This window comes from Trachypithecus francoisi, unplaced genomic scaffold (genome assembly GCF_009764315.1).
Source record: "Trachypithecus francoisi isolate TF-2019V2 unplaced genomic scaffold, Tfra_2.0 Lachesis_group19, whole genome shotgun sequence".
In the NCBI taxonomy this organism is placed as follows: domain Eukaryota; kingdom Metazoa; phylum Chordata; class Mammalia; order Primates; family Cercopithecidae; genus Trachypithecus; species Trachypithecus francoisi.
This window is the reverse complement of record NW_022681464.1, coordinates 37,945,696-38,234,053: the sequence shown is the minus strand read 5'-3', so window position 1 is coordinate 38,234,053 and position 288,358 is coordinate 37,945,696. Positions and strand designations below refer to the sequence as shown.

Below are 288,358 nucleotides of genomic sequence, written 5' to 3'. Positions count from 1 at the left end.
AAGGCAAATCGGTCTCTCTCTCTCTTCGGGAGCTAGGAAAGCTCTTCTTCTGCTTTTAGACTGAACCCCAGGCTCTCTGGCCTTTGCACTCCAGGACTCGTACCAGTGACCCTCAGGTCCTGAGGCCTTTTTCCTTGGACTGAGCCATGTTACTGGCACCCCAAATTCTCCAGCTTGTAGATGGCCTATCAAGGGACTTGTTAGCCTCCATCACTGGGTAAGCCAACTCCTCTAACATGTCCTCTCTCATCTATTTATCTATCTATCCATCTACCTATCTATCATCTATTAATTTTGTTTCTCTGAGCAATTCTGACCGTTACAACAAATACAAGTTTTGAAAACAGGAATAAACCTGCTCAAATTGAAGCAGTTATAAGGGGCCTCTCTCCCATTAGCCTTCTCGCAGACTCCCTTTCCTGCAATGACTGAGGCTCCACAGCCAAATGTAAAAATGCACTGAAGAACAGGCAGCAATGGGAGGAAAGCGGGGTGATTCTTGGGTTATTTCTGCAGCCCCCTTAGGAAAGTCCTGCCATGCCCCCCAGTGGAAATCCTACAGTGAGAGTTGACCAGCTTTGGAGGAAACAGAGGCCTCCTCTGCAGCAGCGCACAGCGTCAGCACCAGGTGGCTGGGTGACATCCCTCATGGGAACTGGGACTCACGCAGCTAATACAGGTTTTCAGTTGGTTTGGTCCTCGAAGAGGCCAGTGTGTAAGGTTTTGCAGGCCTTCTTTGGTGTCTGGAGAGCTGATAGATCAGCCACGATTGGGCATGTAAACATGTTCACTGGACAGGAAGCTTGGAGAGAAAGAAATACGTACCTTCTGCTACTGACATCATTTATGGAGAACAGAGTGGTGTGATTTAGTACATGACGAATGTTACTTCTGATACTTACTAATTTAAAAACATTGTAATATATGACAAAGACTGAAGATTAATTCAAAACCCAAAGGAATAGGAAAAAATAGAACTACATGTGGAATCCTTTAGTATATTTATAATAATACAAATTAATCTATCATATCAATGGATCCTATAGTAGCAAGGGAATCCTTGCAGCTCTGGACAGTATATCTTGAATTAAACTGATATCTACTTAATGAGATTTTGCAGTGTAAAGGATATTAGGGACATCAAATAACGTTTTGCCCTGATAGAACCAGGAAAGATAAAAAGAAAGATCATCAGTGTAAATGAAAAAAGTGTAATGTATGTATCTGATAAAACAGCATAAAAGATAAAGCTTTTGTTTTCTCTCAAGCAGAATGATCTTCAGCCCTAGACAGACACAGGCAGGGAGAGCATCTAACTGCTTAAAATGAGAGCAGGGAAGGCTGTTGGCTTAGATGGCACCCCAGAGTCCTGAAAGAACTTGCAGATGTGATCACAGGACCATCTGACCCGGAGAAACCGGGGGGAATGGAGAGACAGCAAAAGACCGGAGATGGGTAAATGAGTTCCAGATTTTCAACACAACAGGAAAGGTGACTTACGGGTCTGTGTGCTGGATACATTGAATGTTGAGCTTCAGCAAAACTCGGAAGCAAATGATTGAAGGAGCTTTGTGCGCGTTTATTAAAGAAAGTCATGACTGCTAGGCACTCTCATGAGTTCCCCGAAACCTGAGCTCGTGCCAGACAACCTCGTTTCCATGCCATAGCACTCCACTGGACGAGCAGGAAAATATCCTAGTCAGAAATGACTTATTTCAGCAAGACACTTAGCAGAAGTCTCACGTGACATCCTTGTGGACGGAGGAATGTGGGCTGGTGGTTGCTTTGCAACCACATTTCAGGGGACCCACGCAGGGTCCTCCTTATGCCCATGCCACTACACGAAACCTCAGTCACAAAGGTGCAAGGGAAATAAACTGACTGTCACAGAAACAATGGCTAATGAACTTTTAAAAAAAACTAATGACTTATTTTAAAAAATTTTTGGTTTTTGATCAACAGAACTAAATTTATTCTTGGTGTTATAACTATGGAAAATGGAAAAAATTGCTACTTCTTACTTTCTTATTCCTTTTTTAATTGAATATATTTAAGGTGTAGAGTATATTTTCAGATACTTACCTTTTTTTTTTTTTTTCTGTGAGAAACAGAGCCTCACTCTGTTGTCCAGGCTGGAGCATAGCAGTGCAACCATGGCTTACTGCTGCCTCCAACTCCTGGGCTCAAGTGATCCTCTTGCCTTAGCGCCCCTGAGTAGCTGGGACTGCAGACACATGCCACCACATCCAACTAATTTTTTTTTTTTCTGTAGAGACAATCCTCCTGCCTCAGCCTCCCAAGTAGCTGTGACTACGGGCACACACCACCATGCTCAGCTAATTTTTAAATTTTTTGTAGAGACGGGGTCTCACTGTATTTCCCAGGCGTGTCTTGAACTCCTGGACTCAAGCAGTCCTCTGCCTTTGACTCCCAAAGTGTTGGGATTTCAGGCGTGAGCTACCGTGCCTGGCCAATATACTTATCTTGACATGCATATACATAGTGAGGTGGTCACTATAGTCAAGTAAATTGATATATTGGTACGTTATTTCTATAGCTACTTTTCCTCTGTGTGTGTGTGTGTGTGTGTGATCAGAGCACCTAAAATCTACTGTCTTGTCAAATTACCAATATAAAATAGAATATTATTAACTGTAGTCCTCACGTTGTACATTAGATTTCTTTTTTTTTTTTTTTTTTTTTTTTTTTTTTTTGAGACGGAGTCTCGCTCTGTCACCCAGACTGGAGTGCAGTGGCCGGATCTCAGCTCACTGCAAGCTCCGCCTCCCGGGTTCACGCCATTCTCCTGCCTCGGCCTCCCGAGTAGCTGGGACTACAGGCGCCGCCACCTCGCCCGGCTAGTTTTTTGTATTTTATTTTTAGTAGAGACGGGGTTTCACAGTGTTAGCCGGGATGGTCTCGATCTCCTGACCTCGTGATCCGCCCGTCTCGGCCTCCCAAACATTAGATTTCTAAACTTATTCATTCAACAGTTATGCAACTTTGTACTCTTTAACCTATATCTTCCCATTTCGACCCTTCCCCTCCTGGCCCCCTTCACCTCTGGTATCTGCCCTTTTGCTCTCTGGTTCTACATATTCAATTTATTGAATTTAGTTTTTTAGATGTCACTTACAAGTAAGATCATGCAGTATTATCCTTTTTTCTTTTTTTTTCTTTTTTTTTTTTTTGAGACGGAGTCTCACTCTGTCACCCAGGCTGGAGTGCAGTGGCATGATTTCGGCTCACTGCAACCTCTGCCTCCCTGGGTTCAGCGATTCTCTTACCTCAGCCTCCCAAGTGTCTGGGATTACAGGCACATGTCACCATGCCTGGCTAATTTTTTGTATTTTTAATAGAAACGGAGTTTCACCATATTGTCCAGGCTGGTATCATGCAGTAATTTTCTTTCTGTGTCTGGCTGATTTGACTTAGCATAATGTCCCCTAAGCTCATCCATGTTGTCACAGATGGCAGGATCTGCTTTTTTAAAGGCTGAGTATGTATTCCATTGTGTATCTATGCCACAATTTCTTCATCTAGTCATCTGTCGATCGACACTTTGACTGTTTCCATATCTTGGCAATTGTGAGTAACGCTGCAATGGATACGGGAGTGCAGATGTTTTTACGAGGTGGTGCCAAAAGTATTTTCCAAGGTTACCTGCTACTTGCTGTGACTGATTTTGTTGTAGGCAAAAACTGTCTTATGGAAATGAATCGGTTCAGATTAGGAGCATTACAAAAGCTCAAAATACCCATGGCTTAAATAAGGCAGAAGCTTATTTCTCTCCCTGAGAACTGCAGGGGCGAAGAGCCCATGGCTGCCATGACAGTTCTGTGAAGGCATTTCAGGGCTCAGTCCAACTGAGGAAACAAGACCAAAAACACTCTTCTCTCCCAGACTCCAGAGGAGAGAAGTCAGCTTATTCTGCGTCTGTAAAGATCTTTTATCCCAAGTCAGATGTTAAACACAGAGTGGAGCTGGCAAAGAGCACGTCTTTCCCCCATGAGGAGAAAGGTGGAATCTTGGGCTGTCACTTACATCTCATTGACCTGAACTTGGTCTCATGGCCACACCGGGCTGCAGAGGAAGCTAAAAAATAAAACCTAAAAATTGAAGTTCTATTATTAAACTGGAAGAGAAAAGAAACATGGGGAGGTAATTATCAATCCTTGCCACAACAACGTGAGGGCAAATTAGTCTCTACATATGTACTGTCCCATATGGCCACCACCAACCACATGTGGCTACTGAGCACTTGAAATGTGGCTGCTCTGCTGACGCAATCATTCCACAATATGTGCATGTCTTGAAACATGACATTGTATCCTGTAAATATATAATTATCATTTGTCCATTAAAAACACAAGAAGACTTTTTTTAAATAAGAAATGCTGCTGGTCCAAATTGGGATGTGCTGTAAGTATAGAATACACACAGGATTTCAAAGTCTCAGTATGACAAAAAGAATGCAAAATATTTCTTAGTTTTTATACTGATTACATATTGAAATGATACTATCATTGAAATAATACCCAAATATACTGGTTTAAATAAAATGTTATTTAAATCATTTCATCTGTTCCTTTTTACTTTTTAAAATGCAGCTACCTGGGCGCAGCGGCTCATGCTTATAATCCCAGCACTTTGGGAGGCCGAGGCAGGCGCATCACTTGAGGTCAGGAGTTCGTGACCAGCCTGGTCAACATGGTGAAACCCCGTCTGTGCTAATAATACAAAAGTTAGCCAGGCCTTGTGGCAGGTGCCTGTAATCCCAGCTACTCGGGAGGCTGAGGCAGGAGAATTGCTTGACCTGGGAGGTGGAGATTGCAGTGAGCAGAGATCACACCACTGCACTCCAGCCTGGGTGACAGACTAAGACTTCATCTCAAAAAATAAAAGAAAAGAAAAGAAAATGCAGCTACCATAAAACTTCACATTATACGTGTGCCACACATTCTATCTCCATTAAGCAGTGCTGCTCTAGAGTAACCTATACAGTCTTCTGAAAGACTCCAGGCTTGGGAAGTGGGACAGAGATGGGAAATTTAGCAAGAGAACAAAGAGAGAGAAACAAAATACTTTCAAAGAGGAAGGGAGGGAGAGAAGGAGAGAGGAAAGAAGAAGGAAGAAAGGAGAAAGGTGGGAGGGAGGGAGGGAGGGAAAGAGGGAGGGAGGGGAGGCACCAAGGATGATTAAGTCATGGATGAGTTCTAGACCACAAGGTTGACTTCCCCAAAGGAGTGGGAGGAAGAATGTGAGGAGATCCAGGGATGCAGAAAAGGTGTTGAAAGATGCGTTCATTGAATGAACCAAAAGGAAAACTGCATTTTTGATTTTCCAGGCCTGGACATAAAGGTCTGAACCCTGGGGACTGCACATAGAAAATCCAGAACCAGGGCCCCAGCACTCTGGGGCACTTTTGGGAGCTGCCTCAGTAACTCTATGTCCCTGTCAGTTGTCTACCACCCTGACTCCCCTCAAACTCAGGCAGTGGCCGCAGAAGACTCTGGCAGCAGGCAGAGCAGGGAGCCCTGTACAGTAGTCCTGGTGCCTTGTCACAGGTCCCAAAGTGCCTTGACTGGAAGGCTAGGACTATTGCAGTTGCTGCGCAGTCCCTGTCAAACATAAGCCTGGCCCCACAAGAAAACTGGGCCACACACTGAAGAATGCAAAGAACACTCTTCTGTCTCCCAGAGCTCCAGAGGGGAGAATCTGTTCACTTTTGCTTTTAAATGAATTTTTAAAAAAAAATCCCAAACCAGATGTTAAGCACAGGTAGAGCTGAAAAAGAAAATGAAAGATTTGGCCATCATCTGGAGAATTTAAACTGGATAGAGAGTGACCCTAGATCTGCTGTGGGAACTAATTGATCTTGGTGAGTTATTCGCATTGGTCCAAAAACAAAACAGAGAAAAAAGTGCTCCCCCTTCATTTTGAGTGTTGATATACAGTGAGAGGAATCCAAAGGTCTCTTTATTCCTGAATAATATTTTCACCAACCATCACTCCCACTTGTTGAGCGCAAATGGAGCAAAACATATTGTTAAATACTTTGTGTCATTAGAGGAAAGGGATGCTTTCACTGCCCCTGTTTTTTTGTTTTGTTTTGTTTTTTTAATTATAAAGGCAGTGTCTTGCTCTGTCACCCAGGCTGAAGTGCAATGGCATGATCATAGCTCACTGCAACCTGGAACTCCTGGGCCCAAGTGATCCTCCCACCTCAGTCTCCCAAGCAGCTGGAACTACAGCCATGTGCCGCCACGGTCAGCTAATTTAAACATTTTGCGAAAGGTGAGGTCTTGCTATATTGCCCAGGCTGCTCTCAAACTCCCGGCCTCAGGCGATTCTCCTGCCTTGGCCTCTCGAAGTATTGGAGTTACAGTAATGAGTCACCACACCCAGCCCAAACATTTTTATAATAATAAGTTTTATTATCATTACTTTTCTTTAAAGGCAATTCAGCTTTTCTAACTCGAAGTATTTCTGTTGCAACTTAATAACTTTAAAAAGTGTTGTTAAATATACTTTTCAAAGATTTGAACTTTTTGAGAAAAGTTTTCAATTTAGATCCGCTGGAGTTTGTATTGTACATTTCAATGCATTTGGTGTGGCCATATTTATTTATTTATTTATTTATTTATTTATTTTTTGAGAAGGAGTCTTGCTCTGCCACCCAGGCTGGAGTGCAGTGGCCGGATCTCAGCTCACTGCAAGCTCCGCCTCCCGGGTTTACGCCATTCTCCTGCCTCAGCCTCCCGAGTAGCTGGGACTACAGGCGCCGGCCTCGTCGCCCGGCTAGTTTTTTGTATTTTTAAGTAGAGACAGGGTTTCACCGTATTAGCCAGGATGGTCTCGATCTCCTGACCTCGTGATCCGCCCGTCTCGGCCTCCCAAAGTGCTGGGATTACAGGCTTGAGCCACCGCGCCCGGCGGTGTGGCCATATTTAAATAGCCATTATGTTTTCTTTTACTCTTAGCATTAGATAGTCAGGAGTTGCAGGCTTTCTACCAACGTCAGACACCTGCTAATGGGTTTTGTTGACATTTAGAGTGAAATAATTAAGGTACAAAACATAAATGTGGGTAACTGAGGAATTACTACCTGCACAATGAGCTGACAGCGGGTGGAGTGTGAAGCCTGGGAAACTCATGGCAGTAAGCAAGTAACCACGGTGACTGTGTGGACGTTTTCCACCTGGGAAATGGCCCAAAGAGCAGTAATTCCAGAATCCTCTCAACCTGTTCAGACAGTTGGGGTGGAAGGTTTATGACGCTATCTGACTCCTATCTCACTTGGAGTGTGAATATGCTTGTGTCATGACTCACAGGGTTAATTTCCTTTTGAAAGGAGGCTTGTGGGCACGGGCCAGAGGCAATCGCCTTTGAACAACTGCTCCTTTGGCACGTTTTGCTAATGAAGAAGAATGAATGCTGCTATTATTTAATAAGGATTTTTTTTTTGACTTAAGGTTCAGTCCTTTCCGTTTTATGGTTTTGGTTTTTATTTTTCTTTTTTTTTTGAGACAGAGTCTCACTCCCTTCACCCAAGCTGGAGTGCAGTAGTGCCATCTCAGCTCACTGCAACCTCTGCATCCTTGGCTCAAGCGGTCCTCCCACCTCAGCTTCCGGAGTAGCTAGGACAACAGGCACCAACATGCAGGGCTAATTTCTAAATTTTTGGCAGAGACAGGGCTTTACCATGTTGCTCCGGCTTGTCTCCAACTCCTGGGCTCAAGTGATCCACCCCTTCTGCCTCCCAAAGTGCTGGGACTCCAGGTGTGAGCCACCACGCCTGGCCACATTTTGTGGTTGTTACTTGGCAGTAAAGCTGGAGCTACTTTGTCCCCTAGCTGAAACTAGCTAAGTGGTGATACTAACTCTCTTCTCTGAGTTGGGAAATTCCTGCAGCCTACAAAAGGCTACTGAGGAATTGTCAAGTCAAAGAGTTCTAGAGACCCTCAGTCCAGCTGGTCTTCAGTCCAGCTTGTTTCCCACGTGAGGAATCTGACCCTCAGAAAATAATCAGATACCCGGAGCTCGCTAGTGGCAGAGCCTGCAACACCCACTCCTCTCCAGCTCTCTCTTCAGGGACAGAGAGGTATCATTCTTATTTTTAATGAAAACAGGTGCATATGTTGTAGACAGAATTGTTAAAATATCTAATTGTATTAGTTAGATATGCACTTTTAAATATTAAGCAATAGTTTGGTTTCAACCCGCAAGCCACACAAAAATACGGAAATCCTCCACCTCAGGCCCTCTTCTCTGGTTCCTCCACCGTTACCAATACGTGAGCCATTCCCAGGATTTGAACTGAAGTGTGGGGGAGGAAGGAAGCTGTGTGGCAGCCAGTGGAGCTGATTATAGGGTTAGACGTCGCAGAACTAGAACCCGTTTCTCTTCATTCCCAGCCCAGTCATCTTTTACACATTTTTTTCTTTCTTCCTTCCTTTCTTCTTTTTAGAAACAGGGTCTTGGCCGGTCACAGTGGCTCACGCCTGTAATCCTAGCAGTTTGGGAGGCCGAGGAGGGTGGATCACCTGAGGTGAGGAGTTGGAGACCATCCTGGCCAACATGGTGAAACCCCGTCTCTACTAAAAATACAAAAATTAGGCCGGGCACGGTGGCTTACGCCTATAATCCCAGCACTTTGGGAGGCTGATGTGGGCGGATCATGAGGTCAGGAGATTGAGACCGTCTCTACTAAAAATACAGAAAATTAGCGGGGCATGGTGGCGCTCGCCTGTAGCCTCAGCTACTCAGGAGGCTGAGGCAGGAGAATCGCTTGAACCCGGGAGGCGGAGCTTGCAGTGAGCCAAGATGGCACCACTACACTCCAGCCTGGGCGACAGAGCGAGACTCCGTCTCCAAAAAAAAAAAAAAAAAAAATTAGCCTGGTGTGGTGACAAGTGCCTGTAATTCCAGCTACTCGGAAGGCTGAGGCAGGAGAATTGCTTGAACTGGGGGCGGGGGCGGGGAGGTTGCAGTGAGCCAAGATCGCGCCCCTGCCCTCTAGCCTGGGCAACAGAGTGAGAGTCCATCTCAAAAAAAAAAAAAAAAAAAAAAAGAAACAAGGTCTTGCTCTGTTTGTTACCCAGGCTGGAGTACAGCGGCACACTCATGGCTCACTGCAGTCCCGAGCTCCTGGGCTCAAGCGATCCTCCCGCCTCGGCCTCCTGAGTAGCTTGGACTATAGGCACGTACTGCCACACCCAGCTGGCTTTAAAAAATTTTTTTGTAGAATCATGGTTTTGCTGTGTTGCCCAGGCTGGTCTCAAACTCCTGGGCTCAAGTGGTCCTCCTATCTTGGCCTCACAAATTGCTGGGACTACATGTGCACACCATCACATCTTGCCTTCAACAACTTTTAATTGTTCCTTTTACTAGGGAAGTAATAAAATCCCCCTCACAGGTTGGTTTGATTTCTTTTTTTCTTTTCTTGTTGAGATGGCGTCTTTTTTTTCCTTGAGACGGAGTCTTGCTCTGTCGCCCGGGCTGGAGTGCAGTGGCCGGATCTCAGCTCACTGCAAGCTCCGCCTCCCGGGTTGACGCCATTCTCCTGCCTCAGCCTCCCGGGTAGCTGGGACTACAGGCGCCCGCCACCTCGCCCGGCTAGTTTTTTGTATTTTTTAGTAGAGACGGGGTTTCACCGTGTTAGCCAGGATGGTCTCGATCTCCTGACCTCGTGATCCGCCCGTCTCGGCCTCCCAAAGTGCTGTGATTACAGGCTTGAGCCACCGCGCCCGGCCGTGATGGCGTCTTGGTCTGTTGCACAGACTGGAGTTCAACATGATTTTGGCTCACTGCAACCTCCACCTCCCAGGTTCAAGTCATTCTCCTGCCTCAGCCTCCAGAGTACCAGAGACTCTACAGGCATGCGCCACCACGCGTGGCTACTTTTTGCATTTTTAGTAGAGACCGGATTTCACCATGTTGGCCAGGCTGGTCTTGTACTCCTGACCTCCAGTGATCTGCCTGCTTTGGCCTCCCAAAGTGTTGGGATTACAGGTGTGAGCCACTGCGCCTGGCTGGTTGGTTTGATTTCTATCAGACATATTTTAATTCTCTACTTTATTTAATGTATAAATGTAGAATTTCATGTTCTTTTTAGTGAAAGAAGTTCAGGTCTTCAGGGTATAATGAGGTAGGAAGGCTTAGTCATCTAGGGAAACTATACCATGTACTTATTATTATCTTTTTAGTGTTGGGATTAGGGTTGCCAGATAAAATACAGGATGCCCCACTGAATTTGAATTGCTAAACAACAGGGACATACTTACACACAAACATTATTCATTGTTTATCTGAAATTCAAATTCCGCTTGGTGTCAGGCATTTCTTTTTGCCAACTGCAGCAGCCCCAGCTAGGAGGTGCCGCATGAGCTCCTCTCCCTAGAAGTCCTCTTACCTGCTGTCAGCTGAGCAATTTGCCAGGCTTGCTTTGGGAGCTGGCTTGAAGTTATTTGGATTTGATGGCTTTCTTTCTCTTTTGTGCAGGAAGCCACTTACCAAGATGGCAGGAGCAAGTGGTTATCAGAGCCTGCTTTCTAGAAATTCAGTTAAATAAGCAGCCCCCATCTCTTTTTCTCCAATTTCAGTCTTGGGGAAGGGATTGGTACATTACAGTCATTCCACCTCTTTATTTAATAATTCTGTTTTGCATACCCTTTACTGGATGATCATTCCTTAGAGAGGTTTGCAGTCAAAAGCCCTGTTCTTTATCATATTAAACATCACAGAGTCCCATGTTTTCCTTAAGGAATAAGTGAACAGGAGAGAAGGGTCCTGTTGAGGAAGCCAGGACTCAGAGCATTTCTGCAGACTGAGTCTGGATCCTTTCCTTCAGCCTCCAGGAATACTGCCGTCTCCACACCCAGGGTGGTAATCCAGGCAAGGGCTCCAGTGTGTGGCCACCCTGCCACCTACTACCTGTGTGTCCAAATGCAGTGACTCAGCTTCTCTGTGCCTCTCTTTCCTCTATCATTTCCACATGTATAAAATGAGGATAATGTTGTTACCGTAAGGATTGCATCAATGAATAAATAGCACTCAGTAAATCTGTTAACCAATCAGTAGATCACGCCTTACATGCTGGGCACGTTCCCTCTTCTCTCTAGACCACAGTGACCCCAACTGTGAAGTGGCTCTAGCTAATCCACTTGGTCTATAGGATTTGTAAAGGAACATGTTAATAACCCTCAAGTGACTGCAGAGAATGGGGCCATTCTTTTTGGGAAAATATAGATTGTTTATCATCAGGGATGAATACTTAAAAGAAAATCTGGGAATTTTTTTGTAAGTTACGAAGAAGGATATGGGAGGGGTTGCACACTTTTGAATGGGAATGTCTCTCTGGGAACTGTAGGGAAATGGGTGACACAGAAGTACTAGGGGTTTTGGAGCTGTTCTGAGTGAACACACAGGTCCAGTGTGGCTACTTGGGGGCAGGGCCCCTGGAATTTATACTGTTTTGCCTGCAAAGCTGATTACCCAGCTGCTTCTTCTTTTCTCACCTCCATGATATTATCACCAAGCAACTGACAACAATTAAATCTGAGAACTCAACAACCACGCACTAAGATAAAAGACCGCTGTGCTGTTGTATTTCAATAGATATATAGAGAGAAGTGGGAAACTTCAGGATTAATGAAATGTAGATAATGTCAAGAAATGGCCAAAACACTGAAGCACTAAATTAGGAAAAGAGCCTTATGCAAATATTTGGTACCAATGTCTGGTTTTTTTTTACATTTTTTAGTTTAATTTTTGTTTTTTGATGCAGCCTAGAGTGGGCTCACTGCAGCCTCTATCTCCCAGGCTCAAGCTATCCTCCTGCCTCAGCCTCCCAGGTAGCTAATTTTTCTGTGTTTTGTAGAGGTGAGGTCTCACTATGTTGCCCAGGTTGGTCTCAACTCCTGGACTCAAGTGATCCTCCTACCCTGGCCTCCCAAAGCACTGAGATTACAGTCATCAACCATCGTGCCCGGCCAATGCCTGCTTTAAACAACAGGAATACTTACTTATCAGAACCTTAGAATGGGGTGGGTGTCCAACTGGAGTAGTCTGAGTAAGGATGGTTTTGAAAAGCTCCAGGGGTTAAGAGTGACTAACTTCACTTTGGGAGGCCGAGACGGGCGGATCACGAGGTCAGGAGATCGAGACCATCCTGGCTAACACAGTGAAACCCCGTCTCTACTAAAAAATACAAAAAACTAGCCGGGCGTGGTGGCGGGCACCTGTAGTCCCAGCTACCCGGGAGGCTGAGGCAGGAGAATGGCGTAAACCCGGGAGGCGGAGCTTGCAGTGAGCTGAGATCCGGCCACTGCACTCCAGCCTGGGCGACAGAGCTAGACTCCGTCTCAAAAAAAAAAAAAAAGAGTGACTAACTTAATGTATTTGAAGTCCCATACTTTCATTACATTTTAGTGGAGACAAATTGGAAGCTGGTCCAAGAAACTCACTCTATATTCTTTGCAGTGTGCTGCATGCTTATATAAACTGTGTGGTCAGTTGTACATCATGCTCATTCCTTGGTATGCATTCATTCCTGATTACCTCCTTTTGTTGCTTTATTGGTTCTGATTTGAAGTACCCTCCACATATTGGATCTAGGTAACTCTTGGGATCAGATGGCTTTCTCCAGCCACGAGAGTCAAGAGGATAGTTTCAAGAGTGGCAAGTGTACATAGCCCCTCTTGCATTGCACAAAGTTAGCCAAATTTATGTCTTTTCCATGTGTACCATATGAGGTGTAAGTTGGAAGGATGAATAGACTTGGAAATAGAGCTGCAGCGTGTTGGAACCCGCTCATAAGCATGTCGGACATCATAGAGGTTGGAGCCCTGCAGAAGAGAATTGTCATATTCAAATGTTATTGTGAAACCACAGGAAGACAGCTGACTAGGCTGACTAGGCAAGAAGCCTAGTTCTATTACTGAGCACGTGACCTTGTTGGATTATTTTAAGTCTTCAGAATCACAGTTATAACACCACCCATCCTAACTTCCTAAAGAACAAGTGAGCCTGCACACATGTGGAGACCATAAAACCCTATCCAAACTCAATGCATGATTAAATAAGCACATGCTTATGTGAACATATTGTTTAGGTTTAGTTTGCCCTGGAGGTTGTATTTATGATATAGTCTCCAAGGGCAAGAAACCATGTTCCACTATATGCTATTCATGTGTGCTAACTATGAATTCTCTGAAAATGATTCTGTTATTATTACCAAAGGACAAGTGCTATAAGACAGTTTTATAAAAAACAGACTTGAAGTCTGTCATCTCTATAAAACATTCTTATTTGGGTAAGCAGAGAGGCTTACACAGGTTTACAAATGATTTCACTATCAAGTCTAAAATTAGTGACAGCATCCAAAAAGATCTTTGGTGTCTTTCCAAACTGCTCCAAGCATTAGACTCTCCCGAAGGGAGTATTCCATTAAATCCTCACAGAGCTGGCCTATTCTCTGTACAGTCTGGGGTCCATTCTTTGTAGAATTATGACGTCGTCAGGGCTTCCAGAGGTGAACAGTTTCTCAGATTCTGACTCACATTAATCAAATTCACAAGAGAGTGGTATATAAAATAGAATATCAATTGATTGATTAATTACTATAGACTATCAATTAATTGATAGAAATATTGACAAGGCAGATACTCATGTTTGCTGATGAACACATTCATTCCCTGAAGGCAAATCCATGAGGAAATCTTGTTAAAATACTAAGGCTTCCTGCAGAGCATGAAATCAGAATGAATTTCCGATTCAGCTAGAACCTCCATTTCCAGCTCAGGTGATCCCATCACACTGACTAGTGGGGCCTCCCTCCCGCCCTGTGAGGTTGCTAAATGAATTGACTAGGTCAGGGTCAGAATTGTTAAGATAAAGAAATAGAAGATTAAAATAACAGAAAGCATTGTGCCTAGCAAGAGTAAGATTTGTTTCATGAAACTCGTTTTAATTTAGATAGATAGATAGATAGATAGATAGATAGACAGACTGATGGAAGTATTGGGTCCTATGTGAAAAAAATAATGTGTTTCTTACAGTGACTGCTTTCCAGAAAAATATGTGAACATCACTGCTTTAGAGATGCTAAACATCTTTTAGTTTTAAGTAAATATTTATTAGGTGCCTATTCTGTAATCTTATGGAGATTACAGTGTAGGGGAGAGATTATGAGAGAGATGAAAGACAGGCAATAAACAAATACCAATACCCTTTGGGTCCCCTACCTCTTTCTCTAGTCTGATGCCTCCAGTGGTACATTTGCTCTTCCTACTGATAGAGCTTGGGATGGACTCATCCGTTCTCCTGTCCTACGATTATGCTTGGCCTTTGAACTGGCCTGTGCCCTGGCAGGTGATCTCTTAGGATGGATCGGTGCACAGAAGGGGCTGCTTTCAGCCACCACCTGCCTAGTTTTCCTTTTCCTCTTCTTTTTTTTTTTGAGATGGGGTCTCTCTGTGTAGCCCAGGCTAGAGTGAAGTGGCGCGATCTTGGCTCACTGCGGCCTCCACCTCCCAGGTTCAAGTGATTCTCCTGCCTTAGTCTCCCGAGTAACTGGGATTACAGGCACACACCACCACACCTGGCTAATTTTGTATTTTTAGTAGAGACGAGGTTTCGCCATGTTGGTCAGGCTGGTCTCGAACCCCTGACCTCAAGTGATCCATCTGCCTCAGGCTCCCAAAGGGCTGGAATTACAGGTGTGAGCCACTGCACCCAGCCTCCTTTCCCTCTTTTAACTCTTCATTGTTTATATCACTCACCCACCTTCTTGACTTGCTCAAGGTCAAAGTCATCCAGTAACAGATCTGACATTAAACCCTAGATCTTCAGATCCCATGTCCAGTACTCTGTCATTCTGCCACACAGCCTATTGAAAAGAAATCTGTTCAACCTGTGGAAGCAGATTACGAATAAATAAATAAATAAAAGAAATCTGACTTTAGAGAACACCAAGAATGCTTCCTTCTCAGGTTACTGAAGATGCATCATTATCCTGTGTTGTCATTCTATATCAATAACAGGCATGGAGAAAACTGATTAAGATATTTTCATGATGAAAGATTGAAGGAGCACCACTGAGGTAAAAAAAAAAAAAATTAGGGCAGCCTTGTATTTGTAGTCTTAATATATATCCAACCTAGGAACTAATTTTATTTATTAACTTTTCCGTTCACTCAACCAACCAATACTTATCGAACCCTACTATGAACCAGGCAGTTTCTAAGTGCCAGTGGTATATCAGTGTTTATTAGACAACCAGTCTCTGCCCTCAGGAAGTTTTATTATCATGATGGGGGGAGGTGGGTGGGTATAGTAGACACAAAGATGCTCCACTGAGATCCCCCTTTAAGAAAGAACTTGTTGCCCAGCTGTGGGGCGTGGTCAGCAGCAGACTCCAGCTATCAGTTCCTTCAGGGTCAGCCTCAGTTGCGGGCTGCTGTTCTGCCCTAGGTTGCCCTTCCCAAGGCAATCCTCACCCAGTGGTTACACAAAGCAAGAGTATAGAGGCCTGGTCATTTCTACCCAATACGGACAACTCTGATGGGCAACATTTGCTCTACGACTCCCTGCCAAATTGGCCAGTGTTTTGTCAAGCCTGTATCTCAATTCAACTTCTCCCTCTGCTCCATTCTGCTTCTCCCATATCTTCCTTTCACAAGTGCTGAGCCTTAATAAATATCCTGCACCCCAGTATCTGCTTTCAGAGAACCCAACTTGCAACAGGGTGTGTGTGTATGTGTATAACTATTTTATGTAAGGTGGTAAATGAAGACATTTTTAAAATAAAAGGAGATTTGAGCATCTGAGCAGAAACCTGAAAAATGTCAGGAAATAAGTCTTACAGATCTGAGGAAAGAATGTTCCAGGCAGAGGGGCGAGTGAGTGCAAAGGCCCTGAGGCAGGGAGCATGTTTGGTAGATGTGAGGAACCACACAGGACCATAGTGAGTTGGAGCAAAATGGAGAAAGGAGGTAGAACGTGAGACGGAAAGGGCAGTAGTGTGGAGTGGGGAGTGGCGCCGTCCCACCACGCAGGGCTTTGTAAGCTATGGTAAAGACCCAGTTTTTACTCAGAGATAAAAGGGTAGCTTCAGAGGATTTTGAGCAGAGGATTGACATGATTCAACTTATACTTTAAGAGTTTCACTCTGGGCAAAGGTGGAAGCAGGAAGGTCAGGTGGGAGGCTATGGTGAGAATTCAGTATGAAGTCAAGGTGGCTTAGATCCAAGTAAAAGAGCAGGTGGCGAGAATCAGAGGCTGAATTTGTGTTGAAGGTAGAACCAGTATGGATTGGAAGTGAGGCATGAGAGAAAGAGAGCGTGGGAAACTTCAGAGGTTTTGGTCTCAAAAACGGAAAGCAAGGAGTTGCCATTTGCTGGATCAGGAGTTAAGTCTGGGACATGTTATGTTTGCAGATAGGATCTGTTATGTCCCTAATTAATATAACTTATTATCCAAAGGAGGAAAACTTTTAAGAATAAAAGAGGATGTGGCAAATAATTTCTGTGGTGTAAACCAGGATTATCCAGAGCAAACCAGAGCATATGACCCTGGGGTAACCCGGGACTCAGGAAAGGGCCCTGCAGCATGTGCTGGGAGAACGGGACTTATGCTGGCACTTGGCCACTGGTGTTAGCAGGTGTATGGCCTGCATGTGTCTGTTTACCCAGAATTCACATGGTGAAATCTAGACCCATGGTGATGGTTTTAAGAGGTGGAACCTTTGGGAGGTAATTAGGTCATAAGGGCTGTGCTCTCATGAATGGGATCAGTGCCCTTATGAAAGAGGCCTCAGGGAACTTGTGAGCCCTTTTTTGCCTTTCTGCCATGTAAGGGTCCGGCAAAAGGCACCATCTATGAAGCAGAGAGCAGGCCTTCACCAGACACCAAATGTGCTGATGCTTTGCTCTTGGACTTCCCAACCTCCAGAATTGTGAGAAATAAATTTCTACTATTGATAGGCCGGGCTCGGTGGCTCACACCTGTAATTCCAGCACTTTGGGGGGCCGGGGTTGGAGGATCACCTGAGGTCAGGAGTCCGAGACCAGCCTGGCCAACATGGTGAAACTCTGTCTCTACTAAAAAATACAAAAATTAGCTGAGTGTGGTGGCAGGCACTTTAACCCCAGCTACTTGGGAGGTAGAGGCAGGAGAATCGTTTGAACCCAGGAGGTGGAGGTTGCAGTGAGCCGAGATCTAGCCATTGCACTGCAGCCTGGGGGACAAAAGCAAGACTTCTCTCAGAAAAAAAGGAAAAAAAAAATTTCTACTCTTTATAAATTATCCAGTCTAGAGTATTTTTTAAGAGCTGCCCAGATAGTCTAAGAGGAAAATTTTTTTCTCTGCTCACTTTGGTTCAATGGTCAGAGGCCTGAGAATTAAGTAACAATGAACGGATTAACAAAAGAAAGGACAAGGTTTATTTACACATACATGTGAGAATACTCAATAATGGGCAACTCCCTGAATACTCAAAGGTAAAAGGTTTTGGTTTTTTGTTTTTTACTTTTATTTTAAGTTCAGGGGTACAAGCACAGGTTTGATACATAAGTAAACGTGTGTCATGAGGGTTTGTTGTACAGATTATTTCATCGCCCAGCCATTAAGCCCAGTACCTATTAGTTATTTTTCCTGATCCTCTCCCTCCTCACACCCTCCACCCTCCAACAGGGCCCAGTGGTGGTGGTGTTCTCCTCTGTGTGTCCATGTGTTCTCATGATTTAGTTCCCACTTACAAGTGAGAACATGCAGTATTGGTTCCTGCGTTAGTTTGCTTAGGATAATGGTTTACAGGCTCCATCCACTTCCGTGCAAAGGACATGATCTCATTCTTTTTTATAGCTGCAGAGTTAAAGGTTTATATACCAATTTAACAGACAGGTGGAGTGGGGTTTGGACTCCATGGGAAAGTAGGGAAGGTTCTATTGGGCCTTGTGATGATAATGGATAGCTAAATTATCACTCGCTGATGCTGGGATGAGTCTTCTCACACTCAGGAAACTCCCTCAGAGAGGGGTCATAGAAGCTGTAATTCAGGAGGCTCTGCCTAAGTTTAGATAATGTTTCTCTCTGTGGCTGCTGATTGTGAAGATGTTTTGAGTTTAAAGTAATTTTCATACCATTTTGGTGGGCTGTTAATTCCTTCGTTTCCCCCATTTAATACTTCCCCAGGTGTTTCACAAACAAGGAACTGGGTTTATTGCTGTGGAGAAAAGAAAATGGTCGGGCCTTGTGAGGTAAGGATCTGCAAAGGGAAGGAACATACATCAGAACAAATACCAATCAGCAATCAGCACCAAAGACCTAACATAAGCACACTACACCGTATTTTGTCAAACCAATCTCCTAGTCTTGGGCATGAGGGGTATTTCTATGGAAACACAAAGAAAAACAAAGATTAATGGTGAGAGCAGATGATAGACCCAAATTTTGAGTCCACAGTTCAGCCAGTTGAAATGATTTCTAGACACTGGGCTTGAAGCGTCATTAGATGATGGAGTGAAGATAGCAGTGGCAATCTGACAGATTTCTCAGTTCACAGGTAACTATTTTTGTTGACGGTATAGACATTAGAGTCACAGTCACGGTTACTTCTCAGATCAGATCATGGAAGATGTGGGTGTTCTGGTGAATTTCCTCAGAGGCCCACACGGTTGTAGTGATGAGTCCTTTGAAGTTTATATCAAGTCACTCAACTTCAGTTTATAGGACTTTGGGCAAAGGAGAGCCACAAGAGAACCTAGACTCTCAGCAATCAGGTTTTAGGTCTCAACAACACCAAATCAGAAAGGTGAGGGTAGAAATTGGAAATGTTAATTTGGAGCCTGATATTGAAGACAATTAGAAAAAATGAGAATTTGATAAAAATGTAGAAGATGGCAGAATTTGGTCAAATTTATAGGTAGATAATAAAACCTCAAAAGCAATGAACAAGACTAGAATATGATAATTCATAATGTTTGATGATAGTTTTCTATTGAAACATAAAATTTCTCTCAATTGTTGTCCCTATTTTGATCAAAAATAATCAAAGTAAGATTATTCTTGTTTACAAGTCTAGTCTCATTAAGCTTGGCCTGATTATTTACATAAGTGCATCAAGAAGAGTAATTGAACTCAGAGACTTTTAAAGCTTGCTTTGCTAGAATTTTCTATACAGAATCACAGGTTGGACTTTTAAAAGCCTCTTGAGGCTAGGAAGCCAAGCCAGGAACTTCCTATGAGCCTTTGGCAATACCTATACGTTTGGGTGAATGCTTCTCTTCTTGAGGTCTCCAAAATATCCTAAGTTTCTTGGACTTGCCAGGAGGTGACCTTATTTACTCTCTTGAGGGTGGAAACCCTATAAGTCAGGTACCAGGACGGTTTTTCTAAGAGGACTTTGTAAGCACTGGCTCCATAAAGTTAACCTTAGTTTTTAAAACTGTCTGGTAGAAGGGGGAGGGGGTGGGAAGGAGGCCGGAGTTGAAAAACTACCTATCGGGTCCTATGCTCACTACTTGAGGTGATAGGATCATGTGTACCCCAAACCTCAGCAACATGCAAATTACCCAAGTAACAAATTCGCACATGTACCCTCTGAACCTAAAATAAAATTTTAAAAAACTGATCATATCTGATTCTATGCACATCATTCTTAAATATGACATACTAGTCAAAGCCTTATACAGCCAATGTTTCTAATCATGCCTTCTTATAAGAAGAACAAATTCTTATTGAATTTATGCAAATAAGTATGAAAATAAGAGTACTCATTGAGAGTTAATGAATTCTAGAGGGATCAGGCTGAAAGAAAAGAAAAACTTTTCATTTTTGTTACAAACATTTAATCTATGAAATTGTTACAAGTATAGGTAACTTATGAGAAAAGAATAAGAGGTTCCCTAAATCCAGAAAATGGAACGTTAAAGAAACAGAAATGTTCCAAACAAAAGCCATAATTATCTTTCATCAATTCATGTAGTCCCACATAACTAATTCTTGTTCTACGTGATCTTGGATTGGCAGTTTTATGAACCCATTAGCTTCTCCACTAGAGTTCTAGAAACGCTTTCCCAATTCAGTGATATGATTTCAGTTGTTTAAGCAATGCCATCAGAAGCCTGTGCCCCAAAGTACCTGGCATGGTCCTCTTCATGGGTGTCTGAAATAGTCCCCTTTTGTTGAAGATGAAGCATTCTGGCCTGCAGTTGATGGCAGGAGCTTTTAGAAAAGCACTGACATAAAACAATTGTCTGTGGATGACAAAAGACTTAAAATGACCATGGTTAAAAATCCAGTGAGTGTTCATTATAAAAATAATGCAATTGGAGAAGAGAATTTGGTTGTTTCGTGGCATACAACATTTAAAATAATAACTGAAGTTGCCACTGATAATATTACAGTGTGGTTGTCTAATAGCAGGGATGACATTACCAGGACACATCATGTCCTGTGAGGGCATTGCCAAACTTCTAGAAATTTTATATAACTTCTGAAATAGTTACAGTAATAATATTTACCCACATGAATATAATTAGAGAAGGTTAAGCATCTCTTCTTCCCTGACAATGCTTTTCATGCAATTCAATATATCAAAAAAACCTGATTTTAAAAAATTGATCTCTTTTTATTATGTAAAATAACAGAGGCCTTCTGGAAAATCTCAAAGTGAATTTTATCTAGGATTTGAATTTGGGAAGGCAATATATCTAAGATGTAAAATGTCAAAATGTTTGAGAAGAAAAGGTAAATTTTTCATTTCTACTTGATTAAGTAGGATGACAGATCACTGCAAAACAACAGACTTACCATATTTTCAGCATACAATGGGTTTATCCAGATGTAATCTCATCGTAGTAAATCAAGGAGCATACTAAATGTGTTTTACCTTCACACTATCGTAAAGTCAAAAAATGGTATATTTAACTATCATAAGTTAGGAGCTGTACTTAGTTACCTATTTAATCAAAGTGATAAAGATTTCAAAGGTAAATATAGGAGGTAACATGATTGTAAGGAAAACCTTAGCTCTTTTAAAAATGAGATTTGATTCCCTTAAATAATTGAGGACATCCTAAAGACCACGTAGAAAATTATCCAGCTAAGGCAGAGAATCTTTGTTTTACGGGTAGATTACTTAAAAGGTAAGAAAAACTTTTTACAGTATTTTATTAAGAGCAGACCAATAATCCAAGAAATTTTTGTCATTTTAAGAAAGATTGAAAATCAAACTCTAGTTTTGCTTTTGGGTACTATTAATACTAAAGCTCATTTTATTTATTTATTTTGAGACAGAATCTTGCTCTATCACCCAGGCTGGAGTACAGTGGTGGCATCTAGGCTCACTGCAGCCTTGACCTCCTGGGCTCAAGCAATCCTCCTTTCTCAGCCTCTTGAGTAGCTAGGACTACAGGCATGCACCACCACACCCGACTAATTTTTATTTTTTAAGAGATAGGGTTGCCGGGCGCAGTGGCTCAAGCCTGTAATCCCAGCACTTTGGGAGGCCGAGACGGGCGGATCACGAGGTCAGGAGATCGAGACCATCCTGGCTAACACAGTGAAACCCCGTCTCTACTAAAAAGTGCAAAAAACTAGCCGGGCGAGGTGACGGACGCCTGTAGTCCCAGCTACTCGGGAGGCTGAGGCAGGAGAATGGCGTAAACCTGGGAGGCGGAGCTTGCAGTGAGCCGAGATCCGGCCACTGCACTCCAGCCTGGGTGACAGAGCGAGACTCCGTCTCAAAAAAAAAAAAAAAAAAAAAAATAAGAGATAGGGTCTTGCTGTTTTACCCAGGTTGGTCTTGAACTCCTGGACTCAAGTGATTCTCTGGCCTCAGCCTCCCACAGTGCTGGGGTTACAGGCGTGAACCACCTTGCCAGCCCCTCGTGTTTGTTTCCCTTCACTCTTATTATTTTTAGTAGTTTAATTGACTTATATTGGTTATAATTAATTTTTATCATTAGTAACCTTCCTTTTATAGAGAAAACTAGATAGTAATGAAAAGTAGACAATTGTGAATTGTCTGCCATATTCCAAAATTCCATAGCAGGCTAGCAGTTTACAAATATATCATTTCATAATCCTTATATGCCTCTTCATAATACAATTTTTCAATATGACAAAAACAAGTTTATTTACAGACCCAAGTATCTTTAGTCTCTTTGTAAAAATAAGAAATCAAGACTGGGTGCAGTGGCTCATGCCTGTGATCCCAGCACCTTGAGAGGCCAAGGCAGGCAAATCACTTGAGCCCAGGAGTTTGAGACCATCATGGGCAATATGGTGAAACTCCATCTCTAAAAAAATACCAAAATTAGCCTTACATGGTGGCGCACGCCTGTAGTCCCAGCTACTTGACAGGCTGAGGTAGGAGGATCACTTGAGTCTGGGAGGTCGAGGCTGCAGTTACCCATGATGGTGCCACTGCAGTCCAGCCTGGACAGCAGAGCAAGACTCTGTCTCAAAAAAAAAAAAAAGAAAAGAAAAGAAAAGAAAAAGAAACTGAAAATATATAAACTTAAACTTTGGTTTAATATGAATGTTTCAGGAGATCCTTACTTAGAAATGATCTAGATTTTGAATGAATATCTATTCATTAGTATAACTCTAAAGTTGCAAGTCACCAAAAAGGTTTTTGAAACTATCTTAAAGCATGCATATTATAAAACATAACTGTTAAAAAGCGTGTTCATATAATTTTTATCCCACTTATATCAACTTAATAAATGTATTCTTAACAATTCTGTTTAGGTTGTTCATGGAATTTTTTTCTTTTTTTTTCTTTCTTTTTTTTTTTAGAGACAGGGTCTTGCTCTGTTGCCCAGGCTGGAGTATGGTGGGGGGATCATGGCTCATTGCAGCAAGCCTTGAACTCCTGGGCTCAAGTAATTCTCCCACCACAACCTCCTGAGTAGCTAGGACTACAGGCATGTACCACTATGCCTGGCTAATTTTTAAATTTTTTGTAGAGACAGGGTCTCACTTTGTTGCCCAGGCTGGTATTGAACTCCTGATTTCAAGTTGGAACTCCTCTTCCCAAGGTTCTGGGATTATAGGCATGAGCCACCATGCCCAGTTAAATTTTTTTTTTTTTTTTTTTTTGAGACAGGGTCTCACTCTGTCACCCAGGCAGGATTGCAGTGGCGCTACCTTAGCTCATTGCAACCTCTACCTCCCTGGCTTAGGTATCCTCCCAGCTCAGCCTCCTGAGTAGCTGGGGCCACAGACACACAGCACTATGCCCAGCTAATTTTTGTATTTTTTGTAGAGATGGGGTTTCGCCATGCTACCCAGGCTGGTCTCAAACTCTTGGTCTGAAGTGCTCCACCAGCCTTGGCCTCCCAAACTGCTGGCTTTACAGGAATGCACGCCACTGTGCCCAGCCTCAAAATTTCTTAAGACGTTAAACAAAGCTACCCATCATCTCAAGTTATTTTGCTGTTAACTTATTTCATGTTAACTTATTTTAGGTGATTATCAAAAAAATCAAAAAAGCAAATAACCTAAAATAAAGAAAACTAAAATTTAAAAAGTTAAATACTTTTTTTCTGTGCTTCATATGCAAGAAATAATGGATATCGTGCAATTCATTTTTATTGCGTCTTTACTTGTACAGTTGTTCTTTAGGTTAAGTTTATAGTTTTTTAATCTTAAACATCTGACAGCCCTAAGGTTATTTGACTGGTAAACCCAAGGCGAATAAAATGCACACTTGTTTCATGCTTAATGCTGATAACCTGGAAGACATATCACCTGCTTTTGTTAAACCAACAAATTCAATTTAGTCTTATTTACCAAAGATTTACCCAAATTACATGAACTTGAAAAACATTTGGGTTAGTTTCTATACTTTTGAAAGTTTTAGGAATATTTTAATTTATATAGCACATGTTTGTCTAAGCCAATTAGAACTCCTTTAAAGGATTTTAGAAATTAATTTGTCAATACCAATCAGAGATAGGAAAATATCACATGTACATAACATACATATATACATACATACAAACTGGTGCAAATAGAGAACTGATGGCTTTCATCCTAAAATTTTTAGCCATCTATAACAATAGTCACAGCACCTAAGGTGTAAACACAATAATACAAAATTCCCTGGTTTACAAGAGTTGGTTCCCCTCTTTTTTTTTTTTTTTTTTTTTTTTTTTTGAGATGGAGTCTCGCTCTGTCACCCAAACTGGAGTGCAGTGGCCGGATCTCAGCTCACTGCAAGCTCTGCCTTTCGGGTTCACGCCATTCTCCTGCCTCAGCCTCCCAGTAGCTGGGACTACAGGCGCCCGCCACCTCACCCGTCTAGTTTTTTTTTTTTTGTATTTTTTAGTAGAGACGGGTTTTCACTGGGTTAGCCAGGATGGTCTTGATCTCCTGGCCTTGTGATCTGCCCATCTCAGGCTCCCAAAGTGCTGGGATTACAGGCTTGAGCCACCGCGCCCGGCCTGGTTCCCATCTTTACTCCCCTTTATACATTTACCCAAATTGTATCTTTACTAGATGGAATATGTTGAGATTACCAGCTCAATATGAGGACTAAAACTTTCCATGGATATTTACAGGAAAGAGTTTAAGATTTTTTTTTTTTTTTTTTTTTTTTTTAGTAATCTTATGGAGTTTGTGGACTAAGATTTAGGACTGAGTTTGTGGATTAAGAGCCTGAGCACACATCAAGTGGTTGTGTGGATGTCTCCATATCCCATCTGAGTGGATGAAACATCCATTCTATTTTCAATAAGCCTTTTTAGCCTCACATGATTGCTTTTGGGGTCCCTCAACCCCTCAAAAGCCCCTGTTGAGGGCAGGAGACCTAAAGCTTGAGTGACTGTAAAGAGATGGGGGGACTGGAGTGGGAAAGAAAAGATCTGACGGGGCAGACAGAGGGATGGAGGAGGAAGGGTCTTGAAGGGGACATATCGAAGGAGCTGAAGGGAGCACTCAAGGCAGTAAAAGGAGGTAAGAGAGAGGTTTTAGAGGAGCTAGTTTGGAGAGATCTTAAGTTTTCCGAAAGGGCCACTAAAGTCCCATGACTTTATCCTTATTAAAGTCTCATCAACAAGAAAGGAAGTGGCCAAAGTTACCACCAAACGGAGTTACTCACGGGGCCCCAGCAGAGACCCAGGAGTCTGATGCTTAAGAAGGTTAACGTTTAGCAGCTTGGTCGGAGGTCTGCGATCACTGCTGTCTCTAAATTAAGTGGGGAGTCCTAATCGTTCCATCCTACGCTTGCTAAAAGTGTAGAGAGGAAACTTTGTTTACCCACTGATACAGGTTGTCTGTGTCCCCACCCAAATCCCATCTTGATTTGTAGCTCCCGTAATTCCCATGTGTTGTGGGAGGGACTCAGCTGGAGATAATTGAATCATGGGGGCAGTTTCCCTCCTACTGTGCTCGTGGTAGTGAGTAAGTCTCACGAGAGCTGATGGTTTTAATAAAGGGGAGCCCCTTTTTGCTTGGTTCTCATTCTCTTTTTGCCTTGCTGCCATGTAAGATGTGCCTTTCGTCTTCCACCATGATTGTGAGGCCTCCTCAGCCACGTGGAACTGTGAGTCCATTACACCTCTTTTTCTTTATACATTAACCACTCTCAGGTATGTCTTTGTTAGCAGCGTAAAAACAGACTAATATACCCATTTAGGTGCAAAATGTTGGGAGCCTGAGAATTAACTTACAATAGACAGATTAGCAGGAGAAAATAAAATACAATGTTTATTTACATGCACATGTGGGAGTACTCAGTAATGAGTAACTCCCTGAATAAGCAGAGGTAAAGAATTTTATATCAACTTAAAAAGTGGGAGTAGGGTTTGGCCTTACTAAACCCTAGTTGGGAAAGTAGAGAAGGGTCTACTAGGCTTTTTTGTGCTGACAGGTAGCTGAATTCTTACTTGCTGATGCTAGGGCCAGTCTTCTCCTAATCAAGAAACTCCCTCAGATGGGGATCATAGCAGCTGTAATTCAGTAGGCTCTGCTTAAGTTTAGATAATGTTTATTTTTGTAGTTACAGATTTCAGATGTTTCTAATTTTATATCACTTTGGAGGGCTGCTACTCTTTTCATTGGCCAACTTTATAAGTTGGGCAAATGACCGTTCTCTAACCAGAGGCAAGAGTTATGGGCCATAGAAGGTTTGCTCTGAGAGAAAAGTACCCCATATAGTTAAGAACCCAAACACACGATTTGCAGGTAACTCGTATAACCTAAAGTATGTCAGCTGAATTACCTTGCAAGTTGTAAACTAATCAACAAACTCAGAATTCAATTGGATATCATTTTAATACCATATAAAGAGTTATGAAATCCTAAGAATAAGAAGAAATCTAGGAATCAGTCAAATTCAAAGTTCTTTAAAGGAACAAGGAAAACATTTACGCATCTTTGCCAAAGAGATGCAAAATCCAATCAAGTGATGTCAGTGGGGTAAACTCTTCTGAGAGAATCAGAAGGATCTTGGTTTTGGGCTACTCGACCTATCCCTCTCCTGAAATTAAGGAGTAATTGACATAGCAACCACAAATAGAATTCATTTAGTTACCAAAGAACTCAGCCTCCTGGCCATAATCTTTGGTGGTTGTGCAACCTCAAGCTGTAGTTACATGGGGAAAATTGTAGCCTGAGTGGGAAGTGCCTTACCCCAATAAGTTTTGAGAACAAAACTCACCGTATTTGTATTTTGGGGTTAAGGAGTTTATACATATTTGATGTTTTATAAACTTGTCATGTTTTAAGATGATTGAGTTATTCTAGCAACTGCTTTGTAAATCCATTTTAAAATACACAAATGCATAATTGATTCTGATGTGTGTAAGTTTATATCCAGGTCTTAATTATTTAAGAGAACTTCATGTTCAACATATTATCAGTTTAATTGAACATATCAAATTTAAAAGAATTATTTAGTGCTCAGGAAGGTTTCATTTATTAAGTCAGATAATTATTTAATAAAATTAAATATGAATTAAATTTATAAGTGCAGTATAAAAGGTTCTAAAATATTTGATTTTGTTTATAAATAGGACCAAGTTTTAATCAAAGTTCTCTGTAGGCAGGATTCAGTGGCTCATACCTGTAATTCCAGCACTTTGGGAGGCCGAGGTGGGTGAAACTTGAAGTCAGGAGTTCAAGACCAGCCTGGGCAACATGGCGAAATCCTGTCTCTACTAAAAATGCAAAAATTAGCCCGGGTGTAGTGGTGCATGCCTGTAATCCCAGCTACTCAGGAGGCTGAGGCAGGAGAATTGCTTGAACCCCAGAGGTGGAGGTTGCAGCGAGCTGAGATCATGCCACTGCACTTCAACCTGCACAACAGAGTGAGACTCTGTCTCAAAACAAAACAAAACAAATAAAACAAAACAACAACCAAAAAGTTCTCTGTAAGATGATTACCAAATTCATTCGACTTAAAAAACAGAATTTGTAAGGTGGACTTAAAAACCTAAGGAAGTATTAGATTGTGAGATTTGTACCTTAATATATTGAATATTAACATAACAATTTAAATTAAATATTGTTTTCCTGCAAACAAATCTAGCTGTGAGGATAATGCAATACTCACATTTCACACAGGTCACTGTGAAAACTGAAAGTGATAATCACCATGAAAGTACTCTGAAAACTCGAGCATGCTCTGTGAGTATAAAGAATAAGGGAGATGGTGATTGGCTCTGCAGCACCTATTCAACGCCTCTAGCTGCTCATGGCTCTCCTGTGCCCTTGGAAATGCTCAGTTAGGAAAAGGCCTGCTGTTATGTCTCTGTGTGAGGACTAGGTAGGATCTCAATGGCTATCTAGGGAGAGGAGTCAACCTAAAGACGAAGCCTACACAATGTGGGGGAAACAGCAGAGGTAGAGAAGGAAGCTGAGGTACCCACCACATCATGTCTGGGGCTGCCCTATCTCCGGAATTCCTGTGGAAAAGAATACATTTCTTTATGGTTTATATGGATCCGAATTGTGTTTTTCTATTATTTGCAGACAAAATAATCTCACAGACATAATAGGTCATTAAAATCCATAAAACAGTGCTTTCTGACGATTTAAATGAGTAAGTGGCAGAGATGGGTTTGATTCCACTTAATAGCCACATGTCTTTGAGCAAGTTGTTTGACCTCTAAGTGAAACAGCCTCAGTGTCTGGAGTCACACTCGAGGTTCATTGTCTCACGGCCACTGAGAACGATAATGAAGACACACAAAGATTGAGGTTGAGAGCGGAAGTTTAATAGGCAAAAGAAAGAGAAGAGTTCTCTGCTACAGAGAGCAGTCTTGGAAAAATGGGTTGCCAGATCGGTGGTGAAATGCAGGAAGTTTTATAGATGAGCTGGTGGGGAGGCGGTGTCTGATCTACATAGGCAAGAAAGTACAAGAAAGATTGGTTAGACCCGTTGTGCCATTTGCATAGGGCAAGAATCTCTGGTATCCCCTGTCTTAACCCTTTTTATTATCCAGGGCGTCTCTGCCTGAGCTGCACAGTGTGGCCCGTTTCTTTATTACTGTACACGTGGTAACAAAAAAAGGGAAGATGGAGCCCCCATGTTGGACATGGCTGGCCCCCAGGTAGTCCTTTTCTATTGGCACAGCTGCCGTCATTCCCCTGTGCAAGCTTCCATCTTGTTTATCTATGTTTGCAACTCAATTTTTCAGGCTTCTCTTTGTTACAAAAAGAAAAGATTTTGGGGGCTGCTTTTTGTTGGAGGGGAAGCTCTGCTGAGGACTCTTGGATTCTCACTATCTGCCTAAATAATTTCTTTCTACCTCCTGTATCATCAGCTTCACTTTCTTACAGGGTTGTTGCAAATGCAGAGCTATATAGGTAAAGTAGGTAAAGTTTTAGTGTCAATTTCTTTAACTGTAAAATGCGGATATTATTAGTATCTAGCAAATACCAAATGCTAGATACCTAATGGTATCTAATACCTCATTGTTATGAGGATGAAATGAAGATCTATGTCAAGACCTTGGAACAGTGTCTGGTATACAAGTATTTGTATCATTGTTATTTTCAGACTACCAGAGTGGACTACAAAGACCTTGAGGGAGTGTGTCATAACAGTTGGGTCTAAAGGTGAAATTTTACAGCCTTGCACGGTCCCTCTCACAGCCACACTATCTCCTATCTCCACTGCGAGGTCTGCAGTAGAGAATTTAGAGAATTTATGGGTCTTTGGAATACCAGTAGTTTTGGAAATATTGCCCCAAGGGATTCTGGAGATTTAAACCAGAGAAGATGGAGTTCGAAAAGTAGTTAATATTTGTCACTCCTTCCTCCTGGCAACATTTATTGACACAGGGGTTACAGAGATGAACCTGACCCTCATAAACTCAAACTCCAGTGGAAGCAGAGAGACCTGTCCTTGAAAAAATGTACGCCAGGTGCTGTGATGAAACTATGCAGAGTGCATAGATGGCCACAAGGGAGAAGGATGCTTCTCTTCCTGGGGGAGTCAGGAAATGACTTACAGGTGAGGTGACGCTTGGGCATGTTGAGTAGAAGCTTGAAAGATTGATTGAGATGGGGAGGAGGGGTGGGAAAGCGCTTCCAGGGGAGGAGGCAGGGAGTTAAGGCGGGTGCCTTTCAACACTGGCTGCACATTCAGAATCACCTGAGGAACTTCTAAAAAATACCCTTGCTTGGGCCCCACCCCTGAGCAGAGTGACTGGAACCTTTAAGGGTGGGCCCGGGCATTGCCTGTCTTTAAAACTTCTCACATACCTCTAATTTGTAGTCAAGGGTAGAACCATGGATCGAAGAGTAGGATTGGAAAAAAGTGGGTGGTATGGCAAGGTTGGAGAGCTTAAAGAGAGAGTCTGGTTTGAACTGGGAAGACTGGCAGGAGTCATATCATGGACAATGATAAAACATTGTTTTGCAAGTAGCTTTGTTCCTAATTAAAAACAAAAACAAAAACGAACCCAAACACCACTGGCCTCAAGGGGACTGCTTTCATAGAGATGGTAGCATCAGCACTTAATCTTTACTGAATAAATGAATCCACCAAAAACCCAGTCTTTACAAGTTAAACTACCTTTTAGGGGTTTCTTTAGAATCCTTACCAGTTTCTCTTTTCTTCCAGTCTTCCAATCAAAAGTCTGGCTAGCTTTGCAGTGATAGTGAGCGCCAACCAGTATTCAGAATTTTGCTTGTTCTAGAAAGGCACTTCCTCATCAACCCTTAATCTTGGATGAGGCTCGCTGCTCCTGATCTAATTTCAGCAGTTTAGATTTCATCTACACAACTAATATTCTCATTCTGTTAACATTCCCCTAATCTTCTACGTCTACTGTGTAATTTGAGGAAGCAGTTGGGCCCTGAAAGCTCTTGGCAGACCTCTTGTCTGATAAATATTTTAGTACTTTCAGAAGCTCTTTAAAATTGGCAGTTCTTTCTCTAAAGATTCATTCAAGTACATGTGATAATTTGAAATTAACATGCTGCCAGATTTTGCGTTTATACAAGTAACTTTGATAGTGCAGTACCAACAAAGGGATTTTGTCAGCCATGAGTGGATAAACACAGCTGTTTTCTTTACTCACGAGAAGGACAGAAAACTAAAATTATAGGGTAGCCTATGGGCCTATGATTTAAATTCTTATACTGACTCTTCCAAAGTCTAAATAAATTAATGATGTTTATTGGGTTAAAGTGCATTGCACTCCATGGTATAAAAATCAGAGGTGTTAGAGTAAAGTTGTCTTCATAATTTTCTAAAATAGTCAAAGGAGTGCCTAAAGCTGTTTAATTTTCTTGAAATCCCTTATTCGGTAACAGAAAAACCCATAACTCTCTTTAATTCACAGAATCTTAAGGTATTCTCTCTCTCTCTCTCTTTTTTTTTTTTACTAACTACTCAATCGTACAAAAAGAAGAGTATCTTCAAAATATGATCCATAAACTCTCCCAATTTGAATATCAAATAGAAGATAAATTTGTGTAATTAGAAATAATCTCTGGAGAGGAGTAAGTCTAAAAGAGGGTGAAATATATAGGTAAATAAACATTCTTTTCAGAATGTTAATCACATAGTGAGTTATTTTCTAGTTTTAGCTTGGTAAGAAATTAGCTTGTTCAGTAAGGTATGAACAGCGAATCCCTGTTAATCTTCATTTGTTCATTCATCTATTGAAGGTCTACTTGCTTTTGGGAATGATGAGACACATGATTAAATTACAGTCCTATCTCGGGTCACCTCACAAGTTACTGGGGAAGACAGATATGTAAATATATCATTATAGGGTAGTGTGGTAAGAGATGTAGATAAGATATTGCCAAAGAACTACCAAATTATTGGGAAAAGAATAGCTAGTTTTTAGAAATCAATGCCAATGTATTCGCCATAGAGGAGGTACTGTTTGGACTAATCTTTGCAAGAGGGGTAGTCCTACTTCTTGTGTAGGGTGAGGCACTCAAGGCTATATGCTGATGTCTTCCAGATCTCCATCTTCAGCCTGGATCTCTTCACTGGGTTTTGGATTTGTACATACGGATGTCTACTAGGGAACTACATCTAGAAGTACCTCAGGCATCTCAAAGTCCAAAACAAAACCTATTTATCCCACCAAACCTATTCTTTCTCCCATATTACCTATCTCAGTTAATAATATCACCCTCCATCCAGTCACCCAAGCACAATTTGGTGTGTTCTCTGTGTTCTGGCTATTTAATGCTACAAAATGAACCTCCCCAAAACTCAGTGATGCAGCAATTTCCTACTGTCCTTCCTGATTCTGGAGGTCCATTGGCTCAGGTAGGTAGTTCTTGTTGGGTTCTCTTAGGTCATTAGGGCAGATGTTGGCTGGGGATGCCATCATCTCATGGCTCAGTTAGACTAGCTGCCCAAGACAGCTCATTCCTGTGGCTGGCAGGTGATGCTGGCTGGTAGCTGGGAGCTCAGTTGGGTGGTTTGGGCTTCTCACGGCATGAGAGCTGGGCTCTCACTCCAAGAGGCCCAGACAAACTTTCCTCCAATCTAGCCTTGGAAGTCATGGGAAGTCATGTAGTACCGTTTGGCCTCATTCCATCAGTTTGAATGGCCCAGTCCAGAATCGATGTGAGACAACACTGCTGGGTGTGGCTCACTGGGGATGATCTTTAGAAACGAGCTATCAATGCTGACTTTCCCCTTTCCTCCATTTGCTTTCCAAAGTTCCCTAATCTCTCCATCCTAGCTATTCATGTCCTAGTCCTGCTTCTTGTCCCCTGACACCTGGATTATTGCAATAAAAAGCCTCCCTCAACCCAGCCACTCTTCCTGACTTCTATCATGCTCCTCCACAATTCATACAAGACACTCTTCTCAAAGATGGTAAGAGATCCTTAAAAAAAAAAATAGATTTTAGGCACAGTGGTAATCCCAGCACTTTGGGAGGCTGAGGCAGGAGGATCACTTGAGACCAGGAGTTTGGGACCAGCCTGAGCAACAAAGTGAGACCCCATCTCTACAAAAAAAATAAAATAACTAGCCTGGCATGGTGGCATGTGTCTATAGATCATCTAGCTATTCAGGAGGCTGAGGTGGGAGGACTGCTTCCTCCCAGGATGGTCCAGGCCACAGTGAGCTATGTCCACACCACTGCATTCCAGCCTGGGTAACAGAGCAAGATCCTGTCTCAAAAGAGAGAGAGAAAAAAAATAGACTTTATATTTAGCAATACAACCTGCATAAGAAAAGGGCATAGAATAGAAATGTACAGCTTAACACATTTTTATAAAGCAAGCTTCCTATAACCATAAGAAATCAAATATTGCCAGCATCCCAGAAGCGCCCTCACAATTCCTTCCCAATCACACCCATTCCCCTGCCCCCGCTACCAGAGGTACTGTCTTGACTTTTGTGGAAACGACGTCTTTGCTTTGTTTTACTCTTTTATCACCTAAGTATTCATCTCTAAAATACCTCGTTTAGTTTTACCTGTTTTAAAATTTTATACAAATGGGATTATACAATACATAGTCTTGTGCCTGGCTTCCTTTATCCAGAATTGTGTAGATGTATTCATCTCATGCCTGTATCTGTAGTTCATTCATTTCATTGCTGTATAGTATTCCATTGTATGAATATGCTACATGTTATTTATCTATTCTAGAAATTGAGTACACTGATTACTTCTACTTTATTCTTCTTTTTCAAAATCGTTTTTGTTATTCTAGTTTCTTTGCTTTTCTATGTAAATTTTAGACTGATCTTGTCTATATCTACAAAAATCTTGCCGAGATTTTGATAAGAATTGTGTGGCCGGGCGCGGTGGCTCAAGCCTGTAATCCCAGCACTTTGGGAGGCCGAGACGGGTGGATCACGAGGTCAGGAGATCGAGACCATCCTGGTCTACATGGTGAAACCCCGTCTCTACTAAAAAATACAAAAAACTAGCCGGGCGAGATGGCGGGCGTCTGTAGTCCCAGCTACTCGGGAGGCTGAGGCAGGAGAATGGCGTAAACCCGGGAGGCGGAGCTTGCAGTGAGTGGAGATCTTGCCACTGCACTCCAGCCTGGGCGACAGAGCTAGACTCCGTCTCAAAAAAAAAAAAAAAAAAAAAGAATTGTGTGAAACTTGAAACTTGTTTATCAATTTGGGGAGAAGTAACCATTTTTCTTTGTTGAATATTCTAATCCATGAACACAGGATGTATCTTCATTTATTTAGATCTTTTCCAATTTCTGTCGTCAGCATTTTGTAGCATTTTGTGCATGAGTCTTATACATGTTTCAGATAAATAAACGAAATGAAATATGAGTCCTGTACATGTTTTGTCAGAGTACACTGACATATTTCATTTCATTCATTCATTTATTTGTTTATGTATGTATGTATGTATGTATGTATTTTTAGAGACAGGGTCTTGCTGTGTTGCCCAGGTTGGAGTGCAGCGGTGCAACCACGGTCCACTGCAGGCTCAAACTCCTGGGTGCAAAGCAATCCTCTTGCCTAGCCTTTAAACTCTCTTAACATTTTTTTTTTTTTAAGAATAATTGGTACCTATTTGACATTATAGTCACAATATCTATTTACGTCTAAACTATATGGGAATAAAAGTTATTTAGAGAAATATTAGTTAAGAGAGAAAGCTTTGTGTTTTACTATTTTAAAATGTGTGTTAAACAAATGCTTTATAAGAAAGAACTCATCTTTTGTTGCAGGATTTTCTAGTTGGCTCAACCAGTTAAAAATAACTTACCTAGGCCGGGCGTGGTGGCTCACGCCTGTAATCCCAGCACTTTGGGAGGCCGAGGCAGGTGGATCACAAGGTCAGGAGATTGAGACCATCCTGGCAAACAGTGAAACCCCGTCTCTATTAAAAATACAAAAAAATGAGCCGGGCATGGTGGCGGGTGCCTGTAGTCGCGGCTACTCTGGAGGCTGAGGCAGGAGAATGGCGTGAACCCGGGAGGTGGAGCTTGCAGTGAGCCGAGATCGCGCCACTGCACTCCAGCCTGGGCGACAGAGCAAGACTCTTGTCTCAAAAAAAATAAATAAATAAAAATAAAAAATAACTTACCTAAGCAGCATTATTGGAAAGGTAGAAATTTAGTATTTGGTCTTTAATGTCTACTTTATCCACTGAGATTCTTAGTCTGTAAAATGGTGTTGATGCCTACCACTTGGAAATACTAGATATTTCTAGAAGGTGTTTAATGTTTGTAAAAAATTAACATTGTTATTACAGTTACCTGATTGAACACCTTCTTTAGCCTAGGCATTGTGCTAAGGTTTTTACATACATTACCTCTTTTAACAGTCACAGCAACCCTGTAAGGTACAGATAAATAGCACTGTTTTCTAGGTGAGGACCCTGAAGCCACAGGCCACAGCCATGTGGCGGCAATGACCTCCCTCCATTGTCTCTGCTTCCATGCCACCACACTGCCCAAGGGCTCTAACAATTCTTGTCCATTTTTTTTTTTTAATCATTCCTAAATCAATTTTAGGATATTGTTTTTACTTTGATTAGGTAGAACTGGAGATTTTTCTGTGGTGTTTGGCTGGACCGAAGTGGCTGTTATCTAAGTGTTCTGTTTTGCTAAGCTGTTCCTCACCTGGTCCTTTGACTAGAGAGACAAGACCTTTGTTGTTATTAGGTTGGTGCAAAAGTAACTGTGGTTCTTGCCATCACTTTCAATGGCAAAAACTGCAATTATTTTTGCACCAGCCTAATATCTTTGCCTGTACTTGCCATCATTTCTGGGTTGTTGACTTCTTCAGCTGCAAGTATTAGCTATACATGGCAAAAAGCAAAGCCAAGCAACTCATCTTTTTGTTACTCGAGTCTCAAGGTTCTTAACTGATCTACTTTTTTCTTTCCACTTTTCAGAGTTTTCTTATGTGTGTTCATATGTTATGTCCAGGGTTAACATTGTACCTAACGGGAGGAATGGAGAAAATTACATCTACTCTGTATTTCCTGAAGCAAATTTTCCCTTCCATATTATTAGCATGCATTATAAATGTTCTCTAAATATCTCATTAGTAACTTGAATTCTATTTTACTTATCTAATAATAATAGCAGGTGTCCTAAGAGAGCCTTTCAAATGGACACCTATGACCTTGTATAACTGGTGAAATAAATTAGGCTGGACCAAAACAAATTTGAAAAAAATTCTACCTCTCCCCTGTTGGCCCCTGGCTGACCCTGTATTCTTCAGCCTGACTCACCACTTCCCTTTTGTTCCTTTCTAGTCTTCCTCTCCAGCCTCTCTATCTGCCATTCTCTAACTTCTTCATTTCCTTTTCTCGGTTTCATTGTGGTTGTTTTAAAAACCATGTCTATGGCAAATATACCCACAGCTACTTTTTAGAGGGCTTAATGACAGTATTTATTAGCAGACTCTAGAAATGTGTTCATGACAGATCAATGCTTATTTTTGTGGTTCAAAGGAAAGTTGTAAAAATTTTTAGAAATTATTAGTATTTTCTTGTGGGAATAGTGAAAGTTAGTTGTGTGTGATCATTTTTTAAGCGTCGAAGATTGGAAAGTCTGAAGTTGTATTTCAGGTGTGTTCCAACCTACTGACTTTGAATTCATCACTTGTTGTTACTGAGGGCCATTTTTCTTTTCTGTAAATAAACACATTTCCACCAACTATTCCCGTGGAAATCTAGGAAGTCAGATGCAAATAGAATATGGTTGATATTCTGCCTGAAGCAACATCAAGATAGGGTATGTACTTGGCCCTTCTTGAAGGACTAGCAGGTAGCTGTTAGAGTGAATCCTACTGGATCAGTGAGGAAAATCTGCAGTGAGTTAACCTGAGAAAACTGTGCATGTTTTGTAAAATATAATCTATTTTTCTGAGTCGTACTGGGAGCTGCCATGTCACAGGACACAATGCAGCCAGTGACGTGTGTGTTGTGCTCTCAACTGTATCAGTTAAATTACAGAAGGGCCGGACACGGTGGTTCCCACCTGTAATCCCAGCACTTTGGGAGGCTGAGATGGGCGGATCACGAGGTCAGGAGTTTGAGACCAGCCTGACCAACATGGTGAAACCCCTTCTCTACTAAAAATATAAAAATTACCCGGATGTGGTGGTGCACGCCTGTAATCCCAGCTACTCAGGAGGCTGAGGCAGGAGAATCTCTTGAGCCCGAGAGTCAGAGGTTGCAGTGAGCCGAGATAGCGTCATTGCACTCCAGCCTGGGCAACAAGAGCAAGACTCTGTCTCAAAAAAAAAAAAAAAAAAAAAATTAAAGAAGATGTGCCCACTAGGGGACACATTTTCTGAAACAAAATAAGGTACTAAAACACAATGCAAATGTCAGGTGAGTTTTGATATTCTTTAGTTGCACAAGCAAATCTAGTTAATTGTTAAACTTCCAACATTAACATATACTAAATTGACAAGCTGACAAATGCAAAACAAACCAGTTAAAAATGAAAGAGCCTCTTTGTTAGGCCAAATACACGGAAATATGTTAGACTTGGTAATCAGTCTTACATCATTTAATTCTGATCTTCAAATCTGTCACTTGCCACGTTTTTATCTATAAGTGACAAAAAAAGTTAAAAACCGGATAATGCTCAGTGTTGAAAAGTGGGGACAGAGAAGAGGCACACTGCTACATGGTCAGTGGCAGGATAAATTGGCAAACATTTTGGAAGGGTAATTTTACAGTCTTCCAAAATTTAAAACACACATCATTTGACCAAGTAGTTCTACTACTGGGAATTTACCGTATGGGATACATTTGCAGAACTATTAATTAAATGCATACAGAGATGTTCATTAGAGCATTCATTGTAATGAAATAATTCTGGACCAGGCACCATGGCTCAAGCCTGCAATCCTAGCACTTAGGGAGGCCAGGGTGGGCAGATCACTTGAGGTCAGGAGTTCAAAACCAGCCTGGCCAACATGGTAAAACTCCATCTCTACTAAAAATACAAAAAAAATTAGCTGGATGTGGTGGTAGGTGCCTGTAGTCCCAGCTACACAGGAGGGTGAGGCAGGAGAATCGCTTGAACCTGGGAGGCAGAGGTTGTGGTGAGCCAAGATGGAGCCACCACACTCCAGCCTAGACAACAGAGCGAGACTCCATCTCAGAAAAAAAGAAAAAAAAGAAAAAATTCTGGAAATAATTCAAACATCCATTAGTAGGAGACTGATTAAATAAAGTGTGGCATACAATGAAATAATGTGCTGCAGTTAAAAAGATTGAAATAAATTTACACATTTCATGTAAAGACTTCTAAGATATGAAGTGAGAAAAAAAGCAAAATATAGTCAGTATTTAATGTATCATTTGTATAAATGTTTTTGAGACGATACACATATATGCTGATATTTGTATAAACAATTCTTGAAGGATAAATAATTACGGACTCTAATTATATTTAAAGGAAAGGGCTGGAAGTTGACGGAGAGGGAGACTTAATTTTATATCATTCTATACTGTTTGGATTTTGTTGTTGTTGTTGTTGTTGTCATCTATGTATCTTATGTTTTAAAGCATCGCCTCTCCCATGGGGAGAGGTAACTGCCTAATACATCCATTCAAATAGTTTATAAAACTCAAAATTTTATAGCCTCATAATTCTAGACTTGAGATCTTCTTGTCTCTTAAATAAGAAAATTGAGGTCGAGAGCATTCAGATGACTTAGACTTGAAAGTGATTCAGCAAGCTGGTGACAAGCCAAGATGAGGCCAGGTCTTCATCTGACATGGCCCCAGGCCAAGTGACTGACTATTGCACTCTGCTATCTTGATTTTGTGGTGTCTGGGAAATTTCTCCAAGTGTGCCTCAAATTTCAATTCATTGAGACCTCAGTGTTAGAGAACCATTTCCTGAAAAATGTCATACATTACATGTCTTCAGCAATGGCTTCAAAGCTAGTCATTGTTTTTCATTGAATAATTTTGAAGTGGCTTAAATACATGGGAACTAACAATCCCCTTCAAACTGAGGTCACTGCTGGTGGCCAGACACCCCTCAGATTCATGGGTGATTCAATACACCTGCAAAGTGCTGTGTAGCCTTTCAGTCCACGACTGCGTTCACCGAACACACGTGTGAGCTATCAGGCAGCTCAGGGCATTGCATGAAGGTAACCAGTAACACAATTTGCACCTCTTCATAAACTAGTGTGGTTCAAATCTTTCCTCATTTCCTCATTTTTCAGTTCTTTTTTATTGAGGTATATCTTACATTCAACAATGTGCCCAAGTCCTAAGTGTTCAGGTCAATAAATTTTAACAAATACACACACATGTGCACACCTCCCTGTAGCCACCACCCAGATCAAACACCCAGGGGTCTTCCTCAGGCCACCTCTTATCAATTTCCCACAAAGGTAACCATTATTCTGGCCTTTAACACCAAAGGTTCATTTTGAAGGCTTCGCTATTAAAAAACAACATCAACAACATAAAACAAGCAACTAATGGCATGGGGTCGTAGACTGGATAAGGAAGAGCAGGCAAGAGTGTTTTAATCTATTTTATTAAAAAAACAAAAACAAAAAAAACACTCTGTTACTATCTTTTAACTTATCTTCCTTGCTCACTGTGTTCTTTTAAAGTATAACTGTGTGAAAGATCTTAGATTTAATACATCTCTTTTAAAGGAGAATTATTCTAGACTTCTCTTTTTATGGTTTATTTGTGCCTGAACTTCTGGCATGCTCTAGAGATCAGAGAAAGCCTAACGATGCCGAAGGAGGAAAATAATTTCAGAAGGACATTGATTTTCTTTTTTAGTCTTAAGTTCGATTTTCATACCTGTTCTGTTTCTCACTGCTTTGACTCTGGACCAAAACTTAGCTCTAAATATTCACCAACTGTGTGCTTAATATCGCAGAATATACATATTGAAATATTATTGTTTCTTATTTAATGCTTTAAAATAGCTGCAGGAAGATTGCAGGGTTTCAGCGTAGAGACTTCAGGGAGGAAGCAGGTTCTGAAATGGATTTTGTTTAAAGTGTGGGGGTAATTACTCTGGAGTCCCAAAGCAGGAACTTTAAAGGATGCTAAAATTGGACCGGAGTGCAAAGGGAGTGTCTGTTATGGAACATCAACGTACCGGGGGTGGGGGTAGCTCCTGATTGCGTGCAACCCAACCCAGAGTTCCACATCTGGCCATCAGCTGACCTAATGTGACCCTTCCTCTGAAGAGTAGATGCCCTCTGCTCGCATCTTTTGGGAACTGAGAACACTTCACTCCAACACCCTTTCAGCTGTGCTGAAGGAAGCTAACAACTTTCAAGAGGCTGAAGGTGGCAGTGGCAAAGCCTGCTCTGTCCCCTACAGACAGTAACCCTGTCCCTGGACACTTAAAGTCAGAGAGCTAAGACTTCAATAGAAAAGCTTACAAAACAACTGGATGCAAACTTCATGCCACATCACAGTGAACAGTCAGGATCAAATTCATGGCTGATCTGGTATAAAACTATAAAAGCACCCTTCACTATACGTTCAAAACGTGGACGCAAAACTGGTCATTGATATTTATTTAAAATCTTGATTGTCCTGCCACACCACATACTTTCCCTTTAGACTACTCTCTACAGGTATTTTCTGACCCTATTTAACAACAAATACAAACATGTTGAGAGTGGTGAAAAAAATAGGAGTGCTCTTAACTAGAGGTAAAACCACAAGCTGACACAAAATGATATTTTGCTCTAGATATGAGAATTAGGAGGTGGGAGGCTGATGCTGCTGTCTTCAGATGGAGCCCTGGGGGGCCATGGCTGGCCTGGAGCTGGGGTGGCAGAGTCTCTCTCCTGGTTTTGTTCTTACAGAGCGTGACGTCTCCCTGGAACAAGGTGGTACCACTACCGAGCTCACATCAGTCACTGCACTTCCTAGGAAGGTTTCTGATACAACGCCATTTCCAGTAAGTTGGGATTTTTGCTCACGGGACAAAACAAAGACTACAACTCATCTCTCTTGACCATGGTAGGCATTTAAGTGAAAACCAGAATCAATGATGCCTTGCCCTGGGATTTATATTTTTCTGGAAAAAGAAAAGAATCTCTGCCTACATCTGCATACCCAAAAGATGGATATAAAATGAAAGCCTTCCCCACTCCAAAATGGAAGCAAAACTACTGAAGAGTGTTAATGAAAATCAAATGACCAAGGTCATTGGCCATGTTATAGTACGTCTGAGTGATGCAGAGGGGTAGTGGAGGTGATAGGAATCAGGCACACAAAGGGGAAGCTGCAACTTTGTCTTCCTTTCAGGAAGGTGGGCAAGAAAGCGAGTAAGCAATATATGACAGTTCTCCGGACCTGTTAGGTTAGTATTATAATCTGGGAGTAGGCGGGAATGTCTACAACATAAGTGTCTCATTAAAACAAAGAGGAGGGGGCTGGGCATGGTGGTTTATGCCTGTAATCTCAGCACTTTGGGAGGCTGAGGCAGGAGGATCACGTGAGGCCAGGAATTCAAGACCACCCTGGACAACATAGCGAGACCCCATCTCTACAAAAATAAAAAAAAAAACTTAGTCTGGTGTGGTGGCATGTGCCTGTGGTCCTCGTGGGAGGATCAACTGAACGAGCCCAGGAGTTCAAGGTTTTAGTGAGCGACGACTGTGCCGACGCACTCCAGCCTAGGCAACAGAGCAAAACCCAGTCTCTAAGAATGAAAAGTAAACAAATTAAAACAAAGAAGAGGGGAAAGGAAGTGAAATAAAAGAGTATAATTTTGAAAGAAATAGTTACACTTCTTCGCTGGGCACGGTGGCTCACACCTCTAATCCCAGCACTTTGGGAGGCCAAGGTAGGGTGGATCACCTGAGGTCAGGAGTTCAAGACAATCCTGGCCAACATGGGGAAACCCCGTCTCTATTAAAAATAATGAAATTAGCCAGGTGTGGTGGCGGGTGCCTATAATCCCAGCTACTCGGGAGGCTGAGGCAGGAGAATTGCTTAAACCCGGGAGGCAGAGGTTGCACTGAGCCAAGATGGCACCACTGCACTCCAGCCTGGGCCACAGAGTGAGGCTCAGTCTCAAAAAAGAAAAAAAAAAAAAAAGGCCAGGCGCGGTGGCTCAAGCCTGTAATCCCAGCACTTTGGGAGGCCGAGACGGGCGGATCACGAGGTCAGGAGATCGAGACCATCCTGGCTAACACGGTGAAACCCCGTCTCTACTAAAAATACAAAAAATTAGCCGGGCGAGGTGGCGGGCGCCTGTAGTCCCAGCTACTCAGGAGGCTGAGGTAGGAGAATGGTGTAAACCCGGGAGGCGGAGGTTGCAGTGAGCTGAGATCCGGCCACTGCACTCCAGCCTGGGCGACAGAGCAAGACTCCGTCTCAGAAAAAAAAAAAAAAAAAGAATATTTGCGCTTCTTTATGACAGCAAGCTGTGCTTAAGCAAGGATGTCATTGGTAAGCACTTGATAAATGTCGCTATAATTACAGGCATATCTCATTTTACTATACCTTGCTTTACTGTGTTTCACAGGTATTGCATTTTTTACAAATTGAAGGTTTGTGGCAACCCTGCGTTGAGCAAGTCTATCTGTTTCATTTTTCCAACAGCATGTGTTCACTTCCTGTCTCTGTGTTATATTTTAGTGATTCTTGTAATATTTCAAATTTTTCCTAATTATATGTATTATGATGACCTTGGATGTTACTATTGCAATTTTTTGGGGATGCCACAAACCATACCCATATAAGATGGCAAACGAAATCAGTCAATATTGTGTGTTCTGACTTCTCCACCAAATGTGCCAGTGAGTGGCCATTCCCCCATCTCTCTCCCTCTCCTCGGGCCTCCCTGTTCCCTGAGACACAACAATTTTGAAATTAGGCCAATAAATATGCCTACAATGGCCTCTAAGAGTTCAAATGAAAGGAAGAGTACACATCTCTCTCTTTAAATCAAAAGTAAGAAATAATTAAGCTTAGTGAGGAAGGCATGTCAAAAACCAACATAGGCTAAAAGCCAGGCCTCTTGTGCTAAATAGCCATGTTGTGAAAGCAAAAACAATGTGAAATACAAAAGAAGAAAATGTAAAATGCTACTCCAGTCAACACACAAATAATAAGAAAGTGAAACAGCCTCACTGTTGATATAGATAAAGTTTGAGTGGTGTAGATAGAAGATCAAACCAGCCACTACATTCCCTTAAGACAAATCCTAATCCAGAGCAAGCCCCTAACTCTCTTCAATTCTGTGAAGGCTCAGAGAGGTGAGGAAGCTACAGAGAAAAAGTTGGAAGCCAGCAGAAGTTGCTTCAAGAGGTTTAAGGAAAGAGGCATCACCATAACATGAAAGTGCAAGATGAATCCCAAGAGCTGATGGAGAAGCTGCAACAACCTATCCACAAGATCTAGCTAAGCTAATTGATGAAGGTGGGTACCCTCAACAGTAGATTTTAAATGTAGATGAAACAGCCTTCTGTTAGAAGAAGATGCCATCTAGGCCTTTCATAGCTAGAGAGAAGAGCTTCAAAGAACAAGCCCACTCTCTTGTTAGGGGCTAAGGCAGCTGGTGACTTTAAGTTGAAGCTAGTGTTCATTTACCTTTCTGAAAATCCCAGGGCTCCTAAGAATTATGCTAAATCTGCTCTTCCTACACCCCCTAAATGAAACAACGAAGCCTGGATGACAGTATATCTCTTTTTCTTTCTTTCTTTTTTTTGTTTGAGACAGAGTCTTGCTCTGTTGTCCAGGCTGTAGTGCAGTGGCGCAATTTCAGCTCACTGCAACCTCTGCCTCCTGAGTTCAAGCAATTCTCCTGCCTCAGTCTCCCAAGTAGCTGGGATTACAGGTGCCAGGCCTGGCTAATTTTTATATTTTTCATAGAGATGGGGCTTCACTCTGTTGGTCAGGCTGGTCTCAAACTCCTCATCTCAAGTGATATGCCTTCCTCAGCCTCCCAAAGTGCTGGGATTACAGGTGTGAGCCACGATGCTCGGCCAACAGTATATCTCCTTATAGCATGGTTTACTGAATATTTTAACCCCACTGTCGAGACCTACTGCTCAGAAATAAAAATTCCTTTCAAAATATTACTGCTCATTGACAGTCCACCTGGTCACCCAAGAGCTCTGATGGAGATGTACGAGGAGATGAATGTTGTTCTCATGCCTGCTAACACAACATCCATTCTTCAGCCCATGAGTCGGGGAGTCATTTTGACTTTCAAATCTTATTATTTAAGAAATACATTTTGTAAGATTAGAGCTGCAATAATGATTCCTCTGACAGCTCTGAGCAAATACACAGAAAACCTTCTGGAAAAGACTCACCATCCTATATGCCATTAATGATATTGGTGATTCATGGAAGGTCAAAATATCAACATCAACAGAAGTTCAGAAGAAGTTAATTCTCTGGAACCTCAAAGTTGAACCCTTCAAAGTTCATCCTCAAAGTCAAACCCCTCAAAGTTAATCCTCATGGATAAAGTTGGACCCCTCAAAATTCATCCTCATGGATGACTCTGAGGGGTTCAAGACTTCAGTGGAGGAAGGAACATCAGATGGGATGGAAACAGCACAAGAACTAGAATTAGAAGTGGAGGCTGAAGATGTGACTGAATTGCTGCAATCCCATGAACAAACTTGAATGGATGAGGAGTTGCTTCTATGGATGAGCAAAGAAAGTGGTTTCTTGAGATGGAATCAACTCTTGCTGAAGATGCTGTGAACATTGTTGAAATGACAACAAATTATTTCAAATATTACATGAACTTATTTGATAAAGCAGTGGCAGGGGTTTGAAAGGATTGACTCCAATTTTGAAATAAGTTCTACTGTGGGTAAAATGCTATCAAACAGTATCCTGTGTCGCAGAAAAATCTTTCATGAAAGACAGCGTCAATTGATAAGGCAAATTTCCTTGTTGTCTTATTTTAAGAAATTGCCACAGCCATTCCAGCCTTCAGCAACTACATCCCTGGTTGATCAGTAGCTATCAACATTGAGACAAGACCCTCCACCAGCAAAAAGATTACAACTTGCTGAAGGCTCAGATAATCATTAGCATTACCAACCCAAATGTCCATCAATGATAGACTGGATAAAGAAAATGTGGCACATATACACCATGGAATACTATGCAGCCATAAAGAAGAATGAGTTCATGTCCTTTGCAGAGACATGGATGAAGTTGGAAACCATCATTCTCAGCAAACTAACACAGGAACAGAAAACCAAACACTGCATATTCTCATCCATAAGTGGGAGTTTAACACTAAGAACACATGGACACAGCGAGAGAAATATCACACACTGGGACCTGTAGAAGAGTAGGGGTCAAGAGGAGGGAGAGCATTAGGACAAATACTTAATGCATGAGGGGCTTAAAACCTAGATGATGGGTTGACAGGTGCAGTAAACCACCATGGATATGTATACCTATGTAACAAACCCGCACGTTCTGCACATGTATCCCGGATTCTGCACATGTATCCCGGAACTTAAAGTAAAAAAAGGCCGGGCGCGGTGGCTCAAGCCTGTAATACCAGCACTTTGGGAGGCCAAGACGGGTGGATCACGAGGTCAGGAGATCGAGACCATCCTGGCTAACACTGCGAAACCCCGTCTCTACTAAAAAATACAAAAAACTAGCCGGGCGACGTGGCGGGCGCCTGTAGTCCCAGCTACTCGGGAGGCTGAGGCAGGAGAACGGCGTGAACCTGGGAGGCGGAGCTTGCGGTGAGCTGAGATCTGGCCACTGCACTCCGGCCTGGGTGATAGCGAGACTCCGTCTCAAAAAAAAATAAATAAATAAAATTAAAAAAAGAAAAGAAAAGAAACCAGTAGTTGCCCCCACTGTCTGTTCTTCCTTTTCCTTAGCAGAAAAGTCTACACATTTTTATTGGGCAGAAGGCCTACTCAGAAGAAAATATATATATCTACACCAGCGTTGTAGCTAAGTGCAACTATATTGGTGAAGTCCTATGCAATATGGAAATCTTGTGGGAAGATATTTAAATGGAGTGGACATTCCCATTTCCTCTTCTTCTCTGTTTCTCCTGGCTATAACGTAGATGTGATGGCTGGAGCTAGAGTGACCATCTGGAACCACCTGGTGAACTTGAGCTTGAGACTCTAACACTGCAGAGTGTCATACCAACTGTGATGACCTACTCAGACTTCTAAGTAAGACAGCAATTAGCTTCATTCTGATTTAAGCCACTGTTACTTTGAGCTTTCTCTATTACAGTCAAGTCTAATCCTAACCGATATATGCTCCCTTCAACTTTTCCTTAGGCACTGGGAGAAAAGACAGAGCACAAAACATGCAACCTCAAACCGAATTTCTAAGAGGAAGATGAGTCTCAGGGCAATGGGAAAAAGTAATAAAGAAAAATAATCAATAAAAATTCATCCACACTATATCTGCAAAAATAGAAAACATGGATAGAGCCCCACATGTTAAAGAGTAGTATGGAGAGGAGGAGTATATGAAAATGCAAAAATATAGCAAAAAAAAAAAAAAGGAACGAAAGATTAAAACTATATCTTGAAAGAAACATACCTTTAAAATGTGAAGAAAAATTCCTAAAACCAAAGTTTTGCAGTATAGGAAAAGATTTTAAAGTACAGATGGCCCCCGACTTATGACGGTTTCACTCGCAATGTTTTGACCTTACAATAATGCAAAAGCGATACACATTCCGTAGATGATGTTCGCTAGGTTGGGTGTATTAAATGCATTTTTTACTTACATACAATATTTTCAACTTACGATGGGTTTATCAGGACATAACCCCATTGTAAGTTGAGGAGCATCTGTGTATGAATTCAGTGAAACGAGAAATCAAAGGTAACGTAAGGCAACAGAAAACTGAGATTGCAATGCATGATGCTTAAATTTATGTGTTAACTTGATCAGGCCAGGGTGTGCCCAGGCATTTGGTCAAACATTCTAGATGTGTTTGTGAGGATGTTTCTGGATGAGACTGAAATTTGAATCAATAGACCAAGTAAAGCAGATTGTTCTCTTCTGAATAGAACAAAAAGGCTGAGTAAAAGGGAAACTCCTCCTACTTGACTGCTTTGAGTTGGGATGTCAGCCTTTTCCCACCTTTGGACTCAAACTGAAACATTGGCTGTTCTTGGGTGTCAAGCTTGCACACTTTTGCATAGGAACTTACACTATTGACTCTCCTGACTCTCAGGGTTTTGGGCTGAGTTAAATCTAGACTACAGCCTAAAAACAGTTTTTACATTTGTAAATCATTTAAAAATAGTTTTGACATATGAAATACAAATGTGTCTGTCCGTGTAATTTTAACTGGAACACAGCCACACCCATTCATCTCTTACTATCTATGGCTGCATTTGCTCTATAGGACAAATATGTAGTTGCAATAAGACTGTATGTCTGGCAAAGAGGAATATTTATTATTTTTCCCTTACAGATCTGATTTAAATAGAGCAAAACGTGGAGGAAAATTTAATAACCCTTCCTCTAAACCAAATTGTTTGCGACTTCCTCAAAAATAAATAAGCTAAAAGATTTTGAACAAAAATTCCATAGCTTAGAAGATCTAAAAGTAAACAACCAGACTTCCAAGTTTCAAAAAGAAAAGTACACACTTAAAGCAAAGAAAGCAGAAATCATTAAGCAAAACAAAGGTTGTATTAAAACTATAAATATATTCTGATGAAAAATTAACATCGGCCAGGCGCGGTGGCTCAAGCCTGTAATCTCAGCACTTTGGGAGGCCGAGACGGGTGGATCACGAGGTCAGGAGATCGAGACCATCCTGGCTAACACGGTGAAACCGTCTCTACTAAAAAGTACAAAAAACTAGCCGGGCGAGGTGGCTGGCGCCTGTAGTCCCAGCTACTCGGGAGGCTGAGGCAGGAGAATGGCGTAAACCCGGGAGGCGGAGCTTGTAGTGAGCTGAGATCCGGCCACTGCACTCCTGCCTGGGCGACAGAGCGAGACTCCGTCTCAAAAAAAAAAAAAAAAAAAAGAAAAATTAACATCAAGTATATTACATATAAATAAAATAAATGTAGTAAATACATAGAAGAAAAAAATCAGATTGGATTAAAAAAAGATTAAATGTCATATATAAGAGAGTTAGAAACAAAGTTACTCAGAAAGATAAAAGGGAGGGCTGGGTGCGGTGGCTCACGCCTGTAATCCCAGCACTTTGAGAGGCTGAGGCGGTTGGATCACCTGAGGTCAGGAGTTCCAGAGCAGCCTAGCTGAAATGGCCAAACCCCATCTCTACTAAAAATACAAAAATTAGCCGGGCGTGGTGGCATGTGCCTGTAGTCCCAGCTACTTGGGAGGCTGAGGCAGGAGAATTGCTTGAATCCGGGAGGCAGAGGTTGCAGTGAGCTGAGATCAAGCCACTGCACTCCAGCCTGGGTGACAGAGTGAGACTCCATCTTGAAAAAAAAAAAAAAGAAAGAAAGAAAGATAAAAGGGAAAGATAGATTAGTAAATCTCAAGACAATGAAAGCAAAAAGAGATCTGGTATCAACATCAGTCAAGGATGAATTCAAAACAAAGAAAAAGTTGAAAAATGATAAAGAGAAATTTTATGATGGTAAAGGAGTGAGGCTTTACCTATCATAAATCTTTATGGACTAAATTGCATATTCTTCAAATACATTAAGAAAAAATTGCAAATGCACAAAGAATTTTAAAAAGACAATAGGAATAAAAGACATTAACTCCTTGGGAAACTCATTTCCCATTCTTCTTTGAAAAATACTAAAGAATAGGCTGGGCGTGGTGGCTCACGCCTGTAATCCCAGTACTTTGGGAGGCCGAGGTGGGTGGATCATGAGGTCAGGAGATCGAGACCATCCTTGCTAACATGGTGAAAACCCATCTCTACTAAAAATACAAAAAATTAGCTGGGTGTGGTGGTGGCCGCCTGTTGTCCCAGCTACTCGGGAGACTGAGGCAGGAGAATGGCGTGAACCCGGGAGGGGGAGCTTGCAGTGAGCTGAGATCGTGCCACTGCACTTCAGCCTGGGTGACAGAGCGAGACTCTGTCTCGGGGGGGAAAGAAAAGAAAAAGAAAAATACTAAAGAATAGCTAGAGGCCAGGCACAGTGGCTCGGGCCTGTAATCGCAGCACTTTGGGAGGCCAAGGCAGGCAGATCGCCTGAGGTTGGTATTTTAGAGACCAGCCTGGCCAACATGGTGAAACCCCATCTCTACTAAAAAAAAAAAAAAAAAAAAAAAATTAGCTGGGTGTGGTGGTGCACACCTATAATCCCAGCTATTCAGGAAGCTGAGACCGGAGAATCACTTGAACCCTGGAGGTGGTTGCAGTGAGCCGAGATTGTGCCACGGCATTTCAGCCCATACGACAGAGCAAGACTCCGACAAAAAAAAAAAAAAAAAAAGAGCTAGAAAATAAGGAAAATGATTATGCAAAAAAATACTAAAAGAGAATTGAGGGAGACTAGTCCTAACAGAAATGAGCATTGATTCCAAAACTTCAACAATTAACTGACCAACTGAGTAGATTAAAAAGTCCAGAAATAAAACAAACAAACAAAAAAGTATTTTTAGGTGATAAAAAATCTGTGGGACAAAAGCAATTATTCAATAAAAATTGTTGGTTCAATTCACTAACCATTTAAAGAAAAGTATATTTTAACTCTTGCATTATTCCAAAATAAATTTGAGACAGAAATAGGAAGCAATTGAAAACAAAGTGAGAAAGATTTAAGTACATATTGTTGAAGTAGATCTTCTTTCTAAGCAGAACACAACCCCACAAGCCAAAAAAAAAATACATTTAATTTGATGAAAATATAAGGTTTCTATTTAGCTTAAAAAAAAAAAATGACTCAATATAGTTTTAGAAAACAAGCAACAGGCCAGGTGTGGTGGCCCACACCTGTAATCTCAGCCCTTTGGGAAGCTGAAGTGGGTGGATCCCTTCAGCCAGGAGTTCCAGACTAGCCTGGGCAATATGGTGAAACCCCGCCTCTACAAAATACAAAAAATTAGCCAGGAGTGGTGGTGGGTCTGTAGTCCTAACGACTCCCAGGTGGCTGAAGTGGGAGAATCACTTGAGCCCGGGAGGTTGCAGTGAGCCATGATGGGGCCATTGCACTCCAGCCTGAGCAACGGAGAGAGACTTTGTCTCCAAACAAACAAATAAACAAACCAGGGAAGTAGTTGCCATGCACATCACTGAAAAGGGCTAATTTCATTAATAGATTTAAAATTTCTTATTCAAAAAATATTTGATAAAATTAAGTTTGTGGAGTGTGTGAGTAAACACATTACAAACGTCTGAAAACTTTTTGTTTTATTTTTAAAAATTCTTTATTGAGACAACATTGACATGTAAAAAACTGCACATATTTAAATGATTTGATCAGTTTTGACATATAGATAAATCTGTGAAACTACGACTTGCATGAAAATAATGAAGATATTTGTCACCTCAAACTGTCCTCGTGTCCCTGCAATCTGTCCCTCCCTGACTCCTCTTTTCCACCCCCAGTCCCTAGGCAACCACTGATTTGTTTTTTTGCTCTTATGGATTAGTTTGCATTTTTATCATTGTATATAAATGGAATTATACAGTAATACTGTTTTTTTGTGTGGCTTAAGTCACATAAATACTTTGAGATTCATCCATGTTGTTGTATATATATATCAATAGTTCCTTCTTTTTTCTTTTTTAATTTTTTTTTTTTTTTTTGAGATGGAGTCTCCCTCTGTCCCCCAGGCTGGAGTGCAGTGGCATAATCTCGGCTCACTGCAACCTCCGCCTCCCGGGTTCAAGAGATTCTCCTGCATGAGCCTCTGGAGTAGCTGGGATTACAGGTGTGCACCCCGCCCAGCTAATTTTTATATTTTTAGTAGAGATGGGGTTTCGCCATGTTGGCCGGGCTGGTCTCAAACTTCTGACCTTAGGTAATCCGCCTGCCTCTGCCTCCCAAAGTGCTGGGATTACAGGCGTGAGCCACCGTGCCTGGCCAATTCATTCTTAATCATTGAAAAGTATTCTATCATTAGAATGTTCTACAATTCATCTAGCCATTCACCTGTTGATGGACACAGGTTGTTTCCAGGTTGAAGTGATTGCAAATGGAGCTGCAATGAGCATTGGCATACAAGTCTCATATGGACATATGCTTTTATTTCTGTTGGATGAATACCTATCTTGGAGTGGTATATCCTGATATGGAAAAATATCCAAGATATGTCACTAAATTTAAAAATTAAATATAGCGTGTGTACTTGAGTCTCATTCATGTACATTTTTAAAAGATACACAATTTTATGTGTGCTTTATCACTAACCACAGTGTGGCTGAACTCCAAATGTCTGCCAATTAAAATCGGTATTTCATTAAAACAACGACTAAAGCAGATTATATCACTGTAGAATGAAACTGCTAAATGGATGGGTGTCAGGTATGACTCTATCTGCTCCCGGAAGAGTCATTGTAATGAAAAAAGACCTCAATTCAACATCACCAGTTCTTCCTGTAACCTAAATACCCTGATGCAGTGGAAACACTACAGGGTTTCTCAAAATGTGTGGGAATGCCAATAACACACACTCGGCAGCAGGCTGACCTTGGCCGAGGGCCAGAGGCGACAGAAGACAAGAAGCAACGGAGTAGAGGAAGCGATGAGCACAGGCCTGAGGGAGAGGAGTCAGAGCCTTATCTGCGGCGTGTGAGTACGAAGCACCCTGTGGCTGGAAGAGGAAATCACATAAACATTTTAACAAGGAGGCTGCCTCTAATCCTTAGAAGTCCGTGCTTGCCCTCTGAATGACCAAAGCCCACAGAAAGATAAAATTTACAACCAAGCCAGCGGTTTGCTGCAAACATTAGGGCCACAAGAGACAACCCAGCCTGAAAGGTCAGGGGCCCAAACTTCCATGACCCAGTAAGCTCTGGCCACTGTGCTCAAATGTTCCACTGCTGGATCTTTCCTCTTATTGGTAAAGTTTGGCTTCATGACTGAAAACACAGTACTGAAACTTGTAAATCATTTACAAATTCTGTTTCCATTTTTCTTGTCTGAGATCCAATTATTCCGGAGCCTGGCAACTCTAAGTTCATCTAATTAATCTGAAAATTCAACCTAATTTGGTACGTGAATGGTGTGTTGTACGAAAGCATAAACACCACATTCCTGCACACAGGTAGATGCACGCGCTGCATTCATGCTCCTGCCGCTGAATTTAAAAACACATCCGGACTACCAAGTGGCCGCCAAGTATGAGAATGCACGGAAACCCTAGACACTGAGTGCAGCCATGTGTCACTTAACCACAGGACGTGTTCTGTGAAACGCATTGTAGGCAACTTTGACATTGTATGAACATCATAGAGTATACTTACATAAACCTAGATGCTCTAGCCTCCTACACACATAGGCTCTATGTGATATCCTACTGCTCCAAGGTTACAAACCCGTACAGCATGTTACTGTGCTGAATACTATCAGCAACTATAACGCAATGATAAGTATTTGTGTATCTAAACATAGAAAAGATGGAGTAAAAATATGACATAAAAGATTAAAAAATGGTACGCTTGTATAGGGCACTTACCATCGAGTTTATACCAAAAACTATAAAGATACCAGTGGGGAACTTCCAGATTGCTCAAATGTACATTTTGGAGAGAACATTAAAAGTTACAAAAAAGAAGGTTGTTTCCATGCAATTCAGAAGATCTAACCACCAGTTTAGAGGGAACAGAAATATGGTAATGCCATCATGAGGATGCAATCATCAGAATGCAGCCTGCAGGCAGCTGTAGACTTTGCTACTCTAAGTATGGTCCATGGATAGGCAGCATCTGCTTTACCTGGGAGCTTGCCAGAACTGCCGCATCTCAGACCCCACTCCAGATGCCCACACTAAAGCAGAATCTACCCTTTTTTTTTTTTTTTTTTTTGAGACACAGTCTCGCTCTTGTTGTCCAGGCTGGAGTGCAGTGGTGCAATCTTGGTTCACTGCTCATTGCAACCTCCACCTCCTCCTGCTTCAGCCTCCTGTGTAGCTGGGGTTATAGGCACCCGCCACCACACCCAGGTTTTGTGATACGGGGTTTTGCCATGTTGGCCAGGCTGGAGAATCTACTTTTTAACAAGATCCCCAAGTGGCTTGTGTATATACTTTAACATTTGAGAAGTAGCACTCTATTGAAGAAGACATCCAATTTCTTCAACAAATAAATTACAACCAAAAGAAAAAGAGAGAAGGTAACAAATAGATTAAAAGAGATAAGACAGTCTAAGCAACATGACAAGATCCTATCTACAAAAAAATTTTTAAAACTAGCCAGACATCATGATGTGTACCTGTAGTCCCAGCTACTAGGGAGACTGAGGCGGCAGGATCGCTTGAGTCTAGGAGTTTGAGGCTGCGGTGAGCTATGATCATGCCACTGCACTCCAAGCTGGGTAACAGAGTGAGACCCTGTCTATAAAATAAATAAAGAGATTAGGAGACCTTCAATAAGATGCAGTGTGTGGACTTTGCTTGGATTCTGAGATTTTATTTTTGTTTATTTTTTTATATACAGATTTTAAAATTTCAATAGCTTTTGGGGTACAAGTGGTTTTCAGTTACATGGATGAATTGTGTAGTTAAGTCTGAGATCTTAGTGCACCCATCACCCGAGTAGTGCACATTGTACCCAATATATAGTTTTTAAAAAATCCCTTGTCCTACTTTTTCCTTCTGAGTCTCTAGTATCCCTTTTACCACTCTGTATGCCTTTGTTTACCCATAGCTTAGTTCCTACTTATAAGTGAAAACATACGGTATTTGGTTTTCCATTCCTGAGTTACTCCACTTAGAATGATGACCTCCAGTTCCAGCCAAGTTGCTGCAAAAGACATTATTTCCTTCTTTTTCTTGGCTGAGTAGTATTCCATGGTGTATGTATACCACATTTTCTTTATCCACTCACTGGTTGATGGCCATTTAGGTTGGTTCCATATCTTTGCAGTTGTGAATTGTGCTGCATAAACATATGTGGGCAGGTGTCTTTTTGATATAATGACATCTTTTCCTTCAGGCACATACCCAGTAGTGGGATTGCTGGATCAAATGGTATATCTACTTTTAGAAATAGATCTACTTGGGCTGGCTCACGCCTGTAATCCCAGCACTTTGGGAGGCCAAAACAGGCAGATCACCTGAGGTCAAGAGTTCGAGACTAGCCTGGCCAACATGGTGAAAGTCCGTCTCTACTAAAAATACAAAAATTAGCCAGACGTGGTGGCAGAAGCCTGTAATCCCAGTTACCCAGGAGGCTGAGGCAGAAGAATCACTTGAGCCCAGGAGGTGGAGGTTGCAGTGAGCCGAGATCACACTATTGCACTCCAGCCTGGGTGACGGAGTGAGACTCTGTCTCAAAAAATAAATAAATGAAATGAAATAAAATAAAACAAAAAACAAATAGATCTACTTGGATGGGTGTGGTGGTTCATGCCTGTAATCCCAGCACTTTTGGAAGCTGAGGTGGGTGGATCACTTGAGTTCATGAGTTCAAGACCAGCCTGGGCAACGTAGTGAGACCTCCATCTTTTTTTCTTAAGATAAATACATTTTTTAAAAAAGAAATAGATCACTTTGATAAATCTCCATACTGTTTTTATTTTTATTTATTTATTTATTTATTTATTTATTTTTTTGAGGCGGAGTCTTGCTCTGTCGCCCAGGCTGAAGTGCAGTGGCCGGATCTCAGCTCACTGCAAGCTCCGCCTCCCGGGTTCACGCCATTCTCCTGCCTCAGCCTCCCAAGTAGCTGGGACTACAGGCGCCCGCCACCTCGCCCGGCTAGTTTTTTGTATTTTTAGTAGAGACGGGGTTTCACTGTGTTCGCCAGGATGGTCTCGATCTCCTGACCTTGTGATCCGCCCGTCTCGGCCTCCCAAAGTGCTGGGATTACAGGCTTGAGCCACCGCGCCCGGCCTCCATACTGTTTTTAAAGAGGTTGTACTAATTTACATTCCCACCAGCGGCGTCTAAGTGTTCCTTTTCCACCATATCCACACCAACATCTATTGTTTCTTGACTTTTTAATAATGGCCATTCTGGCTGGGGTAAGGTTGTATTTCATTGTGGCTTTAATTTGAATTTCCCTGATGATTAGTGATGCTGCGCATTTTTCATATGTTTCTTGGCCATTTGTGTATATTCTTTTGAGAAATTTTTTTTCATGTCACTTCTTCACTTTTTAGTGGGATTATTTGTTTTTATTTTCTTGCTAATTTGTTTGAGTTCCTTGTATATTCTGGATATTAGTCCTTTGTCAGATGCATAGTTTGCAAATATTTTATTTTTGTCTGTTTACTCTGATGATTATTTTTTTTCCTATGTAGAAGCTTTTTAGTTTAATTAGGTGCCATTTATTTGTTTTTATTTTTGTTGCATTTACTTTTGGGGTCTTGGTCAGAAATTCTTTGTTTAAGCCAATGTCCAGAAATATTTTAGTTAGGTTTTTTCCTAAAATTGTTATGGTTTCAGGTCTTAGATTTTTTTTTTTTTTCTTTTGAGATGGAGTTTCGCTCTTGTTGCCCAAGTTGGAGTGTAATGGCACAATCTCGGCTCACTGCAAGTTCTTCCTCCCAGGTTCAAACGATTCTCCTGCCTCAGCCTCCCAAGTAGCTGGGATTACAGGTGCCTGCCACCACGCCCAGCTAATTTTTTGTATTTTTAGTACAGACGGGATTTCACCATGTTAGCCAGGATGGCCTTGATCTCTTGAACTCATGATTCACCCGCCTCGGCCTCCCAAAGTGCTGGGATTACAGGCGTGAGCCACCGCGCCTGGCCTCAGGTCTTAGATTTAAGTCTTTTATCCATCTTGAGCTGATGTTAGTAGACAGTGAGAGATAGGGATCCACTTTCATTCTTCTACATGTGGCTATCCAGTTGTCCCAGTACCACTGATTGAATAGAATGTCTTTTCCCCAGTTTATGTTTTTGTATGCTTTGTCAAAAGATCAATTGGTTGTAAGTATTTGGCTTTATTTCTGGGTTCTCTATTCTGTCCCATTGGTCTATATGTCTACTTTTATACCAGTATCCTGTTGTTTGGATAACTATAGACTTGTAGTATAATTCAAAGTTGGATAATGTGATGCTTCCATATTTGTTCTTTTTGCTTAGGATTATGTTGGCTATTCGAGCTCTTTTTTTGGTACCATATGAATTTTAGGGTGTTTTTTTTTTTTCTAATTCTGCAGAAAAAGATGTTGGTATTTTGATAGAAATTGCATTGAATCTGCAGATTTCTTTTGGTAGTATAATCATTTTCATGATATTGATTATCCAAACCATGAGCATGGGATGTGTTTCCATTTGTTTGTGTCATCTCTGATTTCTTTCAGCAGTATTTTATAGTTTTCTTGTAGAGATTGCTTACCTTCCTGGTTAAGTATAGTCCTAGGTGTTTCATTTTTTTATAGCCATTGTGAAAGAGCTTGAGCTCTTGATTTGACCCTCAGCTTGGTTGTTGTTGGTGCCTAGCAGTGCTGATTCGTGTACATTGATTTTGTAACCTGAGATTTTACTGAATTTGTTTATCAACTCTAGAAGTCTTCTGGTGGAATCTGTAGGATTTTCTAGGTTTATGGTCATGTCATCAGCAAACAGATAGTTTGACTTCTTTTCTAATTCGGATGCTTTTTATTTCCTTTTCTTGCTTGATTGCTCTGACTAGGACTTACAGTATTATGTTGAACAGAAGTGGTGAAAGTAGGCATCCTTGTCTTGTTCCATTTCTTAGGGGGAATGCTTTCAACTTTTCCCCTTTCAGTGTGATGTAGGCTGTGGGTTTGTCATATGTGGCTTTTATTATTTTAAGGTGTGTTCCTTCTATGCTTAGTTTGTTGAGGGTTTTTATCATAAAGGGATGCTGGGTTTTATTGAATGCTTTTTCTGAGCCTGTTGAGATGATCACATTGCTTTTGTTTTTCATTCTATTTATGAGATAAATCACATTTATTGACTTGTGTATGTTGAACCATCCCTGCATTCCTGGGATGAAACTCATTTAATCATGGTGAATTATATTTTTGATGTGCTGTTGGATTCAGTTTGCTAGCACTTTGTTGAGGATTTTTGCATCTATGTTCATCAGGGATATTGGTCTGTAGTTTTCTTTTTTTATGTCCTTTTCTGGTTTTGGTACCAGGGTGATACTGGCTTTGTAGAATGAGTTAGGGAGGAGGCTCTTTTTCTCAATATTTTAGGATAGTTTCAGTAGGATTGGTATCAGTTCTTCTTAGAATGTCTGGTAGAATTCAGCTATGAATCCATCTGGGTATTTTTGTTCTAGGTGGTAATTTTTTTTCTTTGCGATAGGGTCTCACCTGTCACTCAAGCTGCAGTACAGTGGCACAATCACAGCTCACTGCACCCATTACCTTCCAAAGCTTAAGTGATCATCCAACCTCAGCCTCCAGAATAGCTAGAACTACATGTATGCACCACCATATTTGGTTAACTTTTGTATTTTTTTGCAGAGATGGGGTTTTGCCACATTGCCCAGGCTGGTCTCTAACTCCTGGGCTCAAGTGATGTGCCTGCCTCTGCCTTCCAAAGTGCTAAGATTACAGTTGTGAGCATGCCTAGCTGCTAATTTTTATTACTGATTCAATCTCACTGCTTGTAATTGGTTTGCTCAGGATTCCTATTTCTTCCTGATTCAAACTAGGAGGTTTGTATGTTTCCAGGAACTTATTCATTTCCTCCAAATGTTCTAGTTTTTGTGCATAGAGGTGTTCATAGTAGTCTCTAATGATCTTTTGTATTTCTGTGGTGTTGGTTGTAATGTCTCCATTTTTATTTCTATTTGAGCTAATTTGAATCTTCTCTCTTTTTGGTTAATCTGGCTAATGGTGTATTGATTTTATTTCTCCTTTCAAAGAACTAACTTTTTTTTTTGTTAATCTTTCGTAATGCTTGTTTCAATTTCATTTAGTTCTGTTCTGATCTTTGTTATTTATTTTCTTCTGCTAGTTTTGGGTTTGGTTTGTTCTTGTTTCTTTAGTTCCTTGAGGTGTGATGTTAAGTTGTCAATTTGTGACTTTTCAGACTTTTTGATATAGGGATTGAGTACTATAAACTGTCCCCTTCGCACTGTTTTTGCTGTATTCCAGAGGTTTTGATGCCCTGTATCACTATTTTCATTCATTTTGAAGAATTTTTAAATTTCCATCTCAATATCATTGTTAACCCAAAAATCATTCAGCAGCAGATTGTTTAATTTCCATGTATTTGTATAGTTTTGAAGGTTCTTTTTGGAGTTGATTTCTAGTTTTATTCCATCATAGTCTGAGAAGATACTTGACATGATTTTGATTTTTTAAAGTTTTTTAAGACTTGTTTTGTGGCCTGTCATATGGTTTATCTTGGAGAATGTTCCATGTGCTGATGAGAAGAATGTATATTGTGTAGTTCTTGGGTAGAATGTTCTGTAAATGTCTGTTAGGTCCTTTTGTTCTGGAGTGTAGTTTAAGACCAGCATTTCTTTGTTGACTTTCTGCCTCAATGATCTGTCTAGGACTGTTAGTGAAGTGTTGAAGTCCCCTACTATTATTATGTTACTGTCTATCTCTCATCTTAGATCTGGAAGTAATTGTTCTATGAATCTGGGAGATCCAGAGTTAGGGGCATATGTATTTAGGATTGTAGTATCTTCTTGTTAGAGTCATCCTTTTATCATTGTGTAATGACTTTTTTTGTCTTTTTTCTATTGTTGTTGCTTTAAAGTCTGTTTTATCTGATTTAAGAAGAGTTACTTCCACTCACTTTTGGTTTTCTTTTGCACAGAATTTTTTTGCCACTCCTTTACCTTGAATCTATCAGAATCCTTATGTGTTAGGTGAGTCTTTCGAAGACTGAAGATATGTGGTTTGTGATTTTTTTATTCATTCAGCCAATTTGTACCTTAAAGTAAAGCATTTAGACCATTTACATTCAACATTAATATTGAGATGTGAGCTACTGTTCCAGTCATGTTGATTGTTACCTATTTTGTTTTCTTCATTGTGTTATTGTTTTATAGACCCTATGATCTTTATGTGTCAAAAGGTTCTGTTCTGATTTATATCAACCTTTTGTTTCAAGCTTTAGAAATCCTTTGAGTATTTCTTGTAGGGCTGGTCTGATAGTGACAAATTCCCTCACCATTTGCTTATCTGAAAAATACTTTATTTTGTCTTTATTTATGAGACTTAATTTTACTGAATACAAAATTCTTTGTTGAGGGTTATTCTGTTTAAGAAGGCTAAAGACACTTTGGGAGGGTGAGGCGGGTGGATCACAAGGTCAGAAGTTTGAGACCAGCCTGACCAACATGGTGAAACCTCGTCTCTACTAAAAATACAAAAATTAGCTGGGCATGGTGGCGTGTGCCTGTATTCCCAGCTATTCAGGAGGCTGAGGCAGGAGAATCTCTTGAACCTGGAAGGTGGAGGTTGCAGTGAGCCGAGATTGCACCACTGCACTCCAGCCTGGGCAACATGGCAAGACTCCATCTCAAAAAAAAAAAAAAAAAGAAGACTAAAGATAGGATCCCAATTCTTTCCAGTTTGTAAATTTTATACTGAAAAGTCAACTATTTGTCTGATAGGTTTCCCTTTATACCTTATCTGAGGCTTTTGACTCACTGCTCTTAAAATTCTTTCCTTCACACTGACTATAGTCTGATGACTATGTTCTTTGGTGATATCCTTTTTGCAATGAATCTCCCAGGACTTCTTTGAGCTTCTTGTATTTGGATGTCTAAATCTCTAGCAAGGTCAGGGAAGTTTTTCTCAATTATTCCCTCAAAGAAGTTTTCCACATTTTTTTATTATTATTATTTTTTTTGCTTTTTCTTCTCATTCAGGAACACTGCTAGTTCTTATACTTATCCATTTTACATAATATCATATTTCTTGGACACTTTGTTCATTTCTATTAATTCTTTTTTCTTTATTTTTGTCTGATTGGGCTAATTTGAAAACCTTTCTTAGAGTTCTGAAATTCTTTCTTCTACTTGGTCTAGACTATTGTTAAAACTTTCCAGCTCATTTTGTAATTCCCTAAATCCCTAAATGTATCTTTCATTTCAAAAAGTTCTGGTTGTTTTTTTAAAAAAATCTATCTCTTTAGAAAATGTTTCATTTATATCCTGAATTGATTTTTAAATTTCTATATGTTGTTTTTCACCTTTCTGTTATATCTCCTTGAGTAGCTTAATGATCAACCTTTTGAATTCTTTGGTAAAGATTTCTCAAATGCCAGTAGTAGTAGTAATGAACTGGTCATGTGGACAAGACTCAGAACCCCCTGGTTAACCAGAATGATGCAGGCAATGGTGATAGCTGAGGTCACGCACAGGGTTTCTCCTTCCTTGGTGCAGTGTTCTTCTACTTGGAGATGCTGTAATGGACTGTCAATTTGCGCTTGCCAAAGAGCACCAGCTGCAGTAGTCGCAGTGGGATTTGTGCTTGCCTCAGGTTACCCAGGAGAGGTACTCTGGTGGCTCAGGTAATGGGTGGCACCATAGAGCTCCAAAAAATTTCTGTCCTTTGTGTTAAGCTCCCAGAGCAAATGAAGGAGCAAAGCCACGTGGCGGCTGATCAGGCCGGTTCATGTCTGGCTCCCCATATGCGGGGTAAGCAGTGGCTCCTGTGGAGGTCACAGAGCGTTTCTCTGGCCGCAGGGAGGGGTGCAGCTGCCTCTGCTGCACAGGAGTCTCTGTACAGGGGTTGGGGAGTAGCAGGCCCCACCAGTTCCCATGTACTTGGCAAGTGAGGTCCCTCACCTGACGTGTTCTGCTTGCAGCAGCTCGTTAGAATCCAGGCAGTCTGCATTCAGAACTCAAGACTGCCCCAAGCCATAAGCCTTCCTCAAGGAGACCGCAACCAAAGCTTTCAAGCCACGCCCCTCCCCGTCTGCCCCTGAAGCAGGGGTGCCCAGCTCCTGCACCCGTGGCTGCAGCACATTTCCCATTCACTCCTTGGTTCTGTCCAAGGGAGTTTGTCCCCATTCGAGATTATATTGTGAATCTCATTTGGGAACTTCTGTCAACCTGTGACTGCTGCCTGAGTTAACTGGCAGATTTCTGCACAATCCTCTGTGAGGTAGGATCAGGAAGTCTCCTTCCATCCTCCCCGGAGCCTGGGAGTGCATGCAAAGCCCATCCCAGTGATGCTTTTTCTCATAAATTACCCAGTGCTCACTAAAATCATCTCCATTGCTGGATAGGGTGAAGTTCTTCCCTCATGGGCCTGGATTGCCAGATTCCCAAGTGGGAGTGTATGTTCCTGATGCAATGTATTCCTGTCTCACACTCTGGGGACTTAGTTTTCCACTGGCACATGGTGTAGGCTGCAGCTCAATGCTTCTTTCAAAGGGTCTGTGGTTTCGTTCAGTTCTCCTGTTAAGTTCCTGTGTTGCTTCTAGGAGAAAAGTTCACAGCGTGAGTCTCTCACACTGTCTTGTCTTTCCAAGTGGAAGAGGCATGCTAACACTGCCTCCAATCTGCCATCTTGGGAGCAACAGAGTGAGACTTTGTCTCTTAAAAAAAGGTGGGGAGGCCAGGCGCGGTGGCTCATGCCTGTAATCCCAGCACTTTGGGAGGCCAAGGCAGGCAGATCACGAGGTCAGGAGTTCAAGACCTGCCTGGCTAACATGATGAAACCCCATATCTACTAAAGATACAAAAAATTAGCTGGGCGTGGTGATGCACACCTGTGATCCCAGTTACTCAGGAGGCTGAGGCAGGAGAATCATTTGAACCTGGGAGGTGGAGGTTGCAGTGAGCCAAGATAGCGTCATTGCACTCCAGCCTGGGTAACAGGGTGAGACTGTCTCAAAAAATAAATAAATAAATAAATAAAACAAACAAAAAAAAAGGGTGGGAGGGGAACAGTCTTTTTAGAGATATCTGCTTTAATATATATGAACAAATATCAGTGATTTGCCGACAAAATGATTTGTCAGTGATTTACTTCAAAGTAATCCAGTGATGCAGGTAAGAGGGGTGAGGGATAATGATGAAAGGAGATGGGAGGGGTTATAGATGAAACAAGTTTGGCCATGAGCTGATTATTATTGAAGCTAGGTGATGCCTACATGGGGATCCATATATTATTTTCTCTTTGCAGTACAGTCCTGACCTGGAGTAAAGTCAAATTTCACAGGCTAAGGGGATAGCCACTCACAGGATGCTTCTTACCCCAGATACCAGCTATTATATGTTCCAGGTTTCCTGAGCCACCTGTGCTTCTGACCAACTGACTACAAATGCAGGGATTCCCACTAACTCCTCAGGTTTAATAACGCACCAGAACGACTCACAGAATGCAGGAACGCACTATACTAAGGCTTAGAGTTTCATTATAAAAGACACGAATCAGGGGCATCCAAATGAAAAGGTGCAGAGAGCAAAGTCTGGGAGGGTCCCAAATTCAAAGCTTCTTTATGCTCAGGACCTGTCATCCTCCTGGCACACTGATGTATGATTATCAACCTGGAAGTTTCCCTTAGCTTCCATGTCCAGAGTTTTTATTTGGGTTTTATTTCGTAGGCATGATTGGTTGAATCATTGGCAGTGTGATCGAATTCAGTCTCCAGCCCCCTGCTCCTCCCTGGGGTCAGAGGTCAGAAGTCAGGCTGATATCCACATTGCTCAAAGCCCCAACCCTCTAGTCACATGGATGGCTTTTCTGGCATGTCCAGCCCCTATCCTGAGTGGTATCATTAACATAAACTCAGGCATAAGCTGAGGGTATTATTTTATAGAAATACAGCCTTCCACAAATGTTGGAACTGGTTAAAGAGTCTCTGTAAGACTGTAGTCCTTTCATCTGATACTGGAGCTTGAAGTCCAGAGGGCAGGGAGTTAGAAAGGGACAATGGATATAAAGTGAGGAAGATCAAGGAGAGCCTGGAACCCACAGCATGAACTAGAATCCAGCAGGACAAATTGAAACTCATGCCGGGCACGGTGGCTTAAGCCTGTAATCCCAGCACTTTGGGAGGCCAAGACGGGCGGATCACGAGGTCAGGAGATCGAGACCATCCTGGCTAATACGGTGAAACCCTGTCTCTACTACAAAATACAAAAAACTAGCCGGGCGACGAGGCGGGCGCCTGTAGTCCCAGCTACTCGGGAGGCTGAGACAGGAAAATGGCGTGAACCCGGGAGGCGGAGCTTGCAGTGAGCTGAGAGCCGGCCACTGCACTCCAGCCCGGGCGGCAGAGCAAGACTCCGTCTCAAAAAAAAAAAAAAAAAAAAAGAAACTCATGTCAGTTCATATTCCTTCTAGTGTTGATAGTGGAAACCCATCCTCATGGAACTAAACACACACACACACACACACTGCCCAGGAGTCAGGGAAGCTGAGGGAAAACCCAGTGGAAGGTAGAGCAGGCCCAGCTGCTGCTTCATGCTGATGAGGTGAGTCAGCAGATCAGCAACAATGTGTGTGAGCTACAAAGGGACTGCAGCTTCCCATCTGCTTTCTGAATCTCACAAGAATCTCCCTTGTGGCCCACCATAACCAGAAACATGCAAGAAACAAAACTGTGGAAAACGTAGTTCAGCTTAGCCAAGTCAATACATTACAAGGCCACCACACCACACTTAATAAAAAGTAAACATTTGTAAATCAATCAACCAGTGCCCGGAAGTACTATTTAAAAGCCAAGTTATTTCACAAAGTAAACTGAAACACACCTGGTGAATCCCACCCACCACTGGATACATGTTTGCATTGCCACCCATTCTTCTTCCCTCTTCTCCTGTAAGAGAATACCATCTCCTACCAATTCTCCTCCACCTTTTATTCTCTCTCAATAGTTGTGCTTCATCAATTAACTTCTGTCTCTGGCTGTTCTATATCTTCAACCTTTTTTTTTTTTTTAAACTTCCCCTGATTCTGTAAATTCCTATAGCAAATAGCCTTTTTTTCTCTTTTCCATTACAGCCAAGTGTTGAGTACAAAAAGTCTATTCATGCTATCGTTACTTCTATAGTATGATTTTTCTATAGTATTTGAGAATATTCAATTCTTCTGTAAATAACAAGAGAAACAAAAAAGTAGAACAATAAGTGACACTCATAAAACATGTTGAGGAATGATAGCAAATGTAATAAGTTAGAAATCTTTTACATTAAACATAAATAGCATATACAGAACCTATGTTTGATAAGCATAGATTAAAAGAATGGAAATACCAAGTGTGCTACTTGTAGATAGGAAAGGATAGAAGGACCCAGTAAACCTAAAATATTAGTAAAATCACAGATCATATCTCCTCCTGAATGACAGCTATGTCATATCTAAATCAGCTGCTGAATCGTGACAACTATTCTTGCCCCGTGTGAATTCTGTCCAAGATATGCAGATAAATCTACAGCTCCTCAGCACTTTGTTGGTGAGTTTCAGTTGTGCACAGGCTGCTTGTCCTCCATTTCTTTGAAAGAGGAAGCATGTGTTGGCTTCAGGCATGTTCAATTTGCTGAGTCTCCTTGCTCACCCTGGACTCTGGTCCCTGCATCAGACCATGCCATCAGTAGGGAATGCTGATGTGTCTTTGTATGTGACAGAGATAGGATATGAACATTGTGTGGCACAGGATTTTGTTTGTATGACTCTTACATCCAACTTGGATCCTATCCTTAGTGTGGTAATTTATCTCAGTTTCCACTTGCTTCTTGCTTTGTGTTTAAAATTTATGGAATAGGCTGGACATGGTGGCTCACACTTGTAATCGTAGCACTTTGGAAGGCTGAGGTGGAAGGACTGCTTGAGCCCAGGAGTTCAAGACTAGCCTGGGCAACATAGTGAGACCTTGTCTCTAAAATAAAAATAAAAATAAAAAATTAGCAGAGCATGCTAGTGTGTGCCTGTAGTCCCAGCTACTAGGGAGTTTGAGGTTGGAGGATTGCTTAAGCCCAGGAGGATGAGGCTGCAATGAGCCATTATGATACCACTGCACTCCAGTTGGGTGAGAGAGCGAGACTCTGTCTCAAAAAAGAAAAGAAAAAATGAATAAATAAATAAACCTTATGATCTCAGCATCTTAATTTTCTCTCACCCTCTTTTGTGAACTCTAAAGCAGTCTGCCTGATAGTGTACTTGGAGGTAACATGATCAACTTGTCCTGATTTGTAGTTTTTGCACACAAATCCAGTATCCTAGAAAACCCCTCAGTTCTGTGCAAATGGGGACAATTGGTCACTCTATTTGGAAGTAATTATTACATCAAGTTCATTTCCCACTGAAGCAGTCCCCTTACCTCTCCTTTTCTTCTTCAATTATTGTAATCTGGTTTCTGCAGACACAAATTGCTATGGGTTGAATGTGTTCTTCAAAGTTCATGTGTTGTAAACTTAATCCCCAATGCAACAGTGTTGAGAGGTGGGACTTTTAAGAGGTGATGAGGTCATGAAAGCTCTGTCCTCATGAATGGATTAATGCCATTATTGTGGAAATGGATTTCTAATAAAAGGGTAAGTTCAGCCCTCTTCCCATCTCTCTCTCATGCTTTCCTGCCCTTCTGCCTTCCATGATAGGCCCTCTTCAGATATAGGCCCTTCAACCTTGGACTCCCCAGCCTCCAGAACTATAAGAAATAAATTTTTGTTCTTTATAAATTATCCAATCTCAGATATTCTGTTATAGCAGCACAAAATGGGCTAAGACAGCATTCTACCAAAAATGTTTTCACTGGGAGCACCAGTTACTTCCATATTGTCAAAGCAAGTGGACACTTATTTGATTTCACTGAAGCAATTGACATTTTTGTCACATTTTCTTTCTTGAGACTCTTTTCTCTTAGCTTCCATCACATCTCTTGCATTACCTAGATGCTTTCTGTATTTAACGTGGACCAGTTAGATGCCAAGCATCTGTAATTCAGAAAGTTCAAATAAGGGTTATAGGCCTTAAAGAGGAGGTAAAGAGAGAGATCAGAATATAAAGTTTATTCAAATGAATAATAACAAAGAACTTCCCAAACCTAGAGAACATATCAATATTCAAGTACAAGAAAGTTATAGAACACCAAGCAGTTTAATCCAAATAAGACTACCTCATGACATTTAATAATCAAACTTCCAAAGGTCAAGGATGAAGAAAGGATCCTAAAAGCAGTAAGAGAAAGAAACAAATGGCCAGGCGCGGTGGCTCAAGCCTGTAATCCCAGCACTTTGGGAGGCCGAGACGGGCGGATCACGAGGTCAGGAGATCGAGACCATCCTGGCTAACACGGTGAAATCCCGTCTCTACTAAAAAAACTACAAAAAACTAGCCGGGCGAGGTGGTGGCGCCTGTAGTCCCAGCTACCTGGGAGGCTGAGGCAGGAGAATGATGTGAACCCGGGAGGCGCAGCTTGCAGAGAGCTGAGATCCGGCCACAGCACTCCAGCCCGGGCCACAGAGCGAGACTCCGTCTCAAAAAAAAAAAAAGAAAAAAAGAAATAACATACAATGGAGCTCCAAGACATCTGGCAGCAGACTTCTCAGTGGAAACCTTACAGGCCAAGAGGGAGTGTTGTGACATATTTAAAGTGCTAAAGAAAAAAACCTTTTATCCTAAAATGGTATGTCCAACCAAAATATACCTTAAACATGAAGAGGAAATAAAGACTCCCCCACCGTACCCCAGACAAAAAAAAAAAAAAAAAAAAAAGCCAAGGGATTTCATCAATGCCAGACCTGTCTTACAAGAAATGCTAAAGGGAGTTTTTCAATCTGAAAGAAGAGGACATTAATGAGCAATAGGAAATCATCTGAAGGTTCAAAACTCACTGGTAATAGTAAGAACACAGAAAACAACAGAACATTATAACACTGTAATTGCAGTATGTAAACTAGTCATATCTTGAGTACAAAGACTAAAAGATGAGCCTATCAAAAATAACCACAACAACTTTTCAAGACATAGTACAATAAGACATAAATAGAAATAACAAAAAGTTAAAAAGTAGGGGATGGAGTTAAAGTGTAGAGTTTTTATTAGTTTTCTCTTTGCTTATTAGTTTGTTTATGCAATCACTATTATCAGTTTAAAATAATCAGTTATAAGACTAGTTATATTTGCAGGCCTCGTGGTAACCTCAAATAAAAAAACACACACACAAAACAAGCGGAAAATTAAAACATACCACCAAAGAAAATCACGTTTACTAAAAGAAAGACAGGAAGAAAGGAAAGAAGGAAGAGAAGACATGAAACAACCAGAAAACAAACAACAAAATGGCAGAAATTCATTTTTAACATGGAATGTAAATGGACTAAATTCTCTAGTCAAAAGATACAGAGTGGCTCAATATGAATAGATCTTAAAAAAACAAGACCCAATGATCTGTTGCTTACAAGAAACACACTTCATAGGTAAAGTTGCACAGACTGAAAATGAAGAGATGGAAAAAGATACTTTATGTAAATGGAAACCAGAAAAGAGCAGCGATAAAAAAAGAGATATTACAACTAATGTTGCAGGAATTCAAAGGATCATTAGAGGTTACTATGAGAAACTCCCTGCCAATACATTGGAAAACCTAGAAGAAATGGATAAATTCCTAGATGCATACAACCTGCTAAGATTGAACCATGAAGAAATCCAGCAGCTGAACAGACCAATAACAAGTGTTGAGATCAAAGCCATAATAAAAAGTCTCCCAGTAAAGAAAAGCCTAGGACCTTATGGCTTCACTCCTGAATTTTACCAAACATTTAAAGAAGAAATAATACCAGTCCTACTCAAACTATTCTGAAAAATAGGGGAGGCAATATCTCTGAACTCATTCTACAAGGCCAGTATTCCCCTGATACCAAAACTAAACAAAGATATATCAAATAAAGAAAACCACAGGCCAATATCCCTGATGAATCTTGATGCAGAAATCCTCAAAAAAAAAAAAAAAAAAAAAAAAAAAACTCACAAACCAAATTCAACAACACATTAAAACTTTATTCATCATGATCAAGTGGGATTTATCCCAGAGATGCAAGGATGGTTCAAAACATGCAAATCAATCAATATGATACATCATATCAAAAGAATAAAAACAAAAACTATATGATCCTTTCAATTGATGCAGAAAGGCATTTGACAAAATTCAACATCCCTTCATGATAAAACCCTAAAAAAACTGGGTACAGAAGTAACATATCTCAAGATAATAAAAGCCATATATGACAGGCCCACAGCTAGTGTCATAGGGAATGAGGAAAAACTGAAAGCCTTTACTCTAAGATCTGCAACAAGACAAGGATGCCCACTTTCACCACTGTTGTTCTACATAGTACTGGAAGTCCTAGCTAGAAAAATCATATAAGACACAGAAATAAAGGGGATTCAAATTGGAAAGGAAGAGTTAAATTATCCTTGTTTGCAGATGATAGAATCTTATATTTGGAAAAACCTGAAGACTCTACCAAAAAACTATTAGAACTGATGAACACCTGGGTGTAATGGCTCCCATCTGTAATCCCAGCACTTTGGGAGGCCAAGGCAGGTGGATCACCTAAGGTCAGGGGTTCGAGACCAACCTGGCCAACATGGTGAAACCCTGTCTCTACTAAAAATACAAAAATTAGCTGGCTGTGGTGGTGTGTGCCTGTAATCCCACCTACTTGGGAGGCTGAGGCAGGAGAATTGCTTGAACCTGGGAGGTGGAGGCTGCAGTGAGCCGAGATCACGCTACTGCACTCTAGCCTAGACAACAGAGCGAGATTCTGTCTCAAAAAAAAAAAAAAAGAAAAAGAAAAAAGAACTGATGAACAAATTAAATTCAGTGAGGTTGCAGGATACAAAATCAACATACAAAAATCAGTAGCATTTCTATATGTCAATATTGAACAATCTGAAAAAAGAAATTAAGAAAGTAATCCCATTTATACCAGCTACAAATAAAATAAAATACCTAGGAATGAACTTAACCAAAGAAGTGAAATGGGCATGGTGGCTCATCCCTATAATCCCAGCAATTTGAGAGGCCAAGGTGGTAGGATCACTTGAGCCCAGGACTTCAAGACCAGCCTGAATAACATAGCAAGATCTCATCTCTACTAAAAGTAAAAAAAGTTAGCTGGGTGTGGTGGTGCACACCTGTAGTCCCAGATACTCAGGAGGCCGAGGTGGAAGGATCACTTGAGCAAAGTAGTTTCAGGTTGCAGTGAGTTCTCATAATACCACTGCACTCCATACTTCAGCCTGGGCAACAGAGAGAGACCACCTTGTCTCAAAAAAAAAAAAAAAAAAAAAGGAAGAAGAAGCTCTATACAAGGAAAACTATCAAATAATGATGCAAGAAATTGAGGACACACAAAAAAATGGAAAGATATTTCATGTTCTTGGATTGGAAGAGTCAATATAGTTAAAAATGTGCATATCACCCAAAGCAATCTACAGATTCAATGTAATCTCTATTAAAATACCAATGACATTCTTCTCCAAAATAGAAAAAAAAAAATCCTAAAATTTACATGAAACCACAAAAGAGCCAGAGTAGCCAAAGCTATCCTGAGCAAAAAGAATAAAATTGGTGGAATCACATTACCTGACTTCAAATTGTACTACAGAGCTATAGTTATCAAAACAGCATGGTAATGGCACAACAGATACATAGACCATGGAAAGGAATACAGAATCCAGGCTGGGTGCAGTGGCTCATGCCTGTAATCCCAGCACTTTGGGAGGCCGAGGCAGGTGGATCATGAGGTCAGGAGTTTGAGACCAGCCTAACCAACATGGTGAAACCTCGTCTCTACTGAAAAAAAAAAAAAAAAAAAAAAAATTAGCCGGGCGTGGTGGTGCATGCCTGTAATCCCAGCTACTTGGGGAGGCTGAGGCAGGAGAATCGCTTGAACCCAGGAGGCGGAGGTTGCAGTGAGCCGAGATGACGCCACTGCACTCCAGCCTGGATGACAGAGTGAGTCTCTATCTCAGAAAAAACAAACGAGAAAAGAAGATATACAATCAACAGGTATGTGAAAAGGTGCTCAACATCACTGATCAACAGAAATGCAAATCAAAACAGCAATGAGATATCTATCACTCACCCAGCTAAAATGGCTTCTATCCAAAAGATAAGCAATAATGAATGCTGGAGAGGATATGGAGAAAAAGGAATGCTTGTACACTTTTGGTAGAAATGTATATTAGTATAACCACTACGGAGAAGAGTTTGGAGGCTCCTCAAAAGACTAAACAGAATTACCGTAAGATCCAGCAGTCCCACTGCTAGGTATATGCCCGAAAGAAAGGGAATCAGTATGTCAGAGAAATGTCTGAACTCCCATGTTTATTGCAGCACTATTCACAATAGCCAAGATCTGAAAGCAACGTAAGTGTCCATCAACAGATGAATGGATAAAGAAAATGTGGTACATATACATGGTGGAGAACTATTCAGCCACAAAAAGAAAAAAGATTTCCTGTCATTTGCAACAATATGGATAGAACCGGAGATCATTACATTAAGTGAAATAAGCCAGGCACAGAAAGACAAACTTCACATGTTCTCATTCATTTGTGGGAGATAAAAATTAAAACAATTAACTCATGGAGATAGAAGAAGGATGGTTACCAGAGGCTGGGAAGGGTAGTCGGAGGCAGGGGAAAGTGGGGAGGGTTAACGGGTACAAAAGTAAAGTTTTTTTTTTTTTTTTTTTTTTTGAGACGGAGTCTTGCTCTGTCGCCCAGGCTGGAGTGCAGTGGCCGGATCTCAGCTCACTGCAAGCTCCGCCTCCTGGGTTCACGCTATTCTCCTGCCTCAGCCTCCGGAGTAGCTGGGACTACAGGCGCCCGCCACCTCGCCCGGCTAGTTTTTTTGTATTTTTTAGTAGAGACGGGGTTTCACCGTGTTAGCCAGGATGGTCTCGATCTCCTGACCTCGTGATCCGCCCGTCTCGGCCTCCCAAAGTGCTGGGATTACAGGCTTGAGCCACCGCGCCCGGCCCAAAAGTAAAGTTAGAGAGAATGAATAAGATCTAGTATTTCGTAGTGTAACAGGGTGACTACAGTCGACAATAATTTATTGTACATCTTTAAGTAGTTGAAAGAGTATAGTTGGAATGTTTGTAACACAAAGAAATGCGAAATGCTTGAGGTAATGGAAACCCCATTTACATGGATGTGATTATTATGCATTGCATGCCTGTATCAAAATATCTCATATATGCCATAAATATATTTGCCTACTGTGGACCTACAAAAATAAAAAATTAAAATTAAAAAAAAATGTTTAAAAGTGAACTCGTCATTTTCTCCCCCAAAACTTTGTCCTGAACTCTCTCTCTCTTGACTATACCTCCACCCACTGGGCTACTCCGTAGGCCTGAAAGTGAGTGATCCCAGACTGCTATCCATCTCCATACATGTGTTCCCTGTTGTCTCCTTTAGTGTTCCTAGCATGCTCACCAGCAGCTGCAAGTGACCCACAAAATCAGGCCACTCTGGCATCTACTTGCACTTTCTCCCTTCACTCTCCATCCCACCTGGCCTGACCCTTTAGCTCCCTCCTCCTGGCAAAGTTGGATGCATTTGATACTGCCTTTGCGTGAGTTCCCTAGGCCTTGATCTGACATAGGCTTGGATGCTGATATGGTTTGGCTCTGTGTCCCCACCCAAATCTCCTGTCGAATTGTAATTCCTAGTGTTGGAGGAAGGGTCTGGTGGGGGCGGATGTTCCCCTTGCTGTTCCTTGATAGAGCTCTCACAAGATCTGGTTGTTTGAAAGTAGGTAGCACCTCCCCTTTTGTTCTCTCTCTTCCTCCTCCTCCCACCATGTAAGACCTGCCGGTTTCCCCTTCAGCCATGATTGGAAGTTTCTTGAAGCCTCCCAGCCAAGCCTCCTGTACATCCTGCAGATCTGTGAGTCAATTAAACCTATTTTCTTTATAAATTACCCAGTCTCAAGTACATCTTTATGGCAGTGTAAGAACTGACTAATACAGATGCTGTCTATCCATTTGTACTAAGTTACGTTCAGGTAGACCTGCAGCGACATCCTGATCCCTGTCTTCTGGGGGAGGGAAAGCATGGTGTCACTCCTGTCATTTCTGCAACTGCTCGTTCTTCAACATCTCACTCCTTTTTGACCGAGGTGCTGCAGGAGCTCCGTAACTAGTCTCCTATAATATAATATTTCCCACCCACAGTATTTTTTTTTCTACTGTTGTCAGTGATCTTTGTTTTTTGTTTGTTTTTTGTTTTTTCTGGGGTTGCTTTTCACATTTGTACTGGGGGCCACAGGGAAGGGAGCTCTTCCCTGTCAATAGAGGAGCTCACAGATTCTTCAGCCACTCCTACTGCTTCAGAATCTCCTTCCAATTCATTCATTTTCTCAATCTCCACCACTTCAGCTCAGAGTCTCCCAATGACAGGGCCAGGAAGGTGGCATCCAGGCCCAACCAACACAAACACCAAAGTTCTAACCGTCTTTGCAGTAGCACTGCTATCAGGAGCCCCCAAACCCATGGTACTCAAGAGCCACTTGCTCACATGGGAACATATGCTTGGCCCTTCAACATCTCTGTGGTAAAGTCATAAAGGAAACATAACCCACTTTAACCTCCCTTCAAACTGAGGTGACAACCAGGATTTTATTCCCCTTATGCCAAGGAAGAAATTGCTCAATGGGACTACTTTGAGATTTTCCTACTCTTGCCAAGAATATATCCTTTAGTTAAGATGATTATCAGACGTTTTAGTTTTAACGGGAAATGTAAGCACACACTCTAAAATTTTAAAAAGAAAGTGTTTACAATGTAAGTAAGTTTTCCTCTCACCCCTGGTCCATGGCTACTAAATTCCCACCACAACAGAAACCAGCTTCTGGTGTACCTTTCCAGAGATGTTTGATTTATGGCTGCATGAACACACACATGCACACATGCATGGAACACACATATTATACATGAATTGATTTCTAAATATAGTATGGACTCTACCTGGGCTCTATTTTAAACCAAAGCCACAGACTTCCCTATCTGCTTGTCATTTCTGACCTCTGTGACACAAGCACAAAAGCTGGAACACATACTTGTCCCTGACTCACACCGCCCTGGCCTGGACAACCCCATCCTGCACCACAGGTCCTCACGGCCAGCCCATCCTACCCCCAATCTGTTATCAGTGTCTCTTTCACAGGTGAGGAGGTAGCTAATTTTGATACCTCTGTCCAATTTAGCCCAGGTACAAAGAAAGTAGGACAGTGCCTTTGTATTTTCTAAATCAAATGCATCTTTTCAAATAAAAGAAAAATGTGCCATGGAAGAGTTTCAAAATCGAGGTCTGTTTTCACATGGTCAGGGAAAGTAGCAAAGTGGTAGCAGTGACATAACAGACATGTGCAACATACGAGGTCAAAAAGAAAAAAATCACAACAATCATACGCATAAAAACACAGACTTGCACTGAAAAAGTAAGCAAGAATCTAACCTTTTCCATTTCTATCATTATGGAGAGTAGAAAAGCTTATTTTTCATCTCTTTAAAATTACCTTGTCTGTTTCCTCTTGGTAATAAGCTGGTCACATCCATTTGCCTTCTGTTTCACTTGATTAACTTAGCCCTGGCCAGTGCTGCCAGCCTGACAATGAGCCTGGATTTGCACAGCCAGCCTGGATTTGCACCGCCAGCCCGGATTTGCAGTTCTCTCCAGTGTGGCTGTTGTGGACTGGCAGTGGGCTCTCCTCCAGCCCTCCCCTCCACAGGGCAAGATGGGCTTGCTTCCCATCTGCCAGGCAACTCAGGGTCCGCAGCTCTGAGTGGCAAGCCCATCCGATAAAGAGGGATTCTTGCTCTGGTTGGGTTGGTGTTCTGTGAAGAGGTTGGGGTTGCAGACCCTTTTTGTCTTTTAACATGGAAAGAAATAGCCAGACTCACAAACAAGGGAGGGACAAAGTTATATACATGTGATATTGTTCAAGGAGTATGCTGTGAAGATCCCCTAGCTACCTTAGACCTGGGAACTAAGACCAGATTGGGAGCAAGGAGAGAGGCTCACCCCAGAGACACACAAGCCTTTTTTTGCTTGGGAAGAGTTTCTCAGCACCACTGATTAAAATTTGCCATTATGGCCGGGCGCGGTGGCTCAAGCCTGTAATCCCAGCACTTTGGGAGGCTGAGACGGGCGGATCACGAGGTCAGGAGATCAAGACCATCCTGGCGAACACGGTGAAACCCCGTCTCTACTAAAAATACAAAAAACTAGCCGGGCGAGGCGGCGGGCGCCTGTAGTCCCAGCTACTCGGGAGGCTGAGGCAGGAGAATGGCGTAAACCCGGGAGGCGGAGCTTGCAGTGAGCTGAGATCCGGCCACTGCACTCCAGTCCGGGCGACAGAGCGAGACTCCGCCTCAAAAAAAAAAAAAAAAAAAAAAAAAAAAAAAAAAAAAATTGCCATTATGAATGGCAAATTTTCTAGAATTGCTCAGTTATTCCCATGAATGCAGGCCTTGTTTCCTGCTTGCTTCTCTGTTCACAGACCCTTGTATTTTCTTACTGACATCCTTGGTGTTTTCATACCCATGGGGAAGAGGAGAAGAGGGTGCAGAACTCAAGGGCAATTTAAAAACAAAAGGAAAACCTCTGGAGTTGGGTAGGGCAGACTGATGCCACTGCCTGATAAACTGGGTGAGGCCACAGTGGCTAAGAAGATGCCTGGATTAAGACGCTAGTTCTGGAGGCTTTGGGGCCTTAGTCTTCCAATCTAAGAAGTGGGAGTTTATCTCTCAAGATGCCTTTCAGCAAGTGGCCCCTGCTCCCAACTGTTTGTCATCTGGCAGGAAGAAACACAGATAATATACTGAATTTCTTTAGCTTATCTGTCAAATAATCAGGAAATCCTGGATATTTTCAGTACAAAACTCTTCAAACTGATGTTTTTCTTTTTCATGTTTGCTTGAGTTCTCAGCTATGTGATTGGCTGGTATGAAGGCGATCAGCGGTGGCACTGAGAGAACTAGCATCACTGTCAGAGCAAGCATTTCCAAAAGCTCTCTTTGACCTCTTCAGAGAGCTGTTAGACACCCGTCGCAGCTCCTGAACAGCTGGTTGGCACCCTGGTAACAGAAGAGAATTCACATTCATTGCGTACTTCCAGAGTGCTGGGCATTAAAACACTCCCAGAGAGGAGGCTCCTAGTTTTGCTATCACCCTTGCCTCTCAGATGTAATGTACACGTCAGTAAGTAAGAACTGAATACATAGATTGTATACAAAGATGACTTGAGAAAAGTACAGCAAGCACAACCTCCCAAATGAGCCAATCTCAATTTACACTCGAATTATTAAAAAATGCGAGTAGACGAAGGTCTTCAGATTGGTTTTTGCTGTGCTAGTTCCCAGTGTCCATGGGCAAATATGAATCATCATTCAGAGTGAGTGTCTGAAAGGAAGCCTGTGTCCTGGCAATACTGCAGTCAAGTGCAGCTGGTAAAAGATGAGGCTGGTCTAGAAGACATGTTAGAACAGTTTTATATTTAAACACACCCATTCATACACATCTTACAAAATACTTTTGTACCTTTTGAGACCAGCCTGACCAACATGGCAAAACCCTGTCTCTACTAAAAATACAAAAATTAGCTGGGTGTGGTGGCACGTGCCCGTAGTCCCAGCTAATAATCGGGAGGCTGCGGCAGGAGAATCTCTTGAACCTGGGAGGCGAAGGTTGCAGTGAGCCGAGATCACGCCATTGCACTCCAGCCTTGGTGACAGAGTGAGACTCTGTCTCAAAGAAAAAGAAAAAAATGGAAGCTGTCTAGTCATTTGTGCTAGAGCTGTTTTTAATCAGCTTAGGTGCCTTATTAGAGTATATTATCTAGAACTATAATAGATACAGTTCTCAACATTCCTGAGGTGGTAATAATAGCATTCCTATATAAAGCATAATTTTACAAAGTATTTTCATACATACCCACTGGCTCTGTGCTTTAGCCTTCTCATCTCTAAAATAGAAGTAATGGTAACAAGAACGACTTGTTCAAGTCAGTAAGTGGAGGAACTCTGGTCTTTTCAGTGCAAAGCCCATGATCTTATGTTCACTAAAGGTCATTACTTCTGTGTAAAAGCAGCTGGAGCCAAGCTGAGATTCTGGTACTTTCCAAGCACTCAATAAATACTTGTAAATGAATGATGGAAAGAGGAAGGAAGGAAGGAAGGAGGGAGGGAAGGGAAGGGAAGGGAAGGGAGGGAGGGAAGGGAAGGGAAGGGAGGGAGGAAGGAAGGAAAGAAAAAAGAGGAGAGGGGAAGGGGAAGGAAAAGGCAAAAGGGGTAGAGAAGGGGAAGGGAATTTGCCATTGATATTTGTAAAAAGGAGTCCTAGAGATTGTTCCCTACATTTGGGGTTCATGAAATAGTATGAACTTAATTGTAAGACTTTTCATCAATTATTTAAGAAACAACTGACAAAGTTACAGCATTACTGGCAATACTGCTGTCTATACTCATGATTTGGCTGCTCTGGCTCACATTCATTAGGGAATAGGTTAAGACAGTACTATACTAAGAACAATAGTGCCACCTAGTGACACTTCTAGTTATTGTCTCTAAAATTGCCTATGACAACCGTTCTAAAAAAAAACTTGAGACTGTGATGTGTGCAATCCGTCATCTTCATCATTTTTCTATACAAGAAACCTTTTATTGATATTTTAGTATGTGATAAGCCTTTACATCCTCATTCAGATTTCCTAGATGATGTTTCTAAGGGACCATTTTATACCCAACTTTTCAGTAATTTATGTTTCTATTTCAAAAACTGTTTCTTATAATTTAAGAAATATATTTTATATTTCTGTTTCTTATATTTTAACACGTATCAATTTTGAGATGCAAATCGGTGTAATTGCTACTTTTCAGGATACACAATATTAAATATATACATTGTGAGACATTCTGATCAGGCTACAGGTACTAATTATTTAATTAGGAAATTACAGGTTTAATGAGAAGCACCCACCTTGGTCAAAAAGGTTAGAAGTTAGACACTCCTCTAGCTTCTTCAGTTATACAAAGTTGAGCAGGTCAGGTAACGTCAGTAATCTCATCTGTGAAATGGGATGACAATTCCTACTTTATCCACTTCCTAGAGTTCTGAGGATCAAACACAGTAACATGCTTGTAAAACTGGTTCATGACCATAAGAAACCAGTGGTGCTGTTTCCATAATCCTTTTCTTGGGAGGAGCGCAACTCCCTGGGCTCAGGTAGCTGCCCCACTGCTTATTCCCTGTGTAACTTTGAGAAGTTACTTTCTTGCCCCTTGACATTTCATTTGTAGAATAGGGATAATAAAAATACCTACCTCAGACCGGCCGCGGTGGCTCATGCCTGTAATCCCAGCACTTTGGGAGGCTGAGGCGGGTGGATCACTTGAGGTCAGGAGTTCAAGACCAGCTTGGCCAATATAGTGAAACCCCGTCTCTACTAAAAATACAAAAATTAGCCAGGTGTGGTGGTGCACACCTGAATTCCAACTACTTGGGAGGCCGAGGCATGAGAAGCACTTGATTGAACCTGGGAGGTGGAGGTTTCAGTGAGCCAAGATTGTGCTACTGTACTTCAGCCTGAGTGACTCTCTCAAAAAAAACAAAAAAACAAAAAACAAAAAAAACTCAAAGAGCAGTTGTGTAACGTGCTTAGTACATAGTGAATACTCAGTACATGTTCACTATGGGACCACACACACACACACACACACAAACATTCTCACTGCAGTGGCCATGGGATCAACCAACTTAGGAGATTGTCACTATGTGGTTCTCAAAAGGAGAAAGATATTAAGTAGGCAAAGTTTTCATTGTCATCATTAATAATACTTACTGGACACCAAAAAGAAACCAGGTCTTGGCTCAGGTGTCTTCCACTACTAGATTCCACAACACTCTTCACAAATAATGTAAATGAAACAGAACAGTGTGTCAGGTAAACATAAGGCAGTCAAGAAACAAACTAAGTTTTTTTATTTTTAATCTTCAAAACTTTTCTCTCAATTTTTCAAATCTGGCTTTAAGCAGATCAATAAAATAAGCACAGTTACAATGATGCCAGAGATGGAAACAAGGCTGTGCTGGAGGAAACAGGCAGGGCCTGGAGAGGCATTTTATAACCATCTCCCCCGCTGAGTCCACGCTGCCCACTCTTGCCTGGATGACGGCAACAGCCTCTCTACTGGCCTTCTTGCTTCTCTTCGTGCCCCTCCATTCTAGACACAGCACCAACACTGATATTAAGAATGTAAATCACCTTTCTTCCCTGCATTTCACACTAGGATTCTGCTCCAGATACCCTCTGGACCCTCATCATCCATGTGCTCTCCCGATGCTCCTGCCACGCGTGTCTTGGACAGCCTCACCCTGATCTTCACAGGGTCCCCGACCTCCTTCCTGTCGTTCAGATCTCAGCTTACCACCCCCTCAGAGGCCTTTCCTGACCACCCTGTCATGCCTGCCCGGTTCTCTTCACAGCACTTACCTGATACTGCACATGGATTGTGTCCCAGCAGAGAATGCAGCCTCACAAGGGTAGCATCCTTGTCTGTCCCATCCCCGTTATCCCCAACCCTTGCAACAGCGTCCGGCACAAAACCGGTGGCTGACAGCGGTTCAGTGATCAAGATTATCCCACCATATTTTCCTGTTTCCTGTGAAACACAGCAATTCTCCACCTGGTTTTGTGACACTTTGTGTTGACTTTAAGCTTCTAAGTGGAAAAAAGAGCCAGATGTGGATTCTTGTATGTTAGATCTTGGGCGGGAGCTTCAGTCTAAACCTCAGGTCTATAAAGCAGAACTGGTACCTCAGAGACCGAGATTAGGTAATGTGAAAGTTCATGAGGTGTCCCCTCATTCTGATGATAAAAGGAAGCCCAGGCCTCCACACCGGCCTACTACCCCAAGTTGTGAAGCACCCATATTAAACAACATATAAATGCTCTGGTGTTAAGCAGATAAAATATCACAATACTTTTAGAAGGAAAAATCGGTGAACAACGTTGGTTAATTTTTTAAAACTGATTTTTTCCTTTTTCAGATTGTTCTCTTTATTCTCATATTGTTTGGCCTTAAGGATTCTAAATGGGCTCAGAGCAACCTTGTCTTTCGGCTTTCTAGTCAATGTGTTACATGAACTGCCTTCAAACACACAATAGTATCACTTGTTTATTTTAACCTGGGATAGCATTTTCTGAAATTCTGTTCCAATAATTGATTACCCCAAGATTACTTTAAATTTCAATAGTGACTACAGAATTGTATCATAATAGAACAGAAATGTCTTGACTCTTTTAGGCATTTGGGGCTTTTCATAGACAGTACTGTGGTTCCAGCACTGCGAGCTCTGAAGTTAGGTGCCCTAGGTTGGAATTCCAACTCTCATGTCCTAATAGTTACCCTGATCAACTACTCAACTATGCTAAGTCCTCCCACTTGAAACACAACGCTAATAAAAATCCCACAAGGCTGTTGGGAAGATTCAATAAAAATTGTGTAGGCACAATGCTCCACATAAATGTACAAGTAATCTTGGGAATTATGCCTCTTCTCAGAATCTTAGATGAATGCAATGTTTAATGTTTTCCCAGATACATTCTATATTTATCATTTAATAAACATCTGACTAGAAGCATGAAAGAAACAATGGCATAACTAGTTTGCACTGCATAATAATGTTAAAGGGTACTTAAAACTTCTGAAGAACACTGTCCCCATATATGTGAAAACTCAATTTTACCAAAAAACCGGAGTCATATGAAGTGGAAAACCGGAAAAAAGGACTACCCGCACCTATCGCTCATTTGTTTAACTTGCCATTACATTGCATTTGAGTCAGCATAATCTTTATTTCAAAATAACATTTTTATTATATAAAAATGTAAAAATCCAGCAAAACCAGAAATACGAATATATTTTTCTGGGCTTTCACCTTTCTTGATTTTTATTCGCGATCTCTTTTTCAATACAATTTACACCCTCATCCCCATTTCCAGTCTGATTATACAAGTGCTAAGTGGCAGAAAGGTCTGGAATAAATACATCAAAAAGAGGCAAAGCTGTGAAACTAAGTTGCATGCAGCAGGTTCTATGAGGGTGGGGGAAGTGTCTGAGAAATAAAACAGTAAGATAATGTAATCGGAAGGTTTTAGCTCAAGTTCTTTCAGTCATCCTTGTCTTTTGCCCCGTGTTTCAGGATGCGCGTGAACTCGATGTAATTGAAATTCCCCTTTTTGTCAATAGGTGCTTCTCTGTACAGCTCATCCACTTCCTCATCCGTAAACCGATCCCCCATGGTTGTCAGCAGCTCTCTCAGGTAATCTTCCTGAATGGTGCCTGGAAGGCAACAGAAAGAAGAAAGCAGTCATCACTGCTTCCTGGCACTTTAATGGTTCATTTCTAAAGCTAGTCAATCTTATAAAATATTTCAGAATATCCATATCTAGAAACAAAATAAGTTAGTGAACTAAGGCTATACGAACTATTTCATTACGTTTTCCAGTTATTCTTAGAGTTCTGTGTTAGTATTAGATCAAATCATTTAAAAGCTCAGAAACAGATCATATACTTACAAAATTATTCTTAAGCAAATATTTTCCAGAGGTAAAAAAAGAAACCCTTTCTATTTCAAGAGAAGTACTTCATCTAGTCTGGAATGAGGCTGGGCATAAACAAATAGTACTCACCTGTTGCTTCTTCATCAAAGCAAGCAAATGCATTTCTGATGACATCTTCAGGATCTGTGCCATTTAACTTCTCACCAAACATGGTGAGGAACATGGTGAAATTGATGGGCCCTGGTGCCTCATTCATCATGGCATCAAGGTATGCATCAGTGGGATTCTTCCCTGTTAAAAATGCACATTTTAACATTTAAAGACAAAAAAATCTAACTTCAATAGTTATTTCACTATTATTATGCTCCCCAACATATTTTAAAAATTTACATCATTTGACACCAATTTTTCATTAACTTTAAGAACATTTTTAAAAGATTATTTTTGACAACTTAAAACATATTTGATACATCATAATAAAAATGTATTCCAGGCTTACATTGAAGGTTTATTCGTTATGTGAACTTTCTCTTATTTTTCATTAAAAACAAAACAAAAACCTGAAGCCAGGCAGTGCCACATGATTACAACTTTTTTTTTTGGGACTACAGACATGTGCCACCACGCCCAGCTAATTTTTTATTTTTTGTAAAGACTGGGTTTCACTGTGTTGCCCAGGCTGGCCTTGAACTCCTGAGCTCAAGTGATCCACCTGCCTTGGCCTCCTAACGTGACAGGACTGCAGGTGTGCATCACCACGCCCAGCCTATATCCTGAATGCTGATAACATCAACGGTTCATCAGGGGAGTCAGTTCAATACAGTCACTCAAAAAAAAAAAAATCTAAATATTCACATTTCCAGTTGTGGTACGGATGGCCATGAGTTGGTATGCTTCAAAGTTGTATTTATAAGTTGGCCATTTAAGTTTAAACTATTAGCATGGTTTTGAATTGGGAGCTTATTTTGAACAATGTTAGATATCTTCAAACACTGTTTACACATGTCATTGAACTGTGGTCTTGTTTGGTATTGTTTGTAATGGGAAATCTTAATCTCCATCCCAAGTGTGAACACTTCTTTTAGTGCAGTGGTGAACTCCCCTGACCTTTCCCTAGGAGCTGGAAGAAATCCCCCTGGAAAGGCCAGACATGGTGGGAGTGTTTTTGAGGCCCCACGGTGTGGGGGAAGCAGCACTGAACCAACGGTCTGGAATACTGGGTTTGAATCCCAGTTCTACCACTGGCTGTGGGACACAGGAGGGAGTGGCAGAACTAGCATTCAAACCCAGTATTCCAGACCCTTCATTCAGTGCTGCCCTACGCAGAATGTACTTCTTTTTTTAAAAAGTCTAACACTGAGGCCGGGCGCGGTGGCTCAAGCCTGTAATCCCAGCACTTTGGGAGGCCGAGACGGGCGGATCACGAGGTCAGGAGTTTGAGACCATCCTGGCTAACACGGTGAAACCCCGTCTCTACTAAAAAATACAAAAAAACTAGCCGGGCGAGGTGGTGGGCGCCTGTAGTCCCAGCTACTCGGGAGGCTGAGGCAGGAGAATGGCCTAAACCCAGGAGGCGGAGCTTGCAGTGAGCTGAGATCCGGCCACTGCACTCCAGCCTGGGTGACACAGCAAGAGTCCGTCTCAAAAAAAAAAAAAAAAAAAAAAGAAGAAAAAAAAAGATCTACTTTCCTACCTCCAGATTTAACCCAATCACTTGCAGCATTTTTTGGGGGGAAGAAAAACTGTAACCAAAAGGTGTGAAGAGAACTCTAGGGTACAAAAAGTTACAGAAATTTAAAATGAATTGGTTTAGGGTAAGCACTTACTGACCCGCTCAAGACATCCAATGTAATCAATCTGTTGATTTGAAAGGTAAATACGTATCTTTTGAAAATTCTTATTTATTTCAATTGTTATGAGTACACAGGAGGTGTATGTATTTATGGGGTACATGAGATACCTTGATACAGGCATATAGTGCATAATAATCACATCAAGGTAAATAGCACAGCCATCCCTTCAAGCACTTATCATTTCTTTGTGTTATCAACATTCCAACTATACTGAGTTATTTTAAAATGTACAATAAATTACTGCTGACTGCAGTCACCTTGTTGTTCTATCAAATACTAGATCTTATTCATTCTATCTATACTTTTGTATCTATTAACCATTCCCATTCTTCTCCCCGCCCTTCCCAGTCCTGATAACCATCCTTCTACTTTCCATCTCCATGAGTTCAACTATTTTAACTTTTAGGTCCCACAAATGTGTAAGAACATGTGAAGTTTATCTTTCTGTGCCTGGCTTATTTCACTTAATATAATGTCTTCCATTCCATCCATGTCGTTGCAATGACAGGATCTCATTTTTTATGGCCGAATAGTATTCCATTGTACGTAAGTACCACATTTTTTAAATCTGTTCATCTGGTGATGGACACTTCTGGTGTTTTCAAATCATGGCTGCTGTGAATAGTGCCGGAATAAACATGGGAGTGCAGATACCTCTTCAATTATACTACTGATTTCCTTTTTTGGGGGTATATACGTAGCAGTGGGATTGCTGGATCACGTGGGAGAGCTCCTATTTGTAGTTCTCTGAGGAACCTCCATACTGTCCTCCACAATGGCTGTACTTATTTACATTCCTACCAATAATGTATGACGGTTCCCCTAAAAAGTAAATATATATGCTAAAGCAAACGAAATATGGCCTGAGAAAGACTCCGTATTTCTCATTTGAGTCCTTGCAGATGAACCATAACCTGGCTTACAGTCCGACAAGACTGAAAACCTAACTTAGGAGTATGAGCCTGTAACAACTGCTAAGTCTTGGCCAATCCCAGCAGCCATACTTCAACCATTCCTACAGTGCTGAGTGGTCAAACCATGTTCAAATAAGGCATATGCCGAGCTGTAATCAATCCAGCCATTCCATGCCTCACTTCCAACTTCTGTATGTCATTTCCCTTTTTTTGTCTATAAATCTTCTTCTACCACGTGGCTGTACTGGAGTCTCTGTGAATGTGCTGTGATTCTGGGGGTTACCTGATTTGCAAATTGTTCATTGCTCAGTTAAACTCCCTTAAATTTAATTAGGCTGAAGTTGTTCTTTTAACACATATCTTTAAAAGGATGGGTTTCTGCAAAACAGAAGGCCTCAAAAGACAACCTCTGACTCTATCACGACTTGTTCATTCAACAAATATCTATTGAGCATCTATTATAAGCAGAGTATAGACTCGAGAGTTCAATCTTTGGAAGACGGCTAAGTTCCTCAATTTTCCTCAGAGGCCTTCTTCAGTACTGACTTGCCCAAGAATATACTCAGACATTCTGAATGTGAGAAACACTAGGTTTTATAATCTCACTGCAAATCAGATAAAAATCTTTGATTCTACTCTCACCTCGGATAAACAAAAGTTACAAAATGTTAACCATCAGTGAATATAGCTAAAGATGTATAGGTGTTCACTATAACGTTCTTTCCACTTTTTGTAGGCTTAAAATTTTTCAAAATCGTATGTTGGATAGGAATAAGTACACACCTAAACTTTACTTTCAATGTGTTAGGAGAAATAATCAAAATGAAAAGTTAGAAGAATAAAAGCTAGCTAATCATTTTGTAGGCATTAAAAGAAAAAAAAAACAAAACCCACCTTTCTTTGCCTTTTTGGCCAGTCAGCCAAGCAGTAGGACAGAGTGCAAAGTCTCACTGTAGGCCATCCCTGACCCGCTCCCTGCCTGCCTCACCCCCTCCGCTTTGGCCTATCAAGGTCTCCTTTGCCTGCAGTTCCTTGACTCCCAACTGTAAAATAACTGTTGACTCTGGGCAGAACAGGTAGGATGCTCCCTCCTGTCCTTCTTTTTAAGATCAAAAGAAACAATAACAAAATCATAAAAGGAATATTAACACCCATATACCAACATACAAATGGCTGTTTATGTGTGCTTTAAATCCTGTATCTTTACATTTTCTTTAGTTATTAAAAAAAGTCATACAAAATATTGTGAAAGTCTTCCCTGTTCCCTTTTCCAGTCGCACTGCCCCTCCTCCGCAGAGATAACCATTACTTACTGTCACTCCTTGTTTATAACCCATACTCAACCTTTATTAAGTATATTATTTAGCTATACTTATTTGAAACTCCGGTATTTTGCTGCCTAGCCATGCCCTGGCTTTCCATCTAGAGACCTAAAAAATTTAGCTAACAGGAACGTTAGTCTACCTGGGCACAGCATCTGCCAGGTCCCCAACCTTATAGGCTTATCCCCATGTGACTGGCCAAGGCCCAAAATGGCACCTCCCACACCCGGAAATCTCTGTAGAAGCCTTTTGAGACAAGGAGAGAAATATTTGTACATCACACAAAAAAATGATTCATAAAGAGACAAATTGTTATTTTTGGGAAAATTCAAATAAAGACTATAAAGTCTACCTAGAGAAGCAAGCATATCATGCAAATCTTCCTTGTCGATGAAGCCATCTCTGTTCTGATCAATCATGTTGAAGGCCTCTTTGAACTCCTGAATCTGTGACTGGTCAAACATGGCAAACACATTGGATGTTGCGCGCTGAGGGCGCTTCTTGGTGGTCTTGGTCTTTGCCTTTTTGCTTGACATGGTGGTTGTTTAATTCTGGAGTTTAAAAAAACACAAAAACATAAAACCAAAAAAAAAACCAAAACAAAATTATAAAACAAAGCAAAAACAGAATACACAACACCTAAAGTTAGTATGTAAAAATATCAATATGGAATTATTACTTCAATTGGGTAGGAATAAATATGCAACTAAACTTTATTTCCAATGGGACAATTAAATGACTGAGTGCAAAAAAAGCAGTTTTGAAACATTAAGGAACAGAATTTGCCAGGCACCAGTGGCTCATGCCTATAATCCCAAGACTTTGGAAGGCCAAGGTGGAAGGATCACTTGAGACTAGGAGTTCGAGACTTGCCTGGGCAACACAGTGAGACTCCCATCTCTAAAAAACAAAGAAACACAATAGAAATTATTGATGTACCTTCTCCTGAATTTCAGGGGACCGATTTTTATGAAGTGAGACTTTAAAATATCTAACGATAGCTAGCATCTATGGAGTACTTACTCTGGCCAAGCAGTGTTACGAAGGCACAGGGCTTCCTCAAAGAGAAAGTCTCCAAAGTTGATCTCTTACTCTGACAAAGACTGTCCCCATTTAATCCTCACAACAGTTGCCTATGGTAGGTACTCTTACTCCCATTTTACTACCAGTATAACATAACCTCTCTGAACCTCAATTTTTCATCAGCAAAACATGACATCTAGTTCAATGCAAAGAACTAAATGAGATAACATATGTAAAAAGACTAATCATGTTCAAAAAAGGTCTCATCTTTATAAATATCAAACCTACCCTTTCATCTTTCTAGCTATCCCTGCATTTCCCTCTTCCCTTGACAAGACTTTCAGAATACCAACCAGTCTAATGCTGAACTGTCATTTTTCCTTCTGTTTTTTATTTTAGAGATGGGGGGTTCTCACTATATTGCCCAGTCTGGTCTTGAACTCCGAGGCTCGAGAGATCCTCCCAAACCACTGGGATTACAGACAGGAGCCACCGTGCCCAGCCCCTTTTCTCTTCTTCCCAATCATTTCTCGATTCTCTGTAATATGGCTTTGGTAGTAGCCTCCAACACTCTACTGAAAGCCACCAATAATTTAAATATCAAGCAGAAAAGACAGTTGTCATTTCATTTTTTATTTGCAGTTTTATATAATAAATAACACACAAAAATATCATCAGCTCTGGAGTTAGGAAGTCGTAAGTTCAAATCTCAGCTCCACCATTACTAGCTACATATAACCTCTGAAAACCTACACATCTGAGCCTAACAGCTTTCAGTGAGTTCTGTGAGTCTTAGCAAATAATCAAACTCAAGGGTGCTCTTAGGACAGCCAAACTTGAAACTGCTGTCAGCAATGATGGTCTCGCAGACTGTTTCCGTAACTTCTCACAATGTGAAAACAAATGACTAGACAGGTCAATGATTGAGCAGGGGGATTTTTGGACCTGAGTCTCCAGGACTTCCAGTATTGGGATTTTTTATATAAATTTATTGTCTGCTTCTATTTCTTCCAGCTAAAGAACACACACAAGGTGTTTTGAAGCTTGACTTAGTGGTGTAGTTTTGAAGTACACCAGCCTCACAGTGCTTACTCTAACATTCCAACTCCTCACCCTCCCCACGTACAAGTCCTAAATAAATGTTAATTTTCTTTTCTTCCCTGTAACTTAGTTTGTTATTTGACCTTAGTTATCTCGAAGGTTAAATCAGAGACAGAATGTAGTCTACTAACAAGGCATGTGATTATGTTTTCATTCTTGTTCACATACCAAAACTTATAAGGTTCATTTTAATGCTAAAAATTTTGACTCAATTTCTTCAAGATTAGTCAAGTACGTCTGAAGGCAAAAATATTAGTTCTTCTCTCTCAGGATCAGCAAGTCATTTTTGTAATCAAGTTATTTAGAAAAAGTTCCCAAAGAGTTAAATATTTATTTTTAAAAACTAATCAAGCCGGGCGCAGTGGCTCACACCTGTAATCTCAACACTTTGGGAGCCTGAGGCCGGAAGACTGCTTGAGCCCAGGAGTTTGAGACAGGCCTGGGCAACAAAGTGAGACCTTGTCCCTACAAAAAAATAAAAAAATGAGCCAGGTGTGGTGGCGCATGCCTGTGGTCCCAGCTACTACTTGGGAGGCTGGGGTGGAAGGATCATTTGAGCCTGGGAGGTCAAGTCTAGTGAACCGTAATGGTGCCCCTAACCTCAGCCTGGGTGACAAAACAAGACACTGTCTCAAAAAATCAAATCAAATCAAATCAGAATCAGTCAATTGTATCATGCTACTTCTACAGTTAACCCAAAAATATACTATATTTAAACATTTTTGAAGTTTAGTCCGAGTTCTCTAAGAAGCTGATACCAACATAGAATTAAACACCCAAGGATGTTATTAGGGGAAATGCCTGTAAGAAAGAATATGTAGGTAGTTAGCCTGATAAGGTTAGAAAAGCCATCACCATCTGATGGTGACGCCCAAGAAAAGGAAACAGAGAAGTTGATGGAAGAGAACAAAAAACAATTCACTAACTGGTCCTAATCAAAATACGTTAGAGCAGATAAAGGCTCAATGTAGTAATACCATATTTTAAATTTGTTTCATACTTCATTTAAAAACAGTGGTACATTTGTATATGTATACGGTACCTATAAAAACACACACAACATCAGCTGAAAAGTGAGGCAAAATTAAATCAAAATAATCAATCTGAGGGGAACTCTGGCCCCCAAAGAAATTACCACCCTCTCTCCTTCCCTTCTGAAATAAGTATCTTGGCTTCCTCCACTTTCTCACTTCCCACTCACTTTTCAACCCACCACAATCTGGCTTTCTGTTTTCTACTGCAACTGCTTTAATTGCCAAATCTGGTCTAAATCTTCTTGGATCAGTCTACTGCATCACACTATTTTATCCCTCTTTTCTTTGGAGATTCAGCCACTGTTAGCCTGGTGCTCCCTAACAGTAGAAATGAACTTTCCCAGGTGGAAAGGGTCCCAACCTTGAAGAACTTATGCTCTAATGAGGAAGACTGATTATGTATAATGGTGTATTTGACTTACTCTAGCTCAGTTCTCCTATTTCTAAGACTTCCTCCTCAATTTACCTCTTAGATGTTTATCTCCACTTAAATATTCATGTTTCCCAGTATTCTGGCAGCACATGGTTTAAAGTTCTTTTCAGTCTGCGTTCCTTGGATGATCTCATCAACTCTCACTGTTCTGACAACACCTACACCTCCCAAATCTGAACCTCCAGGCCTGACCTTTCCTTGGAGCCTCGGACTCACACATCCAAATGCCTGTGAAAGGCACCCATCTGGATACCCCATAGACACTCATCATCAACATGCTGAAAACTCAATTATCTCCCCCCTCCTTAACTTTTACCATCTTTGTTTCCAATCATCTACCCAGTAGCCAGAAACCTAGGAGTCACCCTCCCCAGTCCCTCTCCCTGATGAACCAAGAAATATTTCTCAGAGATGCTCATCTTCCTCATTCCTCTGTCACCACCCTAAACTGGATCCTCATTATCTCTTGTGTAAAATATTTCTATGGCCTCTTCACTATCCCCTTGCCTCTCGGCTCTCTCAAAACTACCCTTAGTTTTCTAGCCAGGGTTGTTTATGAATATGACCTCATCATTCCACTTTTTAAAATCTTCTTTGGCTCTCCACTTCCTAAAGGATAAAGTACCAAGTTCCTAAACATGGCGCATGAGTCTTCCTTTCCCTACTCTAGAATGAACTTTCCAGCCTCCTCTCTAGTCATTCCCTGCTTTGTACTTTTCCTTTAGCAACACCAAACTGCAAATGTCCCCAAGGTACCATGCCATTTCTTATCTTGTATATCTTTGTTCTTACTATTTTTCCAACCCCAATTGCCCTCATCTACTTCTCTGCCTTAGGAACAGAGAGAGAATTAAAGGGCTACTCAACTTACAGCTACTACCATTTATTAAGTGACTCACATGCTGGAAACATTATGTATGTTAACTGAAACAGGCCCCCTGCCAAGTGAAGAAACTGAAGGTCAAAGATATTAAATAATCTTGCCCAAGGTCACCACGCGGCAGAGCTAGGATTCAAATCCCATTTGTTACAGGCTGTTTCTCCCTGTATATTTTCTACTTCCTACGAAATACTCTTCTAATTATTTTGAGTTTAGCATAAAATTTTTAAAACTTGCAATGCCACCAATATAATTCAACACTGATTTCTGAGCACCTACATTCCTCTAAATGCAAATGCTAGACAAACTGAGTTTTCAAACCAAGTCAAACTATACCAGAGACACCAATGTACAGAATAGAGTTGCAGTCAGTAAATGAAACGTGAATGGCACTTCCTGGAATTGTGCAGTGTAGTAGCCCTGGTTGGGTTTAGTCAGGTGGCAACTATCAGTCATGGCTTTCCTTTGAAACTTTGATCTAGGACTGTCCAATTTATTAATGTTTAACCAAGAAGCATTCAAAAACAACAACAAACAAAAACACAAAAAACCAACCCAACCCTTAAAGACGGAAAATAGCCATACAGAACACAGCACAAAATGAATGTAATAACCCTCAATAGCAGTAAAAACACTTCTTCCTCCCTCTGCAACCCTGTTACTCTGATATTGCTATAAATTTCTAATATAAAGTGAACTAAAGGATATAAGTAGTACTCAGAGGCTACATCAAAGGCAGGCATGTAGGAATTGATACAGCACTCCCTCCTTATGTGAGGGGGATACATTCCAAGACCCCAGTGGATCCTGAAACCAGGGACAGCACCCAACCCACACAGTAAGCCCTCCATATCCACAAGTTCCACACTCAGATTCAACCGAGAATCAGTTGTTCGTTTATTTGGAAAAATACAAACAAAAAATACAACAATAAAAATACAAATAAAAAATACAGTATAACAACTATTTATATAGTATTTGCATTATAATATTAGCTATTATAAGCAATCTAGAGATGATTTAAAGTATTCAGAAGGATACGTGTAGGTTATATGCAAATACTATGCCATTTTATATGGGGGACTTGAGCATCTGCAGATTCTGGTATCTGCAGGAGGGTCCTGGAACCAACCCTCTGCAGATCCAGATGAATGACTACATACACTGTTTTCTTATACATACTTACCTACGATAAAGTTTAATTCATACATTAAGCACCATAACAGATTAACAATAATCAAATAGAACAATTATAAAATACTGTAATAAAAATTATGTGGATGAGATCTCTCTCTGAAAATATCTCACTGTACTGTACTCACTTATTTTCAGACCTCAGTTGACCACAGGTAACTGAAACGGAGGAAGCAAAACCATGGACAGTGGAAAGAAGCATCATATAAGACTACTGTATTATGTACTATAAGTGGCTGTGGCATCAACATACTTAGTTGATAATAAAAATGTTTGTAAAGTCACTTGCAGTACTGACATGCAAACAGAAACATGGACACCATCATCATTAATAAGTAGAAACTGTCTATGTACTTCAGCGTATACGGCTCTACCGAAGCCTGGGGAAGATGCTCACGGAGCCCATTTTGTTAGCTACCTATGATTTCCTCAACATCGCTTTGAGGCTTCTTCCTTCAACTATCTGAAGTCAGCTAGAGCAAGTAAATACGGCTCCTAAAGCAGTTAAATCCTCTGGTTTCAATCTTGGCTGCACATCAGAATCACCTCAGAGGTTTCAAACACGTGATGCCTGTAGCTTCAAGGAAATGGAAGGTCTGGGGGTGGAGCCCAGGCATCTGTAGTTTCAAAAATGCACCAGGTGATTTCAGTGCACACTGAAGGTTGAGAACCACTTAGATTGTCAAGTTAACCACTTAGATCACATTGGCTGTTTATGCATCTAGCTGCCCTTGGTTTTCAATGTTATCATTATGGTTTAATGGAGATGTTGGAGACATGGATTCTAATTCCAGTTCTATCATTCACAAGTTGTATGATCGCTGGTCATTTCGGCTTTCCCAGGCCTCATTTTCCTCATCCACAAAATAAGTGTTAAGTAGATCAGAAGTCATAACCTGGCAGCTACCAAACTACATGCAGTCTACACAGAGGTTCATTTAGTAATCCGCAGGGATGACCTTTAAAATGCCTCTTTTAAAAACTGAATCAGTTTGCCAACATTTTAAAAAACTGAACATTTTATATAACCTAAATTTCAGATATTTTAAACAACTGTACTATAAGGAATCACTTGACCAGCGTCCTGGAAATTCCTGTAGGTCGTAAGTGTTCAACAAGCAATCCCCTCTACTCCCTCCATCTCCTTATCCCAGCTGGTATTAGTTTGTTATCTGTCTGGCCCCTCAGAACACTTCACCTTGCCCCTCTGGTCATGGTGGTAGCCAGCTTCCAAGAAAGCCCTCAACAATTCTCATGCCCTTGTGCAGTCCCCTCCAACAATGAAAAGTGTTGACCTGTGTAATCAGTAAGATGCTGTGACAATAAGATATTGTGGGCCGGGCGTGGTGGCTCACGAGGTCAGGAGATCGAGACCATCCTGGCTAACACAGTGAAACCCCATTTCTACTAAAAATACAAAAAATTAGCCGGGCGTGGTGGTGGGCGCCTGCAGTCCCAACTACTCGGGAGGCTGAGGCAGGAGAATGGCGTGAACCCGGTAGGTGGAGCTTGCAGTAAGCCGAGATCGTGCCACTGCACTCTAGCGTGGGCGACAGGGCAAGACTCCATCTCAAAAAAAAAGAAAGAAAAAAAAAGATATTGTGAAATGAGGGTGTTTGGCTTTGTCATAATACACCTTGCAGCTTTTTCCCTGCTCTGTGTTGGATCACTCAATCTGTGGGAGCTAGGTCATAAAGACACTCACACAGACCTGTGGACAGATCCATGTGGCAGGGAATCGAGGATTCTTGCCAACAGCCAGCACCAACTTGTCAGCTATGTGTCAGCCATCTTGGAGGCTGATCTTCCTTCAGATGACTGCAGCCCCCGCATGCCACCTCATGAGAGACCCTGTGTCAGAACCACCCACCTAAGCTGCTCTGGCTCTGACCCTCAAAAATTGTTCATTGTTTCTGAGGTGCTAGGTTTTGGAGTAATTTGTTATACACCAATAGAAAAGCTACAAAGCCACTGTCTCCTTGACCTCTTTAATGTTAAAATAGGGCTATGCCTTTATTTCAGAATTATAGTCACAGTCCAAGTTCCAAGGAACCACAGTCAAGTTTGCATAGCACAGGGAATTTTCTATTTTTGAAGAGAAAAGTTTAACTCCTTCTACTCAGTTTCAAGTTCTGTAGGTTCTTTTTACTGCACGAGTCACCCTTCCTCAACATTCCTATCACCACCATCCTATTCTTTTGGCTGAATTCCTCTGGCTCTGACCAGCAAATCACTTCCTGATTTGCTAGTTATTCCTGCTTTCTAATTAGAGCCTCAAAGCTCTGTCCTTTTTCCTAAGTACTAACTGAAAACCTGGTAGTATAAAGGCACCACTCACAAACGAGATAATTGAGGAGGGGAGGGAGGAGCTGGTTTTGTGAGCAAAGGATGATAAACAACTCAAATTTTAGCTGGGCCACAGTAGAATGCTAGTAGAGGACAGGACTCTGAGGGGGTCTTGTTAGCAGTGCTGATGTGTGAGCAGAGGCACAAGGTAAAGCCCTCACAGTAGATGAACTCACACAGAAAAGCAGAGAGTAGTTCTTGGGCTGAAATCTAAGGTCATTTTTACTCCACCTCATCTTCTTCAAGGTCTATCAGAATCTTTAGAAATTTATCACGGATTCTTATGGTTATTACTGTAGTCAAGATGAATGTTCTAACTGGAAGACTCAAATGACTGGACACATAAGCAACAGTCTGAAAACAGCAGTCATAAACGGAATTTAGTTTATATCAAGTTAAAATACTTCTGAAATTAACCGCATATACCTAATGACATATAATTGTTTTTATGCTGCATATTTAGGCAAAAAAGATAGCTCTATAAATTATTAGAAGTATTTTTTTTCAAGGAGTCAAACTCAATTTTTTTCAACTTTTTTTTAACACCAGGGAAGCATTTCCCCTAGTACTCAATATGTATTTTAACACTTACCACATACATGTAACATTGACATTTCTTTCTCTATTATAGGTTTTATGATCATTCCAGTTGGCTGCAAACTTCCTATTCTGAGCCTCCCATATCATTTTGTTTTACTGCAGTGAAATTTATATAGTCAAATGTACAAACCTTAATCAGTTTTTACAATGTGTATACCCATGTAACTATCACTCCCATTAAGTTACAAATGTTAACATTGTTCCAGAAAATTCTCTCCAAGTTAATCACCATCTCCCATAGGCAACCACTGTTCAGATTTCTATCACCATAGATTAGTTTTGTTTTTGAACTTCTTATAAATAGAATTGTACAGTATATATTCATATATATGCCTGTCTTCTTTCACTCAATACAATGTTTTTGAAATTCACCTCTCTTACTGGGTTTATGGCACAAAGTTCACTGCAGCCTGGAACTCTTGGACTCAAGTGATCCTCCTAACTCAGCCTCTTGAGCAGCTAGGACTACAGGCATGAGCCACCATACACAGCTACTTTGCAAGGAGGGGGTGCGGGGGTAGAGACAGGGTCTCGCTATGTTGCCCAGGTTGGTCTTGAACCCCTGGCTTCAAATGACCCTCCCACCTTGGCCTCCCAAAGCACTGGGATTACAGGTGTGAGCCACCATGCCTGGCCATATTCATTCCTTTTATTGCCTTCTGCCTTTCCACTTTGGACTGTGGAACTTAGTAGTGTGCCTTGCACATGGCAGGTGCTCAAATAATCCTAGTTAAGCAAATACATATATATATGTATAGATATATGTATAGTATATATAGTTGTGTATAGTGTGTATATATAGTTCCTTCCTGTAACAAACAGAATTACACATATATGTTCATTACAAGGTAGGTCCCGGATCTGAATTCCAACATGAGGCTTTTCTCTATGGTCTACCTATGGTTCCAGTCTCTTCCCCAAGAGATCCCTAAAGAAACTTAGCAGCTACCCACTGCTCCATACCTGGAAGAAGCAGTACTAACCAGGGACAGTAACTGAGTGCTAAAGATGTGCGGGCACTGATTTAAGCATTTCGTATGTATTAACACATTTAATCCTCACGACAACTCATCATATAGGTACTGTTACCATTCTCTTCTCTCAGATACGAAAATCAGGGTAAAGAGAATAAACAACTTGCCACACCGCTAGAAAATGGCAGAACTTAAGAGTCAGGATCTGCACTCAGGAAATCTAGCTCCAGAGCTTGAACCACTAGCCAGTAACATCCTGCATACAGGCAGCTGAAATTCTCTACCATGAAAATGTGGATAGCTGGGAGTAATAAGCAATGATACCCCAAAGTTAATGTGTGGAGTGAGGAAGGAAGACCCCAAAGATGCTGGCAAAAAGGGTATGATAAACTCATCCCCAAATATACCTGGAGTCTTTGAATTTTGGGAGAAAGGGAAAACCAGCCCCATGTTGGGGCTCCACATCCTGTTATCTTTCCTAACCTTAGCAACTCTCGTCTGGGGATCTGTCCATTAGAAGTTGCAGTTCATCTTGTCCAAGCTTAGTCTCATCAAAGCATAAACGCACACCGAGTCAGCCATCATAAAAGTTGTTTCACTCAACAGAGTCTGAACAAGGCAAAAGCTGTGCTCTTAGTTATGAAGTCCAGGAGGGTCCACCACCTTGGGCAAATGACCTCACCTCTCTGGGTTTCGTTTTTCTCAGTTATAAAACGCAAAGGCTTCACAAGGTAATCGATTAGGTCCTACTGAATGCTAAATGCTTTGATTCTTTTCTTACCAAAAGACCATACCAAATCTACCTTCAAGTAAAGCGGCCAAATGAATTCTCTAAACATCCCTTTCTTATTACTCCCTTAGTGAAGACTCCAAAATTACTCTCTATGGCTTCTTACATAATCTTTTCTTTCTCCTAAGTTTTCAAGACATCCATAAGAAGGTACCACTTACCTATCTACCCTTATTTGCTACTATTAGTCGTTGTAGTTCTGTTCCACACCCGCTGGTATGGGTTCCATACCCCACGGTCTGCTTTTCACAGGAGACAATTCCCAGCTTTTGAGTTCTGCTCTTGTTACCACCTCCCACACATCTAGCCGGAAACGCCAAGTTCTCCCTCCTAGGGCTGAATCCAAGGCCTTCAGTGAGGTCACGATTCTTTTCCAAGTAACCTTTCCCTATTTCTGTTAACTGTCCTTTCTTCAGTCAACACGAATAAACTAAACCTTTACAAGATGCAAGACATACTAAGCGAATTACAACTCTATGTAAATCATTACATTTGAGCCTGTATCAACCACACACTCGGCTACCGGCATGCTAATAGCTTCCTTGGAGGCTTCACCTTAGGCAAGACCGTGCACTAGGAGGCTCCTGTACCCTCCAAAGCATCTAGGACAGTGTTGGGCACAGGGCAGGTACTCCACACGAACACGCCCGGGTGTGCCCTAATCCACCGCCAGGGCCCGCCGCTGCGCCGGGGGGGGGCAGGCGTTGACTCCGGGGCCGGCGGGCGGTCCAGGGCCCAGGTGTGTGAGGTCACCCAGGTGCTGGAGGGCCCACGCACCGCCGGGCCCCGGCCACCTCTCCAGCAGGGCGTCTCCCCCGGCCGGCTCCATCGCCTGCAGCCTCCCGGCTCCCGGACTTTCGGGCCAGGGCCTCACCGCCAACCCTCCTCCCTCCTCCCTCCACCTTCGGCCCCGTGCCCCCTTCTCAGCCAGCCTGACAGGTCCCGCCGACGCCTGGCCGCGCTGGGGCGGGGTCCGGCCGCAGGCGCGCGACGGGGGGGCGCGGGGACACGGAGGCGGCCCGAGGGGTCTCGCGAGCGGAGTCGAGCGCCACTCACCCGGCGCCAAACACCAGAACCGGGGTCGCCCTGAGCGAGATGACGAGCGACAGCGAAGAGCGCTAGGCTGTGGCCGGACAGTGGCGGCGCCGACACTTCCTGCCTGAAGGGGCGGAGCGGAAGGCGCACCGGAAGGCGCGGCTGGACCAAGTGGAACAGGGGTGCGCAGAGTGTTCGCGCCCGCGCGCGGGGTCTGCGTGTCAGCCGAACGGCTGGGCTGCTGGGGCCGGAGGCACACGGCCGGGGTCTTAATTGCTCTTCGGCCTGCTCCGATCCGCTGCGATATAGCGGCCGGCGCTGCGGCGGTCGCCCGCAGCCGGGCCCTCGTCCCCCGCTCCTTTGGCAGCTCCGCGGCCCTTCCGCATTCCTGGCCCGCTGGGCGCGGCTGGGCCGGGCGCTGGAATTTGACCCGAGCGGGCCGCGATCAGCGGAGGATTTGGGGTACCCTTTGACCCAGGCGGGGCGCGGTCCGCCGAGGATTTGGGGTCGCCTGGCGCCGAACCCTGAGTTGCCAGATTTAGCAAGTAAAAGTACAGTTCTTCTAAATTTGAGTTTCAGACAAGACAGGGTTTAGGGTTCTTCCCATGTAACGTTGAGAAGGTGAGGGCGGCGCCTGGGCGGATTCTTTTCCGCTCCAGAATCCCTTTCTCTTTTCAAACCGCATTCCAGCCCGAGTTAAATCCTTTAACCTACTCCTCTCTGCTTACCCTCATAAGGTTTACGGCCGTATGAGGCTACGGCCACAGCATATGGCTGTTTCATTCCTCTTTTAGCCACAAGAAAGTTTTATTCAAACTACTTTCTTTCCTTTATCAACAAAATGGCAACGCACACACATACATGCACACACAAAGAAAAACACGAAGCGGCTGGGTGCGGTGGCTCACGCCTGTAATCCCAGCTCCTCACGGAGGCAGAGGCGGGAGGATAGCTTGAGCCCAGGAGTTCGAGACCTGCCTGGGCAATATAGCGTGACCCCGTTCTCCACAAAAAGGAAGAAGGAAACACAAAAAGAAAAACACGAAGCTGCGTTTCTCAGGTTTTGTTCTAGATCGTGTTTGTGGCTGTGTTCTTCAAGATCTTTTCCCTCACCTTGAGGTAATCTAGCATTACTTCATCTAGCATTACTAAAATAGCATTACTTCAGGATGGTGGAGGATTGGCAATCTAATAGCAAATCTTTATTGAACTCTTCTTATTGCCTTAACATGTGCTGCATGCTGAGAGATGATTTCAAAGCCTCTTAGGGAGTTTATATTCTAGAAATCTTTGATCAGAAATTCCTAGAAGGGAGGGAGCTTGTGTTCAGCACTCTATAGCAGTTCTTAAACAGTAGCAAGCCTAATAACAGGACTTTAAAAAACATTTTTGAGCCTCAAAACCGGGTATTAGGATTCAGTGAGTAAGGGGTGGAGGATAATTCGAATTTCTGTTAAGCGCACATGATGCTGATGCGGTGGTCGTCATCCCAGCAGCACAGCTCTAAATCCAGTTCATAACTGTATGTATTTTCTCAATAGTGTTAGAAAAGCAATTGCTGAAAAGTCATACCTGGTTCTACAATATTTACCCTTTCCTTAACTGTAGTCTAGGTTTTGGTTCGATAGTTTGAATAATTAAAAAAAATAAGTTTCTAGAATTGTGCTGTCCAATACAATCGTCACTAACCACATGTGGCTAAACTTAAATTCAGTTCCTCAGTTGTATTTGATACGTTTGATACCTGGAATGCAGTGGCTATTCACAGGTGTGATCATAATGCACTACAACCTGGAACTCCTGGGCTCAAGCGATCCTGTCACCTGAGCCTCCCAAGTAGTTGGGACTACAGGTGAGAGACACCACACCAGTGCGTCTGGCAGTATTAGACACATTTCTTTTTTTTTTTTTTGAAACAGTCTTGCTCTGTTGCCCAGGCTGGAGTGCAGTGGCTCGATCTCGACTCACTGCAACCTCTGCCTCCCGGGTTCATGCGATTCTCCTGCCTTAGCTTCCCGAGTAGCACGGACTACAGGCGTGTGCCACGACGCCCATCTAATTTTTGTATTTTTAGTAGAGACGGGTTTTCACCATATTGGCCAGGATGGTCTTAGTCTCTTGTCCTTGGGATCCACGCACCTCGGCCTCCGAAAGTGCTGGGATTACAGTCGTGAGCTACCGCGTCCGGCCAGTATTAGACACATTTTAAGTGCTCAATAGCCACATGTGGTTAGTGTCCTTATTGTATGGCACAGAGAGCATTTCCATAATTACAGAAGCTTCTATTTGACAGCACTATTCTGAAGAAATAATTCTAAGGTACATTGTTCTCTCTAGATGCAAAAGAAAAGCCTATATAGGCTTTATTTAATCATTAATAAAAATGTATTCACTATTAAAAATAGCTGGATAGCTAAATATCTATCACTGGAAAATTGTTAATTATAGCATACCCACGTCAAAGATAATTGAAGTTAAGAATGGTTGAAAAAGCAATGTGGCTATGCCAAAACATGAATTATAATTTTAGTAAATGAAAAAACAAGTTGTAAACTCATTACAACTCTAAAATGTATGTGGATAAACATTGGAGAAGTCACAATTCCTGCTATTCGAGCAGACACAGAGAAATCTAGACTAAAAAGATATAGGGACTTGGAAGATGGAAGAGCAAGTGAACACGGAGTAAGCAGCACGGGGAAAACTGGGCATTTCTTCAATGTGGGATTAGCTACAACAATCGCTTTATGGACAGAAAAGGTAAGCAAACACGACTAAGGACTTGTCAAATCTGGGGGCGTCTCATGTAAAACTTCCCGTACTCCACTTTTCTGTGTTGGACACTATTAACCTCCTTACTCTTGACATTAACTAGGTTTCCGTAAAACTGTTTTTGTGGCTCCATTTACCTCTCCAAACTCTGATCATTTTTTATCTGATCCTCAAGTCTAGGTGTTAAACCTCTTGCTGTCCTTCCTCTTTTCACTTTGTAGCAAATGGTTTCCTTTCCTTCTCAATTTGCTTTTACTTGTCTCTTATGCTCAGACCTTCCTCCTTTCTTTCCCAGGAGCATTCAATTCCTGCTCTCAAGTCATAGGTTCTTTCATCAAGTAAAATTTGGGGCCTGGAATCCAAATGACCGTATCATATGCAGGTAGATAAGGATGCCACCCCATTAGGTTGGTTTTGTCCGATTTTTTTTTTAAAGACAGGGTCTCGCTGTCACCCCAGGCTGGAGTGCAGTGGCACAATCAGTTCACTCCAGCCTCGGACTCCTGGGCTCAAGCAATCCTTCCACCTTAGCTTTGGGAGTAGCTGGGATTATAGGCACCCGCCACCATATCCGGCTAAGTTTTCTTTTTTTTATTTTTATGTAGAGATGGGGTTTTGCTTTGTTGCCCAGGCTAATGTCAAACTTCTGGCTTCAAGCAGTCTTCCTACTCGACCTTCCAAAGTGCTGGGATTACAGATGTGAGCCAACATGCCTAGCCAGATCTTTTGAAATGGTTTGTTTCAAGATTGACTTTTATCATGGAAACTTTTGAGACTGATTTTTCAGTCAAACACACCATTGAAATGGATGGTTTTACCTTTCTATTGGCAATCATTCTTGTTTAAGCAAAGAATGGTATTAGTAAATTAGGAGAATTATTTCTTTTTTTTTTTTTTTTTTTTTTTTTTTTTTTTTTGAGACGGAGTCTCGCTCTGTCGCCCGGGCGGGAGTGCAGTGGCCAGTTCTCAGCTCACTGCAAGCTCCGCCTCCCGGGTTTACACCATTCTCCTGCCTCAGCTTCCCGAGTAGCTGGGACTACAGGCGCCCGCCACCTCGCCCGGCTAGTTTTTGTATTTTTTAGTAGAGACGGGGTTTCACAGTGTTAGCCAGGATGGTCTCGATCTCCTGACCTCGTGATCCGCCCGCCTCGGCCTCCCAAAGTGCTGGGATTACAGGCTTGAGCCACCGCGCCCGGCCTGGAGAATTATTTCATTCAGGGTACATCATTGTTCTTAATGCAAGTTGGTTCTTTGAGCAGTTCTCTGAAAGAGAAACAGGAACCCTGCAAGAGATCATTTTTAGTAGTACCTTGTTTTTCATATAGTGGAAACAATGTTATCTGTTCTTCACTGGAGATTTAACAAAGCATATGGTAATTTTTTCTCTTGATATGGAAATTCAATTCAAAAAACAAGATTTTAGCACCAAGGCCATAACCTGGAAAAAGTATTTTGGCTTAACCAGTGAATAAAATTCAGTAACAAAAGACAAAGAATGAAGGCAGGTCCTAAGATTCTAATGTTGAAGAGGACAAGAACTAGCTTTGACTAGTCCATCTATTCCTATAGCGTTGGCCTTCTCAGGTTACAGGATCTAGCTGATCTTATTGGCTGCAAAGGCCTGCTGCCCAGAAGGCTTTTAGTAATTGTTTATACTGAATGAGGTAATGGTTTTGTCTAAGGAGAGTCATGATAATCATAGCATAAAACTTGAAGTTATTACAGTAATTGTCAATTACTCATCTTCATGGGCTAATTGTCAACTCTTTTCAACCAAATTTTTCTCCGTTTCAAATATTTTAAAACTCATGAATCTTTGAGAGTGGGAGTTTTGGGCTGGCCATGGTTGCTCACACCTGTAATCCCAGCACTTTGGGAGGCAGAGGTGGGAAGATCACTTGAGTACAGGAGTTTGAGACCAGCCTGGGCAACATAATGAGACCCTGTCTCTACAACAAACTGAGAAATTAGCCAGGCACGGTGGTGCATGCTTGTAGTCCCAACTACTCAGGTGGCTGAGGTGGATCACTTGAGCCCAGGAGGTCAACGCTGTAGTGAGCTGTGATCATGCCATTGCACCCCAGCCTGGATGACGGAGCGAGAGACCCTGTCTGGAAAAAAAAAAGAGAATCCTGAAGCCCTTTGAGAGTCAAATTTTTAAAGCTGAAAAAGAATGAAACTGTCTGCCACTCCCTGATTAACTATGAAACAGTTCTGCATTTCTGCAAATAGTAGAAGTTATTTTTAGGACTGAAATAATGACCTCACTTTCCCAGGCATGTAGGTTCAGCTGTTTTGATTGTGGGAAGGTCAGGAATGTCCAAAACTCTACATGGACTCGTGGTGAATCTCTGCATAAATATCTTTCAATAGGCATTGTTGTGTTAAAGAAGAACTACATATAATAAAAAAAAATTGCATTGTATTTCCAGCACTTTAAAACATAACATTAAAAAATCTCTCTTTGGTAGCATTCCACGGAACCTTTAAGCCAAAATGGTTTTTAAAAATATGAAAAATTGAAATTACACTCAGTGACCTGGTCTAATTTTAAATAATCAGAAATTACAAAAGTTTAAATAAAGCGGAAATGTTGGCAGGTATGTCAACTTAAGAACTTAGAACTACGGGCCAGGCGCGGTGGCTCAAGCCTGTAATCCTAGCACTTTGGGAGGCCGAGACGGGCGGATCACGAGGTCAGGAGATCGAGACCATCCTGGCTAACACGGTGAAACCCCGTCTCTACTAAAAAATACAAAAAACTAGCCGGGTGAGGTGGCGGGCGCCTGTAGTCCCAGCTACTCCGGAGGCTGAGGCAGGAGAATGGCGTGAACCCGGGAGGCGGAGCTTGCAGTGAGCTGAGATCCGGCCACTGCACTCCAGCCTGGGCGACAGAGCGAGACTCCGTCTCAAAAAAAAAAAAAAAAAAAAAAAAAAAGAAGAAGGAAAGAAAAAGAACTTAGAACTACGGAAACTACCATATATATGCCAATTCCACAGGAAATTATTTTAAGAATTGGAAGACAAAGTGCAGAAAACCTGATTAGGGCAGTTAAATTGGATATCCTTGGGAGGAGGAGGAGGAATGGATAGTAGAGGAGATAGGATTGTTAGGAAAATTGGAGGAAGAGAAAGCTAACAACCATATCATTTTCTAGGATTTCCCTCATCTACCTTTCTTTGGAAGATTTGACTAAAACCAACAAAGGCCCAGTATGGTAAATAAGAAGTTTAAACAAGTAAGTATTTTATCATAAAGTTTAATTATGATTCAGAAAAAATTGAACAAATAACTTTCTCTGAAAAAAATATATTGACTCTGTATAGACCACAGTTATTGGGGGGAAGGGCTGGTAGGTTAAATTACCCTATTTTCTATTCTGAAAATGATATCAATAGAAAGTCCCTTTTCCAGTCTGAGTATAAAGATACATATGCCCAAAATGGCTGAGAATAAATACAACAGGAAATGCAAAAGCTGTAAAGCTAAGGGCATGCAAGAGAAAATCTCAAAAATACCCAAAGTGGTAACAAGGAACGTTTGGCTGGAATTTGAAATTCTTTCAGTCATCCTTGTCTTTTGCCCCGTGTTTCAGGATGCGCGTGAACTCGATGTAATTGAAATTCCCCTTTTTGTCAATAGGTGCTTCTCTGTACAGCTCATCCACTTCCTCATCCGTAAACCGATCCCCCATGGTTGTCAGCAGCTCTCTCAGGTAATCTTCCTGAATGGTGCCTGGAGAATAAAGAACAAGGGATCAGAATACATACTACTCTGAGGGTTAATTACAAAGAATATCTATACTCGACTAAGCATGTTGTTCTGTACGTTAAAAACTATAAACATGCAAATATATGAACTACAGGGTGTCCACCTACTGAAAACAGCCTCAGCAGGGAAGTGTCTAGAAAAATGCCCAGATGCTTAGCAGTATCGCTCTGCTCTATCATTCTGCCTCCACATTCAGCTTCTGCTCTCTTGATAATAGACTAAACCTATGCCTAAAACAAAGTAATAAAAAGCATGGTTAAAGAATCTAAGCCTTACGGTTCCTGAAAGTGGCATGAATGGTCACGTGTTATTCTACAAGCAAAGAACATTGACCTGCCACGCTAAAATCAACACTACATCATACACATCAATAAAATGGTACAGTGGAAAGAATACTGGAAACCTGAGGCCCAGTTTTAACAAGCTATTTTATTTCAGGCATTTCACTTTATCCCTGACCTTTGGTTTTCTCAGATGTAAAATGAGATTTTTACTGTTTACAAATCCAATTATTATAACAAATATGGCCAGTCCCAGCACATGCAAAAACATGGAATAAATATTTGAGCACTAACTATGTGGCAGGCACTGTGCTAGGCAGTGGAGGTGTGCAGAGGTAAAATGAAAGGTGTCCTCTTTACTTTGGGAATTTGATACCAGGGTTCTCATAAAACCTGCCTGCCCACAAGAATCAGATGTCACCCCAGATTTATTTTCTGCTATTGGTATTTTTAAGATTTCCCAAATAGCTGGCATGGACATGTGGGGAGACTTTAAAGCCACAGATCATGCTTCCATCAGCAGGCCCTGGCAACCACCCAGTATTTAAACTAGTCCCACTAATGCAGGCAACCCAAGATTGTGCCTTCCTTCACTAAACACACTTGGCTACGCCATGTTGAGTTGGGTGTCATGGAAAATATTCCCTCATTATGTTTTCTCTTACATACACTCCTGCCAAAGGATCAGGCCCCTGTATAGTTTACATTTTGCTTTTTTGAGAGTTAACTCTATGCCACACAGTACGCTAAGTACTTCATGTACATCTCACTTCATTTAATTCTCACAACAACCCTGTGAGGTAGGTAATACTGCCCATTTTACAAATAAGAAAACAGAGGCTTAGAGAAAGTTAAGCAACTTGCCCCAAATTACACAGCTATTATGTGGAAGAGGAATATGAAGCCAGATAGTCTAATTCCAGACCCTAAGTTCTACTGGGCGTATTTTAAAATAGAGGTTAAATGTAAGATTTAAACAATTTGAGAGCTGACAGATACCTGGTAAACACACACAGGATTATAGTGGTGCCACAGCCTATAACAATTTATACTTCATCAATTTATACTTCATCAAGATTATTGTTAAAAGTTTTTTATTCAATACATATTTTCTGATAGCCTAACCCTTGTGGAGGTAACATGCTAGGAAAGGGGTAATACAAGTTTCCCAAAGAGGTTTCAAATACAACCTATTCATTGTAAACTACTACTTAGGGCAGAAGCAGAAAGTGAGTGACAAACATGCCAAGAGAACTCTGTTTAAAAAAACAGGTGTAGTACAAACCTGACGGTGTTATCATATTTTAAGTCACTGTATATTTTAGTTACCATAACTAAAAATTAAATCGCTTTGTAATTAAAGGTTACCTCTCACTTACCGGTTGCTTCTTCATCAAAGCAAGCAAAGGCATTTCTGATGACATCTTCAGGATCCGTGCCATTTAACTTCTCACCAAACATGGTGAGGAACATGGTGAAATTGATGGGCCCTGGTGCCTCATTCATCATGGCATCCAGATACTCATCAGTTGGATTCTTCCCTAAATTTTTAAAAGGGGTCATGATTTTAATTACATTATAATACATATCAACTATTAGTGACAGTAAACATTTTGGTAAGAAAGATTATCATTCATACAGTTTACTGTTTGCACTCATGACAGCAAAACTACTTGGGGGAAAAGTTTTCTTAATGAATAGGGCCTATTAAAGAGTCTGGAGAGTATATGATATTCCATTGGAATGTCAGAAGGAATAATACTGCTTCCATAATCTACATTAGTGTTTTTACACACACACACACATGAACCCCAACCCAATCCTAAGACAGGGTCAGGAATCTGCTGGTGGTCTGGTGGGAAACACCGTTCCACACTTTACTCAAACCATTAGACAGGCTTTACAGAGCTTTAAGACTCATGAAATCAACATGAAAGGCACCGTGGAAATTCTATCCAATAGATTAATATTTAAACTGAGCATTACCCAATGAAGCAAGCATATCATGCAAATCTTCCTTGTCAATGAAGCCATCTCTGTTCTGATCAATCATGTTGAAGGCCTCTTTGAACTCCTGAATCTGTGACTGGTCAAACATGGCAAACACATTGGATGTTGCACGCTGAGGGCGCTTCTTGGTCTTGGTCTTTGCTCTTTTGCTTGACATGGTGGTGGTTAAGTCCTAATTAGGAAAGGAAATACAATAAAAATTAAATCAACATCTAAGATCACTTAAGTTTGAATCAAAACAATGATTCACAAAAGTACACAGAATCAGCCTTCCTGATATGTTTGAGCTACTCAGAAATGTGTCTTTAGAAGACATATGTCAACAAGATTACATATGACCCGTACTGCTATATAGCTAACAACAGCTGATAACCAAATCTGCTGATTTGATAACAATAAAAAAAACCAAGCACCAAAAAATATTGGTTACCTAGGAAACTCCCAAGTTCTATCCTTCAGCACTCTAGGGGTGCTGAGGGATACTAATTCATCTTCAGTAGGTCCCCCCTTTGCAGCCTTAGCCTAAATTGGCTATTCCACAGCACGGTGGACAGAAAGGTGAGGAATAGTAAGAGCGACTAACTGATGGAACAGGTCTTCATCTCCTAATCTCTATTGACAAATATTGTTCTTCCACTTTCAACTAACGTTTTTTATTGTACCCTCACCTCTAGGCAAAAGTAGTTCAAGAAAACTATTTGTTGAAAGGCTAACAGTAAAGTATTAAAAAACTGAAGGGAATTCATCTACAGTTTTTATAGACATTACACTCTATCCAAACCAGTTTCTTGTATTACAGTCACACTAAATCACTGGAAGTATCTAAGACCTCTAAACAGAAATCAGAGTACAAGCTTTTAAAATAATTTTAAATGTTTTAGAAAACGTCTTAAAGGTAGAAACTACCTTTGCTCTCTTATCTCAATTTATCCCAGTAAAATTTAAGTTAAAATTAAAAAGAATGTCTAGTAATACCTAAAATAAAAAGGCAACTTTCCTTTCAATACTCAATCTTTTTTAAAAACTACAAAAATGTGTTTGAAGTTAAAAATTCCATAGTCATCAGACAATAAAATTCTACCATACCATCCTTCAGAGTTGCAGTGAAGATGGTAGTCTGCAAAACCGCTCAGCAGCAACAGTATGACACTGCATTGAGTTATATTCTTTCAAGCAGGTCTAAAATAGGCACTACTGATTTCACTCTGACCAGGATAACAATTTTAAAGCTTACGTTCTGAAAACATTTAGCTATGATCTGGCAAAACACTATGCCACTGCTCTAAAAATAAGTCTGTGGACTGCAAAGAATGAACTACCACCTAGATCTCAGCACTCCACAGTGACCCTAAGAATATGTTTCCGATGTGTTTAAAAAGTAATTTCTTACATTATTTCCTTGATTATAACCACATTGTCCAGACTAAATACAATTACGGAATGATCAGAAAAGCTCTGCCTCAAATTTTTAAAAGCTAAATCTGTTTTCAGATTTTAATAGGAAATTCCACAGAGGATAGTCACAAATTCCAGCCCATCCAATAGAACACCATATGGCAACTGGAATATATTGTTGAAAAGATATATCCTACACAGCACAGAAGTGATGATATATGCTGCTCCCAAATTTCCTAGAATTCTTTAATCAACTTTTAGGATGCTGCCTTTCATGACTTAAACCATTCATAAATGCATATTTTCATTCTATAACACCTTTGAGGGTAGTAAATTCCCATTCATATCTAAACTACATGGGGTTGTACTTTCCTCTCTAAGTGCTGTCGTTAAAAACGGCAAAGAGTTATAGAGTATATTATTCCTCCATCTCTTAAATGTACTCAAGGACTTGCAGCGAGAGGTTGAGACCCAATGTGTGACACGTTTACTAGTCCATATCGCTTTCATATTTTAGGCATGTCACGCCTTTGCAAGCCAAAGCACATCTTTAAAAATAGTCTGTTTTGTGTGACACCATTGTCTTTCCCTAATGATGCAGAAATGTCAGCTATTTTAAGAACAAAGAACTGATGAGGTCAAACGGCTGCCACAACTGATTTTTTAATCTATTATATAAAATCTCATATTACTAAATTTATGGGGTCCTCTAGATACCTTTTCAAAATGTTTAGGTTTGGTTGTAAAGTAGTATGTTTTTTTTTTTTTTGAGACGGAGTCTCGCTCTCGCCCGGGCTGGAGTGCAGTGGCCGGATCTCAGCTCACTGCAAGCTCTGCCTCCCGGGTTTACGCCATTCTCCTGCCTCAGCCTCCGGAGTAGCTGGGACTACAGGCGCCCGCCACCTCGCCCGGCTAGTTTTTTTTGTATTTTTAGTAGAGACGGGGTTTCACCGTGTTAGCCAGGATGGTCTCGATCTCCTGACCTCGTGATCCGCCCATCTCGGCCTCCCAAAGTGCTGGGATTACAGGCTTGAGCCACCGCGCCCGGCCGTAAAGTAGTATGTTTTTTGAATTCTGATGTATTTCCTATTCTTTTAATCATGCACTTTTTTGAATTTGTAAATGTATTATAAAATAGATTTTTTAAGTGAAAAAGTTCTTTTTTTTTGTCAGCACTGACAATGGCCTCATATAGAGCTCTTCTTCAGCATATTCAGTAATCTTATCAATCTTATTATGAACAGTTAATTACACTAATATGTATCAAGTGTCATATTAATTATGTTGAATACTACTTAAGAGTTAAGAAATGTAAGGCATGTGTCCTATCTTCAAGGAGCTTAAAATACAGTTGGGGAGGCAACTATAAAGAAATGAGATGATTGGTTCAACTTATGAAATGAGTCATAGTTTTCATTCCAGAAGTATGACTCTAAACTTAAAACAACGTGTGACAATAATGAAAAATAATTCGTAAGATGGTACATAATAATTAAATGTTGTGAGTTCAGAGAAGATGTTTCTGAGTACTTAAGTGATTGGGGAGGAGGAAGACCTTGAAAAACCCAGTGTGGGATCATTTAGAAGCTACAAGGCATAGTTAGAATTAAGAATTTGGGTGTTAGTCTCAATTCTAACAAATTAAGGTAGTTAATTCTACCAAAAACTGATAGTGTAATGTTGAGCAAGTTACTGCCTAGGCCTTTACTTTTTCGAGGAGGCTGGATTCTGATCTGAGTTATTTTCCACCAGACACCTTTCAGCGATAGGGAGTTTGGCTTCAGTCACTGTTCCAAAATACAGAAACTGTGGGTTTTTTTCCTACCAAACTAAAAGTGTGGGGGGAATAAACAATGGTGGAGGGAGTCAAATCAGGAACAGTGCTATGATCTCAAGGAGCAGATCATTTCTGATATTGTCAGGGTCCTCTTTGCTATTATTCTAGTTTGCTGTTCATTTTACTTTCCCGCAAACAACTGAGACTATCACTCTTCATATAATAAGCCTTCAGCAAATGCACAACCCTCATCTAAGTTTAGAAAACTAGGGTATACTCCTTAATCTAAAAAAGTCGAAAGTGCTTTTTACAAAAAGCAAGCTAGGGTAAAATAAATTGAAAAGATTTCCTGTCAGTGTAATTATTCTTTAGGATGCAAAGATCGCCAGGTAAGGACCCGAGGTTTCCAAGTTACGAAAGCTCTTCAGTCATAAAGTCGAGTCTTTATTTACTTATATTTGTTTATTTATTTATTTTTGAGACGGAGTCTCGCTCTGTCGCCCAGGCTGGAGTGCAGTGGCGCGATCTCAATCTCCACCTCCAGGGTTCAAGCAGTTCTCTGCCTCAGCCTCCGGAGTAGCTGGGATTACAGACGCCCCCCACCATGCCTGGCTAATTTTTGTATTTTTATTAGAGACGGGCTTTCACCCACCTTGGCCAGGCTGGTCTTGAACTCCTGACCTCGTGATCCACCCGCCTCAGTCACCCAAAGTGCTGGGATTACAGGCGTGAGCCACCGCACCCGGCCTGAGTCTTTATTTTTGAAGGATTAAATGAAAGGTCTTTGGTGTGAAGGAGTATATGTTGTATGAAACTGTAAAGCAAGGAGACTTAAAAACAGGCTTCTACAAAATAGAAGAGGATTTCAGAAGCATGAGAAAGTGGATGAAGGGCAGTCAGGAGACTGAGTTTACAGATTAATCTAAAGGAGCATAACCTCTTTTTAAGTCAGAGGAGGTGAGCGCTGGTGGCAATGAATCTGTTTATTTTGTGTTTTAACTCAGAATCATCATAGGCTATAACGAGAGATACACAACACAATTAAAGAAAATGTTAGGGCCGGGCGCGGTGGCTCAAGCCTGTAATCCCAGCACTTTGGGAGGCCGAGACGGGTGGATCACGAGGTCAGGAGATCGAGACCATCCTGGTCTACACGGTGAAACCCCGTCTCTACTAAAAAATACAAAAAACTAGCCGGGCGACGAGGCGGGCGCCTGTAGTCCCAGCTACTCGGGAGGCTGAGGCAGGAGAATGGCGTAAACCCGGGAGGCGGAGCTTGCAGTGAGCCAAGATCGCGCCACTGCACTCCAGCCTGGGTGACAGAGCTAGACTCTGTCTCAAAAAAAAAAAAAAAAAAAAGAAAATGTTAAACTAGATTAATAGGTGGCAGAAACAGGAACAGATCCTCAAAGTGGCTTTCCCCACACACCAAAGGACACGAGATTTTTTAGATCTCTAGAAACTATGTTCACTTATAAAATGGGATTAATCCATACCAATATATACATTAGAGTGCTCTGGTTAGAACCCTAGAGTCCAGCATTTACAAAGTGACAATAAATGTAAAATAACCTAGAAACTTTTTCTACAAAACGAACACTCAGATTGATAATATTCTGAGAAATATCAGATATTCTTCAAGAAAAAACTACCATCTTACAAAACACTGCGTAGTGTGATAGTACCTATCATTTGGTCGGCTTTTTAAACCCTGAACAAATACACCGCCTCATTTAATCAATGCACTTAAAAAAAAACTAAGTGTAATTTATTTTCTGGGTGCTAACCGCAATTTTTACAAAGTGTATTTTCAAGTTGGTGCTTCCGTTCCAAGTAAACCAAGTTTTCATTTCTTATGCAAACTTCCGGTTGAAGGTAGGATTCCTTCTTTAGGACTGCCACACCCAAAAGTTCTCACCACTGGACAGACAATTGGCTGTTAGGGCTGACTTGCCAGTAAAGCTTCGCTTTTGAAAATAAAGTGCTTTTCTGATGACCGTTGATCAGAGCCCTTCCAGAACATGAAACAAATACCAATAATTTTAAGAAATATTCGCTTTATTCGCCTTTAGATACAAAACTTTTTGCACTTAAGTTAAAATCTCTGCTAAATCCATAGGTCTCTCAAGAAACTGACAGATACATTCATATACCTACTAAACTACTTTAAAAGGAAACACTTCCATGGCGAATTGAATTAGCCCAAACTTTCCCCCCAAATGGGACAAGGCATTATATTTTGGAGTTTTTCCTCGAGCCACAAACTAAACTCCAGATCTCTTTGTCCAAAATTTCATCGCTTAAAGAAAAAAAGTTCTAATTACAGGAGCGGGTACTGAGTTGAAGAACTTCCCAATTTGAGTTGGTTATTCCTACTAAATGTAGCCACACAGCTGCAACAACAGCTGCAGTGGGGGGACAATGGGCTACGTTTTTTGCGCAAACCCTCTTGAATCGGGCAAGTTGACGTTAGAAACAAAAATAGTCCCGGAATCAGCTCTGCAGGGGTCGGGTTTCGAGGGCCCGGCAGTCGCCCAAGATCAAGGCGCCAGTGAGCGAGGCCACATTTCCCGGGCTCCAAGTTTGGGCACAGGAGCGAAGTTCGGTCTGGGCCACTCCCAGCCATGGCCTCGGATCCCAGAACCGGGGACCTGGGTGGCACACCTGCCCAGGTGCGCTCCCGGCGCCAAGAGCCCCGCCGCCCTCCAGCTGCCCCGCGGAGACGGGTCCCCGGGATGGGTGTCCCGCGCCCAAACGCGAGTGCCACTCACCCGGCACAGCTACGAGAATCCGAGCACCTCTGCGAGCCCCTCGCTGCCGCTATTACACCACCCTACTACCCAGAGAGCCGCTAAAAACCACCGCTTCCGGCTCCGCTTAGCAAGCCGGAAGGAAGCCCGGTCACCTTTCTTGGCCCGCAGAGTGGGCCAGACTTCACGGAGTGGCGACATGGAGGGAAGTCGCCAATGTGGTCAGCGAGCGCGGTATTGACCAAGTGCACGAGAAGGAAGTGTAAAGCGGGCGACCTAGAATATAGAGCAATATATAATGGTTCGCTGGGTCCTGTTAACTGAGTTTCCGTCTTTTTTGTACCTCTTGTTGCAGTGTTAAGCCTTACTCCCCCCTATCTTTTCCGCAGATGGTTGCGTCCGTCCTGTGGCTTTGCTTGGTCGCACATTCCAGGGCACGGCGAAGGGCGGGGCCGTCGACCCAAGTCCTTGTAGGGAAATCGAGGAGACGGCGGCGGACACACGTGACTGGCCCTCGCCCCGCCCCGAGGCCGGGCTCCAGCCTCCGCGGTAGTGTACCTGCACTTGACGCCCCTCGCGGGCTCTGGGTCTCCGCCTGAGGGCCTCGGAGCTGTGTGTGTAGCCCGGGAGTGGACCTTGATGCCAGCTCTGTGTGCAGTGTAATTTTATGAAGAGTCCTGCCTCCTCCATACAGGACGAAACGTGTGTCCCTGGGGCCCTCAGCCAAGCGTTCACTATCTTTTTGGCCCAGACGGATTTCATAAGGTCACAAGTGGCTGGAGACTTCCTCCCTCTTGAAAAATATTTGCCGTCGTTTTTCACTGGCAGAGCCTCTTTGACCCTGGCTAACAAAGACAGCCTGACTTGGGTCCCACTAGGCGGGAAGGAAGGCGACTCCCCCGCACCTCTTGCTACGATTAGGACTTGCGGCTTGGTGAAAACAGAAATCAAAACTTGGGCCCATTTCTCCTGAGTTCTCCTTGCCTAGAACAATTCGTAACAATGACTCTTACTAAAGTCCGGGAGGACTTCCTCTTTTTCTGCCCAGAATCCGATAAGGAAGACTTGTTCTGGCCCTCTCAGCTCTCTGACCTCATCTACCAGAGGAGTGAGTGGGATCCTCTAACACTCAAGCCCTCATCCCAGCACTAGGAGACAGTGACCAGTGTGGCTCCCGTGGCCAGAACCCTTCTGAAGCTTGGGTTACCCTGTGGTCTTCGCCTTCAAAGCAGCCCGTCACTCGAATCCTTCTGTCTCACTCGAATCCTGTAACGGACAGTGTTAACTGTCTGTAAACGCTGCGGAATAGTATCTTCTAAGTATTCGTAGCTTCTTTCTTGAGGGATCTCGGGAACATTCCGTGTATTAACCACTAGCATATTCCAAAGTTAACTTCGTGATAAAGTCACTGGGGGGAAAAAAAAAAAAATCGCTCCAGTTCCACAGGTGATTGAAACAAACGTGATTTGTTTCCCAGACTTCCTTGATGGGAAGAATTACTTGGGGTACCAATTAAAAATAAAAATAATTGCGTCATTTCCAACGCACTAAATCAGAGTCTTTAAGGGCAGGTCCTGGGAAGCCAACCACGTAACGGGGGTCCCAAGTGGGCTCTTATCAGCGAGGGCGGGGACTCAGCGAGAGGGCTGGCAGCGACGGGGCAAACCCCAGACAACTGCGCGGCTGCGTTTGTTCCTGGAGCTTGCGAGCACTTGCAGTGCATGACACCTCCACAGGGTGGCCCAGCTCCGCCAACGTCCTCTCCTGAGGACACTTTAGAGCAGAAGGAAACGGACAACTCAGTCTTCCCCTCAGCTTGAAGGCAGCATTCTTTTGCTTCTCTTTGAGTCAGGTAATTACCTTGTCTTCCTTCCACTCAGTCAGCAGGTATTAAACGGCCGCCGCATTGCCAAACACTGTGATGGGGGCTGTGGCTTATGCTTTCTGGAACAGAACATAGTTGTTGCCACCTTGGGGATGGAGGCGGGGGGGATAGAAAGAATGCGGAGTTAGCGGGCTGTCAGGGAACAAGGGTGGAACAGATACAATAATTAGGGTACAGTTAGGGCCTATTGAAGGAGCACAAACGAAGAATGAACTTGTCTGGGAACTAGTGGAAGGTGTCCCCCGGGGGATGTTAAAGAGCTGATTCTAGAATTAATTCAGTGGGGAAAGAAAAGGAGAGAGAGATGCCAGGTGGAGGGAGCAGCATGCCTGATTGTCTGGAGGTGATCACAGGGCCTGGCTGATTGAAGATGAATGGGAATTGTGTAGTCTGTGTTCATTCATTTATTCATTCCACAACTACGGATTTAAAAACGGTTAGTCAACCAATGTGGAAAAATAACATCTCGTTAAAATGTTCTTCAAATGTCCACCTAGTGTTTTGATATTCAGTTCTGATGACTGGACCCACCATCAAATGCCTCTGACTCTTTCTGATATTTCTACCCTTTTGGACCCTACGGGAGATCTTTACCTCCGTGTGATAATCTCCTTCTCACGTTTTTACTAAAAGTTTGGAGACTTGAATTCTGCTCCAAATAGAGTGAAACAGGGTCTTGCTCTATTGCCCAGGCTGGAGTGCCGTGGCTTGATCACAGCTCGCTGCAGCCTGAGTCTCCCAGGCTCAAGCCATCCTCCCTCAATCTTTTGACCAACACTCAGAGTAAGAAATTTATTTCACTAAGAAATACTTGACTACCTATAATGTTTTTCAAAATTTTCTATTCTGTTCTTTTCAATTCTGTTATTAGTCTGCTTTAGCTGCTGTACAAAATACTATACACTGGGTGGCTTAAACAACAGAAATTTATTTCTCATACTTCTGGAGGCCAGAAAGCCCAAGATCAAAGTGCTGGCCAATTTGATTGAAGGCCCTCATCCTGACTTACAGATAGTCGGTCGCCTTCTTCCTGTGTTCTCACGTGGCAGAGAGATCTCGCTCTCTTCCTCTTCTTCTTCTTTTTTTTTTTTTTTTTTTGAGACGGAGTCTCGCTCTGTCGCCCAGGCTGGAGTACAGTGGCCGGATCTCAGCTCACTGCAAGCTCCGCCTCCCGGGTTTACGCCATTCTCCTGCCTCAGCCTCCCAAGTAGCTGGGACTACAGGCGCCCGCCACCTCGCCCGGCTAGTTTTTTGTATTTTTTAGTAGAGACGGGGTTTCACCGTGTTAGCCAGGACGGTCTCGATCTCCTGACCTCGTGATCCGCCCGTCTCGGCCTCCCAAAGTGCTGGGATTACAGGCTTGAGCCACCGCGCCCGGCCTTTTTTTTACTTTTCTAAATTCTTTTTTTTTTGTATTTTTATTTTTTTACTTTTATTTACTTATTTTTTTGAGATGGAGTCTCACTCTGTTGCGCAGGCTGGAGTGCAGTGGCACGATCTCGGCCCACTGCAACCTCTGCCTCCTAGGTTCGAGCAATTCTTGTGCCTCAGCCTCCCAAGTAGCTGGGATTACAGGCGTGTGCCACCACGCCTGGCTAATTTTTTTTTTTTTTTTTTGTATTTTAGTGGAAACAGGGTTTCACTATGTTGGCCAGGCTGGTTGCCAACTCCTGACCTCAGATAATCTACCTGCCTCAGCCTCCCAACGTGCTGGGATTACAGGCCTGAGACACCACACCTGGCCTTTTTTTTTTTTTTTGTACTTTTAGTAGAGACAGAGTTTTACCATGTTGGCCAGGCTGGTCTCAAACTCCTGACCTCAAGTGATCTACCCGCCTGTGCCTCCCAAATGGCTGGGATCTCTTCCTCTTCTTATGAGGCTTCAGTGTTAATGGAATTAGGGCCAACCATTACAACCTCATTTAACCTTAATTATATTTTAATTATATTTCCACATACAGTCCCATTGGGGTTTAGGCCTTCAACATATGAATTTGGCAGGGAGGGGACACACAATTCAGTCTATAGCAAATTCTATGTCATTTAATTTTAAAAATACCTCTCAAGGCCCACTAAATGTGAGCTTATGATCCACTATTGCAGTGGTTCTCAATGGTGGAGGAGTGGTGCTTGGGTTTTGCCCTGAAGGAACATTTGGCGATGTCTGGACAGTGTTGCTCTTCACAATCCGGACAGCTACTGCATCTAGTGGGGAGCAGCCAGGGATGCTGCTAAACGTCCTACTATGCACAGGACAGCCCTCAACAACAGAGCATTATTCAGCCCAAAATGTCAGTAGTGCTTAGGTTGAGAAAACCCAGCACTAATCACTTGGAAACTCAATATTTATAGTAATCAATTATTTTGGGAGTACTAGAATTTCTACAAGGACACTATCCATTGCTCCTGCCTCAGAGTAAGCTGTCGTTTTTTTCCCCAAGTCAGATCTAAAGGGAGAAAAACATGGAATGAACAGTTATTATTGTATGTGTCTATTATGTGCTAGGTATTCTGTATAAACATTTGTAGTATTTAATTCTTACAACAACCCTGTGAGATAGATATTATTGCCTCCATATCATTGATTGGGACATAAGCTCAAATACTTGAATGATCTGCCCAGGTTTCCCAAAAGGCAATGAAAGAACCTGGATTATAACTCATGTCTCTGATTGTCCAGGGGTAGAATAGAAAGGAAAACAGTAAATATGTGGATATTTATACACATATCTCTAACTCCTAATACAATGCCAAATATCCACAGGTGCCAGTAAATACATGGTAACTGGTCAATTGTTCAAGTGCACATAGCTCGTAAGTGGCCCAACCCAAAGCCCATATTTTATTTTACTATACTGTGCTTTCTCCTTTGGTCCAAAGTAGGAAAATTTGTTACCCAAACAACAGCAAGGAAGCATAGCAGAATGGATCTTGGTATTTACAACCTAAGTCAATGATTTTATATGCATCACTTGCAATTTTTATTGCATGTAAGAAACTTTTGAATGTTAAGAGACATGGCTTACATTCTGGTTTTGCCTACCTAAATGGAATTTTAATTCTTCATACATGAAATATGTATAATGTAATAATTAACACTAATCCATTAATTCAGGAAAACAGTAGGAGGAGCTCCTTTCTTTTAAATAAGCGTTTACATAAATCTGTATAATAATTAATTTAGAGCACCAAAACTACAAACATATATTACAAAGATATATAAGATTCTACATATATAAAGAACTGCTTTTTTAAAAACTTTAATCAAAATTATCATTAAAGTCGGGGATGATAAATGAGATAAAAAATTATGTGAAATTGGATTAAGGGTATTTGGAGACATTTATTACTTCCATACTAGAATATTTGAAAAAATAAGTTAAATTAAAAAATAAGTATTTTAATGAGATGCAAGAACAGAGAATATGAATAAAGCAAACAAAAAAAGAAATAAGGATTATATAGATAATAAATTATCTGGCTGTATTAGTCTGTTTTCAGACCCGAGGTCGGGCGCAGAGGCTCATACCTGTAATCCCAGCACTTTGGGAGGCCAAGGTGGGCGGATCACTTGAGTTCAGGAATTTGAGACCAGCCTGGCCAACATGGAGAAACCCCCATCTCTACTAAAAATACAAAAATTAGCTGGGCATGGTGGTGCGTGCCTGTAATTCCAGCTACTCGGGAGGCTGAGGTTGGAGAATCGCTTGAACCTGAGAGGTGGAGGTCATAGTGAGCTAAGATCATGCCACTGCCCTCAAGCCTGGGCTATAGAGCAAGACTCCATCTCAGAAAAAAAAAAAAAAAAGAGAGAGAGAGAGACATACCTGAGACTGGGCAATTTACAAAAGAAAGAGGTTTAGTGGACTTACTGTTCCATGTGGCTGAGGAGGCCTCACAATCATTGTGGAAGATGAAAGTCACATCTCACATGATGGCAGATGAGAAGAGCTTGTGCAGGGAAACTCTCCTTTTTAAAACCATCAGATCTCATGAGACTTATTAAGTATCATGAGAATAGCACAGGAAATAATTGCCCCCATGATTCAATTACCTCCCACTGGGTCCCTCCCACAACACATGGGAATTTAAGATGAGATTTGGGTGGGGACACAGAGCCAAACCATATCATTCCACCCCGGCCCCTCCCAAATCTCATGTCTTCACATTTCAAAACCAATCATGTCTTCCCAACAGCCCCCCAAAGTCTTATTTCAGCGTTAACTCAGAAGTCCACAGTCCAAAATCTCATCTGAGTCAAGGCAAGTCCCTTGCACCTATGAGCCTGTAAAAGTAAAAGCAAGTTAGTTACTTCCTAGATACGGGGGGGTACAGGTGTTGGGTAAATATAGCCATTCCAAATGGGACAAATTGGCCAAAACAAAGGGGCTACAGGCTCCATGCAGGTCCAGAATCCAGCAGGGCAGTCAAATCTTAAAGCTCCAAAATGATCTCCTTTAACTCCATGTCTCACATCCGGGTCACGCTGATGTAAGAGGTGGGTTCCCATGGTCTTGGGCAGCTCCGCTCCTGTGGCTTTGCAGGGTACTGCCTCCCTCCTGGCTGCTTTCACCAGCTGACGTTGAGTGTCTGTGACTTTCCAGGCACACAGTGCAAGCTGTCCGTGGATCCATCACTCTGGGGTCTGGAGGACAGTGGCCCTCTTCTCACAGCTCCACTGAGTGGTGCCCCAGTAGGGAGTCTGTTTTGGGTCTCCCACCCCACATTTCCCTTCTGCACTGCCCTAGCAGAGGTTCTCCATGAGAGCGCCACCCCTGCAGCAAACTTCTGCTTGGGCATCCAGGCATTTCCATACATCCTCTGAAATCTAGGTGGAGTTTCCCAAACCTCAATTTTTGACTTCTGTGCACTGCAGGCTCAACACCATGTGGAAGCTGCCAAGGCTTGGGTCTAGCATCCTTTGAAGCCATGGCCTGAGCTGTACCTTGGCCCCTTTCAGCCATGGCTGGAGCAGCTGGGATGCAGAGGACCAAGTCCCTAGGCTGCGTGCAGCATAGGGACCCTGGACCTGGCCCATGGAACTACTTTTTCCTCCTGGGCCTCCAGTCCTGTGATGGGAGGGTCTGCTGTGAAGACCTCTGAGATGCCCTGGAAACATTTTCCCCATTGTCTTGGGGATTAACATTCACCTCCTCATTACTTATGCAAATTTCTGCAGCCAGCTTAAATTTGTCCTCAGAAAAGGGGATTTTCTTTTCTATTGCATTTTCAGGCTGCAAATTTTCTGGACTTTTATGCTCTGCTTCAAAACTGAATGCCTTTAACAACATCCAGGTCATCTCCTGAATTCTTTGCTGCTTAGAAATTTCTTCTGCCAGATACCCTAAATCATCTCTCTCAAGTTCAATCTTCCACAAATCTCTATGGCAGGGGCAAAATATCACCAGTCTCTTTGCTAAAACATAGCAAGAGTCACCTTTACTCCAGTTCCCAACAAGTTCCTCATCTCCATCTGAGACCAGCTCAACCTGGATTTCATTGTTGCTATCAGTATTAGCATTTTGGGCAAAGCCATTCAACTAGTCTCTAGGAAGTTCCAAACTTTTCCATATTTTCCTCTCCTGAGCCCTCCAAACTGTTCCAGCCTCTGTGTGTTACCCAGTTACAAAGTCACTTCCACACTTTTGGGTGTCTTTTCAGCAGCGCCCCACTCTACTGGTTCCAATTTGCTGTATAAAGACATATCTGAGACTGGGCAATTTAAAAAAGAAAGAGGTTTAATGGACTTACAGTTCCATGTGACTGGGGAGGCCTCACAATTATGGCAGAAGATGAAAGGCATGTCTCACATGGTGGCAGACAAGAGAAGAAAAACTTGTGCAGGGAAACTCTCCTTTTTATAACCTCAGATCTCGTCACACTTATTCACTATCACGAGAACAGCACGGGAAAGACCTGCCCCCATGAATCAATTACCTCCCACTGGATCCCTCCCACAACATGTGGGAATTCAAGATGAGATTTGGGTGGGGACACAGCCAAACCATATCACTGGCTCTGATAGTTAACCAGAGAAATGCTGTTTCAACTCTTAAAAGACAAAGATTCCTGATATCTAAGCTGTTTTGAAGTATATAGCCTAAAATAGTGATACTATAATAGTTGGTTAATGAATGAATGTAGTGATCAAATTACATTTACTAAATTAATCTTATGACGCAAATATTATTTTTGAATCCCCCGAATAAAACTAATACCTAAAACAAAAATTGTAGTTGATGCTTACTTTAGCCAATCTTTTAGTGTCCTCATCTGAAAAAGGGCATAATACTGGTGCCAACTTCATTCAGTAGTTGTGAGGATAAAGCGCAATAATCCATGTAAATTTCTTAGGGAGAAATTTACTACCCTGACTAATTAGTATATGAATCCTTTGTCCACTTGAGTGTAGAAAACAAGCGAAGTGGTTGCACTTTAAATTAACGACCACAGACTTCAAGTGGGCCCTCGATGCCCACATTTCTCTAGTCTTTTCATGCTCCTCTCTCTCCCTTTTTTTTTTTTTTTTTTGAGACAAGTGTTGTTTTGTCACCCAGGCCAGAGTGCAGTGGTACCATGCACTCTGCATGTATCATGGCTCACTGCAGCCTTGGCCTCCTAAGGGTCAATCGGTCCTCCCACTTCAGCTTCCCGAGGAGCTGCGACTACAGGTGTGCACCACCATGCCTGGCTAATTTTTGTATTATTTGTAGAGACAGGATTTCTACACGTTGCTCAGGTTTCGTCTTGATCTCCTGAGCTCAAGCTATCTGCCTGCCTTGGCCTCAAAAGTGTTGAGATTACAGGCATGAGCCACCATATCCGGCCCATGCTCTTGTCTATTTGATGTCAGTTTTATAACTTTTGTCTCTTCACACCTCTAACACATTCTATTCTATCCTCACTCTCAATTGGCGACCTTGCCTCTAACTCACTGAGAAGATAATGGCTCTCACAAGTCCCCACCACATTTACTCACTGGCCAACATCTGTCTTCATGCATTGTCCTCCCCCTCCTCTCCTGCTAACTAGAGAGGAACTCTCCTTGCTCCTACAGAAAGCCAGCTCTTCTGTTTTCTTGCTAATGCCACACTAGCAATTCTGCCCTCTCCTGCATCATCAAGTTCTCTCTCTCTATTGGAGTATCCGACATGAATGCTGTAATGTACCCCATATGTAGTAAGCAGACTAAGGACCCCCAAAAGATATCCCTGTCCTAATTCCCAGAACCTGTGATTGTGTTAGGTTACACAGCAAAGGAGAATCAAAGGAGAAGATGGACTGAGGTTGCTAATGAACTGACCTTAAAATACAGAGATTATCATGTATTATCTGGGTATACCCAGTGTGGCCACAAGAGGTCTTAAAAGAAGCGGGAGGAAGAAGAGGGAGGCAGAAGAAGACTGTTAGAGAAAAATGTGACTGTGGAAGAAGGGTCAAAGAGATACAATGTTGCTGGCCTTAAAGATGGAGGAAGGGGTCAGGAGCCAGGGAATGCAGGAAGCCTCTAGAAGCTGAAACAGGCAAGGAAACTGATTCTCCCCTAGAGCCTCCCGAAAGGAACACAGTCTCCCTGACAGCTTAATTTTAGTCTGGTGAGACCCACAGTGGACTTCCCACCTACAAGATTGTAAGATGACTAAGCTGTGTTGTTTTAAGCCACTAAATGTGTGGTAATTTGTTACAGCAGCAATAGAAAACAAATCTACCATATCACAAACAAACAACAACAACAAAAACTCTCTTCAGCTACTGTCCTATTTTCTTGCTCCCTTATAGAAAGCTCTTTAAATGAGTCACCTGTACTCACTGGTTCTCAATGCCCACCCCCACCCCCCACCAATTTAGTAAAATGTACATAACATGACATTTCCCATCTTAACCTTGTTTATTGTATAGCTTAGTGCAGCCCCCTGCCTCCCACCTCCCCCAGGACCCAGGGAGTGAGCTTTGTCTGTATTTACAGCTGCTCCCCATCACTGGCATTACTGTGTGAGCTCCGCCTGCTGTCAGATCAGCAGTGGCTTTAGATTCTCTCAGGAGCATGAGCCCTATTGTGAACTGTGCATGTGAGGGATCTAGGTTGTGTGCTCGTTATGAGAATCTAATGCCTGATAATCTATCACTGTCTCCCATAACCCCTGAGATGGGACCATCTAGTTGCAGGAAAGCAAGCTCAGGCTCCCACTGATTCTACATTATGGTGAGTTGTATATGTATTTCATGATATATTACATTGTAATAATAATAGAAATAAGGTGCACTATAAATGTAATGAGTTGAATTATTCTGAAATCATTGCCTCCCCGCCCCCCACTGCCACCCCTGCCTCAGTCCCTGGAAATATCGTCTTCCTCTAAACAGATCCCTGTTGCCAAAAAGGTTGGGGACTAAAAGCTTAGTGGATTAAATATATTTGTAATGTTGTGCATCACCACCATCCAGCTCCATAACTCCTTGCATCTTGTAAAACTGAAATTCTATGACCAATAAACAATAACTCCCCATTCCTCCCTTCCCCCTAGTAACCACCATTCTACTTTCTGTCTAGAATTCTGACCACTCTTGAGTATTTCATATAAGTTATGGAATCGTAGAGTATTTGTCTTTTTGTGACTGGCTTATTTCACTTAGCATAATGTTATTGAGGTTCATCGATGTAACGTGTCAGAATGTCTTTCCTTTTTTCTTTTCTTTTTTTTATTTTTTTGATACAGAGTCTTGCTCTGTTGCCCAGGCTGGAGGGTAGTAGTGCGATCTCGGCTCACTTCAAGCTCTGCCTCCTGGGTTCACACCATTCTCCTGCCTCAGCCTCCCGAGTAGCTGGGACTACAGGTGCCCGCCACTACTCCCGGCTAATTTTTTGTGTTTTTAGTAGAGATTGGGTTTCACCTTGTTAGCCAGGATAGTCTCGATCTCCTGACCTCGTGATCCGCCCACCTTGGCCTCCCACAGTGCTGGGATTACAGGCGTGAGCCACCGCACCCAGCCATGTCTTTCGTTTTTAAGGCTGAATGATATTCCATGGTATGTATACACCTCATTTTCCTTATCTGTTCATTGTTGACGGACACTTGGGTTGCTTCTACATTTTAGCCATTGTGAGTACTGCTGCTATGAACATGGGTGTACAAACCCAATTCTCTCTTTAGTTTAGTTTTTACTTTTTTCTTCCTCAGTGATCCTTTTCTGACCGATTCCCTCTTGAATCTGCTATAATAAATCTTTTTTTTCTGACCACTCCATCAAATGTATGCTCATCAAAGTCACCAGTGACTTCTACATCCTCATAGTCAATTGTCAGTTCTCAAATAGTATTAGAAAAGGTGATCACTCCCTCACCTTTGAAATACCTTCTTCTCTGGCTTCCAGGATGCCACACTGTCCTGGTTTCTGCCTTCATTTGTGGTTACTCTTCAATCTTCTTTGCCAATTCCTCCTAATTTCGCTAATCACACGGAGTAGCCCAGGATTCAGTTCTTGGATCTCTTCTCTTTTCTGTCAACTGTCCTTCTGAGCTTACCTCATCCACTCTCATAGCTTTAAATACCACTTATACACTGATCACCAAGTGTGTATCTCCAGCCAAGACCTCTGACCTCTGACCTCTACTTCAGACTCACATATCTAACCTCTCACTTGACAGCTCCATGAGGATGCCTGTTGGGCATCCAAACCTTCACACTCCGAAACTGATTTAATTTTACCTCCAAAACCTGCTCATCCTGTTTGTCTTCTTCATCCTTTAAGTTGCTCAGGCTGAAAACCTTTGACTCACCTTTGCCACCTCTTTTTCTTTCCTGCCCCTCACTCAACCTTTCAGTCAATTCTGGTAGGGTTTTCTGTCTTCTTCGTTTATAGAAGTATCTCCATGGCCTAACACCATAATTAGCACAAGCCTATTAGCAAAGTCCTTCAAAATACGTCTAGAATTTGATTAAGTCTCGCCACTTCTACTGCCACTATCCCAGTGCAAGTCATTTTCATCTCAAGCCTGGATTTTTGTTATAGCCTCCTAAAGAGGTCTAAGTAGTTTTCTTACTTCCTTTTCTTCCTGTAGTCTGTTCTCCACATAGCAGACAGAGTAATCCTTTAAATATAAACTGGAGCACATCATTGTTCTGCCTGACACCCTCCGTGGTGAAATGAAGTGTCCTACTACCTCTACTTATGTCACTACGCTGAGTGAAGTGTCTTACTTCACTTAGAGTAAAAGCCCAACGCTTTACCATGGCCCGCAAGGCCCAGTAACTCAGGTTCTGGGAACTTCCCCACCCTCATCTCCTACTTCCTGCCCTCCCCAGTCTGCTCAGCTATATTGACATCCTAAATGCTTCTTGAACAAGTCAGGTAACTTTCCACCTCAAGACCTTTGCATTTGATATTCCTGATTTCAATGCTCTTTCTTCAGATTCTTCACTACTCATGCCCTCAACTCTTTCGCATCTTCAAGCAGATACCACCATCTCAGTAAAGCCTTCCCTGGTCATTCCATTTAAGTCTCCATCACCCAGCTTCCACCTGCAGCGTTCCCCTCTCTCGGTTTATTTTTTCCATTGCACTTTTTACCTCCAACACACCAGACACTTTACTGATTTTGTTTACCATCTATCTCCCCTACTAAGTTCTATGAAGAAGATATTTTGGTCTGCTTTGTTCACTAAAGTATTCCAAGGCCCAGAAAAGTAGTTGGCACATTATAAGTACTCAGTGTATAAAGGTGCATATTTGAATGAATGAATTGCTGGAAGGCAGAATACAAAGGGAAAATGTAGAAACATGAGGCCAACAGGGGAAGCGGGACCGTGTCCTGAGTGACTTCTAAGCCATGTTTCTAAAGGTCAGTAGGATGCCACTGATAAGTCGTAAGTATGGGATTAGTATGTTCAGAATCGTATTATTTAAAAATCACTCTAGTAATAGTATGGAGGATCAGCAGAGGGTAAGTCTAGGAGAAGCTCAGGATTTCTGACAGATGGTAAGGCCACTGACTGAAGTAAGGAGGAGAAATAGTTTGGAAGGCAGAGTGTGGTAATGGTAGGAAATGACAATTATCATTTGGGACATTTTGAGGTAGTGGATTAGAAGACAGTACTGAGGCTTTAACCCAAACACAGTACAAAGAGACAAAAAGAAAAAAAATGTAGAAGTTCTATCAGGAATCATGGAGGATGTATTGAGATGACATGGTATATATTTGTGTATAGGAAAGCCAGAACAAGATAAAGTGAGAATGATGGAAAAAACAATATTAAAAGTATGTTGGGCCAGGCGCAGTGGCTTACACCTGTAATCCCAGCACTTTGGGAGGCTGAGGAGGGAGAATTGCTTGAGGCCAGGAGTTTGAGACCAGCCTGGGCAACCCAGCGTGACACCCCCGTCTCTTAAAAAAAAAAAAAAAAAAAAATTAAAAGAGATAATGACAGAGTTTTCTGAAACTGAAAGACAGTCAACATTTTTCATTCACATGGAGAGTGTACTTTGAATATCAAGCAGAAAAAATAAAATATATAAAATCTATAGTAAGTTCTATCACAATGAAGCTGCAGAACGTGCAGGGTAAAAGGGAAATGGTAAAAGTTGCCAGAAAAAAAGGGAGTGTCTACAATGGGACAATAGTTAGGCTGGCAGCGTGCTTTCCATGCAAGCTGAAGGTGGGGCAGCAATAGCTTCAAAATGCTGTGAGAAGTGCCACCCACTCCTTACTGTGTGTGGACTGGGTGTGGCCCGCTGGCAACTCTCCCCAAACGACTCTGGATGCTGGTCTCCCTAGAATCTCTTGGGTCTAAAGATTGATCTTCTTACCTCCTATAATTCCTGAGGTGGATAACTAACTAGGGGGTCACAAAATTAGTTCCACAATCTTGTAGCATGTCCTGAATAGATGTTCTGACAATGAACGTTTGCAGCTTTTGGGACATCTCCCACAATTCTAAAATAACAGGAATGTCATGCTGAACATCCTAGTACAGTGAACAATGTTACATAATTTGGGATTTTCCTCTACTGTTTCATGTATGTTTGACTTGCTTCCCAAACTGGCTTGTAAACATATATTACTTTTACATTAGCTAAGTAGAAATTTTTCAATGTATACTTTTAACAATGATAATAAACATTATATTCTTCTTCTTTATTGAGCACGTCCTATGAGCCAAGCTCTCTGCAAAGTGTTTTATTCACATTATCTCTCATTAACATTAGCTGCAAGGTAATGACTGTCACCTCCATTTTACAGATGAGTGAGCTGAAGCTTAGCGAGGTCAGTGACCTGTCCAGGATCAGATTCTGGGTAAGAGGAAAAGGCAGGAATATGACGCATGTCTGTTATAACTTCAAAGCCTGACCTTTCAGCCTCTATGCTATGTTGATTGGTGAAACATAGTAACTATTGATAAAAATGACTGTGTTAATCATTTGGAGTGGGAATATTTACTTGAAATGTTGACTTTTTTGTTGTTGTTCTTCCCAGAAAAAGAGTCTGTATGGTCTCTTGCAGAATTTCCAGCAAGGCCCAATTCCACTGAAATCAGTGCCTCTACTTTACCAGCCACCTGTAGATGTATTATGACTTTTGATTGAGTTCTTCTTTCCTCTGGAGAAGGAATGGTAGATGAATCTGTGGACAGTTTCCATTCATATGACTTGTCAGCATTGAACACATAACACCTCTTTTTGCATTACCTCGCAGAGTGTGCGGGGCTTTACCAGGGCCTGTTCTTCAGTGTCCTGCCATGTGCTACACAGTTCATTATTTGCTTGAGGAAGAAGAGTAAGCCCTGATAGTAAGGGGGTAAGGGGACATGCTTCCCAAGAGTAACTTACTCTGTTTGTACTCTCAGTATCTTGCAGAGTGCTAGCCATGTCATGTGTGCTTAGTAAAACCTCAGTTAAATCTATAAACTTTAAGAACTTTGGAACAAAAGTAGTAGAAAAAGTAAGGGAGTTTTAGCAAGTGGGTAAATGATGAAAGTAATCCTGTGTTGAAACTCAACCAGATGAATGTTGTTACCAAACTTCCATATGGTCCGCTAGGTCCAAAAAGACATTTTTGTGGTACATAGTTAATAGAAGTGGCCAGATTAGCCATAGACAGATCTTGTTTAGATATAAAGGCACAATAAAAACTATTGTCCAAGGCAGGGGAGAACAATGCATAAAATCTTTAATATATCTATACTAGTTCTTACAGTATTTCTTTCTATTATATGCTCTTTCCATTATACAGTGCTCATTAGGGTCCATGCCTTAGCATGACTTTAAAACACTACAAAGTAACAAAATTTCAAACCTCCAGATCAGATGATACTATGCTTTAAAACAGGAAAATTGGCCAAGGAATGAAAAATATTAATAGAAATAAATTTAAAACTACAGTGCTCAACACATGATTTTCCAATGGTGAAAGATATTATTTGTGAAATACAGTTGGAAAATAGATTATTAAAACTGAAAAATACAAACATATAATTAATTTCTCATAGCATATATCACAATTAATTGCAGGTGAATTATAGGTAAGCATAGAACATAAAGCATAATACATTGAATAGAATTGTGTAAGTGTCCTTGTTGGGAAGAAGAATAAATATTTTTAAAAATGGCTTTAACTAAGGTATTATTAGAACACAATAAACGACACATATTTAAACTGTACCAAGTGACAAACTTTAATATATGTATACACTTGTGAAACCATCATCACAATCAAGATAATAACACACCCATCACCCCAGAGTGCTCTCAGACTCCACTGTGTCCCATTGCTCCCAACTCTTCCCACCTGTTCCCTCCCCCAGACCCACACAACCACTGATCTGCTTTCTGTTACTATCGTTTGCATGAATGTACGTTTTTGACTGGTGAAGTGGTTATTGATTATATGATGGATGGTTCTACTTTGTTTTTTGTTTTTGTTTTTTCCCCGAGATGGAGTCTCACTCTGTTGCCCAGGCTGGAGTACAATGGCGCCATCTCGGCTCACTGCAAGTTCCACGTCCAAGATTCAAGCAATTCTTGTGCCTCAGCCTCTCGAGCAGCTGGGATTACAGGACCGTGCCACAACCCCCAGCTAATTTTTGTATTTTTAGTTGAGACAAGGTTTCACCATATTGGCCAGGCTGGTCTCGAACTCCTGACCTCAGGTGATCCTCCCGCCTTGGCCTCCCAAAGTGCTGGGATTACAGATGTGAGTCGCTGCTCCTGGCCAGGTTCTACTTTTAAAAAGCCAAAATGTAATGAAAAAAAACCAAGGAAAGAACTGAAATGGAAACTTTTTGTGATAAATGACAAGTAAAAGCTTAATATCCACACTAGCAAACATTTAATAGAAAGAATATTTTATTTTGGTTTGTTTGATTGCAAGGAACAGGGACAGTCCAGTGGTTCATGCCTGTAATCAATGCCTCCAGCACTTTTGGAGGCCGAGGCTAGTGGATCGTGAGGTCAAGAGATCAAGACCATCTGGCCAACATGGTGAAACCCCGTTTCTACTAAAAATACAAAAATTAGCTGGGCGTGGTGGCACACGCCTGTAGTCCCAGCTACTGGGGAGACTGAGGCAGGAGAATCGCTTAGGCAGAGGTTGCAGTGAGCCGAGATTGCGCCATTGCACTCCAGCCTGGGCAACAAGAGCGAAATTCCATCTAAAAAAACAAAAAAGGACGCATATTTTAGGAATACACATGACTGGATTACTGCTGAAAACAGAGGTAACTTGAAGGCTTGGCTCTTCAGGTTTTCTCTCAAGGGTCTCATGGGCCAAATGTTTGTTCTCCAATTGCACCTGTGCTTCTTTAAGCCCATCTGTTTTGTTTGCTCCCTACCACCTATCTTTCTCCGCTAACTTTAGTTTGTGGTCCCTCATAATTTCAGCATGCCGTGGCTCATCTGATTCCAAATATACCCGTGGCATACCTTGATTCAGCCTCTTTGACTTTCGTTCCTTCTATTAAGTGTGTTGACACTCAGTCTTTTCAAATTCAAGTTCTCACGGCAGGCGTGTGATTGGCTTGGCGCGCCTTTTTGGCCCAGGCCATTCACTGTTACCTTTGGATCTGAAATGATCCATCACCTAGGATCAAAAAGCAGGGTCACCTGGTTCTAAACATCAGTAGGGCAGCTTTTCTCAGGAAGGGGTATGAGTAGTGCAGGCATTGAGTGCTTTCCTGTGTAGCAAAGAGAATGGTGCTTGAGAGACAGCTGGAACTGGATTCAAATCCCAGCTCTATTATTTAGTAGCTGTGTCACTTTGGGGTACTTGCCTAACCTCTCTGAGCCTTAGGTTTTTTGTACTCGTGGAAGGTGTCCAAGTTCTTGGCATTGTGAACAAAGAATTGGACAAAATGCACAAAGCAAGGAAAGAATGAAGCAACAAAAGCAGAGATTTATTGAAAATGAAAGTATACTCCGTATGGTGGGAGCAGCCCAAGCAAGCAGCTCAAGAGCCAAGTTACAGAATTTTCTGGTAAATACCCTCTAGAGGTTTCCCCATTGGTTACTTGGTGTACAGGTGTACCCCCTATGTAAAAGCAGTACTGGCCTGCGATCAGTCTGATTGATTGCAGGAGGGGGCCAATTAGAGGCTGAAGCAAAGTTACAGTTACACCCTATGCAAAGATCTGATTGGTTGCAGAAAGTGACCAATCAGAGGCTGAAGTGAAGTTACAAAGTTATAGTACTATGCAAATGAAAACTTGGCCAGCAACCAGCCTGACTGTCTCCCAGAGGGGACAAATCAAAGGCACTTTCAATTTTTCGTCTGCCACTCAGAAAATGGGAGGTTGCAAAGGGATTAGCCTCTGGTCCTTTTCTTACCTGGGCATGGAAAGTTGGGGTTTTCTTTGTGATTGAGTTCTAGGAAGTCAGCATGAATTCGGCCTTAGGTTCCCTGCCTCCAGACCCTGTTCTCCTGCCTCATTTTCATTTTAACTTGGGAATAATAACTGCTTTGAAGAAATTTTGTAACAAATATATAAAATAATAACTGTAAAGCTCTGGTATAGTATCTAGCACACAATAGGTCTCAATAATGATAGCTATTTTATTATCACATTAACAGATTAATAATGATCTCAGGAAAAAGATACCTCATACAAGAGGAAAGCCAAATAGTGGGATAACATTTAAGGACATGGTCAGCCTCACAAATAATTTTTTAAACGCATTTGAGAATAGCTATGAGATACATCTCACTTTTTTTTTTTTTTTGAGACGGAGTTTCACTCTTGTTGCCCAGGATGGAGTGCAATGGCGCAATCTCGGCTCACCACAACCTCCGCCTCCTGGGTTCAAGTGATTCTCCATTCTCCTGCCTCAGCATCCTGAGTAGCTGGGATTACAGGTATGTGCCACCATGCCCGGCTAATTTTGTACTTTTAATGGAGACAGGTTTTCTCCATGTTGGTCAGGCTAATCTCAAACTCTCGACTTCAGGTGATCCTCCTGCCTTGACCTCCCAAAGTGCTGGGATTAGAGGCGTGAGCCACCGCACCCGGCCACATCTCACTTCTGTTAAACTTGCTAAAATAAACTAAAATTAACCATTCCAATATTGATGGGGCAATGAGGAAAGAGTGCATTCATATTTGGTTGATGGCATTATACATTAGCCTAATTATTCCACATAGCAATCTCATAAAATATACCCTCCAATTCATAGTACCTTCTGGGCAAATACTTCCCGAGGAGTTAAAAAGGAATACTTATATTTGTACAAAATATTTACAGCTTTCTTTTTAATTCAGGCTTTTATCCTTTTCGAACTAAAAGAGACCTAAGAGGTTATTTTTTTTTCTCTTGGGTTGCATGTTAGAATCATTTCGGAGCTTTTAAAAAACACTGATGTTCATGTCTCATGCCAGAAATATGGAGTTAATAGTCCTAGAATATGGCCTAGGCCTGAGTATGGTTTAAAAGCTCCTCAGGTGATACTAATGTACAGCCAGGCAGGAGAACCGCTCTTCCAATCTCACTCTATTAGGGGATCTATGAATAAACACGAGCCCGAGAGGCTGAAAGGCCTTTCAGAAGAGGTCACAGAGAGGTGATAAAAGAGCTGGGTTGAAACTAAAGATGCTCCAAGTGCCTGCTTCCAGCTTCTGGTCCTGGTGAATGACTGGAAATTTCCAGGTGCTCAGCACTTAGAGACCAGGTAACAAATTATAGCAGAGCAATACAACACATTCATTCATTGTTATTGAAAGGACAGCTGTGGACAGGGTAGGATATTGGTGAGAACCAAGTGTGATACTGGTGCCTCCATGACTGCCCCTCATAGAGAAAGAGAGCAACTGTCCCCAGCTGAAAGGGTTGAAGCCCCGTGGGTGCCCTTATCTCCTCCTCCAACATCTCTGTTGTGGAGGGTGAGGTTATCAGTGTCCAGGACTGCTGAATGATGGGCTGTCTGTGCTGAGCAGTGATGCACTAGCAAGAGTTCATTTTTAAAAACTGTGATGAAATATGTATAGCATAAAATTTACCACTTTAACCATTTGTAAGTATACAGTTTCTCTGGCATTAAGTACATTCACATTGTTTTGCATCCATCACCACTACCCATCTCCAGAACTTTTTCATCATCCCCAGCTGAAACATCATACCCATTCAACATTAACTCCGAATTCCTCCCACCCTGCCACCTCAGACCCTGGTTGCTCTTACTCCACTTCCTGTCTCTATAAATTCCACTATTGCAGGTACCTCATACAAGTGGGATCATGCAGTATCTGTTCTTTGTGTCTGGCTTATTTCACTTAGCATAGCGTCTCCAAGTTTAAAAGGCCATTAAAAAATTAATTATCCTCTTTCTCTCTGCTCCCCTGTTCTTTCCACCAAATGTCCTTTTCCTTCCAGGTTGAGGACCACCTATCCCTTCTATCAATCCTGGCTTACCCATTCTAGTGTACTCTGCCTTTTTCCTCTTCCTTTAAAGCTTAGTGTTATCTAGTGAGCAGGATAGGAAACGCTAGCTCTGTAAGCTCGTATGTGAGACTGCAAAGTCTGAAGGGTGGTTTTGTTTTGTTCTTGCATCTTCATTTCTGTTTCAGTGTGGACTGAGGGAAGAAAAGGGACTCTTGGGGAATGAGAGAGAAAGAGGAAAACAGAATATAATCACATTTATACTTGGAAACGTAGACCTGTCTCACATGAAAAAATGGTATCTACATTATTTTAGAAATTGTAAAAGTAGAATTTCATCAGAAATGCTTTGTTTTTATGAGGAAATATTGCACACTGTTAAGCATATTAACTCTGGATCTGAATGATCTGAATTTGAATCCTAGCTCTAATACTTTTTAGTTGTGTATTCTAGAGCAAATAACTGAATTTCTCTATACCTTAGTTTTTGTTTTGCTTTGTTTTGTTTTGTCTCACTCTGTCGCCCAGGCTGGAGGACAGTGGCATGATGATAGCTCACTGCAGCCTTGACCTCCTGGGCTCAAGCAATCCTCTTGCCTCAGCCTCTTAAGTAGCTGGGACTACAGGCACATGCAATCACACCCAGCTAATTTTTTTTTTTTTTTTTTTGAGACAGAGTCTTTCTCTGTTGTCCAGGCTGGAGTGCAGTGGCCGGATCTCAGCTCACTGCAAGCTCCGCCTCCCGGGTTCCCGCCATTCTCCCGCCTCAGCCTCCGGAGTAGCTGGGACTACAGGCGCCCGCCACCGCGCCCGGCTAATTTTTTGTATTTTTAGTAGAGACGGGGTTTCACCGTGTTAGCCAGGATGGTTTCGATCTCCTGACCTCGTGATCCGCCCGTCTCGGCCTCCCAGAGTGCTGGGATTACAGGGATGAACCACCGCGCCCGGCCTGGTTAGTGCTTTGATGTTTCATTCGGTTAAATAAGGACAAATAGATTTTAAGTTTTAAGATTTAAGTTAGCATTATTCATAATAGCCTCAAACTAGGCATAATGCAAATGTCCGTTAGCTGATGAATGGAAAAACACAATGTAGTCTATCTTTCAATGAAACACTTCTTAGCAATAAAAAGAAGCACTCTGCCAAATCACACACCACCACAGCCGAAACTCAGAAACATCTTGCCAAGTGAAAGAAACCAGACACAAAAGACTACATATGGTAGGATTCCATTTGTGTGAAATTTCTAGAAAAAGCTGAACTGTTGAGACAGAGGTCAGTGGTGGCCCCGGGCATGCGCGGGACCCAGGATTCACTGCAGACAAGCCTGAGGAAACTTCTGGGTGATGGAAGTATTTTAAAACTGGATTTTGGTGATGGTTGTGTTTTAAAACTGGACTTTGGTGATCGTTGCACAATGTAAAAATTGACTAAACCTCACTAAACTTTACTCTTAAAATGGATTAATTTATGGTGTGTCAATTTTATTGCTATAAACTGTTAAAAGGAAATTCGAAATGAATTGAAACTGGAGATTCAGATCTGCTGATCTTTATTCTGGTTCTTACTTTTAAAGGAAAAAAAAACATATTGTTTTCATAAAAATAACACACAGTCATTGTTGGGAGACAATTCTCCATGGGTCTCTTGTGTTTCAGCACATGTTTTAAGCGAAACTCTGGCTCTCCTTTGTTCCAGCCTGTTTCTGCAGCCTTTGAAGATAGAGGAAGTATCTCCAGCCAGAGCAAAAGGCAGACACGCTTACTATCCAGTGTAACAAGAGTATCTCCCTCTGCAGCAAAGGGCAGGTATGCTGAATGCTCATGATGAAAGAGTCGGTGCTCTAAAGTCAAGATTTTTCTTCTGTAATGCAGCCCACCGTGACTGCAGGTGTCACCTGGTCTTTATCACGTTGTCCTTTGGGAACATGGGGATTGAGGGCTGGCAAACCAGTGAAGAATATGCTGACACTCAGTCACTGCTCTTGCTGTCAGGAGTAAAGCTCTTTGTCTTGGGTCTTCTGTTAACACCCATGAAACCGTAGTAGGCTCACTTTTTAGCTTGCACGTCGGGTAAAATCTCTGACTCCTGGGTTCTTTTTTGAAAGAATTGTGGTAAAATATACATAACATTAAATTTACCATTTTAGTCATTTTAGGGATACAGTTCAGTGGCAATGAGTACATTTACAATGTTGTATAACTATCACCATTACACATCTCTAGAGCTTTTAAAAAATTAATTAATTTATTTTTTGAGATGGAGTCTCACATAGCCCCTTGGGCTAGAGTGCAATGGCTTGATCTCGGCTCACTGCAATCTCCGCATGCTGGGTTCAAGCGATTCTCCTGCCTCAGCCTCCCGAGTAGCTGGGATTACAGGCACCTGCCACCATGCCCAGCTAATTTTTTTGTATTTTTAGTAAAAACCGGGTTTCACCATGTTGGCCAGGCTGGTCTCGAACTCCTGACCTTGTGATTCACCCGCCTTGGTCTCCCAAAGTGCTGGGATTACAGGTGTGAGCCACCGCGCCCAGCTCACATTGCTCTAGAGCTTTTTAATCATTCCATGTTGAAACTCTACCCATTAAGCAATACTCCTCATGACCCCCTTTCCCCAGCCCCTGGCAACCACTGTTCTACTTTCTCTATCAACTCGACTACTCTAGGTACCTCATATAAGTGGAATCATACACTATTTGTCCTTGTGTGACTGGCTTATTTCACTTTGCATAATGTCTTTAGAGTTTATCCATGTTGTAGTGTGTGTCAGGATTTCATTCCTTTTTAAGGCTGAATAATATTCCATTGTATGTATTTACCTTCACAGTTCTTGATGCTAATTATATCTTAAAATCAATTAAAAAAATACAAACAAGAAGGTTAAAAAAAAAGCAAGCAAGCATCTCATCATTTGGAAGTCATTATAATTCCAAATATCTATTTATGAATAGACAGAAACACAGGTAGAGACAAACATGTTAGAAAATGGGCTTTGCGGTCTTGCTTTCTAATCCTCACCTCCAGCTCCCTGGCCTGGACTATAGGTGCAGGCAGTTTCCTGGCTTAGGGGTTTGTCCCACTCCCAGAATCTACCCACCAGCTCCTGAGCCTCACAGGCAGGTTAAGAGAGGCTTGCAGCAGTTGGCCTCCCCACCGCTGAACAGCTGATCCCTGGCCACACTGACCCCTAGCCCTTGTTTTTTCCCATCTCTAAGGAGTCCCTGTGTCCTGAGGAGTTGTCCTATGCCACATTTAGCACTGGTTAGCACTCCATTAAGTTTTCAGGATAATTACAAATCTGTAAGTGTATAATGAGTAAGTCTAATTGACTAGAGTCTACATCTATAAAGGAATCATAACTAAGTTCCAATAATTGATTCATATGAGCCCAAGTTTTTCTTCTTTAGTTTTATTATCCAGTACATCACCATATGTAATTTATTACGTAGCTAGTTGTAATTCAGATAAATTTGCTGTTAGAAAAACCTGAATCTAGATGATGCCACAGCAGAAAGATCACTTAGGAGATTCTGCTGGGTCTAGCTCATGCTTCTTTTGTCTAAACTTATTTTATATTTGTTTGGAATAAACTCTGGCTTTCACAGGGATCCTGAGAATCAATGAATCAATGATAATATTTTAGTTTTTCCATAGTGTGTGTGGACTTTTCTCATTTTTGTATTTTTAACAAGGATGAAAGTTCAGTAAATATTTAAATGTATTGATACTTGTAGCCAGTACATTTTGACCTAATAAATTATTGTCTGTTACGTAAGAAACACAAATGAAACTCTTCTTCTGTAACAGTTCTTCCTTCTAATGGACAGTACTGGCACATGGTACTCTCTATCAACATAAATGTGTGTTTGTGCACACACACATACACAAACAGGCATACACATACAGTTAAATGGTTGAGAGGCAGCACAGTGTGATATATAGGAGGCTATGCTCTGTGTGGAACAGTCCTGGGTTCCATCCTCTGTCACATTCTGGTTGTGTGACTTTAAGGATACTGATCTCTCTAAATCTCAATTTTTTTTTGTTTGTTTGTTTCTTTTTGAGACAGGGTCTCTTGCTCTGTTGCTCAGGCTGGAGTGCAGTGGTATGATCTTGGCTCACTGCAACCTCGACCTCCCTAGGCTCAAGCAATTCTCCCACCTCAGCCTCCCGAGTAGGTGGGACTACAGGTACATGCCACAACACCTGGCTAATGTTTGTACTTTTTGTAGAGATGGGGTTTCGCCATGTTGCCCAGAATGGTCTCGAACTCCTGAGTTCAAGCAATCTGCCTGCCTTGACCTCCCAAAGTGCTGGGATTACAGGTGTGAGCCACCATGTCTGGCTATAAATCTCAGTTTCTTAATCCATAAAATGTTTTCATGATAATCATGTATATGATAATCAAATAAGATCTTGTAAAACAGTGTTACTTCCTGGCATATAGCAAATAGTCATTAAATATTAGCTATTATTAGGAGGACTTATATCTCCTATTTTTGTTTATTTTTCCTCTTTTCTGCTTTGAGAAGATTTGGGGCAATTTACCAATATTCTCTAGAGAAACGGCTCACCAGGAATCATTCTAATGGCTGGTGGATAAGACTTGAGAAGAATCACTGCATTCTGTATTGGATGTTTAGAGAACAAATGGATGCTTGGGGAACATAACACTTGGAAAACTCGCCTATGGCTTCCAGATAGCTAAAATGTCCACATGCTCACTAATAGCAGATGTATGTATAGGAAGAAATTCCAGGCTGAATTTCACAGGTAACTGGATCAGAACTAGGTGGAACAGATTATTTTACATACTTTGAGTAGCTCAGAAGCTAACCCTCTATTACAAGTGAAGACCCATATTGCACTTGAAAGGCCATTTCAATATATCTAGTTTCTTACCAGCAAAGTACACTGGAGGAGACAGCAATACGTGACTACAAGTACACAGGGTTTGGAATCAAATATCTCTGAATGAAGTTGCGTTTTTGTCATCTACCAGCTGTGTGATCTTTGGCAAATGCCTTCCCTTCTGGAAGCCTTGCTTTCCTCAACGAGGTAATTAAGCTGTACTTTGCAAGGTATGATAAGAAGTCAGTGGGATCATGTATATAAACTGCCTATCCCAGTGTCTGGCACTGGGTAGGTCCTCAACAGTGTTAACTGTAGTGATTATCAAGAAAGTCATGATGAAGTATACTATAATACTGAGTCTGTTCAATATCTTGATAGAGGCTGGGTGCAGTAGCTCACGCCTGTAATTCCAGCACTTTGGGAGACTGAGGCAGGTGGATTACTCGAATCCAGGAGTTTGAGACCAGCCTGGGCAACATGGTGAAACTCCATTTCTACCAAAAGTTAAAAAAAAAAAAAAAAAATTAGCCGGGTGTGGTGGCACACACCTGTAGCTACTCGGGAGGCTGAGGTGGGAGAATTGCTTGAGCCTGGGAGGCAGAGGTTGCAGTGAGCCAAGACTGCACCACTGCACTCCAGCTTGGGCAACAGAGTAAGACTCTGTATCAAAAAGAAAAACAATTTTGATAGACACAAGTAACCTTTATTCAGTTGATGTAAGAACATAAGAACATATCACTGTCAGAACATAAGGCCAATAGATCAAAATACCAACCTACTGCATACATATAATCTAACAATGAGTTTTTATATTATTGGTGTCAGTAATCATAGCTGATATTTACTGAGTCTATATTATGTAACTGTCACTAGGTCAAGTGCTCTGTCTGCAGTATCACATTTAATCACGACAGCAATCCTATAATTTGGATGTTATTGTCCCCATTTTATAGACAAAAAACCTGAAGCTTAGGAAGGAGAAATAAATCGCTAGACATTACATGGCTACTAAGTGCTATCAGTATAGTGGGATCTAGATCTGGTCTGAATCTACAACGCAGGCTGTCACCACCGGGTTATGCCTCCTCTTCATTGGTCATACCATTTAAAGAACGAAGAAAGGGAATCTCTTATTAGATGGACTGACGCTACTCTGAGTTAGGAAGGACGCAACACTGGGTTGCATCTCAAAAGGCTTTAGTTAATGAACAGGGAATCAAATATTCAGGCTTGGCCAGGCGCGGTGGCTCACGCCTGTAATCCCAGCACTTGGGGAGGCTGAGGCAGGCGGATCACGAGGTCAGGGGATTGAGACCATCCTGGCTAACACGGTGAAACCTTGTCTCCACTAAAAATACAAAAAATTAGCTGGGCGTGTTGGTGGGCACCTGTAGTCCCAGCTACTTGGGAGGCTGAGGCAGGAGAGTGGCGTGAACCTGGGAGGCAGAGCTTGCAGTGAGCCGAGATCGCGCCACTGCACTCCAGCCTGGGCGACAGGGCGAGGCTCCATTCCCCCCGCCAAAAAAAATGTGTGTGTGTGTGTGTATATATATATAGTCAGGCTTGAAGCTAGGACTTCACCTTGTAAATTTTCCTGAAATGAGAGAAATAGTGACCGTGATGTCAGGTAAAAATTGCCACCACGTGTAACCCATTTCTTCCTTGTTTTGCCTTTAGTTAGCTTCAAGTTCTTTTTTCACTTTGTATCTTTTAAATGTACTGTACGTGTGTTATTAACAGCATGCCCAGAACCATATCTTGGCATTAAAATTCCATGAAGTCCATTTTGAGAATCATATTACTACACCTATTTTTAGCTGTTAACACAAACCACTCTTTCCATTACACTTTTACATTATCTAATGATAAAGTGACATTGAAAATAGCTCTTGTTGCCAAATAAAAGTCCTGTATTTTGTTTAATTGGGCCAGACCCACTGACCGGCATTATGCAATTATATTACTGAGGCAGCTACCTGCCCGTGCCCCTCTCCTCCTCCTGGTTTGGGACTACCCTCCCCATCTGCTGCTATATTTAACTGCTTTCTTGGCCATAAAAGGCTGGTTGTGTGGCCTGACATTCGGCTGCCTGACCACATGCATTATTTTTGAACTGGCCTCCAGGGTCCTGTCTTTAGCCCTGCCTCTTAACGTTTTCTTGGATTCAACCTAGGCGGAGTTTTCATTCTCTCATCCAGCTCCTCGGCCTCATCGGAACATTTCCACCACCATTACTCCTTTGGAAACTGGTAAGTGTGACACTGAAGCAGAAGAATGCACTGGATAGTTTATAAGCTTAGCAGCACTGCAGTGTAAGTGCTTTCTTTCTGTCTTCTGAACTCAGCAGTTTTCTCAAAGAGATGTCAGAATAACAGAGAAATAGGAAAGTAAAGCTCCAGGGAGGGAAACCAGAACAGCCGGGTGCCAGTTGGGCTGGCACAGCTCTTCTCTCACATCACTGTATTCTTTTGAAATTAAGCTGCTGTTCCTGGAACTGTAAGGAGGTCATATTTGCCTCGGATTGAACTGCAAGTGTGTGTTTAATGCTCCTTCCAAGTACGGTTTGGTTGAAATCTGAAATGGATGAGAGACAGGAGGCCCTGTATTTTCAATCCTGTGTGTGCCATACAATGCTCCCTGGTTACAAATTAGACCGAAAGAAGGAAAATTAACTCTGAAGTCACTAGTTTATAATTCAGGGATCTTGCTGTGACAATGCAATGTGGGTAAATGTGAGCGTGCACAATGATACGGCCTCACAATGGTTAAGTAATATTTCAGAGGCAACATAGAGCCCCACATAGCGATTTTTCTGGGAATCGTTTTCATCAGCTTTTGCCCTCTAATGACTGCACAAAGGTATCATAAATTACAGCTATGGAATTTGTATTTCTTCCCAAATTCTCAAATTATTATCAGAAAGAAAATTTAGGTCTTAAAGAAACAAAAGTCACTAAAACCATCTTTCCTCCCAACCTTCTCCAGCTGTCATGTGTTGGGGCTAATCCTGGCTTTAGTTAACTTCAAAGGCTTACTTGATGAAGAGGAGGTGGTTGTACCTTTGTTCCAGAGGTCAGGGCTGTGACAACAGCAGTGAGGACTTCAAGTCAAACCCTGTTTACTTGTAACCTACTATCTATGTGAGAGGTATATTAAGTAGTATTAAAAGTAAATGTATTTGGGAGAAATGAAACAGTAAAAAATAGTATTGGGGCAAGATATTTAAAGATTTTATTTTGTGAAAATAACAGCATTTCAAATCATCTGGGGAGTGAATTTAGTTTATAACATAACAAGGTTCTTTATTATTTATTTGAAAATCATTCAAATAGCATGTGCCATGTTACAATGTAGTATCATAACAGAAACTTCTCTAATATCTTTATAACTGCCTAATATAATTCTGTATTAACATTTTCTAACCCCTTTGTTTTATCAAAATTCATCTAGTAGTTATTAATTATACATGGTAATTATCCTCTATATTTTGTAACAGAAAATAGCCATCTATTTAAGGGTTGAAGCAAAGTTGCTTGCTAGTAGCTATTTTTTTCTCTTAGGAAATGCCACGTAGATTGATATCTTCCATGAGCCCTAAGATAAATATTTCTGGAGTGAAGTTTGCTCGATTTTCTTCTCTAGGGAATACATGCTGACTTTTAAAATAGTTTAAATAAAAAGTAGTGTTAAACTTGACAAAGAATATGCTGAGTTTAGAAGGATTCGTTCTTCATTTTGAATTTTTTTAAAAACGACATTTGGAGAAAACAGATCACTTTAAAACTAATTCTACAGAATTAAAACACTTGGGGGTGGAGCTTTTATAAAACTATTACTTCATCCAGGGTTGTCAACATGGCTGATAGGCCTGCTTCAGTGGATAGACTATTCAAGAATGCTAAGGCAATGTGATGTCTCCCCACCCTATGCTAAACAAACATACCACCTTTGACTTTCAGTAGAACTGTTAGCTCAGGTTCACAATGCCAGCTGCCACCCTGGGAATCGACTCTCTTACCTCTTTATGTAGGGAGACTAGAAGCCTGTAAGTTCCTTATGGAGCAAACAGTTTTTTTTTTTTTTTTTTTTTTTTCTGCTTTGAGGCTATACCTTTGCTTGAAGTGTTTGTGAGATTTGAGAGAGCTTATATATAAGATTAGCATACTCCAGGGTTCAGTTCTAGGACTTTATTTTATTTATTTTATTTTGTTTTAGATTTTTATAATAGAGACAAGGTCTCACAATGTTGCCCAAGCTGGTCTCAAACTTCTGGGCTCAGGAAATCCTCTCAAAGTGCTGGATTACAGGCATGAGCCACCATGCCTATAATTTTCTTTTCCGTGTATCATGGTTCTCACCTGTTTTCTTTTAGGACTTTCTTTTCCATGTATAACGGTGCTCATCTGTTTTCTTTTTTTTTTTTTTTTTTGAGACGGAGTCTCGCTCTGTCGCCCAGGCTGGAGTGCAATGGCCGGATCTCAGCTCACTGCAAACTCTGCCCCCCGGGTTTACACCATTCTCCTGCCTCAGCCTCCCAAGTAGCTGGGACTACAGGCGCCCGCCACCTCGCCCGGCTAGTTTTTTGTACTTTTTAGTAGAGACGGGGTTTCACCGTGTTAGCCAGGATGGTCTCGATCTCCTGACCTCGTGATCTGCCCGTCTCGGCCTCCCAAAGTGCTGGGATTACAGGCTTGAGCCACCGTGCCCGGCCTCATCTGTTTTCTTTTAGGACTTTCTTTTCCGTGTATAATGGTGCTCATCTGTTTTCTTGGCTTTTGATACCACCTATATGCTGTTGACTCCCAAATGTAAATCTGCATCCTGGACTTCTCCCGTGCATTTCAGAGTCACATATCCAACTTCCCACTTAAAATTCCCTCCCTCTCCTCTGGGAGGGCTAACAGGCATCTCAGATGTACAGCATTAAAATCAATCTCCTGTTTTTCCACCCCAAATTGATACTTTCCCACATTCCTCCCCATCTCAGTTAATAGCAACTTGTCTTTCAATTGCTCAACCTTGGAGTCCTCTTTCTTTCACATCCTAATTCACAACTTTCAGCAAATGCCATTGGTTCTAACTTCAAAACCTGTGCAGAGCTTGACCACCTCTCACACTTTCACTGCTACCCCTGTCACCTCTAGCCTGGACAATTGCAGTGGACTTTGTATTCTTTTGCCAGGGCTATCATAGCAAAGTGCCATGGACTGGGTGGCTTAAACAACAGAAATTTATTACCTTACAACTCTGGAGGCTGAAGTCCAAGATGAAGGTGTCAGCTGGGTTGGTTTCTTCTCAGGTCTATTCTCAGCTCATGGATGGCTGTCTTCTCCCTGTGTCTCCACATGGCCTTCCCTCTGTTATATACATATTTGGGTCTTGGTTTTCCTTTCCTATAGAGACACCATCATATAGGATTAGGGCCCATCCTCATGGCCTAATTTTAACTTAACTTCCTCTTTAAGGACCCTATCTCCAAATATGGTCACATTTTGAGGTACTGGAGGTTAGGGCTTCAACCTAGGAATTTTGAGAGGATATAACTCAGCCCTTTCATAAGTCTCCTGGCTTTCACTGTCTTCTCTCCACAGTCCATCTTCAGACGTCGGCAAGAATGAGTCTCAGCTCAGAGTCTTCCAATGGCTTCTCAGCCCTTTCACAGTATTAGCTGAAGTCCTTACTGCTACCTAAATGACCCTACACTACCAGCCCATCCCCCATGCTCACAGCTCACCTCTCTGACATTATCTCCTATACCTCTCCCACCCCAGAACCCCTGCCAATCAGCGGTTCCTGGAGCACGATAGTCATGTTCATTCCTCAGTGCCTTTGCTCTGGTCTTCCTTCTGGAATACTCTTCCCCAGAAAGTCTCATGCTCAGATGTACATTCTAGGGAAGCTATCCCTGCTGAGGCTGTTGAGAATTGCATCCATCCCTATTACTTGCGTTGTTTTTCTCTGGTTCTTGGCACATTAACCTATCTCATACTTGACTTGTTTTCTCTATTGTCTTTCTCCTGCAGTAGACTGTATGGTTCTGAACAATGTGATTAGAGCAGGTATTTTGTCTGTTTTGTTTACCACTGTATTGTTTTGTTTTGTTTTGTTTTGAGACAGAGTCTTGCTCTGTTGTCCATTATAGAGTGCAGTGGCGCAACCTCGGCTCACTCCAAACTCTGCCTCTGAGTTCAAGTGATTCTCCTGCCTCAACCACCGGAGTAGCTGGGACTACAGGTGCTCACCACCATGCCAGGCTAATTTTTGTATTTTTAGTAGAGACGGAGTTTCACCATGTTGGCCAGGCTGGTCTTCAACTACTGACCTCAAGTGATCCGCCTGCCTCGGCCTCCCAAAGTGCTGGGGTTACAGGCATGAGTCACCACTCCCAGCCTCACTACTGGATTTGATGGGCTGGATGGTGCTAGGCACACAGTAGGTGCTGCTAATTATTTGTTGGATGAATACCACATGACTCTATCCTTCCACATTCTCCCAGATGAAGTCCCAAATGAAGAATGAAATGGCAGAAAATTAGAAATATGTATTATAGAGAGTCTGAGGAAAAAGCACAATACCAGGTTAGAAAAACTTTGTTTTTCTAGGAAAACCTCCTAGATATAATCTTTTTTAAAAAGGTACAATGACAGGACAAACCCATCTGGGCTATGAAGTGGAGAGTTTTTTGAATATCCAGTTATGCTAAACTTCATACCCTTTTTGGTTTCCTCTTTGGAAAAGATAAGAATATTAATTTTTATTTTATTTTTTTAGACAGGGTCTTTCTCTGTCACCCAAGCTGAGTGCAAGGGTCAATCATAGCTCACTGCAGCCTCGAAGTCTTGGGCTCAAGCAATCCTCCTGCCTCAGGCTCCGGAGTAGCTGGGACTACGGACACACACACCACATCCGGCTAAATTTTTCTTTTTTCTTTTTGTAGAGATAGGGTCTCACTGTGTTGGCCAGGTTGACTTTGAGTTCTCGGCCTCAAGAGATCCTCGTTGGGATTTCAAGCATGAACCATGGCACCCAGCCAAGAGTATTGATTTTTACACTTTGATTTAGATGACTTGTTCTATGGAACTTGTTCCTTACACTCAAAAAGCGTTGTTTTCCTTCAGGTGGCCAGGTTCCTTCAAGGGACACAGGATGTCTTTGCCTTTTTATCAGCGGTCCCACCAGCACTATGATCTCAGCTACCGCAACAAGGACCTCCGCACCACCGTGAGCCACTACCAGCAGGAGAAGAAGCGCTCAGCCATCTACACCCAGGGCTCCGCGGCCTACAGCAGCCGCTCCTCCGCCGCGCACCGCCAGGAATCCGAGGCCTTCCGCCAGGCGTCCGCCTCCTCCTTCCAGCAGCAGGCCTCACAGTACGCCCTGAGCTCTGACGTCAGTCGGAAGGCGGCCTCAGCCTATGATTATGGCTCCTCCCATGGGTATGTCGGAAGCACTCTTCCTACCTCAGGGAAGAGGCGTGTGCTCTGAGTAACCCTCCCAGTTACTTCTTGTTTCGTATTGGTTTGGTCTTGGTTTTCTGAGGCAGAGTTTCGCTCTTGTTGCCCGGGCTGGAGTTCACTGCAACCTCTGCTGCCTCCTGGGTTCAAGCGATTCTCCTGCTTCAGCCTCCTGAGTAGCTGGGATTACAGGCATGCACCACCATGCCCTGCTAATTTTGTAATTTTAGTGGAGACAGGGGTTCGCTATGTTGGCCAGGCTGGTTTCGAACCCTTGACCTCAGGTGTTCCACCCGCCTGGGCCTCTCAAAGTGCTAGGATTGCAGGCGTGAGCCACCGTGCCCAGCCTCTCCCAGTTACTTCTTAAATACAGCAGCCCAGCATTTCAACCAAGTGTGCAGACAGACCTTGTTTGGGAGTCCTGGGACCCGTGCCTACCTATTTCCCTTTATTGTCTCTTTTAGCTTCACAAAGAGCTTGGTGTTCTCACGGGCGAGCCTTGCTTGTGTTGCCAATTTGCTATTTCTAAGAGCAGGGAAATTTTGCCACAGGTTACTTTAGCAGCAGCAGGGCCAGAAAAGATCATTTCAGTACTCACAGCGGGTTTCCTCGCACTCAGAATGTTTCTGCCTAGATGAGAAGCTGATATATAGAATTTAAAATTCACAGGTGATAGGAGACTGAACTACTGCAAAGATGTATTCTGTTAAATATTTTTTCAATATCTAATAGCAAATACTTAAATTCGGAACTACTATTTATGCAACAAATATTTTCTTTTGCTTGACCATTTGATAAAAACATGGCCCTATTTCAGTCAAAGAATAATAGGAACCAACCTGTATTCTGACAAAATTAGGTTTATTGACCCAATGCAATGAAGGAGACTAAACACTAGAGGAAAAAGGGCTATGTTAGGATTCTAGGAAGAGTGGAGCTTAGATGCAGGTCCGGTCTGCAAAGTGAACCCAGGGTGCTATTTCTTTGGAAACAATCAAGTTAAGATAAATATGGACTGTTGCATCCCCAAGCCCCTTATCTGGGACTTCTCACCAGAAGTGGGAATCGAGGCTGCTTCTCTGCTTCAGTGAAGCAACTAAGATCCTGCAGGCAAGAGTGAGATGTTTTACTCTTACTGATAAAATTTTACACAGCAAGCTCACTGATTGTCTTTGATATTAGAGAAGAGTTTCTCAATGAGTCTATAGTCACTCGAAGAAGGAGGTTACCGTGACACTTTACAACAGCAATGTCCCTGGAGAAATGTCATTTCCTGCTCACTTTGCAGTTGGCTTATCTGTGGCTGCTGTTTCAGCCTGATGAATGATGGGCTGATATTTACTTTCTCAGTCCAAGGCAAGTTTTATTTTCTTCATATTCAGAATGATCCCCTATTCATGGAGATTAAGAAAACACTTGCAAGATACATGTGACTTTTATTTAAATTCTATGGTCCACAGAAAAAAATTGCTGATCTTCAAAACAGACATTTCTGGGCTATGTGGTCAATAACCACCTTCTGCCTCTAATCCTCTTCTCCAAAGTATCTGGCATAGGTTGCATTTTTTGCTATAAACGTAACATAGTTTTCAGTCTTACAAAATTTAAATCCACAAAATATCTGGTAGGACAACTAGAAAAGCTGTTTCCTCTGGGAATCTAAAAAGGTATTGAGAAAATAATAGAGTGGTCAGTTTGACTAGAAGTGATGCATGCTTCCAAAGGCAGAAATTCCTAAATCCCTCTTGGATTTGAGCAGCACCTGATCTACAGCTATCATTTTATCAGTGATGGTGGCCTCCTGGGAGCTTCTGGTGGGTTCAGTAACAGAGCCAGATTCTGCTGGGGTTTACCTGGAATGTATGATGGCAACACTCTGAAATTCCATTTAAAATGGAACAGGATCACTTCACAGTCTCAAGTTCATAGGTCATATTCTGCCATGGAATATTCATAAGGATCACACATTGGCTGCAGATATGGAAATACTGTCACTGAGGTGAATTCATTTCTTCTAGCACTTGCTTCAAACGAACTGCCTTCCAAAGAAAAGCTGGGAGGAATTAATACCAAATGTATATGACAGCCTCAATGTGTTTCCCTGAAAAACGTTCTGCAGATATGCTTAAGAACCTCATTTAGGACAATACATGTAATAGAGAAAGATTACATGTTAAATATCTGTTTTCCTGGACGGTTTGTGCTAGGTTTATAGAAGATAGGCATTTTCATTATAAGGCAGTTGTCAAGGTAACTACTTGTGTACTTATTTCATTTCCCCAGCGCTGTAGAATCTAGAGTTTTATGAATTTGTATTTTTAAAGGATCTTTATTTTCTCAACTCTATTGCAACATTTTATATTAAAATTATTTTAATTGTATACAAATCCTTTTAGCCACATATGCAATATTTGTATTTATTCATAATCTGATATATCATTAGTAATTAAACCTTTGAGCAAATTTTATTATGAAAACATTTGCTCTATATAATCCTCAGGAGACTTAGCCATTTTGGCCATAAAGAGCCTTAGACAATAAACTTTCTCTAGGAAACGGAGCTGTAATTATTTTTCTATGTTCAAACTCATTACTTTTTCCTTCCTACTATGTATATATTTTTGTAGGTAGGTATTTATTATGGCTTGCTGTGTTTGAACAACTTAAACTTTTTGGTAGAAGCATGCTGACCTAGAAACAAGAGGGGGAAAAATGCCAGTATGTTTTCCTTTGAATAATTCAATGTGAAAGACAAAGAAAGCCAACTCAATCCTGAAGGTATTTTAGTCTTTCTTTTTTTAGACCTTGAACACAGGTGCAGATAATATTTTTTGAACACTTCAAAGTCTTCATAATTCCTTTAGGTTATATTTTTCACTTGCTCAAAATGAAGCATCTTTTTCCTGCTAAATGAAAGCATTCTCTTTGGATTGTGAACAGTGTTGTTGATTAAAACCCCTGGGGTTGGAAATGCACCTCTGTGGAGTGTAAGTGCTCGGCTTGGTCTATTTTTAGCTCTACTTTGTAGTTAGATGTCCAGGGTTAAAGTGGAAACTATGGAGAGTTACTTGTACTCAGGGCTTGGCTGACCTTAGTGAGTCTTAGGAACAATGACTAGTTTAGTGTCAGTGCGCTTGCAGTACAGATCAGTTACCAATTGTATTCTGAGCCACGGATTATAAAGTAAATTCTGGACGGCTTACTCTAAATGCCTTTGTTCTTGGTCACAGTGGGAAAAATAAAGAAAATAATTTAGGAAAACAAAAACTCTTAAAATGACAAGATTACTACTGTTTCATGCTAATCAACAAAATATCATCAGGATTAAAGGAGCAGTGTTACTCATGACCACTTTGCAACCATTAGGCAAGGGTTCTTAACCTCTGTCCATGGACGGTTTCAGTAGAGTCTTGGATGATCTGAAATTTTATGCAAAATTATGCACAGATGAGAACTTTTCTGGAGAGAGGGACTGTAGCTTTCTTTGGATTTTCAGGGAGCTCTGTGACTCACCAAAGGTCAGAACCATTGCTCTAGAAAGCCTAAAAATGAATAACAGAGAGTCTAGTGTATGACCTGAGGACCTCTTTCCTAATGCCAATGTTATAAGGACTTAGGATGAAATAAGGCAGATGTTTACAGAAAAGGTGGGATTATGGAAAGCAGGGACCTTCCATTCTTGCAAGTAAGCTGGATCATACATTAAGATGAAAATAATTTAAAAAGAATGTTTTCTTATTCTTGTAAGTAGAATGAATGACTTACAAGAATGAATAGCTTACAAAAACCAGAGAACAGCACAGCAGGTTTCTCAGGTTATGGGAAGATTTAGAGTTGTTCCTCAACCTTCCATGGTAACAGTAGACATTTATTCTAAACAGATTAAAATTCAGCCTGTATGACATAATTCAGCATTGCATTCTCTATACCATCGAGTCTTTAGAACAGCCTTGAACAGTAGAAATTTTTATCCTCATTTTATAAATAAGAAAATTGGAAACCAAGGAGATTAAATGACTTTTCTTCATTACACTAGGAAGTAGCAGAATAGTTATTTGAACCCTCGTCATACCCAAGTCCCCACCCTTTCCACGGGCACATCATGCCAGTTACGGTCAGCAACTCCCCTTGATCATACACCACTGGGTTTTCCTTGAAGCATCAATATGTAGTTTTGCATTGTGCTTCCTTTGATTTAGCCTTCTTGTAGAGAAGCTATTGAGCACCAAAATAACCAAGATTTAGAGCAGGGTACAGGAGATGGAAGGACACAAATTCTAACAAAGAAAACCCAAGGAATGTCCATGAATGCCAAGCCTGGAACCTTACAGACACTTTAACCCACCATTTAGAATCAGACATAGATCTTTTCAAAGGAGTCTCAGAGACAGCAGTTTGGGGATAAAAAACACTGAGGCTTGAGTGACTTTCCCTGGACACCCTAACTTTAAACCATGCCCCTCACCTACCCCTATGTCACATTGATCAACCACCCCCAATGTGTCACCCAGATTATAACCTCTTGAAACTACTAGAGTTGGTGAAGACCATGCTAACATTCAAAGCAGTTATAATTCAGACAGAAGATGCCAATGCTAAAAATAGAGACCACTAAACACAGCAGAGAGTGCAGAGAACTTGAAAGCTTGTTCCATCTCCTACCCCAATATCCTTTCAAAATGTGTTACCAAAGAAATCGGCCTTGTGGACACTTTTGTGTCCTAACCTCAGCTATGAGCTGTAGATTCATGTCATTTTCTACATATCTATTTCTGTGAAATGAGGAAAATGACTGTCCCTCGTGTGGTGAAGTCGAAAGGAGATAGTCATGTAAGATGTTGAGTGTGGTGGTTGGCACAGGGGGAACACTCCGTGAGGTTTAGGCACTCCGAGTCATTTATTCAATAAATATTTACTGAGCGCTAAGCACTGCTGTAGGTGCTTGGGATAAATTACTGAGCACATTATATTGAATTCTGTCCTATTAAGTAGAATTATATTTTATACCAGAAGGTCATACATGTTGTAGAAACAATAAGAAACAGAGCAGGGTAAGAGAGATCAGGAATGTGGGCCAGAAGTACAGGTTAGAATTTTCAAGAGGGCAGTCTCACCGTGTGAGAAGGTGATATCTGAGCAAAGACATGAAGTAGCTCAGAGAGTTAGCCATGAGGTTATCTGGGGAAAATGCACCAGGCGTCAGGGACAGCCACTGCAAGGCCTTACAGCACAGAACAGCATCGAGGCCCATGCGAGGGAATGGGGGAGTGATGGATAGTGCAGGCGGAGAGGATGTCAGAAAGGTGATGGGTGGGGCAGGACTGATCATGGAGGGCCTGTGAGCCGTCGGAGGGAGTCGATATTCTGAGTTAAAGAAGGAATCCATGACAGTTTTGAGCAGGATAGCGACATGCTCTGACTCAGCGGTAACGGCATCACTATGGCTGTTGCAGAAGCAAGTTCCCTTGTTAGGAGGCTAATGCTGTGGTCCAGCCAGGGCCAGATGTGCAGAAGAGGGGATGTGTGAGCAGGTGCCAGATGTGAGGATCTACTGGTTATGGCTGAGTTCTGAATTCCTTCAGATTTCTCTCAGAGCTCCTCAGCACCCTTAGCCAGGGAGTTTTGAGGCTGTGAAATGGTCTGTGGAGATTTTGTGCATATAACAAATCTTCTGAGACTCTCTTTAGGTGATATGATGATAGTAAAACCATTTACTTGTTCCCCATTTTCCCAGATTCCATCCATGTCATGTCTAAGAAATGCCTTATTCTTTTGTTAGTGTTTTTCTGGTATTTAATAGGAAAAGCACCTTGAAATAACTATAGTTGTATGGAGACTCAAATCCATCTGGAGACTGAAGTGGCTGAATCTGAATAACAAAAAATATTGAACCAATTGACTGTTACTGGAAATGACATTCGCTTAGGGAGCTGCTGATAGTCTGGGCACAGTGGCTTATGCCTGTAATCCCAACACTCAAGGAGGCCAAGGCAGGAGGATTGCTGGAGCCCAGGAGTTTGAGACCAGCCTGGGCAACATAGTGAAACCTTGTCTCTATTGTTGCTGATATATCAAGGTTTTACTTTTTTCCTTTAGAAATGATTTTATTGCTTCTTCTCTAAATAAAATTTTAATTACTATATATAAGAAAAAAGCATCATAGTTCACGGGTAACAAAAATCAATACAATATTCTAGGGTTTGTCTTCCAGTATTTAAATACCAACAAAATGATGAGCCACATGATCTCCTATATGGTAGAAGTTCAGAGGGAAATAGCTGTGAAAGTAGAAAAGCCAGAGTTACTTTGTTCAAAAGGCTGTTGCATTATGTTGTTTTTATTTTTTAGTAGATGGGATCTTGCTCTGTTGCCCAGGCTGGAGTGCAGTGGTGCGATCTCGGCTCACTGCAACCTCCACCTCCTGGGCTCAGGCGGATCCTCTTGGCGCAGTCCTCTCAGCCTGCAAGTAGCTGGAACTACAGGCACACGCCACCATGCCTAGTTAATTTTTGTATTTTTTGTAGAGATGGGGTTTCACCATGCTGCTGAGGCTGGTCTCAAACTCCCAAGCTCGGGCAATCCGCCCACCTCGGCATCCCAAAGTGCTGGGATTTCAGGTGTGTGCCACCGCACCCGGCCTGTTGCATTATGTTCCGAATCCCAAAGACCAACCCTAAATCCAAGGAGAGTGGTCCTCTCTATATACCAGCCTCTTGCTCCAGCTTCCTCAGCTGTAAACACAGGGAGAGAGAGCTAGGATTCTCACTCCTGGTAACAACAGCTTCCCATAATTGGCAATTTATAGATCCATAGAACTGTGGAATGTTAAAGCAAGAAAGGACCAAAAGTTCATATAATATAAGCCCTTCCTTTCATAGATATGTAGAGTGGGGCCCAGAAAGACATGGTTCCTTCTTTGCCTCCTGTGCTTGACTCTTTTGTCAGGGTCTCATGCAGCCTAAATCAAGTTGAGATGGCACCAGGTACACTCAGAATGGCATCCTCTTCCCTAGGCAGGTGAATCATGCTGTGAGAAGGAAGGCATGTCCTTTTCTAGAGTGGAGTAGAATGCGTCAGCCAGAGGAGGAGGAAGGGCAAAGCCGCTACCTCTCTGGGCTCAGAGGTGAAACATTTGCTCTGTCCCTGCAGGGCCTTGACCTCCACAGTATCGGCACTGGCCAGGTAATGGGGTGTAACTGAACTTCCACAGAGAGATCTCTGGACTCTGGAAGCCCAAGGGTGCCCTTGCAACAGGCTTGAGGTTTCCCACAGCCATCTTTTAGATGAAACAAGAAAGCAAGAATAAGGTAACTTTTATGCAGTGTCTAGTCAACCCCAGTGACCATCCCAAAGTAGAGTGGGATGTTGGCGTTTGGGCTGCATTATAAATAAGTGAATAAGACCCGCTTTGACAAACCCTGGACACACCTCAGTTCACAAAGAAACAGCTTTAGACTTCATAAGGCATCCCCTGATACTATTGTCAAGTGTCTTTATACTAGAATGTCTAGGAAATATGAGGTAAACTCTCTTACTCCTGCTTAAAAACCATAATCTAGTCTGATTAAATTCACTTATGGAATAGTCAGAAGTGAATAAAAACTGAAGGATGTATATAGATAAGAACCATAAGATATTTAATTCTCTCAGAGTTTTACACATTCACCTTTTCTGGAACAAATGAATATTCTGCATTCCTAGGACATTTGTTTTTATATCGTGGCTATACACTAACTGTGGAAAGTTACCGAAAAAGTGAGTAAAAATAGCAATGGAAATTTAAATCATGGAAAAAAATAAAGCAATAAATTAAATGAAAAAAATTGTAGTTATATTCCTATTTAAATAGTTTTTTTTAATTTAAAAAAAGCTAAAAGTGAGATATTTCTATGGCTAAGAGTAAAATGAAGAGAAGAGATTAGTGTAAGATAAATAATGCAAAAAAAATTAAAATTGAAGGGAAGGTTATTTATTTTGACATCGTAGTATTTATTATGACGCTACCTGTCGGTAAATTTCAAGGATCATGTCGATCTGACAAAATTCATGTTTGTACCATAAGAAACTTTTCCTGAAAAGCCTATTAGCCAAAAGAGGACTCTTTTCAGCTTCCTACTTGTCCACGAACTTTGATGTTCTCCTGAAACCTCCGTGTGTGTCAAGATTGGGAAACAGGAGAATGAAGAATCAGTAGGTGTTAGGCCACCAGGACTGCCTGTATCAAAGGAGGAGGAGCACAAAACCAAACTGCTGTCAATCAAAAGTAGATCCAAAACAACGTTTTCACAAAAGCCCAAAGAACAGCATCATTTTTCAGGTTTTGCAAAGAGGAATTTGTGGCCGATAGAAAAGTAGAGAGTAGAAAAGAGAATGCAAATTCCCAGTGACTCTGCACTGGGTCCTGAAGATGAGAGACATAATTCAGATGCTGAAGCCCTGCAGAGGAGCAGCTAACTGGAGCAAAGACAGCCCAGAAGAGGCCCAGAAAAAGCTGACCCACAGTTTAAAAACATGGCCTCTTTCTCTCTTCCCGTAAATGACGGATCATTTTGCATATATGTGAACAGTACTGAGCTGTAAATGTATGTAAAGATGAAGTTTTTAAAGGAACATTGTTGGAATAGAAAAAATGAATTCAGGTCTTTTGTGGCCACTCAGTAAAGCCTAATGACAACACGTAGATAAGTCAGCATTAAAAACAGAGCTTTTCATCCTGGGATGTCCTACCCATCTTTCAATGTCCAGCTCTTCCGCAAAGGATTCCCTGATAACTCTAGACAGAAACTCGCTCTCGAGTGTGTGAATTCACATTTTGTTTGCACTGACCTTTGTGGTTACTGGCCTTCCTTCTTTGTGTTCTTCCATCCTTTCTTCCTTGATTGACATCCTATATTTACTCCCTTACTAGACGTAAAGCTCTCAGAATACAAGGGTTTTACATTTATCTTTGTATCCTACTCCTACCCCAGTGCCAAACACAGTAGTTTACACACAGTAGATACTCAGTAAGTTTTTTTGTCGAATAAATGAAATTGCTACAGAATGTTAAGAAATGAACCTGTATTATAACATATAACATATATATATTGTGAACGATTGAACAAGGAGATTAGTCAATAATGTTTGAAATAAACTTTCTCATGCACTTTCTGAAATATCAGCTGGGTTGTATGCTAAGTTTACATTGAACTCTATAAGCAACTATCCAGTGGTTTTCCAAAGTTGTTGTACTGTTTTACATTCCCACAAAAATATATGGAGATTCTAGTTTATCCACATCCATGCCAACATTTATTATTTTCTGTCTTATTTATTATAGCCATTATAATGTATGTGTCATAGAGGTTTGTGTGTAATGTGGTTTTGATTTGCATTTGCTTAATGACCAATTTTGTTAACCATCTTTTTGCATTTAGTAGCCATTTCTGTATCTTCTTTAGTGAAATGCCTATTCAAATCTTTTGCCCATTTTTTAATTGGATTTTTTTCTTATTGAGTTGTCATAACTATTTAAATAGTTTGGATACAAGTGCTTTATTAGATATGTTTGCAAATATTTTCTCATATTCTGTGCCTTGTCTTTTCCTTCTCTTTACCACAGTGTCTTTCTAAGACCAGAAGTTTTTAATTTTGATGAAGTTCAGTTCAACAATTTTGTTCTTTTCAAATCATGCTTTTGGTATTATATCTAAGAACTCTTTGACTAAGTCAGCACCTTAGGGAGTTTCTCTGATCTTTTCTTCTAAGAGTATCATCATTTCAGCACTTAATATTTAGAACTGTGATGCATTTTGAAGTAACTTTTTGTGTATAATATTGAGTAAAGCTCTAAATTCATCCTTTCACATATGGGTGTACAGTACAACTGATTGCCCCAGCACCGTTTGTTAAAATGGTTATCTCTTCCCCTGTTAAATTTCTTGATACCTTTATTAAAAATCAATTGACCATAAATGTAGAGGTTTATTTCTGGACTATCAATTCTGTTCCATTAATCTATATGCTTGTTCTTATACCAGTACCATACTGTTTTATAAAAAGTTTGAAACTGGTGGATGTAAGTCCTCTTAGTTCTTCTTTTACAATATTGTTTGCCTATGTAGTTCCTTCATATTTCCATATAAATTTTAGAATCATCTTGTCAATTTCTACAAAGAACAAAGTCTACTGGGATTTTGATTAGGATCATGTTGAATCTGTAGATCAATTTTGAAAAAGTGTATCATTTTAATAATGTTGAGTTTTCCATTCCATGAGCATGGAATACTTACTTATTTAGTTGTTCTTTCACTTATCATAATAATGTTTTGTAATTGTCAGTGTACAAGTGTTATTCTTATTTATGTTAAAGTTATTCCTTAATATCTTATTCTCTTAGATGCTATTGTGAACGGAGGTGTCTTAATTTAATTTTTGGATTATTCATTGCTAGTATATGGAAATATAATTGATTTTTGTGTTTTGATTTTATATCCTATGACCTTGCTTAACTCATTTATTAGTACTAGCAATTTTTGTGTGTGTATTTTTTAGGATTTTCTACACGTAGGATTATATCTGTAACAAAAGGTGGATTTACATCTTTTCAATTTTTAAAAAACTCGTTACCCTGACTAGAACCTCCAGTACAATGTTGAATAAAAGTGGTAAGAGCAGATCATTGCCTTGTTTCAGTCTTATGAGGAAAGCATTTTGTTTTTACCATTAAGTATGACGTTAGGTGTAGATTTTTCACAGATGTCCTTTATCAGGTTAAGGAAGTTCCCTTCTATTTCTATTCTATTGAGAGTTATTAATAAGAATGCTGACTTTTGTCAAATGCTTTTTCTGCATCTATTGAGATGATAATATGGTTTTGGTTTTTTATTCTATTAATATGGTATATTACACTGATTGCTTTTCATATGTTAAATTAACCTTGCATTTCTAGGATGATCTTCACTTGGTTGTATATATTGCTGGATTCCATTTCTTAATATTTTTGAAGGATTTTTGCATCTATATTCATGATGGATGAAGTAGTTTCCTTTTATTATAACATCTTTGTTTGGCATTGATATCATGTAATACTGACCTTATAGAATGAGTTGGAAAGTGTTCCCTTCTCTATTTTTTGAAAAAAAAAAGATAAGTGATTGGTATTATTTCTTTAAGTATTTGATAGACTTCATTAGTGAAGCTATTTGGGCATAGACTTTTCGTTGTAGGAAAATTTTAAATTACCAGTTTGAGTTCTTTACTTGTTCTTGATCTCTTCAGATTTTTTAATTTGTTCTAGAGTTAGTTTTGGTAATTTGAGTCTTTATAGGAATTTTCCTATTCTGTCTAAGTTGTCTAATTTGTTGGCATAAAGGCATCTACATTATTTCTTTGTGAGCCTCTTAATTCCTATAAGGTTGTTAGTGATGTCTCTTCTTTCATTCTTGATTTTAATAATTTGTGTCTTCTATTATTTGTAGTCAATTTAGCAAAAGCCTTACTAATTGTCATGATCTTTTCAAAGAACCAACTTTTGTTTCATTAATTTTATTGTTTCTCTGTTTTTATTTCCCCTCTAATCTTTATTATGTTGCCCTTCTGCTTGTTTTGTGTTTAGTTTTATCTTTTTCTAGCTTCTTATGATGGAAGCTTAGATTATTAGTTTGAGACCTTCTTTTCTAATACAAACATTTAAAGCTATATATGTCCCTCTAAGTACTGCTTTAGCTATATCCCGTATATTTTAATAAGTTATGTTTTTGTTTTTATATAGTTTGAAGTATTTTGTAATTTCCTTTGTGATTTGTTTTTGACCAATAGGTTATTTAAAAGTATGTTGTTAATTTCCTTATATTTGAGGCTTTTCTAAATTTTTTTCTATTGTAGATTCTTGTTTAATTCTTCTGTTATCTGGGGATATATTTTCCATGATTCTAGTTCTTTTAAATTGATTTAGATTGTTTTGTGAACTACCATAAGAACCTTCCTTGAGAATGTTGAAAACAATAAGTATTCTATTGTCCTTGGGTAAAGTACTCAAGAAAGATCAGTCACATCAAGGTGATTGATAGTGTTTTGCAAGTATTCTATGTTCCTGATGATGTTTTAAATCTAGTTATTCTATCAGTTATTGCGAGTGGAACATTGAAGTCTCCAACTATTATTTTTCGGTTTCATATTTCTTTTAATTCTGTCATTTTTGCTTTATGTATTTTGGGGATCTGTTGTTAGGTGTATATACATTTACAATTATTATGTTTTTCTGAGGAATTGACCATTTTATCATTATGAAATATTCCTCTTTGTTTCTAATAATATTTCTTGATGTAAAGCATATTATTTTTTATATTAATATAGCTTACCATTTGCATGGTATATCTTTTTTATCCTTTTACTTTAACAAATGTGTCTTTAGAGTGTGTCTCCTGTAGCAGCATATAAGTGAATTAGTGGAATCTTTTTTTTTCCATTCAGTCTGACAACTTCTGCCTGTTCCTTGGAGTTTTTTATTCCATTTACATTTAATAAAATTACTGATATGGCTGTATTTATGTCTGCCACTTTTTTTAGTGTATCTCATATCTCTTTAATTACTCCTTTATTGCCTTATTTTGTATTAAATGAAATTTTTTAGTGTATCGTTTTAATTCTTTTGTTTCTTGACTATATTCTTTGAGCTATTTTCCTAGGGATTGCTTTAGGAATTGCAATACACATGCTAACTTATCTCTATCTACTTCAGATAATATATACTCACTGAATACCAGTAAACATAGAAACTTTCCTCTAATATAGCTTCATTTCCTTTTCCCTCCTTTGCACTATTGTCAAGTATATTACAGCTATGAATGTTGTAAACCCAACAACACAATGCAGTATTATTTTCTACAATATTATGTCTTTTAAAGAATTTAAGAGAAGGCCAGTTGCAGTGGCTCACATGTGTAATTTCAGCACTTTCACAGGCTTGAGCTCAAGAGTTTGAGACCAGCTGGGCAGCATGGTGAAATCCCATTTCTACAAAAAATACAGAAATTAGCTGGGCGTGGTGATGTGTGCCTATAGTCCCAACTACTTGGGAGGCTGACGTGGGAGGATGGCTTGAGCCCAGGAGGTCGAGGTTATGGAGTTATGATCACGTCATTGCACTCCAGCCTGGGTGACAGACCAAGACTCTGTAGAATTTAATAGAATATATATGTGTAAAAATTTACATACATATATGCGTATAAGCTTATATACATATAAATTTATATACATATGTATGTATAAACTTATATACATATATGTACATACACATGAGTGTATGCGTGTATGTACACACACTGTCTTTTGTATTTACCCAATTATTTACTTTCTGGTGTTCTCCATTTTTTTTATGTGGGTTTAAATTACAATTAAATTACCTTTAATCTTTTTCTTTTTTTCTTTTTTTGAGTCGGAATCTCACTCTGTCGCCAGGGCTGGAGTGCAGTGGCATGATCTTGGCTCATTGCAACCGCTGCCTCCCAGGTTCAAGTGATTCTCCTGCCTCAACCTCCTGAGTAGCTGGGATTACAGGAGTGCACCACCACACCCAGCTAATTTTTGTATTTTTAGTAGAGACAGGGTTGCACAATGTTAGACAGGCTGGTCTCAAACTCCTGACCTCAAGTGATGCACCCACCTTGGCCTCCCAAAGTGCTAGGATTACAGGCATGAGCCACTGCGTCCGGCCAGATATAGAATTCTTGATTGACATTGTTTTTCAGCACTTAAATATGTCATGTCAGTGCCAATATTCCTGATGAGAAGTCTACCATTCACAGTATTATTGTTCCCCTGTGTGTAAAGAATCATTTTACTCTTGATGCTTTCAAGGTTTTTCTCTGGCTTTGACTTTCAACAGTTTGACTTTGATATTTCCAGGCCTGTGTGTCTCTTTCTGTGTTACTCTACTTGAGTTTTTTGAGCGTCTTGGATCCATAGATTAGTATTTTCATCAAATTTTGGAAGCTTTAGTCTATTATTTCTTCAAGTATATTTTCCTTCCCTTTCTCTCTCTCTTCTCTTTCTGGCATTGTCATTACTCATATGTTAGTATGTTTGACGTCGTCTCACAGGTTTCTGAGGCTCTTTTAATTTTTCTTTATTCTTTTATCTCTCTGTGCTTTAGACTGGGTAATTTCTATTTTCAACTTTATTGATGATTTCTTCCCTTATCTAATATCTGCTGTTGCGTCCCTCTAAGAAATTTTCATTTGTTATTGTACATTTTAACTCCAGAGTGTCCTTTGATTTTATTTTATAATTTATATTTCTTTGTCGACATTCTCTATTTGTTGAGTCCTTGTTATAATACATTCCTTTAACTCTTTAAACATGGTTTCCTTCAGTTTTTGAACATATTTATAATTGCTGCTTTGAAGTCTTTGTCTGCTAAACCCAACATCAAGGACAACCCAGAGACAATTTTTGTTTACTACTATTTTCTCATTGGTGTGAGTTACATTTTCCTATTTCTTGGCATGTCTCATAACTTTTGTTGTTAAAAATGGGACATGTCAGAAAATATATTGTTACAATTCTGAATTCTGAATTTTCCTCAGAGTGTGTTGTTGCTGTATTTTGGTTTGGTCTTTTTGTTTTTGGGTTTTTTTGTTTCTGTTTTTGTTTTGAACTGGAGTCTCACTCTGTTGCCCAGGCTGGAGGGCAGTGGCGTGATCTCAGTTTTGTTTAATAATTTGGCTGGACATACTTGTAGAATCTCTTTAACTACAGTGTGGCTGTAGGTGTCTCTGCTCAGCTTTGTTTTGTTTTTTAAATTCTTGTTCTCATTTTTAAGCCTGAATTCCTAAGAATCACACTGTGTTTGCATAGATTAATGGCCAATGAGTGGTCAGACATTGCGCCCAAACAGCTCAAGACAGTAAATCTTCCACCCTCTGGTAGTAGATCTGTGTGTGTGTTGGGGAGCACAGTTAAAGTGTGCTGGTAATTATTTATTTATTTATTTGTTTGTTTTTTGAGACGGAGTCACCCAGGCTGGAGTGCACTGGTGCGATCTTGGCTCACTGCAACCTCTGCCTCCCGGGTTCAAGCGATTCTCCTGCCTCAGCCTCCTAAGTAGCTGGGCCTACAGGCGTGTGCCACCATGACCAGCTAATTTTTGTATTTTTAGTAGAAACGGGGTTTCCCCGTATTGGCCAGGATGGTCTTGATCTCTTGACCTCGTGATCCACCCACCTCGGCCTCCCAAAGTGCTGGGATTACAGGTGTGAGCCACTGTGCCCAGCCTGTATGCAGGTAACTTTTAAGTAAGTCTGGTTTTGCTTAATTCCAGGCTCTCTTGCCTGTCCTCTGCACGTGTGCACAGGTTTACAATCAGCCAGTGATGTGTGGAAAACTTGGGCCTCTCCAATTTTTCCTACACATATTTGTACGGAGAGCTTATGAAGGCCCCTATGACTACTTTATTTTCCAGATTTTCCTGGTAAATTTCTGGCTGATCTACCAATCTGTTGCTTGCCCCAAGCCTGATTGTAACCTCAGGCTAGCTGAGCTGCTGGTCTTCCCTTGTTTGTTTGCCACCTAGATTGCTACTGTTATTGACAACGCTGCTGGATGTGGGGTTTTTATCACATTGTGCCCAAATCAAGTCATTCTTCCCTGGCTGCTCCTTTTCATGCCTTTTCTCATCTTGGTTGAACTACCTTATGGACTAAGCTGGAAGTAAGGGATGGGAGAAGCCTAGGCAGGAATGACATACAGACTCCCGCTGCTCATACGTGAAATTCAGTTGTTTGTTTGTTTGTTTGTTCTGTGAATAGCCACTTCTCATTGTAGTGTATGCCTTTGATTGATTTTCAGAGCCCTGACTGGTTATTTTTGACAATGTGTTCTATATCATCACTGCTTTGGAAAGAGGAGCTGAGGAACTACTCCTTCCACCATACTGAAAGTCCTACCTCTGCATCAGCCATTTTTAATCATTCCTCATCTGCTTCTGATGTGAAACCAGGGTTGAGAATCTTTGCGCTAGGGTTTGTTACAGGAGAATAAATCTTTTTTTTTTTTTCTTTTTCTGTTTTTTTGTGACGCTGTCTCCCTCTGTGACCCAGGCTGGAGGGTAGTGGCACCATCTCAGTTCACTGCAACCTCCCTGTCCTGCGTTCAAGCAATTCTCTGCCTCAGCCTCCTGAGTAGCTGGGATTCTAGGTGCCCGCGACCATGCCCAGCTAAGTTTTATATATTTAGTAGAGACGGGGTTTCACCATCTTGGCCAGGCTGGTCTTGAACTCCTGACCTCGTGATCCACCACCTCGGCCTCCCAAAGTGCTAGGATTACAGGTGTGAGCCACTGTGCCTGGTCATAAATCTTTATTTCACTTTATTCAATAAACATTTATTGAGTTGTGTCAGGCACTGGGCACAGTGCTGAGGATATAAAGATCACTGAGACCATCCCTCTTCTCAGGTAGTCACAGGCAGTGGGAAAGACAGAGAAACCAGTAATGCAGCCTAACCCTGAGCACATAAGGATGGGTGATGCTGGCTTTGGGAGCACAGTCAGCGGAGACAGTGCCCACAGTTCCTTTCTCTGAAACGTGCTGATAGGCTGTCAGAATGTTTTCAGAAAGTAACATAGCCATTACGCACATCTACAGTTCCCATTATCATGAATACATTTATTCATCCTAGTAAACCTGGAACAATTTCACCAAATTATATGGTGATTATAAACATAACTTTAAGGGGCCAGCATTTTATTTTATGTTCAGTTTAATGACTTTTTTTTGTGCTTTATTTTTAGCTGTAACTGATGATTTCGTAACTTCAATTTAGGTGAATAAATTCAGGAACAACGAATCAACATCAAAGTCATCATGGACAGTATGACATGGTTTTATGGTCTCCAAACTGGGGAGTCCACAAAGGCAAGCCACTGGGGTATAGAACGAAATAGTAACACTTCTTTTTTTTTTTTTTTGAGACGGAGTCTCGCTCTGTTGCCCAGGCTGGAGTGCAGTGGTGTGATCTCGGCTCACTGCAAATTCTGCCTCCTGGGTTCATGCCATTCTCCTGCCTCAGCCTCCCGAGTAGCTGGGACTACAGGTGCCCGCCACCATGCCCGGCTATTTTTTTTTTTTTTTTGTATTTTTTAGTGGAGATGGAGTTTCACAGTGTTAGTTAGGATGGTTTCGATCTCCTGACCTCATGATCTGCCTGCCTCAGCCTCCCAAAGTGCTGGGATTACAGGCATGAGCCACTGCACCCCGCTGTAACATTTCTTTTTTAAAAAAAAAAAAAATCAAATGTGGTCTTTAGCTTTTTGCTATTGATTGAATGTTTCATAAAATGAGACTATTTATACAGTGGTATATGGATAGAACTTATAAATAAACATATGTAGGTAATATGCCCCCAATTTTTTAAATTAAGTGTACTCGATCATAAAAGTTGGAGATCCCAGCAGTTTGGGGGCCGAGGGAGGCAGATCACCTGAGATCAGGAGTTTGAGACCAGCCTGGCCAACATGGCAAAACTCTGTCTCTACTAAAAAGTACAAAAATTAGCCGGGCGTGGTGGTGTGCACCTGTAACCCCAGCTATTCAGGAGGCTGAGGCAGGAGAATTGTTTAAACTCGGGAGGCAGAGGTTGCAGTGAGCCGAGATCGCGCCATTGCACTCCAGCCTGGGCGACAGAGTGAGACTCCGTCTCAAAAAAAAACGTTGGAGATGACTGGTATAGTGAAAAGAACACTAACCTGAAAATCAAGAAGAGATGAGTGCCAGTCCCAGTTCACCACCGACTCACTGTGTGAGCACGGGTGAGTTACAAGCGCTCTCCAGGCTTTGCTTTCCACATCTGTCAAATCAAGGGCCTGGTATAAATATCCCCGAGTCCGCTTTCAGCTCTCAAATTCTATAAATGGTTTTGTTCTTGCTTTTCCTGTTATGAAGCTGAACAAGCAGGGGGTTATAATATTTTCTCTTCAGTATTTGAATTAGATGCAGGTGTAAGTCTACTTCTGAGTTCCTGGAATATTTCCAGAGAGTGCATGTTGTACCTTGGCTACGTCTCTTCCCTGTGGTGCTACCAGTCATAGATGTATGTGATAATGTCCTATACACCAGGATATGTATTTAAAATCTGTTAACTGCGCCGGGTGCGGTGGCTCAAGCCTGTAATCCCAGCACTTTGGGAGGCCGAGGCGGGCGGATCACAAGGTCAGGAGATCGAGACCATCCTGGCTAACACGGTGAAACCCCGTCTCTACTAAAAAATACAAAAAACTAGCCGGGCGAGGTGGCGGCGCCTGTAGTCCCAGCTACTCGGGAGGCTGAGGCAGGAGAATGGCGTGAACCCGGGAGGCGGAGCTTGCAGTGAGCTGAGATCTGGCCAGTGCACTCCAGCTTGGGTGACAGAGCGAGACTCCATCTCAAAAAAAATAAAAATAAAAATAAAAAATAAAAAATAAAAAAAATTCTGTTAACTGTAGACATATTAACAAGGACTAGCATAATTAGTGGGGAGTACAAAAAGATGTACCTAGATATAGATATAGTTACAGGCTCATAGATACCTGTGCACACACACAATGAACCCTTGCCTTTTGCTTAATTTGATTGCTTTCATCAAAATTCAGAAAGCTTCAAGATTTAAGCTAAGCACATTAAAAAACACTACATCTAGTTTTAATAGGTAAAGATGGACACCAATCCATATGTATTAAGTTTGGTAACTACTCAGAAGTAAGTTGTTGGCTTATTTTCAAAATTTAAATACATAAAAGCCCAAGGGGTTAGCAAGCCCTTATTTAGCTCTTTGATTTAAGATCAAAGAAATTTAAAATCTACATATTATATGTAACTCCTCTAGAAACATTTTTCAACTTTAAAATTTGATAGAGTAAGATGTTGGACTTCAGAGGTCATGGATCATGACAAAATAGACTATGGATGTTTTTCTTAAGATAACTATGCTTATGATAATAGTCACTTTCTTTAAAGTTTGTGTCTCTCTGATTTCGTTTTGTTTGCTAGCCTCAATAAATAAATGTCTTAGCATTACTAAATCATCAGTTCGCATTGTATTTTAACATCTAGTTCTTCATATACTCTTTATTAGAAATCAAAGTCTTGAAGAAATATTAGCATAATAAAAGTGGAGATCTTGTATTTTCTAAGCAGTACTATATAACACATAGCATTATAATGCTTTTTAAAAATTCTTCTGTTCCAAATGAAATACAAAGTGGAAGCTGATGAAAGGGCCATGAGTCTTTAGCATAAAGTTCAACTATTAAAACGTCAGCTCCTACATTGGAAGGACATACAAGAAAAAAAGAACAGCTCTTGTGATTTACTTGTGAGAATGGAATACTCATATTATGGCACATTCTATGTAATAAATGCATTATTTTAAGAATTTGTCTTGGCCGGGCGCGGTGGCTCAAGCCTGTAATCCCAGCACTTTGGGAGGCGGAGACGGGCGGATCACGAGGTCAGGAGATCGAGACCATCCTGGCTAACATGGTGAAACCCCGTCTCTACTAAAAAATACAAAAAACTAGCCGGCGAGGTGGCGGGCGCCTGTAGTCCCAGCTACTTGGAGGCTGAGGCAGGAGAATGGCGTAAACCCGGGAGGCGGAGCTTGCAGTGAGCTGAGATCCGGCCACTGCACTCCAGCCCGGGCTAGAGCGAGACTCCGTCTCAAAAAAAAAAAAAAAAAGAATTTGTCTTAAAGGATAAACTGACTGTAGCCACTAGAATAGGAGTAAAGAGAGAAAAGCAAAAGCAGAAAAACAGGAGAGAAATTAGAATCCAACTATCCAAAACGGGGGAAAAATGAAACTCTTAAGCCCCATAATTATTTTATTTTGGATGGTAATGGAATAAAGAGGTGAGGGAAAATACCACTTTAAACTTAGACCTGTATAAGCACAGCCTGTACTTCGTGACCTGCCGGGGTATAGAATGCAGTCATTTTACTGCTGCCCAGGACAGCCGGCCAGGAACAAATGTCACCCTGGCTTCCAGTTGGTAACCAATCCACAAGCTTGAATTCAAAGTTCTAACCTTTAGTTTTAATGCTGATCATAGAAAAAGAGATAGATATTCACCTCTGGGGGAGGGGGTAGATAGCGGGGAAGGAAGAGTTAGGCCATTTCCATGAGACCTCCTGGGAGGATTCGAGGTGCCGCTGCCTGCCCTGCATGTCAAAGCCCTGTGCTACTTGTTTTCTCGCATCGTCATACATCTATTTTGTACCATGTATATGCTTGACCTCTCTTCTGCTTTGGATTAGGTAATCCCTTTTGCTTTTTCAAATGATTTTCGAAGATTAGGAAATGGTCAAGGTTTGGAAGGTTTTTCTATTTCAACTGGGCAGCTTGGCTTTTCCCATGACATAATACCCCTCTTCACCTTATCTTTAGAGATTCTCTAGACCGGGGGCTTCTAAAAAAATGTTAACTTTCTTTTTTAAGAATCGTTTCAAATTTACAAAATGATTACGAGGATAGTACAGAAGAGTTCCTATACAGACCCCTATTGTTAACATCTTTCCTTACTGTGTAGATCAGGGACTTTTAGCCCCGAGTTCACGGATTGACTTCAGGGAGTCCATGAACTCCTGAAGTTTATGCCAAATTGTATGTGTTTGTATGAGAATGCATTTCATTTCATTCAAGAACTATACGAATTAACACTATTTTCATTTCATCAATCCCTTTTCTCTGCTATCTCTGCTCTCATGTTTTCCACTTCCCTAGTCATTTTTTTTGGTTTATTAGAACACTAACTACCTCCAAGTGCACATTTGCACCAGTGTGCATAGGAAGACAGAACTGACTGAAGGCTTCTTTACCACACTCTTGTGAATCACTGAGTCAATTGGCATCATGTGTTCACATAAAATATATGAACTCTATTATTTAATAAGCCCCACATCCCTTCAAAGGCAGGAGTCACCTGTAATACATAAAGGTCTCAGTGTAAATCAAGGGTTCTACATCAGAATGGATCTATCTAGAAAAGTGTGCATTTTAAATAAGCTCCCAAAAGAATTTGGATGCACCATGTATCAAAACCATTTATATAGTCTGCCTAAATTTCCAACATGACATTAACCCAAAAGGGCATTTAGAACTATCATAAAAGCATCACTGTTTTCCGTTGAAACTTTAAGTGGGGGAAAAAGCCGTGAAATCACTGGATAATAATCACATAAAATTATCACCGTTTTTCTTTTCTATCTCTATAGAGTCTGTTATTTGAAATCTTTCTAACTCTACTTTGATTCTAAAGATAAAAGATAATTGTAACGTTAGAGATCTAGGATTTGGTAAAATTTCTCCCAAGTTAAAACTTCCTGTATCAGTATTTTGAATGTTGTAAATGCCTTTTTGTTGTTATTATTGTCTGATGTTAGGTGGTTTATTTCAGACTTACAGATTCCAGTCTACTGTTAGATGATTACTCATCCAAGTTGAGCCCCAAACCAAAGAGAGCCAAGCACAGCCTTCTGTCTGGAGAAGAGAAAGAAAATTTGCCCAGTGACTACATGGTACCCATTTTCTCGGGACGGTGAGTGTGCTTTTCCTTCCTGGCTTTCATTATTAAGAAGTATATAGTAAGTGCTATAGGAATAGCAGATTATAGTCATAATTGCTGTGGGCAGATTATAGAAATAGCAGCTAACATTTATCGAGCACTTGTCAGATTATAGTAAAAGCAGCTAACCTTTTGTTAAGCACTTACTATATACTGATTAAGATCTGAGGAAGCTCAGAACCATGCACGGAGAGAGACGTGTTAATTATGTTAAAAGGGATTTCCTTTTCAGAAATTTTGCCATTACGTAGGATGGCTACATGACAAACAAGAATGATCAGAACTTAATGCTGCTTATAAAACTAGCTGGAATGGAAAGTGGATCCTGGGATGCTAGTGATTGGACAGGACAACCAGAGTAAAAAGAAAGCTTCAAAACTATAAAATGCTGGGTGAATTTTTATTACTCTGTGTGTGTGTGTGTGTGTGTGTGTGTGTGTGTGTGTGTGTATATATATATATCTGAGATAATATCTCACTCTGCTACCCAGGCTGGCGTACAGTGGCACAAACACAGTTCACTGCAGCCTCAACCTCCCAGACTCAGGCAATCCTCCTACTTCAACCTCCCGAGTAGCTGGGACCACAGGCACGAGCCACCATGCCCAGATAATTTTTAAAAAAAAATTATTTGTAGAGATGGGGTCTCACTATATCGCCCAGGTTGGTCTTGAACTCCTGGGCTCAAGTGATCTTCCCTGCTTGGTCTCCCAAAGTGCTTGAATTATAGGCACGAGCCACCACACCTGGCCCGGGTGAACTTTAAAAAAAAACCCAAGATGACACGTTTAGGTAGCTGAAAAATATCTTGGTTATCAATGTGGTTTTAATTATTATTCACTGGGGAAAAAAATCTCATCATAATTTAAATGCCTTGTTCAATGGGAAATAGATTGCTATTTACTTTGAGGAAAACTTCAAACAAAATAATCACTAAATCACAAGTCGGTGTGATGCCAATTTTCTATCTTTATTACATAACATTATTTTTGAGCATCAATAATATTCAAAGGAATCTTGAAAGGAGACTTGTCCTGGACACCAAGATTAAAGCTCAACAGGAGCTTTCTGGCTCATCTCCTGTTTACTTCTCTTTGAACACAGAGTTATTCCCATAGCTCAGGTGACGCTCAAAGTGAGGCCATCCTCTAAGAGCAAATGTCATGGAAAAGTAGATCCTCTTGGAAGTCAGGAAATAATTTGGTTGTGATTGATGGTGACCTACATCTGTTGCCTGTGTTTTTCTTTCCATTGCCCTCTGACAGTTCCTTTCTGACTTGTGTCAGAGGCTAATGTCATAATTGCTCTAAACCCAATTAGGAAGGTAAAGGGATAAATAACATTCTATTTTTAGCTTTTTAGCTGATATCTTTGCTCTCTCTGATTTTTTTAAGTGAACTTTCCAGACAAACACGCTTTCGCTGCTAAGTATGCATGTCCAGCCATTTGTCCTCTTCACAGTAGCTTAATGTAACTTGCATTCCTTATAAGTGATGGTAGGCTAGGGGAGTAAAGTCTTTGTCTCCAGTATTTTTCCCACTCTGTTTCAAAACATCATTTTAAAACCACATCAGCTTAACACTAGCCTACGTGACATGACTCCATCTGGCAGGGCACAAAATGAAACTTCTTACTCCTAATATCTTCTCCCTGCTCTGTGCACACCAAACTATTTGTCTCTTCCGGGCCAGTCTCAGGAAGTGATCATTTACCAAATAAACTGATAAAAGAAGATGTGAGGCGGGGCGCGGTGGCTCACGCCTGTAATCCCAGCACTTTGGGAGGCCAAGGTGGGCGGATCACGAGGTCAGGAGATGGAGACCATCCTGGCTAACACGGTGAAACCCTGTCTCTACTAAAAATACAAAAAAATTAGCCAGGCATGGTGGCGGGCACCTGTAATCCCAGCTACTCGGGAGGCTGAGGCAGGAGAATCACTTGAACCTGGGAGGTGGAGGTTGCAGTGAGCCCAGATCGTGCCACTGCACTCCAGCCTAGGAAACAGAGCGAGACTCCTCTCAAAAAAAAAAAAAAAAAAAAAAAAAAGTGAATAAAAATTGATTTTCTAGGCTTTATTTCTAGTTCTTCATTATATCTTATACAGTGTCATCACCTATACTCTATTACTGTGTCGAAAATAACATTTCACAGCGGTTTTGGCAGTATTAACAATCTGAGAAGAGGATGGAAAAGAAATGAACATTTGTTGAATGTCTATTATTATTTGCTGGGACTCATGCAAGGTGCTTTATATAAACCATCTTGCTAAATTCTCCATACAACCCTGCAGAGATATTAATATATCAACGTTTTAGACAAGGAAATCATGGCAGAGTGACTTGCTGAAAGCTGCATGCCTGGGAGGGAAAGAATTGAAAGTCCTACGTAGGCCTAGTCAATGCAGTGGATATGCCCTCTGCACTCACAGTGTGCTTCTGGAAAACACCATTTCCTCTGTATGGCACCTGAAAATTCCACTTATATTCTAATAAATTGAGTAAACTTTCTGTCAGCAAAAGATTTTGAATTGAGACTGTCACAGATTTGCAGAGTACTGGGAGATTTTAAATTTAGTTTTACTTTGTAGTAGTATACTTTTGTCAATATGTTAGCCTCACAGTTTTACTTTTGTGTCCAGATTATAGAAGGGTTATCACTGATAAATCCTGACTTTTACTTAAAGGAGAATATCCCTACTGCCCTGGGTCTAACATACTTTTTAAGTGTAGTTGAGTTCTCGTGTAAAATAATTACAGGGTTTTTTTTCAAAGTTTGGCTTCTTTGTAAACGGAAAAGGCAAGGAGACTATCACTTCATTTGGCCCTCTAGAGCTGTGCCAACCTATCCAGTATCAGTAGTAGTGAGAACTTAAACATAAAGTTCTCTTACTTGGAGCCTGGGGCAAGACTAGCATTAAATATGATCCCTCATTACATGAATTGAAACAGATCACAAAGCTCATTTCACATCTCCCTATTGTATGTTGACTTCTATAGAGAATTCCAAGCAAATTCTCCATAGTTTGTTTTGTATTCAGTTAGTAATTCATTCACTTCCTATCTTGTTCAAAAAAGAATGAGAAGTCATTATGTGAGGACACTAAGCTAAAAATCTTTCATCTTCCTCCTCCCCCCCAAATAATAATGGACATATTACTAACATCCATAGTAGGGATTATCTTATTAATATTTACAGAGAGAGAGGAAAAAACTTAAAATTTACTCACTACATTTAGTCAGAAACAACATGGACTCATCTCGTCTGCCAGGTGTTTTAGGAATAGTCCATGAGAAACCCCAAACTTGGCAAAGGTGGAATCTTGTTCCTCAACAAGCGACATCGATTTAGATGCTAGGAACTTCCTAACACAATGGCAGCGTTTGCTTACATCCTGAAGCAATCATTCTTGGAATGTATAATTCTGACGTAAGAGGTCTAAGGAGACTCAATTTCAAGAGAATCTTCGATATAATCAATACACTCTTTCACTAAAACATTTGAGGGGCTTTACAACAAAAGGCATTGAAATATGTTAAAATAATTCAAATATTTTTAAACAACATGAATAAATCACAGCACAGATTCTATCATAAACTGCCACAGTAGGCATTGAACTTGAGATGTTACCACTCCCTTACTATTGTCATCAATTATGAATAATAACGAGTCACATTTATAAATGTCACCACTTCCATCACAAGTTTGATAATTTCTTGGTATATACTATAGGTGCACACATAGTATATGCACACACAACATATATTATCTTAGAAAGAAACCCAGTAGGCATAAGGAACCTCATGTAAATTCAGAACTTATTCATACTGCAACAACTCCAGGCAATGCATTACATCAGCAAAGTGACAGAATCCAGATCAAGCTCCTACTCATGTATCAGGGTCACAGGCAAACAAACTAGATCTCATTGGACAATATGGCTTTTCTGGAAAGGAACCATAATCTTTTATTGTAAACAAAATCATGTTTAAACACACTAAGACAATCCGTGAGACGACCTTGGGCAAGTTAGATCTAACTTCTCTGAACCTTGTTACCATATATCTAAAACAGAAATAATAATTTATCTTGGCCGGGCATGGTGGCTCACGACTGTAATCCTAGCACTTTGGGAGGCCAAGGCTGGTGGATCACCTGAGGTCAGGAGTTCAAGACCAGCCTGGCCAACATGGTGAAACCCTGTCTCTACTAAAATTACAAAATATTAGCTGGGCATGGTAGCAGAAGCCTGTAATCCCAGCTACTTGGGAGGCTGAGGCAGGAGAATTGCTTGAACCCAGGAGGCCGAGGTTGCAGTGAGCTGAGATTGAACCATTGCACTCCAGCCTGGGCAACAAGAGCGAGACACCGTCTCAAAAAAAAAAAAAAAAAAAGTTTATCTCATAGGGTTTATATGGGGATGAAACAAGATCATGTATGTGAAAAGCACCAGGGCCATCATAGGTGTTATTATTACTGTTATCATTATTATTGTTATTTGTTAAGGCAAGGAACACTTCTGTACATGAAGCGTCGGCTTCTGATTTACCTGCTTTTTCTATATCGAGTTTTCTTTTGGTGCAGGATACAGTGTCTGAGGTGTGGTACTTTGAACTTAGTAAAAATTACTCAATCTTATCACTGCTATCCACAACATCTACATTTTGCCATTATTGTGTTTTAGTCAAAAGCATGTCAGTGGAATTACAGATACAGAAGAAGAAAGAATTAAAGAAGCTGCTGCTTATATAGCCCAGAGGAATCTTCTTGCTAATGAGGAAGGAATCACAACATCTAAGCAGTCCACGACATCTAAGCAGTCCACGGCATCTAAGCAGTCCACGGCATCCAAGCAGTCCACGGTATCCAAGCAGTCCACGGCATCCAGGCAGTCCACGGCATCCAAGCAGTCCATGGTTTCCAAACAGGCCACGTCCACTCTTCAACAGGAAGAAACTTTTGAAAAGAAGTCAAGGAAAGTTGTGATTCGAGAAAAGGCAGAACGCCTGTCCCTGAGGAAAACAGTAAGAAAAGACAGTTTAACATAACTTACAAAGGTAGAAATACATGTCATAAGGGTTGTGTGTGTGTGTGTGTGTGTGTGTGTGTGTAGATATAGATGGATTTGTTTCTTTTCTTTTTTTTTTTCGAGATGGAGTCTCACTCTGTCCCCCAGTTTGGAGTGCAGTGGCGCAATCTCAGCTCACTGCAGCCTCCACCTCCCGGGTTCAAGCAATTCTCCTGCCTCAGCCTCTCAAGTAGCTGGGATTACAGGCATGTGCCACCACACCCGGCTAATTTTTTTTTTTTTTTTTTTTTTAGTGGAGGTGGGGTTTCGCCATGTTGACAAGGTTGGTCTCAAACTCCTGACCTCAAGTGATCTACCCACCTCAGCCTCCCCAAATGTTGGGATTACAAGCATGAGCCACTGCACCTGGCTGATTTGTTTCAAATGAAGAATATGTGATCTTTTGGAGAAACAAAACATAAGAAAACAAGGAGAAAGACATTAAAATATTAATATGTAGGTCAAATAAAGCAGACAATAGTTTTAAACTCCATGGAATTTTAGGTTTTAAGGAAATTAAAGATTTTAAAGAGCCTTAAGAAATCCACCTTAGAGGAGTAAAATACTCCTCTATGTAAAATATGGCCAGATGTGGTGGCTCACTTCTGTAATCCCAATTTTGGGAGGCCAAGGCAGGAGAATTACTTGAGGTCAGGAGTTCGAGATCAGCCTAGCCAACATGGTGAAACCCCATGTCTACTAAAAATACAAAAATTAGCCAGGCATGGTGGTGAGTGCCTGTAATCCCAGCTACTCAGGAGGCTGAGGCACGAGAATTGCATGAACCTGGGAGGAAGAGGCTGTAGTGAGCCAGGTTGCACCAGTGTACTCCAGCCCGAGCCAAAAAAAAAAAAAAAAAAGAAAAAGAAATCAAAGATGTTGCTTAAGCTTAGAATGTTAAATGTCAAATAACTACCTTTGTTCTTAAAAGGGAGAAGGGGCCGGGCACGGTGGCTGACGCTTGTAATCCCAGCACTTTGGGAGGCTGAGGCGGGCGGATCACGAGATCAGGAGGTCGAGACCATCCTGGCTAACATAGTGAAACCCCGTCTCTACTAAAATTACAAAAATCTAGCTGGGCGAGGTGGCGGGCGCCTGTAGTCCCAGCTACTCGGGAGGCTGAGGCAGGAGAATGGCGTAAACCCGGGAGGCGGAGCTTGCAGTGAGCCCAGATCGCGCCACTGCACTCCAGCCTGGGCGACAGAGCCAGACTCCGTCTCAAAAAAAAAAAAAAAAAAAAGAAAAAGGGAGAAGGGAGTGCATTTTCTCTAAACAAAATTAAGCTTCCAAATGGAAAAATAAAACTTTTGGCTTCTACTTGTTATTTTAACACCAAAAGTCACTTTGATTTAGTGGTATTTTGGTAATATGTTTGCTTATTTGTTATTTCAGTTAGAAGAAACCGAGGCATATCATGCCAAGTTGAATGAAGACCATCTTCTCCATGCTCCTGAGTTTATCATTAAACCTCGCTCCCACACGGTTTGGGAGAAGGAGAATGTAAAATTGCACTGCTCCATAGCAGGCTGGCCAGAACCTCGTGTCACGTGGTATGTTATCTTTATGAAAACTAACAGAATTCATTACACAAAGTTAAGTTCACCTCTAGTGGAAACACACAGAACAACCATATGCAAGAGTCAGTGAAGACATCTGTAAGATTGTGTAGGTTTTCAAAGAGTGAAGAAGGGTATTGAGATGAATTTGTATGTATGGGAAGAAAAAACAGTCTTGTGTATATATGCTACGTGATAATACTCTATAATCGTATTATACAAATGGGTCTTTATTTTATATGAAGTATTGCATTTTAGTCAACATATATACTTACCAAACATATGTCTATAACTGCTATGGATGATAAAAGTTAGGTAAAAATTAGCTTCCATCAATGAACTTCACACAGCAGGGCAGGATTTTGTGATCGGAAGCAATACTGCCTTTTACAAAATAACTAAAACTCCCATCTCTACCCCTCATATGAGCTGAGGCCTTAATGTGCCGGCCTTCCTTCCTTCCTTCCTTCTTCCTTCCTTTCTCTCCCTTCCTTCCTTCCTTCCTTCCTTCTTCCTTCCTTCCTTCTTTCTCTTTCTTTTTTCTTTCTTCCTTTCTTCCTTCCTCCTTCCTTCCTTTCTCTTTCTTTCTTTCTTTCTTTCTTTCTCTTCTTTTCTTTCTTTCTTTCTTTCTTTCTTTCCTTCTTTCTTTCTTTCTTTCTTTCTTTTTCTTTCTTTCTCTTCCTTCTCTTTCTTTCTTCCTCTTCCTTCCTTCTTTCTTCTTTCTCTCTCTTTTCTTTCTCTTTCTTTCTTCTTTCTCCTTCCTTCCTTCTTCCTTCCTTCCTTCCTCCCTTCCTCCTTCACTCTTTCTTTCTTTCTTTCTTCCTTTCTTTTTTATTTATTTATTTATTTTTACCAGAGAGCATAAGCAAGTTGCATCAATGTGTTTTCTGACACCAAACAAAAGAAAGAATTGGATGCCAGATACTACCCAACAGGGGGCATGAGATACTTTCTTTCCGTATGGAATAAGCACTCTTTCTCCTTCCATAATATATCCTATTGCAGTTGTCAGTGACTTTGTGATCCCTAAACTGAGAACTTTCCTGTCACGCGTAACAAATATCTGCCATAGAGAGCAGAAGTATGAAAATAATTGAGCTAATTAAAAAAGATATTTCAGTTTTACTCTCTGGTGCAGGTATTTGCATGCTTTTTTTCTTATCTTCAGGAGTGGTGATAAATGCACCTTAGGTTGCAATATAAACACTACACGAATGTCACTGTCACCCAGAATGTCTGCCTCCTTTTCCTTTCTTTTCTGTTATTTCTAATGTTGATCAGATGCCTGCATAGCACTGTGGAGGTAGCTGACAAGATAAACCCCCTTAATTCTCTAAGGTTATTCTCTCTTTTTTTTTTTTTTTTTTGAGACAGAGTTCCGCTTTGTCACCCAGGCTGGAGTGCAGTGGTGTAATCTTGGCTCAGTGCAACCTCCACCTCCTGGGTTCAAGCTGTTCTCCTGCCTCAGCCTCCCAAGTAGCTGGGACTACAGGCGCGCACCACCACACCTGGCTAATTTTTGTATTTTTAGTAGAGATGGGGTTTTGCCATGTTGGCCAGGCTGGCCTCGAACTCCTGACCTCAGGTGATCTGCCCACTTTGGCCTCCCAAAGTGCTAGGACTACAGGAGTGAGCTACCGTGCCCAGCTTCTAAGATTGTTCTTAAGGAGCACATGGTGAGTTTTTACTTGTAATCTTAACCTGTCTTTGATGATTTTGGATTTACTTACAATTTTTCTATGTATGTAAACTCTTTTCAGGGCTTCTGAATTTGAAAACCAAAGAATAAAAATCAAAACTGGCTATGAATTATCAGGGCAAATAATTTATAGTAAACAAAGATGAGAACTGTGGAAACATATTTCTATAAAAATGAAGTTTAAAAATCAATTTATAAGCTTTAAAATAGAAAAGTAAGTTAGCAATCACTCTCTCTGCCTTTGCCTGCCCTTCTCTGTGACTATAGAGTTGCACAATTTGGCCTGTCAAAGGGACATTTCTTCTTAAAAAAACCAATTACTTCACACCTCAAAAAAAAAAAAAAAAAGAAGTTCCAAATTTTCCTATAGAAATGCACAAACAATAACAAATTTTCAGCTGCAAGAAATATTAGTAAAAATATTTCTTCTTTCATGAATTAAAATGTATCAATAATGAAGAATTAGAGGCCTTTGTTGAATAAATGTGTTTATTACACAGTTTCCTATCTGTGTTTTCCCACTTAAAAAAATTAGAATTAAAGATGATTATCAAAAGGACACAAAGTAGCTTCTGGGAGATAAATATTCAATTCCTAAGCATTTATTTATTCAGTTAATTACACTACAGCTTGAATAAAAACCCAGCCACATACCACTGATGGTGTTATTAAGCAAAAGCAATGTGATTTCACAAAAGCAGAGCTGAACTTCAGAGATTAGACTCCTTACACTGTGCTCTATTGATCTGGAAAAAAAGTAATTAAAAACAAAAACAAAAAGAATGGAAACTCTCCAGAAAAATAGGAGATGACCAAACTGTCAACCCTTCAAATTCCAGTTAAATTCAAAAATAGAAATACTGTCCGTTTCCAGTTATCCTCACTAACAGAGCTGAGAAGCGGTCGAGTTGAGCCCCAAACCCTTCACAGGTGGCTTTGAAATATTTACATCCTTTCCATGTGAAGTTTATGTCCTAGGAGTTCATTTCAAACAAAAGGGAAGACACAGAGACAAGCTGCCTCTCCAGAAGTACTGGATGAGCCTCCTCTGGTCCCTGCACCCCCATTAGTGCTCTTGGAGCGAACAGCTCCCTTGAGCCCCATGCAGAGCATCAGTCCTAGTGACTCCATTCCTTATCGTACATGCTCCCACGAGGGACAGACCAGAGCATATCACAGATAGTCTCCTTGCCTTGCGAGCTAAGTGAAAAACAAATATTAAAACGAACAATAAGGCTGCAGTGAGCTCTGATCTCACCACTGCATTCCATCCTGGGCAACAGAGCTGAAAAAAAAAAAAAAAAAAAGAACTGGGAGACAACTAAGAAAATAGTTATACTTCTGAGAGCAAGATTTGCCCTGGGTAAAGCTGAAACTCGGACAATCAGTTAGCAGATAACTGATGATTGGAAATGGCAGTAAACAGGGTCAAGTTCAGGTTTTGTGGGCATGAAGCTGATACAACTTGGAGGGCACTCTTTACAAACTAAATAAATCCATTAGCAGTATAAGCTAGGACATAAGGTCTTGCAGGGATTTGGGTAGTGAGAGACCCCTGAAACTTAAGCTTCGTTTGCTTCAAGGTAAATCCAGCTCTGGGAGTTGACTTCTGGATGGGATTAGTGTATATTCCTGGGCATGTTTTTAAAAAGTCATTAACTAGGCTGGGCGAGCTGGCTCACACCTGTAATCCCAGCACTTTGGGAGGCCGAGGTGGACAGATCACTTGAGGCCAGGATTTGAGACCAGCCTGGCCAACATGGAGAAACCTCATCTCTACTAAAAATACAAAAATTAGCCAGGTGTGGTGGTGCATGCCTGTAATCCCAGCTACTCGAGAGGCTGAGGCAGAAGAATCACTTGAACCCAAGAAGCAGAAGTTGCAGTGAGCCAAGATGACACTACTGCACTTCAGGCTGAGCAACAGAATGAGACCCTGTTTCAAAAAAAAAAAAAAAAAAGGAAAAAAGAAAAGAAAGAAAAAAGTCATTCACTGGAGTGCTAACTGACTTTGCGCCACTGGTATAGAGCATGAAATCTTCAGTAAGCAGCCTTCCCCTTGAAGACCTGGGAACCCGCAACCAAGCAGGAACCAGGATTGTTGGTGATGACATTGCTGGTATTTATACCTTTTTGGTATCCAATTGCAGCTTCCTGGGCCTGACACTGAGGAGGAGTACAAAGGGAATATTGAGAATGCCCTTCCTGAATATCAGCAGGTTTATTAAAGGAGTACATTTGTGATGATGCTTCATATAATCACACTGCCTCCGCTCAGAGCAGTTAAGTCCTTAGCCACCTTTTTCAAAGGCACGTGTGCTCGGCCTGGTTCAGGCAAAACCCTTTCCAAAGAGAGTTTGGCTCCAAGTTTCCATTGGACATCTTTATGTCATGGGAGTTCCTGCGGCCTATGATGCAAACACTCAGCGGCCGCTCTCCAACCAGTCCCACATTACTAACCAAATCTATTTATGTGGAACCTAAAGGTTACCCAGAGAGCACTGAGTGACAGGGCACACACATCCCTCATTCAGGTCAGGTGCAGAGACAGGATGCAGTACCGTCCTATTCCCAACTCGCTCTGACAACAGCAGGGAGCCTGTCTAAGCACTGGCCTGGGTAGAAAAGTTAGTTACAGGCCGGCCACGGTGGCCCACGCCTGTAATCCCAGCACTTTGGAAGGCTGAGTCGGGCTGAGTCTGAGACCAGCCTGACCAACATGGAGAAACCCCGTCTTTACTAAAAATACAAAATTAGCTGGGCACGGTGGCACACACCTGTAATCCCAGCTACTTGGGAGGCTGAGGCAGGAGAATCGCTGGAACTTGGGAGGTGGAGGTTGCGGTGAGCCAAGATCGTGCCACTGCACTGTAGCCCTGGGCAACAAGAGCGAAACTCTGTAAGAAAGAGAGAGAGAGGAGAGAGAGAGGAGAGAGAGAGAGGAGAGAGAGAGAAAGGGAGAGAGAGAGAGAGAAAGGGAGAGAGAGAGAAAGAAAGGGAGAGAGAGAGAAAGAAAGAAAAAAAAAAAAAAAAAAAAAAAAAGAAAGAGAAAGAAAGAAAGAAGGGGAGAGAGAGGGAGAGACAGGGAGGGAGGGAGGGAGGGAGGAAGGAAGGGAGGAGGGGGGAGGGAGGGAGGGAGGGAGTTACGGAGGATGCTGCTGCGCCCCTACTGTGAAGCTGGCCATCCTGCAGGAGGACTCTGTCAACATAGAAGGGAAAATACATATGTAGTGAAAAAAACTAAAGTTTTAAAATTTAATAGGGTACATTTATGTAATAACTTGTATAATAAGAGTCTTTCTGTTTAAAAGGGGCAGAAAAAAAGCATTTATGTTTGTGTTTGTTTTATTTGCATAATGAAATTCTGGAAGGATATGTAAGAACCTAAGAAAAGCTATTGACCCTGAGGGAGAACCTTGTCAAAGGGACAAAAGTGCTAGGAAGGGTTCGCCAGGAAGGGTTCACTGTGCACCCTTTATTCTTTCTGGTTCTTGAACCATATAAACGTATCACCTAGTCAAAGTTTAAACATTCTGTGAAATAGTGGAGAGAGAAAAAGTTTTCTTTAAAAGAAGAGAATAGTGTTAATTATATACTTTTTAAAGAGCGGGATTCAGCTGGTTTCTGGCCTGAAGCCTAGATTGAATTTGTCAGTGGAAATCTTGATTGTAGCCTGCAGGGAGATCAGGAAAACTCTCTGGAGCAATGTGTTGGTATTCGTGTGCACTTGTCATTCACTCACTCGGCACTCATACTTTCATATGTATCTGTTGGACACTGGACTAGATCTTCAAGCAAAACATTTACAATACATGTTTAAAATTCTTCAGTTTCAGCCAGGCGTTGGGGCTCACGCCTATAATCCCAGCACTTTGGGAGGCCGAGTCAGGCAGATCACCTGAGGTCTGGAGTTCGAGTCCAGCCTGGCCAACATGGTGAAACTCCATCTCTACTAAAAATACAAAAATTAGCCGGATGTGGTGGCAGGCACCTGTAGTCCCAGCTACTCAGGAGGCCGAGGCAGGAGAATCGCTGGAATCTGGGAAGCTGAAGTTGTAGTGAGTGAGATGGCGCCACTGCACTCCCGCCTGGGGGACAGAGCAAGACCCTGTCTCAAAAAAAAAAAAAAATTATTCAGTTTTACCCAAAAGTCATTGTCAAATAGATACTTAAAGAAATGTGTCATTAAGCCTATTATAATAATTCAAAACCTAGGAATAAAATAGTTACGAAGACAGAGATTTGGAAAACTCTTCTTCTATTCTCACAAATCATGAGGGTTTGCAAATTTCATAATAGAATCATGCATTGAGTTTATTTTCAATATTAGAATTATTCATCACATATTCAAATTTAGCAGTTACTACCATATTATCATAGAAAAAAAAGCCTATATTTAAAATGGTTAACACAAATTATTTACAATTTACAACAGTTTTCCAACATAAGGATTTCAAGTTTTATTTTGGATTTTTCTTATTTACTTAATTCCAAAATCTAGCCCAATGAGATCTCTCTGTCTTTCTCTCTCTCTCAGATAATTAGTTTTTAAAGTGGGTGTAGAGCGATTTATTCAAAACAGGTTGGAGTCTAAGCAGCAATCTCATTTGTGGTGAGATTCAGTAGGTTAAAGATCATCTTTGGCCAGGCGTGGTGGTTCACGCCTGTAATCCCAGCACTTTGAGGGCCGAAGCAGGCAGATCACCTGAGGTCAGGAGTTTGAGACCAGCCTGGCCAACATGGTGAAACTCCATGTCTACTAAAAATACAAAAGTAGCTGGGCGTGGTGGCGCGCTCCTATAGTCCCAGCTACTTGGGAGGCTAAGGCAGGAGAAACGCTTGAACATGGAAGGCAGAGGTTGCAGTGAGCAGAGATCGCGCCACTGCTCTCCAGCTTGGGTGACAGAGTAAGACTCCGTCTCAAAAAAAAGATCATCTCGGTGTGCATTATTTGTGGATAGAAAATAATTTTCGTGAAGGCTTTTGCTTGATCATGCTTTACACTGCCAAAGAGTTTTTACTGTGACCCCATACTATCAAACTCGGCCCAACATCCAAACTGACCTTTGTTGGGGGGAATTGTGTGTTTTACACACATAAAGGAAATGTCACTGGAAAAACTTATAGTATACTGAAAGCTCATTAACAATTTATAGACATTACATAAAAATGATAAGGGAGATGGTATACATCTGTATATTCACAGGGATTTAAGAAAGCTTCTGACACGTAATCCCAGGGTGTGGATTAACCTCCAAAATTAGCCGATGACTACTCAGCTTGGAATTTCATGTTCCAGAAATAACAAGCTGTGAAGTGTATACAGAACAGGCCCCAAATCCTTCTTTTCTTCCCTGACTCAAAGCTAAAGACAGCCAGTCTCAAGTGACTCCAAACCTAAATGCCTCACTGGGTGAAATTCTGTGGAGAATAGTATCAAATATCTTTCTGAGTTAATCCTTGCCCACTGCTTTAAATGAAGAATTTCTCACATTGGTATCTGGACCTCCAGAGAAAAGACTACAAACTCTGCAGTCAAAGTGATGTGTGGTGTGTGTGTGTGTTTTGAACCCATTTCTCTTGCCATGTGGCGATAACAGAAAAGTCATCAGCTGGGGAAAAGGTATTAAGGTGCTAAATTGAGTAGTAATGGAAGGAAAGGATGGTGAAGCAACTATGGGAGCTGCAAAATAGTCTTCTATTTTATTTTTAAAAATTTATTTTTTACAGTCATGGAGTCACGCCATGTTACCCAGCTGGTCTCGAACTCCTGTCCTCAAACGATCCTCCCGCTTCAGCCTCCCAAAGTTCTGAGATTACAGACATGAACCACCACTCCTGACCTGCAGAATACTTTGTAATGAAAATTTTATAGAGATATGAGCAATACTTTTGATCAGAAGCTGAATTGAGTGTCACTGAGTCATTTGGTCAAACAGCACATGTCAAGCTTTTGGTATCACAGTGCTTTTCTTAGGCAAAGAGGAACCACTGAAAACCTTCCAGCACAAGAAAGAGCAGAGCCAGAGTGAGCTTCTGAGTCCAGTGTGAAATTATCTAAACCAATTATGTAAGAAGAGCATGCCAATTAATATGTTCTACCCTGTCCTTCATCAAAATGGGGAATGCTGGAGACTAGGAGTGGCCAGTAGATTTCTTTTTCCAGGCCATCTCTGATCAGATAGTCCTGTCTGCTCGAGCCGTTTTGAGACAGCTGTCTGAAGCTGCTGTCAGGAAAAGCACTGCATCAACTTGCAGGGTCTTCTGTATTTGGAGAGGGTTATGTTGCTGCACCTGCCATGCAGCTGCTATTGTTGAGCCAGTCCCACCCTCGCCATTTCACATCTGAGGGAACTCAGACTCAGAGCATCAACTTACTTTCTTTGTGTGCATTTATTTAAAATCATCCAACTTTGGGAGGCTGAGGCAGGGGGATCACTTGAGCCCAGGAGTTTGAGACCAGCCTGGGCAACATAGTAAGACCTCATCTCTATTCATTTAAAATAAAACCATCCATATCATGACATGTATGTTTGTCAGAACTCTGTTCTCTCAGCCAAAAAATTATGAAGCTACAATTAATCTTTTGCATTACATGATAATTCTGTTCTACCCAATTTAACCAATTCTGAGGGCCTGCTGTTTGCCCATGACTCATTCTTCCTCAGGAGTAGGAATAGAAGTAAATGTGGATCAGGCCAGGTGCAGTGGCTCATGCCTGTAATCCTAGCATTTTGGGAGGCCGAGGTGGGAGGATTGCTTGAGCCCAGGAGTTTAAGACCAGCGTAGGCAACAAAGTGAGAGCCTGTCTCTACAAAAAATAGAAAAAATTAGCTGAGTGTGGTGGTGCATACCTGCAGTTCCACCTACTTGGGAGTCTGAGGTGGGAAGATTGCGTGAGCCTGGGAGGTGAAGGTTGCAGGGAGCTATAATCACACCATTGCACTCCAGTGTGGGAGACAGAGCGAGACCCTGTCTCAAAAAAAAAAAAGCAAATGTGGATCAAATACAATCCCCAACCTCAAAGGTTTGGCAACTTAATAGAAGAGACACATATCCAACCATAATTTTGATAAATGTTATATTTAGTAATTTGAAGCAATGAACCCTGATGCAGAGAGGCAGGAACAATTCATATTGTATCATATTTTAGAGAAGAGTTTATTGAAGAAGTTGTGTTTGATCTGAATCTTGAAGGATGAGTTGGTTTTGCTATATGGAGGAGAGTGTTTTTTTTTTTTTTTTTTTTTTAAGTGTAGAAAATGAATAATGTGCTTTAAGGATGTAGGGGTGTGTGAGAGAGAGAGTTGGGGAAAGGAAGGCGCTGACTGAAACCAGTATTCTTCCTTTCTCTCCTTTTCTATCATGTTCCCTACTCCCAAACCTCCTTCTGATCATGTCCACAAGTCTAAAGAAATGAAATGCAGAGAGAACAATTGGAAAACGGAAGCATCGTATGGGTCAGCAGCCAGGCTGCCTGTTCAAATTCCCCCTCTGCTGTTCCTGGCTGTGTGATTGGGCAAGTTCCTGAAACCCTCATGCCTTGGTTTCTTCATCTGGGAAATGAGGTTAAAAACAACACGATCTCATACCGTGGTTGTGAGAACTGAACTTACCAATGTATGCATAAAGCACTTAGAGCATTGCGTGGCTCATAGTCAATCTCTGTGTCAGCTGTGTTTATCAGGGTTATGACGTCATTTGTGCATGCAAAGTGGGCTGTCTGAAAGGGAAACAAGTGAAACCCAGTTCCTCTTTTGGGCAGAAAATGGTTTAAGTAGAAAAGCCTGGTCCAGCACCACAGCCACTGGCTACTGAGAACATGAGGAAGTGGTGAAGAATCTAGGTACCACGTACAGACCCGGAAGACAGGGTCCCAGGGAGAGGCCCCTCTGCGTAATCCACTCTCTGAGGCCTGTGAGGCTTAACTAGATATGGAACAGTCAGAAAAGGGGAGGCTTTCAGCTATTGTCAGAAGTTTCCTGTCATGATTTGTATTATAAATTCTTCCAAGGTAAGAGCTGTGTTTGTTTATGACATTGAATAAAACACTTAAATATAACGATCGTTCAACACAATGATTGCAGGCTGGGTGCAGTGGCTCACACCTGTAATCCCAGCACTTTGGGAGGTCGAGGCAAGTGAATCACCTGAGGTCAGGAGTTCGAGACCAGCCTGACCAACATGGTGAAACCCCGTCTGTACTAAAAATACAAAAAACTAGCTGGGCGTGGTGTCCGGTGCCTGTAATCCCAGCTACTGGGGAGGCTGAGGCAGGAGAATTGCTTGAACCTGGGAGGCGGAGGTTGGAGTGAGCCAAGATGATGCCGTTGTGCTCCAGCCTGGGCAACAAGAGTGAAACTCTGCCTCAAAAAAAAAAAAAGAAAAGAAAAGAAAAAAACAAACAATGATATTTCTTCTAACAACATGCAAGAATGTTAGCAGGAAGAATGTTTTGCTGTCATCCTTCACAGACAGCCAACAATAAATAAAACCCCCAACACAACGCCTTCCTCTCTGTTACATCAACAGTGGTCAACTTTTTAAAAAGCTTATTTATGTATTTATTTGTTTGTTTTATTTATTTATTTTTAAAAAGCTTATTTGTTTTATTTATTTATTTTAAGACAGGGTCTCACCATGTTGCCCAGACTGGAGTGCAGTGGTGTGATCACAGCTCACTGCAACCTCAACCTCTCAGGCTCAACCTATTCTACCACTGTAACCTCCAGAGTAGTTGGGACTACAGGTTTACACTCAGCTAATTTTTTGTAGTTTTTGTAGATTCAGGGTCTTGCTTATTGCCCAGGCTGGTCACTAACTCCTGGCCTTGAGTGATTCTCCCACTTCAGCCTCCCAAACTGCTGGAATTACAGGAATTACATGCATAAGCCACCATGCCTGGCCTAAAACTTTTTTTTTTTTTTTTTTGAGACGGAGTCTCGCTCTGTCGCCCAGGCTGGAGTGCAGAGGCCGGATCTCAGCTCACTGTAAGCTCTGCCTCCTGGGTTTACGCCATTCTCCTGCCTCAGCCTCCCGAGTAGCTGGGACTACAGGCGTCCGCCCCCTCACCCGGCTAGTTTTTTGTATTTTTAGTAGAGACAGGGTTTCACTGTGTTAGCTAGGATGGTCTCGATCTCCTAACCTCGTGATCCGCCCATCTCAGCCTCCCAAAGTGCTGGTAATATAGGCTTGAACCACTGCGCCCGGCCTAAACCTTTTTAATTGTAATATAACATGCATACAAAAAAACATTTTCTGACCAAAAGAGGAACTGGGTTTCACTTGTTTCCCTTTCAGACAGCCCACTTTGCACTTTTTTTTTTTTTTTTGAGATAGAGTCTCACTCTGTCACCTAGGCTGGAGTGCAGTGGCACAATCTCAGCTCACTGCAACCTCCGCCTCCTGGGTTCAAACAATTCTCGTGCCTGAGCCTCCCGAGTAGCTGGGATTGCAGGTGTGTGCCACCATGCTTGGCTAATTTTTTGTATTATTAGTAGAGAGGGTGTTTCACCATGTTGGCCAGGCTGGTCTCGAACTCCTGACCTCAAGTGATTTGCCTGCCTCGGCTTCCCAAAGACTGCACACTTTTATAGATGAATTGCTTTAGTGAATTTTTGTAGATTGCACACACCCATGTAACTGACACCCAAATCAATAAACATTATTGACACCCAAGAAGCCTCCTTCTTGCGTCCCAACACACTACTGATTTCTAGTAGCATTAATTAGTCTTTTTGCTTTTGTATTCTATATAAAAGCAATCATTCTGCTGGGCACTCTTTTGAAACTGGCTTTTTTGGTAACATTATGTTACATGACATTCAGCCATATTGTTGTGAATAGTCAACATTTTTCATGTAAGTTTATAGAGGAGGGGAAAGCACTTCATCAAGAAGTGTGATTGTATTGCTGGTGCACTTCACGTAAGCTAATATTATTTACATTTATTTAATCGATGCTGCTGCTACCCTCGGTGCTCTGTTTACAGGTGTTCCTGCAACAACAAGAATTGTATGTGTGTGTTTAATCATGAAGTTGTTTACACTTCAACTGACTTCATTTTGTTTCCGTTCTGTTACAGGTATAAAAACCAGGTGCCAATAAATGTCCATGCAAACCCTGGAAAGTACATTATTGAGAGTCGATACGGAATGCACACTCTGGAGATTAATGCGTAAGAGAACATCAGTGTCCGTGTGGTTTTTTTTTTTTTTTTTTTTTTTTTTTGAGACGGAGTCTCGCTCTGTCACCCAGGCTGGAGTGCTGTCCATGTGTTGCTCAACATTGCTCAGGGAGGCGTCTCACCCGTGCAGTTAACAGCCCACTCTCCCCACTTTATCCCAATGCTGTGTGATCACAATGAGGGACATTCATATATGGTGCTTCTCTGGGTGCACACCTGAAAGTGATATTTATGACTGATTCTTACCATGCTCACACTATCTCCCAAAGTGATTTTATATTTGGATTTGTCAAAGATGATGAGAAAAAACCAATTTGCATATTTTAATTTATCTTTTTATATACTTGGGAATTTAGATGTAAGAAAAATATGTTGCATAAAGAGGCTTTTATATTCAGTAATCATTTAGGAGTCCCAAATCAATATCATCATCACATTCTCTTGTTTTTAATAACTAAAGGCCATGGAGATCCAGGTAGGTGGCATTGAATGTGGGCTAAACTTGGAGATAATGTTCTTTCCTTCAGCTTGCCAGGAACCATGGGAAAGTATGTACTCTGTCAATCTGTGTATATGAAGCAGGCTAGACATTGAGATGTTTGAGCTTAAAGTAAAATCCAAAGCAAAATTCGAAAATGAAACCTACATCAAAATTCCTAAGTTCCCAAATGTTTATGTCTCCCAAGATGATTTTGAAATTCAAACCTAATTAGGTCAATGAAAAAGCTAAACAAGCTCCCACCATTTTCAGTTTAGATAAAACCATGGTGTGCATAAATGTCAAGGTGAAATTTATATTATTCATTCTCAAGAGACGTATAGCCTTCTCCTCAGATCAGAGGAGTTAGGCAAGTGATGCTAGGACCCTGTGACATTTGCCAAGCACTGACTCTGACCCAAGGTCAGGTCAGTTCTGCCAGTGGGTGGTTCTGCTGAAGCAGCAGTGAGCTATGTGGTTACTTTCAAAATTAAGTAGTTATGAGAAGGGCAACTGTATTTGCCTTCGTGGGGTTCTATTGATGTCTGTAAAATTTCAGCAAGAAAAAAAGTTTACACAAATGAAACTAAATCCTGAGAAACAATGAAGAACACGAGAAACTGGCAATGTTTTAGATAAGACCTAAAACAAACTGCTTTGAAACCTTAGCCTCTTCATCTCTCTCCATGAGACCATTCTTCTCTCTAATGGTCCATTTTTATAAGAATTCCAATTTCTGTATTATAACTTAGAAGAACATCCAAATGGTGCTTCTTGTGTTGTGCTGTGAGCTGAAACTCCAAGTGTGACCTGAACCTTAGTGGAAATGAAGTGTAAATACCTTAGATGAGCTTTGAAGCTAGAACGCATAGACCAACCTGGCTCAGGGAGGCTGTGGGAATCTACACGGAGGGACTGCTTCTTTCTCTTCCCTATTGCCTGGTTGCCCCCAGACTGAAACCCACCACAAGGGCAGGACAGCAGGAAAGTCACACCCTCCAGTGTGCCTCCGGGTAGTTACCTGCTACAAAGGTTACATGCCTGCACATTTTCTCCTCCCAATGCAACTTTAGATAAGTAAGTAGATCACAATGCTGTTTACTCTGTAATTTATGTGCCTAGCACTTGGTTGACTTTTTTTTGTTTGACATTTTAAATGAACCCAGGCTAGGGTCACAGTGAACTAACTATAGGTGTTCTCTCCCCAGTCTATGCTGCTGGCATGAAACCACAGTAGATCACTTGGACTAGGTAATATCCCACAGGTAGCTAGATCAGAGACAGTAGCTGTACCAGGAGAACCAAAGAGCCGTGTGTTAGCCACTGATTTGCAGGGGGCTGTGATAGCAAAGAGTTCCCTGATAGAACAGCTAGTAATTACAAGGATTGTCACTATGATGGATGTTCATTTCCATCTTGTCTTTCAGATGTGATTTTGAAGATACAGCTCAGTACCGGGCTTCGGCGATGAATGTTAAAGGAGAGCTTTCGGCATATGCTTCAGTTGTGGTAAAGAGTAGGTTTGCTAGATTTGTTTTCTTCAAAGTGTGTGTGTGTGTGTGTGTGTTTTAAATTTCTTCCCATTGTTTTAAAATAAATCTATCACAAAGCAGTTCACATCCATTTCTGTTTTCTTCTCTAGGGTATAAGGGAGAGTTTGATGAGACTCGCTTCCATGCGGGGGCTTCCACCATGCCCCTTAGCTGTAAGTTTAAAAACATATTTACTAAGTGTCACCTCTATGTAAAATATGGCATAATAAGCTAGTCCATAATGCTGAAATAAATGCATACTATATATAACGTAGTATATGCTAGGTTGGATGTAGTAGGTACCTGCGGTTATTTTATTTACATTTTTTTCAAGATTTTTTGGTTACTGTTCTCTTTCTGAATCAAATTGCTTTGTGCTGGTTTTATGAAAGCCTAGATATGATGGGCTAAAAATGGCAAATGCTTTTACGTCTTTCTGGGTTAAACTGAGAAACCTGGGCAAAATGACTTAACCAAACACACACACACACACACACACACACACACACACGAGTCTGGACCATATCAAAGCACTCTTTCTCACCCTTAAATGTCCAGATGGGCATCACTTCCTTGAGAAAGCAGGTCTGACCCCCACTGCCACCCCTACACCCTGCCCAATCAGGGTTAGGTGTCCTGGGTGAGGCCACGGCACCTCATCAGAGCATCATTGAGGCTGGACCCTGTTACCCGTTGTGTGTCAGTCTCCCTCACTGTTCCATGAGCCACTTGAAGGCAAGATTGGGCCTGCCACAGAGTGGGTATTCAATAATGAATGAATAAATAAATGCATTAAGTTATAAAGTACAATCTAAAATGAAGTCGAAATGTGATTACATAAAAACCTATTAAAAATATTCTGATCAGTGGTAATCTGCAAATTTGTGAATGTCAGTCATTTCATTTACATCAGAACTTCTATTTATGAGAAGCAATAAAAGCAAAATATATGGTTGTTGAAAGAATTATATACGTACAGTAGTCAGACTGAAAAAGGTAGTCAAGCCCTAACTTAGTTTTCAAACATGAAGAAATTAGTGGTAGTTTTGAAAATGGCTGAGATCAGTTTTTCACCTGCCTGGGTAGCTTGAGGTCTGTGGCTGACCTACTCCACCGATTTCATGCAATGGCTTCTCATTTAATGTCCCAAGTTGTGATCATTTGTATCAGCCCCATAGGTGAGAAGGGATGACTGGTAGAGCAACGGAGAAGCACATCCCAAATCATGTTCTTCTCCTATCTCTTGATTTATGCTGAGATAGAATAGTTGGGGCCAGGCGCGGTGTCTCATGCCTCTAATCTCAGCACTTTGCGAGGCCGAGGCGGGTAGATCACCTGAGGTCAGGAGTTCCAGACCAGCCTGGTACAATATCGTGAAACCCTGTCTCTACTAAAAATACAAAAATTGGCCAGGCATGGTGGTGTGCACCTGTAATCCCAGCTACTCAGGAGGCTGAGACAGGAGAATCTCTTGAACTGGGGAGGCAGAGGTTACAGTGAGCTGAGATCCCATCACTGCACTCCATCCTAGGTAACAGAGCGAGACTCTGTCCCCCCCCCCCCCAAAAAAAAGGATAGTTGGAAATTCTGAACCTATGACTTGTCTCCCAGTGTCCCCAGGAGTGGCCTATTGGTCACTTCACAATCCTCTGAATGTAGCTTGCCCATTTCCACAGCCATATCGTGATCCATGTTTCTCCTTTTCCCCTCTTCTCTGTCAACGCAGGGACTGAAAGTTCAACTCACTCTCACTTCTCTTATTGCTCAGTCTTACAGAGCCTCCTCTCTGATGACCCCTGAACTGAATGCAGTTGTTTCTAACAGAAAACAGAGGGCTCATATTCACGTATTTGGTTACTATTTACTGAACACCTGTTATGTGCTAGGTAGGGGTTTAGTTGCTTGGAATGTTGGTAGATGTCACAGACAAAGCTCTCTGCTCTTTTTTCTAATACTTAACATTTATTGATCAGTTCTGCCAGACAATGTACTAAGACATTTTTGTACACATTGATTCATTTAACGTTTCCTGAAAGCTTATGAAGTAGTCGCGTTTCCCTCTGTGCTATGCCGATGAGGAAACAGTTTAGAGAAGGCCACACAGAGTTGTAGAATCGGGATGTGTAACTTGGTCTTTTTAATTCTAAACCATTATTTCAAACAAGGAGTCACCAAACATTTTCTGTAAAGGACTAGACTGTAAATATTGTAGGCTTTGTGGGCCATTTCGTGTCTGTCACAACCACTCAACTCTGCCTCTGTAACACAAAAGCAGCCGTAACAGTAGGAGAATGAATGAGCGTGACTGTGTTCCAATAAAACCTTCTTTATGAACTTTGAGATTTAAACTTCCTATGACTTTTCACATCACAAAATATTGTGCTTCTTTTTATTATTTTCAACCACTAAAACATGCAAAAACCATTCTTAATGGTTTAAACAAGAGGCATTTCTAGATTTACCCCACAGACTTGCCAACCCCTGCCCTGAACCATGTTTCCCAGGATAGTGAGTACATGTGATAAAAGATTGAGGACATGACAACAGAATGATGTGTTGTCTTCTGGTTGTTAAACTGGGGTGCCTTCTACTGAACTCCAAAGTTACCGCAGAGAGTCCAGTCCAGTCTCAAATACAGAAGAGAACCTAGAAGTTAGGTCCATTTCTAGGAGACCTCCTTGCCTTTCCAGCTGGGTCTGGAATGTCTGACGGTAGCGCTCACCGCTACCCCTAAGGCCGCTCTGGAACCAGCCCCGCCTCCCAGCACCGTGCAAGACCTGTCAAGTTGTTTCTGTCTCTGGTCTCAAGGAACATCAACACATGAAAGTGAGGCAGATGGGAGATGTGCTTCCAAAGAGAAGTTATTTCGCTGTTGATTAGGGTTACCGGGGAACACACAAAATCAAGACAGTACGATGTATTGGCCAAGAGCACAGAAACGGCCAGCTGGTGCAAATCTGGCTCTGCAGGGCAATGTGGTCAGTTATTTTGCCTTCCTATGCATCAGTTTCTTCTTCTATAAAATGCAGATATTAGTGGTACTTACCTAATAGCATTATGATGGGGTTTGTGTTAATAGGTATTAAATGCTTGGACCAATACTTGGTCAAAGTTGAATTCAGTAAATGTTAGCTTGCATTTTCAAGTGCAATGAAAGAAGTCTTAGGAGGGACAAAATATATGAGAAAGGGCCTCAGTTTTGGAGTCGAGAAGTTATGGGTGTGAATTTCAATTTCACACACACTACCTGTGAAATTCTGGCATTAGGTGTGTGTTACTTTTGTGAACTTCCATATCCCCACCTGAAAGAGAGGAAGAAAATAATATATATGGCATAGAGTTGTTGCAAGGAATTGATGATATGGCAAATGTGAAAGTGTCTGGCATGTAATAATCCATCAACAAATAGTCATTTCTTTCCCAAGTTCTTTCTTTGGTGAAAAGAGGAAATAAAACCTGGGAGAGTTGATTATGCAGGCTGCATTTACTCAATCTATAAATAAGATATTTCTGAGAACAATATTTTTAAAAGTTAGAATATTTTGAACTTTTCCATTTTCTCCAGTGGACATTTCTTACAATATTTATTATTCAGATCATTAAAGAAAATGAAGCAACTTATTTTAAAACTCCATTAAAATTATTTAATTAAAAATTATTGTTATTTTTATGGATACAGAGTAGTTGTATATACTGATGGGGTACATGTGATATTTTGATACAAGCATATAATGTGTAATGATCAAATCACCATAATTGGAGCATCCATCATCTCAAACATGTCTTATTTCTTTATATTATGGATGTTCCAATTCCACTCTTTCTGTTGTTTGAAAATATGCAATAAATTAACTGTAGTTGCACTATTGTGCTACCACACACTCGATCTTATTCCTTGCATCTAATTGTATTTTTGTACCCATTAACTAACCCGTCTTTATTCCCCCTTGCACTAAGCTTCCCAGCCTCTGGTAACCATCATTCTACTCTCTATCTCCATGAGTTCAATTCTTTTTAGCTCTCACATGTGAGTGAGAACATATGATATCGGTTCTTCTGTGCCTGGCTTACTTCCCTTAACATAATGTCCTCTAGATCCATCCATGTTGTTGCAAATGACAGATTTCAATTTTTTTTTTTTTGCTGAATAACATTCCATTGAATGTAAGTACCACGTTTTCTTCATTCATTCTGCCATGGATGAACACTTAGGTTAATTTCACGTCCTGGCCTATTGCGAAAAGGGCTGCAATAAACATGGGCGTGCCGATGTCTCTGCTATATACTGATTTCCTTTCTTTAACATATAAACCCAGCAGTGGGATTGCTGGATTCTACGGTAATGTTTTTAGTTTTCTGAGGAACCTCCATACTGTTCTCCATAGTGGTTGTAGTAATTCACATTCCCAGCAACAGCTCAGGAGGGTTTCCTTTTCTCCACGTCTTCGTCAGCGTTATTGCCTATCTTTTGGATACATTTCAGTTGGGGTGAGATGATCTCTCATTGCACTTTTGATTTGCATTTCTCTGATGATTAGTGATGTTGAGCATTTTTCCATATACCAGTTGGCCATTTGTGTGTCTTCTTTTTAGAAATGTCCATTCAGATCTTTTGTTCATTTTTAAATTGCATTACTTGAATTTTTTGCTATTGAGTACTTTGAGCTTCTTGTATATTCTGGTTATTAATCCCTTGTCAGATGAAAAACTCCATTTTTATGAATAATGGATATGGCTATTTTGTCCCAAGAGTACGAGCAGTAGAGTTTAAATTAACTCAACATCTAAAATTACAAAGTGCATATGTTGCAGCTAAAGATTTAAGTCTAGGTTAAAAGTGGTATTAATTTGCATTTAAGACATTAAACCTGACCCTTTAAATTCTATTCATTATGATAATAAAAATAAGCGTTTAGCTTTTATAACCAATGAAGCAAGAATTTCCATACAAATGATATATGCATATGTTCTAAATACTTCTTATATAGAGTTTCATTTTGACCCAGATAAATCATTTGCTCATTTGTTCATTTTTTTTTTTTTTTTGCTGTGACTGCTTTCTGCCCGTGCTTATTAAACTGCTTGTGTCTCTTTGATGAAGAAAAAAGTGACGGATATTTGTTATTTTTGTACCCAGTTGCTGTGACCCCATATGGTTATGCATCCAAATTTGAGATCCACTTTGATGACAAATTTGATGTGTCTTTTGGGAGAGAGGGAGAGACAATGAGTCTGGGCTGTCGCGTAGTCATCACTCCTGAAATTAAACATTTCCAGCCAGAGATCCAGTGGTACAGAAATGGTGAGTCTTTACAGTGAATGCTCACTTAGGTTCTTATTCGAAGAAGGTTGTAGACCAGATTGCAGATCTGTTTATCAGAGCTGATGGAATCTGGAAGTTAGAAGGGACTACCTTTACACGATTAAAAGGTTTTTACATATATAGCAAAGTAGCAACACTTTCCTATTTATGGAGATGATATTTTCCTTTTAACAAGTAAGATGTGGAAAGAATCATAAAGAATGTATATTATACTGGGCATGGTGGCTCATGCCTGTAATCCCAGCACTTTGGGAGGCTGAGGCAGGTGGATCACCTGAGGTCAGACGTTTGACACCAGCCTGGCCAACATGATGAAACCCCATCTCTACTATACAAAAATTAGCCAGGCGTGGTGGTACCCACCTGTAATTCCAGTTACTCAGGAGGCTGAGGCAGGAGAATCACTTGAACCCGGGAGGCAGAGGTTGCAATGAGTGGAGATGGCGCCGTTGTACCTGGGCGACAGAGCGACTGTCTCAAAAAAAAAAAAAAATAAAAAGGTATATTCATTTTGTAAGTTAATCCATTTGGTAAAATACCCATCCTCATAGACTTATTTATACCACAAAAATGGTACGTAACTTTAAAAAACATAACCTTATGAAATAATAAAATCCTGACATTATTATTAATTAACCAGAAGAGTGCATTCAGAAAAATTTCAGACTCTGGCACTTTTGTTTTAATGTATTAAAGGCTTTTTATAATTTTGAAATTTTTGATAAGAATATTCTGCATGCAATATATCCAAGTTATACTGATGTCCCTTAAGGACACAAAAATAGATAAAATGATCCTTTTGTTTTACATCATATTATAACAGGCTGGTAGAACAGAAAGAAATTTCTTCCATTGTCAGTTCCTCTGACTCTGGCTTTAAATCACAATTTGATCTCACTTTGCTTCAAATAGGCCTAGAGCCATGATACTTTGGTGTGAGAAAGAAATAAGGATTTAATTAAGCACTTTGGGAGGCGGAGGTGGGCAGATGACCTGAGGTCAGGAGTTTGAGACCAGCCTGGCCAACATGGTGAAACCCTGTCTCTACCAAAAACTACAAAAATTAGCCAGGCGTGGTGGCGCACAACTGTAGTCCCAGCTACTTGGGTGGCTGAAGCAGGAGAATCGCTTGAACTCAGAAGGCAGATGTTGCATTGAGCCAAGATTGTGCCATTGCACTCCAGCCTGGGTGACAGAGCGGGACTCCATCTCAAAACAAAACAAACAAAATAAAAAACATAAAATAAAATAACAATAAATCTTAGGTCCAAATACACTAAGTTTCCATACTAGAGTATCTCATAGAATAGACCAAGATATAGAAACTGTTTGAAGAGAATAAGGGATTGCCCCAAATCACACAGTCAAATTCTTGCCACGGGAGACCTCCAGACCTGCTGGTGTTTACTCTAAGCCTGGAGATCTTTTCACTACCATGTGCTTCTTTTTGTATTGTCTGTATTAGGTCTAATATAGACAAAAAGCCTCATGCGAAAATTTGTACTTTCTCTGACCTGTCTGCCTCCCTTTATGCCTGGGTATTGAAAAAAGCATTGAAATTTAAGAAACTGAATTTGCCCCTACATATATAGTTATCTATGAGGCCTATGCTAGCTCCTAGCTAATAGAAAATGTGTCATGGAGAGAGCAATGAATAAGGCCTAGGGACTTTCATCATCCCTTTTAATTTATCTTAAAGTTTTCACTATGTTTATTTATAGAGAGGATTATATTTTAAAGCTCTTAAAAAACTGTAAAAGTCCAGACACATATAGTAGGATACTAGTAAGATTATCATATAATTTTTCTGTTTAATTGTTTTAGAAAATAAATTTTGGAAAAATACAGAAAAATGAAAGAAAAATAGTTAATGATAATGCTTTGCAGTATTATCCTATAAGGTACTTTATTATTATTATTTGTATTACTATTTATTATTCAAAGTCCATTTTGTTCAGGTAAAAAAACAAAGGCACAGAGAGGTTAAGTAATTTGCCTGAAAGTTACATAATTAGTTAGTGAAAGAGATCAGACTGAGCTGGGCATGGTGGCTCAGGCCTGTGATCCCAGCACTTCGGGAGGCCGAGGTGGGCAGATCACTTGAGGTCTGGAGTTTCAGACCAGCCTGGCCAACCTGGTAAAATCCCATCTCTAGTAAAAAAAAAAAAAAAGAAAAAAGAAACAAAAAAATAATTAGCCAGGCGTGGTGGCGCGTGCCTGTAATCCCAGCTACTCAGGAGGCTGAGGCATGATAATCGCTTGAACCTGGGATGCGGAGGTTGCAATGAACTGAGCTCACACCACTGCACTCTAGCCTGGGTGACAGAGCGAGATGCTGCCTCAAATAAAAGTTAAAAAAAAAAAGACTTTAGATAGAAAGAGATCAGACTGAAATATAGGTCCTCTCCGGAGCTGACTTTTTGGGCCTGTGAACGGTGCCGTCTTACAGGACCAAGAGACCTGGGCTTCGTTTAATGCTCTGCTGGCACCCTCTTGAAGTTCATAATCACTTTATCTTTTTTTTTTTTTTTGGAGACAGAGTCTTGCTCTGTCACCCAGGCTGGAGTACAGTGGCCGGATCTCAGCTCACTGCAAGCTCCGCCTCCCGGGTTCCCGCCATTCTCCTGCCTCAGCCTCCCCAGTAGCTGGGACTACAGGCGCCCGCCACCTCGCCTGCTTAGTTTTTTGTATTTTTAGTAGAGACGGGGTTTCACCGTGTTAGCCAGGATGGTCTCGATCTCCTGACCTCGTGATCCGCCCATCCTGGCCTCCCAAAGCGCTGGGATTACAGGCTTGAGCCACCGCGCCCGGCCAATCACTTTATCTTTGACCTTGTGTTTTATACATGGAGTCCAATGGGACTATGGCATATGCACATGATAGGAGGAAATATGGCAGTGGCAGTTGAGACCCGTGTAGATACGGGATCCTGGGCGCAGTGAGCAGTGCGTAGTGGACAGTGTGAGCACTGGGCAGCAGGCGTGGTCTTCAGGTGTGCACATGAGCACTTGGGGCAGTCTGTGGCACCATGGCATTCCAAGGTGATGGCAGAGACCAGGACCTAGGGCAGACTGGAATTAGCAATGGTGGTGGCCCCAGCAGCAGCAGCAGCAGTGGTGATGGGTCCCATAGCTGCAGAGGAGAGAAGGGGCGCGGCGTGGAGGCAGCACAGGGACACACAGTGTGGGGCCAGCTTGCCCGGCCTTCCCCAGAACTCAGGTCTGTGGGATCTGCACGAATGTTAACTCCTAGCCTGAGCATGGGGACAGGAACTGCTGGCGATAGGACAGTAAACTTAGTCAAATATTATAAAATAAAAGTGTACATGTAGACATTGCAATAAAGCACGTAAGGCAGTTATTAGAATTCTTCAAGGAAGTTCGAATCTCTGGTTTCGAGGCTTAGAATTAGAAGTTAAATTTAAAGATGGTAGCATTTGATGGAAAAGAACATTTTCATATGAAACTTTGGATGAGCCTATTAACAAGGAAGACAGTTTTAAAATTACCACTTATAATTGAAGATACAGTAATGGAATACATAAACAGACATCCTGAATTTTATACAAATCATGAAATCATGTTTGGCTTGTAGTATTACCTCCACAAGTTAAAGCCATATTAGACAAAGCATTAAAAGGAAACTGTATAAATTCACACTTAAAATTAAACTGAGATTTACATGAAACTGATTTGTATGAAGAATTAAATCTTCTTAGAATAATTACCCTTTTGTTCTAGATTCTAGATTGTCCCTTTATTCTAGATTCTGGAATCTGGAGTCATCAGTTCTAGATTACTAAAATTTGTATTTTGAAATAGTTTCTCAGAAAGTTAACCCTATGTTGTCATAGCCTATATAACTTCCTTAACAGCTCCAGTAACAGTTACATCAGCAGAAAGCTCCTTCTAAAAAAATCATGGAAACTCATTCGTGAGCTTGCATTTATAAAGAGTGACTGATACTGCTTTTGATTATGTTGATTTAAAGTAAAGTTGCTAAAAGTATGAATTTTGATGACTAATAAATGAATTTGCAGAAAAGTAGACCAGCAATATCTTATTATCAATCAAGGTCTCCCTACTAGTAACGTATTATTATTGATTGCATATACAATTATGGCACAAAAGTATGATTTTTTTCAACTTGTATTACCCCTATTATATTCTTGTCAGTAATAAAATATTTTTAAAGGAATAAGACATATTTTAGCACCTTTAATTGCACTTTTTCTCTGCTTTTTGAACAAGGGCCCTTGTAAGGTAATTTTACACCAGGCGCCTACAGATTATGTGTCTGCCCCTGATCCCCTTACTTTTGGTCCAGTATTTTTACCAACGTAAACATATCAGAACGGCTCGAAGTCCTAGAGACTTCCTCTAGTAGTTAAATCACTTTCAGTATAGAAAAGGCTAAGGAGAGGAATGGAGGGGAGACAAGAAGGAAGTAATAAAACAAAAATAAGTTAATTTGCTTACTTTTAAAATATTTCTAGGAGTACCTCTTTCTCCGTCGAAATGGGTGCAAACTCTTTGGAGTGGAGAGCGGGCAACACTGACATTTTCCCATCTCAACAAAGAAGATGAAGGCCTCTATACAATCCGTGTACGGATGGGAGAATATTATGAACAATATAGTGCTTATGTGTTTGTTCGAGGTAAGTCCTAGCAAAAAACCAAACACCTAACAATATTTAGTACACTGAAGCCAAAGCCGTTTTTGATTACAAAACAGTTCAAATATGTTTCATAATGATGGAAGAGTCATTTCAAAATTCTGGCCGGGTGCAATGTCTGATGCCTGTAATCCTGGCACTTTGGGAAGCTGAGATGGGTGGATCACTTGAGCTCAGGAGTTCGAGACCAGCCTGGGCAACATGGTAAAATCTCATCTCTACAAAAAATTAGCTGGGCATGGTGGTGCACGCTTGTAGTCTCAGCTACTTGGGAGGCTGGAGTGGGAGGATGGCTTGAGCCTGGCAGGCAGAAGTTCCAGGTGGCTGAGATTGTACCACTGTGCTCCAGCCTGGGTGACAGAGTGAGACCCTGTCTCAAAACAAAAGCAAAAAAAAGGTAGACCTAGTTAAAAGGTGAGCTCTGAGGGCACCAACTCAAAAGTCACCATTTTCCAGACCATGTTTCCATCATTAATATCAGGACTTTCATCTTGAGGGAGCCACTAGTACAGTTCCCTATGACTGTTCAGGTGGAGATGCTAAATCCTAATGATACCCGCCATCTCAGTTTAAAGAAGCTGCTGCAAAAGAGGGATCTGTTATTTTGGGTATAAGTCTTTAAGATGTATTTCAGAGAGTAAGTTTATTATTTCATTTCAGGTCCCTTGGCCCATAAATGAACTTTATAGCCTCTGTTTTGGTGAACTAGGAAGCAAGGAGTTTCAGCTTAATTCTTGAGACAAACCATAATTGTTGACTTTAGGAGTCTTTCTGTTTTTTCAGTGTTTGTTTGTTTGTTTGTTTTTTGAGACGGAGTCTCGCTCAGTCACCCAGACTGGAGTGCAGTGGCGCGATCTCGGTTCACTGCAAGCTCTGCCTCCCAGGTTCACGCCATTCTCCTGCCTCAGCCTCCCGAGTAGCTGGGACTACAGGTGCCAACCACCACGCCCGGGTAATTTTTGTATTTTTAGTAGAGACGGGGTTTCACCATGTTAGCCAGGATGGTCTCAATCTCCTGACCTCATGATCCACCTGTCTCGGTCTTCCAGAGTGCTGGGATTATAGGCCTGAGCTACTGCGCCCAGCCTTTTCAGTGGTGTCTTAAATGGATTGGATATGTACACATGGAATATTATTCCTCCATGGGATCCTAGCACTTTGGAAGACCATTAGCACTTTTAGGCTACCAGGTAGTGTTCTGTGTTTTTTTTACGGGATGATTAGTCAGATGCAGTCATAAGAAGAGATCCAGGAGAGGCACAAGAAAACAACGTGTATGATACTCACAGGTCCTAGAACAGGAACAGCAGGGCCACATGGGAAAGTGCCAGTGTCAGTCATGAGTCAGAAGGGGCAGGAGGAGCAAAGGAGTGCCTAGACCAAGGCCTTTATTGGAGTTTCCTTGGGAAAGGAAAGTAGGGCAATTAGCAAGTTAGGATTGGCTAGTTGAAATAATTTCAGTAGGTTGTAAGTTACAGGTATGGTCCCTACTTGCCTGGTACCTGGCCCCAGGGATGATTAAGGCAGAGCAATATTGCTTCCTGGGTTCTACAGGCCAGATAAAGGAGGTGTGGCTGAAGTGGTTAGTTTGCATATCAGTCATGCTCCCCTCTGGGCCCTAAGAATTGGCTCGCCTCAGGAAGGCAGGCCTTCCTTAGTCAGAAAGGTGTCTAAGATGTTAAAGCATCATAATGTAGAGAAAATTTAAAATATAAACAATGCAGGTAGACTAGCTCATTTTTATCTGTCATGTGCTAAATAGCATCATAAACTCATAAACATTTTGAGTACTCAGCTGGGATCCACAGACTTCCAAAGGGTCTGTGACTAGAACTGTATTTCAATATAATTAGTTTTTTTGGTAATCACAAACATTTTATTTTATGTGTTTAAATGCATTACTCTCAGAAGGACCTCTAGGCTTTACCGGCTTGTCAAAGGGGTTGATGATTCAAAAAATGTTAGACTTCTTATCCTAGTACAACCCCTTAATTTTAAGATGCAGAAACTGAGGTACAAAAAAGTACAGTAATTTACCAAAAACTTCAGTTAATTAGAAGCAGAAGTGGAACTAGGTTGTAGGTCTTCCAATGGCTAACCCAGGATTTTAATTAGGATCTAGACTAAGCTGCTGAAATGAAATAACAAAAGGTTTGTTTGTCTCCTCTACGTGAAAGTTGGGTATGATCCTGATGCCTCTTCCCAGGTCCCCTCTATGTTGTTACTGCACTGTGCCCGGGGTACTGTCCCAGGTTCCCATCCCAGCCTATGCGGGGGGAAAGAAAGGGAGTGGAGGGGCAGAGGCCGAATTGCACTCATCACTTCTGCTTGGTGCACACTTAGCACATGCAGACACTTCACAGTGAGGGGAGCTAGGGTGTACCGTCTCTTGTTAGCCAGCCATGTTTTCTGCTAATGCTCAGGGGTCCTAGTACTAAAAGGAAACCGGAAGACTGATTACTGGGGACAGTTAGCAGGCCATACCACATCAGCATTGAACAATACAAATGATCATTGAATTCTGTCCCAGACCGGCAACTGGTACAGATATCTGAATATCTATAACATCTGAAACGCGTGTCTGGCGTTCTCCGCCACAGAAGCATCATGAAAAAGTCTATATCGTCAGGGAAGACAGGAGCTGGCCTTCTGGGAAAATTGCGGTGAGAACCAACATACTGCCATTAGCAAGTGTGTTCATTTAGCCAAATCACCAGGATAAACCTGGCTAGATGAGGATGAACTAAGCAAAGTCTTTGCTTCCGCTTTCCGTTGTTTTACCAGGGCCAGAGAACATCGCTGGCTATTCCAAAAATCTTTGTCATGCTTCTTCCTTCGTGAACTTTTTCTGGGAACTCTGACCTAGTCTAGGGTTCCTCAGCATTTCTCAGTGCCCACACCCAGAAAGGTGCCTCTTTGCCAGGTTTAGGCCAGACTTCATGTTACTAACTATGGACGAGGCGAAGGTGTTCCAATTTAAAATTTACACTTAAGCCAGCTTTCAAATCCACAAATTCAGGAAATAGAAAGATTCTCAGTTTGTCAGAGGTTGATGTGAGAGAACTGAAAAGATAAATGGAAAAGACAAAATTGGAAAGGTAAATTTCAGAATTGCATTGTGAATTTTACAATCTTTAGAAAAAGATTTCACTTTTAAATTTATTTTAAATGATATATATTAGGTTTTTAAAAACGTATTTTTGAGATATAATTTACATGCCATAAAGTTCACTCATGCTAAGTTACAATTTGGTGCTTTTTAGTTTATTTACAGAGTTGGGCAACCATTACCCACACTCCACTTTTAGAAAATTTTGACCAGGTACAATGGCTCACGCCTGTAATCCCAGCACTTTGGGAGGCCAAGAAAGGAGGCTCTCTTGAGCCCAGGAGTTTGAGACCAGCCTGGGCAACATAGCAAGACCCCATCTCTACAAAAACTGAAAACAATTAGCTGGGTGTGGTGCATTCCTGTGGTCCTGGCTACTCAGGAGGCTGAGGTGGGAGGATTGCTTGAGTCCAGGAGGTCGAGGCTGTGATGAGTGGTGATTGCACCACTGCACTCCAGCCTGGGTGGCAGAATGAGACCCTGTCTTAAAAAAAAAAGAGAAAAGAAAAGAAAGAGAGAAGAAGAAAAGAAGGCAGGGAAGGGAAAGGAAGGGAAAGGAAGGAGGAGGAGGAGGAGAAGAAGAAGGAGGAGGAGGAGGAGGAGAGGAGGAAAAAGAAGAAGAAGAAGAGGAGAAGAAGGGAAGAAGAAGGGAAGAAGAAGAGAAGGAGAAAGGGAAGGAAGGCAGGCAGGTAGGGAAGGAAGGAGGGAAGGAGAGAAGGAAGGGAAGGAAGGAAAAGAAAGAAAATTTACATCAACCCAAAAAGATTTCTCCTCCCTATTTCCCTCTTCCATACCCAGTCTAGCCTCCTGCAACTACTAATTCACTTTCTATCTCTATAGATTTGTCTTTCTGAACATTTCTGGGTCTCTATGGTTTTTTATGTCGGACTTCTTTGGCTTTACGTGTTTTGAGGTTCATTCATGTTGTAACACATATTATTCCTTTTTCTTATTAAATTGCATTCCAATACATGGATATGCATCCTTTTGCCTGTACGTTCACCTGCTGATGGACAGTATGATTGTTTTTACTCTTTGGTTATTATAAACATTTGTGTTCATATTTATAGGCCTATATCTTCATTTCTCTTGGGTACCTACCTACAAGTGGAATTGCTAGGTCATATGGTAAATTTGTGTTTTTAACTTTGTAAGAAACTGCCATTGTTTAAATAATATTTTATTTTTTTTTAAACTTTGCATTCATTGAGCTGCGTGAGGTCACTTCAGGGCATTGTTTTGGAGCTCTGATATTCTTGCAGCTTAGAAAATAGCTTCCACACCAGAATGATCAGTGTATAAAGCACCATATGTCTGCAGAAACACATTGTAAAGAGCTGTACACATTTGGCCAAGATTTTATTACACAGATAATATGTGTTCATTGTGAAAAAATAGATAATATAAATGTAACAAATAAAAAGTAAAGCCATCCATAAGTCTACCACCCACAGGTATGCAGTGTTATCATTTTATTACGTATTCCTTGAGGTTTTGATGTATTCTTTCCTTCTCTTTCTCTTTATTTTTTCACACAGTCTCTCTCTCGCTCTCTCTCATGCAGAGAGAAAGAGACAGAGAAATAATAAAGTGATAAAGGACGTCATTAAAATGTCATGAAAGAACTGAAAATGGCAAATAGGTATATGAAAAAATTTTCATTAGTAATCAAATCAATGAAAATTGAAATGAGGCTGGGCACAGTGGCTCATGCCTGTAATCCCAGCACTTTGGGAGGTCCAGGTGGGAGGATCACTTGAGCCCAGGAGTTCAAGACCAGCCCGGGCAACATAGTGAGACCCTGTCTCTACAAAAAATTAAAAAATTAGTTGGGCATAGTGGAGTATGCCTATAGCCCTAGCTACTTGAAGAGGTAGGAGAGCTTGAGCCCAGGAGGTCAAAGCCACAGTGAACTGTGATTGCCTCACTGCACTCCAGCCTGGGCAACAGACTGAGACCCTATCTCAAAAAAAAAAAAAAAGAAAGAAAATGGAAATGAGATTATTTTTCCTGTCATATTGAAAAGATTGAAAGGTTTTGAAATCCACTGGGGTAAAGGAATGGAGGAACAACGCTGCGACAGTGGCTGGTGAGTATAACTTGGTTTAACTTTTCTCAGGGTCTTTGCCACTAAATATCAAAAACACACATTTCCAACAATTCTAAGAACTAAGTGGACAGAGGTGGAAAAAATGTTTGGGGGAAAATTGGAAGAAATATAGATATTCATCAATATGCAAGTTGTAGAATAAAGTATAATAGATGCTCCATGAAACAATGGCATACCACACAGCAATGAAAACCAGTGTCTACCCGCATGTATTGATATGGAAATATATCAAGAAAAAACAGCTTACATGAAACTATATAGTAAAATCACTTCGTTTCAAATATAGTCATTTCTGACTTTATAAATATAGAAGAAAGTCTAGAAAGATTTAGGCCAATATGTTAATAGTAGTTATCTCTGGATTATAAAAAAGGGATTTTAACATATTTTTTGATTATCATACAGTTCACATAAAATATGTATAATACTTTTACAATAAAGACAATAGAATTGGCCGGGCGCGGTGGCTCAAGCCTGTAATCCCAGCACTTTGGGAGGCCGAGACGGGCGGATCACGAGGTCAGGAGATCGAGACCATCCTGGCTAACACAGTGAAACCCCGTCTCTACTAAAAATACAAAAAACTAGCCGGGCGAGGTGGCGGGCGCCTGTAGTCCCAGCTACTCGGGAGGCTGAGGCAGGAGAATGGCGTGAACCCGGGAGGCGGAGCTTGCCGTGAGCTGAGATCCGGCCACTGCACTCCAGCCCGGGCGACAGAGCGAGACTCCGCCTCAAAAAAAAAAAAAAAAAAAAAAGACAATAGAATTACTTACATTTTGCAAAAAGTTTTTAATAGTCTGTGTCAGAGGTCAAAATATAAAGAGTAGTAGGCTAATCTTTGACCTAATAATCAAACTTACAAAAAGCTTGGCTATTTGGAGGGCTGGGAGAGGGAAGGGCAGAGGCATAGAAGAGGATTAATGTTGTCTGCAGGGTGCTATGGGCCCCACACTGTGTAGCAGCTGCTGGAAGCCAAATACTAGGATTCCTTGCTTCACAGTTGCCACTTGTCATCCCAAGTATGTTTTGCTTCTCACACTATATCATAGCTTCTTGAGAAAAAGAAGGTTATTATTATTATTATTATTATTAGGAGACAAGGTCTTACTCTGTCACCCAGGCTGGAGTGTAGTAGTGCGATCATAGCTCACTGCAGCCTCTACCTCCCAGACTCAAACAATCTTCTTCCGTCAGCCTCTCAAGTAACTGGAAACACAGGCCTGCACTTCCACACCTGGCTATTTTTGTTTAAATGCACAGAAACAGGATCTCACCATGTTGCCCAGGCTGGTCTTGAATTCCTAGGCTCAAGTGATCTACCTGCCTCAGCCTCCCAAAGTGCGACCCACTGCACCCAGCTAGGATCCTTATTTTTTAACTTTTGCAGTTAACACCTAGAAGAGCACTGAATGAATGAATGAATGAAGGAGCGAATGAATGCCTGAGTAACTTGGAAGATTATCAAGTCCACCTCAGTTCCAAGCAATGCTATACAAATGCTGAACAATGGCTCCCTGAATGCCCGCTGTCTGCCAGGCTCCACAACAGCGTATTCTTGCCATCGTGCATCTAAGCCATGGATGCCCAGCTCACTGAACTCTGCTCTATCAATTCAGGGGCTGCTGGTTGTTGTGCTATAGGCCATTAGCAAAGGACATGGCTAGAGGTTGCCAGCTGTCCCCCTTGTAGCTGAGTGGCTTTCTAGCAATGCCTTTTTTGCAGCCCAAGCATGTCAGCCTCAGCATCTCCACCTCCTCTGCAGCTCTACTCTGCCTTTGCCATCAGCAGCACCACTCTCCGCCATCTAGTGCTCTGAAAGTCTGGAAGGAAAGAAGTGTCTCCTCATCAAAATGCTCGTTTCCTGTTGAGTGGCACGCAGAGATTCTGCATTAAGTTTTAGGCACAGTGGTTTAGTTACATTCTCCTATAGCGTGTCTGCAGGAGATATTTGCCTAGACGCTTTCCTGCTGGTTCACAGAGCAAGAGACAGAATGTTCAAAACTCAAGTGGCTTGAGCTCTTCATAGGTAATGCAAACCTGTTAAATGCAGAAGTAGACAAATATTTCTGCTATGTTATCAAATGTCCTTGTAACTCATAAGAGTTACAGAATGTAGATCACAGGAAAAGAAAGTGTTTGTTTGGTTGACATGGGTGCTTTCCCTTGAGTGAGTGGCTCCTGCATGTCTTGGCCTCTTCTACTAACTCCGCTTATGAAAGCGTTGGTCAAATGCCAGGAGGAATTAGCAAACGTGGGCCTCCGCGCCCAGGGACCCTGCCTCTTGTCTTAATGATTCTCACTTAAAAGGTTGCTAACTGAATATTTTCATTCCCCCTTTTCTTCCTTCTATAAACAGCCCTGATTCACTAATTTAGCTGTGCCTGAGGGGCTGCGTGGTCAGGGGATCCCATTTCATAAAAAGGGATTGTACTGTTTCTTGTATTATCCTGGACTTTTACTAAACTCAGATAAACTAAGCTCAGATGTGAGTATTGCATTGGAGTTCTTTCCCTAAATGTCTTCAGTTTGGTGACAATCATTTGATTCAAACAAATGTTTTCTCTTTCAAAATGGTAGTGTCTTGTCTAGGGACTGGCGAAGCTCTATGACTCGTATTTTCTTGCAGATGCCTCCAGAAGGGGCATTTGTCCCTCTTGGGAGCCTTTCTTAGCTTTTTCTTAGCAACATTGCACAATCAATGTCATGAGAACTGACTTTCTGGCACAACTGACTTGTCTGAATGCAATCTTCAGCATCTCTATATTAATTTTCTTTTGGAACATTTTGGGCCGGAAGAACCATGAGACAAAGGTCATGGGTTCTTTTCAGAGCACTTTCTGCTTTCTGACACAATGTTCTTCCTGCCGAAGGTGAAAAACACACATGTTGGTCAACAAATAGCAAGATTTGATGCTTGCTGTGTTGGGGCCAAAGATGGAGCCACTGTGATGATGTGGTAAGAAGCGTGTGCACTGAGACCTCCGCCTGCCGAGCTGACAGCATGTCTGAGAGGGTTAATGGGATCCTTCTCTCTCCACAGATGCTGATGCAGAGATTGAAGGAGCCCCAGCTGCTCCCTTGGATGTCAAGTGCTTGGAGGCCAACAAAGATTATATCATCATCTCTTGGAAACAGCCAGCTGTCGATGGAGGGAGTCCTATTCTCGGATATTTTATTGACAAGTTAGTGCTTAGGCTAATATCAGTTACAGTTATTTGGTCATAGAGGTGCATTCTTGATTTCTCCCATCATTTCTAGGGGAAATATTTTCTTTTCTGGCCTTCCTCTCTGTTTCTATTTCTGTATCTCTCTTCATCTTTCTTTTTCTCTATTTGTCTCTGTCTCAGTCTCTCACTCTCTCTTTCTCTGTGTGTGTATAGATATACACACACATACACATACATAGACACACATACATATAATGGTACCTACATATATATATATATATATAAAATGGGTATATATACCCATTATAAGTATGTGTGTGTGTGTGTGTGTGTGTGTGTGTGTGTTGAGTAGGTACTTGGAAACACTGATTTCTAATTGAGTACTTTTACAGCAGTTAGTACCTGCAGATAGAGTGGGTCATTTCCCAGCAGACAAACGTGACAGCTCATATCATAGTATCACAAAATTCATCTTTGGAACTTAGGTAAATAGTTGTATATATATATATATATATATATATATATATACACACACACACACACACACACACACACACACACATATATATATTTCATTTCCAAGATGGCCTCTGTTAGGTCTCTATTAGGTCTACAAATTCATAGCATTCTTGCCAAATTAGTGACATGAGCTGGTAGTCAAATTCAAAAAATTCTTTGGAATTTAGGTAAAAGTTCCAAAAATGAATTAATTATTTACCTAAATTCCAAAGATGAATTTTTTTGAATTTGGCTACCAGCTTATGTCACTAATTTGGCAAGAATGTTACGAATTTGTAGACCTCATAGAGGCCACCTTGGAAATGAAATAATTGGAATTCAGCATAGTTAATGTCCATATTCCTAATATGTCAATAATTTAAGAATATTTACTTTGGTAATACTACCAAAGTCTTATTTCTACCTCAGGATGTGTTTCCAAGTTATACAAAGAAGTAACAACAAAAAATCAATAGTAGCAAATTATGCACTATATACAAGTTGTTGTCTACATTCTCCAAAACTTTAAAGGCTCTGATATTTATAGTAATTGGGCTTTACACATTAATTATGACATGAGTTTGCACAATACAGACAGCAAATTTAGATTATTGGCCTAAATAACATTGTTCTCTGACTTGGTTTCTATTCAGATCATTGCTCCAATTCTCTTTTCATTTTTGAGTAATGAAACCTCATTGTAGAAATCACTAGAGACGGATAATCTGTGTCGTATTAGCACAATGGGTTTGCACCAAGGGTGTGTTGAACCTTGTAGTACATAAATACAGGCGACTGTGCTCAGAACTATTTGTAAGAAATATTTCTAATAAATTATATACTATTTAACCATCCATGTGAAATAATGCTTCCACAACATTTCATCATTTAGTAGTGATGAATTGTGAAGGTTTAGATATATTCTTTTTTGTGCTTTATTGTCTTTGGCACATTTCCAGGGGATTTTTACACTTTGACCAGTGAAAAGCCCGGGACAATCAGTACATTTTGTTCTCCTCTGGCCTTAGTTGTAATGAAAATACCCACCTTGTGGCTATGATTTATTAGGCATTTACTGTGTGCATGGCATTGTTCTAAACACTTTGCATATATTAACCACTAACCCATAACCACCCTGTGAGGCCGTTGCTTTTATTTCAAGTAGGAAATGAGGCCCAAGACCACACATCAGTGAGGAAGCACTAACTCGCCTAAGATCACGCGTGTAATAAGTAGCAGAACTAGAATTCAGATGTGAGCCTGGCTGTAGGTGTGTGTTCTTTCTGCTCCAATGTGCTGTGGAAGTTGTCAGAAGCAGTGAGTTCTGCCTTTCTTTCTGCCCACCTGAGGTTAGGAAGGATGCTTTAGTGTCACTGGGTCACCACAGTATCTGCACAGAGAAGAGGCTGAGTCCTGGCAGAATCTCTGGAGACAGGTGTAGTTTGAAGAATTGTCCTGGCCCTATCGGCTTCTGCCACCGCCCCACCTCCCCATACTCCTAGCAGCTCCAGAATTTCTACCAAGGAGGATTAGGGGAAATGGATGGAAGGCAGGGATCGAAGCCACATTTGACAGCACTTTACATAAGGAAAGTGAGGAAGCTGTCTATTCCACTTTACATAAGGAAGTTGTCTATTGTCTATATCAAAGAGAGGAAGGTGGGCCGGGCACGGTGGCTCATGCCTGTAATCCCAGCACTTTGGGAGGCCGAGACGGGCGGATCACGAGGTCAGGAGATCGAGACCATCCTGGCTAACCCGGTGAAACCCCGTCTCTACTAAAAAAATACAAAAAAACTAGCCGGGCGAGGTGGCGGGCGCCTGTAGTCCCAGCTACTTGGGAGGCTGAGGCAGGAGAATGGTGGAAACCCGGGAGGCGGAGCTTGCAATGAGCTGAGATCCGGCCACTGCACTCCAGCCCGGGCGACAGAGCGAGACTCCGTCTCAAAAAAAAAAAAAAAAAAAAAAAAAACAAACAAACAAAAAAAAAAAACAAAGAGAGGAAGGTGATTGTGAGGAGGGGAGATAAACTTCCCACACCAGCTACCTCTGTCCTGCCACTGGCAACCCCCAGGCCCCTGAGAATCATTTGGGAATTATACATTTTGGACATAGAGCCCATGTTGGGGAAATGATATGAACTAAAAGTGCAGCACTCTGCTCATAAAAAAAGTAAGAGTTGCTTAATCCTAATGCTGTAAAATTTAATCACATGTTGAGCCCCTAAAGCTTTGTTGATCAGGCCAACAGCATGATACGAGCTGTCACATTTGTCTGCTGGGAGTGACCCACTCCATCCCCAGGTGCCAACTGCTGTAAAAGCACTCAATTAGAAATCAGTGTTTCCAAGTACCTACTCAATCTGCCCCTGCCAGGCCTGGGCATCTCCCCACCTCTCATCAGTCTGTTCGGTTAAAGAAGCAAACATCTCCACAGTAATCTCCTTACCCTCTGTACAGGATGTCATGACCATCAAGTGAGAAAATACGGTGAACTATTCTCCAAACTACAGTCCAAATAGCTATCTTTTACGATGCCAGTTTTCTCAATCATATCTCTGTTTTTCAAAGGAAATACCTAAGGAAGACAGAGAAGTCACTAATGGTAGAATTTAAGGCATCTGCCGGGGAGATGTTTGGGGGTCCTTTCCAGTGCTAAGATTGGATATATTTATCTGCTTAGCCCAGTAGCCTCCAAACCCGTCTGCTTTGTACACAAGGCCCCTCAGACACCTGCCTTTTATGCGTTCAGGAAGGACCTGAGGCTTCTCTCCTCTTGGTAAAGAAGACACAGTGCATTTGAGTGAAACGGTGCCTGCAGTTCACCAGCTAGCGAGCCACGCCTGACTTGGATATTTTACTAGATCTGAAACAACTGGGTGGTTTTGCAGCTCTGGAGATATTCATTAAGCCATACTTCTTTTACTGTTTTTGCCAATCACGCTCATTCCTTTAGGTGTGAGGTGGGCACAGATAGCTGGTCGCAGTGCAATGACACACCTGTGAAGTTTGCTCGTTTTCCTGTCACTGGATTGATCGAAGGTCGTTCTTATATCTTCCGAGTTCGAGCTGTGAATAAAACGGGAATAGGTTTCCCATCTCGAGTTTCCGAGCCCGTGGCTGCTCTGGATCCAGCTGAGAAAGCCAGACTTAAAAGTAAGCACTTTTCATTTTTCAGGACCTTCCCTAAACCTTTTTAAAATGACTGCAAGAATCAGCTTCATTGCAAGGTTGTTCCTCTCCCTTCCACTAGAGGGAGACAAGAACAAGAAATCCTTTCTTCTTCAGAAAATCCGAGGGGGAAAAATCCCCCGAAAACTTTGCCTTAGTCATTCTCTTAAGGGTTTTATTTTATTTTATTTGTTTATTTAATTTTAGTCAGAAACATTTATGTTGTTAAACTGAGTTCCAGGCATTGTATGTGGAATGAAGTATGAAAGCAAAGAGCCTGGAGAACATTTTATTCCCATTATTATACATTCCAAAAATAATTTTCTCTCTGCCTCTAGGTCTATTTCTTTACCTTGGAGTCCACCCTTAGAGCATTAATATCTCAGCACAGTGTGTCTCTCTATATCAAAGGAAAAATAGATAGACAACATTATATCTAATCTAGGTTTGAGTTCTCATATTAGACTGTCAAAAATCATCTTTTCAGGCCAGGCGCAGTGGCTCACGCCTCTAATCCCAGCACTTGGGGAGGCAAAGGTGGGAGGATTGCTTGAGCCTAGGAGTTCTGAGACCAGCCCTGGCAACATAGAAAGACCCCATCTTTACAAAAAAAAAAAAAAAATCCAGGTGTGGTAGCACATACCTGTAAGTCCCAGCTACTTAGGAGGCTGAGGTGGGAGGATTGCTAGAGCCCAGGAGGTCAAGGCTGCAGTGAGCTGTGATCACATCATTGCACTCCAGCCTGGGCAACAGAGTGAGACCCTGTCTCAATAATAACAATCATAATAATCTTTTAATAAATGTAGTCTCCAAGTCTTAATGTCAAAACCATGGTACATGAATCATGCCTTATATCTGTTTCATGGAAACCCACATGGCATCTCCAACAACAGGGGACGTAAATGCCATGACGAGAAGTGTTGGATAGTAACATTTCAGTCTTTCGCCAGGCTTCTCAACCTTGGCCCTACTGGCATTTTAGACCAGTAATTCTTTGCTGTGGCGGGAGGTGGCTGGGGGTGTCCTGTTCATTGCCGGAGGCTGAGCAACATCTCTTGTCTCTACCCACTAGATACCAGCAGTGTCATGGAGACACTACCAAATGTCACCCTGAGGTGCACAATCACCTTTGTAGAGGACTGCTGGTCTATGCTACATTCACAGTATTATTCTTTATCTTCAGTACATGTAGTGGCATCATAAAAGTCTAATTAAAATAAAGTCACCGACTGGGTGTGGTGGCTCACACCTGTCATTCCAGCACTCTGAGGCCGAGGTGGGTGGATCACCTGAGGTCCGCAGTTCGTGACCAGCCTGGCCAACATGGCGAAACCCCGTCTCTACTGAAAATACAAAAAATTATCCAGGCATGGTGGCAGGCACCTGTAATCCCAGCTACTCGGAAGGCTGAGGCAGAAGAATCATTTGAACCCGGGAGGCAGAGGTTGCAGTGAGCCAAGGTCACGCCACTGCACTCCAGCCTGGGCGACAGCGAGACTCCATCTCAAAATGATAATAATAATGTTACCATTTCCCCAGCAACCGTGTCCCATCAGGCGCCTTGATTGCTCTTCACTTTTCACCAACCCTCCGACTTCCTGCCCTCTTTTCTAAACTTGCAAATTCCATCTCATACATTCATTTTCTCCTCTTTTATCAATTCTAATCAAAATAAGATCTGCTTGAATTGAAAATAAGTTATCTTCTTCACCGCCTTTCCGTTTTTGCACAAACTCTGATAGAAAGTTCCCTGGTTAAGGCAAGAGTAGAACCACTCTCCCTTTCTGATGTTTATGGGATCATACAAGTGAAATTTCCTCTTTAACTTTGTACCCGTATCATTCATTTTCCTTGCTCAGGATCTCAACTGATTTCCTTTGGAGATAATGTTTTTCAAAATGTAATGGGAAAGATTTGCTTTGCTGAGCTTTACTGCAGGATCAGCACTCCCTCTCCTCTTTCATCTTATTATGACAAATAACTACTGGACTTAACAATTGTTCTGGAAATGTTTCTCCCAAACGCATGCTATCTCTTCAGAGGGGATGGGCAAGCCTACCTGTTCCAGGAGATTCATACTGGCCAGTTAAATGAACACAGGTTACTTACCTAGCTTGTGCCAGTACAGTTCCAGAAACGTCTACTCAGCCAGTCCAGGCAGATTCCAGGCTCCAGGAGATTATGAGTACCTTGAGGACAGGGGCTGTGCTTCCCACGATGCCTTCTGCATGATTGATACCATTCATGGAAAACACAGAAGTCTACTAGTAACAACCCCAGTTGTGACTAATCTGGCCACTTTCCTAACTCATCAGTGCAGCTGATAAATTGCACACTTGTGAACGTTTGTGATTCTTATATTTGTCTTTGTTCAGGTCGCCCCTCAGCACCCTGGACTGGACAGATCATTGTTACTGAAGAAGAACCTTCAGGTAAGAAGTCTAGTTGCCCCAGATACTATTGCAGATGTTTTGCTAAGCAGTTTGGCTTTTGTTGTAGAGGGTGCCGTGTGTATTGCTTAAGATGTTTTGGGGCCGGGCGCGGTGGCTCAAGTCTGTAATCCCAGCACTTTGGGAGGCCGAGACGGGCGGATCACGAGGTCAGGAGATCGAGACCATCCTGGCGAACGCGGTGAAACCCCGTCTCTACTAAAAAAAAAATACAAAAAACTAGCCGGGCGAGGTGGCGGGCGCCTGTAGTCCCAGCTACTTGGGAGGCTGAGGCAGGAGAATGGCATAAACCCAGGAGGCGGAGCTTGCAGTGAGCCGAGATGGCGCCACTGCATTCCAGCCTGGGTGACAGAGCGAGACTCTGTCTCAAAAAAAAAAAAAAAACATGTTTTGGGAAGAACATTCTAAAATATACAGAGATTGTAAGTAACTTAAGTCAGAGAATCCCATTTTATTTTTAAAGCTTTATTAAGGTGTAATTGTCATACAATATACTGCAAATATGTAACATGTACAATTTGATAAATTTTACACGTGTATGTACCCATGAAACCATCATCATTTTCAAAATAATGAACATATTTATCACCCCTAAAATTTCCCCTTCCCCTTCATAATTCCTCCCTTTCATGTCTCCCCATCTCCAGCCATCACTGATCTGCTTTCTGTCACTGTAGTTTACACTGTCCATAATTGTAGATCAATTGAATTGTGTTCATTTTTGTCTCTTTTTCTTTACTCAGCATAATTATTTTGAGATTTATCTACGTTGGTGTGTATATCAATTCATTCCAATGTATTTATCCATTCACTGTTGAAAGCTTCTATGAACATTCTTAACTGTTTCTCTGGACATAAGCTTTCTTTTTTTTTTTTTTTTTTTTTGAGACAGAGTCTTGCTCTTTCGCCGGGGCTGGAGTGCAGTGGCCGGATCTCAGCTCACCGCAAGCTCCACCTCCCGAGTTCACGCCATTCTCCTGCCTCAGCCTCCTGAGTAGCTGGGACTACAGGCGCCCGCCACCACGCCCGGCTAGTTTTTTGTATTTTTAGTAGAGACGGGGTTTGGACATAAGCTTTCATTTGTATCTTGCGTAAATACCTAGGAGTTGAATGGATGTGTTATGTAGTAAGTGTATGCTTAATTTTTAAAGGAACTGCCAACTGTTTTCCGAAATGATCGTACCATGTTCCATTCCCACCAGCGCCACATGAGAGTTCCAGTTGCTCCCACCTTGTCACTAGGACTTAGTGTGGCCAGTCTTTCTAATTTTAGCCGTTAGAGTAGGTTCATAGTGGTATTTCTTTGTGGCTTTGATTTGCGTTTCATTCATAACGTCGAGCATCTTTTCATGTGTTAATTTGCCAGTTTTTGTGACATTGGGCATCTTTGTCAAATCCAGGTATTCTTCGTGTTTTTCCCCCTGGAAATGTTATAGCGTTCGTTTTTACATTTCACTCGGTGATGCATTTAAAATTAATTTTTTCTGTGTTACAAGAAGTAAGGGTCTCAGTTATTCCTATCATTCATACTTGTATATGGCTATTAAATTATTTCAGCAATATCTATTGAAAAGATTATTCTTTACCCAACAATTTGTCTTGGCACCATTGTCAAATTCAATTTATTACGTATTTGCAGATCAATTTCTGGAATCTCTATTGGTCAGTTTTCTTTCCCCTCCATCAATACCATGCTGTCTTTATTACTACAGCTTTTCTGAGTTTCATTTTATTTCACATATAAATTTTAGAATCTTAAAATCACTGTAAGTCCTCTAATCTTGTGTTGGTTTTTTTCCTCCCAAAGTTGTTTCAGCTATTCTGTCTTTACGTTTCTATATAAATTTTAAAATCAGCTTATCAACTTCTACAAAACACATGCTGGGATTTCAACCGAACAGTATTGAGTCCTTTGATTTATGAACATAGCCTGTATCTCCATTCATTCAGCTTTGCTTTCATTTCTCCCACCTTAGTAGTTTTAGTGTGCAGGTCCTGCACGTTTTTATAGATTTAATCTCAAGTATTTCAGATTTCTGATGATGCTGTAAATGGTATTGCTTTTTACTTTAATTTGTTTTTGATGCTATTAGAAATAAACACAATTGATCTTTGTATATTGATTTTGTGTCCTGCATCCTTGCTGAACTAATTTATTAATTCTCACAAACATTAGGGTTTTTTATGAAATTTTTAATGGATTTTCTATTACAGGATTATGCTATCTGTAAATAAAGATAAATTAACATCTTTCTCTTCAATCTGGATACCTTTTATTTCTTTTTCTTTCCTTATTGCTCCATCTAGAACCTTTAGTACAGTGTTGAATAGAAGTGGTCATCTTTACCTTTTCCTAATCTCAGGGGGAAAGCATTCAGGCTGTCACCATTAAGTCTAACATTAAGTGTAGGTTTTGTATAGATATCCTTTATCCAGTTGAGGAAAATTTCTTCTACTCCTGGTTTTCTGAGAGTTTATATTAGGGAAAAGTGTTGGATTTTGTCAAATGCTTTTCCTGTTTCTATTGAGATTATCATATGATTCTTATTTTTCCACTAACATGTTGAATTACATTGATTAATTTTAGATTATTAAACCTAAATAAAGTAAGTGACGCAAACTAAACCTCACAGTCTTGGGTTGAATGTCACTATGTTATGCTGTGTTATCTTTTTTATACATTGCTGGAGTTTATTTGCTAAAATTTTTTTAAGGAATCCTTGTATCTATATTCATAAAAGATATTGGTCTGTGGTTTTTCCTAGTAAAGTCTTGGTTTGGTTTTGGTATTAGGGTAATGAGTGGAAAGTGTTCCCATTATTTAAATTTTTTGAAAGAGCGTGTGTGAACTTTTATTATTTTTTTATTGAACATTTAGTATAATTTACCAGTAGAGCCATCTAGGCCTGGAGGTTTGTTTTTTGGTTTGTTTGTTTTGTTTTGTTGTGGGAAGCTTTTATACTGCAAATTCAATTTTTAAAATAAATTTAGGACTATTCAGGTTATTTACTTTTTCTTGAGTAAAATTTAATAGTTTTCATCTTTCAAGAAACTTATTCATTCATAAAATTGTTCATATTTTCTTATTATCCTTTTAATATCTGCAGAATTTGTAGTGGTGTCACCTCTTTCATTCCTGATATTCATGTTTTACCTCCTTTGTCCTGACCTGACTTTTCATAGTCTACCTTCCAGTAATATTATATTACTTCACATGTAGTGTAAGAATTTACAACAGTGCTTTTTTTTTTTTTTTTTTCCCCAGACAGGGTCTCTCTCTGTTGCCCAGGCTGGAGTGCAGTGGCATGATGATGGCTCACTGCAGCCTCAACCTCTTGGGCTCAAGCAATTCTCCCACCTCAGCCTCCCAGGTAGCTGGAGCTATAGGTACACACCACCATACCTGGCTAATTTTTGTATTTTTTGTAGAGATGGGGTTTCACCAAGTTGCCCAGGCTGGTCTCAAACTCCTGAGCTCAAGCAATTCATTTGCCTTGGCCTCTCAAAGTGTCTGGACTACAGGCATGAGCCACTACAGGCACGGTGGTGCCTGGCCTGCAACAGTATTATTCCATTGCCCACTCTTAGCCTTGGTGCTGTTATTGTCATACATTTTATTTGCATATTTATTGTAAATTACATAATACGATATTATTATTTTGACTGTAGTCAGTTATCTTTCAGAGATATAAAATGTAAGAAAAAAGGTTTTATTCACTCACATTTTTATCATTTCCATTACTTTTCATTTCTTTGTATAAATCCAGATTTCCATCTGATATGATTTTCTTTTCACCCGATGTACTTCCTTGAACATTTCTTGTAGTGCTGGTATTTTATCCTTTGTTATGTGAAAAAAAACCTCTGTTTTACTTTCATTCTTGAACTATATCTTCACTAAGTATAGAATTCTAGGTTGACAGTTTTTTCTCTCAGTACTTTAAGAGCTTTGTTCAGCATAACGCAGATCTACACTACAAGAATGATTGCTTTTATTCTTATTTTTGTTCCTTAATATATAATGTGTCTTCTCTATCTGCTTTTAATATATTCTCTTTATCACTAGTTTTTGGCATTTGATTATGATATGCATTGCGTAGTTTTCTTCATATATCTTGTGCTTAGGGTTTGCAAGTTTCTCTAATCCGTGAGTTTGTAGTTTTCATCAGATTTGGAAATTTTTCATCATTATTTCTTTAAATATTTTTTCTGTACCCCATTATTTTTCTTGACCTCTGGAGTCTATGTATGTCCAGTCTCCTTCCCCCTGCCTGATAAGACCAACTTTACTGTAACTGTAAACTGGAACTGTCCTAAACTTTACTAAAACTATAAACTCAGCTCCACTGGGTCCTTGGCTCCTGCCTATCTGCTTATAGGATTCAGTGCGCCATGTATTTTCATATCTGAGCCAGGGTAAATCCTGCTTGTGGGGGGTTTGTGTGGCTCAAAACTCTAGATGCTCTGGGACTTCTGGGATCAGGGTGCTTCTGGAAATTTGTCCTTGCTTTCACCCTAACACTCCTGACCTGGCCTCAGAACTAAAGATAAGAAGAGTATCCTAGATTCCTTAGCTCTATATTCTAAATGAGCAATGGGGCTGGCCGCTGTGGCTCACGCCTGTAATCCCAGCAATTTGGGAGGCCAAGGCAGGAGGATCACTTTAGCCCAGGAGTCCAAGACCAGCCTGGGCAACATAGGGAGCCCTCGTCTCTACCAAAAAAAAAAAAAAAAATTGAATTATGTAGGTGTGGTGGTGTGCACCTGTGGTCCCAGCTATTTGGAAGGCTGAGGTGGGAGGATCACTTGGGCCCAGGAGGTCAGGGCAGCAGTGAGACATAATTGCACCACTGCACGCCAGCGTGGGTGGTAGAGTGAGACCCTTTCCCCCACAAAAAAAACAAAACAACAACAACTGCTCAATGGCATTTGAAGAATGAATGAATGAATGATGTGTTGGGGGAATTTTAGAGACAAGGTATTTCTTTATACTGTGGAGCCGTAATGAACTCTTCCTCCACAAGGAGAGCAGCATCTGTGGCTCTCGGAGTATCCTGGGCTACCCAGAATGTGTGCCTCTCATGTGTCCTTGTTGTTTTTCAGAGGGTATTGTGCCTGGCCCCCCGACAGACCTCTCTGTCACTGAGGCCACCCGGAGCTACGTGGTGCTCAGCTGGAAGCCCCCTCGTCAGCGTGGTCATGAGGGCATTATGTACTTTGTGGAAAAGGTAAGACTCTAGAATCAACATGACCTCATACTACCTCCTAACGATTTCTTTAGAAAAGTAGAGGCTAAATTCCCAGGGACAATGGAGTGAGGGAGGAGGAGGGAACATTTCCTGAACTCACTAGATCTTTATAAACTGTTAACTTTCTCCATAGAACAAAGTGTATAACACAGAACTGTGCCTGAAAATCTAGGGGTTTATGGATCCCCAAGACTTACCCATAGACTCATAAGAGATCCAGACCCAATATCATAGCCCCTACAAGAAGAGAAATGTTCCTGAAATGGTAGATTGCCTGTATGACAATGTTTTCTAGGGACCTTCCTGTCTCCCTTGCTTGCTAATGGCTTTTCATCTCTCTATCACTCCTCCTTCTGTAGCAGGGCATGAACATCGTGAGGCTAGAAGGGAGGGGGAAACAGAGAAGGGGCAATACTCTCAAATGGCTGGGAGTGTGGAAGACAGCAACGTCACGCCGCTGTACTTGGCTAACTCTGAGCACAGGTAGTGGAATGAGGTCAGGGATCACAAAACAGTAAATATTGGCAAGTTCTTTCCCCAGATAGCTTACAATTATGTTGGGAATGAGAACATTAGAGAAGACAGCATGCAATGAAGGCCCAGAACGGGTGGAACGAATGAGAACGGTATGTGAATCAACCACACATCCGTATTTGAGGGGAGTTCTGATAAGGATTTATGCCCAACAAATGGAGAAGAGCCAAGACCTGTACAGGACATTATTTTGGGGGAACTGACTCTGCCACAAGTGTAGAGACAGGAGAGCGGCCAGGCAAGGCACAGGTCTTAGAGGGGCAAGAAGTCCTTGGCTAACAGGATCATGGCTACTGGAAAACGACATTTAAAGAGAATTTGCTTAAAACGAGGTTCAAAATCCATTTGTTAAAAAGGTTCTGATTAGGATATAATTGAGAAAATGAAAGAAAATAAGTTTATTTTATCCCATATGTAAGAACATTTATATTTTTATTGGTAGTGATGCACCATTTTTTAGAACAATAAATGAAACAAGTGTTTGTACTTTTAAATTTTTTTAAATAAAATTGTGTGATAGCATGAAAAGGTATCATTTACTTTGCATTTTACTTTCATAGCAAAATCATAGAAATTTTTTTAATAAAAATATGGTGCTCAGTTAATTTTCCTAAAGGTCTTTCTCTTTCATCCTTAATACTGTTTTGGTCATTCAATTTTGTAACATCTATTAGGTCACCTTCCCTGATAATTATTGCAAGATAATATGTTTCATAGGTATATAGGTGTATGCAAACTTCCGCAAATTAGGTAACAACATAAAGACAATACGCAAATATCTTTGAGCTGCATTCTTCACTTCCTTTTTATTCCTAGCAAATTGGTAACAATGGATGCCTTATCTCCTCTACATGCAATATGGATATCTTCCAAGAGAGTCTTGTTTTACAAAAATAATATTAAATTTTTATATACTTTCTAGATATCAACTTCAAATGTAATATAACTTGAGTAGTATTCTAAGCTTTTTTTTTTTTTTTTTTGAGATAGAGTCTCTCTGTTACCCAGGCTGGAGTGCAGTGACACAATCTTAGCTCACTGCAAACTCCGCCTCCCCAGTCTAAGCAATTCTTCTGCTTCAGCCTCCTGAGTAGCTGGGATTACAGGTGTGAGCCACCACGCCCAGCTAAATTTTGTATTTTTAGTAGAGACAGGGTTTCACCATGTTGGCCAGGGTGGTCTCGAACTCCTGTCCTCAAGTAATCCTCCTGCCTCAGCCTCCCAAAGTGCTGGGATTACAGGCATGAGCCACCACGCCTGGCTGCATTGTAAGCTTTTTAAAAGAAAATAGATGGCAAAAATAGAGTGGTGGATCGATGTTCATTTCCTAGTGTGTTTAATACACACCCCCACTGAATCTCTTTGAAACACTCCACAGGAAGAAGGTTCTGAATAACCTCTGTGACAGCAATTACCGTCTTTCCTATAATAAGGACACATAACAACTATTCAGAGGCGTTTTCTGCAGATGAGTCAGCTTTGGCTGCTGCTGAACCTTTCCTCTGGTCATATAAACTCTAATTTCTCTGTGAAAGTCTATAACTTCCCCAGACCTAAATACCTATGAGTTTGTGATTAAAAATTTAACTATTCTTCCTCCAGCACACCTATTGGCATGGAACAGAAGGGGGCGTTTATGAACACAGTACCATGTAGAGAGGCCTGCACAGGGCACGGAACACAGAACACCCAGGATGTTGGGTATTGAGGACACAGAACACATCCAGGGACCTGGGGTACATTTGCAGAACCATCCAAATGTCAAACTGTTCTGAGCTGAGACTAAAATTATGTCTGATGCAGCTCTTCTGATATGCTGACCTTTCTAAAGGGAAAAGGTTTGTGCGCTCCTGTCGCTGCTGTGTCTGTCCCAGGACGCCCTGCACCCGGCATGCTGCCTCTTGGGTCACCCCTGTGCTTGTTCTTCTTCACGGCATGTCCTTGATCCCCAGAACGGGTGAAATGGAAGGGTTTATTAGCAAGGGACTCAGATGAATCAGTCCTCGGACTTCCAGCCTCCCCGTCCTACTGTGTTCTTTTTAGTCCCAAACATTTTCCTCAGGTGTTTTACGTCCTGAGCTCTTTCTCTCACTCCCCTATCAAAAATCTGATCGTGTCAGAGACAAGGACTGTATCACTCGTTAACAGCAGGAATGAACATGGCTAAGATTTGCACTGTTCTAAGCACCTTACATTAATTAACCCACTTAATTCTTAGAGTAGCCCTATGTGGTAAATACCTTTGTTTTCATCATGCCTGTATATTTTTAAATGTTTTGTAGAGATGGGATCTCCTTATGTTGCCCAGGCTGATCTCAAACTCCTGAGGTCAAGTGATCCTCCCGTTAGCCTCCTAAAGTGCTGGGATTACAGTTGTGAGCCACTGTGCCTTCTGTACCACTCCTCCTTCTGTAGTAGGGCATGAACATCGTGAGGCTAGAAGGGAGTGGGGAACAGAGAAAGGCATAACAGATCATGCCTATTTTGTAGGTGAGGAAACTGACGCATAGAAAGGTATATAATTTGCCCGAGGTCACAGAGCTGGTACAAAACAGAACTGAGATTTGAACCCCAGCAGTCTGGTTCAGGTGCATAAATCCAACAATTACACTGGGTCGCCTTTCAATCTTCCCAGGCTTGTCTTCTCCTCTGGAAAATTTTGACAATCATATAATACTACCTCCACAATACCTACGCCATGGCATAGTTGAAAGGTGTAAAGAGTTATAATGGCTTATAAAGTTTTCGGCACAGTGAAAGGCAGCTCTTTTTTTATGAGACTATAAACAACTGATAATGGCTTAAGAATTTGCCCGGGCGGAATATGTCAAAAGAAATTAAAGCTATAAACAAAAAGATTAAAGGTCTGAGAGAGTTTCGTCCCTCAGGAGACAGCAGACACACAAAAGATACATTATCATAAAAAACACTGCAAGGAACTTTAGCGGTTACCTTGTCAAATTGGCTCGTTTTATAGAAGATGAAACTGAGGCCGAGAGCGTGTGTGTGGCTTTCCAAGGTCACGTGGCTTGTTATTAACACAAAGGGACCAGATCCCATCCCTTTGACTCCTCTATGCCATGCCATGTTACCTCCTTATCAAGTCAAGGAAGATCATGCTGTGTGATGGACTAATAAACTTAAAGTCCCAAAAATGTACCATCCTGACAGCTGGTCAATCTGTCACGAGATCTGGATTTCAGAAAAGTCTTTTGAAACCATTAAAAATTTCTCTAGCAAAATCAGGCAAGAGTTTCTAAAGTTCTTCTCTTACCAACCATGGGCAAAGTTGGAAATCAAAATAGGAGGGAAAAAGGATTACCAAAGGCTTCTGACAGTTTTCTTACAATATCTTCTACCAGAGCTTAAATATACACCAGGTCCTTCATTCGAGGATTTCCAAGTCACTCTACATCATTTTCATTTTAAGAATAGAGTCTCATTAAATTAGTTTTCCCATTAATTATTCTAAGACTTGGGCAAAAAAAGAGAACATCTTTTTTAAATCTGGATTTTATTGATACATAATCAATGCATATATTTACAGGGTACACTGAATATTTTGATACATCCTTGCAATATGCAATGATCAAATCAGAGTAATTGGGGTACCCATCACCTCAAACATTTATTATTTGTGTTGAGAAAATTCCAAATCTTATCTTTTAGGTATTTTGAAATATATAATAAATTATTGATAACTGTAGTCACCCTACTGTGCTATTGAACACTAGAACTTATTTCTTCTAATTGTATTTTTGTGCCCATTAACCAACTTCTCTTCACCACCGCCCCCAACCCTTCTCAGCCTCTGGTAACCACCGTTCTACTCTCTACCTCCATGAGATCAAATTTTTTAGCTCCCACATATGAGTGAGAACGTGAGATATTTGTCTTTATGTGCCTGACTTATTTTACTTAACATAATGACCTCCAATTCTATTCATATTGCTGCAGATGACAGGAGTTCATTCTTTTTTATGGCTAAATAGTATTCCGTTGTGCATATTTACCAGTTTCTTTATCCTATTCATCCACTGATGGGTACCTGGGTTGATTCCATATTTTGGCTATTGTGAGTAGTGCAGCAATAAACATGGGAGTGCAGATATCTCTTTGACATACTGATTTTCTTTCTTTTGGATATATACCCAGCAATGGGATTGCTGGATCATATAGTAGAAGAACATCTTCATCTTTCATTCATTTAGAAAAAAAAAATACTGTAGTTGATTATGTACTATTTGCCAGATGGAATTCTGTGCTCTGCCATAAAGCAGTGAACAAAGCTCCCTGAGCTTATGTGATTGCTCTTCAGTGGAGGAGACAACAAATAAATAACTTAATTTCAAACAGTGATACATGACTGAAGAAGAATAAAGCAGGCTAAGAAACAGAGAGTGATAAGAAAAGGACCAAGAATTCTTTTAAATAGGTAATGGGCAGGCCAGGTGCAGTGGCTCATGCCTGTGGGAGGCTGAAGTGAGTGGATCACTTGAACCCAAGAGTTAGAGACCAGCCTGGGCAAAATGGGGAAACCTCATCTCTACAGAAAAATACAAAAGTTAACCAGGTGTGGTGGCATGTGCCTGTAGTTCCAACTACTTGGGAGGCTGAGGTGGGAGGATCACTTGAACCCAAAGAGGTCAAGGCTGCAGTGAGCCGTGATTGTGCCACTGTACTCTAGCCTGGGTGACAGGGTAAGACCCTGTCTCAAAAATAAAATAAAATAAAATAAAATTTAATTAGAAAATTACCTGACTTCAAACTATCCTCAAAATAAGACTTTTGTAAGCAGATTATTGTATTTAGTTAACAAAAGAAGTGGAGTATTTAAGTAGCATATTTTTCAAACAATACAATGCTATATTAGTCCATTTTCATGCCGTTGATAACGACATACCAGAAACTGGGTAATCTATAAAGAAAAAGAGGATTAATGGACTCACAGTTCCGTGTGGCTGGGGAGGTCTCACAATCAAGGTGGAAGGTGAACGGCATGTCTTACATGGTGGCAGGGAAGAGACAGAATAAGAACCAAGGGAAAGAGGTTTCTTCTTTTAAAACCATCAGCTCTCGTGAGACTTATTCACTACCACGAGAACAGTATGGGGGAAACCGCCGCCCATGATTCAATTATCTCCCACCAGGTCCCTCCCACACACATGGGAATTATGGGAGCTACAATTCTAGATGAGATTTGGGCAGGGACACAGCCAAACCATATCAAAAGCCATGTTTGATTTAGAGAATCCTACAAACTTCAGATGCCTCATCCCCTATTCCCTCCAAATCTCTCCTCCAGTCCAGCTTGCATTACAGGGAGTGGTTTGTTGTAGATGAATGAAACTTGGAGATGCCTGGCCTGGATTCTCGCTTGTGCTTGCTGTGCTTTCAATGAGTTTTCCTGTTCTTGCTGCAGTGTGAGGCAGGAACAGAAAACTGGCAGCGAGTGAACACAGAACTCCCCGTGAAGTCTCCCCGCTTTGCTCTGTTTGACCTGGCCGAGGGGAAATCCTACTGTTTCCGCGTCCGCTGTTCTAATTCTGCAGGAGTTGGCGAGCCCTCGGATGCAACGGAGGTGACTGTGGTGGGGGACAAACTTGGTAAGCAACTGTAAACTTCTTTTACTTCAAGAGAAAATTTCAAAGCAAGAATCTAACTAGTATGTGTATATTTGGCCAGGAGTAAAAATGGTGACATACTTCTTTCATATTATACATTTACTTGATGGCTGTACTTAACCTATGCATTAAACAAAAATTCATTGTTTTTGTTTATGAAAAGTAAACTTCTTTGGGAGTTTCAACAATATTGATAATGTGTTTTTTCTGAAGTTCATGGACATTTAGTTTATCCATGCTCCCTAACTGTTTTTAAATTTTTTGCTTTAAAAAATACCATGTAGGCCAGGCGCGTTGGCTCATGCCTGTAATCTGAGCACTTTGGGAGGTCGAGGCAGGCAGATCACCTGAGTCCAAGAGTTTGAGACCAGCCTGGCCAACATGGTGAAACCCTGTCTCTACCAAAAATACAAAACTTAGCCAGGCGTTGTGGCGCATGCCTGTAGTCCCAGCTACTCAGGAGGCTGAGGTGGGAAAATTACCTGAACCCGGGAGGCAGGGGCTGCAGTGAGCCGAGATCCCGCCACTGCTCTCCAGCCTGGGCGACAGAGTGCACAACTCAGTCTCAAAAAAAATCATAAAATAAAGCAGCTGTCCCTTTGACATGACGCAGTATGTAAAATACCTAGGTGTGTGTTTGTGCATAGATAATAAGGATGAATTTTTAAAACCTCCTGGGTTTGATCACCATGTTCCTGTTTCTCAGATATCCCCAAGGCTCCTGGCAAAATCATCCCGAGTAGAAACACAGACACCTCGGTGGTAGTTTCGTGGGAGGAGTCCACAGATGCCAAAGAGCTGGTCGGGTACTACATAGAGGCGAGCGTTGCTGGCTCTGGCAAGTGGGAGCCCTGTAACAACAACCCCGTGAAGGGCTCACGGTAACTCAACCGGGCGTGCAGGGCGGGCAACGGCCTCTGGAGCTGCCATAGACACACACAGCACACAGACATCCAGTGAGGGAGTTTTTTTAAAAAAACATTACACTTTTTGGCTGGAAGTGGTGGCTCACACCTGTAATCCTAGCACTTTGGGAGGCCAAGGTGGGAAGATTGCTTGAAGCCAGAAGTTCAAGACCAACCTGGCCAACATAATGAGACCCTGTCTCTACAAACAAACAAACAAAAACACAAGAAAACATTATACTTTAAATAAACCAATGCAGTGGCAGGCCTGTAGTCCCAGCTACTCAAGAGGCTGAGGTGGGAGGGTCCCTTGAGCTTGAGTTCAACTTGAGTTAAACTACAGCTTGAGTTCGAAGCTGTAGTATATGACGACCAGGCCTATAAATAGCCACTGCCAGCCTGGGCAACATAGGGAGACCCCATCTCTAAAAAACAAAACAGAACAAGGCTGGATGTAGTGGCCCATGCCTCTAATCTCAACACTTTGGGAGGCCAATGTGGGCTGACTACTTGAGCCCAGGAGTTTGAGACCAGCCTGGGCAACCTGGCGAAAACCTGCCTCTACAAAAAGTACAAAAATCAGCTCAGCATGGTGGTGTGCTATAGTCCCAGCTACTCAAGAGGTTGAAATGGGAGAATTGCTGGAGCCTGGGAGGTCAAGGCTGCAGTGAGCTATGATCACACCACCGTACTCTAGCCTGGGCAACAGAGCAAGACCCTGTCTCAAAAAACAAACAAGCAAAGCAAAACAATTACACTTTTTACACTTTAGTTATTTAAATGAATTTAAAATTGATCATATTAGATGCAATACATCTTTTTTAAAAAGGTTTACTTCTGATGTTAAACACTTAGCAACACATAATGCCAACTATTTTAAGAGTTCATTTCATAGTGCTTTTGCTGCTTCTTCCTTTTTTACCACTCTGATTTTATATCTAATATGCAACGTGATATTAGATTCTGAGGATCTAATATGCTCTACTTAACATAAATTACCCAGGAATTTTAAATGAAGAGAAAAAAGTATCAACATTTTACAAATTCTGGACATCAACATGATTAAACCCAGAGCTAAGTAGACATAGTAACACCAAAACAAAGACATTCAGAATAATTTGCTGCTCTTTGTATCTGTTTCTAATGGGGGGAGGCTTGTTTTTTTCTTGCTTTCAACCGTTTTATCAATCAACTTTGCACATTGATGGTGAATTCTGGTCTGCACCCAGACCAGAGACCAATCTGAGAGGGGGATGCCGCCCTCCCAGAAACTGTCAAATAGACTTGTTTGGCACCTTCTGGCTTGGACCGCTTCTCAGTCCGAGGACCCCCATAGAATGAGTTGGTTTTGCAGAACGTGAGATAATAGAGGTAAACAGATTAATTAGGGAAGGCAATATGTTTTGTAAGAGATTCTTTTAGCCTATTGGTGCATTTCATTTTTCCTCGGAGTTATCTAGCATTTTCCTGGGACTATTTAGAAATGCTGGTGGTGTGTAGGCAGGAGCTGTTGGAGGGCAGGCACCATTTTTTGTTCATCTTTTGTCCACAGTACCTAGCTCAGTGTCTGGAACACCGAGACCTCAATAAATATTTGCTGAAGCAAGCTGACTCTAAGGACTAAAGGACTGGCCTAGATTGTGGCTCCTTGGTTAAATACTTGAACATGCTAATAGTCACAGATTCGTTAGCAGACCTGTTATTTCCTCTGGCTGCAGTCCTTAGGATGGATTCAAATGTTACAGTGATTCATAAAACAGCTATTTATAGCCATAACAGCTATGGAAAGAGTGAGGCTGTTTTACAGATGAAGCTGCCCATGGATTCACGCCTCATTATTGGGTCTTCATATCTAAATGGTAATTCTAGAATTCATTGTTCACTTTGTCTTCAGATTCTATAGTAATTTCCCAAGTAAGTACCTTCCTTGTCATGCAGGGAGACAGTGACTAGGCCTCTATGACAAGGAGCTACCAATGGCTTACAGCCATAGTTATGTACCTGAAATAGTCATTAATCATATTATTAATTGGGTATTAGGCTTAATACCTGGGTGATGAAATAATCTGTCAACAAACCCCTGTGACATGAGTTTACCAATATAACAAACCTTCACACGTATCCCTGAGCCTAAAATAAAAGTTAAAAAATATATACGAGTTGGCTGGGCTTGGTGACTCTTGCCTGTAATCCCAGCACTTTGGGAGGCCGAGGCAGGTGGATCACGAGGTCAGGAGTTCAAGACCAGCCTGGCCAAGATGGTGAAACCCCATCTCTAGTAAAAATACAAAAAAATTAACCAGGCGTGGTGGTGGGCACCTGTAGTCCCAGCTACTCAGAGTCAGCTACCCAGCTTCTCAGACTGAGGCAGAGAATTGCTTGAACCTAGGAGGCGGAGGTTGCAGTGACCTGAGATTGCACCACTGTACTCCAGCCTGGGCAACAGAGTGAGACTCTGTCTCAAAAAAAAAAAAAAAAAAAAAAAAAAAAAATATATATATATATATATATATATATATATATATATGAGTTATGCTCTAAAATTATTATTAAAAAAATAATGTTAATACTAATTATTATTTTTTAAGTGCCTCATATATGCCAGGCCCTATAATAGGTACTTTATATACTTTATAACTAACCTCTACATGAAAATTGTCATGTAAGCATCATTATCCCTATTTTACTGGTGAGCATTCGGTGAAGACCAGGGCTCCTCATTTTTTGACAGGATGGGTTTAGAAAAGTGCCTTAGTTACCTTCTTGTCTAAAGTATATACATTACCTGAATCTTTCTACATCTTTTTCTTCCTTTAAAAGAATGAATTATTAGCTGGGCATGCTGCTTACAACTGTAATCCCAGCACTTTAGGAGGCTGAGGTGGGAGGGAGGATGGCTTGAGGCCAGGAGTTCAAGACCAGCCTGGGCAACACAGCAAGACTGCATTTCTATTTAAAACAAATTACAAAAAAAAAAAAAAAAAAAAAGAATTGTTTTCATAAAGCCAGATCCACTCCATTAAGCTAACAATCATCTTCCCTAATCTTCCTCCTAGGAAAATATTTTAAAACTTTTTTCCTTTTAGATTTACTTGTCATGGATTGGTGACTGGTCAGAGTTATATTTTCCGGGTCAGAGCAGTCAATGCAGCTGGACTTAGTGAATATTCCCAGGATTCAGAAGCTATTGAAGTCAAAGCTGCTATTGGTAAGTTCCTTATGCATAACTGTATGGGGGGAAAATTGATTTTTCTGTTAGAAAGGAGGATACTATCATCTCCAGAAATTATTTAGCTTCCAATATTGCTGGATGATTGCATCCTTAGATGATCATTTTCTCTGACTCTAAGTGATGTCTAACCTTCCATAGCTGTCATTTTACAGACCTTCATCACTTATCCAGATTCTGTGCATCCGTAGCCTTTTCATCTTCACGAGCCCAAGTTTCCTCAGATATTTCCCATTGTGTGAAACTCCATTCTAACTTCGTGCTCATCCTGGGACTGTGAAGGGTCATCCCAATTCCATGAAGTGGTATATCACCCATAACACAGATCATCTTGTCCCTAAAAGCCATTTGGTCTATGCCAGAGCCTGGCTTGTTTTTGCTAACAGAACATTAACATGCTTCTTATAAACCCCTCTGAAATTCATGCAAGGCACATGTAATTGCTTAATCATATGTTTCATCTCTGCTTGCAAAGTAACCAACGGAATAAAACCAGTACTAAAGTAATTATATGTGTGTATGTGATGTACCTCCCAATCTTGGATAAAATAGAAAAGGGACCCAGGTGATTAGAAACAAAAAAAATAATATTTGTGGGCTGAGCACAGGCGCTTACACCTGTAATCCCAGCACTTTGGGAGGAAGAGGCAGGCAGATCGCTTGAGTCCAGGAGTTTGAGACCAGCCTGGGCAACATAGTGAGATCCCGTTTCTAAAAATAAAAATAAAAAATTAGCCAGGCATGGTGATGCATGTCTGTAGTCCCAGCTATTCAGAAGGCTGAGGCAGTTGGATCACTTGAGTCCCAGAGTTCAAGGCAGCAGTGAACTATGATCTCACCACTGCACCCCACCCTGGACAACAAAGCAAGATCCTGTGTCTGAACTAAATGAATAAAATAAAATGTTAGTATAGTAACACATGTTTTTTTAAAAAGATGATTTAATATTGATTGTCTTCAGTTAACATCTCATATTACTTTTTCATATTCCTTATAACATAGTGGTCGGGCTCGGTGGCTCACGCCTGTAATCCCAGCACTTTGGGAGGCTGAGGAGGGTGGATCACTTGAGGTCAGGAGTTTGAGACCAACCTGGCCAACATGGTGAAACCCTGTCTCTACTGAAAATACAAAAATTAGCCAGGTATGGTGGTGCATGCCTCTAATCCCAGCTACTTAGGAGGCTGAGGCATGAGAATTGCTTGAACCCAGAAGGTGGAGGTTGCAGTGAGCCAAGATTGCGCCAGTGCACTCCAGCCTGGGGGACAGAGTGAGACTCCATCAAAAAAAAAAAAAAAAAAAGGAAAAGAAAAAGAAAAAGAAGAAAGAAAAGGAAGGAAGGAAGATTCCTTATAATGTGAACCATTGTAAACATGTCTCTTTGAGGTTGGGAGGTACAGACCATTGCTACTGTAGTACTGCACATAATTCGAAGTGTTATAAAATCAGGATCTTTAATATTATGTCTCTTGTGCACTTTATCGTCCTTTTTTCATTCTGTTGACTAATAGGGCTTATATCTCTCAAGAAATGTCTTACGATTTGCTTTTCCTTATATATACTAAAAACCCTTTGGGTTGTGCAAATTGAAATGGTTCCTATTTTGTTCTCCTTTCTTCTTTTTCCAGAATATGGAGAAGTTGAAATGTTCTTTGGTGTACATTCTGTGAAATGTAGTCTTTCATATTTCTTGCAAATGCGAGCGATTTTCTTTAAGCCAAGATTGTTTTTGTTCTGCTTGTGGTCCTAATGTTTCTTTTCTTTGTTCTATCCCATAAGAGCAACTGATACTCTGTCCGGCTCAATGCGTTTCTGTTGTTGTCTGGCAATTGTAGGGGGAGGAGTGTCTCCAGATGTGTGTCCCGCACTGAGCGATGAGCCTGGTGGACTAACCGCCTCCAGGGGGCGCGTGCATGAAGCCTCCCCGCCAACCTTCCAGAAAGATGCTTTGCTTGGTAGCAAACCTAACAAACCTTCACTACCCAGTAGCTCTCAAAACCTGGGCCAAACAGAAGTGAGTAAAGTAAGTGAAACAGTTCAGGAAGAGCTTACCCCACCACCACAGAAAGCGGCTCCTCAGGGGAAAAGTAAGTCTGACCCCCTGAAAAAGAAGACAGACAGAGGTGAGAGTTGAGAAAGTGAAGCTGTTCCATCCGTCTCCATCAATGTCCTCACCTCTCATCGTCTACATCACATCCTTCATCCATGTTTGCTTTCATCAGTGTCCATTCTTATTTGTATGTGTTTTCAGCTAGCCATCTGAAATGCGTACTTTCATCTGATGACTGGGAAAAGTAATTGTCTATGGGTTTGGCTTTTACACATCATTCTGGGTGCTTAATGATGCTAGAATGTTTCAAGTAATTTGGTTATAGAGCCTTTCTTGGTTTGTCAGGCAGATACACCTCTGGCCTCATTTTGCTAAGAGAATGAGATATGAGAACAGGAAGTTCTTGGTACTGCTGGCCTGTGTGAGGTCCTTTGAAATAGTCATGTTTGGAACACGTAGAGGAGAAAGATCTCACAAAGAAGGTGACATCGTACCAGGCTCATAGTTGTTACCTTCTTGCTCATCCTCAGATTATTAAGTGATTATTCGCATTTAACTTAAATAGTTTGCGAGAAAAATCGATACTGGAAAATTAATTTTTTAAGTAAAAAAGTATATAAAAAGAGTTTAAAATTCTAAAATAATAATAATTTAAATAGCTACTTGCTACTTTTTGACATGAAAAAAGAAAAGAAAAACATAGCTATAAATATATCTTTGAGTGACCATGAAAATTTTAAAAGTTAAAATTATAATCACATATAGCTATATTGTTTGATATATGATCCTCAGTCCCAGAAGTGATTTATTGGAGACAATCTATCAGTAGGCTAAGAATGATCTGATGAGGATATTTGGTACCTGTGACTAATATATCCTAGAAGACATTGTTTTTCCTATCAAATAAAAATGAAAAATTTATCACCACATGCTCATGTGATGAGCATGTGGTGATAAATTTTTAAATGCTTCTCATCCATTTCTTTTTTCTATCCCACCCCAACTTCTATAACCTCCTCTATTTTATGACACCTTTCTTTGTCCCTCAACTCGAGAGGAGGTATTCATTCGAGAGCACATATTCAACAGTGCTCTGACATAGAGGGAGAGAGAGAAAGCTTTTCTTAAATGTAAAGACTAGAAGGAGGCTGGTAAGTGGAGATGAGATAAATGTATTTTATTTTAAAAGCCTTCATTCTTCTGATACTCTTTTTGGATAAGAATGAGATAGTTCCTTTATCTCCTGTAATCCAAATAAATATTCAGAAAATTCTCTTTGATGTTATTGCATTTCTAGATGGATTTCTTTCCACCACTTCACCCCCTCTCTTCACGGAAACTGTAATTTCAGTAGTTGAGTGAAAAACTGATCAGCAAAGCCACATAAATGAAGGAGGACTTTTGAAATATCCTCCAAATATTTTTCTAGCTAAGCACTGATAAACATGGTGACAGCTGTATAGCGTTGTACAACATAAGAAATACTCCAACATCAGATTAAAAATAATGTGACAAAAGTATTATACACTAAGAGAAAGTCACATAGCAGATTGTGCCTGTTTTTTTAAAATGTTTTCCAAAGGTGTCATTTAGGTGAGCTCTAGAGCCAATTTTTCTTATGTGCAGACAGAGCTGTGTAGTTGTAAGGTCTCACAAGGGTAAGCGTACCTGAATGGTGAAATGCTAACCATTTGAGAAATACATGGAAATTCTGGGCCAGGTGTGGTGGCTCACGCCTGTAATCCCAGCACTTTGGGAGGCTGAGGTGGGTGGATCACCTAAGGTCAGGAGTTTGAGACCAGCCTAGCCAACATGGTGAAACCCTGCCTCTACTAATAGTACAAAAATTAGCCGGGCATGGTAGTGCACACCTATAATCCCAGCTACTCAGGAGGCTGAGGCAGGAGAATCACTTGAACCCGGGAGATGGAAGTTGCAGTGAGCCAAGATGGTGCCATTGCACCCCAGCCTGGGTGACAAGAGTGTAACCCCATCTCAAAAAAAAAAATTCTGAATAAGCAAATTGCAGCAGAAATTGATATATACATTCCATTTTCCTCAGGGAACAAATGAAAACTAAACCACATAAAGAAACAAAAATTAAACCTTGGGAAAAATATTTCTACTTATGAGGAAAAGAATCATTTTCTTTCAGGGTATTGTACCATTTTGCTAGGACAGGTTCATTTTATCCTTGGAATCATAATTGTAGTGTACTTTTTACTGTGTCCATTGCATACACCAAGTCGAATGCCAAGTTAATGATCAGCCTCGCATTTTAGTTTTATACTGCAAGGTCTAGTGCCCTCATATGTGGCATCCACGGAAATGTTTGTATATGGAATCATAAATGCATTTCTGCCTACTCACAAGCTATTCATATTGCCACAGCACCACCATCTCCACCCCACGATATCACCTGTCTCGAAAGTTTTCGTGACTCAATGGTTCTTGGATGGAAGCAACCAGATAAGATTGGAGGGGCAGAAATTACTGGCTATTACGTGAACTATCGCGAGGTCATTGATGGGGTACCAGGAAAATGGAGAGAAGCCAATGTCAAGGCTGTCAGTGAGGAGGCATACAAGGTAAGCACGCGACTTTCTGTAGCGTGGCGTGTCCTATGTATGACGCTACGCTTGCACGCCCAGGCGCGCACACACCCAGCACCTTGTAAGAGAGTCATGTCATTTCTCCAGAGTCCACTGTCTGCAGTGACATGAGTTTTGTGAAAAATATACTGTGGTGAATACAAGTAGTTTGGCTAACCAGGCAGGATTTATATTTCCTGATTCATACACATAAGCATAATAATTTCCTAGAATATTTACTATGAAATGTGCGCTTACTGTACAAACTAATTTTTTTTTCAAAACTTACAAAATATCTACAATTAATATGCCACTAGCCTCAAGAGTCCCAGGATCCTTCCAAAGCCCTCAAGTTGAGGGAAAAAAAAAAGAGTCTCAGGATTTAATGACACTCTGGATTTTTAACTTTCTTTCTTTTTTTTTTTTTTTTGAGATGGAGTCTTGCTCTGTCACCCAGGCTGGAATGCAGGAGTGTGATCTCAACTCACTGCAACCTCCACCTCTGAGGTTCAAGCGATTCTCCTGCCTCAGCCTGCCAAATGCTGGGATTACAAGTGAAAGCCACCACGCTCAGCTAATTTTTCTATTTTTAGTAGAGACAGGGTTTCACCATGTTGGCCAGGCTGGTCTCAAACTCCTGGCCTCAAGTGATCCACTCACCTCAGCCTCCCAAAGTGCTGGGATTGCAGGCATGAGCCACCGTGGCCAGCTGGGTTTTTAACTTTCAGTGTCCAAATTACAGAGGATGAAGGGATATGGGCTTGATGGCCATACTCAGCTCACCACCTGTGAAGAGGCCCTTGCTATAGTCACTTGATGGCCACAAAGGGTGGCCTCACATGTGTTCTCCTCTACATGGGGGCCTCCACTGCTCAGGTCACATAAGGGAACCAGAACAGTCTACTGTTGCTTTAGCTGATGACTTTCTTCTCTAGAGCTTCATCAGCTACATTCAAGCTACCACTCTTAACACTCACAGAATCCAGTGCCATGAGGGTTCAGAGCAGGGTGAGGCCAGGGATGGCACTTGCACCAACTCAACACCATGCTCTTTTCATTTAACATTTGAAAATTATGAAATATCACACACATGCTGAGAATGCATACAACAAAATTGCATTTTTTTTTTTGAGATGGAGTTTCGCTCCTGGCCTCAAGTGATCTACCCACCTCGGCCTCCCAAAATGCTGGGATTACAAGCATCAGCCACTGCGCTTATACAAAATTGTATTTTTAAGATTCTTCCCTGTTAGTGCATGTGGCTATAACTCATTCTTTTTCATTGCTGTATGGTATGGTATTCCATTATGTGGTCATATCACAATGTAGTCTTTCATTCAATTCTTATTGCTATTTGGGTATTTTTGCATTTTTAGCTACATCAAGCAAGGTAGCTATGAACATTTTTGTATACATCTATCTGCTGATAGATATGTGTACCAGTTTCTCTAGGTGGTCACTTAAATGTCGAATGGCTGGGTTGGGGGTTCTGTTTATCTTCCTTTTTTTTTTTTTTTTTTTTTTTTTGAGACGGAGTCTCGCTGTGTCGCCCAGGCTGGAGTGCAGTAGCGCGATCTTGGCTCACTGCAAGCTCCGCCTCCCGGGTTCACGCCATTCTCCCGCCTCAGCCTCCGAGTAGCTGGGACTACAGGCGCCCGCCACTGTGCCCGGCTAGTTTTTTGTATTTTTTTAGTAGAGACAGGGTTTCACCGTGTTAGCCAGGAGGGTCTCGATCTCCTGACCTCGTGATCCGCCCGCCTCGGCCTCCCAAAGTGCTGGGATTACAGGCTTGAGCCACCGCGCCCGGCCTATCTTCCTCTTTACTGGATAATTCCATACTGTCTTCTGAAGAGTGTGTGAGAATTCCCACCACTCTGCATCCGTGCCAACACTTGGTCTATTCACAGATTTTCAGCTTTCACAGTCTGAGTGTCAAATGAGTTTGAACATCTTTTCCTATGTACACAGTCCATTTTGATATCCTCTTTTATGCCTGTTCAAGGTTTTTGCCCATTTTTCTGATGCCTTCTTGTTGACTTGCAAAGTTCTTTACATGTTATGAATAGAAATCCTTTGCAGGATTTCTCACACTCTGTAAGTCGCACACATCTTCTCCAACTTTAATTTTAACATCAAATTCATTGTAGTCAGATTTACTAACATTTGCTTTGTCCTTAATGATTTTTGTGCCTTTTTGATGAAATGCCTTCTGTATTCCAAGATCGTGGAGATACTGTAGTTGATTATATTCTAAAAGCTATGCTATTTTGCCACTTACATTTCTGTCATTAATTCACCTTTATATTTGTATATGCTGTGAGTTAAGCATCAAAATTAATCCCCCCTCGGAGACATAGTTGTCCCAACATCATCTGTTGAAAAGTTTGTCATCTGCCTGCTATTCTGCCAGGCTATCTGTATCATATGTCATTTCCTTATATGCATGAGTCTGTGTTTGTACTTCCCATGCTATTCAACTGGTCTGTTTGTCTAACAGTGGGTGAATACCACACTGATTAGGATATTATAGCTTTATCGGCCAGGCACGGTGGCTCACACCCATAGTCCCAGCACTTTGGGAGGCCAAGGGGGGTGGATCGCTTGAGGCCAGGAGTTTGAGACCAGTCTGGCCAACATAGTGAAACCCTGTCTCTACTAAAAATACAAAAATTGGCAAGGAGTGGTGGCTCTCGCATGTAATCCCAGCTACTTTTATATCTTTTACTCAGGAGGCTGAGGCATGAGAATCACTGGAACCCGGGAGGTGGAGGTTGCAGTGAGCCAAGATCGTGCCACTGCACTCCAGCCTTGATGACAGAGGGAGACCCTGTCTCAAAAAAAAAAAAAAAAAAAAATTATAACTTTATAGTAAAGTTAATGATTGGTAGATCAGGGTCTCCCAGTTTATTCTTTTTCCAGAGCTACTCTTAGCCCTTTGCACTTGATATAAATTTAAGTATTGGGGTACCAAGTGCTACCAAAAATAATAATAATAATAATAATACGTAAGACAAAACAAAAGAAAGCAACAATAAAAAAAAGCTTACATTCAACCCAACTAAACCCATTAGAATTCTGATTGAGGATGCATTGAATCTATAAATAAATTAAGGAATAATTGACATTTTAAAAATATTGAACCTTCTAATCCATGAACATGTTATTTTTCTTCATTTGTTTTGGTCTTCTTTCAAGCCTCTCACTAAAGTTTTACGATTCTCTACAGAGGTTTGTATATCATTTGTTATTTTTTAATAGAGACGATATATTTTCAGTATATTTTTATATCAGTTTTTATTGCTAGTAAAGAGAAATATAACTTTTATATATTGATTTCAACATATAATTATTATAGTCTTTTGTTAAATTTTTAAAATAATTTGAATGTTACCTTTAAGTTCTCTTGGAGTCTCTCTATGTATAGTCATATGTGCAAATAGTGGTAGTTTACTTCTTCATTTCCAAATTTTATACCTTTCGCTTCATTTTCTTACCTTACTTTCTGCATAGCGACTTTCGCACAATATTGAATAAAAGTCGTGATGCTGGGGGCATGATGGCTCACACCTGTAATCCCAGCACTTTGGGAGCCTGAGGTGGTGGATTGCTTCAACCCAGGAGTTCAAGACCAGCCTGGGCAACATAGCGAGACACCATCTCAAATTTTCTTTTTTTTTTTTCTTTTTTAAAGTGGTGATGTTGGTCATTCTAGGCTTGATAGTTATCTTAAAGGGAAATTTTTCAACATTTCACCATTAAATACTGTGTTGTGTGTTACAGGTGTTTTGTAGATATCTATTATCAGTTAAAAGAACCTTCCTTCTATTCCCAGTTTGCCAACAGTTAATTAAAATTATCAAAAACATTTTTTGGGTCTATTGAGAAGATTATATATTTTTCCCTTTTATTTTAATTTGGTGTATTCTTGTAATTGTCTAATGTTAAAACAACCTTGCATTCCTGGAATAAATTCAACTTGGACACTATATATACTCTGTTTCTATCACCTGGATTTGTTTGCCAATTATCGTTTAGGATTTTTGCTTCTATGTTCATGAGTGAGATTATTCTGAGACTGGAATTAATTTAATACTGATATCTGACAAGGATAGTACAGGAAGGAAAAAATGCAGGATGATCTCCCTTTATTAAGATATAATTCACATACCATAAAATTCACTTATTTAAAATGTTGCTTTATTTCAACATATAATTATTATAGTATTTTGAAGTGACATTTTTAAATGGATACGAAGTGACTCTTTACCACTACTAATACATTTTACCTTAAAGTCTATATTGCCTGTTATTACTATAGATACACTAGGGTTTTGGGGTGGGGTGATGTTTGCATGGCATGTAACTTTTCATCCTTTAACTTTCTTTCTGTAACTTTCTGCTTTACATGTGTCTCTTAAAAATAGCACGGAGTTAAATTTTGTGTTTTCCTCCCTGACAGTCTTTGGCATTTGTTGGCTATTACTGATTACTTCTAAAAACATCTAATCATCTTCTTTTGTGCTTGCTATTTGTCCTTTCTGTTCTGTTTCTTTCTCTTTTTTTTGAGACAGTCTCGTTCTGGTGCTGAGGCTGGAGTGCAGTGGCGTGATCTTGACTCACTGCAACCTCCACCTCCCAGGTTCAAGCAATTCTCATGCCTCAGCCTCCCAAGTAGCTGGAATTACAGGCATGTGCCATCACGCCTGGCTAATTTTTGTATTTTTAGAAGAAATGGGGTTTTACCATGTTGGCCAGGCTGGTCTCAAACTCCTGACCTCAAGTGATCCGCTCGCCTCAGCCTCCCAAAGTGCTGGGATTACAGGCATGAGCCACCACATCTGGCCTGTTCTGTGTTTCATTTTCTGTCCTTTTTTGATTATTTTTGACTCATTTTGAAAAATTATTCAATTTTTCCTTCTACACTACCTTAAAAGTTATAGATTCTGAGTTTCTTTGGTTTTGGTGACTGTGCAACTTAAAGTCTGAAGTTATTTCATTTGTTTTACCCTTATCTCAGAAACAGAAGGGCCTTAAAAACTTTACCCCTTTACCTTTTTCCCAACTCGTATGCTATTGTGTTTTTATGTGTCTGTGTTTTAATTCTTTTTAAAATCCAAACAGCAATGTTACTATTGTTTTATAGATTCAACTTACCAATATATTTACCATTTTATTTGCTTTCAATTAAGTGCTTTGAAGATGTAATTCCACCATCTTCTGGCCTATTGTTGCCGCTGACCTTCAACTCTTCATCTGCTTGCTTGTTTGAGGGTAATTTGCCTTTTTTCTTGGACAGCTTTTGATATGTTTACTTTATCTTTGGTGTGCTATACCTAAAATACTATGGGTCTACATGTGGGTTTTTAAAAAATATATCTACCCAGGATTTTAGGGGGAAGAGGATTTTTCTTCTGTGGGTTAGATTTTTCAGAAGATCTTTCTAGAAAATTCTGTGTCTCCCAAAATATTGTTGCTCCCTCATTTTCTCTCTCTCTGCACTTCTCCCAAAACTAATTAAACATATGTTTGATGTTCTCACTCTATCTTCCATGTCTGTCAATCAACTTTTCTCTCTTTCCCATTTTTGAGTCTTTCTGCATCATGTGCTGTGTAATTTCTTCTGACTTTCTGTCAGTTTACAAACTCTCTCTTCTTTTTCTTCTGATATTCTGTTGAAAATGTCTATTATTTTTTTCTTACTGTATTTTCCATCTCTTGTCGGTCACATTTTACATATTTTATAGTTTGCTGTTTCCTACAAATGTTTTTCACACTAATATATTCCATCCCTTCTATTTTGCAAATGTTTTAACATTTATTATTTTGTCACATGTATTTACCCTCAACAACCTAATTCCTACTGAGTGACACAAAAAATATTAGGTTACTCAGTAAAGAGCAGAAACATTACGATAACTTGAGCATTTTGATTCCCAGCTTAGAACTCGTTTAAATTTCACCTGTACATGCCTTAGCTTTCTACTGCCACATAACAAATTACCACAGACTCCGTGGCTGAAAACAACCCACATTTGTTATATCAGTGTCCTTGAGTCAGGGATCTGGGCACAGCATCGCGGGGTCCTCTGCTCAGGATCTCACAGGGCTGCAATCCAGATGTCTGCTGAGCCACATTCACGTTGAGTTCCTCTTCCAAGCCCACTCAGGTTGTTGGCAGAATTCAGTTCCTTGCAGCTGTAGGACTGACGCTTCCACTCCTAGATGCTGCCTTTCTCCAAATGTGAGTGGGTAGGCAGCTCTCAGTGTGACATTTACCTCTCAAGGCCAGTGGCACCGTGTTTTTATTTAGGGGGGGCCCAAACCCCATGGTAAGAGTTCTTGTCTGATGACATCAGGCCCATCCAGGACAATTTCCCTTTTGATTAACCTCAAATCAGCTGACTAGGGACTCTCATCTATACTATCTTTTCTCCTTTGCCCTATGGGGTGACACAATCACAGGACTTGATCTCCCAATCCCTTTGCCACATTCTATTGTAGGCTACAAGGAGGTCATGGTTTCATCCACACCCAGGAGATTACAAAAGTGGTGTGACTCATTGATGGTCACCCTAAGATGTGTCTGACATGGAAGGTAAATAAATAAAATGTTCAACAAGTAGAAGAAAACAAACCTGGAACATTCACTATCTGTGATGTTGTCAATGTTGCAGATTAGCAACTTGAAGGAAAACATGGTGTATCAGTTCCAAGTGGCAGCCATGAACATGGCTGGGCTGGGTGCACCCTCTGCAGTGAGCGAATGCTTCAAGTGTGAAGAGTGGACCATCGCCGTCCCAGGTAAACCACAGACACCGTGCTTCCACACTGCACCTCAGAATTTCCTCCAAGAGAACCTACAACCTGGAACGAAATTCAAAGAACTATATGGTCAACATTTAAGGGAAAAGAATTCTCTTGGCCCCTCGTGTTTACCTAAAATATTTTAATGATAATATTAAATAATAGATAGCCATGTAAAACTGAGTATAAATTCTTTGTGCTTGTGTTCCAAGTAAATCCTAGAGCCCTCACCGCTCATCCTGTGTGAGGAGTAGGATTAACAGAAGCAGCCGGATTGAGTGCAAATGAATGTTTAAAAGGAATTCCAATCTTTGCTTTTGCTTCTGAAAGGCCACTTAAAGGTCATCTAATTTATATCCCACAGCAAAATGTCTCAAACACGTCTCCCTGCACTTATTTGTTCTCATATGTTGTCACGCTGCTGGGAAGGTTCTCATTTATTAGCTCCCCAAAATCAATCCCTCCATAGCCAAGCTACATGGCTTCTTGGGCTCTCCTCCCTCCTCCCAGCTCTTTACCATATCACACGGATAGATTTCATACACCTGTCTAGGGTTTAAGGCTGACCTCTCTCCGCTTGCCTCTCGGCACTGACTTTTCCAGCCCTTTCTCTCTACACGTTTTCCAAACGCTGAACCGAAAGAAAGTTCCTGGAACCTGGCAGATACTGTCCTTCAGAGGTCATCATAGGGAGTGGTTGGGTGGGCAGGGAAGAAAGTGGGAAGTGGTGCAAGGATGGGGGCGAGGGGGATCTTACCTTGCTTATAACTCTTACAGAGCTATAAAGACAAAATAAAATAAAAATCGAATGCAAATTTACTAAGCCATTAAGATTTAAACTAGCAATAGTAAGGTATGTGGTGGGTGATTTTATGTCCCTGGTGCCACCCCCTTCCTCTGTTTGAAACCCTTTGCCCTTGAAGACCATCACGTTGCCTTTGCTGAACTCCTCTGTCAGATGTGAATAACAAGATTCCAAGAGAAACTCAAGAGCAGTTCAAGTGCTCTCTCGACTTCTGCAAATAGAGAGAGAAACACTTTGCTCTTTCCTTGGAGTTCCTTGAGGCCAGGTGGTATTTCTTAAGTCCTTTCTGCCACCTGCGTAAAAGTGGGTCTGTTTTCAGATTGTTACAATTCCTGAGTAAAGTGAAATGCAATTGACTAGAGACTAAGAAATTCCAAGCAGGCCTGTAGCAATTTTTTTTGATCGAAAGTGATGTTGTTGGCTGGGTGCGGTGGCTCATTCCTGTAATCTCAGTGCTTTGGGAGGCTGAGGAGGCAGGGGGATTGCCTGGGTCCAGGGGTTCAAGACCAGGCTGGGCAACATAGTGAGGCCTCATCTCTTACAAAATGTTTTTTAATTAGCTGGGCATGTTGGTGCATGCCTGTAGTCCCAGCTACTCAGGAGGCTGAGGCAGGAGGATTGCTTGAGCTCATGAGGTCAAGGCTGCAGTGAGCTGTGATCACACCACTGTGTTCCAGCCTGGATAAAAGTGAGGCTCTGTCTCTCTTTAAAAAAAAAAAAAAAAGTGATGCAGTTGACAAAAAAAGGTTGCAGGTAAGCACTCTCAACTTAGAGAAAAAATGAAGGGGGCAGCTCCCCACCATCCTGACATCCTGGCTTCTCAGTCCCATCCTTGACTTACTGAGTCGTGTTAGGCAAGTCTCACTTCAAGAAAGCCCCTACGGAAGAAAACAGTAAGAATGTTTTGTCATCCTGTCTTACAGATGAAAAAACTGACACTCAGGTTAAATGATGCCCAGAGGGTGACAGAGGTAACAAGTAGCATAATTAGGGTAGGAAACTAGGTCTGCTTGTCCCTAGACTATAGCTGCTAGGAAACAACAGAGCATAGTTCCTCGTCTGTAAGGCAGGGATACTGCTCCCAATCTAGATGCCTCCCTGGGTTCTAAGGATGACACAAGATCATGTTTATAAAAGCCCTTCGCAAAACAGAACATGCCACATTCGTGTGAGGTATTTGACATTAATATTTAAATATAGCTTTATACAAAACATCGGAAGGCAAGCATGACGCATATTTGTGGCCGTGAAACCAAGGTAAAGGGTCCAACAAATATTGAACCATCAATTACAAAACACCAAAGCATGGCATAACAGAGTATGTCCTTCTACAGGTTGGCTTTCAGGCCACTGTGAGTCACTTCAGGTGATTTTTGATTGGTTGGCTAGATGTCAGTCATTATTTAAAAAAAAAAAAAGAGAAAGGAAAAAATAAATAAATTTTTCACCTGCATAGCAGCTGGTGGTCATGCAAAGATACAGGCAATTACTTAGTAGTTCTGATTTGCCAAGAATGTGACTAGCATTCATACAGGCCACATTCTGGCTTTCTCCCTGCAGAGGGTTATCAGGTGACTTGGCCTCTCTGAGCTTTCTGTTAATTGTCTTAAGGAAGAGAGAGATAAATGAATGTAAGGTACCTGGCAGTATTTAGTGCAGATGCAGGGCCCATAGGATTGATTGTATTTACTTTGGTAAAAGGATTTTGTAAACCATAACCTATCATTTGTTTTTACTCATTTGCAGGCTGCACAGACTCTTTAGGGGGAAGATTTCCCTCCAATTGGGAGTGATGCTTTTTCCTTTGAAAGAGCCATTACTCTCTATATTCATATGCCATCAAATAGAGCTGCTTTCTTTATACTATTTGAGATTAAGGGGAAATTTTAGGCTATCACTCAAAAATTGTCTGAAACTGGGGGCCAGATGTGGTGGCTCCCACCTGTAATCCCAACACTTTGGGAGGCTGAGGCAGAAGGACCACTTGAACCCAAGAGTTCAAGACCAGCCTGGTCAACACAGCGAGACCCTATCTCTACAAAAACTTAAAAACTTAGCCAGGTGTGGTGGTGCACACTTGTAGGTCCAGCTGCTCAGGAGGCTAAGGTGAGAGGATCCCTTGAGCCCAGGAGCTCGAGGTTACAGTGAGCTACCATCACACCACTGCACTCCAGCCTGGGTAACAGGGCAAAACCCTGTCTCTAAAAATAAAAATTAAAATATATGAACCTGCAGCTAAATCAAACTGTTCCAATAAAAGGTCTTTAAGACTAATGCAGGCCTGAGAATGGCCTGAAGGGAAGTTTTGGGTCCACCCTTTGAGAGGCACCTCAGAGTGGCCTTACCTGCTTACTACCCTTAAAGGGATTCGGTGGGCTGATGTAGAGCAGTGTGGAAATGACAGGAAATGACCACAGAATACTTATTTTCTTGGGAATGCTAAATTTTGAAAAAAGAACACCAGTGTTAGATTAGCTTTAAGACTTACAAGTAGTTCTAAATGTGTGGAGGCTTGAGTTTTCTATGTTATGATTTCTCCTTATTGGCTTCTCTCTCTCTCAGGACCACCGCACAGTCTCAAGTGTAGTGAAGTCAGGAAAGACTCCCTGGTGCTCCAGTGGAAGCCCCCAGTTCACTCTGGGCGGACTCCAGTCACTGGTTACTTCGTGGATGTAAAGGAGGCCAAGGCCGAAGAGGACCAGTGGCGAGGGCTCAATGAGGCGGCTGTGAAAAACGTATACCTGAAGGTAAGAGGATCTCAGTTCTAGAGCTTCCCTGAAAAAAAAAAAAAAGGCAAAATTGCTCTACTAATATTAACTTGAAAGTTAGCAAGATAAAACAGAATATCTCTACTTTGATCTGTTTCACATACTAGGCTCCTGGTAAGATTCCATTGGCAGAGGTTGGGGCTGGGAGAAGTTTCTGGTGCTTGAAACAGTTTGGTTATATTTAACTTGAATTCCTTAGCACAGCTTTGAAACGTACCCAACAGCTCCTTCCTCTCTCCTTTCTCTGTTTGCCTCAACTTACCCACTACATATTTTTGTTACTCACAGTCTTAAAGCCTTACTGCTTACCATCCCCAAAAGGTGATTTTTTCATGCCTCTTTTTTCTGCGGGGATGGTTGATTTGAGGGTGCTGTTTTTAAAAAGTTCACACCAGGAAGCCTGTGACTACTGGTCCTCCCAAGTCACTCCCGTCTCACGTTAGTTCCTCCCTCAGGTTGGTTCTCACATGAGCTCTCGGAGATTAGTGGAACAGGTTCGCTCAACCCCCTTATCCATGTCACTGCCTTTCAGGTTCCTCTAGTGTGCTCACTGAACCATTTCCTAACTCTGTCGACCAAATACTGTTCTGCCACAGCCACCGAATCTCTCATTTGTACCGAAAGGAAATTTCGAAAGAACGTTTCCCCCTAGTGTTAGCAGTGGCACCTGGAGACCCCGACTCCCCAACAGGGCCTCAGAAACTGTAGGAAATATGATTGCATTACTTACTGCTTAGAATGAAATGTGACTGACTGCACCACAGTCACCAGGGCGTCACACACTGCATTTGCACAGTCCTATCTTTTGGCAGCAGAGGTCATTGCCTATAAGGTGAGCTTTGGGAGATATTCAAAGTATACCTGGCCAAAAAGATCTCTCCCTGACCTGCTTCATGAACTAAGTCCCTTCCAGCTGTCAGCCACTCTCCAGAGTTAAGGTATTTCCAGCCACTCTAAACGATGTAAATATATCCTCCAGGAGATAGAGCCCATAAACGATTACACCCAACATGCCATTAACTCAACTTAGCATATGCCAATCAGCTCTCCAGCTTCTTGCAAAACTCTGAAGAAGTAAGACAGGTCATCTTTTCATGAGGAAGGGAAAAGCTCAAGGAAGGACTGGAGCCTATGATGCTTTTGCTGTCAAGATGAGTCCAGAGGCCCCTGGATTCTAAGAAACCCCCAAAGTACAGTGTAAAATAAAGGTCGGGAACATCCTAGATGATGGTGGCAGGTGTCTATGGCTGGAATGAAAATGTCCAAGTCTTCAGTCTGCCACCAGAGAGGATGCCAAAGGCCTGAGGTTTGAACTGACTCAGGTGAAGCAAAACAAAGGTGAAAAAGCAAAAAAAAAAAAAAAAAAAAGAAGTAGAGTTTAAATGTGTCAAAGAATGGTTAATGTCACTCATTTTTAAAAAGAAAAAGAATAAAGGCAATTTTAAGAGAGAGAGAGAAAGAGAGACTGAGATCGAGTATGCCTAACAAACCTGGAAGCGAACTTCCGTAAGGGGAGTTCTTACACTTTATCAACACTTTTTCTAAAGTGAAAATAATCTTTTTTATTTTTCTGATTATAAAACTAACCATTTGAATGAAAAATTCAAACATAAGAAGCACAAAGAAGAAAGTAGGCCAGGCACGGTGACTCACGCCTATAATCCCAGGGCTTTGGAGGCCAAGGCAGGCAAATCTGGGCTTGAGCCCAGGAGTTCAAGACCAGCCTGGGAAACATGGCAAAACCCTGTCTATGAAAAAAATACAAAAAATTAACTGGCCGTGGTGGCATGTGCCTGTAGTCCCAGCTACTCAGGAGGCTGAGGTGGGAGGATTGCTTAAACCAGGGAGGCGAAAGCTGCAGTGAACTGTGATTGCACCACTGCACTACAGCCTGGGCAACAGAGCGAGACTCTGTCTCAAAAAAAAAAAAAAGGAAAATAGATCTGCATCGATGATATTGATTACATATTTGTGGTGCTGTTGAGGCCTGTGGTCATGGAAGAGTGGAGAGTGCCCCTGTCACCCCAGGGACCAGACACTGGAATGTGAATATACTGCCTGTACATGTTACAGAAATCTGACTCACAGCCATATAGCATCACCTAGGTGGCAGGTGTGGATGTGTCAGGTACCTGGCGATTACTCTATTTTTATTACAAGGAAATGTTTCTGTGTGTGTATATATATATGTGTGTGTGTATATATATACACGAAGTGGGACTGTCATACAAAAATAAATTATAAATGCTTTTTTTTTTTTTTTTTACAGCTCTTTATAACTCTAGCTTAGTGGCACATATGTAGTGGATTCTCAGCACCCATCTTGATTATTAAAAACTTGAGGATTTAGAATTTTAGTACACTTTGATTATTCACAAATTATTCAAACTCACAATTGTGTTAATTTTGTGTCTATTTAGTAAGAAATAACTATATTAAATATACAGGAACAATTATTGTTTGTTTTGGTTCTACTAGTTTAACATGCTTTTAAACAAATGGAAAGTGTTCGTGATTCATGCTTTTAATTCTCCTCTTTTGCCAAGAATTTCATCTGAAATTATTCATGGAATATCTCAAAAGGATCAGAGGATAAGGTGACATATGCTATAATGAGCACTTTGTATTTTGTCCTTTTGACCAAAGAATGCAGTGGCTAACGCATGTGATGCCTACATACACTAGTCTGTTTCTGATGTTGGTAGCCACTAAATTAACTATAAAGGAGAAACATCAGCCTAAGAATGGATATTGGAAACTCCTCTCTATCTACAGATGGTCCAGAGAGAAGATCATCTGCAGCTAAAGTCACCTGCTTAGTGTTTGACAGAATCAAGTCTAGACCATGAGTCTTGTATACCTGGTGCTAGGTCACTAAATCGTTACTACAGAGGAAGAGCCCCATCTGTTTAAATGACATAAAACAGCCACTGCTTCATCAAACACCCATTGCTTCTACATCTGCTTCTACTAGGTTCGAGGTCTCAAGGAGGGCGTCAGCTACGTGTTCCGTGTTCGAGCCATAAACCAGGTGGGAGTTGGGAAGCCATCTGACCTTGCCGGCCCTGTTGTGGCAGAGACCCGTCCAGGTGGGCTTTCACCTTTTCCTTAACACTAATCCTATTTGTGTGAGATACCAAACTAAGGTTTGGCCTTTCTGTGCTTTCCCCTAATTTTCAAAATCATCAGTGTGTACTATCTGAATGTAATTGATAAGTAATGATCTTAGAACATGACAGTCATTGGTCCCATCACAGGCACCTCGGGACAGGGTTGAGCCAGGTTTGATGTGGTCTAGGGGCTGTTCTGATGCAAATCTAAAAACACGGAAGTTCTTGATCAAGTTAGGCTTCCTGGACCAACTGTTCCAGGCATTCATTCCTGGAGTGTTATTCCTATTACACCCTGGCCATTAAGTCTCTTAAGAATATTTTGCCAATCATAGGGGAAGCTAGAGCAGCCCAGGTAGTGGGCGCAATCCTTACACAGAAGTAGGATTTATGTAATTGTGGCTATTATGTTTAAACCAGAGGTCAGCAAACGTTTTCTGTGGAGGGCCAGGTAATATTTCTCACTCAAAAGCCCTGTGGTCTCTGTTACAACTTCTTAACTCTGCCATGACACAAAAGAAGCCATTGAGAACACATAAACAAATGAGCATGACTGTGTTCTAATAAAACTTTATCATGCTCTTATATGCATTATATAATATGACGCGCTATATGCATTCTAAAATTTCAATCTTGTATAATTTTCCTGTGTTTTAAAATAGTAATCTTCTTTCAATTTTTCCAACTATTTAAAAATATAAAAACCATTCTTAGCTTGCAGCCCTTACAAAAAGAGGTAATGGGCCAGGTTCAGCCCACGAGCCATAGTTTGCTGATCCCTGGGCTAACAGTGGTCCCAACTGAATGGCTTATAGATTCGAGGCAGCCCTCATTTCCCAGTTTCAAAGATGCCATGATTACTAGAGAAGACAGTCTTGCCCTTTCTTATGAGAACAAAGTTTGCTGTGTTCATTGTCCAACTAGTTTCAGATCATTACATAATTTTTTTTTTAATATTTAACCTATAAGCTATCATATATTTCAGTTCATTAAAATTACGTAAAGGAAAGCACCAGAGGCCAGGCACTGTGGCTCACGTCTGTAATCCCAACATTTTGGGCAGCTGAGGCAAGAGGAACCTAGGAGTTCGAGACCAGCCTGGGCAACTTGGCAAAACCCCACCTCTACAAAATTTTTAAATTAGCTAGATGTGGTGGTGAGTGCCTGTAGTCCCAGCTACAGGGGAGGCTGAGGTGGGAGGATCACTTGGGCCTAGGAGGTCAAGACTGCAGGGAGTCATGTTTTCACCACTGCATTCTAGCATGGGCAACAGAGTGAGACCCTGTCTCAAAACAAACAAACAAACAGAAAACAGTACTGGAAATGAGAGATAAAAAAGTATATCACTTTGAAGACTTGGAAGGGTGAGGGCTGAGGGTGGTGTGTGGATGATGAAAAGTTACATACTGGGTACCATGTGCATTTTGGGGGGGTGATGGATACCCTAAAAGCCATGACTTAGCCGCTATTCTATCTGGGCATGTAATGGAATTGCATATGTGCCCTATAAATTTGTACAAGTTTTTAAAATCACCCAATTATATTAAATTTATATTCATTCTAGTACAAGCACTTTTGCTTTAATCTGTTCCTGTTTTCAGGCTGAGATAAACACAGAACAGATATAGAATGTAATATTTATTTTTCTGATGAGAAAAGAATGTAAATATAGAAAACTACTTTCACGACATGTTACTTCAAAAGAATATAAAATGATCCCTTTGAGAAAATATCTTTCCCTTTCATCCTATTTCTTCATAAGCTGTTTTCAGCTAGTCTTAGAACGACTCTCTGGACGTGGGTCTGACAAAAGTGGCCTTCTTAGACAAAAGCGTGGTAGGTGTTTGTAAGAAGTACCACACTGCGTGTAAATAACCTTTGCAAAGTTGCATGAGAAAACAGAAAAATGCTAGGAATGTGTACACAGGGAAAACGTAACACACAAAGACACCAGAACACATATTCCTATAGAAATCCAACCCTTCAGCTGACAATTGTGTGGACAGTAAAGGTGCCAAATGGACATCTCCAAGGACCTAAGGGCAGAGTTTGCTCTCAGAACAACGTAGATTGCTACACAAGTAAACTCTTAATCTAGTCAGGGCTACATCAAAAGCACCCTGGAAGCCATGGGTTCCAAATATGATTGTTAAAAGAATTTAAATCAATTTCTTATTTTCTCATCTATAGCCTCAGAAAGGCAGGTGATGGGCATGACATTAACAGAGCCATCACTAGGGAAATTTTGCCACCAGAAAAGGATCTGCTGGTAATCTCCTGGGTGAGACTTTGTTTCACTGACTTGCATTAAGGAACCGAAAGTCATTTGCATGCCATTCCATTCCCAGACTCGAACTACAGACAGCTGCAACACTGATACGCTAAGCAGCACCCTGTTAACCCCCTGGACAAACCACTGGCTCACAGCCTGGAGAAGAACGCTGGATGCACAAAGGCCAGGTGGAATCCCGTGACATCTGAGCCTGTTCGTATGCAGTAGGCACACACTCATTATTGCCATATGTATTTCTTGAGCTCCTACTGTGTCAGGTGCCATTTGGACCCCAGGAATAATATGACTTCATCACTGCACACTGGGCTTGCGATCTAATGGAAAAGACAGCATTTACAGCACAGGAAGATGAGAGCTAGGAGAGGTGCTCATAAAAGATTTCTATAGCCGAATAGGCTATAAACTAGGTAGCAAAGTTTTATAAGTCCCTATAAAAGCTTTATATGTAGCCTAAAATGTTCTGTATGTATTCATTCTATTAGATATCAACATATTACTTTTACCCACTTTATTTCTTTTATGTTAGAATAGATGGCAGGGGAGCATGTTATCAACTTCAAGATTTGGGATGTGAAACTTGGATTGCTATTTCAGAAGAACAACTTTTAGGGGGATGCATTGTTAAAATTTCAGTTAGAAAACAAAGCTTATCTCGTAATAGCAAACCACAAATACATCTAACAAGATACTTCAAGTGTAATTTGAATTCCACTTTAAAAGTTAACTTAATCTCCTGGGTTGGTAGGATCACCGGTCTCCCTTTGAAGTCAAAGAATACGTTGCAAGTGGATGTATTCTTGTCTATTTGTGCTGGGAGTAAGAATCCAGATAGTGAACTAAGTGTGTCATGCTTTACCAAGAAATCCATTAGCTAAAAAGTCTGTAAAAGAATGGAATAAAACATAATGTGGATGAGTTGGCACATAAAAAAGGATGGTCTCTCCTTGATATTAGATATTTTAAAAACAGCAGCTGTGGCTGATTGCATCAGGCCTGGGGTGGAGGTGAAGGCCAAGTGAGCCAGATCAGATGGAAGACAAGAGAGAGACCTGCCAAAGCCTGGAAGGTGATCTGGAGGGCACCATCGCTGGCAGTACAGACCGCAGGTATTCTTACCAGAGAAACGGAGCAGCGGGCAGGAGAATCAGGTGGTGGGCTGGGTCCCAAGCAAAAACTGGATGATGGAAGTTAGCTTGGTCACAAGGAGCAAGGCAGGTTAGGAGAAAGCATTACCAGAAGGAATGATGAGTTGAGATTGAGTTGATAACCTACTAAGCAAGAGCTTGTTACAATCCCAGTGTCTAAACACTGGTTGGTTCCAGAGCCTGGCAGGAATGAGAAGGCAAATGTGTGCTCAGTGGCCCAGTGGTGGCATCATGAAGTGAAGGATTCTAAAGGAGGAAGCCAGACTAACTTTAAAAGATGAGCTCAGCTGGCTCATTTGGAGAACTGCGCTTGGCCAGGTGCGTTGGCTCACACCTGTAATCCCAACACTTTGGGAGCCCGAGGTGGGTCGATCATGAGGTCAGGAGTTCAAGACCAGCCTGGCCGAGATGGTGAAACCCCGTCTCTACTAAAAATACAAAACAAAATAGCGGGGTGTGGTGGTGTGTACCTGTCATCCTAGCTACTCGGGAGGCTGAGGCAGGAAAATCGCGTGAATCCAGGAGGCAGAGGTTGTAGTAAGCTGAGATTATGCCATTGCACTCCATCCCAGGTGACAGTGTGAGACTCCATCTCAAAAAAAGAAGGAAGGAAGGAAGGAAGGAAAAGAAAGAAAGAGAGAGAAAGCGAGAGAAAGAGAGAGAGAGAGAGAGAGAAAGAAAGAAAAAAAGAAAGAAAGAAAGAAAGAAAGAAAAAAAGAAAGAAAGAAAGAAAGAAAGAAAAAAGAAAGAAAGAAAGAAGATTAAAAAAAGAAAACTGCACTTGTATTTGCTCACTAACTGATGTCTTTCATCTGCTAGGACCATAGTTCTCACCTTGCTTGTACATTAGAATCATATGAGGAACGTTTTCAAAATACTGCTATCCAGACTCAACTCCAGACCAATTAAATCAGGATCTTTAGGGCTGATGGATGATGACAGAAGATCATATATTCTTAAAAAAAAAAAAAAAAGAATCTTTTGGGCTGGGTACCTGAACATAGACTTATTGCTGTTTGTTCATTTACTTAGCAATTTGGGTAATTCCAGTGTGAAAACAGGCTTGTGAACTATACATTAGACCATAGCTCCTCAACATAGGAACTGCATCTTTTCTCTACATGTGCTAAGAGTCTAACATAGCACCAGGTATATAGGAGCTGATTTATTAAATGCAAAAATAATGAATAAGTAGCATGTTTGCCAGTGAGTGTGACTCTGTCTTGAAGCCTCAGTGTGTGCACTTCACCCTAACCGTCTTGTTCTGTCTGCCCTGGTTATGATGGGTGAGCTGGGAAAGAAATGTCTGGTGGAGGCTGCGATGTGGGCATGAGGCTGAGTGGTCAGACTCTGGTCCTCGTCTGAAACCCAGGGCAGCTCAGTACTATACGTGACCAATTACATTAACTCACTTTCCTCTGCTTCTATTCTGTCCCGCTCTTCAGTTTTTTAAACATCACTACACACACACACCATGGAGAACAAATAATTAAAGCTTATAAAAGTGATATATTCATGCTCATGTAAAACACTTTATATGAGAAAGAATTATCATATCAGATTACAAAATGTATAGGGAGGTTAACAGTCTACTGTGATTTTATTTAAGCTTTTAAATTTTATCCTTTATTATCATTTTTTGCAGGGAGGAGAAAGAAAAGTGGGATGAAATGAGTTAATTTCCAAATAGTTCATTTTAGTCCTGAGCCACACTTGAACCCATTAGGATACCGGGAGTTCTGGGCAAGCCTTGGAGGGACCATGGGAGTGCTGTCTTGGCCCTGTAATCCCAACAGGGAGTCCAGATAGGAGGGTCACTTGAGCCCAGGAGTTGGAGACCATCCTGAGCAACAGAGTGGGACCTGTCTCTACTAGAAAAGAATAGGAAAGGAAAAATAATAATAATGAGATCTGTTATAATCAATGATCTCTGTGTCTATATTCAGGATTTGCTTAGGTTGAGGAGCTGACTAGTGACAACTCTTCTTAAATCCTTTTTGGGCAACAACACAACAGCTCTCTCACGTTCCATACCTCAATCTCCTGAGATCTTAATTAAGTTCTTCATATTCATGAACAGGTTAAAAGGTTGTTTCTGAGAAAATCTAAGTTATGCCAAATTTTGGTCCACTTTTCCAACCCAACTTTGTGGGAAAGTGGGATGGCCTCTCATCTGGGTAAGAGTAGCTGCAAGGACTGCTTTAATTTGACAACCGAACATCAGACTTGCTTCCTGCCCATTAATTATCGGAACCACATCCCTCAGTCAACTTCAGAGAATATGCCTCTTTAGGCATTTCCCAGAGTTCAACCATTAATTAATTGACAGGAGCTCAGCTCTTAGAAAAACCTCAGCTAAGTTGTGGGATATTCTAAAGAGAAAATTTGGCTAGGTACGGTGATTCATGCCTGTAATCCCAGCACTTTGGGAGGCCAAGGCGGGCAGATCACCTGAGGTCAGGGATTTGAGACCAGCCTGGCCAACATGGGGAAACCCCATCTCTACTAAAAATACAAAAAAATTAGCTGGGTATGTGGCAGGCATCTGTAATCCCACCTCCTCAGGAGGATAAGGCAGGAGAATCACTTGAACCTGGGAGGCAGAGGTCACAGTGAGCCAAGATCACGTCACTGCACTCCAGCCTGGGCAACAGAGCAAGACTCTATCTTAGAAAAAGAAAAAGGAAAAAGAAAGGAAAATTTGAGGAGGACGTTATGGGTAGACTTTTCTCTCAGGCTTCTTCTGTGATATTGTACCAAGTTAATCTCCACAAGGCACTATCTGGTGGGTTAGCCTGGGGCATGTTAGAAATTCTGAAATGCTGTCATTGGCTGGGTGCGGTGCCTCACGCCTATAATCCCAGCACTTTGGGAGGCCGAGGCAGGCGGATCATGAGGTCAGGAGTTCGAGAGCAGCCTGGCCAACATGGTGAAACCCCGTTTCTACTAAAAATACAAAAATTAGCTGGGTGTGGTGGTCCACACCTGTAATCCCAGCTACTTGGGAGACTGAGGCAGGAGAATTGCTTGAACCCAGGAGGTGGAGGTTGCAGTGAGCTGAGATCACACCACTGCACTCCAGACTGGGTGACAGAGCAAGACTCCATTTCGAAAAAAAAAAAAAATGCTGTCATTGCTTTATAGGCTAATACATCAGCTTTGGTTTTACTAGGGCATCTATAAAGAGAATCATCCGTTTGAGTATCATGTATCTTTTGTTAAATTGCAATAGAATTTTTGTCTACTATGTACAGGACCCTTATTTAATTAATTCTTTAATTCCTCAAAAAAATTGTCAAGGAGGAGATCCAGCTTCAAACTCTGAGTATAAAATAAGTAGGAAACCCACTGCCACTAGAATATTTTCTTTGTTAGTGTAATCGCCCGTTAGGTTATCCCTTCCCACTGCGTAGACAAAATCAGTCCACTGCGACTGCAGCACTGCAGCTGAGAAAGAGTTTAATTGACATGAGGCCAGCTGAAGTGGGAGACTTAGAGTTGTCAGTCAAGTCAGTCTCCCTGAAGGCTCAGAGCTTCTTTGAATAAGGGCATTTTTTAAAGAGTGACTTAGAAGACCAAGATGCCTATAATGGGAAAGTAAATTGAGTCCCAAGTCAGGAGTCTGGGTGGGGTCAGTCTTAAAAACATCTAAAAGAAAACAATCTTAGGTTCTGCAATACTGATGTTATCTATGGGAGCAACTGGGAAGCTTACAGATCTTGTGACCTCTGGCTACATGGCATCTAAACAGTAAAGGGTAATAGAAACTACACCTGTCTTGTAACCTCTCATTAGTGGTTTCAGTCCCTGAACAGACAGGAGCACTATTATCATTCTTGCTTTCAAGTTAAACTATAAACGAACCTTCTCCCAAAGTTAACTTAGCCTATGCTCCGGAATGACCAAGGGCAGCTTGGAGGTCAGAAACAAGATGAAGTCAACTATGTCATAATTTTGCAAAGGCTGTTTCATTGGTAATTTGGTTTCCTCTCACCTCTTTATCAAAATGTTGGTGTTATACTTTAGCTTTAACAAGACAGTGTCCGATAAAATAAATGTCATAATCTTAAACTGGCATTTATCTTTTAAAGCTGTTTTTTTTTTTTTTTTTATCTCAATCCAGTCCCTGGCCTGTGTAAATATGTAAGGGAAATATAAAAGACATTTGTAGAATTTAACCCTATTCTCAATAAACTAAACGACCAGTGCAAGTTTTTGAAAAATGAAAATCCAATCAAATAATCCTCTTAACCAGTTTTAAATTTTTTTTTTTTTTGAGACGGAGTCTCGCTCTGTCACCCAGGCTGGAGTGCTGTGGCCGGATCTCAGCTCACTGCAAGCTCCGCCTCCCGGGTTCACGCCATTCTCCTGTCTCAGCCTCCCGGGTAGCTGGGACTACAGGCGCCGCCACCCCGCCCAGCTAGTTTTTTGTATTTTTTAGTAGAGACGGGGTTTCACCGTATTAGCCAGGATGGTCTCGCTCTCCTGACCTCGTGATCCGCCCGTCTTGGCCTCCCAAAGTGCTGGGATTACAGGCATGAGCCACCGCGCCCGGCCAGTTTTAATTTTTAAATCTGGCCGGGCGCGGTGGCTCACGCCTGTAATCCCAGCACTTTGGGAGGCCGAGGTGGGCGGATCATGAGATCAGAAGATTGAGACCATCCTGGCTAACACGGTGAAACCCCGTCTCTACCAAAAATACAAAAAAATTAGCCCAGCGTGGTGGCATGCGCCTATAGTCCCAGCTACTCCGGAGGCTGAGGCAGGAGAATCACTTGAACCCGAGGCAGAGGTTGCAGTGAGCCTAGATCGCGTCACTATACACTCCAGCCTAGGCAACAGAGTGAGACTCTGTCTCAAAAAAAAAAAAAAAAAAAAAAAAAAGAAAAGTTTTAAATCTTAAGTGCCAAATATACTTTAAACACTCTTTGTTTCCTTTATTGTTCATTTATTTAATAAATCCACCAGTAGCACCCACAATTATGTGTGCATAAGTTGAAGAAATGCTCATGCCTCTCTTTTCTACCCATTACAAATATTGCTTATGATATACTGATTTGACATAATTAATCAAGAAAAGCGTCACAGATAAGGGAAACTCTCAGTTACTGATTGATATTATAGCTAATCCTTACCTATTTGGCTCTCTCCTAGCAATTACTTAAGTTTGTTTGTTTGTCTGTTTTGGTTTTTGTTTTGCAACAGGGTCTCATTTTGTCACCCAGGCTGGAGTGCAGTGGCATGATCATTTCTCACTACAGCCTCCATCTCCCAGGCTCAAGTGATCCTCCTACCTCAGCTTCCCTAGTAGCTGGTACTACAGGTGTTAGCCATCACACCCTACTAATTTAATTTTTTTTTTTTTTTGTAGATAAAAAGTCTCATTTTGTTGCCCAGGCTGGTCTCAAACTCCTGAGCTCAAGTAATCCTCCTACGTTGGCCTCCCAAAATGCTGAGATTACAGGTGTGAGCCAGTGAGCCCAGCCAATTACCTAATTTTAAATTACAATTTTTAATGTAAGACTTTGAAAAAATGTCCACATTCTTTTCTAAAAGTATAAATGATCCCATTTCTTACGTGACAACTCAACTATAAGGTAATGATGTACGACTCATAGGTTGAAGTTGAAACACAGATGTGGCTTGGAACCTAAAAATAATATCTCTTATTTAAAAAGGCAAATAAGCAACATCTTTTGTTTCATTTCATATTTTCACAAAAGATTTTGAAATGCTTTACAACGTTTATTTTTCAGAATACAGTTATACCTCTTTATCCTGGGGGATCGGTTCCAGGAGCCCCTGTGGATACCAAAATCCAGGAACACTGAAGTCCCTTTATAAAATGGCATAGTGTATGCATATAACCTACAGATATCTTCCTTTATACCTTAAATCATCTCTAGCTTGCTTATAATACCTGATAGGATGTAAATGCTATGTAAAGAGTTGGGATACTGTATTGTTTTTTAATTTGCATTGTTTTTATTGATGCGTTGTTATTTTTATTGTTTTTTCCCCAAGTATTTTCGATCCACAGTTGGTTGAATCCACGGTTGCAGAACCCATAGATATGAAGGACCAACTGCACTTCAGTGATTCAGCTCTATATTCTTTGCTCAGTAACTGAGGCAATTGAGACAAAAACTAAACAAGATTTTCTTTCTTTCTTTTTTTTTGAGACAGAGTCTTGCTCTGTTGCCCAGGCTGGAGTGCAGTGGTATGATCTCAGCTCACTGCAACCTCCGCCTCTCAGGTTCAAGTGATTCTTGTGCCTCAGCCTCCCAAGTAGCTGGGAATACAGACACGCGCCACCACACCTGGCTAATTTTTATATTTTTAATAGAGATGGGGTTTCACCTTGTTGGCCAGGCTGGTTTCAAACTCCTGGCCTCAAGAGATCCTCCTGCCTCTGCCTCCCAAAGTGCTGTGATTACAGGCATGAGCCAGCATGCCTGGCCAGGATTTTCTTATTCTCCAAGTTTCATGGGTTTGGGACCACATTTGGCCATTCAAAAACCTGAACAAATTATTGTTTTAGATGACCATTTGTTCCATTTGCCTGAGAGTTTACCGCTAAAGCATTAATACTTTAAAATTTCATTTAAGACTTTCTGATGAAAATCCTTTTAAAATAAATTATGCAATTTAATAAGTGCTTTTCATCCTTCTTGGATGCAGTATACTGAATCTTATTTACCTTTTTCTGTGACTTAGAGCCGTTTAAGTATCACCTTTATTGAATACACGGTGTTGTGACACAGCAATGTTGTTATAGGGTGAGAAGCTATCTGCCCCTGTAGTAACTAATGTTTTTGTGCCTACTTTTTAGTTTTTCACCTTCTTCTCTTGCTGTCATTTTCTTTATTCTCAATGCTCCTGCTCATAGTAGCTTCTTACCTCCCTCTTTTTTTTAATCTACTAAGGGAAACCAACCAACTAGGTTTGTTAGAATTGTCTCAAGCAAAGTATAGAAAGACTCCAAGGCTGGGCACAGTGGCTCATGTCTGTCATCCCAGCACTTTGGGAGGCCAAATGGGTGGATCAGTTGAGCTCAGGAGTTTGAGACCAGCCTGGCCAACATGGCGAAACCCTGTCTCTACAAAAAATGCAAAACAATTGGCCGAGTGTGGTGGCATGTGCATGTGATCCCAGCTACTTGGGAGGCAGAGGTGGGAGGATCACCTGCGAGGCCAAGGCCACAGTGAGGCAAGGTCACACCACTGCACTCCAGCCTGGGTGACAGACTGAGACCCTGTCTCAAAAAAAAAAAAGAGGATTCCACTTCTCTGGTGAGTGTGCAGCATACTAGCATGTGGACTTTGTCACATCAGAACTGATATTAGAGGCTTATTTTCCTTATTTCTTGGTTTTGGGCAGTGTTCCAAATGGGTAAGGTGTTACAGTACAAAAGTTATCTACAACATTGAGAGAATGGCGAAGCTGATTAAATTGTTCATATTCTTTCTGTTTTGTGGTTATTTTGTTTTCAGAAAAGTCAAATCTTTCACAATCAATAAGCAACATTTCTGTTGTAAACTTGTCATACCTCTCATGTAACAAACAGCAAGCATATGGATGATTCACTTCCTTTTAAAAAAGGGATTACAGATAGAACAATGAATGATTAGTATGAGCAATCTGTCATGCTTCCAGAATAGAGATTATGCAAAAAGCAAGATTACCTCACTTCTTTTCTCTCTGTAACAACACAGATATACAAAAATTTCTGTTTGCATTCTTTTTGTTACTCAGTCACACAAACTGTATAACACAGTCTAAACCTCAACATTCTTCAGTGTTAGCCTTTTCTTAAGTTTTAATAAGAGCATTTGTTCAATATTATACGAAATTAGAGTGTGAGGATTAGTCACGTGTTATCAGGAACAGAAATAAAATGTGGACTGCAGCTTGCAATGGAATACATATAGCCCTTTAAAAGTAACATATGGCAGACAATTAAGGAATCCTTAAACCTTCTTTAATTAATTGTTATTTCAGTTTATCTATGTAACCAAATATGAAAGTAGCCCTTTGTTTAAGAAAAAGGAATTTTAAAAAATTTTCTAGAACCAGTCTTCTTTAAGCTTTGCATGTGCTAACAATCACTTTTTGGAAATGTATAGTTGAAGCATACACTGCCATTTGTACGCACATAAGTTAGATCAACTGTCAGGCTCAGGAACCAAGATCCAGGCACCATTGAGGCACTGGTTTCCTCTTGGCCTTCCCTTGGGAAAACGTGTGCAAATTTTTTTCCACTAACAAGTTTTATTGGACAGTAGGCCAGGATGTTGGCCTCATATGATACAATCTAGAGAGAAAACATTCAATTCTTTTGGAAGTTTTTTTATGCTTTTTAAAAAAATATAGCTGTACTTTTCTGGAATTGAATATATTTTTCCTAATGTACTGAAACAAACTATATTATTTTTATTTTTTTAATATATTTTTCCTAATGTACTAAAACAAACGAAGTTTAGACTGGCAATTGAATGAGTATAAATCTGAGTAGAGCATTTTACTCCTTTCAACTGAATTTAGGAATAGATGTGAATGTTTCATATGCTGTACAAATTCTCCTAGAATTCTCTATTAGGTGCAGGTGCAATTTATTATAACTCTCAAAAATAGAATAACTCAAAACACTAACTGAATTGGCTTTGGTTTTTTTTTAATCCAAAAACCAATCTTCTTGAAAGAGCTGAATCTCTTGAAACTCATTTCCATTTAAATTTCCATGCAGTTCAATAATAGTCATTTCTCAGTTGCTATCACTCTAGTCTAGAGGGACATCTTTAAATTGATTTATGGTTATGTGATCCACAGACAGGCATCCATATATTTCTCCACTCTTAAATGACTTAAAGACTTTGAATACGTGAATATAGGTGATTCTTAGTTTCTTTACTTTCTCCCATTCAATTTCCTTTTGGGTTCTTCATCTCTGCCCTTTCCTGATGACTGATTGCATGTGGATATTATTGAAGCAAAAGTCATGAATTAGGGCCTGATCAAAATCAATTGACTTTCCCCTTTCCCAAAGCTGCCTTGTCTCCTTACTGCAATGAAACCACTCCCTTAACTATACCATCAGTCACATAACAAACACTACTGTCCATGGTGTTGACTCTACCTAAGAAATGTGGTGCAACCATCTAATTTCGTGTTATGGCATAAAAGTCAAATTGTAGAGTAGGACTGTCCCTTCACATGAGCAATGAAACTTTTCCTTGACCTGGGCTCAGGGCCCTACTTTAGGGCTAAAGTAAAGGATCTCAAGGTAACAAATTCTTAGTTGGTTGCTTTCCTCACGAAGTATCAGTACCTTCTTTTTTATCTTGTAGGAACCAAAGAGGTTGTTGTAAATGTGGATGATGATGGAGTCATTTCATTGAACTTCGAATGTGATCAGATGACTCCAAAGTCCGAGTTCACCTGGTCCAAAGATTACGTTTCCACTGAGGACTCTCCACGGTTAGAAGTCGAAAGCAAGGGCAACAAGTAAGGACTATGTCAATCACAATCATGGGTTTCCTTTTCACTGTAGGAGAATGAGGTGAGCTCTTTGATTTCCACTTAAATTGCTTGGAATAAGAGGATGAAATCACATATATTTTATATCTGGTATTGTAGAAAATAATAACCAACTTAAACCTTAAAAATAATCATCCTAGACTGGCTCATTGACTCACACCTGAAATCCTAGCCACTCAGGAGACTGAGGCAGAAAGATCACTCGAGCCTAGGGGTTCAAGACCAACCCGGGCAACATAGTGAGACCCTGTCTCTAATAAAATAAAATAATAATAATAACCCTTCTAAAATACTTTTTGCATTATTCCATTTAAAGTGCTTTCTTATTTATCTCATTTATGCTATTAGAAACATTCGATTGACATAAAGATCAGCTTTAAAGATGATTCTCATCATCTATGAAATTTTGAAATCTTAAAGTAATGATGAGGATACTTATGGGGGCTAGGAAGAACCTGCTATTTCAAGTGATGGTAAATTAAATGGTTTGAGGATAATCTCTTCTGCTTTTTTCACCATCACTCATGAGTGAGCCAGTAGTACGTGGGAAGAAAGCTCTATGTGGAAGTACGACATGGAAAAGCTCTAGGCCCAACTCTACCAGGAGCTGGCTGTATAACCTTGAGCAGCTATTTAACTTTCACAAACCTCGGATTTCTTTTTCTATAAAATGAGAGTGGGGAGAATGGAGGAATTGTGTGATCTGTCATTTCCTTTCAACGCCAAGATTTTGAGTGTTCTTTTTACTTTGCTTTATAGCAAAAGCTTGGGAAGCTTTATATTCTCATAGTGTCAACCACATTGGATTGATATGATAAAGCAAAGTATTTGATAAAGCACAGTACTTCTAAGTACTTTTTTCTATTACAATGAAGCCCAGTATATCTCAGAAATCAAAGAAAAAACTGGCAATTTTGTTGTAGAATGACAAGCAAATACTGAATATAATTAAAGAACTTTTTCTGCCCCTATGCTGTAAATTTCTTGACATGAAACACAGTTGCCCCACGAAAAGATAATTGAATGATACATTTTTCTCCCAGTTTGTACACTTAACATTTCAATGTTTGGTTGGTCTTAGACACTGCCTAGCAATATAGCTTGCCAAAGTTAGAAAACGCAATGAACTTGCCCACTGAGCCATTCATTTACTTATTACACATGTTATGTGCCAGACAAGGTACTGGGTGCTGGGGATACCACAGTAAACAAAGCAGTTCCTGTCTCTGAAGGCAGAGGAATTATACAGTGGGGAGAATACAGATGCTTATCATAAGTTCAGAAAAGGAGAGAGCAGGAGATAGCATAGGAGGGGCGCCCAGAGCTACCAACAGCAGGTTCTGCCCTTGGCGGGAGAAGTGTCTGGCTCCCAGCAGGGGCTGCTCAGCTGGATATTTTTCTGCAGGATGTGCACTGATAAGCAGCATAGCTTGGGCATGTGGGATTTGTGCCAGTTCCACTCCCCTGTCACCATCACCCCCGGAAGGAGGTAAGGAAAGTCCTCCCAGAGTAAATGACATTGAACCTGAGACACCAAGGACACGTAGGCTGTAGCTCAGCGAGATGAGAGGAGGCATCCAGATGAAAGGAGCAGCATATACAACTGCCCAGAATCAGGGGAAACACAGGCCCACAGATCCCACACACCCCCATTTCTAAGAAAAATATTTTGTTCCGAAGGACGAAAATGACCTTCAAAGACCTTGGGATGGACGACTTGGGTATTTACACTTGCGATGTAACAGACACTGATGGAATAGCATCAAGCTACTTAATAGATGAAGAAGGTAAGTTTAAAATCAGTGCATTCACATGTCGAATGTTGCTTTGATTTCTCGATGATTCTTAAGTGGTTTTTATTTTAGTAGTTTAAGGTTTAATTGCTTTCTTTTTCCCCCTACAGAATTGAAACGTTTACTTGCTCTCAGCCATGACCACAAGTTCCCAAGTAAGTATCCACAATGCATACACAGATTTGAGCAGTCTCACTAGGCAGCAACTTCTGGAATAGATCCAATGACAGCTCTGATGGGCTTAAGAGAGAGACTCTTGAGAACATATAATGGAACACACATCAGTAGCTACAGATGTGCTTTCTAGAAGCGATGCCTTTTCCTTTGCCGCTGCTCTCCAGAGATACAAAGGATACTAACATAGAAAATAAATCCCGTGCTCCATTACATGGCGAAGTGTCAGGCTACACAGGTGTAACATCTGAGTAATTAAGTTCTTCACTTTTTGCCCACATATGTTGGAATCACATATATATTTTCTGGATATATTCACTTATATGTCTTTATGCAAATCAATCTATTCCTAAGTAAGATTGGCACTTAAAAGAAGAATCATACCTCTAAATAAAGACAATATAAAGATAGTACCTACCATTTTCAATTCCTGGAGAATTGGGCAAACATGCCTTCGTCAGAAAAAGAATCACTCTGAACTATGCACAACCCTTCAATAAAGTACCTTCTACATAAAAGATTAAATTCCACACTTGACACTAAGAAAAGAGAAGGAAGTCGGAAATGACCCTCGGAAGGTTCCACTGTCCAGATAGGGGGATCTCTTGCAATTAGTACCCGCTGGCCAAGGTAGTGAAGCATCCGGAAAGTTACACCCTGGAGTTTGAGAAAACAAGTAGAAAGTGATAGTATACACTCATTCTTTTTAAATCAGCAATTTTAATACTTAAATAGAAATCCTCTACTCATAAAGGAGTTTCAGGAATCCAGAAAACTATATTCCTATTCCGCACTGTGGACAAACAGCCTTTGTAGATTTGTATATGTGCATTTTTCTAGGAAGCGTATCTTTCACTTTTAGTAAATTCCCAGTGGAGACTGGAATTTAAAAACCACACACACTGCTCTAGAATGAATTGCCGACCTTCTCTTACATCTGTAAGGAGTGACTTGTTTGACAGTGAGGCTGAGTGCTGGTGATACTGGCCTCAGCTGTAATGTTCTGAAAACCAATTTTGGGCTGGGCACAGTGGTTTACACCTGTAATTCCAGTACTTTCGGAGGATGGAGCGGGAGGATCACTTAAGCCCAGGAGTTCGAGGCTGCAGTGAGCCATGATCACGCTACTGCACTCCACGCTGGGCAACAAAGCGAGACCGTATCTCTAAAAACAAAAACGAACCCAACTTTGTTCAGCAAAGTAGCAGAGTGGAGTGCCCGTGAGACGTGACTGTAGGGCGCAGACTCCTAAATTCTAGGGAAGAACCCTCCGTGCCACGTGTGGCGTTAGGCAAGCCATTTCTCATCTGTATGCTTACTCACCATAAAACTGGGAAAGTAACATCATGAGTGAGGTTTCAAATGTTAATTCTGAAAAAGTTTATGGAAAGTACTGAAGTGTATCCCAAAGTGTTTGGCCTGGACTCTCTTTGTTCTGGACTTTTGACTCAAGCTGTGTGCCTGGGCAGCTCCCTTTTATTTCTCTGTGCCTTGGTTTCTTTTCCAGGAATGGCTATCACAATGGTTTATAGCACCTACTATATAGAAATGCTGTAAGAGGGTGGGGTGCGGTGGCTCTTGCCTGTAATCCCAGCACTTTGGGAGGCCGAAGTTAGTGGATCACTAGGTCAGGAGTTCAAGACCAGCCTGACCAACATGGTGAAACCCCATCTCTACTAAAAATACAAAAAATTAGCCGGGTGTGGTGGCGGGCACCTGTAACCCCAGCTACTCAGGAGACTGAGGCAGGAGCATCCCTTGAACCTGGGAGGCAGAGGTTGCAGTGAGCCGAGATCATGCCATTGCACTCCAGCCTGGGTGACAGAGCAAGACTCCATCTCAAAATAAATAAATAAATAAATACTGTAAGAGATAACGAATATGGTATTGATAGATCCATGAACTATTCGGGAAAAATATAAACATTAATTGAAACAGAACAGTGATCCCTGAACCTGCTGCCCAGAGCAGAAGTCCCCAAGCTCCATAAGGTGGTTATACTTTCTACTCTCCAACATTGACAGAAATGGGGAGAAACAAAGTCTCCAAGCTCCATAAGGTGGTTATACTTTCTACTCTCCAACATTGGCAGAAATGGGGAGAAACAGCAGCACCTACCAACCTAGTCAGATAGTAAACATTGGTTAAGTGTCTAGACAACAACTGATCCAAACAACATTTACATTCAGCTTAAAGGGTAGAGATAAGATGGGGTGTCGCTTTTGAGCTCAAGATGCCCAGGCCTCCCTGGAATTCAGTATTCATATGGACTTGGAGAGAGAATTAATCCAGGCAGTAGGCATTGCTTGAGGTCACTGTCATTTATACTGAGATATTTTCTCTTGCATAAGCCCAAGAACTCTGATTATTGGTGCTAAGAGAGAGGGTAGCAGCAAACTCAGGTATCCTTTTATTAGAGACCCAGTGTCACATTTTGGTAGGGGGAACCTGAGACTGATTAAAACTCTGACATGTGGCTGGGCAAGGTGGCTCATGCCTGTAATCCCAGCACTTAGGAAGGCCAAGGTGGGAGGATCACTTGAGCCCAGGAGTTCAAGACCAGCCTTGGCAACATGGTGAAACCCCATCTCTACAAAAAAACAAAAATTAGCCAGGTGTGGCAGCAGCTCCTCGGGAAGCTGAGGCGGGAGCATCACTTGAGCCCAGCAGTTGGAGGCGGCAGTGAGCCGTGATTATGCCACTGCACTTCAGCCTGGGTGAGTGAGAATCTGTCACAAAAAATAAATATAAAAATCACAAAATAACAAACTCTGACATGCAAGTATCAAAGCCCCCAACCCAGGGGTGTTTTGGTTAACCCAAGGAAGCAACATTTTTCAATACTACAGCGCTCGCTGTTTTCTTTCCCCTACCACTCTCAGACCAATGAGGTCACCACGTGAATATTTTCAGAGGCCTGGTGATAGGATCAAAGTAGCACATGCGATTTATTGATTCGTAGCCACTTCATCTTTGTAAACGCTGGCATGTTGATGAAGTTGTTTTCGTGAGATCTGGTAAAGTTTTAAACTGTCTTATTTCTTAGAGAATGTAATAAAGAGTATGGTATTCCTTTATCCTTTGGCACAGTAAATTCTCCTATTTTAAGCTGTTTTCAAAAATATTTTGAAAACCACTAAACATGTGCCTTAAACCTACAAATAACATATTTCACTGAGGCACATTAACTGCCAGAGAAAAGAGCCTAAGGAAATTTAGAGCTGAGTAAATGGAAAAAATAAAAATGCACAAAGCTAAAAATAGAAAGCGACTTAGTCTATCTTGCCAGTATTGATACTAAATTGCAGTGTGGAAAGATAGCTTATTTGAATATATATCCGTACACCCAGAATTCAAGGTATTTTGGGGGAGTGGGGGGAGGGTACACTTTGGTATTCTCAGCACGCTGCATAATAGCCCTTCATTTGCAGACACCAGTTGTTACCCCTCTTGTATACATGCACTATATGTGGGGAGACATGCACAAGCATGTATATATAAATATAGATATGTTGGTGTGTCCTCTTAGGTGTCAACATATTATATTCTAAAATTTAGTGGTTGTAAAAATTAACCAGGTGTAGTGGCTCTCCCCTGTAATCCCAGCTACTCTGAAGGCTAAGGCACAAGAATCTCTTGAACCCGGGAGGTAGGGGTTGCAGTGAGCTGAGATCATGCCACTGCCTAGACGACAGAGTGAGACTCCATCTCAAAAAAAAAAGGTGTTTCCAGGGTGTTGTAGAAGCAACTAAAGGAGGAAAGAGATACCAAAATGTTAACAGCCAACATTAATAGAGCATTTATTATATGCCAAGCTTTCTATAGAGTAGTTAAGCAGGATATATTATTTGAATTCCACAATTACCTTAAAAGGGTTGGTATTGTGGTGGTTTGATTTTAGAGGGGAAGAACATGAGGCCTGGAGAGGTGAAGTCATTAGATCATTTGCACACAGCTGGTTAAACCCAGGTAGTCTGCCTCTGGAGCCTGCTCCCCTGACTGTGACACGGGCTGTCTCTAGGTATGCACAGCCACTTTTGCTCCGTGCCCCCTGTGGACATTCAAGGCGGCCAGCATTCTCCAGGTGGTGTTCTCAGGACTCAGGGAGGACAGTGAACATTAAGGGAGCTGGAGGCTTCCAGGAGGGCCTGTTCCTCCTCCTCCCTCACCACTCTGGGCCTCTTAGGTAACCTCTTCACTCACATAGTAAGTTTCCTAGAATGAGGTCTCCAGATATTTTTAGAAGAAATTGTACTTTCTACTCTCCTCAAGACTTACTTGTAGCAAGCATGAACGTCCTGTAAGGGAGAAACTTAGCCTCTGCCCTTGCCACCCTGGTGCACTCAGACATCCTGCTCACACCGGAAAACCATCGTGTGGACAACCAGGACCAAGAGGAATACAGAAGAGATGGAGGAGTGACCCTGCTGTCAGCTCTACCACCCAGATGTGTTACCACTGTCTCCTGGGATGTAGTTGAGATTGTGTAAAGAGATCAGTAAAATGAGGGGAGGAAGAGAACCAACCTTCTTGAACACAGACCACTATTCACAGTACCTTAATGGTTCTCTTACTATATTTATGTTTGTTTGTTTGTTTGTTTTTTAGAGACAGAGTCTCACTCTGTTGCCCAGGCTGGAGTGCAGTGGTGTGATCTTGGCTCACTGCAACCTCTGCCTCCCAGGCTCAAGCAATTCTCTTGCCTCAGCCTCCGGAGTAGCTGGGATATAGGCGCCCACCACCATGCCTGGCTAATTTTTGTAATTTTAATAGACACGGGGTTTCACCATGTTGGCCAGGCTGATCTCAAACTTCTGACCTCAAGTGATCCACCCACCTCGGCCTCCCAAAGTGTTAGGATGACAGGTGTGAGCCACCATGCCCGGCCTTATATTTACTCTTCATAGCACTTCCATGTTAGCAGGTGAGGGACACAAGATCTAAAGGAGGAGAGTAACTGGTCCAGATCTTGGTGGGACTCCAAAACCCACCTTCTCTCCGCCTTGAAACCCCCTCGATAGACGACATCTGAGCCCCCCTCAGTCCTGCATTGGAATGAATTTATCACACTGAACTTGCTAGTGAATATGGAATAATAATGCAAAGAAAAGCATCCCTTGAAACTTGAAAAGGGTAGTTTTAAAATAAATACAAAGAAATATTAATTTACATTTGACATAAGTTTAGGAAGCTTCTAATTTAAAATACAGCACCTGCCAACCAGATGAGGTGGGCTCACACCTGTAATCCCAACACCTTGGGAGGCCAAGGAGGGAGGATCAGTTGAGGCTAGGAGTTCAAGACCAACCTGGGCAACACAGTGAGTCCCTGTCTAATAAAAGAAAAAAAAAAACTAGCTGAGTGTGGTGGTGCGTGACTGTTGTGTGAGCTACTCAGGAGGCTGAGGTGAGAGGATCGCCTGAACCCAGGAGGCAGAGGTTGCAGTGAGCCGAGATCGTGTCACTGTATTCCAGCCTGGGCAAACAGAGCGAGAACCTGTTGCAAAAAAGAAAAAAAAAGAAAAAACGCCAACCAAAAGCCTTGGTAGAAAGTTACAGATATTGACTACAAGTGCCCCATGCCCCTAGAGGTAAGTTCATTTTCCTCATTTTTACAGTTGAGACACTAATGATTCAAAGAGGATGAACAACTTGCTCTAATGACAGTCCCAGCATCAGAGCTGAGTCCCTGTGTCTTTAAGCCTTTCCCTGCGACTCTCACTGTCTCTGAGCTTTGCAAGAAGCAGGTGCTACATTGTCATTTCCATTGCCTGGGGTTTTTTTGTTTTTTTTTTTCGCTTGTTGGAAAATGAGTACCAATATAATTGGTTACCAATATAATTACTGTGTTTATTTTTACTTTTCATAGCTGTCCCAGTTAAATCAGAGTTGGCAGTTGAAATTTTGGAAAAGGGCCAGGTCCGGTTTTGGATGCAGGCTGAGAAGCTGTCTGGCAATGCCAAAGTCAACTACATATTTAACGAGAAGGAAATTTTTGAAGGCCCGGTAGGTTTTACACTTTTTTGCCTTTTTAATGTGTCATTGTAGAATACACTGAGGAAGCCTTATGTGGATGTGGATATGTTGTTATAAAAACCGCTGAGTGGTGGAGTGGGTGAGCTTAAATCCTTCTCACAAGTGAAAACTGTGAAATGAAAATACAGATTGACTATATCATATTATGCAAACTGGGATGCTTTGAGAATGAAAGGACAACAGTCATAAACAGTCATAAACCAAAACGGTCTCAGGCAAACCGAGATGTATGATCACCCATGAAAATAGAGAGGTTGTCCTGGGAGGCAGAGGAGCCCATACCCTTACCTGAATTCACATCATACTCACACTGGACACCTGAGCACGGACTTGATTCGTTATATGAAGAACAGGCCTCTTGTCCTAATGGCTCTGAAAAATTCAATAAAAATACCTTTCATTGCTTTTCTGGTTAAAAACACAATACATCCTTATTGTAAAAAGCATTAAAGACTCAGAAAGGACTAATCGCACATTCTTACAGCTTTTGTTAATTTGGTGGCAGTGCTGGGGGGTCTTTCCAGCACAAACCGGAAAGCCTGCTAGATAAATTCTAAAACAGCTGTAACATTTCTAATGGCTTTTTGATGTACATATTGGTATATACTTTTTTAGACATTTTTCTATGCTTCTCTATGTGTATATCTGTGTCTATGCCTATATTTACATAGGTAATTATATATATATATAAAACATACTCTTTCCTTTCCTTTTAACATAAACATTGTTTTTATAGAGTTACAACATCTAAGCTTTATTTGTCCTCCCCACAGACATCAGTCAAGTCAAGATCAGGCCAGTGCCCAGTAGTATCGAAGAACTGGGGGTTCAGGGGCTCTGACTATCATGTGCTATCATGGGTGTAAATGGGAAACTGAAAGGGCAGAGGAGGTGTGGTTTGTGACTGTTATTAGCAACCCTTTCCCTTTTCACTGAGATGTATTTTTAAAACATTTGAGGACTTGTTAGAGGGAAACGAGTACCATGAATATTAGGAGAGTATGCAGTACAGTCCTTCCCAATGCGTAGAGTGACTTGCTCTGGGGCAGAACAAGTCACTCCTGACTCCTGTGTCCACTGCGACCCATCTCCTCTCCACTTTCAAAATGTTCCCTCAACTGCTGTGATCACCACCTGGCCAGGGGAGAGGAAGGAAAAGTGTTGTCGGCCTCACCCATCACCCCACAGTCATTGAGTGAACATTCATGCATATGTGCATATAGACGTACTCCCCTTCACATGTTCAAGCGTGCACATGTGTTGCCTTGAGAGTATGCACCTGCTCTCTTAAGTCAAGTTTCTTAGAAAGAGAGTCTGAAGTTGTTTCTCGTTCAAATGATTTATTGTTGGGGAGCAGGATGGGATGGGGGATGCTAAGCAAACATGTGATCTCAGTTGGAGACTGACTTCCTGCAGGGGAGGCTCGGGAGCATGAATGGCATCACAGAGTTCATCCCAGGCCTGAGCCTTCCTTCTGTGATATTTTATGTATAGCAAAAGTTGACAAATTCAAATCTATCATGGAATTTGTGCTTGCATGCCCAGTGACTAACACTGATCTTTACATTCTGGGGAAAAAATGTGTCTAAACAATGTGATAAAATAAGTCTAGTCTAATAGGGCTATTTCCGTTCATTAAGAGCAAATAGTACTTTTTGGCCGGGCGCGGTGGCTCAAGCCTGTAATCCCAGCACTTTGGGAGGCCGAGACGGGCGGATCACGAGGTCAGGAGATCGAGACCATCCTGGCTAATATGGTGAAACCCCGTCTCTACTAAAAATACAAAAACTAGCCGGGCGAGGTGGCGGGCGCCTGTAGTCCCAGCTACTCGGGAGGCTGAGGCAGGAGAATGGCGGAAACCCGGGAGGCGGAGCTTGCAGTGAGCTGAGATCTGGCCACTGCACTCCAGTCCGGGCGACAGAGCGAGAGTCCGCCTCAAAAAAAAAAAAAGAAAGAAAGAAAGAGCAAATAGGGCCAGGCACGGTGGCTCACACGTGTAATCCCAGCACTTTGGGAGGCCGAGGCAGGGGAATTGCTTGAGGGTCAGAGTTTGAGACCAGCTTGGGCAACATAGTGAAGCATCATCTCTACAAAAAATTTTAAAAAATGGGTGAGGCATGGTGGTGTGTGCCTGTAGTCCTAGCCTCAAGAGCCTGAGGCCTGAGGCTTGAGTCCAGGAGTTCAAGGCTGCAGTGAACTATGATTGCACCTCTGCACTCCAGCCTGGGCAACAGAGACTCTGTCTCTAAAAAGAGAAAAAAAGAGAGAGTAAATACATTTAGAAGCATTTTTTTCAAATATTAATTCAGCAGATATTTATTAATTGACTACTATATACCATGCATGTGCAAGATGCCAAGGAGATAGCGATAAATGAGCAAGATACCTGCCTCTGCTGCCTATAGTTTTACATTATTCTACTCATTAAAAATAATGTAGGCCAGGAGCAGTGGCTTATGCCTGTAATCCCAGCACTTTGGGAGGCTGAGGTGGGTAGATCACTTGAGGTCAGGACTTCAAGACCAGCCTGGCCATCATGGTAAAACTCCGTCTCTACTAAAAGTACAAAAATTAGCTGGGTATGGTGGCACACACCTGTAGTCCCAGCTACTCAGGAGGCTGAAGCAGCAGAATCACTTGAACCTGGGAGGCAGAGGTTGCAGTGAGCTAAGATGACATCACTGCACTCCAGCCTGGGCGGCAGAACAAGAATCCATCTCTAGGTAGATAGATAGATAGATAGATAAATAGATAAATAAATAAAATGTAATCTGGAAGGTAATGTGAGAGTCTAAAGACAACTTTTTGACATTTTGTGACTTGGGGTAACAAACTTTATTTAGATTTAAGAAACTGAATTTCAGACTTTTTAGTAATCTATTCTGGTCTAGATCAAAAACTCCACATAATATTTCCCTTTTCCTGGGTATAAGAATATGAAGAACTTGTTCAGTTATGAAGAAATTTTATTTAAATTATTACTCTAATTTTTAATGTTTAATTTTTTTTTAGACATAGTCTCCTTCTGTTGCTCAGGCTGCAGTGCAGTGGCACAATCATGGCTCACTGTAGCCTCGACCTCCTGGGTTCAAGAGATCCTCCCATCTCAACCTCCTGAGTACCTGGGATTAAAGTTGCACACCACCATGCCCGGCTAATTTTTCCATTTTTTTTTTTTTTTAAACAGAGTTTTGCTCTTATTGCCCAGGCTGGAGTTCAATAGTGCAATCTCGACTCAGTGCAACCTCTGCCTCCTGGGTTCAAGCAATTCTCCTGTCTCAGCCTCCCAAGTAACTGGGATTACAGGCACATCCCACCACACCAGGCTAATTTTTGTGTTTTTAGTAGAGATGGGGTTTCATCATATTGGTCAGGCTGGTGTCAAACTCCTGACCTCAGGTGATCTGCCCGCCTCAGCCTCCCATAGTGCTGGGATTACAGGTGTGAGGCACTGTGCCCCAGCTATTTTTCTATTTTTATATGGACAAGGTCTCGCTTTGTTGCCCAGGCTGTTCTGAAACTTCTGGTCTCAAGCAATCCTCACCTCGGCCTCCCAAAGTACTGGGATTACAGGCATGAACCACTGCACCTAGCCTAAAATTATTATTCTTTGGGGTTTATTTTTATTTCATCAAGCTTATTGTCATCCAAGTAAAATATCTGCCTCAGTGATTTCTCTGTCATTTTCTTTTCACACTGAAGAAATATAAAATGCATATTGACCGAAACACTGGCATCATTGAAATGTTCATGGAGAAGCTACAGGATGAGGATGAGGGAACGTACACTTTCCAGCTTCAAGATGGAAAAGCAACTAACCATTCTACTGTTGTTCTCATTGGAGATGGTAAGAATTCCGTGGAACATTAACCAGCAGGCTTTGCTACTCCCTTCAATCCAAATACCTCATGGCACAAAAGTTGTCATTAGAATTGTTTTTTAATTGAATTCTAATGTTCAAAATACAATTTTCAGCTGGGCGTGGTAGGTTATGCCTATAATCCCAGCACTTTGGGAGACCCAGGCGGGCATATCACCTGAGGTCAGGAGTTCAAGACCAGCCTGGCCAACGTGGTAAAACCCCGCCTCTACAAAAAATACAAAAATTAGCCAGGTGTGGTGGCATGCATCTGTGGTCCCAGCTACTTGGATCAGGGACCAAGGTAAAAATAGGCATGAGAATCATTTGAACCCGGGAGGCAGAGGTTGCAGTGAGCCAAGATCGCACCACTGCATTCCAGCCTGGGCGACAGAGTGAGACTCTGTCTCAAAAAAAAAAAAAAAAAATACAGTTTTCAGTTAATACTTTACATGGTATTTTATTTCATAGAAATGAAAGTTAATTTAAAAGAACACCAAATTTATCCCTAGCCCACAGGCAAGAAGACTGCATTTAAATACTTTCGTATATAAACAAATGTTTATTGCTCAAATTCTCCAGTGAGGGACATTGTAATACAACAAAGACTGTATGTGTCTCAGAAATAAACCATGATACTGTTTTGCCATGTGTACTTACTGTAAATTACTAAAATTGAGAATAAAAATATGCAAAAGTAGTGCATTGTGAATCTACTAATCATACATTGTAACTAGATTGTAGTAAATCAGCTGCTCACTTACTGCCATCCAGATTTAAAATGTGGCAGTTACAAAGGCAATGGAAAGGCTGGGCAGAGCTCTGTATTTGCAACATCCAATATTATTTCACTGTTTCCTAGCTTTATGACCTTGTACAATTTATTCAACCTTCCTAAGCCTATTTCTTCATCTGTAAAGATAAAAAATGAGCAGGGTTGTCACAATGTATGAGTGTTACAATAATGAATATAAATCACTTAGTGCAGTGGCTGACATGTGCATTTATACCACCCAACTCAATTTCACACTTCCTTGTTTTTCAATTTGTAGTTTTCAAAAAGCTCCAGAAAGAAGCTGAATTCCAGCGGCAAGAATGGATCAGGAAACAAGGTAAAAATAGGCAGTGGATAAAGAGAAAAATTTTAATTTTTTTTGTACAAAATATTCCAAGGTTATTTCCATAACAAATTAAAATGAATATTATTATGTTAATAATGCCTAGTAAATTAAAATAATTGAAAATATTTACAGTTAAATATGTAGACATTAAAATATTTAAAAGCTAAATCTAGAATTTTAAAAATTTGACTTCAGGCGTAAATCACCTTAGGACTTAAGTATGAGCTTTGATTTTGCATTTGTGATTAATAGAGTAATTGCTAATGTCATTAAAATTTTATAGGTCCTCACTTTGCTGAGTATTTGAGCTGGGAAGTGACTGGTGAATGTAATGTACTATTGAAATGCAAGGTAAGAGATAGATAAATTTTTAACATTTGATTCAAGGGAAATAGAATGTAAAGAAGAGGAAGATCAATTTTTCATCTCTTCCATCTGAGCCAAAATGATAAGTGGGACACATATTTACTGTTGAATGTTACTGTAATCATTTGTTGATAAGAAAGATTTAAAATAAAATGGCATAAAATATGAGAAGGCAAGGTGATCATTCCTAGTCACTACTAATGACCTAGTTAGTAAGACCCTAGACCTTTATCTAATTAGTAATCTCCAAAGACTCTCACATTGTTTTTGTCTTAAGCCAAATCTGTATTCTAAGTCGTAGACCTATTCTAGAATCACTCTAGCTGCAGTGTTTCGTGGACCTTGCTAAGTAAATTGTGAGGCTGGCGCAACAATACCCCTGGGTGTTCCCCAGCTGTGCCACTGACTCCAAGCCACTGTGCTGTCTTGAAGGAGAGATGTGGAAAAGAGTTGGCAGCTCACAACCAATTGTCTTATTAGGACTTTGAAAAGATTCAGGAAAAACAATTCTATATAGCTTTCTAAACGAGTTTGTACTTTAACTTGTGGTGTGTAGCTGAGTGAGTCATCGGAAACGTTTGGGGTAAGGAACTGGTGGGTGATGTTGGAGCGGGAGCGTAAAGGTCCTGCTGGCTGACAAGGACAAGTGGAAGCGTATGTGTGGCATTTGGTATGGATTTCACAATTGTCATGATAACACCCAGAACCCAAGTGCCCCAGTGTCTGCTAGATCTGATAAACTCAAAGAAACAGCAGTCTATCAGAAATACATATAAGGAAAATCAATTCTAGGTTTTAGCCTCACAGGAAATGGCAACGCTGCTTGAAAAACTCTTTCTCAGGCAGCAGCTGAAGCCCTCAGCTTCTCTCTTATCCCAGTTGCCCTGTCGTGCTGTCCCCGACTCACTTCCTCATCCACATGGCCCCTCCCTATAAACCATCCCTTTTCAAAAGCCTACACATCCCTCGCCTTCTGCGCTTGCTGTGGCCCTCTGCAGAGGAGCTCTGGTGTCCTGTGATGGCCTTTCTCAGGAGAGTCAGCCCTATTCCCAGATTCTGAGCAACCAAGGGCAGCCTGGAAATGGGTTGTGAATATTCACACAGTTCGTGCTTACGCTGTCATTCCAATGCCTGGAATGACCTTCTTTCAGCTTCTCTGACAAAATCCTTTCCAGGCCCAGCACAGTCATCTCTAGAAGGCCTCCCGCTCCCTCTGTCTCCCCACAGCTCTTTGTTCCATTATTGAGGAATTCCTGTAAATTTGGCCCTCACATGTGGCATTACAGTTCCTGGAGTATGCGCACCTAATCATTCAGACTCACAAGAGTATGGTGGGCCTTGCTTGGCGCTAGTCTACTCAAAAAAACGTAGGAGGGGCCGGCACGGTGGCTCACGCCTGTAATCCCAGCCCTTTGGAAGCCCAAAGCAGGCAGATCACTTGAGGTCAGGAGTTCGAGACCAGCCTGGCCAATGTGGTGAAACCCCGTTTCTACTAAAAATACAAAAATTAGCCAGGCATGGTGGTGGACACCTGTAGTCCCAGCTACTTGGGAGGCTGAGGCAGGTGAATCGCTTGAACCCGGGAGGCTGAGGTTGCAGTGAGCCAAGATGACGCCATTGCATTCCAGCCTGGGCGATGGAGTGAGACTCTGTCTCAAAAAAAAAAAAAAAAAAAAAAAAAAAAAACAATGAACATAGGCGGAACCCTAGCTTGCACACTGGGACCTTCCTCTCCCTCAGGAGTCCACATGTGGAACTATGACCTTTGCCATCCCAGACAACAGAAAGCTCAGATGCAAGGAGACAAGATCCACTTTGGGCAGGTGCAGGAAGGGGCCACGGCAAAAAAAAAAAACACCTAAAAATCTTCATGCCCTAAGGACCTAGTGTCTCTTGTCACAACTATCTAAGCAGAACTTCCGGGATCCACACAAGGGTTATGTCCAAATTTCAAGAGCAATGTACTCAGCAAAGCCCAAAGCTGTGGAGTGGTTGTGTGGAGTGGTTTCACTGCAGTTACCAGGGTGGTTCCTATGTTTATTTATTAGCTGAAATTGTTTTAAATATTTAAATGTATATTATAATTAAATATATAAATGTATTTTAAAACCTGCATATTCTCATGTACTATGAGACAACATTTTCTTTGTCTGTTGGTTTTATAGTTGTATTTTCTCTTTGGGAAATGGTGTGTACCTTTCACCCGTTATTCAGTGGGGTCTTTGAGATCGTTTTCTTGATTTGTAGGAAGTCTTTACTTTTTCATACAATTCGAATTATACAAGAAATACATGAGTAGATTCTCCTTTTAAAAAAAAAAAATCAAGCAATGTAGATAAAGGTCAGGATCCCTTTAACCACATGCAGTTGTTTAGTCCATTTGAAACAGATGACATGATGAGGAGATGGGTGTATCTCAGTGAGTCTCCTCAAAATCGCTAAGTAATTAATTTATTAATCCATGCCTCCCTCCACATATATTTGCAATGCTTCGTTTATCTTTTACTAAATTTTTAGATATAGATTGGGGCTTCCTCATTTCATTCCTTTAATAAAGTCATTTGTTTTTCTAACACAGCCTGTATTTTAATCTGATGGGATTTGTCTTCCTTTGGTTTTGAGATTTCTATTTTCGTTTAAGTATGTATATCAGTATGAATGTATCTGTTCTCTCTTTTCTTTCCTACCACGTGATGTTAAAGTCAAATTTTCACTGCTGGAAATAGAGATGCTATTGATTTAGGTTTATTCTATTGGTGTCCACTTGATTCTAAACTCTTTTCTCAATTAAAATAGCTTTCCATTGATTCCTTTAGAAATCTGTGTCTTCTCACTCGACGTTCAGTGCTTTTTCTTTTATATCTTGCTGCATTAAGAACTATTTAACTTCGGCCGGGCGCGGTGGCTCAAGCCTGTAATCCCAGCACTTTGGGAGGCCGAGACGGGCGGATCACGAGGTCAGGAGATCGATACCATCCTGGCTAACACGGTGAAACCCCGTCTCTACTTAAAAATACAAAAAACTAGCCGGGCGACGAGGCGGGCGCCTGTAGTCCCAGCTACTCGGGAGGCTGAGACAGGAGAATGGCGTAAACCCGGGAGGCGGAGCTTGCAGTGAGCTGAGATCCGGCCACTGCACTCCAGCCTGGGTGGCAGAGCAAGACTCCGTCTCAAAAAAAAAAAAAAAAAAAAAAAAAAAGAACTATTTAACTTCACAAGAGTGCATTTCCTTATTTTAAAAAAAGTAATTATGGTTTTGCTCCTAGGTGGCAAATATTAAGAAGGAGACTCATATTGTGTGGTACAAAGATGAGAGGGAGATATCAGTGGATGAAAAGCACGACTTTAAGGATGGTATATGTACCCTGCTTATAACAGAGGTAGGCGATTATAAATGCAAAATGTAATATATTAGCTCTCTACCCTCTGTCTTCCCCTAAAACAGTGACTAGATTCTGTATTCCTTTCATGACCAGGGGATTTATATTAGCTTACTTCCAACTGCTGTAGGAACACAAAAGCTTCTCTAGCCTTATGACGTGTGTGGATTCGGTAGACAGCAAACCAATATTAGCTGAATGCCACAACTCGCTTTTCTGAGTTGCTTTTATCCATATATGGGCAGTGAAGTGGATCCTTCTTCATTTGTACTTAAGCCTCCTGGTCCTAAAAATACAGAGACATCAGACATGGTATTCATTTAAGGATAGATTTTTATCACTTCTTATTTAAAAGAGCACGGCATTTAAATATATCACTATAAAGCTAGTGATCACTGGTTTTTAATAAATGAAGGTAGAGTAAAAGGTAAGGACTTTAAGCCTCATATCAATTACAGCCTTAGAAGGTAAAAAGTCAGGACTGCTAGCTCACTGGTCAAATTATTATAGAGAGGTGCATCTCTGCATCTGTGAACGGTTCACCACTCACACAGTTAGATGCTTATTCAAAGAGTGTTTTGATCGCAGTTCTGTAAATCAAGGGCCTTTAAAAATGCGGATACCAGGTGAGGTGCAGTGGCTCACACCTGTAATCCCACGGCTTTTGGTAGGCCAAGGCTTGAGGCCAGGAGTTCAAGAATACAGTGAGCTATAATCATACTTCTGCACTCCAGTCTGGCTGACAGAGTGAGACCCTTGTCTCAAAAAAAAAAAAAAGAAGAAGCAGAAGAAAAAAAATGATAGATACCATGCCCTGCGGCTATGAAAGGCGCAATGTGGTGTATCTGTTCCCTCTTAGTTTTCCAAGAAAGATGCTGGGATTTATGAAGTTATCCTGAAAGATGACCGAGGAAAAGATAAGAGCAGACTGAAGCTTGTGGATGAAGGTCAGTCCACCAACCGCTGGCGTCTGTCTTGTGTGTTTCTGCATACAGCTTACCAGAATGATGATTGAGACCGAGCTGACGATTGAAATCATGCTGACGTTTTTTGTCCACAGATTTTGGCTTAAGTGAAATTCCAGCAGAGTGAACTATTTTATTCAAAAATACCTCACTTCTAGTCGTCTTCGAAATCAGAAGTGTATTTTTGATCCTTAGAGAATTTATAGTCCAGAATCCACAAGGGGTCTGTTTTCAATTTAAATCATTTTTGTTTCAACTCTATAAAAATGTTCCAGGCTCAAAAACTTTTGTCAGAAGCATGACAAAAAATAGTCCACTCCAAAGGTAGCAAGCAAGATTTACATATGAAATGTGAAGGCTTACAGTTTTTAGCAGAGCAAGAAAGCAAATTCCATTTTTCAGAGACTGCTAAGGACAAATATATCATGATGATGAAAATCTACCTGGGACTCCCAAACTTACAATTTTGTTCCTAAACAAGATTTTAAATATAATATTGCTAACAAACAGCAGAAGTCTGACTAATTTCACCTTCCTACTTTGGGCGGAGGTGGGGCTAAATGTGTTTATTGGCAAAAAGCATTATCAGGCTGATGAAGGCCAGGAGACCTAATGGTTAATTCAGTATGAATCGATGACACGGATAAGAAAATGTCCTCTGTATGGAGTAGCACGCACCTGTGGTCCCAGTTACTTGGAAGGCTGAGGCCGGAGAATTGCTTGAACTTGGGAGGCAGAGGTTGCAGTGAGCCGAGATCGCGTCACTGTACTCCAGCCTGGGTGACAGAGCGAGACTCCATCTCAAAACAAACAAACAACAACAACAGAATTACAGTTATGTCTTTTTTGGGTGTCAGTTACTCTTGACTAATACGTGAAGAATTAGCTTGTTTAGGTGCAGCTGTTACCATTTAATAACACTTGAGTACATTGAATTTCTTGGCTTCATACTTCTGACAAATGAGTTGATTTAATTTGAGGTTGTTTAACCTCTGAAATGATAAAGCATTTTTTTTTTTTTTTTGATTTTGCTTTAAGTTCTGGGATACACGTGCAGAATATGCAGTTTTGTTACATAGGTATACATGCACCATGGTGGTTTGCTGCACCCATCAACCCTTGATAAAGCATTTTAAAATTTTGTAATCAAATTAGAACTACCTTGTTTATTATGATTTACTGTATTTCATATCACCCTCTTAGAATAAAAAAGAAAGAAAAATGAAAAAAAAAAAAAAAGAAAATGTCCTCTAATGTAAACTAAGGCTTCCTGGGAATTGAGAAGAAAGAGAATCCCAAAGTCAAGAACCTTCCTAGAAATCTCTTGTGGCCCTTTCTCTAGAATGTAAATATGGTGATTGTTACAAAGAATTCAAGGGGAAAAGAATCAAAATAGGCAGGGATCCTTTAAAACCTGATAAAACTGAACTATTTCCTCAAAGAATACTCATTATCAGTGGGTCCACAAATTCACCTGGTTTCCATTTCCTTTCATCCAGAAAGGAAAGTTTTGAGAACTAAGAATTTGAGATTTAACCTTACATTGAGAATTTTTATGCTAAAGTTTTGGCTCTGAATCTCTCTCCACAGCCTTTAAGGAACTGATGACAGAAGTATGCAAAAAAATAGGTAAGTTAAACATTTCACACCACAACAATGCTTTATGATCCTCCTGCCAGGAGGGGCATGCAGATGCATGAAATATGCTATTTTCTTCTTTCAGCTTTGTCTGCTACAGACCTGAAAATCCAGAGCACAGCCGAGGGCATCCGACTGTACTCTTTTGTAACTTACTATGTGGAGGATTTGAAAGTTAACTGGTCCCACAAGTAAGTAAATGGGAACTTACTTGCTGTGTAGAAATTCTTTGCCTGCCAGGTGTGGTGGCTCACACCTGTAATCCCAGCACTTTGGGAGGCCAAGGTGGGTGGATCATTTGAGGTCAGGAGTTTGAGACCAGCCTGGCCAACATGGTGAAACCCTGTCTATACTAAAAATACAAAAAAAAAAAAAAAAAATGAGCTGGGTGTGGTGGTGAACACCTGTAATCCCAGTTACTGGGGAGGCTGAGGTATGAGAATTGCTTGAACCCAGGAGGTGGATGTTGCAGTGAGCTGAGATTGCAGCACTGCACTCCAGCCTGGGTGACAGAGTGAGACACTTTCTCAAAAAAAAAAAAAGAAAGAAAGAAAAAGAAATTCTTTCTCCAGTGGAAGAGAGGAGGATAGGGGGAAAAATGTTATGTTCTTCTCAAGTAAGGAGTCTTCTTAATTCTCAAGTCTGACATTGGTGAGCACAGGACAGAACCACCAGGGCCTTCTCTTACTGGGAAATTAGCTCTTTCCCTCAACATGTGCGTGCTGAGGCCAGTAATAGTTACAGTACGTCTTTATTTGTGATTGAAGAAGCACCATAATTCATGGGCATCTCTATAATGGAGCCTCCACCTCCAGACAATCGTGCTTGGGCTCCCTCTGCCGTGCCAGGCATCTGGAGCCACATTCTTACCCTTGTCTTTATACACACGGTTAACACATGCTGTGGTCTGGAACAGAAATGAAGCAGTGTGCCCCAGGAGGCACCTAATTTCCCATGGTATGAATGAGTGCGCATCCACCAAAGAAGCCTAATCCAATGAGTGCCCAAGATTATTGTTGTTGATGTTATAGCGCCTGGCAGAGTGAGACATTAGCATGTTTCTGGTCCACCCTCAGAAGGCTTTGGAGAGCTCAAGGTGAATTTGGGGAAGGTGGGTTTGAACCTCCGTGCAGTCGTACAGGGACTCTATTCAAGTTCACTTCTGGGATTCCAAGAGCTGAAATCAGCTTCCAAATCAAACCAGGCCTCCCGTTTACACTCTTGACAGTATCCTTAACCTCCGTGTTTGCTTGAAATATCCTGAACTGAAAGAGAACTGAGGCCTGGCATAGATAATCTGATGGAGTGTAGCCACCTTCAGTCCAGCCTCAGGATGCAAATGTTCCAAACTGCAAATGTTCCTAGGAGCCCCCTGAGAAGAAGGTCCCGTGGCATCCCCAGGAGGGTACAGATAGTAAGTTTCCTCACACTGTACCCTCAGTGGCATTGACAGTATGGGGGGCGCTGCTCAGAGCCCTTTACATATATGAATTCATTTCACATTCACCACTCTGCGTGGGAGGTGCTCCTCACTTGAGAGATGAGGAAGCTAGGGCTCGGGGAGGTGACCTGCCTAAGGTCACACAGCTAAGAGGTGGGTCAAGGCTGAGCCTAGGCAGCCTGGCTCCAGAGCCCGGTTCATCATGGCACTACCTGCCACTGGATTCCAGCTGCGTGAAGTCTAGACTAGAGGTCCCCAAACCCCAGGCCATGGACGGGTACCGGTCCGTGGCCTACTAGTAACCGGGCCGTGTAACAGGAGGTGAGTGGTGGGCGAGGGAGCGAGCATGACCGCCTGAGCTCCGCCTCCTGTCAGATCAGCTGTGGCATTAGATTCTCACAGGAGCGCGAACCCTATTGTGGACCGCGCATGCGAGGGATCTAGGTTGTACGCTCCGTATGAGAATCTGATGATCAATGTTATGTGCTTGAGTCATCCCGAAACCCTCCCCCTACCTGGTCTGTGGAAAAATTGTCTTCCTTGAAACCGCTCCCTGGTGACAAAAAGGTTGCGGACCACTGGGCTAGTTTGAACAGTTAGCCAGAGCCAGGTGCCACAAAGCAGCCATTTGTGTTTTCTTTAAGATGACTTTACTGTTGTGTAAAACAGTGTTTTCGCTAGTATTATGATTTATTATTAACCGAGTCATAAAAATGAGAATTGGTAAAATTCCAGTGTAGAATGTTGGGGTTTACTCCTTTGTTCTGTTTCTTTCAGAATACATTTTAGGAAAGTAATTATAAGCTAAAATAGATCAAATTCCAGGAAATTCCTCTGTGACATCTAGGACATTCTAATATATCAGTCTGAAGTGTGAGAGAAGTAAAATTCATTGAATCATCAATCAAAAAGCTTTAGATCTTCTCTAAAAGAATTACTTGTTCAAAAATGAGAACACTGAAAGGATGTTTTGAGGAAATTGCTATTAGACCAGCAAAGCATAAGCATCTTAATTATTTGGTCTAGTCAACCACTTGAGCCTCCGTAAGTGTTGTTTTTGGACTAGCTTGTAAAATCTGATTTATAGCCATAGATTATCTAGATGAAATATGCAGTAAAGTAATATGTAGTTTGGCCTTTTAGCTTTATAGATTACCCTAGTCCTACAAATAAATCCAAACTAAAACAAAGATAATAATACCACTGAGAAGTATTAGTATGGTGATTTGCCCTGGGCCTCAGACTGCTATGAGGAGTTATTAATAAATAAATATTCTGACTGTCAGAACTTGGGCCTTGGAATCCCAGTTGTGTGTGTCATGGCCCATAATTTTTCTGAAGCAGAAGAATAACATATGCAGATCCCTCGCTTTTTGCAAGCCTATAAAACTTTATGGCAAGAGCTTCGATAAGAGACAAAGTAAAGCTCAGCCCTGGATGGAAGCAAACGCTAAGGGAGTTTTCTTCAATTTTCACAGTGGGACCGCCGTTAGGTACTCGGACAGAGTGAAGACCGGGGTCACTGGAGAGCAGATCTGGCTGCAAATCAATGAGCCCACCCCGAATGACAAAGGGAAGTACATCATGGAGCTCTTTGATGGCAAAACTGGACATCAGAAGACAGTGGATCTTTCTGGACAAGGTAAACAGCTATTTTGCAGATTCAGATTTACTCTAGATGAATGAGCCTTTTAAAAGGAATGAAGGGAGCTGGGCATGGTGGCTCATGCCTGTAATCCCAACACCTTGAGAGGCCAAGGCAGGAGGATGGCTTGAAGTCAGGAGTTCAAGACAAACCTGGGCAGCATAGTAAAACCTCATCTGTAAAAAAAAAAGGTAGCTGGGCAAAGTGGCACACACCTGTAGTCCCAGCTACTCTGGGAGGCAGGCGAATCAGTTGAGCCCAGGAGTTCAAGACCAGCCAGCCTGGAGCAACATAGCAAAACCCCGTTTCTATAAAATATAAAAATAAATAAATAATAATAAATGCTCAGTTATAAGTAAAAAGTTAAAAAAGACTGGGCCATTTCTCCCTTTGCCAGAACTATACTCTTCATCCTATTCTTTCTTACAAAAGTAAAATAGTCTGCTGGTATGGTGGCCTTTAATCCTAGCACTTTGGGAGGCCAAGGTGGGAGGATCACTTGAGGCCAGGAATTTAAGACCAGTCTGGGCAATATAGTGAGACCCCAGCTCTTCAAAAATAAAATTTTAAGAAATTAGCCAGGTGTGGTGGTGTGGTGGCATATACCTATAATCCCTACTACTCAGGAGGCTGAGGTAGGATGATCACTTGGGTCCAGGAGGTTGAGGCTGCTGTGAGCCAAGATCACACTGCTACACTCCAGCCTGGGCAACAGAGCAAGATTCCGTCTCTAAAAAAATAAAAAATAAATAAAATAAAATAGTCTATACTGTATTAAAGTTAATAAAGACAACTGTGGACTGACTTTTCCTCTACTCCTTCATTTTAAAATACAATCTCAGGTGGGCACGGTGGCTCACACCTGTAATCCTAGCACTTTGGGAGGCTGAGGCAGGTGGATCACCTGAGGTCAGGAGTTCGAGACCAGCCTGACCAACATGGTGAAACCCGTCTCTACTAAAAGTACAAAAATTAGCTGGCTGTGGTGGCACATGCCTGTAACCCCAGCTACTCAGGAGGCTGAGGTAGGAGAATCATTTGAGCCCAAGTGGCAGAGGTTGCAGTGATTCGAGATTGCGCCACTGTGCTCCAGCCTGAGCTACAGAGCGAGACTCTGTCAAAAAATAAAAAATAAAAATAAATAAATAAATAAATAAATAAATACAACCTCAATATTCAGTAACTCAGGTTTTTTCAACCTCAGAGAGCAGATTCATCATTTACAGCGTAGCCCTTCAGCCCTGCTTTCAGTGTTTTTGGTGCTGAATCCCCTTGTCTTCACCTCACCCACTCACGGTGACTAGAAGGACTCGCTACAGGACCTGCAGTAATGGGAGCAGCCGCTCCAGAGGGACGCAGACTTTCTAGGACACACTTGGCCTGCGTCACCAGCGCGCAGTGGCGGGGGATTTCTTCCACACTCCATCTGACAGTGTGAAACACAATCGAAAAAGGGAGGCAGTCAGTGGGTAGAAAAATGTAAAATTTTTAAAATTTTATTTTTACTCTCTGGTCCACCAAAGCTTATTTAACTACCCCACTCTGAAATCCTTTTTAAGGAAAAGTCTGTAGATTGTCCTACCAGCACTGCCACTGCTACCAAGCACAGACTGGCTCGGCCATTCCCACCTCTCTCTCAGAGTGGTGTGGGGACAAGGGGAAGCACTGACTTAGCCTGGGTCCGCCTAACCCGTCTACCCCTCACTGTGCAGATGAGAAAAACTCAGGACCAGCAACTTTAAGCCTAGCTTTATACTTATTTTTCCCATCTGTAAAATGAGGGAATAAACTAGTATTATCTAAGCACTCTCTAGACTTAAAATATTATGATTCCTAGACCACTGAGGAGATGAAAGATGAGGTGAGAGGGATTTCAAGATGAAGCTACCTGCCAGACATGGTGGCTTACACCTGTCATCCCAACATGTTGAGAGGCTGAGGCAGGAGGATCGATTGAGCCCAGGAGTTCAAGACCAGCCTAGACAACATAGCGAGATCCTGTCTCTACAAAATAAAAAAAAATTAAAAATAGCTAGGTGTGGGGGCACACACTTATAGTTCCAGCTACTCGAGAGGCAGAGGTAAGAGGATCATGTGAGCTCAGGAGTTTGAGGCTACCTCAAGCTATGATTACTGCACTCCAGCCTGGGCAATGGCAAGACCCTGTCTCTTGGAAAAACAAGGCCGGGCGCGGTGGCTCACGCCTGTAATCCCAGCACTTTGGGAGGCCAAGGTGGGTGGATCACAAGGTCAGGGGATCGAGACCATCCTGACCAACGTGGTGAAACCTCGTCTCTACTAAAATTACCAAAATTAGCTGGGCATGGTGGCGGGCACCTGTAGTCCCAGAGAAGCTGCCATTTTGCCCGAATATTTAATCAAAGTGGCTTACTCTGCAGGCACAGAAAAAAATTATTTGAGAATTATATAAATCTCATTTTCTTGTCCTACTTGCCTTTCATCCCCTCTCCATCATGGCATAAGAAACATTGCTTCAGGCCAGCACCAGCACCCTCTGTGATTACAGTAACTCTTTGTGCTTTTTTGCCCAAATAGACCAGACAGCATAACAGAAAGAGAGTTAACTGCCTATCTAGGAGGCTCTGATGTCTGGGATAATTTAATAAGAGAAAGTTTTTGTTTTTGTTTTTGTTTGACACTCAGGATGTTTACTCAACAGCCAGGTTTTCTTTGAAACAGACTTTTATGGCCGGGCACAGTGGCTCATGCCTGTAATCCCAGCACTTTGGGAGGCCAAGGCGGGCAGATCACTTAAGGTCAGGAGTTCAAGACCAGCCTGCCCAACATGGTGAAACCCCGTCTCTACTAAAAACACAAAAATTAACTGGGTGTGGTGGCGCATGCTACTTGATTAATCCCGGCTACTTGAGAGGCTGAGGCAGGAGAATCGCTTATACCTGGGAGGTGGAGGTTGCAGTGAGCCGAGATTGCACCGTTGCACTCCAGCCTGGGCACAGCAAGACTCCATCTGAAAAAAAGATAAGAAACAGACATTTATTCCCATTTTTTCTTTGTTGGAGTTAATCTTTGCCTTTCCATTTGAGGGGTTGAAACCCTCTGGCTGAGTTGAAAGCTTCTACAATCTACTATTTCATATTTTGTGCCTAGAAAGTATTTCCTGGCCTTGTTAAGTACATTAAGCTGTGGAGTGAACACATAAACACAGTCTTAATCAAAGTCAGTTTAGTCACGTCTGGACCGATCACAAGGATCTCCAGTTGTGAATTTTAATACCCCTGTGTGTCGTCAATTCTGGGTGAGAAAATCCTAACTCTTCTTTTTTCATTTAAAGCATACGACGAGGCCTATGCTGAATTCCAGAGGTTGAAGTAAGTCCCTTGTCCTAACCAATGCCACTTGCATGCACTAATTTCCCCGGAAGCTTGCATTACTGCTTACCCCTCTGAGCGTTAGAAAGAGCCTTTTATTTCAGAAAATACAGTAGAAGTAGCACTTCCACTGTTATATTGAACAGCAAAATGTTTCTGAGGCGATGACAATGTCGTCAAGTTTAGCTACTTTGAAGTAATACTAACACTAAATTCTTCTTTGTTTGTTTCTCTCAACCACAGACAAGCTGCCATTGCCGAGAAAAGTGAGTAAACCATTTTCACAAGTACTCCTGGGATAGATTCAAAAGATAATTTTGTTTGACTACAGATGGAGGAGAATGGAAGTGTTTTTTTTTTTTCTTTTTTAAATCTTAGGTGTTCTGCATATGTTTTCATTTTAGTCTTTTGAGTAAGAATATCTATGAAAAGAAGGTCTCAGTTTACATTGTAAAGAATGTCACCCCACCCTTGACTTGAGCTACAACCCAGACATCCTGAGAAACCTCTTGGCTGCAAATTATACAATAGGTTGTTAGTCACTTGCAGATACAGTGTTTCATAAAAGTGTGTATGTATTGGAGAAAAGAAACATCAAGAAACATTGTAAGGGCCAGGCGCAGTGGCTCACACCTGTAATCCTAGTACTTTGGGAGGCCGAGGTGGGCGGATCACCTGAGGTCAGGAGTTCAAGACCAGCCTGGCCAAGATGGTGAAACCCCGTCTCTACTAAAAATACAAAAATTAGCTAGGCACAGTGGCAGGTGCCTATAATCCCAGCTACTCGAGAGGCTGAGGCAGGAGAATCTCTTGAACCCAGTGGATGGAGGTTGCAGCGACCTGAGATCGTGGCATTGCACTCCAGCCTAGGTGACAGAGCAAGACTCTGTCTCAAAAAAAAAAAAAGAAAAAGAAAAAGAAAAATCCTGAATCCGTGGATCATTTTCTTCTTTTGCATATTGAAAACTGTATAGAAGAATCAGGAGAAGGAAGCTGAATTAGAACTGTAGCTTCCTGGGTGGTTTTGTGAGTATGGCCACTGGCCTTGCCACTGCAGTGATTAACCCAAAATGCCTGTGCTTTCAGATCGTGCCCGGGTGTTGGGAGGTCTCCCAGATGTGGTCACCATCCAGGAGGGGAAGGTAAGCACGGAGCCTGCCTGTGCCTGTTCCTTCTGCACTGGGAACAGGTTTCAGCACCCCAGCCTTGGTTCCTTCTTTTAAGATACACTTAACAGCCTACCACCTTCATCTTATTCCATAGCTGCTTATACTTAACCAGAGTAACCAAACACAAGGTTAAAAATCCGTCGGTTTTCTGGCCAGGCACAGTGGCTCATGCCTGTAATCCCAACACTTTGGGAGGCTGAGGCAGGTGGATCACCTGAGGTCAGGAGTTGGAGACCAGCCTGGCCAACGTGGTGAAACCCTGTCTCTATTAAAAATACAAAAATTAGCCTGGTGTGGTAGCAGGTGCCTGTAATCCCAGCGATTTGGTAGGCTGAGGCAGAAGAGTTGCTTGAACCTGGGAGGTGGAGGTTACAGTGAGCCAAGATCATGCCACTGCACTCCAGCCCAGGCAACAGAGTGAGACTCCATCTCAAAAAAATCAGTCGGTTTTCCAATCATCTTAATGTTTTATAGGTCGAGCATCAGGATAAAAGTTTGTCTCTGTTTGGGAGGCCGAGACGGGCGGATCACAAGGTCAGGAGATCGAGACCATCCTGGCTAACACGGTGAAACCCCGTCTCTACTAAAAACTATAAAAAACTAGCCGGGCGCGGCCGGGCGCGGTGGCTCAAGCCTGTAATCCCAGCACTTTGGGAGGCCGAGACGGGCGGATCACGAGGTCAGGAGATCGAGACCATCCTGGCTAATACGGTGAAACCCCGTCTCTACTTAAAAATACAAAAAACCAGCCGGGCGACGAGGCGGGCGCCTGTAGTCCCAGCTACTCGGGAGGCTGAGGCAGGAGAATGGCGTAAACCCGGGAGGCGGAGCTTGCAGTGAGTTGAGATCCGGCCACTGCACTCCAGCCTGGGTGGCAGAGCAGACTCCGTCTCAAAAAAAAAAAAACAAAAAAAAAAACTAGCCGGGCGAGGTGGCGGCGCCTGTAGTCCCAGCTACTTGGGAGGCTGAGGCAGGAGAATGGCGTGAACCCGGGAGGCGGAGCTTGCAGTGAGCTGAGATCCGGCCACAGCACTCCAGCCTGGGTGACAGAGCGAGACTCCGTCTCAAAAAAAAAAAAAAAGTTTGTCTCTGATAGACATATGTAGACCACTTAGTATCTTTCAAAAGTCACCCTTTAAAATTATGAGAAACTGAAAATGTTCTGTGTTAACTCTATGACAAATAAAATTGAAGAAAGAAATTACCTCTAACACAGTGCGATATGGAAATTTCTATAGGCTGTAGTTCTGTTGAAAACGGGCTTCCTTCTTTCTTTTTTTATTAATTTTTTTCCCCTGTGACAGAACTCCAGGGGATCCTGAGAACATGTGCCCCTAGGCCAGGCGCGGTGGCTCACGCCTGTAATCTCAGCACTTTGGGAGGCCCAGGGGTGCAGATCACTTGAGCCCAGGAGTTTGAGACCAACCTGGGCAACACAGCGAAACCCCATCTCTACAAAAAATACAAAAATTAGCTGAGTGTAGTGATGCACACCTGTAGTCCCAGCTACTCGGCAGTCTGAGTGGGAGAACCGTTTGAGCCCAAGAGGCAGAGGTTGCAGTGAGCCAAGATCACTCCAGCCTGGGTGACAGAGACCCTGTCACAGACAAAAAAATAGAACATGCCCCTCTGGTTTCTTTCCATTCGGGTTTAAACTGAGGTAACCTGTCTCTATAATGATCTCTCCAAGAGTTCACAACATTGCAAATTTGGCGTCAGGTAAGTCACTGCAACTTGTCCCCAACAAGTACTGTGCATTTTCCGAAGAGCTCTGTAAGATAAAGATGCCAAATGAGGCCTTCCTCGCTTCCATTTAACTCTACACAGTCTGAGCGAATCAACAGAATCTCTAACCTGGATTCCCTTTTTTTGTCTTTATGTTTCATTAAAAAGTTTACAGCCACTGGGTGCAGTGGCTCATGACTGTAAACCAGCACTTTGGGAGGCCAAGGCAGGAGGATTGCTTACACCCAGGAGTTCAAACTAGCCTGGGCAACATAATGAGACCACGTCTCTACAAAAAAAATTTTTTAATTTTTTTAAATTTTAAAAAAGCTGGGGATGGTGGTGCACACCTGTTTGTTTCTCTCAAGAAACCCAGGAGGTCAAAGCTGCAGTGAATCATGACATGCCCCTTCACTTCAGCCTGGACCACACAGTAAGATGCTGCCTACAAAAAATAAATGGAAAATAAATTAAAACAAGTTTAACATACCAGTCCTAGGGGTAGAGATATTTGTAGCAGAACAAATTTTCCACTTCAAAGGGCAGTGAAGACACACAGTGGGTGACTGGAATTCAGGTAACAAAGCAAGGCATGTGGAAATGCTTTAGCAAGAGGTAGGTTTCATTCAACTGCGTTTCCTCATGGGTGGAAAATAGGATCACGGTTAAGTTTAAGCTCACCCACTGCAGGGCTTCTTTTGTTCTTCAACTCTCTTTTCCATTTTCCTCACCTAATCAGGTTAAAAATATACAACTCTCTAGGTCGTACTGAGAATTAAGAAAGAGAATGTATATGACAGTACTTTGTAATGCAGAACTCAAATCTGAAGTGTGGATAAGAGTTTTCCATGATGCCTAAGGTGTTTGGGAGTTTTGTTCTTTTGTTTTTTGCATTTTTTTTTTCCTAACCACTAGACTGTCAGGGAGTGTTTGGGACTTTTTGTGTGACTTTGTTAAAAGCTTTAACTACAGGTAATCACAGTTTCCAAAAGCATATACCTAATCTGCTCATTAGGTTTAAGGATAATAATTGGACTCCTCTTTTTTTGACTGAAATATATTTGTAGGATAATTCAGTAAGAAATATTAATTAGTGATGGGGGAAAAACAGATTTCTTAATCTATCCAACTGTGAATGATACACCTACAAAAGGGGTAGCAAATAATCAGGTAAGACTGTTTAGAAAGATAGGTAGATGGGTGTGTTCTCTATACATTGTGAGCCCTGCTTCTTTCCTCATCACGTCTGGATTTTAGTAAGATAAAAATACAAGAATGGAATTTTCAAATGTGAAGTACATTCAACATCATTAGCCACCAGGCAAGTGAACTTTAAAACCACAATGAAATAACACACCACGCCTATCAGAATTGCTGTAATAAAGAATAGAAGCTGGGTGGGCTGGTGTACAACAACAAATGGTGGGGAGGCTGTGGAGAAACTGAATCACTTGTATATTCTGGTGGGAATGTAACCCAAAATTGTATAGCCACTCAAAAACAGTTTAGCAATTTCTGGAAAAAAAAAAAAAAAAGAAAGAAAACATGGGCTGGGTGTGGTGGCTCATGCCTGTAATCCCAGCACTTTCAGAGACCGCGATGTGAAGATTGCTTGAGACCAGCAGTTCGAGACCAGCCTGGTCAACATAATGAGACTTCATCTCTATTCTCTATTTTTTTAATTAAAAAAAATAAAGAAAAAAGATGAAACATGCATTTATCATACATTCCAGCAATTGTATCCCTGGGCATTTATCCCACAGAAATGACAACTTATGCTTACATAAAAACCTGTACACAAACATTCATAGCAACTTAGTTCGTCATAGTTCAAAACTGGAAAAAGCTCAGATGACCCTTACGGGCATAAACATACTATGACATTCTATTCAGCAATAACAAGGGATAAACTATCAATACATGCAGCACCTTGGACGAATCTGCAAGTAATTGTGCTGAGTTACAAAGGTTTCTCTGAACGGTTATAGACTGCGTGATTCTATTTATATAATATCTTTGACCTGACAAAATATTAGAAATGGAAAACAGATGAGTGGTTGCCAGAGATTAGGAACAGAGGTTGGAAGTTGGAGGAGAGAGGTGAGTGTGGTTATAAAAGGACAACACAAGGGGTTCTTGTGGTGATGAAAATATTCTGTAAATTGAATAGAATGAAACACACGCAAACACAAAGAAGCACCAGTAAAATTAGAGAAATCTAAATAAGGTCAGTGGATTGCCTCAATGTCAATATACTGGTTATGACATTGTACTACAGTTTTGCAAAGTGTTACCACTGGGGAAGCTTGGTAGACAGCACACCTGATCTCTTTGTTATTTCTTATGGATCTCTTTATTCTTTCTTACAATTGCATGTGAATTTACAATTATCTACATTTTTTTCAATTAAAAAAAGTAAGGTAAAGTAAACTGTGGACCTTGTATCTACATATATATTGAGAATATCGATCTTTTAGAAGAAGGTTTCGGTACGGATGAGAATGTTTTCTTTAGGAATACATTTTGGTAGGGAACCACTGCAACTGCGACCGATTGAGTGGGGTTTGAGGAGAGAAGTAAAATAATGGTGGTGGAATTTGAAAATTGGTGACATTATCTGAAGCAGCTGCCGTGACTCTGCTGCCCGGCTCTTTGACACAAATGAAATGCAGAAGTGAGCAGGTGGCAGTTATAGCAATGAGATTCCTCTCCTGAGACAGAACCCAAAATGCCACAATAGAGCAAAAGGCATCTATACGTTTATGAAGGAGAAAGTGAAAATGGGGAATAGGCAGAAACTCTTCTGTGTGTTTTTGATAAGAAGCATTCCAGAAGCCGGAAAGCATAGAAAGGCCTTGAGGAGATCCCCTCAGACGTTATTTCGAACTGTAACTCACACGGGTGCATACACAGAACTACTTTAAACCCTGGTCCAGGAGGTTTTTACTTATCCTCCCTTTGGTCATGCCAAGCCAGTAGCCGGCAAGATTGTTGACATTGTGTCTATTGTATCTAATTGATCTTCTTCTCTCCCATAAAACCTGTCTTGCAGGCCCTTAATCTCACTTGCAATGTGTGGGGAGACCCGCCTCCGGAGGTCTCGTGGTTGAAGAACGAAAAGGCCCTGGCCTCAGATGACCACTGCAACCTCAAGTTCGAGGCCGGGAAGACCGCGTACTTCACCATCAACGGCGTGAGCACCGCTGACTCGGGCAAGTACGGGCTGGTTGTGAAGAACAAGTATGGCTCGGAGACCAGCGACTTCACTGTCAGCGTGTTCATCCCAGAGGAGGAGGCGAGGATGGCTGCCTTGGAGGCCCAGAAAGGCGGCAAGAAGGCCAAGTGACCGGAGGTGCGAGGAGAGCCAGCCGGCCTGTGCGACTTGAGTGTGAATGGTTTGGGTTAAGGATGAGATGTCTTTGTGCTTTCTCCTCCCTCTTCTTTTCTGGCTTGAGGGGGAAATAATGTCAGATCTTTCATATAAAAAAGCACCAACCAGTGACACTTGAATTGTTTTGCCTTATCTACAAAATTATGTGTTAAGAAAATACCGTTCATAGGATGAAGATTAGGAAAGAGTTTTAAGGAGAAGACTTGAATAAAGTTGGAGGGACACTGAGTGATGGTCAGAGGGCAGACGAATGTGTTGTGGGGCGAGCTGGGATTAGCTGCAGCTGTGAAGCCATGGCCGTGTCTCGTGTGTTGCCACAGCAGTGGTGTGCTTTTCAACGGGCGCCTTATGGCTGGACCCCTCAGTATGAATAAACAGTTTTCACATCTGTCCTCTTCCCCGACACTGTTTCTCAAATTCCCGCTCTTTTGCTACTAGGTTGGGTGTTCTTGGTGCTTCCTTCTCAATGCTTCTTGTGCCACATCTTCTGATTGAAATTCCTTTTGGTGGAAGCAGTACCTTGCAACATGATCAGATAAGTCATCTGAGCTCAACGAGGTTCAGGGGTGTGAAATTACACTGCCCGGCACATCCGGTGGCTCACCACACAAGCCCATTCCACTAATAAGATACACAAGGCAATTGAACGTAGCGTGCCAATTACATGTGATAAGATGGTGTGAGGTACCTCGTGCCAGAATTGGAGACTAAGGGCCCACAGCTAAGAATAAAAGGTACAAAAGAAGCCTTCATTCTAAGCGCAGAGAACTGCCAGCTGTGGAACTTGCCACTCCCTGAGGGGTTTGCTGAGAGC

At 41.4% G+C, this 288,358-nt stretch overlaps 3 protein-coding genes, 4 long non-coding RNA genes and 1 other non-coding gene across 12 annotated transcripts; 4 read left to right on the top strand and 4 right to left on the bottom strand.

The window, feature by feature from the left end:
• The first annotated feature begins 8,032 nt into the window (after window positions 1–8,032).
• LOC117063864 lies at window positions 8,033–11,060 on the top strand. The gene is made up of 3 exons (XR_004429131.1): window positions 8,033–8,104; window positions 10,504–10,621; window positions 10,766–11,060. It is a non-coding gene; the product is annotated as an uncharacterized LOC117063864 (long non-coding RNA).
• Window positions 11,061–79,218: 68,158 nt separating this feature from the next.
• Window positions 79,219–95,822, bottom strand: MYL12B (myosin light chain 12B). Its single transcript, XM_033178227.1, has 4 exons — window positions 95,467–95,822; window positions 84,388–84,586; window positions 80,076–80,237; window positions 79,219–79,725 (listed from the first exon to the last, which is right to left on the bottom strand). The coding sequence occupies exons 2-4, from the start codon at window positions 84,569–84,571 to the stop codon at window positions 79,553–79,555; spliced, it is 519 nt and encodes a 172-aa protein (XP_033034118.1). The 5' UTR covers window positions 84,572–84,586; window positions 95,467–95,822; the 3' UTR covers window positions 79,219–79,552.
• A 91-nt stretch (window positions 95,823–95,913) lies between these two features.
• LOC117064109 lies at window positions 95,914–101,748 on the top strand. The gene is made up of 3 exons (XR_004429268.1): window positions 95,914–96,564; window positions 97,976–98,205; window positions 101,376–101,748. It is a non-coding gene; the product is annotated as an uncharacterized LOC117064109 (long non-coding RNA).
• LOC117064107 (myosin regulatory light chain 12A) lies at window positions 101,462–110,647 on the bottom strand. 3 transcript variants are annotated; one of them, XM_033178226.1, is made up of 4 exons: window positions 110,546–110,647; window positions 104,257–104,452; window positions 103,650–103,811; window positions 101,462–101,953 (listed from the first exon to the last, which is right to left on the bottom strand). In XM_033178226.1, exons 2-4 carry the CDS (start codon window positions 104,435–104,437, stop codon window positions 101,781–101,783), a joined length of 516 nt encoding a protein of 171 aa, XP_033034117.1. In that variant the 5' UTR covers window positions 104,438–104,452; window positions 110,546–110,647; the 3' UTR covers window positions 101,462–101,780. The 3 variants fall into 3 exon arrangements, with proteins under 3 accessions (XP_033034117.1, XP_033034116.1, XP_033034115.1); XM_033178225.1 differs by having other exon boundaries at window positions 110,224–110,598; XM_033178224.1 differs by lacking the exon at window positions 110,546–110,647 and adding an exon at window positions 105,367–105,489.
• Window positions 110,648–128,378: 17,731 nt separating this feature from the next.
• LOC117064106 lies at window positions 128,379–134,063 on the top strand. The gene is made up of 3 exons (XR_004429266.1): window positions 128,379–128,429; window positions 131,645–131,754; window positions 134,018–134,063. It is a non-coding gene; the product is annotated as an uncharacterized LOC117064106 (long non-coding RNA).
• Window positions 131,741–143,399, bottom strand: LOC117064105. The gene is made up of 3 exons (XR_004429265.1): window positions 143,310–143,399; window positions 140,041–140,195; window positions 131,741–132,041 (listed from the first exon to the last, which is right to left on the bottom strand). It is a non-coding gene; the product is annotated as an uncharacterized LOC117064105 (long non-coding RNA).
• Window positions 136,751–287,947, top strand: MYOM1 (myomesin 1). Of its 3 annotated transcripts, XM_033178223.1 has the most exons (38): window positions 136,751–137,051; window positions 141,921–142,238; window positions 163,664–163,804; window positions 168,513–168,852; window positions 170,289–170,446; window positions 182,236–182,328; window positions 184,243–184,331; window positions 184,458–184,520; window positions 189,485–189,649; window positions 194,166–194,327; window positions 202,605–202,746; window positions 206,184–206,383; window positions 208,774–208,830; window positions 213,952–214,076; window positions 220,054–220,237; window positions 220,962–221,136; window positions 224,247–224,368; window positions 226,225–226,512; window positions 228,831–229,027; window positions 235,705–235,831; window positions 239,202–239,386; window positions 242,382–242,496; window positions 255,303–255,459; window positions 257,173–257,279; window positions 257,396–257,440; window positions 263,328–263,464; window positions 267,197–267,341; window positions 268,406–268,465; window positions 268,758–268,825; window positions 272,107–272,220; window positions 273,080–273,167; window positions 274,776–274,814; window positions 274,909–275,014; window positions 277,743–277,906; window positions 281,223–281,259; window positions 281,503–281,525; window positions 282,346–282,401; window positions 287,206–287,947. In XM_033178223.1, the coding sequence occupies exons 2-38, from the start codon at window positions 141,949–141,951 to the stop codon at window positions 287,497–287,499; spliced, it is 5,058 nt and encodes a 1,685-aa protein (XP_033034114.1). In that variant the 5' UTR covers window positions 136,751–137,051; window positions 141,921–141,948; the 3' UTR covers window positions 287,500–287,947. The 3 variants fall into 3 exon arrangements, with proteins under 3 accessions (XP_033034114.1, XP_033034112.1, XP_033034113.1); XM_033178221.1 differs by lacking the exon at window positions 226,225–226,512 and having other exon boundaries at window positions 287,206–287,941; XM_033178222.1 differs by lacking the exons at window positions 136,751–137,051; window positions 141,921–142,238; window positions 163,664–163,804; window positions 226,225–226,512 and having other exon boundaries at window positions 168,564–168,629; window positions 168,664–168,852; window positions 287,206–287,499.
• Window positions 264,005–264,067, bottom strand: LOC117064336. The gene has a single exon (XR_004429393.1). It is a non-coding gene; the product is annotated as a U7 small nuclear RNA (small nuclear RNA).
• Window positions 287,948–288,358: the final 411 nt, after the last annotated feature.

Excerpts from the sequence above, each read along its gene's own strand:
- MYL12B (XM_033178227.1), bottom strand. The coding sequence starts at position 84,571 with ATGTCAAGCAAAAAGGCAAAGACCAAGACCACCAAGAAGCGCCCTCAG. Across the intron at positions 80,238-84,387 it reads TGATATGCTTGCTTCTCTAG|GGAAGAATCCCACTGATGCA; the intron begins GTAGACTTTATA and ends CATTTTTAACAG. Across the intron at positions 79,726-80,075 it reads CTTTGATGAAGAAGCAACAG|GCACCATTCAGGAAGATTAC; the intron begins GTGAGTACTATT and ends GTTGCCTTCCAG.
- MYOM1 (XM_033178223.1), top strand. The coding sequence starts at position 141,949 with ATGTCTTTGCCTTTTTATCAGCGGTCCCACCAGCACTATGATCTCAGC. Across the intron at positions 221,137-224,246 it reads AACCCCGTGAAGGGCTCACG|ATTTACTTGTCATGGATTGG; the intron begins GTAACTCAACCG and ends TTTTCCTTTTAG. Across the intron at positions 281,526-282,345 it reads AGCTGCCATTGCCGAGAAAA|ATCGTGCCCGGGTGTTGGGA; the intron begins GTGAGTAAACCA and ends CTGTGCTTTCAG.
- LOC117064107 (XM_033178224.1), bottom strand. Across the intron at positions 103,812-104,256 it reads TGATATGCTTGCTTCATTGG|GGAAGAATCCAACTGATGAG; the intron begins GTAATGCTCAGT and ends TTAAAAATTTAG. Across the intron at positions 101,954-103,649 it reads CTTTGATGAAGAAGCAACCG|GCACCATTCAGGAAGATTAC; the intron begins GTAAGTGAGAGG and ends TTTATTCTCCAG.